Here is a 288,358-nt window from a genome sequence, read left to right on the forward strand (position 1 = left end):
AACTTTGTGGATGCATCCTTGCAGCAAACATTGGCATTTAATACACGCTATCGTTATAAGGAGAAGGGATAGGATATGAGAGTATGAAGGTGATCTGTGATGCAGAGTGCTGCTGTAGGGATCATAGATCTAACTTCTTTAAGCTAAACATTTGCATCCAAGAAAAGCAGCAGCCACAAGGCAAGATGGCCACCCGATAACTCAGATTAGAGACTTTATCCAGGAGTGAACAGCTTGTTGCTGACGTGGAGGAAAAGCTGAGCCAGCACACAGTTGGCAGTAGTGGAACAGACAAGGAGTGGGCAGCTTTCACAGATTTAGTGTACGGCACTACATTTACTCATCCGGGTGAGAACACTCTCAAATATCAGGACTGGTTTGATGAAAATTATGGGGAAATTCAGATGCTACTAAATGAAAAACAAGAATTCCACAGGGTTTACCAGTAGTATAGTTCGTCTGTCTCCAAGAAGGCAGTCTTTAACTCTGTCAAAAGTAAAGTGCAAGTGAAGCTTAGGGAGAGTCAGGATTCTTGGCTTACTATGAAGGCAGATTAAATTCAGTTTCATACTGATAGTAACAATCCAAAGCACTTTTATGAAAAATTATAATGTCCGTTTTGCAAATGAGAAGAATGAATGACTTGCTCCAAGTCACACAGCTATTGTGTCAGAAGTGGGATTCCAAGTGAGGTATCCTTGACTCTGTTTATTACACTGTACTGCACTACTTCTAATGATGAAGTGATTAAGAAATTGAAGTCCAGAGATAGGAAGTGATTTGCCCAAGGCCATACAGGAAGATAGTATTAACTTTAAAAGTGAGGGTTTTTTTGGTTCAGTTGTGTCCAACTCTTGATGACCCCATTAGGGTTTTCTTGGCAAAGATGTGGTTCACCATTATCTTCTCCAGCTCATTTTACAGGTGAGGAAACTGAGGCAAACAGGGTTAAGTGACTTGCCCAGGGTCACACAGCTAGTGAATGTCCAATGCCAGATTTGAGCTAAGGTCTTCTCAACTCTAGGACCAACATTCTATCCACTTCAACACCTAGTTACCCTTACAAAAACTAATTTTTTAAGTCAACCAATTTGAAAAATATTATCCCATCACAACAGGCTTCAGACATTATCTAAGATCAACAGTCTTAGGGGGAAACGCTTCAAATCACTAATAATTAGAAATGCAAATTAGGCCAATTCTGAGGTTCTACCTCAAGCCCATAAAATTGGCAAAGATGAAAAGAAAATGATACATGATGGAGGAGCTATGGGCAAACATGTTTGTTAAGGCATTTAGTTTAGGCATGAATTGGTCCAGCCACCCTGAAAAACAATTTGGAACAATTGCCCACCCCCATCCTCAAATTGCTGAAATGTGCATACCCTTTGACCCAGCAACACCAATCTAGCCCAATACATCAAAGAAATAAAAGAAAGAGAAAAAACGTGTATATAAAATATTTATAGTAGCTCTTTTATGGCATTAAAGAACTGGAAACTAAGGGAATGCCTATTAATTGGAGAATGACTGAATTTGTTGTTGTTTAGTCAATTAGTCCTGTCCTATTCTTTGTGATCCCATTTGGGTTTTCTTAGGAAAGATAGTAGAGTGGTTTTCCATTTCTTTCTCCAGCTTATTTTAGAGATGAGGAAACTGAGGCAGAGTTGCTCAGGGTCACACAGCTAGTAAGTGTCTGAGTCTTCTTGATGCCAGACCTGGTGCTGCACCCAGTGTGCCACCTAGCTGCCCCTGAATGACTGAATAAATAATAGTAAATAAGTATAATGGTATATTATTATACCATAAAAATTGATGAAGATAGTTGCAGAGAAACCTAAGAAGATTTGTATGAACTAATACAGAATGAAGTATGGAAAACTAGAACAATTTATGCAATAAGAACAACATTGTACAGACAGGCAACTTTGAAATACTTAAGAACCCTCATCAACTCAATGATCACCCATGATTCCAAAGGATCAATGATGAACAAAATTCATGCCTCCTGGTAATAGGCCCAGGGTACAAAATGAGGCATATATTTTTTGGAGATGGATTTAACTATATGTATTTCTTACATGGGTTTTGTCTGTCTTTCTTTTCCAATAAAGAGGGAGAGGTAGAAAGGGGAAATAGCCTTTTTGTTTATTTGAAAAAATAAATTAGATTTTTTAAAAAGAAGAAAAAAGAAGAGTATGACCATTGAACAATGCTCAGGCTACTCAGTGCAACAATGAATGGCTTGTTAATACTAGAATAATGGAGTCCTCTAGGATAGAATCTTAAAGTACGATTAATCCTGAGAAGTAATTATCTTGCCTCTGCCTGAACAACTCCAATGATTGTGGATTCATTACTTAATGAAGTAGCACATTCTATTTTTTGGACAACCTTAATTGTTAGGATGGTCAATCTTCTACTGAGCTGAAATCTGTTTCTCTATAAATTCTTCCTCTTGGTGATAGTTCTTTTCTTAGGAAAGATAGTAGAGTGGTTTTCCATTTCTTTCTCCAGCTTATTTTAGAGATGAGGAAACTGAGGCAGAGTTGCTCAGGGTCACACAGCTAGTAAGTGTCTGAGTCTTCTTGATGCCAGACCTGGTGCTGCACCCAGTGTGCCACCTAGCTGCCCCTGAATGACTGAATAAATAATAGTAAATAAGTATAATGGCATATTATTATACTATAAAAATTGATGAAGATAGTTGCAGAGAAACCTAAGAAGATAGCCTCTTTTTGTATTATTAATGCTTAGCACAGTGCCTGGCATGTAGTAGGTACTTAATAAATGTTTATTAACTATTGTCTAGGGGAAATTACATTAGATTTAGTCATGACAACTACATTCAAATCCCATCCATCTACTCTTGATAGTAGAGAGAATTGACATTGATACATTAATTAACATTTTTGGGGACTGATTTTTCAGCAAATCACAAATTCACCTATTATAACCAAGTCCATATTTTTCCTTCTTGTTCACAAGGATATGATGAGAAATTTTGAGAATGCCTTTCTAAAATCCAGATCTACTGTTTCTAGACCTTTTTTCTTGAGCCATGAGTTTAACAACCCTGCTAATAAAAACAAACCAGAAATGTAGAGGGCCGGTCTGGGGAGTTGGAGGGCTTAGGCCAGCCTGGGTCTTACCTGTAGAATGTACTAAGCCCGACAGCTGTGAAACTCAGAATGTTGGCTCACAACCCCCCTGTTCCATCTCTTGAGAACAGGATGCAGGAAGGGAGAAACAAATAGGGTACAGGACAGGACGTAGGAAAGAAAGTAATAGACGAGGTACAAGGAAGTAAGGAAATCACTTAATTAGGTCTGTGCTTTTCATGGAAAATAATGTTACTATTGCTTGATCCAGTACTATATAAGCCTGAGCCCTCAGATCAATAAACGAAGTTTGTTCTTCACATCTTCCTCCTGGCCCGTGATTCTTTCTCTTTTCACACTCTGCCAGCATCAGACCACGGCTGCAGGTGCAGGCACTCGTGGCACAGAAATAAAATTATTTTGATGTGACTTATTTATAGCAAATTCATGCTGGTTCATGTTAATCATCATGTCTTTTTGCTAATATTTAAAACTTATTTAATAATTACCTCTAAGCTTTTTTTGTTTGTTTATATGGTTTTTGGACCAGGAATAGTGCCAAGCTCCTGATCTATAATTTGTAAAATCTATATTTTATATCTGTTTTGAAGTCTGGCCACATGATCACTATAAGTTCTTTGGCACTGTTCCCATTTTCCAGAATATCTAGAAAACTATTGACAGGTCATATCTACAGGATTTTTCTTTAATATTTTGGAATGTCATTCATCTGGGTCAGATGATTTGAACTCATTTAGAATCTTATCTCTTACTATCTATCCATCATTTTGTGCTTTGATACAATAAAAATTTGATACAAAAAATTATTGCCACTCCTGTTAATGTTATACTATCCATCTTAAAATAAGTCTATTCCTTCAAGTTTTTTGTCTATTATTCACATAGCTGTCAAACTGATTTTCCTAAAGTTCTAATCTGGCTATGTCACTTTTCCAGTCAATGTGGAGTCCATATGGTATAGGGTATAGACTGCTACATTTGGCCAGGAAGACCTGAGTTTGAATCTTGCCTCAGATATAGCTAGGTATTTGACTCTGGGTAAGATATTTAACTTTGTAGCTTCAGTTCCCACCTACAAATTGTGGGATGTTGACTTGGTCTCTAAGGTCACTTCTAGCCCTAAATATGTAAAAATCTCAATATGAAGGGGGGGGGCTATGTAGCTAGTGCAGAGATGATGGCCCAGGAAGGAATTGAGGATGTAGGGATTAAAGATCAATGTGGACAATAAAGACATTTTGGGCCATAAAGAATAGAGAAAGAGAATGATAAGAAAGAATGAAAAAATGACAGAAGAAAAGAAAAAACTGGAAGGAAGGGGGGAAAGGAGGAAGAAAAGGATGGAAGAAAAGAAGGAAGGAAAGAAGGGATGGAAAAAGAGAAGGAAGGAAGGACAGAAGGAAGGAGGGAAAGGAAGGAGGGAAAAAGGGGGAAAGGCAGGAAAAAAGAAGGGAAGGAGGGAGGGAAGAAAGATTTTATTAAGAGTCTAGTATGTGCTAGGTACTGTACCTTAAAAATATTTCATTTGATAGTCACAGCCCTAAGAGGTAGGTCCTATTATTATCTCCATTTTGCACATAAGAAAACTGAGGCAAACAGAGATTATATGATTTGCACATATCTAGTAAGTGTCTGAGGCCATATTTGAAGTCAGGTCTTCCTGACTCCAGGTCCAGCATTCTATCCAGTGCAACACCTACCTGAATTACATTTAAAAAAGATTACAGGCAGATAAAAGAATCATAAAGTTCATGGAAATAGATCACATGACAAAATAAAGGGTACAACCATGTGTAGCTGAGTTAGAGCAGACCTACAAGTCATGGGAATTGAGTAGATTGAGGAACTGGGAAGTTAGGTGTATTTGAGGGACTATTAATATATAGGTTGAAATCTCCTAGTATAAAGATAAAAGTTGAGATTGAGAGTAAGACTGTCAGCTAGGTACTGAACTCATTAAGGAAAGGAGACTATCCTGAGTTTTGATAGATTAACAGCTACTAGAGTCTTGGTTGGGTGATAAATTTGGATTGAATGAAACTCAAGCAGCAGAGATTAATGAGTAATGGTGGTAGAGGGATAATCAAGAAGTAACAATGGGGAGCAAGGAGCATTCTGACCAGTGAATTGGGGGAGGGAGGTTAGGGTTAATGAAAGTGTAAACAATATTGGAAGGGTGGCCAAAGATAAAATGTCAACAGAAGGGAGTCAGGTTTCAGTAAGAGATAGAGATGGAGAAAGAAAGAAAGGAAGAGTTTTAAGATAAAAGCAAATTTGTCACTTATAGAATAGGCATTCCATAAAGCACAATGGAACTAGAACTGGAGTGAGATGCTGAGCAGATTGATGGATGGGGCTGAGGGAGACTGGAATAAGAGAGCCACCGGGGGGGTTGAAAAATGGTATTTGTATAAGGGCAGCTAGGGGTTCAGAATCACTGTGCTGGATAAATATGAGGGGGTGAAAATATAATGACCATTGAGGAATGAGTCCTGGTAAAGGATCATTGACATGAGAGGTTGAAGAGGGCAAGTGATAGAATGTTTAAGGGCCTTCCTCTCGGTCCAGTCTCATGGCAGATGACGTTCTGTGCCTTGTGGTACCCAGGAATCCTGCATTAGAGTAGGAAGGGACCAGAATGGCCTGGAGGAGTCTGTACACGAGGAATGAGGTGGTAATCTCAAAAAGGTTTTGTCTAGAATGCAGGAGAACTGGCAAAGGCTTAGGACAAAACAGGGGCTGAGAGGTGGGTAGTCTGGATCCAAGGATGACACAAAACTCCCTGAGAAAGTCTATGTAGAGGAAAGACCACAGGTGGGCCTAGATCTGGGGTTGACCCAGAGATCACTAGAAAGTCTGCCTTTGTACAAACCTCATCTCCCATTCACCATCCCTCATCCCCCACTGCTGGCTCTCTTACTGCTGGCCTGTATCTGGAGATAAAACAGGGATCTCTGAGAAGACCCTGGGGTAAAGATAGAGGCAGAAGGTGAGAGATGGTTAATTTTCAGTGATGTTATAGAGAAAACTCTCGTTCAAATAGGTTTGGACTAGATAGCCTCTGAACCAATCTGAGATTCTGTGATATTAGATTCTGTAATTTTTAATGCAACCTAATTTTAACAAGTTTTGAAACACTCAGACCTTTTCCAAGAGAAGCTACATCTAACCATGTCTCTGAAGTTCCTTCCAACCCTAAGATTCTGGGATTCTGAGATTCCAAGTATGCTACAGACCACATTGCCATAAGGAAGAAATAGAATATGCAGTTCTTGAAATGAATCAATCATTGTATCCCAAATGGTTTTCTTATTTATGGTCTGCACTTTATAAAAATTGACTTGCATGAAAGAGGCTGGTGAACTTAACTTTCGTTTCTGGCAAAATTCTAGAATGGATTTTTAAAAGGATAATTTATGAGTATTTAGCAAAGATGTGCTACAATTGGCTTCATCAAAAATTAGCTAATTTCATTTGCTTTTTTGATAGGGATGTGATCCAAATTGGTGGAGGGAAATCCTGTCCAGGACCAGTTGAAGCAACTAGGTATTTTAACCTAGAGAAGAAAATATTTGTGGTAGACATGATAGATGCCCTCATGTATCTGAAGACCTGTCAAGGAGGAAAGAGATCAAGATTTTTCTGTTTGACATCTAAAAGTAGAATTAGGAACTGTGAACAGAAGTTGTAAAAGTTACCTTCTTCTCTTTCTCTACCATTTGGAAGATGAAATTGTCTTGTAAGCAAGTCAGGAATTATTAGACTGTTGATAATGGAAAGAGACCCACAACAGCTGTTGATGCAAGCCTCTACGACTATTTTTATCTCTGTATCAGTCAGAAAATATCAAGAGACCCTACAGAGCAGTCAAGACACCATGCTAGAAAAAAGGATATTTTTCATGTTGTTCTAATAGAAAAGGTAGAGAAATGTGAGCTAGATGAAAATATAATTATTTGGATCCAGGCCTAGTTGAATGGCCAGACATAAAGTTAGGAGACAAAGGAAGCCCACGTAGGAGATGACAAAATTTGGAGGGTTTGAAGGATTAACTGTCAAGATATCTACCAAAGATGTGGAAGAAGTATTGGACCTTATTATCACCATAAAAAGATAATCAAGATAACATCAATAGCTATCAACCTATGTGCTTATATTTAAAATGGTTTTTTTAGAATAATCTACACAGTCATTATACATTTTCTTGATTAGGATATTAGATGGAAAGAAGTGAGGAAGTGAGCTTTTGTATGAGACAATCCATAATTAACCACATCTTTACTATTACAATTGAATGAAAGAGTTAGATTTTATTTAATTCCTATAAAAAAAGGAAATGAAGTTAGCCAGTTTTTAATGAAGTCAATAGTAGCACAGCTTCTTTTCTAAATGTTTGCAAATTGTCCTTTTAAAAATTCATTCTAGAATTTTTCCAGAAACCAAAGTTGAGCTCACCAGCTTCAATTCAATTCAAGTTTTATAAAGTATAGGCTGTGAATAAGGAAACTGCTTGGAATGCAATAATAATACAAAATACAAGATGTACTTTTTTTTGTTGATTATAAAACAGCATTTAGTTCAGTAAATCAAAATGTTTCCCTACAATCACTCTCATAACAATATGTCATATATGCATCTTTCAAAATTCTACACAATTTCTTAAAATGTATACCACCTTAAATGTGGGTGTACCTCAGGGCTCTGTGCTAGGTAGCCTTTTCTTCTCTCTCTATACCTTCTTGGTCACTTCATTGGCTTCCATGTGTTCTTTTATCTTCTTAATGCAGATTTCTCTTAGATCTGCTTATCTGGCCCTGGTCTCATTCCTTAGTTCCAGGTTTATATCATCTATTGCCTATAGGACATTTCAAGTTGGATATCACATAGACATGTCAAAATCAAAATGTTCAAAAAGGTACTCCTATGTCCCTACCTTCCAATCTTCCTCTTCTTCTTAACTTCTCTATTTCCATCAAGGACACTACCATTCTTCTACACAAACTTGATGTCATCTTCACACTCATTCCATATTCCAAATCTCTTGACAAATTTTGGCATTTCTACCTCCATCCCATCTCAAATTCCCTTTTCTCCACTCACTTATACGTCACACCTGCTTTGGCCCTTATCCTCTCTCACCTAGATTATTGCAGTAGTCTCCTAACTCATTTCCCTGCTTCAAGCTTCTCCCAACTACAATTATCCTTCACTAGCTGCCAAAGGAATTATCCTAAAGTGCAGATCTCATTATGTTAATCAATGCCTCTATAGATACACATATATACATATATAGGCAATATATTGGCACTGATTAACATAATCAGATCATTATCCAATATATTGCCTATAGATGTGTATTTATACGGGCATTGATTAACATAATCAGACTCAAGTAACATAATAGATATCTATATCTATATTTGTGTCTATATCTATTCTTCCCTTTGACATTTGAAGCTCTTCATACTTAGGACCCATTCTACATTTCTAAACTTACTGTATTTTATTCTTTTCCATTTATCATTCAGCCAATCTAGCTTCTTGCTGTTCCCGACACATGGTCCTCTATATCCCTTCTCTATATGCCTTGCAGTGGTGTTCCTTCATGTTTGAAATGTGTTCCCTCCTCACCTCTACCACTTGGAACCCCTTGTTTCCTTCAAGAGTCAGTTCAGTTGCCATTTGCTTCTTCATGAGGCCTTTCCTGGTCTCACATACTACTGGGTCCCTCTCCATGGTTATCTTGTATCTGCTTTGTATGTGTTTGCATATAGATATATGTATTATCTTCTTATTAGAAAGTAAACTTCTTGATGGCAGGGATTGTTTCACTTTTGTCTTAGCACAATGCCTTGAATGCAATAGGTACTTAAGAAATTATTTTTGATTAATTTATTGATTGCTGTTTTAAAAACAGAAAGGATCAATGTCAATGAACAATAACTTGCTTTTTCAGTCTTTAGAATGTATTTTTAAAATGAACATTCAAGAACAAATTCAAGCTTCTTAACCTGAGGTACTTCCATATAAATAATCTATTAAAATAATTAATATAATATAAAGGGTTCTTTAGCCTTTCACAGAGTAATTTATTAGGTCACAATTAAGCTAAATCAAAAAGTATTTAAATTAAATAGCACTTTATGGTTGCAAAGCACTTTCCTTATAAAACTATGAGATAGGTTGTACAGGTATTATTATTTTATTGTTGTTCAGTCATGTTTGACCCTTCATGCCCCATTTGGGGCTTTCTTGACAAAGATACTGTAGTGGTTTGCTATTTCCTTCTCCAGCTCATTTTATAGATGAGGAAACTGAAGCAAACAGGGTTAAGTGACTTGCCCAGGGTCACAGAGCTAGTAAGTGTCTGAGGCCAGATTTGAACTTACAAAGATGAGTCTTTCTGATTTCAGGCCTGGCACTCTACCCACTGTGCCCCCTAGCTGCCCAAGTATTATTATACCCATTATATAAACAAGGAAGCTAAGACATATTAAATGACTCTAAAATAAAGATTTACTGAAAAATCCATGGCTCTTTAGATATTATGAAATTCAGAAACTTAGGTATAGCTAAGTCTCTACAGAGTGAGGAAAATAAATAATTAGTAATCTTCCCCTCCCTTTCAATAATATTCACTCTCTTTTACTCCTAACAAAATAAATAACTGCTGAATATGCTGGAGATCAGAATATCCGGGGCAAATGAGGTGGTATTGTTACTGACAATGCATTTAATAATAAATAATAATTATATTGCCTGCATTTATATAACTTTAAGATTTGTTATCGTATTTGATCCTCTCAATAACCCTAATTAGTAGGAAGGGCAGGTAGGACCTCACCTTTTCATTTACAGATGAAGAAACTGAGGCACACAGTAGTTAAATTACCTGCAAAAGGTCATACAGTAATTTCATGGAAAAGCTGAGACCAGGACCTAAGTATCCTAACTCTAAACTCCCCAACATCTTTCTAGCGCAAGACCCTAGGGGATCCTAGATTTAGAGTCAGAAAAGGCCCAAGTAGTTATGCTATCCTGTTTCTTCATTTTTATAGATCAGAAACTGGAGCCTAGAAAGTTTGTGACTTGCCCAAAGTCACACAAATAGTAAGTTACATTGCATCTACTACTGTCTCTTGCATCTACTCATTCCCTGTCCCCTCCCCTATCCTTTTTTTTAAACAAAAAGTTAGTAGGATAGATTAAGCTCCATATTATATTTATATACATTACCACTTAAGTTAAATTCTAACCATGAAGTTCTTGCCTAGACATATTTTATGCTGGTACTGACAAGTATAAAGAGGAACTTTATGAAATTAGTTCTTAAGGCTTTGGGATTCTGGAATTCCATAACTACAGATTTAAAGTTTTTATGCTAGAGTATTTGAAAGTAGTGCAGTCTGTATCATTGCTTCCCACAGAATTACAAAACCTCAGCGTTAGAAGGGATTTCAGAGGCCAACCAATCCAATACATACTTGTATGGGGCAGCAGACATTCAACTATTGTTTTGAAGATGAATGAGGAGATAAGAGGGGGAACTCACTATCTTCAGAAGCGGTTGATTTTTGGATTGTTTCTACTGTTAGGACATTTCCCCTTATGTTAAATACATATCTGTCTTTTTATAACTTCACTTGTCTTCTGGAACTGAGTACAACAAATCTAATCCCTCTTCCTCATCACAGCCTTTTAAATGGTTGATGACAGTTGTCACATATTAGGGGCTTAATAAATGCTAGTTGACTGATTGAGGGAGGAAGAGGTTTGGATTAAGAAGCATGACTTTGTTAAATGGGAGTAAAGCTGATGAAAACTTTCCAGGCCATTTGACCAGTGATGTTTCAAGGTACACGAATCACAGGAGATGATTCCTCCAAGTTTGTTATAGAAACTGCTCTATTTTCTGCATTGACACTTTTTCTACCTACCTGAAAAGTACTATATTTTCCTTAACCTCCACTCAACATGTCTTCTTAAATCATATGAGATTTGTGATTTCATTAGTTAATCTGAATGTATGAGTGTAGAAGAAGAAAAAGAAGACAAAGGAGAAGACAAGAAGAAGAAGAAGAGGAAGAAGAAGAAAAAGAAGAGGAAGAAGAGGAAGAAGAAAAAGAAGAGGAAGAAGAAAAAGAAGAGGAAGAAGAAAAAGAAGAGGAAGAAGAAGAGAAGGAAGAAGAGGAAGAAGAAGAAGAAGAGGAGGAAGAAGAAGAGGAAGAGGAGGAAGAAGAGGAAGAAGAGGAAGAAGAGGAAGAGGAAGAAGAGGAAGAAGAGGAAGAGAAGAAGAGGAAGAGGAAGAAGAGGAAGAAGAGGAGGAAGAGGAAGAAGAAGAGAAAGAGGAAGAAGAGGAAGAAGAGGAGGAAGAAGAGGAAGAAGAAGAGAAAGAGGAAGAAGAGGAAGAGGAAGAAGAGGAAGAAGAGGAAGAAGAGGAAGAAGAAGAAGAAGAGGAGGAAGAAGAAAAAGAAGAGGAAGAAGAAGAAGAGGAGGAAGAAGAAAAAGAAGAGGAAGAAGAAGAGGAAGGAGAAAAAGGAGAAGAAGGAGAAGGAGAAGAAGAGCAACAACAACAGCTAACATTTCTATAGCACTTACTTTGCCAGTCACTGTCCTAAGAACTTTCTAATTATTATCTCAATTTATTCTCATAACAACCTCAGGAGTAGATGCTATTATTATCCTCATTTTACAGATGAGGAAACTATGTATAAATTTAGTGAATAATCACACCCGTAAGAATTATGCCCGTTTAATGTAAAACATCTGAATACTTATTTTGGCATTCAAGATAAACTGAATAGTCTGGGATTCACTTGATTTTAATAAGTCTTATCTTTTTATAGTACTAGCCATCTGCTTATGCAGCAGACAGATTGAAAATCCAGTGTGTGTGTACATCAAATATTCATGGGACTCAAATAGCAATATATTCCTAAAGAAAAAAAATACCTCTTGATATCGTGTATCTCTGCCACATTTTAAGGCAGGTCAAAATTTCACATCATGCACTATTTACACTGTTTTTGTTGTTACCCCCGTATGCCAATGGTGGAGTTTTTTTTTTCTGAGGGAGTCATTAAAAAGTATTGTCTTTCCTCCTGCTTGAAGCCAATTAGGAGTGAAGAAGGACATTGTAAGTTAATATAATCCTTATTCAGGAGAGATCTCACTCTTTTTCCTTTGTTCCCACCTCAGATCTCATTATGGGTGACAGGTTCAGGGGTTCAGGACTGATAAGCATGCAGAAGTTTGGATGTTTATTCAAACCTCTTGTGTTTGCAAAAATTGGCCTGGAAATCTTTTGAGGACAGACTTTCTTGGAAGTCATCCAGTGCCCCTGGCTCTCTGTCAGATTGGCAATCCTAGAGGAGCAGCCTTTCTCGTGGCATTTTGTCACTTCGGCTTTGGATACTAACAGAAATATAGAAAGGCAAGGGTGCTGCAAAACTTGAAACATGAGGAAGTTTTTTAAAAAAAAAGCATTTGATTGACTTGCCTCTAAGTTTGGCATAAGAACAATGGGGATTTTGCTGATGAAGATTTAAGCATATTTACCTTTTCTCAAGACCATTTCAAAATGTAGGTGCCTATTCTGTATGTGCAATCTACTAAATCATGATGGGAAGTGATTTTAGCAAGATAGCATGATATAGTGGAAGGGAGCACTGGACTTGGATGTGCGTGACACATAGCAAACACTTAACAAAATCTGTCTCTCTTACTTTCTGTCTCTATCTCTGTCTCTGGCTCTCTCAGACTGGGTTTAAATCTCAGCTTCTCTGCTTTTAACAAGTCACTTAACCATTATAAGTATCAATTTCCTCATCTATATAATGGGAAAAATAATACTCACACTACCTATTTCCATAGGCTTGTGATGAGGATAAAATGAGATGTAAACTGCTATAGAAATAGAAGCTTGTATTAAATTTACAAAAATATTACTCTCCTAGCACATCTACATTAATTTACATTAAATAGTTTTCCTACCAAGAGATAGGATGTAATTACCAGATTCAGGTTTGTCCTAATATTCCTCACTACTATGGGATTAAAGAAGTAAAGTGACACAGTATAAAAAGAGCTGGTCTTAGAACCAGGAAGAGAGAGGAAGGGGGAGAGAGAGAGAGAGAGAGAGAGAGAGAGAGAGAGAGAGAGAGAGAGAGAGAGAGAGAGACAGAGAGAGAGAGAGAGACAGAGACACAGAGACAGAAAGAGAAGGGGAGAGAGACAGAGAGACAATGAGACAGAGACAGAGAGACAGAGACAGAGAGAGAAGGGGAGAGAGACCAGGGAGACAGAGAGACAGAGACAGAGACAGACAGAGACAGAGACAGAGAGAAAAGGGTAGAGAGACCAGGGAGACAGAGAGAAAGAAAGAGATAAGGAGAGAGAGGGAAACAGAGGGAGACAGAGAGAGAGAGAGAGAGAAAGAGAGAGCCAGAGACAGAGACAGAGACAGAAAGTAAGAGAGACAGATTTTGTTAAGTGTTTGCTATGTGTCACGCACATACAAGAAAAAAAAAGAATCCCTACCCTCAAAGAGTTTACATGCTAATGGGAGAAGGCAAGACCTAAAATGAGCTGGAAAGTGAGAAGAGGGAAGGAAGTATAAAGTTCTAGAGGGCAAAGGAGGAGGTACAAAACCTTGAAGAGTTGGGAGTGAGGCTAGGAGTAAAATGGTCATGGACAGCCTGGGCATCTCATTACATAGCAATCCAGGACTCATAGATCAGAAGAGAGGGCCACAGAGCAGAGGCATCTCCAGGGGGAGAAGGCTCTCAGGAAAATAGCTGGGAGTCATTGAAGATGTTCTGTCTCTGACACATACTTACTCAGTGACTTTTGGGCAAATCACTTAAACTTTCTATGCTCTAGGAAATTTTCTCGGAAAAGATACCAAAGTGCTTTGGTAGAGCAAGTTTTCTTATTCAGGAGTTCCCTATACCAAGTGAATCATGAGTCCAATCATTCATTATTCATTATTAAATACAGTTTAATGGCAAGAATTTGTCAAATGAGCCAATTATGCAAAGCAAGGAACCATTTTAAGATACTCCTCAACACATTTGGACTAGGGGGAGAAATCCCAACATTTATCTTATCTGCCTATATGTTTTCTCTCAGATAATTTTCAATGCTAAACTGGGTCCTTTTAAAGAAACCAACAGAGGCTATAGGCGTAAAATGCAGAAGAATATGACAGCTGGGTCAGCTCCAAATAAGCCTTCCAAGGTACAGTCTTAGAGTTCATCTTGAGAGGACTTCAAACCCTGACATCCTTCCAGAAAGGGATTATTATTACTAGGAAAACAAATTGGCTGTTACCAGAAGTGGGGTAAGAATTTTCCCAGAGGTTTCAAGGTTGGTTCATAAAGTCCTGGGAGTACCCTGAGGAAAGCTACTGTCCAAACATAAAAGTGTTGAAGTATTATTTAACCTTGCCTATCCGATGAAGGATTCTCAAGTAGAAAACAAATATAGCATAATTAATGATACTTCTATTATCTTACTCAGCATCATAAAGCTAGAGTGGGAAGGGACCTTTGAAGACCATCTAGTTCAACTCTCTCATTTTACAAGTGAGGAAACCAAGGCCCAGAGAGGTTGTGTCTCTTAACCTAAGGTTATGTAGGGACTAAAGGAGTAGGAGCCAGGATTTGGACGCAGGCCCTATGACTCCGAATTGAGCATCCTTTCCATCCTACTGAATACTTCACAATTGACTTTTCCCAGCTGGGTCAATCCATACTCAAATCAAGTGATCAGTATTGATGTATTGCGCACCCACTATGGTCCAGGCACTACTATGTTCTAGGACTGGGAAACAAAGGTACTTCTTTTTTGAAAAATAATCACCTGTTTTACAAGGACAGATAGATGGAGGTTCTTCCCTCTAAATACAGCCAGCTTTCCACTACCCTGAAAAGCTCTGCCTCAGAGTTCTAGTGGTGACTTCAAAAGAAGAGTTTCAGAAATATTTTAAACAATGGAAACATTGGTAGAATATGTATGCTAGCTTTCTAAGGAAACTATTTTGATGGCATTCGTTTGGTTTTTAATGTTCTGGTATGTTGTTGAAAAAGATACTTAATCCTTTATAGTCAACCTCCCTGCTTTGCCACAGACACCTATGATCCCTCTAGATTTTAAACATTAATTATTGCAGTGCTTTGGGAAATACAGGCCATATTTGATGCAGGATTATGTAACGCCACTGCTTTCTCAGACCCCAGCATTGGAGAAGACAAAGAGGAGTAATTTCAACATGTCTGGAGTCAAGATACAGGTATTGGAGTCAGGAGGATTTGAGTTCAAATCCAGCCTCAGACACATGACATTTACTAGCTGTGTGACCCTGGGCAGGTCACTTAACCCTGATTACCTCACCAAAAAAAGCGCCAAAAATAAATAAATAAATAAATAAATAAATTAATTCTTGTTATAGGGAATGGCTGTCTGGGACAGGGATATATTAGAAAATGTAGGTGATGTAAAAAAGGATATCAATAAAATGTATTCTTAAAAATGAAAATTGTAATGTATATAATAACTCATTTAAAAGAAACCTCTTACAACTGTTTTGCTCTAAGGATCCACTTGTTCTTTATCTGTACCTTCTATAGGTTTTCTTAACACTTCCAATGCTCTTTTTTGAAAGGAGATTCAAAGTATGGATTCTAATTTCTAACACCCATGATCTTTATTCCAGTTACTGCAGGGGTCACCCTCCATTCATTCAATGTCACCATAGTTAAGATTTGCTCTGATACTTTGGCATCCAGTTTCCAGACTATTACTTGAACAGTGGTATTTTCTCTTCAGGGTCATGAAATCTCCCACTCTGATTTTGAGTGTTTTTTGAATGCTGGGACCCTGCTCTCTCAGCATCACATTTTAATCAGGATTTGGTTGTATTTCTTTTCCGGAAGACCCAAAAACAGATGGGGAGGAGGTTTTCTGGACTAGTTGTGATTTCCTTGGAACTCCCTGGCCGGAAAGTTGGAAGAGATGAATTTCGAGTGCTCTGCAGTTTAAATCAAGGTCAAACAGACAGTATGTGTCAGTGGTGGGACTTGAACCTGGGTTTTTCTGACTCCAAGGCTGGCTCTTTCATCGTGATGTCTCTCTAATAGAGCTGTATGGCTTAAGAATTAGTAGGCTGTTTCCACTGATAAGGTGTTTCTAAGTTGTTCTGGAAATTGTGCCTAAGATTTCTCCTCTCGATTGGAGCTTTCCATTTGGGCTCTGATCTTTCAAGAACTCTTATGAGAGTTCTTTTCTGTAATAAATAGGAAGTATTTTTTCTAACAGAATATGCTCTTTTTTGGTCATTGTTTCTGACCCAACTCTACAGTTCATTGTTATTTATTTAATTCATTATTATTTTTTTTAATCTGAGTGGAGGAAATAGTCTCTCTTGAAATACCCAAAAGAAAACTCAAAAATATTAATAGCAAAAGCTTCATGGGGAAAGTTAAAAACTAGCCAGACTCAGGCTAGCCTAATAAAACAGCAGGCCTGATATAGTGTATTGCCTTATCCTGGTAGAGACAACTGACTTCTCCTTTTTCTTATATTTGAGACATTTTCATTACCCCTTACTCTCATTGTCAGTGATCAGACTCGGATTGCTGCTGCTGCATGTATTTTAGATGCAAGTTGGCCTTACTGCTGACCTGGTGGCAAGAACCATTTGGAGCATTAGGAGAAGCTATTAAAGGTGGACTATTGATTATGTTTGAGTTAGGTCCTGTTACATAGTGCTTTCTTTGCTCCTCTCTCTGCCCATTTTCCTTACTTCCCTCCCCCACGTATAGTTCCAGGAATTTAAAAACGACATTTCGGTGTACTCAGAAGCCTGTTTTATCTTCTTGGACCACACCTGCCTGCCAACTGTGGGTGGAACCAGTCAGGCTGGCCTCCCCTAGGGGAAACCCAGCCTTACTTCTAGCCACATCTCTGCCCAGAGCAGTAGGGCCTTTGAAGAAAAAAAAGAAAATCCTTTGCAGATGTGGGAATTATTAGGTGTAGATTCTGGAATAGAGTATGCAGAGTGGTCATAATTTTTACTTTGGGAGAAAAGCCTCAATTTGATGCTCTGAGGTAAAGATCACACTGCTGTAGTTCTATGCCATCACTTTTCTAGAGCAAGGGAAGACCACTTTCAATCCCTCTTAGTGAGTTTTATTGCTCAGTAAAAAGCATGGGCTCACCATGCTTGATTTTCCATGCTGATAATCTGGCAATACCTCTCCTCTACCATGAGGTCTTGTTGAACTCCTGGACAGAAAGAAAGGAAGGAAGGAAGGAAGGAAGGAAGGAAGGAAGGAAGGAAGGAAGGAAGGAGGGAGGGAGGGAGGGAGGGAGGGAGGGAGGAAGGAAGGAAGGAAGGAAGGAATGAAGGAAGGAAGGAAGGAAGAAAAGAAAGAAGGAAGGAAAGAAAGAGAAAGAAGGAAGGAAGGAAAGAAAGAGAAAGAAGGAAGGAAGGAAAGAAAGGAGGGAGGAAGGGAGGAAGGAAGGAAGGAAGGAAGGAAGGAAGGAAGGAAGGAAGGAAGGAAGGAAGGAAGGAAGGAAGGAAGGAAGGAAGGAATCCCAAACCAGCATGTGCAGTGAAGAAAGCTGGGTTTTCGGAAAAGATTTTTAGAGGCATCCCATGAGCTTGCATGCAAATGGCAATTTTTAAAGACTGACAAAATCAAAACATAAAGATTAAGCTTGAACATTATCTCCAATACCTGTATCTTGACTCCAGACATGTCGAAATTACTCCTGTTTGTCTTCTTCAATGCTGGAGTCTGAGAAAGGAGTGGCTATACATAACCCTGTAACAAATATGGTCTGTATTTCCCAAAGCACTGTAATAATTAATGCTTAAAATCTAGAGGGATCATAGGTGTCTATAGCAAAGCAGGGAGGTTGACTGTAAAGGAGTAAGTATTTTTTTTAAACAACATACCACAACTTTAAAAACCAAACAAATGCTATCAAAATAGTTTTCTTAGGAGGTTAGCATACATATTCTAACAATGTGTCCATTGTTTAAAATATTTCTGAAACTCTTTTTTTTGAAGTCAACATCAGGACTCTGAGGCAGAATTATTCAGGGCAGTGGAAAGCTGGCTGTATTTAGAGGGAAGGACCTCCATCTATCTATTCTTGTAGAGGTGATTATTTTTCAAAAAAGAAGTACCTTTGTTTCCCAGTCCTAGAACACAATAGTGCCTGGACCATAGTGGGTGCTCAATACATCAATATTGATTACTTGATTTGAGTATGGATTAGACTGGAGAGTCCATGAGGTACATTCAAGTCCGAAGCTCTGTGATTCTATGACCTTGGATGAGTCATACTTTTTTTTATACCTTAGTTTGCTCATCAGTAAAATGGGGATGGATGGAGGTGGAGCTAGACCAGAGGCATCAAACTAAATAGAATCCGGGGCCACAAAATTGTATATAAGGATCCCTATGGATCACATATTGAATTGGAGAACTACAAATTTACATTATCTATGTTTTATTGTATTTTTATTTATTTGATTAAATATTTCCTAATTACATCCAGTTCAGGCATAGATTATATGTTTGATATCTCTGGACTAGAAGATCTCTGAGGTCCCATTCAAATTCTACAACTGTGATTCTATGGAAAGCTACACTAGAAACTCAGTATCATTCCTTTATAGTCACACTCCATATGTTTACCCTAAATGGTATTACCCACTTTGATCAACTACTTTTTTCAAAAGGCTTTGATCTGAATAAGTATTAATTATTTCCATAGATCAAATCTGACCTCAAGGGGCAAAGATTTGTCACCACTCATTGAGGTATTCAAAAGCATGTTTCTAAAGGCAGTTCCCAAAGGGGTGTTTCAAATAGATTGGTCTAAGTAGATCTAAGTATTCCCTTTTGTGAAATGTTCCCTTTAATGAAAAACTTTCTTTTTAAAAAATTGTTGTTCAGTTGTTTTTCATTCATGTCAAACTCTTTGTGACCCCATTTGGGGTTTTCTTGGCAAAGATACTGGTGTGGTTTGCTGTTTTCTTTTGCAGCTTATTTTACAGATGAGGAAACTGAGGCAAACAGGGTTAAGTGACTTGCCCAAAATAACACTTGCCCAGAGTAAGTGTCTGAGACCAGATGAGTCTTCTTGACTCCAGGGCCAGAGCTCTATCCACTGAGCCACGTAGTTACCTGGTTCTTAAAATTACTAACTTGGTAAACATCAACTAACATCAACATTTCCCTATTCAAAAAAGAGTGTATATGGAAAGGGGAATTATATAGGGAACTCTGAATCTCTACTGCAAGCCACTTCAAACCAGCTCAGGTGGTCTCACCAGGTCTAAGTCTCAGGTAACTGCTTTGAAGGGACAGCATTCATTTGGGTATTGAAACTCTTGTGTATTCATGAAATACACACACACACACACACAGAGTCAATTTGTACTGTATCTTGTACATGCTGGTAGATATTTGTGGTTCAATTGAGTCCCTAAGGGTAATGGACCTTCCCAGTGGGTAAAGGTGTGTCGGGAATGTTCCCAGGACCCTCCCTAAGGTAGAGGTTTAGTTTGGGGAGGCCCAGTCTCCATATGTAGCCTATAGTTCCGTACAGGCTTCATTGGCCACAGCCCTTTTGAACTAATGTATGCAGAAGGAAGGGATGGGGGAGGAGGAAGATAAGAGAAAGCTGGTTCAGTTCTATAGCCATTCTTCAAGACTCAGCTGAATTCTTCCTTCTGTCATTACACTTTCTATTAGTAACAGCAATAATAATAATAACGAAAATTTATTTAGCTCTTGAAAATGTATGAAGAGCTGTACATACATTGTCATTTGGTCCTATGAGTAGTTATTATTACCATTTTATGAATGAGGCAGTTGAGCCTCAGAGAGGTTAAGTGATTTGCCCATGGTCACACAGATAGGGAGGGATTCAACATAGGTCCTCCTCCCTAAGCACCCTATCCAGCAATAAGGTTTTCTGCATATGAAATACCTTCATATTGTCTGCATCATGGGAGCTAGCACTTGAAGAGATCTTAAAAATTATCTAGAGCAATATCCCCTTTTTTGAAAAATGTCCTTTTTTTAAAAATTACAGGCCTGATAAACATTGACTAACATCAACATTTCCATATTCAAAAAAGATTATATATGGAAAAGAGAATTATATATAAAACTTGGAATCTCTAATTACAATCCAGTTCAAACCAGCTGAATTTGGTTCAGACTTGCTTTTTAAACCAGATTAATCTGATTCTATCCAGTTCAGACCAGTTCAGTCTAGTACAAATCAATTCACCAGTTCAATCTTGTTTAAACCAGTTGAGCCCAAACCCGTTTAAACTGCTTCAACCCTCCCCCTCCCCCTTTTTTCTCCTGAAGGGCTATGACCAAACTGGCTGTCCATACCTGAGCAAACTACTGCAGCCTGGAGCCAGGGTCTCCACAACACTTGAAAGAGGGAGGACATACCCCCAGTGTAGGGGTGAATTTGATTGTAAGCTTGTATTGCTGCCCCTAGCATGGAAGGCGGGGGAGAAGTGCCAAGTGAGCTTAGGGTCAAGTATCAGTTCTACTTTTGTTTTTAACCTTCCTTGGGATTCTGTGTATCCTTGTGGAGACAACTGGAATTGCTTTATCTTTGCTGCATAATATCTGTTTTGGAGAGCTTTGGGAGGTCATGGGGATGAGAGAGAGAAAAATGTATAGTCCTCCATCTTGTTGCTCATGTGACCTGGAATCTCTAACTGGTTTGTGTTTTGGTTCTTTTCACTTTCTGCATCAGTTCATTTAAGTGTTTCCCAGTTTCTCTGAATTCAGCTCTTTATTCATTTCATACAAAGCAATACTATTCCATTACATTCATGTCCCAGAATTTGTTCAACTGTTCCTCAAATGATGCGTACCATACTTAATTTACAATTCTTCGCTACAACAAAAAGTGCTGCTAACAATATTATTTTTACAATGATGTCCTTTCCCTTTGTTTTTGACTTTTTTTCTGGAGTATATGCTTAGTAGCAGTTTAGTGACTTTTAGGGTATAGTTCCCAATGCTTTCCAATATGTCTAGACCAATTCCCAGCCCCACCAACAGTGCATTACTGTGCCTGTTCTTCCATACCTGCTCCGTCAAGAGTAATTTTCTTTTTTTTGTCATCTTAGCCAATCTAATGGGTGTGAGGTAGAACCTCAGACTTATTTTAATTTACATTTCTCATTAGTAGTAACTTAGAGCACTTTTTCCTATGGATGTCAAAAGCTTCCAATTCTTCATTTGAAATCTGCCTATTCTTATCCTTTGGCCATTTAGCTACTGAAGAATGGATTTTGTTCTTATATATTTGTATCAACTCCATATGTATCTTGGATACTAAAACTTTTTCAGGCAATTAAATGGCATAATGGCTAGAGCAGTAGACTTGGAGTCAGGAAGACCCCAGTTCAAATCCTGATTCAGAAACTTTCTAGGTGAGTGACTCTGGGCAAGTGATTTAACTTCTCTCAGCCTCAGTTTCTTCATCTATAAAATAGAGATAATAATAGCACTTATGTCAAAAGGTTGTTGAGAGGAGAAAATGAGATAACATAATAAAAGCGCTTAGTAGATTTTAAAAATACTATATAATAATAGTAACGAACTTTTGTATAATGTTTATTATATGCCAGGCACTATATTGGCAAATAGTACATCTAAATGTGAGCTATTATTATTGTTTATCAGAAAAATTTTCTACAAAGATTTTCCCCCCAATTAACTGTTTTACTTCTAATTCTATTGATTTTGCTTGTGTAAAACCGTTCAATTTTATGTAATCAAAATTGTCCATTTTATCTTTTCTAATTATCTCTAATCCTTGTTTGGTCAAGACTAGTCCCCTATCTGTAACTGTGAAAGTTATCCCCTTTACTTTTCCTTTAATTATTTCTGGTATAATCATTTATATCTATGTCATGTATCCATTAGTACCTTATTGTAGTTTATGGTATGGTGTGGGATGTTGGTCTAAACCCCAATTTTTCAAGGCTTTTTCCCAATTTACTCAGTCATTTTGATGAAAATCTGGTCCTTATCCCTGGGGTGGGGGTCCTTGGGTTTACTGAACTAAGTTAATATGTACTATTTCTTCTGGATCTTATATATACATATTTTTTTTCCAGTGATTGATTTTTCTATTTTTTTTAATTATTATAAAAAATTTTTTAATGATTCCCACTTAGAATTATAATGTGCCAAGACCTTTTCCTTTCCACTTTTTTTCATCGTTTTCGTGGAGATTTTGACCTCTCATTCCTCTATTAATTTTGTTTTTATTTTGTCTTATTTTATAAAGTAAGTCTTTGGTAGTTTGTATACTATGGCCCTCAACTATAAATTAATTTAGGTAGTATAGAAATTTTATTATATTATCAGGGCTCAATAATCAGAAATTAATGTTTCCTACTATTTGTCTTTCTTTCTGTAAAGACTATTTTCTAGTTGTATTTATACAATTCCTATGTGTGTTGTTAAGTGAGCTCTCAGATTTTTTTTTTTTATATTCAGTAGTTATCTTGAATGGAAATTATCTTTTTCTTTCTCCCTGTTGGACTTTGTTGGTCAATATGCAGAAAGATCAATGATTTTGTGGGTTTATTTTATATCTTGCTACTTGACCAAAGTCATTAGTTATTCAATTAATTTTTATTTGAATCTCTTGACTTCTCTAAGTAAATTGCCACAGATGCTAGAACTCAGTGGTGCCTAGAGGCCACCTAGTCATTTAATAGAAAGCACAAGCAGCAAAGAGAAGTTCTGGCTGAGATTTGAAACATATCCTTTGACTTCAGCTTCTAAGAGTGATATAGTTTGGAAAGACGAGTGTTTGGAGATGAGTAATTTGAGTTAAGACTGGACAGGCAAGGTGGTTCCAGGTTGCAGAGGGCACTGAAAACCAGGCAAATTCACCCTTCCACACATGAAAAAACATTCCCTGTCAAACAGTGTCTCTCAATTGTTCCATAGAGGGTAAAACCGAGGAAAGGACACACACACACACACACACACACACACACACACACACACACACACACACACACACACCTGATTAAAAACATGCTTCTTTGCAGTCAAATGGTCTTGGGTAGGTTTTGAAATTTTAATCCTTTTCTCATTACTAGCTTGTTTCCTAAAAAGCTAAAACTGAATGGAGGGAATTTTCCCTTTTGCCAGCAATTCTAAATCCCCAGATGGATTTATATTTATATCTTGTTACAAATATTTAAATAAAAGTTAGCCAACTAAACACATGTGCGTTAAATAGACTCCCACTAATAAGGAAACCTCATGTAGGGATAAAGTATAAATATATCAACAGTGTAAGAATCACATCTCACCTGTGTAATAATTGCATGAAAGAGAATGATGGACAAGCACCAATTCTTTGTTTGAATTCTCCAGACAGAATGGTATGCTGCAGTTGAATAAGCTTAGAATTTAATCAGATTCTCCAAGGTTAGTAGAAGAAAATATTCTACATTAACAATCTTTCTGGCTTGGCTTTTTCTTTGGGATTAGTTGCATGAAAAAATGAACATGCAGTGCTATCTTGGCCAGGAAACAGGTGGGGTGGAGAAGTCTGTTATACAGACTCCATCATTCATTCATTCATTCATTCATTCAGAATATGATTTATTAATGGGTATTTCTGCCACAGATACATGATAAATTAGATTATATACATTTCAGTCTCAAATCTTAGAAGCTTTAGGAACTATGGGATTCCTCATTATTACCCCAGTAACATTAGACCTTTATAACATTTCTGAGAAACTCAGTTAATTACTAAATCCATGTGAGGACTATGGTTGATAGTAAGCCGTGGGAAAAGGGTGCAGTGTCAGATCTGAAAATACAACAGTATATCTAGGCTAGGTATGCCAAGTAAAGGGGAGGGCCTAGAAGGAATTCTGTCATCATGGCTTGGTGAAAACAATATTAGTTTTGGAATCAGGTGAACTGGTTTTATATCTGAGCTATGCTTCTTGTTTATGAGGCAGCATTGTTTGATGGATAAAGTACTGAACTTGGAGTCAGGAAAGCCAAGTTCAAATGCCATCTCAGATACTAGCTATGTGACCTTGGACAAGTCATTTAACTTGCCTCAGGAGCTCAGGGGCTGGATTTGATGGCCTGTAAGGTCCCTCCTATCTCTAATCTATGATCCTATGACATTGAGCAAGTCATTAGTTTCTCAGGGCTCTCAGTTTACCAACCTTAAAATCAAGTCCCTTCTCTCTTCAGTTGTGTGTAAGGTGCTTGGTTCTTCTTTGGAAGCTAAGGCCGCGTTGGGGTGACTCCTCACTTCATCCGGTGACTAGCACCACTACAAACAAGTCTCTCATCCTTCTGCTGAAATGGCTGTCTCTGAGCTCACTTGCATCTACTATGCCCTCATCCTTCATAACGACGATGATGTTAACAGTCACAGAGGATAAAATCAATGCCCTCATTAAAGCAGCAGGTGTAAAGGCTGAACCATTCTGGCCAGTATTATTTGCAAAGGCCCTGTCCAATGTCATCATTGCAAGTCGCATCTGCAATGTAGGAGTTGGTGGACCTGCCCCAGCAGCTGGTGGTGCTGCCCCTGCTGGAAGGGCAGCTCCTGCTAGCACAGCTGCCCCAGCTAAGGAGAAGAAGAAAGAGGAAGCAAAAAAAGAAGAATCCGTGGAGTCTGATGATGATATGGGCTTTGGTCTGTTTGACTAAATATTTTTTGTAACGTTAAATAAAAAGCTTAACTCAACTAAAAAAAATAAAATCAAGTCCCTTCCAGTTCCATAAGTATGATAAAATAATTACATTTCAGAGTGGGAAGGGACCTCAAAGGCCCACTTGTCCAACTTATCTGCATAAGAAAACCCTTCTACAACAAGTCTTCATTCCCACTATGCTTGAAGACCTTCAATGAGGGATAACATTTATTTAAGTACCTATTATGTGCCATGCTTTGCTCAGTACTATATCCTGAGGCATCCCACTCCCCTTCTGCATAGCTTCACTTCTTAGGAATCTTTTCTTTATATAGAGGCAGTTAGGTGGCACAGTGGGTAGCATACTGGGCCTACTTCCAATTTGTCTTTAGACGTTTATTAGCTCTGGGTAAGTCACTCTGTTTGCCTCATTTTCTTAATCTATAAAATGGGGACAATAATAATACCTTTCTCTTCCTAGGGTTGTTATGAAAATCAAATGAGAGAATAATTGTAAAGTGCTTAGCAGAGTCCCTGGCACATAGTAACTTCTATCTAGAAGTTAGTTATTATTAATTATTATTATGCCTACATATGCTCCGTTCTAACTTCTTCCTTGTTCTCCCTTCTGGAGCCAAGCCCAAGCCTAATTCTTACTCTTCCACAGGACAGTCCTTCATATACCTAAACACAGCAACAAGGCACCTTCTACGTCTTCTGTTCTCTACACTAAACATCTTTATTTTCTTGAAACAACTCTTTTACAGAATAATCTCAAAGCCTTTCACCCTCTTGGTCAACCTCCTCTGTATTCTTACCAGCTTATCAAGGTCCTTCCTAAAATGTGGTGCCCGAAACTGAGCACAATATTTAGAATGAGGTCTGGCCAGACTGATTAGGAGACTATAGCAAAATTCTGGTTTAAAAAAAAACACCCAATAACAAAGACAAAAAATTAGTTTGGAGAGAGAGAAATTAAATGCTAGTTTATTGAAAAAAATAAAATTTACTAAAAACAAAAGCTGGGGTCTTGACAGTTTCCATGTCAAGTGGACTCGGTGTGCTCTATTTTCTCTCCTCTTTCCTTTCATATGCTTACTCTGTCAATCTTCCCATGGACTGATTAGTGAGTACTGCCTATAACATGCATTAGACCATGAGTTTTTTCTGTTGGCCTCAGCAAGCACATTCTGTTCTACTTCTAGCCATCTACCCCAGAAAATAAATTGTGGTGTGTATTTCTTTAAACCAAACCAATTTAAACTATTTTCATCTCAAAGAGGCACTTGTTCATAGCAGTTTCATTACTTGAAGCTATTTTTACAAGCCATAGAGTAAGTACACTGTGTGCCCTGTGGATGGACAGGATCTCTTGCTGCTCCTTGTACAGCGATAACACTGGTATGACTGGTGGAAAACAGTAACAGGGTGAAAGAGGTTTGCAGCTGCCAAAGGCTCCAGCATGGTTTTTGTTCTAATCTTATGTGTTATTCACAGTAATGTCCAGTTTATCTGCAAGAGCTCATGTTAGAAATGAGATCAGCATACTTTAAAAAAGCATTTTAGACACAGTAACAAACATGCATACCAGCTCCCTATTATAAATCCATAGGTTGCTACTGTTCTGTCCTTCAAAAATCCCCTCAATGATGTCCATAGGATAACCACACATATAGAACACATGCCTATATTTTATTATCCACATATATTCCAATCCATCAAGGATTTGTGATTTTTATTGGTTTGGGAGACACCTTCTACTGATGTTGATTTCAGTCACTCCATATCTCAGGCTCATGAATGACTGAGGTCCCAAAATACATCAGTTGGAGGTTCATTTTCTGGTGGTGAGCTTTCCTGAATGAAATGTGCTGGTTTAATGGCTAAATGAACAACAGGCATGCAATCCATTGGCAATGCCTTTCTAGCTTGGTAGGAACTCCATGGATCTGAGCTTCAAGAACTATGGGTCTCTCCCACTCTCTGATGAGGCATCCTAGAAGGATTGTGGTAGAAGATGTATCTATTCCCATCAATCCTTACAGTTAGTGTTTTCTCCCTTAACCTTCTTTATACTAGACTTGATTTGTGTATCTTCCCAACTGAGCTCATTTTTCCAACTATGCTGCTACCTCGCTAGTAGGCTTGTCCCCCTCAAGATGCATTTGTCCTGTTCACCAGATTGGTGAGTCCTTGACGGGGATTGCCATTTATTGAGAAGCTCTAGCCATTCTCACTTCATTCCAGCTCTATCTACTCTCCAGACTGTTCCACCCCTTACATAGCTCCCCTTTTATGGTTTATCTTCCCCTTTTAGATTGTAAGCTTCTTGAGAGTAAGGACTGTCTTGCTTTCTTGTATTTGTTCTTAACACAGTGCCTGGAAAAAATAAGCATTTAATAAATATTTTATCTTTATAACTGATATGTTCTTCCAGTAGAAGGTAAGCTCCATGAGGGTAGGGAATGTATGTTGGGTTTTTTTTGTCTTTATATCCCTAGCACCTTGTACAAAGTAGGCATTGAGAGTAGAATTTAATTGGCAGACACAGAATCAGTGTAAGAGAGTACTCCAAAGCCCTTCTGAGACTTTGATGCAGAATATTGCATATGAATGTAGCAGAAATTTAGCTGAGCTCACACCAAAGACAACTACTTTGCTTCAGGGTTTAAGCATCTCTGTCTTTTCCTCCATCCACTTGTCCATGAGGAAAATGGAAGCCGCTTTAGGGTGTGAAAGTCTGAGAATCCCAAATCTCAGAGCTGTTTGGTAGTTAGAGGGGAAACAATCTTTACCTGACTTAACTCTAGTCTTCAGATACTGAAAATTAGGAGGTATATGAAATATTCATCATAAGTTGACATGTGACTCCTGTCAGGAATATTAGGGAAAAAATGTCACCCCAAAATCCCTAGGTAGCTTGTAGGACCCAACCTTTTATTCTAAAATACCTGGCACCTGGGACTGAGAATTTCTTGCTGTTGAGATGAGAAATCAGTCAGTGAATAAACATTTATTAAGTACCTATATGTGCCAGGCACTGTGTTAGGCACTAGAGATACAAAGTGAGGAAAAAGAGCTCACAAGCTAATGGGTAACATACATGAAGAGAAGCTGAAAAGGAGGGTACCTGGTGGGGGGAGTAATGAAGTCTTGCAGCAAGGTAGGAAATTATGAGATAGCTGCCCTGGGCCCCTTCCTTGAATGGAGGATCTGGAAGGAGCTCTCTTAGGCCTCTCTAGCACCTTCTCGTTTCAGAGGGAGGGAGGAGAGTTGCTGAGTTGTTAGTTTCAGAGTTGATGTGCTCTTGAGGAAAGATGAGTTTCTGGAAACAATGATGAGTCTAGAAGAGCAGCCAGGTAGCAAGTGATGAGGTCCCTTTCTTAAACAAAGGATCTGGGAGAAGCCAAGAAACTGTAAGAATAAGATAGGGACATACAAAGGGAAGCATTTTGATGGTTCCAAAGCATGAGTTTCTGTCTTTAAAAAAATCTGGAAAAAAAGTCTATGGACGTTAAGATAAGAGAGCCTGGTACCTCCAGCTGTTGCTCCAAGAGACAGTTAAGGATTTCAGCAGAACCAGAAGCTGGAGGTGGTGAAGACCACAGCCAGGCGTCTGGCAGAGACTCACCACCTGGGAACTGGCCCAGAGGGAGCAGGGTGAGGTTATCCCTAGAAGAGACCTTGAACCATCAGCGATGTGAGCAACCTCTCTGTTCTTGTGCCTTGGCCATCCTGCTCCGTACATATGTGCCTCTTTACTGGCATTCCCTAAGTGTATGTACTCTTCCAAATAAAAATGTGTATTTGTGGGAGAATGGTTCCCAGGTTTATGGAGGAAATGGTTTATTACCACCTTTCTCACTAAATTTCAGTAACAGTCTTCGCTTTGAACTAATTGTGTCCTCAAGCTGACTATTAAAGGTAAACAAATGGCGGGAAAAGTTTATGACCTATGATTTTAAGGAATGCAGACCCACAGAAAACTTTGAACTTGAAGTAGCCATATGCTCAGGTACCCTGCCTACAAGTTAGGTAGGGGTGCCCTCAGGCACTATATATATGCATAGAGAATATTTATTTACAGAATATTTATTTTTGTTTGTTTCAGTCATTTTAGAAGTCAGTCTAAGTGTGTCTTGTGACACAGAGGTTCCTTGAAAGCAAGGGATTAACTAAGTCAACTAAAATTTTGATTTCTCCTATTTTCTAGCATAGTGTTCTGCATGCAACTAGTGTTTAATCAATGTTTTCTGAATTAAATTAGTTGAAATGAATTTTGTGATTGAAGCTCTTGTAATATGTCAGCATTTCCACTTTTAATAGTATTAGCATTGAATAGGATTATAGATGTGGAAAGTGTAGGTGGTGGTATAGAGCAGAGATCTCAAACCTTTGCCCCTGGGCTCCCTGTGACTGGCAAAACTCCCTACCTTCCTGAGAGGGTCTGAATCAGATGAAAAGGTAATTGGGAAATGTTTAACAAAATCCTAGCTAGGTGACCTTCTTTAAAAAAAATTCCCTTTTGTTTTTGTAGCACATTCATCTTCAAATATATCCCCCCTTGGCTCCCCAGAAAGTTATCCATTCAATAAATCAATCAGTAAACATCTATTAGCTGGCTACTCCATTCTGGTCAGGGTGCTGGTGCTGGGTACATCCAGACAAAAAAGAAAAAATCCCTTCTTTCAGTGAGTTTGCATTCCAAAGGGAGTAACAAAATGTATGCATATAAGCATGTACAATTTATATATATAATGTATATGTAAATCTACATATATGTAAATATATATGTATATACACACACATCCTAGGATAGGGATCAATTAAAAACCTTATGTAGACAGCTGCACGTAAGCTAAGCTTCATAAAAATTAGAGCCTAAGAGGCAGAGGTGAGGAAGAAACCCATTTCAGGTATGGGAGCCAGCCTGTGTGAAGGCCTGGAGCTGGGAGCTTGCATACAGTGGTGTCTGAGCAACAACATTGAGGCCAGTTTGGTTGAACTGTAGAATGCATGTGAAGGGGAGTGATGCAAGGATTAAAGATGGAAAGGTTAGTTGGAGCTAGGCTGTGATGGGCTTTGCTTTAAATGCTAAACAGAAGAGTTTGTACTGGAAGCTGGAGGTAATACAGAGTCACTGACTGTATTAAGCAGGAGAGCAGCATAGGCAAACTCACTTGAGGATGGGCACTTTTGATAGCTGTGTGAAGCATGGATTGGAAAGGACAGAGACTTGAGCAGGGAGACCAGTTAGAAGACTATTTCAATAGGTCAAATGAGAGGTGAAAAGGTCCTGAGCTAGATCAGAGGCCCTTTTAACAAATATTAAAAAAGAGGGGAAAAAATAGCCAATTCAGTAAAACCAGCCAATCCATCAACCGTATCTGAAATATTCCTCACCAATAGTCCCCCACCTTTGTAACAAAAGAAAGGAGATACATTTTCTCAAGCCTTTTGTGAGTTCATCACTATTTGACCTTTGACATGACACTTCATCTCAGTTTTCTCATCTGTAAAATGGGTATAGTTATACTTTTACAACCTATATCAGAGGACTGGTATGAGGATCAAATAAGATCATATATACCAAATGCTTCATAACCATAAAATGTTGTATAAATGTAAGTTATTAGTGGGATGAATCAAAACCAACCCCAGGCCATCTTCTGGGAAATGACTTTTGCTGGTCTCAGTTTATGTTCCAGGCTGTGAGATTTTTCCCTTTCTCCTAACAGTGGAGGGCTGAAAAACAAATCCAGCTCATTGAGAGTTTTGATTAGTTGCATTCCAATTCTACCAATCTCTATGAAGACCAGATGTTGGATGTGTGTAAATAGGAACTGTTATTTCAAAATCAATTGAAGTTGAACTCAGTATAAACACACTTTCAGAACTTCATATTTTTCTCATTGGGAAAATCCAATTAATTAATTTTTCCTTTCCCCTTAAGCCCCCAAAAAGGTTCAGTAACAATGGAACACTCATTTGCTGTGGCTGGTATCGTCCTGCATGCAGAGCTTGCATGCAGAGCCCTTCATTCACAGCCCTGCATGTGAAACTAATTCAGCGTTTGGTAATTTAGAGCAAAATTGAGTGCACATGTGTTCAAATTGCCACATTCTACCAGACCCAAATGTCTATTCAAGAGCTACTTTAATCTTAGAGTCAAAACAAAAAATGCAAACATTTGACCAAATTAATTGCACAGTGGAAAACAGCACAAAACAAAATACTTGTTTAGAAATTAATTTTCCCAGATTGAGTAGGATTAATATTGAGACACTATCAAGATTCTGATTGTTACTATGTTCTCCTTCTCTCTCTTTCATCTTGACCTATTAGTGTGGACCGTCTACATGCCTGAGGCCCCAAACTCCACTATGTAAATATGGGATTTGAATAAAATAGCCACCATAGATAACAGCTGTCATTATAGCTGTTGATTTGTACTTCTTATAATTTATACTTTGAGTTATATGCTCTTGTTGATAGTACTTCTACTAGAGATGACCTTGTCCAAGTCCTCCCATAAATTCTCTTCTCCAATGTGCTAGAAGCCTTTTTTTGGATGTCTTACCAGCATTGTATGTGGGCTTTTCATCTGTTGTCCTTTGTTCTCGCCTACCACCCCTTCTGATTATTGCTGGTGCTGTTCAGTCATAACCCCGGGGGAGGTTTTCTTTGTAAAGATGCTGGAGTGGTTTGCCCTTTCCTTCCACAGTGGATTAAGGCAAACAGAGCTTAAGTGACTTGCCCAGGGTCTGAGGTGGGATTTGATATTAGGGCTTCTTGACTCCAGGCCTAATAGTCTATATCCACTAAGCCATTTAGCTGTCTCTTCTGATTATACATATTTCTGATGACTAATGGCCAGAAAGAGCCATATATTTGAAATCACAGACTTAGGTCAAGACTCAGCTCTGCTCCTTAATACCTGTGTGATCTTCTCAGGTTCCTCATCTGTAAAGGAAGGAGGTTAGACTAGATAATTCTAAGGCATCTATAGCAGCTCTAAACGAATGCTCCTATGTCTTAGACCATTGCTCATAGGAAAGCCATTGGTCATATCCTGGAGCCTACTTACACCCACCAAGCATCTACTTTGGGACATGTGGAACTTTGATCCTTTGGAGATCTTCACCATGATTTATGTAAGTCCATGACATAGAGCCACTAGGGAGAATGCTAGTGTCAACAAGATGGGTTTGGTGGTAGGGAGCTTCCTGGGATCGTTGAAAGCACTGAGCAACTTCTCACATGGGCCATGAGCTCATTCTCCAATTCAAGTCTTATAATTGATATTTTATCATAATTAATAATCCTTGAAGAGAATTTTTTTCTTCTAATCTTAACTAATTAGAATTACCACTATGAGGTCTGTTTCACACAATCAGAAACCTTGGAATAGAAAGAAAAAAGAACATACAAGAGTTTTAGAACTGGGATGCAATTTGGAAATCATCAAGTCTAATTTCACTTTATAGATGGGGAAAACCCACAGAAACTAAAACAAATCAAATTAGACTTTTTGGGTCTGACTCTTCATAACCTGGATGTTTCCTATTTCCCCAGAATTCTTGGACAATAATGCCCGCCACATATCCTAGAACTCACCACTTTTGTCTACTGGCTGTTCTTCACATGTGATGCTCCATCTCTCCTTCTGTATCTTTGCCATTTCTGGAAGGCATTCATTCCCTTCTCCAATCCACCACTCAGAATCCCTGGCTTCCTTCATGATTCACCTCAAATGCCACCTTTTACAGAAAGACTTTCCCATTCTCCCCAGCCACTAGGGCCTTCCCTCTAAATCAGAGGTTCTTAACCTGAGGGGGACACAAGCTTGGTTTTGTTTTTAATATTTTGAAAGCTGTATTCTGATATGGCTGATTTCCTTTGTAATCTTATGCACCTTTATTTTATGCATTTAAAAATATTATTCTGAGAAAGGGGTCTGTAGGCTTTACCAGATTGCCAGAAGGGTCAATGACTCACAAAAAGATAAGAACTCCAGTGCTAAGTTTACCCTGTATCCACTCTATATCTATCTTCTCTATCATTGTATGTTTATTTATGTATACTTATGTATATACTGATTTGTCTTTGCATTCAAATATGAGGTCCTAGAGGACAGAGAGTCTTTTTAATATTTCTTTGTATCCTCCAGGCTTAATGTCTGGCATAAAATGAGTGCTTAATAAATGTTTTTTTAATTGTTTAATTATATTTATATCCCTTGGCTTTAGCACAATGCTTTGCATGTAGAAAGCACTTGATAAAATGTTTTTTTCCACTTTCATTAATATCTTCATGGTCTCTGCCTTCAGGGAGTTTTAATCTACTTAAAAAACTAATACATAAAAATGCAAAAAGTTAAATAACACTAGAATATGTGTGTAATGGGCTCAAGACAACATTGAAGGGGATAACAGAAGGTAATATGCTGTTAATTGTCAAAAAATAAAATTGTGCCAGATGTTAATTGTTTTGATAGTTCACAGAGGGAGACACTTTAGGAGCCAGGGAAAACTTTCCAGGAGAGATGGGCTCTGAGCTTGACCTTGAAGATTGAGTCGGATTTGGATAGGCAGAGTGATGGGAGAAAGAAGATCCCAGCTGGTTGAAATAGGGTAAACAGAATACAACTCCTCAAAGTTCCCGAGGGAGTCTCTGCTGGGATTATGGCCAATACTGATAAGCAATCTTTTCCTGCACTGTTGATTCTCAGGACTTCAGGGTCACTCCAGAGAAACGACAGATTTTTCACAAACCGATGATTTCAGTCATGTTGAAACTCCCTGCACTAATGCTGAGCTGCCATGGCTAAAAATGTTCCTCACCTGGCAACCACTTCCCTGGCGATAAGTTTTTCCCCAACTGAGCTCAGCTGGTGCTTAAATGAAAGACACACAACTGGTCAGCAAGTTGTTCTGGAAACCTCTCCAGCTTGGTAGGATTTGTCTGAACTCTCACTGTGACATCATGACCTTCAGGAAATCGGGGTCACCTCCACACCATCATAAATGCATTGCAGTTGTCATTGATTGGAGGCAGAAAAAATGTGTTGATAACTAATTTACATTATTTATAATAGTCTTGTGTTTGACTTCTTGAGAAAGGAGAGATGGAAGGACTGGGACTGGGCAAAGAATTTGTGAGGGCAAGAAATTAAGCTTGAGAAGTTCAGGAGACTACCGTGTATTCTTGTTTTCACAAATGCTTTTGTCAGCTCGGGCCGACTCTGATCTATGACGTTCTTTAGGGGGCAGCTGGAAGATTCCAGTATGGAAAGTCAATTTAATACTCCTCCTGGATATGGAGAACAGCAAAGCTGCCTCTGCTACTTCTATTGGGCAGACCATCTGAGCATGATCCTGGAAGAACCAGAGAATCATTGGTGCCTGTGCCCCTGCTCCAACTGTTTGTTGACTAGAAATCAGACTCCGCTCATCACATTTTAAGCGTTAAAACTGATTCTGTTTCCTTTCCCTACTGACCCCCAAGGCTCCCCTTAAAAAAAAAATTAACCTTAATTAGTTCAACAGAATTAAACAAATAAAAATCATAACATAATAAACTCTGAACTATTTATATCTTAATAATATATGTATATATGTAAAAACTTTAAAAACTAATAAGTTCAATTTTGTGTTTCTACCCAAGCTTTTTCTTCTTCAGACTTTATTACTGTTATTATTCCTTAGTCATAGTTACCACATTTGTTGTCTTATTTCTTCTTTCTATAACTTTGTATCCCTTCATGTCTTTCTGCGTTTCTTTGTATTTTTCATATTTGTCATTCTCAGTCATCCAAATAACTAGCATTTATTAAGTGCCTACCATATGCTGAGGATACAAAAAAAAAAAGAAAAAGAAACTGTCCCTACCCTTGACAACATTCTAACAGAGGGGATGAGATATATGCATATAAGACATACACATTTACATGAGTCTGCAAAATACATATAAAATCAATACAAGGTAAATATGGGAATGGGGAAAGCACTAACAACCAGGAGAATTAGGAATGACCTTATGTGGGAGATGGCATGGGAGCTGCACTTTGAAAGAAACTAGGAATTTTAAGAGGTGTGGGAGGATCTTCCCACATGGGAGGCATGGGAGAGAGCCCTCTCCTACACTCTTAGCAGCAAGCTTACAACAAATTTTTTGTCTTTCACAGGAAATTCTTGAACCATCAACATGGGCTACATCCCTTTTCCATTTGTATAGCTCAGAGCTGGCTATATTTTTTTCCATTTGTGGAACACTCATTCTCGTTCTCTCTTGTTACACTAAGATGCCTAGAAAATCTTTGCATCAAAAGGCAACATAGTCTAGTGGAGGGGGTCCTGAATATGGAGTCTAGCATACCTGCTTTCAAGTCCTGCCTTATACTTTTACTAGCAGTATGACTCTGGGTAAGTCACTTAACCTATCTGTGGCTCAGTTTCCTTATCTGTAAAAAGTGCTGGTTAAACTCAATGGTTTCCAAGTTTCCTTCAAGCTCTAAATCTATGGTGGAGTGATTTTGTGCCCTCTATAGCCATCATTCTTCCTGCAACATAAATAGAAAGGAGAAGTGCGCCAAATGGAACTTAACACCAAATAGAGTTTCTTCTCTTCACTAGACAAGATCCTGGTATCTCTTCCTTCCATATCTGAATGTGCCAAAAGGAAATAGGCAACTCAATCAGGAGGAAAAGTAATAAAATGTGAGTTAGGAGCAAATAAATGTTCAGGTAAAACTCATGTTTTTAAAATGCTTTCATTACTAGCCCAAGATCAATCTTTGCTATCTGGCTGTGTGTTTAGCATTTCAAACCTGCCTGAATGTTGCAGGACTTTAATTTGAAAAAGTGTTATATTGTAATTTGACCGACAGGACATGTGTCTGAAATAAATTTCTCCAGAAATTCAACATGTGTAAACTTCCATCTGCCCCTCACCCCATAGACACATGCACACCCCTCTTATTTCAATGCAGTAAGTACAGAAATCCACTTTGCCAGTTATGCGGCATTTAAAAGGCATCAGGTGGTGAATTAGAAAGTTAAAAACACACACCATAGGACCCTGAAAGGCCTGATGGTCCTCTATTCCGAAATTTTTTAAACAAAAGCAAAATCAGCAGATGAATGTGAATACTTAAACTTAGAGGAAAGGCTTTTCCCCCCTCAGGGAAAGGAGTGAATTTTTTGCCAGATGCTTGTAAATTGATACTCTCTGAGAAACTCATAACATGGATAAACCTTTGTTAAGACTAAATACTACAATGTTCCTACAGACAGAGACATTAGCACACATGCTTCTCAGCTATGTACAAAGCTATGTACTTTTACCTTTGGACAAGAGGTAGCACTCAACCCCCAAATGGAGAACCCCTTGAATGAAATAAGGGCTCATCAGTGAAGTAATGTTCTACTAGCAAAGAAAAGAAAATTCAGTAGTTAGATTCTCAAAACTGCCTTGGAACTTGATATAGAAAAATGATGAGATTAAACAATTGAAAAGAAAATGAAAATGATGATGATAGCTTTGTTATTTATATGCCATTGAAGGTATGCAAAGTGCTTTGCATATGTTATTTCAATTGATTCTAACAACAGATTTGTGAGGTAGAAGCCATCTCCCCCAATTTACAGATAAGGAAACTGAGGATAAGAGAGGTTAAATGATTTGTCCAAGGTAACACAGCTAGTAAGTATCTGAAATAGGATTCAAACTCAGTTCTTCTGAATTTCTGCCAGGAACTCAGGAAAATTTCCATAGATAACTTATCTAATTCTCTATCCATAAGAGAGATTATTATTATTTAAAATTTTTATTTATTTTATTTTTAACTTATAAAATAAAACAGATTTTCATAACAGCATAATAATATGATTGCACATGAAACTGCAAGTCTATTGTGTACAGCTTGCTATTCTTTTAAAATTATATATTTTATTATTATATATATATAATAATATTTTATTATATATAAAGTTATCATGTAAATTTCTTTTTTTTCTCTTCCCCCCCAGGTTATTATTAATAATATTTTTGGTCTGGAGTTGTGATTTCATTAGAATAGAACTCCCACTATGGAAATTCCTACCATTTGTGTAAATCAGCAGCTGGAAAGGTAATTGATAGTGTTAGAGACCATGAGGTTAAAGGACTTGCTTTTGGTGAATTAGCTAATACCTGTTACAGGCAGGTCTTCCTGACTGTAATGCTGGCCCTCTGTCCATTATGCCAATCTATCTTTTGAGTTTGGAGTCTGAACCCTTGGGTTTAAATATTGGTCAGACACATACTATCTGTGTGACCCTTTGTGTACAAGTCATTTAATCTGCCTGAAATTCATTTTCTTCATATGTAAAATAATAATAATGCTAATTATTATCAATAAGAATAGATCTGTATTTACATAGAGCTTTCTATATATCAAGCTGTGCTAAGTGCTTTACAATTATCTCATTTGATCCTCACAACAACCCTGGGAGGTAAAGTGCTATTATTATTCCCATTTTACAGAAAAGGAAATTGAGGCAGAGTTTGTGACTTGCTCAGGGTCACACAGTGTCTGAGGCCACATTTCAACGTGGGTCTTCCTGACCCCAGGCCTAACACTGGATCTACTGTGCCACCTAGTTGTCCTAAAATGAGGGGGAATGGGCTAGATGACCCCTAAGATCCCTTCTAATTCTAGGTCTATGAAGGATTGATTCTAGGTAGGAACATATTGTATACTTCCTTTACAGATGGGGAAACTAAGACTCAGTAGCATTAAGTGACTTATTCTGTGATCATACAGCTAATGTTATGACAAGAAGTCAAAAATTTAGGTCATCTAGCTCTAATTCCTGTGTTTTCCCCACCACACCAAGATACTAGGAAGTTCTGTGTTTGGCGAGAATTGCTTAGAAACTAACTGAAAGACTCATACTAATTCACACCTATAAAAACAAAATGTCTTGACCCAAGCATTTCAGGAAGTGGTACAAAAAGTTATGCCTCCCATGCTTCCTCCTATTAGTTGAACTTTCATGTGTTACCATTTATTAGCTGCTGTCACACTGTTCACTTGGGGGTGATAGTGCATTCATGCATGTCCATTCCTGATTAATGAAATTCCCAGAGTTTAAGACATTGAATGGTGGTGGTCATGAAGTCAGTGCTATGCATATTGTAAGGCTGAAACGGTCTCATTTCAGAACTGCTTTGTTTTCAAGGCAAATTATGTAAACAATTTAGTAGAGTAATATTTAATAGAGTAATACCATTTAACGGTCGATGTTTTCACCTTTTTTTTTTGGAGATTGCGCTCATAGATACTGACTTTCCTTTTTTTTTCTTTAATTTTTTAAACTTAATTTTTAAAAATTTAATTTTTTTTTCAATTAACAAGTATTTTTTTTCTTTTCCCACCTCTCTGTCCCCCACTGGAAAAAAAAAGAAACAGAAACCCTTTGTAACAAATATGAGTAGTCAAGCAAACAAATCCCCTAATTGATCATATCTAAAAACGAGTGTCTCATTCTGCCTACTTAGTTCATCTCTTCTCTCTCACAAGGTGAGTAGCATTCCTCATTGGCCAGGAATGCTGACTGGTCATCGATTTGATCAGAGTCCTTAAGTGTTTCAAAGTTGTTTGTTTTTATCATGTTATGGTATGAATTGTTCTCCTGGTCTGCTCACTTTACTTTGCATCAGTTCATACATATCTTCCCAGGTCCCTTATTTTTTTTCTTATAGCACAATAGTATTGCATTACATTCATATGTCCATAGTTTGTCTAGCCATTCTCTAATGGATGGGCACCTCTTTCATTTCCAGGACCTAGCTATTACCAAAAGGGCTATGGGAAAGCAGGAACACTGATGCACTGTGAATTCATGGAGCTATGAATTGGTCCAGTCATTCTTAAAAGCAATTTGAAGCTATGCCCCCAGTTACTAAGTTGTTGTCCCCACTGAAGCAGCTATACTACTATCAGACCTATACCCCAATGAGATCCAAGAGAGGAAAATGGACTGTGTTTCAAAGCCAGTATGCTCCTGCCTCATCGCATGCAATTCAATTCAGCAAACATTTTACAAGCACCTACTCTATGAAATGCACTGTGCACCAAGTGGTAGAGTACAGCAAGGGTAGATGAAATATTCCATTTTTTGAGAACTATGTTGCCTTAAACCTGTAGCCTCTTCATTTCTGGGCAAGCAGTGGAGCCTGAGAACAGGTATGGGAATTAGAAAGACACATGTTCAAACTTGATTCTGTTATTCGTTCACACAGATAAAACACGTGTTTCCTCATTCTTAATGATCATTCCATTAGGTGTTACAATGTTAAGATGACTTCTATGTAGATGAATATGTATAATTTGCTGGTGATTATAAAGTCCATTAAATACATGAAAAGTGTTCAGAACTGCAGATCCTGAAAATGGGGCTGCAATGGTTACTTTGCAGTCCCCAGTCCTGTGACTTTGTGGGGTTCTGCCTCACTGGGAAGCAGCACACATGTGCTTGCCCTTCCCACACCAAGAAAGATGCTCTACACCAGGCAGGAGGCAAGTAAGCTTGTGGATTGTCTGTAATCATCCTTAGCCCCTTGTTGTGTAGACTGCCTTTGTCAGACTCAGAACACTGTTCCTAGGCTTATCTAGGAGTTTGTGATGAATCAATCCCCTACCCCTCCACTCACCACCCCTCCTCCTGACCAGTCTGGACGTTTGCCCTTTTAATCCTACCTGTATCCTTGAACTTCACATGTATTCATGCATTCCAAGATCACTGCTTTTGCTGTGTCCTCCTACTTGTTCCAGATCTCTTAACACCAACAAAATAATGCCTCCGTGGCTATTCCTCCAACATTTGGCCAACCAATTCAGACTGACTTTTGCATTGCTGTCTGATTTCACCAGATTTCTATGCAGATCTGACCACAATAGTTCTTTGGTCAAGAAACTTCAGTGATTCCCCATCATTTTGACATTAAAATATAAACGTATGTGTTCAGAATTTAAAATCCTTTATAATCTGGCACCACACTATGCACTCTATGCTTTAGCCAAACCGGCTTGCTTGCTGTTTCTATACCCAACCTTCTATCTCCTGCCTCCATATCTTTGCTGAGGCTATCCTGAATGCTGAGGCTATCTCAAATGCTTGGAATGCTCTCCTCACTCTTTTCTCTTGAAAGACTTCAAGACTTAACTGAAATGCTATCTCCTTCAAGAGACCTCTCTGAATTCCTCAGGTTAGTAACCTTTTTTCAACTCTCTTTATATTTTTTCATATAGCCTAGATTTATCTGAGAATATGTTGTCTCCCTAGCAGAATGTAAGGTCTTTGATGGCAAGGACTGTCTCACTTTGGGATTTGAATCCATAGCACCTATGCAGTGCATGGAATGGAGGCAATTAATAAATACTTGATTGAGAAGATTGATGCATGTGACTGACCACTCCCTCCCTAACTATGACTTCTCTGTTGACATTGCATTCTCCACCCAGCCTTACCAGCTTAATCAATCCCATCTGCCTCTGCTTTATCACACAGCTGCCCACAATCCAACCCAATTATCAAAAGGGAAGCATGAGGTCTTGCTTCTTACTCTTCACTCCATCATATGGCTAGTGGGACTCTTCTCTTGTATCTCAATTATCCCAGTCTACAAAATGGAGATAGGTGGTACCATGGACTTGGAGTCAGATAGACCTGAATTGAAATCCTGTTTCACATATTTACTAGCTGTGTAACCCTGGCCAAATCACTTAACCTCTTTCAGCCTCAGTTTCCTTATCTGTAAAATGGGGATGCTAACACCTTCCTCCCAGAGTTGTTGTGAGGATAAAATGAAATAATATTTGCAAAGCACTTTCCAAACTCAAGAGCTAGATAAATGCTAGCTAAAAAACCAAGATAAAACAACCTCCAGTTTCCCTTGTCATATGAAATATTGAGAAATTGGAAAAAGAGTTTACTTCCATTTTCATAAACTATCACCCACTGACAGCACTGGAAGGTTAGAGCAGGGGAGCATTTCGATTTAAGAATAAAAAGCATTGTGGACAGTCTGAGGGTCATCATTTAGCTAATTCTTCCTCTGCTTGTCTTGCATGAGAAAAGAGTTGGCTTACAGCTTCAACAAACTGACCCATCATATGGTACAGAAATTGATCATAGGATGCTCTAGTTATGAGCCATTTTGCAAATTTTCATTTCTTTCCTAGTTGAGAATTTTTAAAATGGAAATACATATCCTCATTTGCTTCTAGTTCTCGTTATTTGAGCTCCTGTCTCCTGAGAGAAACAGGTCAGGAGAACTTAGCACCTGTCCTGCTCCAAGCCCTGGCTTATAGCATTTTCCTGATGAGGAAAACAACCTGAAGACCATTTTAGACAATACAACATTAGCCTTCCTTCTGGTCCCATCCCATTTTTGTTTTTGCATGTCACAAAGTTCAGTGAAATGTGTGCTGGATTCAGAGTCAAGGGACTTGCATTGAGATCCCAACTGTGCTACTTATACCCTGTGTGACTTTGGGCACATCACTGAACTTCTTTGGATGTCAGTTTCCTCATCTGTAAAATGAGAAGGTTGAATTACATGACCTATAAGATTCCCTGCAGCTCTAAATCCATATCTTTCTTGCTTTTGTAACTGTCCTCCCATTCACCTATTATTAATCCTGTGTTCATTGGTACCTAACTTTCACCTAACATTTTTGGGGAATGGACTCTCTAATCAAGGAAAGCCAAGAGCTTCAAGTCTGACAGACCCAAATGCACGGCTTTCAGTGACCTGGAAGAATGAATGCAAGCATTAGATGATGTCATATTTTTAAATTAACGAAGGTAGTCCCCTTCTCTCCATCTTGTAGGGATGTTCCATATTTAATTCTTACTAGTGATATTAGATTTGTTTAAAGTATATACTTTTTATTTTAAAGAAGAAATTACTTGCTAGACAAACTTTATTAACATCTTTACCTACAAAGAAATATGAAGAGGCAAGAGGGATAGGACTTAATATATCAGCAGTCACCTTAATCACATAGAGTCCTAGTTTCCAAAGTAGGGAACCAAGGCCTGATCCTGGGGATTGTGTGATCAATCAATCAGAAAGAATGGGAAGATAGGACACATTTTCATCCTTTCCACAACAGCCAATCATAGGGTTTGTCTCCAACACAATCATACCTATACATGTCCATCATGTTCTTCTATTCTGTCTTTTTCCACCTCTTTATGAGTTCCAAACTTCCTTCCTTTTAATCTGGGTATTGGCTGCAGAGGGCAATTATAATCTAACTCTTTCATGGACATTTACAGGAGCAGAGTAGGTGTCTTTGGAGAATACCCTTCTATACCTCCGAATACCAACTAGTCTCAGGCAAGTGTTGTCTACCCACTTCCCCTTTTCATTTTGGGTGGAACAGAGTGAGAAATTCAGAAGAAGCAGGAATGGATGGGTTGTGATCTTCACCCCAATTTCATTATAAGATCTTTCCTCTTCAAACTTCTTGGTTGTTGTTGAAGGCACCATCATCCTCTTAACTCAAGATCAAAACTTTGGTGTCATCTTTGACTTTTCATTCTACGTCATTCTCTCCCCTCCTCCCTGGGCTAATTGGTTGCCAGATCTTATAATTTTTATCTTTTCATCTCTTGCTCAAACTGTAAGTAGCCTATTCAGTTTTTATGCCTCAAAATTCTCCCTTTTTCAGTCCATCCTTTCAGCTGCCAAAGTGATTTTCCTGATGTGCATGTCTGATTGTCATTTCCCTACCCAAGAATCTTCAGTGACTCCCTATTGACTACTGCACTGGATGTTATTTCATCACCGCCTCATTTTTTTTTTGTCTGTTTTTTTATACAATATGCATAATTATTATTGCAGTAGTCGATGCATATCATTTATAAATAAGCAAATATGCATATACTAGAGATACAGTCTCAAATTCTTACTGATGAGGGTAAGCTAAAGAAATGTTTGGAGACCATGATTTAGAGAAGGAAGAAAAGACAAAGAAGAAAAGGCGATATTAAATATCCTAGAAACTTTCTATACCATGAAAACCCTTAGATTTGAACCTTTCTAATTCTCCTCTCCCTTAGTTTAGGGTCTGGTTTTATATTATGCCTTTATGGCTTATGACATGTCTTCAATTACATGTACTACTAGTTGGAGGAAAAAAGATATAGATCAGAGGAATAATATAATAGCACTGGCCCATTGTTAATTAAACTAGAAAAACCTGATCCTTATTGGAGAGTAAATTGAGACATTCTTTGACTATTTCCAAAAATTACATCTATCCATCAAATTTCACTTTTTGTTGGACATGTAAAGAACACAGTGCTTTGATTAAATAGTACCCCTTCCTCCCCACTCTCCCTTCCTGCTCAGGGTCCGAATAAATAACTCTTTTACCATCCCACAGAGCACTGACATGATTAGTCAACTATGGCAGTAATTTGAAAAGCAGATTGACATTTGGCCTCTTTCCTAGGTCAAAAGAGCAGAAGTTGTATACATAATCAACCCTCAAGTTTTATCATCCTCCCCATGTAGAATGATGTAGAAAAGGCAGGCAGAGGCGTCTGTGTAGTGCAGTAGATGGATAGTTAGAAGTGGAATTAAGATGAGAGTTCAAATCCAGCCTCAGACACTAGCTGTGTGACCCTAGGCTAGTCATTTAACCTCTGTCTGCCTCAATTCCCTCTCCTATAAAATGGGGATAAAAATAGCATCTATCCCTCAAGGTGGTTGTGAGGATAAAATGAAATAAAATTTGTAAAGTACTTTCAAAACCTTAAAGTGCCATATAAATACTAGTTATTATTACTAAATCATTGGTCTGATTTTTCATAAGGTACAGTAGGCAGTGGGCAGAATTAGATTTTCTTTCTCCCCATATTACAGTGAAATTTGGCATAAAAATTTAGGCCAGTGTTCTTCATGCTAGAAATTGGGGAAGAGTAGTTTCAAGAGTTCAAGGATCTACCTCACTTACCCTCCCTTTAAGCATCCGTTTAACCCAGTGTGTCCCAAATCAAGCATTTGTGAACTGAGGATATCAGAGCAGTGCCTTTTTCTTTGAGGTGGCAGAAAGGAAACTAGGAAGGCACAGTGGTATAACTAGAGTGAACTGGGTTTGACTCGGCTGTCTTGTACATTTATCATATACAACCCATTGTTGGGTTTATGCTGTAGTGTCTACTCTCAAACACCATGAGGCAGCTGATGGCACAGTAGATAGAGTACAGGAAGACCTGAGTTCAAATCTGGCCTCAGATACTTGCTTCGTGACCCTGGGCAAGTCATTTAACCTGTTTGCTGCAGTTTCCTCATGTGTCAAATAGGGACAATAATAGCACTGACCTCCAGTGGTTGTTGTGAAGACTTAATAATTGTAAAGCGCTTACTACAATGTCTGGCACATAGAAAGCACTGTGTAAATGTTAGTTATTATTATTATATGTTTATTGCTCATTTGCAAGTTTTCTGCTTCTGAGATCATGGTGTGCCATGATTCCAAGCCACATACCATCACTAGGAATATTGGTGTTAAAAAGGGATTTTGCAGTAGAATCAATGAAAGTGCAGTGATACTCCCTTAATACTTTTGTAATTCTGGGCCCAGTTTACTGTTCACAACCATATCACTTGAAGTAACTGGAGATTGTTAGCCTAGAGGAAAGATTTCAGGAGTGGGGGGAGGAGGGAAGGAGAATGTTACTTGTCTTCAGGTCTGCTGAGGGCTGGAGCAAAGATTTGTTTTGTTCTGTTTGGGCTCAGAGGATAGAACAATGGGCACAAGATGCAAATTGTGTTTGATGTTGGGAAAAACTTCTTAGTAATTCAATTATCCAAGAGTCGAATGGATGGCATGGAGGAATGTGTGTGTGGGGGGGTTCCCCCTCCCTGGAGGGCTTCAAGCAGAAAATGACCACTTATCAAATACATCAGAGTGGGCATTTCCTTCATGTCTGGGCTGAACTCGACGGCCCCTGACGATCTATTGAACTCTGAAGCTTGAAGATATTTTTACTAACGAACCTCAATCAGCTGCCAATCTAACTTCACATTAATATTGGGCAACACCTATTACAGTGAGCCAAGAAAAAGGGAAAAATATAAGGCAACAACATTTAGTAGCAGTCTTAAGTATTTGTTGAATTAATAATTGCATGCACATTTCTTTTTATTTCAAAGGGAAATAGTCTGTTATCTTCAAAGCAATCATGGGATCATCATTCTTTTGGTGATTGACTGTAAGTAAACAAAGGTGACTCAGTTGTCTCTCCCCTGTGTTTTCATTAAGCATTTTGTATCTTACTGAATGAGTACACTTCCACCAAATATACATGCCTTGATGGAAAGACAAAAATATGGAGGTACAATGTGATGAAATGATCCTGATTGGCTGTATTGTCAAGATGCACCCTGATTTTTGAATTCTGCCAAACATATTTGCCTTCACAGTATTATCCTTGAAATGACCTTGATCGATGAGATGAGATACATGTTTTAAATTGCAGCCTCCTCAATTGCCTAATCTCTTTGAACTCAGTGGGATGGATTGATCATGATACAGCAGCTCCAAGCATGTGTCCCTTTACTTCCTAAGAAGATTATTATCTGCAAATTAACTGAAATGATTAGTTTCTGATTGGCTGCTCCCCATTGTCCATGTAGATATTCAAGATGGCATTTGAGCCTTGCTTGGAAAATTCAAATGACAGGCAGCAGGTAGGACTTTAAAAACTGCTCAAAGACCTGCTCCATTAAAATAAAAACGCCAAATGTTTGGAGGCTCTCTCTCTGTGTTGCAAGTGCCATTGGTTACTGGGCTGTCAGATGTTGATGCAAGTGGTTCAACTGGGGTTTGTTGGTGGTTGGGAATTTAGTAGTTCTCAATAGGGCCATGCCAACACCATCACACTTGCCATAAACTAATGGAAACATATGTCCTGAATTTTCAATATGACTATTTTATAGACAATAGCGGGGGGTAATGTGGCACAGTGGATAACCTTGGAGGCTAGAAGCTTTGGATTCAACTCTACTCACTGACACAATTTGTGTGACTATGGGCAAGTAGTTTCATGTCAGGCCATTTCATATCTCACCCCAGACAGCTCTCTAAGGTTAAGTTACAAAGGAATTGTTGATCTGCATTGGTAGAGGGAGTGTCCATATTGGGAGCTCCCTACACCAGTGAAATTATAGGTTTGGCTCAATAATACTTAGGGTAAAAAAAAAAATCACTAACAATTACTACTATCTTCCATTCATGCTTTTTAATTTATAAGGAATTTTAGAAATTAATAAATTCCCTCAAGCAGAATATAAGTCCATAGAATTAGGGACTATTACCCATTTCTCTTTTTAAACTCAGTTTCCTAGTTCAGTGATTGGCATATAATAGACATTGAAATGTTTGTCAAATTCGATTGACTCGGGCCTTGAAAAGGTCACAGCTGTACTCAATTTGGTTGCCTAGGGTTTATTAATGGATCAGTTTGCAAAAATGGTTTCCAAATTGTTCTTTATCAGTCTGAGAACTTACTGATGAGCATTCCTAATGTATAATACTTCTATGAACAGACTACCAAAAGCCCATCAAGAACTGGAACGAAATTGGGATGAACATCTCCAAAATGTCACCATTTGTACAAAGAGGGCAATGCAGTTTCCTTTCCATGGCCTTCCAGAGATTTGCTCTGAATACAACTTCCTGTGTTTTTTCTTTTTCTTTTTTTTTTTTGGTGAGGTGATTGGGGTTAAGTGACTTGCCCAGAGTCATACTGCTAGTGTTATGTGTCTGAGGACGCATTTGAACTTAGATCCTCCTGACTCCAGGGCTGGTGCTCTATCCACTGTGCCACCTAGCTGCCTCTTGCTGGTACTTTTGAGGGAGGAAATAAGCATTTATTAAGTGCCTTCAACGTGCCAGGCACTGTGCTGAGTGCTTTACAAATATCTCATTTGGTCCTCAAAACAATCTGAGGGGGCAGGTGCCATTATGATCTCCATTTTACAGATGAAGAGCCCAAGGCAGATTAAATGAGTTGCCCAGGGTCATACAGCTAAAAAGTCTATTAATCTGAACTCAGGTCTTCCTGACTCCAGGCTGAGCCCTCTATCCACTGTGCAACCTACTTACTTCTGAGAACAAGGCCACTACAAAACACGTAACTTACGGCCTCAAAGAGCTACTTGCCAAGAGGCAGCATCTTGTGTGGGCAAGAAGATGGGCTTGCAGTCAGGAATATGAGGGTTTGAATTCTGCCTCAGACACTTACTCAACCTCTCTCAGCCTGTTTCCTCACTCGTAAAATGGGGATAATATAACCTGTAGTATGGATCTCATTTTTAAAAAAGATTCAATAAGATAATGTCTGTAAAGCACTTTGTGACGTGCCAGTTATTATTATTATTAATGTTCTTATTCAGGTGCATACCATCAGAGATCTGTTCCTCAAAATGTTGACTAAAACTTATTCTGGGTTAACAGAGGAAAAAAAATTATTCCAGTTGTTTCTTTATCTATAAAATGAGGGGTTTGGACTTAACAGCCTATGTGGACCCTTCTAGCTTCCTAAAATGTTAGGAACTACACTTTTAAAAGTCCTTTTATCAGTCCCATTTCAAATTCCAGTAGGCCTCACAACAGAAAAAAATAACTTATAGAAAAGTTAGAATTTAATGTAGAGATGCAAACACTATTTACAGTCCCCTCTTCCTATTTTTAGAAGAGTAGAGAGTGAAAGGAACCACAGGTTTATGAGCAATGATATATGGGAGTCCTGTATTTTTTCTTTTGATTTCTGAAAAAAGTCTATATGAAAGACAAAACCTCATAGGGCCTAAACCATAATATTTACTTTTCCAATTATGTTCATCAAATTGTTACAGAAGAAAGAACACTCAATTTTCAGTGAGAGGAACAGGACTCAAATCCTACCTTGGACACTTTGGGGCAAGTCATATCCTTTCTGGGCTTCAGTTTTCTCAGGACTAGAGAACCTTTAAAAGTCTCTTCCAGCTATAAATCTCAGATCATAAGTTTCCCTTTTTTTTGTGAGTCATAGGGTATAGAGATGGGGAGGATTCCATCTGTAAACAAAGTATTTATAGCACCATATTTTTTAATACCTATGCAACAAATAAATGTCCATATCCGCTGTCCTATTTCCCTCCAGCTCAGGAATGATTGGGTCCAATGACGGCAGAAAGAATAACACCTAAGGGAACTGAAATCTCTCCTAAAATGGAAATGTGGAAACTGCAGGTAATATGCCTTCCCTGTAAAAACATATAAATATTTACTACTGAGGAGTCATGTGAAAGACTTTCAAGAAATGTCAGAAATAGAGGCTCAAGACAAGAAAAAACCCAATCCTGTCAGGTAAGTGTGAAATAAGCAAAGAAGTAAGAAGCTATTTTGGGAATCTGGATGAAACTCTTCTAGATGGGCAGGAAGATGTTGCTATAGCTACAATTAAAAGCACTGATGCTCAGAATAATGGACATTTGGTAGCAATTCACTACAGCAGAGTTTAATCCAGACTGCTTCCTATAACTATGGCTCCTAAAGATATTGTGGGGGTGGGAGATGAAAGGATAAAGAGAAAACACCACCAAGAATGGCTGCACCAGGAGCAATTTATTAGCATAACACTTTTTTTTTAAGATTTCATTACAACTGAAGTATGTACAAAGTCTTACAGCATTTACACCATAAAAAAGTTTCTGATTAGCTGATGAAGTATATAAGGTAGGGATGCAATGTACTTCAAAGCATGAATATGATAATGATGAAGCAGGCCACTGTACTTTCAACTTTTTTGCTACCACACCACAACTGTCTGCTGAATGACAGTTCATTAAGTCATTGGGAAGACATCGATTGTCTTGAAAGGGGTTTGGGGGTGGGGAAGTAACAGGTCAATGTGTTGCACTAACAACCATAAGGAGAAGGGAAAAGAAAAAGAGAAACTACAAACTGCTGTATTTCTACAGTTTCTAGAGCTGTAATGGACGTTCACAGCCTGAGATATAACATATGCAAGACAGCAGAATCACGCCTTTTCAGATACAGTTCAGCTACTGAATATCTTTACTTTTGAATAGGAGGCTTTATGCTAATATGGCTGTGTGTTTCCATTTTTTTTCATGAACTCTTAGAATACGTCTAACCCCACAAGCCCACCCTTCCCCTCAAAAAAAGAAAAAAGAAAAAGAAAACTTTTTGATAATTTTTTAAAAGGGAGAAAAACAAGGCATTTAGTATCAGCTTTAGGGTCCAGCCATTCCTGTCAAAAGTTTAAGACTGGGAATCTTTGAATGATCACAAAACGTTGCTCCACCCCCCTGCTTCCTCACATCAAATATTGTTCACACCACCACCTCCCATGTTTCCTTGGGATTAGGCTACATAGACCCAGAGGCATTTCTATACTGACTCAAATTCAAGGCTTGGCTAAATTATTTCACTTAAAAGAAATGCTTAATGGTTTGTGCCTCCAGACTACAGCTTCAGGATGTGGCATGAAAATTTCAGGCAGAAAGTGATAAGTATTTTATTTTCCATTCTATTCCTCTAGAAACTTAGATCCTTTCAACTTTGCTTAGGCCAATGCATCATTTTTGAGATGAAATCCACTTTCCCCCCCCATTCTTACTCTTTCACTTGTAGGCTAAGTGGGCATCGTTTAAAAAAATAATTACTTAAAAAAAATTCCATTCCCAACTCAAAAGCCAATAATATAGGTTGACAAATTTTAATTAAGACACATAAAGGTGGGCTATAAAAACACAACAACTACATAAATATTGAAGAAGTCATTATGCCATTTTCATGTAAACAGTTCTGATTAGAGAATGAAGCCCTAACTAGATTCTGGTCTTAAACTTTTGGCAGATAACATGTATGCTCAGCCAGGCTCTGTGGTTATTGTTCAAGTGGAAGCCAGGTCAGTTCACATGTTGACAGGCATGCAACTTGAAAACATTGCACAACAGGCAACACAAATAGATTGGAGAAGTTTACGAAACTTCAAGTAGACTTCACGACCCTTCACAACTGACTATTCACAGACAAAGACATGGTCCTTCCTCATCTTACTGTGGGGAGTCTGCCTCCCCCCTTCTCTCACACATGAGATACTTTCTGTGACTCTCTTGCTTGCTTGATGCTATACAACCACTTGATGATTCGGGCATTTCTCTCGATTGCAGAAATGCCATAGGGCACCCGGTCATTGGCACTGTCGTCATTTCTAAGGTCGCTGTTGCTGTCCTGAGACTGTTCACAGTCTGAGCTGATCATGCTTGCACTGCGAAAGTTAAGGGATATGATATCCGAGTTAGCCCTTGCAAAGTTTTCCATCCCGAGGTTTTCAAGCTCTTCGGGATCCAAGCCGCAGTAGTTAAAGAATCTCTCCACATCTGCATCCACACGAAAGTATCTGTCACTCAAGTCTGATTTGGACCGCTGCAGGGAGGGTCTCCGGCTGACGCCACAACTGGGTTCCACTGCGTCCATTTCGGGAGATTTCATGGTGGCAATGGCGGCAACCTTGGGTTTGGGGGGCAGCGGTGGCGCTGAACTACTGCAAGGTATTGCTTTTAAAGGTTTCACGCTAGTCACTTTCCGAATGTCCGATGAGCTATGGGAAACGTGCAGGAAGGACTCTGCTGAGTGTTCGAGCAGCCTTCTGCTAACGTTTGAGTTGCTCTCCTGGGGGCTGCTGCGGCCTTGGGTGGGGTAAACCTTTAGGGATTCTGCAAACGAGTGTCGGTTTAGTTCTGCGGAATCCGACCTGTGGGGTGGCCAGTTTCTGGCACTGTGTTTGTGACCTGAACCTGAGCTGGAGCCTTCAGAACTATTAATAATGTTTTTCAATATCTCAAGTTTTAAGTTCTCCCTTTGCACACCACTCTCAGTCTTTGTATTGTTGTTAAACACTTTCAGGGTAGGGCTGCCCAAGGCTCTCTTTGCAGCAGGGCAGACAGGTGGCTTTGCAAGCACAGCTGGCTTCACAGGCTCCTGTTTGGCATTGATGACCTCTTGGCTCTTGACATATTTTGCCTTATCAGCTTCTAGTCTTTCCACTGCACTAAGTCTTTTGGGATTAGGCTCTGCCTGCCTGCGGAAATAGTCTGGTCCTTTGTTCAAGATGCGGAGCGGGACCGCCGATGTGAACGTGACAGCCGGACTGACAGGTTTCACCATGCTACCTGTCTGTAGTGTCTCTGTAGGCATGTTGGGTGGTCTTTCCCCCGCAGCCGTTTTGGATTCTCTTCTGGGCTCTTCTGAACGGACTTTGTAGAAACATATACATTAAGCACAAGGAATAGTGGATGAATCTTTGGAATCTGGCGTTAGCGGTGCCTCATCTCACAGAGTTCATTAAATGCTACTGTGTTTCTCTCCTCCCTTCCTTTAAAGGCAGGCTTGTGTGCAAAGGGCCACCAGACACAAGTCCGTTTAAATCTGCTCTGCTGATTCCTTTCTTCTCGCTAAAGGATGTGAGAGTCTCTCTTCCGTGGTCTTTGTGCTCAAGACAGGCAGGGATCTGAAAAACAAAATAACCAACCACGGGTTAGGATTAGTGTGTGACATCATAGCTATAGCAACAGAGGAACTCTGTAGACTCCTTTAGTCACTGGCTGAATTACAGCCCCAGGCGGTGCAGTCAAAGCAGGCTGTGTGACTGGAAGCATTCATACCATCACACCTTTGGATAGCATGCATCAGTTACAAATGATGAAAAACTCGGGATTAATGGATGAATGCATATACGCGTCTGAGCCAGCATCTGATTTAATCAATTCTACATAGACAGGCTCAATCAGATCATAAACAGAAGCTCAATCAAAACTAAGCAACTATTCCAGCTGTTTTTCTAGAAGTGAGGAGCCTCCTCTGGGCTGTGCTGAACAAAGGCACTGTGTAGAAAGAAACATGGGCATTGGAGTCCAAGTGCTAGGAGTGGCATCTTATGTCATAACTTTTTAAATGCCACTCTGTTTCTCCGAGAAATCTTACTTTGCTCTAGACTGCACTTTCCATTGTCTGTATGCCATTCTTTTTTCAATGGAAAGAATGATCCCAATTTCTGGATCACACAGGAAATAATCATTTCCTTTTCAAGTCTCTCAAAAGCAGAAAGAATGGGTCAGGGGTTCAGACAGGAGGGAGAGACAGACAGCATTAAAGCCTCTCCTTGTTATCCACACACATCCATTGTAAGACATTCTATCTCAGCATCTCAGCTCTGGGCATTTTCTGTGGCTGTCTCCCCATCCCTGGAATGCTCTGGCTTCTGGCTTCCCTCAAGCCCCAGCTAAAAGCCCATCTTCTAGAAGAAGGCTTTCCCAACCCCTCTTCATTCTAGTGCTTTCCTTCTTTTAATTTTTTTTTCTATTTATGCTGAACAGAGCTTGTTTGTATATCTTTATTTGCTTGTTGTCTCTTAATTCTAGCGATTTCCTTCTTTTATTTTTTCTATTTATGTTTGAATTTATGTGTGAATAGAGCTTGTTTGTGTATTTTATTTGCTTGTTTTCTCCCAATTAGGTTGTGAGATCTTTGAAGGCAGAGACTGTCTTTTGTCTCTTTTTTGTATTCTCGGCACTCAGTACAGTGCCCGTCACATAGTAGGCATTTAATAGTAGTAGTCAAAAATAGAAAATCAGTAGTAAAAAAAAAATTAGTAATAGTAGAAGTACAGTGCCTGTCACATAGTAGGCACTTTCACATACAGGTAAGGGACAGCATTTAGGATAGAGAGCTGGCCATGGAGTCTGGAAGACCTGGATTCAAATTCTGTCTCTGATACACACTGGTGGTATAACCTTAAACTTTCAGTGGCCAAAGCAAATATCAAATTATAGGAGTTGGTAATCTATTTTAGTGGGGGGAAATTTTACATAGGAAGTTCCCTAAAGCGATGAAAGCAATCAAGGAATATTTATTAAGTTTCTACTATTTCCCAGGCACTGAAGCTAAATTTTGAGAGTATAAAGACAACATCGTGACAGTTCTTGCCCTCAAGAAGCTTACAAGTAAGAACATAATTTCAATACACTTTCTCTGTGGGGTTTTTAGATTTTTAATGAAATCACCTGTCCAAATCCCTTCACTTGCCTAATATAAAACCAATCTTCCCCCTTGTGAAGCAAGACTATATAGTATAGTCTTAAGACTTAGTCTATCAAATAATACAAACTTTTCTTTAAATCTTATTTGGACAAGAAATCTAGACTGATTTAAACATCAGATATAAGGAGAAACATTTTCCTACTTGGAACAACTGCAAATATATGGACCAAATCTTTCCTTATTAATGGAGTATGGGTTCTTACTACTTCAGTACCTGGAACCTGCTCACCCTGGAACATTCCTCTTCCATGAGGGTCCCCTTCTCTTATTTGTAAGTTCCTTTGGGGGGGGCCTCCCTTTTGGGGATGGGCCTAGGCTGGCCATGGCTCATTTCTCTCCCAGCTGAGCTTCTGACTCTATGGATTTTGCCTTGAATCCCCTGGGTAGGTACCTTCATACCTTCTCCTTTCCCTTCAGTAAGCACTTTGAAGGCAGGGATTGTCTTTCTTTTTGCTTGTATTTGTATCCCCCATGCTTAACAGAGTTCCAGGCACAGAGTATATGATTAATAATATTTATTACTTGCTTAACACCTAGCTAAAAACAGCAGCTTCTTTTATATACTTAAATTCCTCAATTCCTACATTATCAGTATCATAATCTTAAAATGTCAATCAAGTATGCTTTATACTGTTTAAAACTTGGGTAGTGTTGAACAGTATCTGCTTATAGGAATAACAGGTAGCTTCCTGAATAATTTAATATTAAAAAACCAACAACAATCCCTTGACTATACTTGCCAATATATAGCAAAAACATCCCAACACAAGATTGCTATGAAAGGCATGTTAACATTCAACTTAATACACAATGCCTTGAAATTTATCTTTTTCAGCTGGATGACTTTATTACCTATTGTTAGGATCGGAGAACACATGAAAAAAAAAATCTGTATTCCAAAGCAATTGGTTAATGGCCTTCTTAATTTTTATTGCTGTTTTCCAGTTATCTGTGTTGCCCCTTTCTTCCCTTCTCATTTTGAAATAAAAATGATTGCTTTGGCCAAAAGAAAAGAAAAAAAAACCCCACCAAACCTACACTCACTCTCCCTCTTCCCCAACCCCTCCCTAGGGTTCTTTAGACCTGGGTTACTTTAATCTTAAATTTTCCCAAGACACAGAATCAGCACATCTTATCATCTTCCTAAGAAAGCTGATTGCCATCACCTTCATGCAGAGTTATAATTAGGGAAACTAAAATTTAGAAGATTGAGGCATTGAACCAAAATGTCAAGTGACTATTTACTTACTCAAGTAAATACAGTGATATTCACATAAAAAAATGCTCCATTCCCATAGTAAGGAAAGAAATAAAGTGCATATTACTAATAACACAATTAGAAACAACTGATTTCTCTCCTTGAAGTCTTCTGAAATACATTCTCTAAATGCAAACCATCAATTTCACTTTGATGATATAAACTAGACATGATTTCAGTAATCTGCTCAGGGGCCTGCCATACTAAAAACATTTTCCTATTCAGGGTCTAAGGAGCCCCAAGGCAACTTCTGCATAAATGATTTCCCCTGAATTTGCAATTCCACATTGACATTTCAATTCTGTTTAAAAAGAAACCTCTTCTCATTAAGCTCAGAATGTTGTTTGTTTGAACAAATCTGCAATGAAACTTAGAAGGCAAAAAGAAATTCTCCTTTTGAGAGTCAGCCACCAAGTTGCTGTAAAGTTTCACCTGGAAAAGTTGTCCCCCATCTTAAAATGTCATGACTATGAAGAGATCCCAACTTTCTTGGGAAAAAATAATGATGGCAACAGTGGGCTACTGTGAGAGTAGAAGACCATCTTTACTTACATACCATACCAGAGAGGGAGGCACAAACCTGGCTACAGAAAGTCACAGGAAGATGGAGTGCTGAACAATGTGGCAATTCTGTTACCCAACCATTTGGTACTGTCTAGGGATAAGTCAGTCTCTAGATAGGGTGGTATTGCTAACCCCACTTACTGCACTGGTGCTCTCCAATTAGCCTGCTTTGAGGAGAGAATATTAAAATCCATTGAAACCTATCAGCATTCACTCTAGTTTTACCTGATGGTCATTGAGACATGGTGGGATGGAAAAAATTCTTCACTCTACAGCCACCCTAGTGATGATTCTCTCTCCAGTTTTAGTTGGGCTGGTCTTTGGACAACAGAGAGACAGGCTACAGCATCTGTACTAGAAGTCTTGCAAGTCTGGACCAATCTGCCAGAACTTACTCTCCAAATGGAATATTCTGTGACAATCTAGAGTTACCTCCTATATTTAGAAAAAATAAAAATCTCAAAGAAAAGGCCTCTCACTAACGATTTTACTTTTTTCTTCTCTAGTTCTGGTTATTTCATTGTCCTAACCAGAACAATATTTGGATTACAAAATAGTATATAGCCTTCAACTTTAGAACAATAACGTTTTGTCTGAACACTCATTTCTCAAATGCCTCTCCTTTCAAGGATAACATTTACCACTTATGCAGCTCACTGAAATGTTATAAGGATTAATAATAACATATCCAGAAAGAGATTGGAATTCTGCTGTTGCAGAGAAAAGTAGTTTTTCCTCCCTTGTTTTGTTATTAATAGTTGCTCTCTTTCTCTGAATTAGACTGAATTTGATAAGGGAGCATAAAGCTTACAGATGAGACTAGTAAGACAAAAGAAAAGCATGCCAAAGGATTATGTAATAACCTGGGGGGAATCCCCAAAGCCTGGCCTATTTAATGCTTCATGTTTTAGGAACGATTTAATCAACAAAATTAGAATACTTACTATGTCCACTACAGCTTAGGTGCTGGAGATAATTAAACAAAAAAGTGAGAATCCCTAAATCTTCAAGGAGTTTATATTGTACTGAGGAGATACAACATAAACATGGAAGAACTAGGAGCCATGGGAGGACATTGCAGAGAGCTAGATTAAAGCTTAATGTTCAAAACTGGATCAGGAGATAGTGATTACCTCACTAGGAAGTATTGAAGCAAAGGCTGGACGACCACTTGTTGGTCTGTTTTGTTACAGGCTGGATTAGATGTCCCCTGAGCTGTGGCATTTTAATGTTCATATCTCTATAACCTAGCACCGTGTCTCATTCACAGACAAGCTAGATATATTTTTATTGAATTGCAAGGAATTCTACTTGATGCCAGAGGGGAGAAAAGCAGATAAAAATAAAATAAAACAAAATAAACCCAAACAATTACAAAGTACAAATGTTCTCCCACTGAATGTAGGCAGAACTACTAGACCCCAGTATTGGAGGTCTTCAGGCAAAGGTTGAATACTTGTAAATATTTCTTCTCAGGTCTGAGTTAAGTTAGATGATCTCTACTTCCCAGTCTCCTCCAGCCATGCCTTCAGCACCCATCTCTACTCATCATCTGAGAATGGACTCCATCCCTGGAGCAACCCTTTGGATTTTGAGAAACCAGTTTTGACCTCATCTTGATCAGTTTCAGGCCTCCACTGCATTTCTGGGACATCCCCAGAAATGATACCATTTCCATATACATCTCCCCACTTCCAGCTCCCCAGTTTCCATTTATGTGTTGTTTCTACCTACTAGAGTGGAAAGTTTTATCTGTCTTTTATTTGTCTCCCTAGCACTTAGCACAGTGCTGGCACACTGTAAATGCTTAATAAATCCATTATCTATTTATAGCTACCTCTTAGGTTCTGTCCAATACTGAGATTCTATTGCAGAGGCTATGCAAGGTACCAGCACTGCCTGGTAACAATTGGAGGACACAGGCTCACATCACAGTGAAAAAGACATCGAAGGGTACACCCATCCACTTCAACACCCCAAGGAGCAATCTGAATTGTTAGTCTACTAAAATTCTGGATTGACTGGCACCCCAGATTTCTAGTACGACTAATGGCAAAATGTCAAGCATAATTCATATTTATGTAACTGGGGTAGCTATTTCATTTTGAGGTAAATTCTTAGAATTTTAGGGTTTGAAGGGGCCTTAAAGAGTATTTAGTTTTCATTTTCTAGATGAGTAAAAGGTACCCCAAAAAACTTAATGAATTTATCCAAGGTCAAATAGTATCGAATTGTTATTTGCTTATTAAGTTTTGGCACAACTGTCTAACTTGGCTGGAAGCCAGTCCCTTCTGTCTACATTCCTGGTTGTCCCAATTTAGACAAGCAGATTCAATGACTTCATAATTTATACAAAGATAGTCCTCAAAGTATCAGCTGAATATTTAAAAACAAACATTTGAATTATCCAGAAATTTAAAAAAAGTACAAGAATGTTTTATTCCACAACTTAGAGGTACATCCTATCAAAAAACCCACCAATGTTTACTGAACACCTAATAGACAGAAGTCATCATGCTAGATGCAGTAAGGAATACAAAGAAACACAGGGTATTCTCTCAGGAGGCCTAAAAGAATTTATAACCTATACAGGGGGATAAAACACATAGATATAAAAAGCTAACCAATGAGACAAAGCCATATATTGGTACCAAATGAATGAGCCAGATGCTAAGTGCCTCTGGAGTTTGGAGATGGATGAGAATGCCATGTTCTGAGGTGGTCAGGGAAAGTTTCATTACCCTTAAGATGGCCCCTAGAGGATGGATAAGATTTTAGATGGAAAGAAGAGAGAGCGCCCTGCATGCTGGGGATGGATGGTGGTTTGAGCAAATCAATTAATTAGCCAATCAATCGAGAAACATTTATTAACCAGCTAATAGTATCCCAAAAGTCTTCATGCAGTTTAAAGCATTAAGACTTCAGCAACATAAATGCTACAAAATTACAAAAGAACATAATTTGAAAGTCTGATTATTAGAAATGTAAAAACATTCATTTTTCTTATTAAAATTCAACATAGCCACCATATTGTGCTATTATCACTCTAGCTGATTTCTGAACTTTGGAAAAACTGTCATCAGCTGCTGCTCAGTGATGGAAAGTATTGCATTTGTAATCTTAGCCTTATGATCACTCCAAGATAGTATTTGATGCAAGCATGACAGTTTTGACATGACCCCACATGAAAAAGTCTAATGGAGATAGATCAAGTGACCAAGTTGGTTAAGCAAGAAGATATTCTGTGCTGATCCATCATTCCGAGAAACTGTTATCCAGAAAGTGGTGTACCAGTAAAATGCCCCATCTTGTTAAAATTTTTAAAAAATATTATTGAAATTCACAAAATTAAAGAAGTATTTTCAAATGCTGTTTTTTTTTTCACATTTCTAATATACTTCTGAAGTTACTGAAGCTTAAAACTGTACTCATTCTTATGGGACACCCTGTATATTCCTGGCACTGGGCTAGGTGAAAGTATGGCAATGGAAACAAAAGAGGGATGCTGTCTTTGAAGTGCATACAAATGAGGTTGTGTTCAAAAACCAACTTCTTTGGGATGTGGTTTACTGTTAATAATGACACTGATCTAGAACTTTCAGGAATCCATAAAGCTATTCCACCTTACATATGTAGCATAATTTATTAATTTTAAAGTTAGCAAATTAATACAAAAATAAGTTTTTACTATCTAAAATACACTAACACATGAAGGTTATGTGAAACAGTGAGAATGGAGCATCTCTGGGTATGAGCAAATCAATCGATTCATGATTTAGCAGATGAATCCCTCAGAATAGAGAGGTTTAATGACTGAACCCAGTTCTTCCTAATGCTAAGTCCAGTGCTCTGTCTATATCATGCTGCCTCTAATCTATCCCTACCTTTGTAAATGGCATTTATTTCTCTCTCAAAACCATGGATTCATCCTTGACTCCTTCCTCCCTCCACTTCCACATCCAAAATATTCAATTAACTCTACATATTATTTCTTGTATTTCTTGAACACAACTTCAGTTTGTAGACAATATTTCTCTTTTATTTTCATCATCATACTTTCCCTTAGCCATTCCTTTTTATTTCTACTGTCAACCTATATTTGAACTATTACAGTAGCATCCCTGTTGAAATCCCTATTCCTGGTTAAAAGGTATCCTTACACTGATGAATCTTGCTTGAGAGCAATTTTGTACATGTTATTCTTTCTGCAGAAACTTTTTTTCTCCCACAGGATAGAATCCTAATTTCTTAGCCCAGTATTCAAGAGTTCTCCCAATTTGGCTTCCAATCTTCTCCCTTTATCCTACAGAAGTTCTTCAATCAAACTCAGCTGGTCTACCTATGTACATTTCTCCTTCTACACCTGTCCCTACCTAGAAGACATGATGCATGTTGAGGAAAAGAATTAGAAATACCTTCTTTTGCATTAAACTGCTGGTGTAAGGTTGTGTGACCCAATACTTCTTTATTTTATCAATGATGCATATTTGCCATGCTAGTAATGAAATCACAGACCTCTGAAAATTGGAAATATTTTATTCTCTGGCTCTTCCAGCCCCCAATGGAATCCCCCACCCCACTTTCATTTAATTCCATAGCTATTCTCTGCCATCTTAAATGATGCCTATTTTGGAACAAATACCCCTTCTATTAAGAATTCTGGATTGCTTCAATTATATTTCCTTAACATCAATGAAACAACCTTAAATACTTACGGAAGTTCATATCTAATTAGTCTGATCAAAGTATGATAACTCATTTTGCTGAGGACAGCATTAAGTATTATATCCAACAGCATTAATGGAAATCAATTGCATTTTCTCTGTACCTTCACATAACTTATAAACCACTACACACACTACAGAACTATTCCTCATGATGCTTTTGTAGATGTATGCCTAGAAACAGCTTGCAATTTCCTTCGTAAAGAATTTTTATACTTAAGAGTATTTCAAAAAAAGTAATATGGCATTGCATAAAATTTCCAGCTAAGGAACTTCTGACAAATTGTTAATGATATTCTGGTTATCATAAGAAAGATAAATTCACATTTCAAAGCAAAACATACTTAAAATTTACTGGCCAAAGAAAGTAAATGTCATCCCTTTTGGGAAATTTTCACTTATCTATTCTAATTAACAGAAGGTTTTTTCTATCCTCGGTTTCTTCCCTTTGCATTTTAAAAACATGACCCTTTTACTGCTGGCACACAATCAACAAGGGTAACTTGTAAATTCCATTTGCAGTTGAAGAATAACTTGCAAGGAATGCAAAAGGGGGAGAGAACAAAAGCCAAGAAAAAAATGGAAAAGGGACAATGAACCATAAGCTAAATTGGGAATGGATTTAAATTCATGCCCTATAAATTGAACAGAAGCTAAAAAGCCACAAGGCCAATCAACTGGAAACAGTAAGTCAAAGCCACCATCCTTTTCATGACCTTAACTTTTTTTTTTTCAATTACTAAATGATAAGTATCTTCTTCTTTCTCATCTCCATGGCAAAATCCCTCATCCATGCTGCAATCATCTACTATTCTGACAACTGAAACTTCTCCTTACTGACCTCTCTAACCTTCCCCTTGGCAATTCAATTCGAAATAACAGTAAAATAATGTCCCTTCCCTCCCACGACTATCACTGTGTTCTCTTGGAATCTGGTACATTGATATTATTTTCCTAAGAGCATTTAAACCTCCTGTGTGTCTTTAAATTTGGTGCTACTATACACTTAGCTTGGGAACTACCATCCTGGAGCCATGCTGTTTTGACTGGAGAGCCCAAGTTAGTGCAGAAACACATGGCCTGCTGTACCCGGCTTGCTCCAGACCCCAGATCAAGCTTCACATCCCATCTAACCATCTATCCCAGACATCATACTGTCATCTCCTAGTTATCTCTGCAGCTAGGTGGTGCAGCAGATAGAGCTCTGGACTTGGAGTCAGGAAGACTCCAATCCTATTCACGCATTTAGTAGCTATGTGACTATAGATAACTCACTTAACTACCCTTTGCCTCAGTTTCCTCGGTTGTAAAATAATAGCACTTACCTCACAGTGTTGTGAGGCTCAGTCGAGGTAACGCATGTAAAGGGCCTTGCAATCCTAAAAGTATGATATAAATGCTAGTTATTATTATCAACAACGCTGTTGCTCCCTCTAGTCCACAGGACCTCCAGAGATCATGAGCGAGGTGCTGTCCTAACTGGTGAGTCTATAGGTGTAAATGAACATGGTCACACACTGTGCTTCATGCTTCCATCTTCCTTGCCGTCAAGCCCATCCCTTCCTTCCTTTTCAGGTTATTACTGTAAGAACAGTAATCTGTAGTGGCCATTAGGTGGCACAATGGAGTGCTGGGCCTGGATTCAAAAAGGCCTGAGTTCAAATCCAACCTCAGAGACTAGCTTTGTGGCCCCTGGGTCAGTCACTTAACTGCTATGTGCCTCAGTTTCCCCATATATACAATGGAGATATTAATATCACCTACCTCACAGGGTCTTAAGGACTGAATGAAGTAACTGTAAAGCTTTTAGCACAGTGCCTGGCACATAGTAGGTATTTAATAAACATTTATTTTCCCCTACTCCAATCATATCAATGTCACCATTACTTTTGGAAAGGATGTCTTAGTTGATTCTCCTATGCCTCTGCCCCTGTACTTTCCCATCTGAGGGGAAAGGCCAATTACCTGTTCCCTTCCATTCAGTTGAGACTATCCCCATAAGACTCACTTATGAGAAGGGCACTCCCTTGGGTACCAAGTTTATGAGCATAGAGGTGGGTATCTTCTTTTCTACTTCCTTTTCAAGTCACTCCAATTTAATAAACATTTATTAAGTGCCTACTACATCCTAAGCCCTAGGATTATGACAAAAGCAACACAATATCTGCCTCAGAGGAATTATATTCTTGGGGGTGGGGAGAACAGCAGGTATACAGAGAAGTGAATTAAAACACACACAAAATAATTGAGGGGACACCAACAACTTGTGTGTTTGTATGTGGGGGGGATGGGAATCAGAAACACCGTGTGTGCCATGTGCCCCTTGAGCTAAGCCTTGAAGAGAACTAGGGAAGCAGAGAGGCAAAGAGGAAGACGAAGGGCCTTCTGGACGTGGAGAACATATTAAGTACTTAAAGGCTGAAAACTGATTCTGGAGAAAATGTGTCAGCTACTGCAAACAGCAAGTAGGTCAATTTGGTTGGGACACAGTGGGTAGGAAGAAGAGGGCTGTGTCTGTAAGAGCTAGGACTGAGTCTTCTCTAAATGTGGTATTTCCCCTCACTTACTAGTTCCTGCATACACGAGATGCATAATAAGTGTTTATTCAATGACTGAAGAAATTTAACCTGCACGTGCTTAGAGTTTTCCTAACTACAGAACAGCTGTTCACCCTGTCACCTGTTGATTAGCCGACTTTATTTCTTCCCCTTTCACACATTCTCTGACTCCTGACCACTTGGCTTTAGGCCCCAAATCACCCCTTGTGACTAACTCTCAGATGAAACACCTTTTAGGTTTCCTGCCAATTGATCATCTATTCTGTTGCTGTACTCTTGGGTCTCCAAAGGATAAACTACCTACTTGTGCACACCAGGACTGACTGATTCCTGGCCTACTCGTGACTCTTACCTTGTTCCATTTCGCTGCTCGTCTGTCATGCTGATGACCTTCTACATATCACATTCTCCCAATCTCAGATATCTGATATGGATTTATAACCTGATGTCCTAGTACCAACAATCATCTGCATTAGCATTTGGTTTCACACTTTCCATAATGTATGACCAGAGAATCATCACTTTAGAACTGGAAGGCACATTAGAAATAATTTAATCCAACCCTCTCATTTTAGAGATGAGGAAATTGAGGCCCAGACATGAAGTGGCTTGTTCCAGGTCACAATGGAAATTTGTGGCAAAGTGGAACCAGAATTTAAACCTCATAACTCCAGTGCCCTTTCCTCTAAACCACACTGATCCTCTATATTTTAATTATTCCATTAATGTCAAATGACAGCGCATATACTAATTCATATAAAAGTGAGAGGCACTGCTGGTCCATTTTGGCTGAAAGGTCACCTTCACATGACCCCACTTTTGTGTTGTGCCTGCATTTCAATTGCATAGGAAATACACGGTTTCAGAGATTAATGCCAGTAAAGTGGCTGAGCTGAGCTAAAGTAGGGGATATTGTCCTATATGAAAAAGCAAAATCAAATCTGAAAACAGGTAACAGTTCTACACATAATAGACATATAATAAATGTTTATTAAATTTAATCTTTGTAATTTTCTACCATTCTCCTCTTATATCACTCTGGGAGATTAACTTTTTTTTTCTTTCTTCCTTCCTTCCTTTCTTTTTTGAGCAAGCACTTTGTCCAAAGTTGTGGTTTAGGGAATAATTTAAATGAAGATGTTTCTCCTTTAGACACTGAAAATGAGATTACAATTCAGAAAAAATTACACTCTTGTTTTGAATGATTCAACTTTTTTCCCTAGGCATAAGGTGGAAATGCACTGCCATTTCCAAATGACAGCGTCATAAAACCAGCAGAAATGGCCAAATAGCTTTCTTTTAACCTATAATTACAGAAATAAAAACTGCAATGTAGTTAGAGCCAAATGCCATTTGGAAATATTAGAGGAACACAATGAGCGCCTTAGTGAAAACTACTACATGTAATCAAGAAGCAGGCCTGCTAGAATTCTTAATGAAAATCCAATGAGTGGCCGTATCTGGACAAATGTAAAAAAGGCCATCGCTGCCAGGTATATGCCCAGCTGAGATATTTTGTTTGTCGAAGCTTTTCCATCAAGCAGTCTTATTATAATGTGAAGACATAATAAAAGGCTAAAGATCCTTTAGGCAAATATTATTTGAGAAAGGTACCCTTCATTCTCATGGGGGCTTATGCCTATCTCGTTAACTGATTTGTCATTAATCCTATTAGAATATGTTCTTTGCTTAATATATCATTTTATCACATTTTATCAGTTGAATCTAACAATTAATTGAAAAGTGTCCTTAAAATTAATTTTCTATTTCGAAAAATCTTTTTCAATGCTGTTGTTGAGTCATTTGAGACTTATCTGACTCTCTACGACCTCTTTTTTTTTTTTTGCCAAAGGTACTAGAGTGGTTTGCCATTTCCTTCTCCAGCTTATTTGACAGATGAGGAACTAAGGCAAACAGGGGTAAAAGAGTTACCCAGGGTCATACAGCTAGTATCTGAGGCTAGATTTGAACTCATGAAGATGAGTCTTCCTGATTCCAAGCCCAGTGCTCTATCCGCTGTGCCACTGAGCTGCTCCTTACAACAACTTTTCTATACAAGAACAGCAAAAACCTTGATTTACGCCAGGGCTTCTTCAACTTTTTCCACTTGTGACCCCTTTTCCATTTTGGCAGCATTAGTTGGCATTCATCGGCACTACATAGCCTGAAGGCTCACGCAGTGAAAAGTGCACATGCTCTGTGTTCAGAACCAGTGAAGTTGCATGATGCAAAATGGGCAAGGGCTGTGGGAAACTCAGATTCATTACATAGTTGATTTTGAATTAATTCTTGGTCGTCGTGGGTTCGAAAACCTTCTACTGTTGCCAAATTTTTCTATGGGGTTGCAACCCACAGTTTATGAAACACTGATTTATGCCATCACAATATATAGATTCCTATAACATACATTATGTTATTTTTCACATCCTTTATCTCTCATCATTTGCATAGAGTGCCTAGACTTTTTATTAACTGCATTTCCCAGTACGCTCAAATTCTCCAACCTGCTAAATAAGCATCCTCATTATGTGCTATGAAAGCCAGAAATGCAACTCATATAAGCTCCTCATTTTAAAAAGATATGGACGTTCTACTCTACTCAAGTCCTTTTCTCTTCCTGCCCTATCAAGATAAGGTGAGAATCCTAGGTCTTCCAAGGCTATTCCAACAGACCACAAACTCTGGTGGGTACTCCCACACTAGGTAGCCTTCACATATTGATGTCTATTCTTTTAGAAACAGTCTAGCTAAATTCAGACAGGCTTATCACCAAGCTGGCCACAGGGGGGATGTGTTTTTTGGCCACAGGAATGTATGAAAAATATCTGCTAGGTGACAGGAGACAATAATCTATTCTGTAGAGGGAATACGCTGATCAATGAATTTACTGAGCACTAAACTATTCAAATAAATTTTCTGTCAGGATGGATCTCAGTAACTCAATGCTATCATGCTCAAGAGATAAAATTAAGCATTGCAAGTTCTACTCTAGGATATTCCTATACTCTCCCTTCTCCTCAATCAGGAAATATTCGCTTGGCTTTAGGTATTTCCAAACCAACAGTAGCACTCACCTCTCACCTTCCCTTAGCCTCAACTCTCCTCCTTTAGAAACCACTTAGAAAAGTAGTTCTGATTCTAAAAGTTGGCTTCCACCTCAATTGAAGGAGAACTTCACACTCCCCTGGAATATTTAGGTTATGAGTACTATTGTATAGTACCACCCCTCCCAGTCTGGTGACTAGGCCTTATGTTTATGTTAACTACGTTACTACCTGGAATCCTTAGCTATAAAAGCAATTGAAGGCTATGTTAGAATGCTTACATGCTAGAATGATTACAATATAATTTTTAACTATATAATACACAAATTCTTTAAAAGATTTAAAAATTTCTAATACCTGGATTTAGAGCCAAAGAGTGAAATATGCTTGAGACAGATGAATGTGTTACAAGGAAAGTGTCATATGCTTATATTTTGGGGGAGAAAAAGCAAGGTAGCTTTCTGGGGGTGGCAGGAAGTTCACAGTGGGCAGTTTAGACAAATGAATCAAAGTAGTTATTATATTACAAAATATGCCACTTAATAAATGTTATGCTTCATTTGTCCTCAAACACTACAAATTTAACTTAAATACTCAGGTCACACAATTTGTAGACAACCCTTATCCCTTTGTTTTTTTATCTTTTTAACGTCTATCTTTTGGATATTTCTTTGCTCACTAGCCCCTCCACTAGACCAAAGGAAAGAGAAGTAAGAAGAAATGCAAGTTAAATCAGGAAACCATATTACTTGCTGAAAACTAAAAGTATGGTGGTAAAGGCAGAAAAAAAGTTAAAAATTACTCTATTATCTTCAGATTTCCTTTCTCTGAATTATCTCTGTCACTTCTTCCCATGGATATCTTAAGAGTCGGTTGTACCCTAATAATGAGGATAGACCCTACTGCAAAACAAAACAAAACATGATATGTCTTTACTGGCATGTAATATAAAGTTCAACACAAGATTTTATTTCACTGATCCTCCTTAGGTTGTTAACTTTCACTGAAGCAAATAGGTATGGAACTTGTAAAGTTTGGAGCACAATGTTTATCCATTTGAAACATTCAGTACTGTATATATTTTCTCCTCCTTGGAGAATAATATACAAATATCCAGGAACCCCTTGTTCGCAGTTTTGCTAATGCATCAAGAACACATTGTGCTTACAGATGAACAAACAGAGAGCAGAAAGAACAAATCAATAAAAGGTTGGATTTTAGAGCTGAACCAATAGGATTACTGAGGAGTGTAACTGATAGTTGTGTTTAGTTCCTTTGCCTGTCGACACTAAGGATTCTTTTTGCATCTCGTGGATTGCTCTAAGCAAGCACACAAGTGGCTATCAGAACAACCAGGGCTTTCCTGGAATGTATTCTGAAAAGGCAAACAGAGGATGTCCTTTCCACTGAGAACAGTTGGACTGGGTTTTAGGATAAGTACTGAATGAAAAGGAAAAAAAATCTTAGTTAAAAAACCTGCAGATGTTAAAGAAGATGAAACAACAACTTTATTTTTACGGGAAGGCTTAGCTATGAGGAAGCTAGGTGATGCAGTGGAGAGAATCCTGGACCTGGGGTCAGGAAGACCTGTGATCAAATCCGACATCAGGCACTTACTTCATTGTGTGACCTTGGGCAAGTCACTTCAAGCTTCTGAGCTACATCTCCCTTTTCTGGAAAATGAAGGTATTGGATTCAATGACCCTTTTAGCTCTAAAACTGTGGTTTGGGATCTCTAACTCAAGGTCCAGCATTCTTATTCCCAATAACACACTGATCTGAAGGTGTCTGAAAAGGTAGTGTTTACATTTACTATACACTTGCTTTCAAGCTTTAGGTTTAGGGCTCAAACATCTTTGGTCAAGGAAAGAAAAGCAAATCAGAGCCATTAATATACTTGTAGGGGTGTTACAGACAGAGATGTAGAAAAAGATGTGGAAAGCAGTTGGGATGGGATGGAACACTGGATGGTAACTGATTCTCTACTGTCTGGCCACCCACACTATGGCAAACATCTCTTCCAGCAAAGATTATTCTGCTTAAGAGACCTTAGCTAATAGCAGTTATTGCTGTTTCAAGAAGGAAAAAAATAAAAGGATGTTGAGAGAGAGTGGAGGGAAAAGTTTTTGTCAAAATGAAGGGGCGGGGGAGGAAGAAGATCAATATGAAATGAAAAAAATGCAGTAAATTCAGTATATGGTAATTTTTTTGGCAGTTCTTCTAATCATAAGTTGTTTGTCTTGTGAGATCTCCTAAGGGCTCCAGGAGATTTACTAAATCTTCCTTAATGGAAAATAATTCTTCTATCCTGGGAAGGAAATTAAATGCCTTCTGAGTAACAGAAATAATAATAATTTAGTCATCATCCAATCAGGTAAAAATTATGACATAGTGCTTATAGGGCCTGAAGGTACCAGAGAATAAAAATGGCATGCAAATTGAGATTGGAGTGAATTAACTCTTTCGTGTTATTTAGGGAACCAGTTAATACACTAGGGAAAAAATACTCCTGCTATTCAACAATAAAATCATCTTTTTGTAAATTGAAAGGATGAAAATTTATCTATTTCTGAAAGGAACATTATCTAGGTAAGCCTACATGAGGAAGAAAACAAAGAGTTCACAGCAATTCTCAGGAGAGGGCAATAGGAATGAGGCTAAGAAACAATATTTATGGCCTCAGATGTATACACATAGTACTATTGATAGTGTAAGGGTAATAAAGTAAACTTGAAATTTTGCACAAGAAAGTAAAAAATGGCCTTTCGGATAACAGGTAAGACTTAGTGAGGGAGGCTAATGATTAGAAAAGAGCAATGGAAGTATGTATGTATGCATGTCTTGTTCAAGAGAAACAGATTTAGAAGAAAAGAGTGCAAACTATCAGTATATTAACAAAACAAACTCTTGTATGTAAATATGTGAACCTGAGGGTGTACAGTGAAAAGCATTTGGGTAAAGATAAAAGGAGAAAGAAAAATATTATTATGGGAGTATACTATAAACCTCCTCTCCAGAGGGAAGATATAGATAGTGTTTCTATATACATATTACAGGTTTGGCAAAGATCCAAGATATAGTAACTACCTGGGTTTCAACATCTGCTGCAAACTCATTCTGCTGAAAGTAGAGTATCTGATAAATTCTGGCCTTGTCTTGTTAGTAATTTCACTTGTTAGAAGGTGGAAGAAGAGACAAAAGGAATCTGATGCATTAGTCTCAATTCAGACCAATAAGAAAGACTTGGTTGCTTAAGATGGCACAAGAGAAAGTAGCCTTGTAATCCTAGACTTTTTAATAGTCAAAGAATGCTGGACATAATTAGGTGTATTCTAGAGTTTAAGGAAGCAATTTTTTTTACAACTTTACAGAAAATACAGATATTATCTTTTTTTTTTAGGCAGAAACTCTTAAATAAGCATGGGCAAACTGGGCATGGTGGCATCCATCTGTAATCCCTGCTACTAGGGAGGCTGAGAGCCAACTTGAGTTCAGGAATGCAAAGATTCAGTGGGCTAAACCAACTGGGCTTCTGCACTAAAATTGGTTTCAATAAGTTGCCTAAGGTGGAGCAAACAGACTTAAGACAGATATAGAAGGTCAAAGTTCCCATGCTGATTAGTAGTGGGATCAGGCCAGCGATTGGCTGCTGTACTTCCATCCTGGGTGAGATGGAGAGACCAAGCCTATATTAACTACACCAGAACAATTCTGGTTTTAAAAAGATGGGCCTTTATTTGCAGGGGAAAGTTGGCGGGGGGGGGGTAACGGGTGTCATTAAAAGAACTTTGAAATTTTCCAAAGGCAATCCAGCCCATTCTTTTCCCTCTTACTCCTATTAAAAATAGTCCTGTTAGGAATATATTTCTTTTTCTTCTTCTTTTTTGGTGAGGCAATTAGGGTTAAGTGACTTGCCCTGAGTCACACAGCTACTAGTGAGTGTTATGTGTCTGAGGCCACATTTGAACTCAGGTCCTCCTGACTCCAGGGCTGGTGCTCTATCCACTGCACCACCTAGCTGCCCCTAGGAATACAGTTCTAGAGAGATGTCTGTTTCCTATCAATAACTTTCTTGAGCACTCTCCTCTAGTGTGTAACTATTGGGTCTACAGGTATGCAAATTGTATAATTCCACAGTATTGTCTAAAAATATTGAAACAATTCACAAATCCACCAGCAACAAAATAGTAAGTCCATTGCCCCCAGGTGTGTCCAGCAAAGAACTTTATTTTATATTATTTTCATTATTTTCATTGTTTTTATTATCTTCACCATTTTGATAGGCATTAGGTGGCATCTCAGAATCTCATTAATCTGCATTTCATAGTTAAGAGGTCTTTAATTTTTTTTCATGTGGTTGTTGATAATTAGCATTTCTTTAAAAATTTGCCTGTCCATCTTTTAACCACTTATCTGTTGCAGAATGAGTGTTCAGACTTTTAAAGGACATATGCAAAAGATGGAAGAACGGCTCCATAAACAAGGACAGAAACAGAGGAGAGGCACTGAGAGTGCCAGGAAAGCTAAAATCCAACATGAGTGGAGGCTTGTGAAAAACACAAATGCCAATAAAAAGGGCTTTTTTGGTCCAGTTTGGGGGGGAGGAGGGTTGTCATGGTGAAGAGAACAAGAAAAGGATTGGACCCCTTATTTTGTATGGATGGGAAGATTATATAGGAGAATAGAAGGAAGGCAAAACTATTCAATGCTTACTTGTTTGTTTTTTTTTCCACCCAGGAGAATGATCTTCAGATAGAAAATGATAAAACAAAAAATAATTAACAGGGATTTAAAAACCAAGATAAGCATGAAGATTGCACGAGGGCAGTGAGTTTAGAGGTTCTTAACCTGGCGTCCAGCATATCCACAGAGAGATTTCAGAGGGTCGGCGAACTTAGATGGGAAAGAAATTACATAAATTATATTATTTTCGTCAACTGCCCACTAAAATCTAGCATTTCCTTTAACTATTTAAAAATTATTCTGACAAAGGTGCTATATGCTTTACCAGACTGCCAAAAGGGCTTGTGACACCAAAAAAGTTAACAATGCCTGAAGTATCTGTTATGGTGATTTTATCTAGCTTTGATGAATTACATTTTATGGAAATAATAAAAATAACTTACATTTATAGTACTTCATAGTTTATATAGTTTATTTGGTGTTTACATCAATCCTGTGATACAGGATCCCCATTTTACAGATGAAGATACAGACTCTCTGAGAAATTAAGCAACTTGGTTCAAGGTCACAGTGGCAGAGCTGTGACTCCAATTCAGGCCTTCTCATTCCAAATTCAGTGATCTGAAAGAGCTAGGGAATGTGGTTGCTGAGTACACAGTAGAAAATCAAAGAAGTACCATTGGATAGGAAATGGGCAAAAGTCTCAGTTTCCAAGAAAAGGAATAAAGGTCCATTCTCTGACCCATAACTTGAGAACAGTGAGTCTGACCTTTATTCCTGGTAAACTTCTGGAATACACAACTAATTACTATGAAAAATCATGATTTAAGAACAAGTTATGCCAAACTAATAACCTCATTTACAGTTTGAAAGTCTTTCTACTCTAATAAAAAGATCAAGGGAATGGCCTGGACATCCTAATATATCTATATTTCAGGTAGAAAATTAGAAGAAAGGCTCAAATGTAGGAGAAGACACTGAAAAAACATCTACAAGAGCTTAAACCAGATCTTGGATAAATAAACTATCCAGAGTGAAAATGGGAAATGGAAATTGGACCACAATTATAATTTTTAGCAAAATCTATTTTAAGTTAAGAAAAAAGTCTTTCAGCTTTTATTGGAGTAATAGCAATGAAGGTATATGACCTCAGGATGGGTTTGGGAGCACCACCTGTCAGTGTTAGCAGGGAAAAGGCAAAATCATTCAACTGATGTTTTGCTGAGACTTTATCAACCAAGAGGATGAATCTTTAACATGGAAAGGGTAGAAATAATCATATTAACCAGAAACTGAAGTCTAAAATATATGAAGGAAGAGAGAGCCCCCATTCATTTTTAATGAGTTGTAAATCTCTAGATCCAGCTTAATTAGATCACAGGGTTCATGCTGATTGAACAAAAAAAGCTTGTAGGTAAACTCTAAGAAATCATTACAATAGAGGGAGTTGTCAGAAGGCTAGGGAAATGGCAAATGCTATTCCAAATTTCAAAAAGAGGGAAAGGATGAATTCTAGAAACTAATGCTGGCAAATAATTTTATGTCAATTTTTGGCAAAATTCTTAAATGTTCTGTGGACACAGAAAAGAAGTGGTGATTACTAAGAGACAACAAGAGTTTCCTAAGAATGAGCCATGACCAAAACTAACCAAACCCACAAAACCTTACCATCTCATTTTCTTTCTAATAAGGTTACAAGTCTGGTAAATAAGGGTAGTGTCATAGATAACAGTCTATCTTGATTTTTAATAAGGCATTTAATAATCTTTCATTATACTCTTGATAAGATAGAAAAATGTATACAGGAAAATGTAAATACAACCAGCAGCTGGTCGAACACATGTATGTACCAAAAGAGCCTATGTAATGAATTTATATTACCTCGAAGGTGTACTGCACAATTCTGTACTTGGCTCTGTCTTGCTCAATATTTTTGTCAATCACTTGGATGAAGACATAAAAATCATGCTCATCAAATCAGTGGGAAATACAAATCTGGGATGGATAACTATCAGCTTGTGTGACAGAATTAAGATTTTAAAAGAGTGAATCTGTATCAAAGGGTCAAAACAGATAAAACTTAATAGGGATGATTTTAATTTTCTACATTTAAGGTAAAAAAAATATGCTCCATAAATGAAAGACAGAAGAGATCTGACTTTACAACAGTTTAACTAAAAAAGAAATGGGGATATTGTTGACTATAACAATGCATATGGATGAACAGCGACAGCTTTAAAAGAACCCATTAATGTAATTACTATTTAAAATTTTATCAATATAGAGTTAACACATTAATTATTAATGTGTTAATAATTATTAATATAGCAATTCATTTCCATAGCATTTTAATATTTACACAGTGCTTTCCTGCCAAGGATCCTCTCAATTTTCTAGATGAGATATCAGTCTCAAGTTGTTGAAGCAATTTGTTCAAAGTCATACAAGCTGAGTAGGGGAATTCATCTCAGTTCTTCTCAATACAAGGTATGTGACTATTCCAATACACCATAGCTGCTTGGGGTGAGATTTTCTGCCAGTCAGATCACATGTAGAGTATTATGTTCATTACTGACCCATAATTTATGATAGGCGTTTAAAACTGGAGCATATATAAAAAGAATAATCTGAGTAGTGAAAGGTCTGGAAAACACATCAAATGAACCTATATGCTACCTGGAGAAGAGAAAACTCGGGGGAAGAGGTGGGACAGTAGCTATTTTTACATGTGGGAGGAGAAGCTCCTTTCTTGTTTCTCCCCAAAACAGAACCAGGACTGATGAAAGGGACAATGAGACTTAATAAAGAATAATTCTGAGAGTCATTAAAATAATGGAATGGGTAGCCTTGTTAAGGCGCTGTGGATGCAAACTGCTTTATACACCACTGTATACATCAGGCGTGATTCTGTTCAACAAGTTGGTTTTCCTGGATTTCCTTCATAATGATCAGTGGTGGGAAGCTTACTGTCTCAGGTCTTGACATTTTAAAAAACTATTCATGCTCAACATTTGTCAGGGCTCTCTCTTGCTCTCTCTACATTCTCTTGGAGCATGAATTCAGTTCCTATGGATTCAACTATCATGTCAATAAAGAAAATTTCAAATTATACACATCCATCCCTCATCTCTCTCCTGAGTTTACCCAGGCTTGTAACCTAATCAGCTTTGACTCTTGAATCTTACCTGTTCAATTACCATGTCTTATCAGTCCTATCTCCACTATATCTCCCATTTTTTTTTCTGCTCACACTGCAACCATTGTAATATAGGCTCTCATCACCAGTTGGCTGGTTTACTGCAATAGCTTCCTAATTAGTCTCCCTGCACCTAAACTTCTCTTCCTCAATCCCACTTCCACATGGCTGCCAAACTGGTGACTGTAAAGCACAGGTCTGCCTATGTCACTCTATTATTCAAGAAGCTTCAGAAGCTCTCTATTGCCTCTAGGAAGACAGAATTTTACATTTGGACCCTCACATCTAATGCCAACTTATGTTTCCAGGCTGGTGTCAACCAATCATTATACTTTACTTCCTCTCACATAAGATACATACTATCTCAACTGGCTCATTTACCATTCTCCATGTGATATACCATTTCCTGTCTGCATCTTCACAGGCTGTTTCTCACGCCTGGAATAGACTCCATTTTCACTACTGATTCTGAATCCTTAGCTTCAGTCAGACTCAGTTCTCCTGAGCAATCACAAGCATTTAAGAGCCTACTATGTATCATGCCCCATGTTAAATGCTGCTGATATAAAGGCAAAAATGAAAGAGCTCCTGCTCTCAGAAAGCTTATATTCTAGGGGGTGGGGAAGAGAGACAACACATACATATAAATATACCCAGAATAAATCCAAAAGCAACACAGAATAGTTTATGGAAGGAGGGTGCTAACAGTTGAGAGATGAATGATCAGCAAAAGCCTTATTTATAAGGTAATGCCTGAGCATAATGTCCTTCAAAAGGCCTTTCCTGATTCCCTCTGTTGTGATTTTAATTCCTGGTCTAGAAATCCACATTCTCTTCTCTAATAACCTCTTCCTAACTACAGATCCTAAAATCACCTTTCTCTTCTGAATTAAATTAAATTGTTTAAAGAATCAATGGTAGGGTTATAAAGATCACCCTATAGTTTTTAATTTCTTGCCCAGGGAAAGCGCCTTCAAGTATCCTAGAGGTATTGTTTATTCCCACATAAATTACATTAATTGGGTACTGGGCTCTTTGCTATGTCTGGAAAGAAGATGGGAGTGTCATGACTCATGTCAGGGGGCCAACAGCCAACCATGACTTGTCTGTTTTCCCTTTGACCAATTTTCATCTTCTTTGTTGGAGCACAGGGAGCCTAGCTCCATTCTCAAGGAAGAGCCTCCATTAGAACTGTTGCTTTGCCAGCACATACACTATAGAAAAGATCTATGAAAGTACAGTCTAACTACACAACTCCACTGTCAGCAGTCCTACTTCTTGACTTCTCTTGCTTTAGCACATTCTTCTACTCTCCAATCTCTTGACACAGGGTAGGGTGCCCTCTTGGCTCTTCAGATTCTTTTCCATCTTTGTGTTCCTCTTGAAGCCTCATCCTAGTCTTTCAAGAAACTTCATTCTCCCTGATAAGCCAGGGTAGACAAGCCCTCCTCCAGCCCATTTTTCCCCTCTTCTAGCAAGTATGATATTTTTCACCAGACACATCCCAAATATAAAATAATCAATTGGAAGTCTGTCTTATAAATTTACTTTCTTGAAAGTTCAGTTAATGTGAATCAATTTCCATAGAGCCTGATCCTCTGGGTAAACTAATAAAAATCAAATTCCTGAACCTGGAAAGTTAATGCATGGCAACCTCACCAAGATACACATAACCTAAAAAGCTTAGCTTTAGCAGTCAGCTAGTTAACTCATCTCTGTCTCTTTGTCTCTCCCTTCCTGCCTCCCTTTCCCTTCCCTCTCCTGATGACCTAGAGAGCATGACTGATGATTGCAGGCTGTTGGAGTTTAGAGTCTGAATTCAACTTCCTGTCACTAAGGTGCATAAAAAAGTTGAATTTGACTTGGTAGGTATACATGGAGTTCACTTTACGTTTAAGATCATTTCTCTATCCAAAAAACACTCAGAAAACATTTAGCCAGCAATTGTAGTTGATAATGTCAATTAAATTATGCAATCCTTGCCTAGGAACCATGAAGGGAAGGCAGGGGGTCATTAGCTTAGCAGGGGAGGAAAGTGCCAGCCACCATTTTGTGTTGGAATGTCCCCCCTCTCACATTACATTTTTCAGATTTATGAATTTTCCCCTCCATTAGCTGAGAGTAAATCTAACTCTTCTGTGACGTTCTTTTTTCTCCATTGATTTCTAGAGAAGATATTGGCTGTTTGCTTTTGTTTAATAGCCTTAAAGGCAGACAACAGTTTTTTAAAAAAAACTTTTAACTATTTTATTTATGAAACCTTCCCTAGATCACTTCAACTAGATGAAGTATACCAAGAAATTCAAGGAGGCTGATCTTTTCTCTTTTTCTGAATCTGTCTCTGGACAAATATTTAAACTGATAACACAACTATGAATATGAGATTACTTCAGCTTACTGACTCTTCATAATGGACTGTTATTGATAGTCCTGTGAAATTTAGGCTTACAGAGACAGAATGAAAAAGCTTTGCCTGAAAATTGCACACCTCTCTGATAAAATTACTTTTCAATAATGATACATCTTAAGGTATTTGACAAAGAACCACTTAACATTCACTTTCTTTTTCCTCAATGCTAGATGCTTCTTCAAACATTATGAGAAAGCATAAAGTAACCCACCTGCTCTATCTCCTTTGAAGAACTGTGGCCCATAATTCCTATATCCATTTCCCTGACCAATGGGAAAAAAAAAGAAATATAAGTCATCTCCCACAGAAGGGAAGAAATCTACTCAGCTTTTTTAAATGGACAATGAAAATTGATTAGAAAATATTGCCCTTATTCCTAGGATGAGAAATAGAACCTATAACTGAATCTTCATGAAAATGAAGGACTAGGCAGGCCACTTCTACAGATGGGGAAACTGAGGTTCAGAGAAGTTAAGTGATTTTTTTTCTTTTAGGGTCAGACAGCCAGCAACTCTCAGAGCTTTATTCTTCTGATTCTAAATTTAAAGTTCTCTATACTATACCACATTTGCTTTTAAAAGCTCTTTTTTCCAGATAGTCACTAGATGTGTTCTTATACTTCTATCTTTTCTTGCCTAGTTTTTGCTAAAATCAACTACACACTAGTAGGATGGCCAGTTAGGAGTAGGGTCTGTGGCCATGAAACAGAATTTATCAAAAGACCCACTTGTTAATAAAGTTCAAGACTTCGGTCTCATAAGCACTTTTTTTTTTAAAGGCAATTAGGGTTAAGTGACTTGCCCAGGGTCACGCAGCTGGTACGTGTCAAGTGTTTGGTCTGAGGCCACATTTGAACTCATGTCCTCCTGACTTCAGGGTCGGTGCTCTGAGGTGCACTGTGCCACCTAGATGCCCCGTAAGGACCTTTTTTCTAACATGTTTTGTTCAATATCTGTTTCAATATGGGACATACCAAAGAAAATACTTCTCCCCTTTTACTGTCTTCCCAATCTATCTATAGGACATACTATGTATCCATTTACAACCCCCCAAAACAAAGCAAAATGGATGTATTAAAAGTTATATGGATACAAGTTTTTTATAAAAAGTTTATAAACTTTAAAAAATTATAATACTTTTTTTTCTTTGAAAGAATGTTATTAATGATGCTTAGACTTCCAGACCAGGTTATAAAAACCTGCTTAGGCCACAAAGTAGTTGAACTACGAACTATCATACTAATAGTGCCATTATAGAAAGGGAAGGGAGGATGTCTAAATATTTAGAATATACTGGGAGAGAGGTGCAAAAAATAATACAAACTCTAATTTGGCAAAAATGGATGTCAACTAGAAATAACAGTAGCCACTGTAGCATATAAGTACTACCAAACTTATCAACTTCCAACTTATAAAAATACTGGAAAAGCCCAAAAGGCCAAAACTTAGCTAACTTAGAGCATGAAGGAGTTCACATATTGTAGTAGAAGCAGCTAAATTTAGAGAAAGAGGATCTGGGTTCAATTCCAGCTTTTCCACTTACTACCTAGAAGACCTTGGCAAAGCAATTTCACCTCTCATATCTTTAGTTCTCCATCTGTAAAAATTAGAGGGTTGATCTAGATGACACAGTCATCTAGATATCACAGTCTAAAGATTCTGTCTTCCCCAAGGCATCATAATCCCTTCATAATTTGGGGCAAAGGAGACCTTATAGACCAATTACCTGAACTACCTCCTTCCATTCTCACCATGTACCACAAAAAACACTTAAACTAGCACACTAATAGTCCTGGTATTGGACTATGGGTTTAATGTCCTTTTGTGGGTTTGCCTGGAAACCCAAAAACCAATTAAAACATTGTTTACACAGGAAAATGTGTTCCATGTTGCATAGTCAATAGTGAATGTGGTGGCACAAACAGTGTCTTCTCCTGACTTTTATCACTATGTCACTTAGGTTACAGTGACCGCAGACTTATTGGCTTATAACAAGAAGCATCATGGCAGTTTATGGGGCATTTCAAGCTTTTCAGAGCACTCTGGGGAACCTGACACCTCTGCCCCTACTGCAGGCTGGCCACTCATGAATATGAAAACATTACAAATAGTCTAAGACTGTTATGGAATATCTAAACACATCTCTGCCAACATTGACACCCCACATCTTGGATTCTGCTTTAACCTTGGCTACAAGTACATTTGTCCTGTACTTTTGACCTTGTGCTGAACTTTGGGTCTTAGATTTGTTTTCTAGACTCAAGTCGACATCTGGTTATATTACTCTTATACCCCTAAATCTCCACTGCCTGTCCATTGCTTAGTGAATAAAGTTCATACTACACTACCTAGCCTTTGAGAGAGACTTCTACAAGCAGGTTTCACCTGACCTTCGCAGATTTTATCTCCCATTTTCACCTTCTTATGCACTTCAATCAAACAGGATAACCTCCTCATCCCACCAAATATTCACTGAGCTTATTAAAGAATAGGCTCTGGTCACAGTGCCTTGATTTACCACCCCCTTCTTCATCTGTTGAATTCCTACCCATCTCGTCAAGCCCAACTCAAAGGCCATTGCCTTCACAAAGCCTTCCCTGATCTCCCAGTTCAGGAACAGTCTTCCTCCCAGAATTTACCCTGAACTTCATTTCATATAAAAAAGCATACATTCATCATGTAATACACAAAACACACACCTAAAAGTCATCTGTGACAATTCTAATCCTCTGATTTAATTGAAAGTTCCTTAAGGGAAAGGATTCAGTATCATATCTAGACTTGTAATCTCCCTTCCATCCCAATGAACATCAAATAGTGCTTGCTGCTGCATCATCATCATCATCATCATCATCATCATCATCATCATCAAAACAAGAATAATATTAAGTAACATTTATACAGCGCTTATATGTCAGGAGCTTTACAATTATTGTCTCATTTAATCCTCACAACAACCCTGAAAGGTAGGTCCTATTATCATCCCCTCTTTTACAGATGAGAAAACTGAGGTAAACAGAGATTATGAGACTTGACTAGGGTCACGCTAGTAAGTGTCTGAGGCTGGATTTAAACTCAGGTTTTCCTGATTCTAGGCCCAGTGCTCTATCCACTAAGCCACTTAGTTGCTGCTAAATAAATGTTTATCATATTGCAGTTATGTGCCATTATAAAATAATGGCCCTTGACTTTGCTCATGTTTAGAGCCCAGACATTTGTCTAAACCAACAAGACTGTTTGATCTCTTGGTTCTAGACTTGTCTAGAAAGAGCTATCTAGCCACCATTAAACATACATGTATATTTACACATACTCACACAGATAAACATCCATTTATCTCTCCACCATAAGGACAGCTGGGTGGTGCAGTGGATGGAGTGCTGGGCCTAGAGTTAGGAAATCCTGAGTCCAAATCTACCTCAGACACTCGCTGTGTGACCCCGGGCAAGTCACTTCACCCTGTTTGCCTCAGTTGCCTCATCTGTAAAGTAAGCTGGAGAAGGGAATGGCAAACCACTCCAGTATCTTTGCCAAGAAAACTCCAAATGAGGTCATGAAGAGTCAGACAAACTGAACAACATCTCTCCACCAAGGCGACTGCTATTATCCTCCACTCACTAGGTTGGAATGACAACAAAAACAAAAATGACTGGCAGAGTGATGAAACCTGGAAAAAATATATGTCTTGGTGACCTACCAATGTATCATACTGGCACTACTTTGGGAACACAGCTTTAAATCCACTGACAGGACCAGTTATGGGGGCACATGTTAGTAAATCTGTCATCTCACTGAGGTGAGCCCTCCCTCCAATCATAAAGATTGCAATCCATTCCCAACTTTGTGACCATGATTCCCTATAGATTCTACACCAGGGCCACCCAACATCTTGAGAGACATGGACCTCTTGACGCTATGTAAATTCCTACATAACATAAACATAACAAAGTATCTATTATTTAATCCTTGCTCACTCTTTTTTGTTGTTCTTCAGTTGTTTTAGTTGTGTCTGACCCTTCATGACCCCATTTGGGTCAAGGTACTGGAGTGGTTTGCCATTTCCTTCTCCAGCTCATTTTACAGATGAGGAAACTGAGGCAAATAGGGTGAGCAGTGATTTGTCCAGGGTCACACAGTTAATAAGTCTCTGAGGTCATATTTGAACTCAGGAAGAGGAGTCTTGCCTGACTCTAGGCCTGGCATTTTATCCACTGCCCCACTGATATGCTCTCTCTACATGACTACATTTCTCTAAGGGTAGTCATGCTACTTTTCCTAAGCAAGTCTCATTGGTAACATGTTGCCAACTGACTTTTCACTGTTCTTTGGGTGACCCACAACTTTACTTCCCTGGTGACTTTAGTACTCCATGATTTACAGCAATGTAATACCAAAAGAAAAATGTTGAAATTAAAAATATGGGCCTTTGTTTCAGGAAAATACTTAAGATCTTTAAAATACTAAACCAATTCCTAAACATAATTCATCTCACTGTCCTCTACCTGTTTCATTCTGGGCCCAGAATATGATAACATACACTATGTTAACTTCCTACCCCATGAATTCATTTAAAGTTAAATTGTACATAGAGTTGGGAGCTTATAATGAATTTAAGCTTCTGTTTTAACCAGTGATTTTTCTACATATTTAAATAGATAACATTAAAAAAGAATTGTACAATCTGTTAATGAATCAGCCTAGGGTGAGAAAAGGATTCTGTGATGTCTATAGGCCAGAAATACATGTCCACAGATTACTGAGCTAAAATGGTTCACCCTGCCTTCCCTCAAATCTATAACAAAGTTATAGGGCACAGGTAGTACTGTATTTTTTTTTCCCTATATATCTTTCCTTCTTCCTCACTCCTTCCCTCTTCCTCCTCCCTTGAATTTCAATTTTTTGGTGTGTATGGAGTGTCAGTCCAAGAAGGCCAGAGAATGTTGGCTATAAATTTTCAAGTACATGCAGGTAGTAAAAGACAAAGAAAGGGTAATTTAATCAGCCAGCATAATGAACACAGTCTAAGGCAGGACTAGAAACCAAACTCAGTAGCTGATTTTCTGAAATTATTTTGGTAGTTTTCCTCCCCTGTCATTTTAATCAACTAAACAGCTGGGTAATGACTGCATTGTCCCTCTGAAAATGCTTGATAGCTGAGTGGGAAAGGTATGTTCAAATTGAGCTCGAGCCTTTATTAGTACTAAGAAATCAGGCAGCAAACTAAAGAAGAAAACATCTAAATAACAACATGGTCTCTAATATAGCATCCCTAAAGATCAGAGTAATTAAAATGTAAAGAAAAATGCATGTTGAACAATTAGGGTTTCTCTACCATATGCTGACTATTCTTAAAATGATACAACCTGAAGAAGCTTAAAAAAAGGTGTTTAAAATAAAATTTGGTATGAACACCAGCAGCAAATTTTTAAAAATTCAAATTTCCATATCAGAAATACCATTTCCAATCTACATGCACTCTACTACTACGTAGTTATGAGGACAATGAATCATTTTTCATTATGTTATTTCTTAGAGGCAACTAGGTGGCACAGTGGACAGAGAGTGTGTGAGTCAGGAAGACCTGAGTTCAGATCTAGCCTCAGACACGTATTGACTGTGTGACCTTGGGCAAGTCACTTAACTGCTGTTTGCCTCAGTTTCCTCATTTGTCAAATATGGGGATACTAACAGCACCTCTCTCCTAGGGTTTACATGAAGATCAAATGAGATAATAATTGTAAAGCTTTTGGCACAGTGCCTGGCACATAACAGATGCCATATAAAAGTTAGCTATTATTATTCTTAGCATCTCCAATACCCACTTAAAAGAAATCAGGTTAAAATTTAGAGGCACTACATATTAGCAATTTATCAGTACTAACACATTCATTTTAATTTTCAAATGTCTATTTTTGTCCAAACATCCTTAATTTGACTGGCAAAATTAACAACATGTATGCTGTTACACCAATTTATTAAGTGAAGAACTGCAGAATCCCAAATGCTCTACAATAGGAATCAGACAAAACCAATTTCTCCTATGCCATCATATGCCATTCAAACAACAACAAATCCCTTAATAAGACAGGGTAGGACACGAATATTTTTCTTAACCCTCAGTAAGACTTGGGATAGGACATTGATAATTTTTCTCTTCCTTCGCTGAGATGGAGCTTGGTTATACTGTTTTCATAAAGGGCAGTACCACAAGGAACGAAAGGTATGGGGAAAACAACTAGATTGATGACTATAAACAAAACAACAACAATGAAACAGACTATTACAAGAGTAGCAATGTGTATGGTGGTTTATGATATGAGTGTATCTGCTAACAGTCCATTAGACCTACTCAATTTTTATTTTTGGAACTGTGGTGGCAAGTTCAATTCAAGACTATGACAGTCAGGAGGTTATCCTTAGAACCGTTTAAAGAAAGCACATTTTTGAAATATAGAAACCCAAAATAGTGAAGCTGGAAGAAACTTAAAGATCAGCTGGTACAACTATACGGTCAACATGATCAGATTTCTGGCATCTGGTTCATTACTCAGGTAGCTCAGAAGAAAACAAAATAAAAATACTATTACGGCGTTTTACTTCAGTACAGGATAGGTCAATTTAAGGTAGAGTTAATTTTGAGGCACTTCAGTAAAATATTGTACAAACAGTGAAATGGCCTCAAAACAATAGTCAAAGAGACTCCTTGGATGGATGCTAAAACCTGAAAAACTAACATCTGAAACTCAAGTAATTTGTTTTTGAGTAAAAAAATCCTTATATTCAATACAACAGGATCAATTCAACTGAACAAATGTTTAATGAATAAGTGAATAAAAAGCATTTATTCAATGCTTACAGCTATCTTATAGGTATCTCAAACTTAATATGTTTAAAACATACACCATTATGCCCCTCCCCAATCCCACCACTCCTAGTCACCCAGGTTTGAAACTCCAGTGTCACTTTGACTCCTCACTCTAATTTACTCTGGCAATCTAGCCTGTTGTCAAATATTTTCATTTTCACCTTAACAAAATTTCTAATATGCATATCTTTCCTTCCACTCAGATGGTACATTAGACAGAATGCTGCAGGAAGATCTGAGTTCAAATCCAGCCCCACACATTTCCTAGCTGTGTGGCCATAGGCAAGTTATTTTGCCCCCTCTCAACCTCAGTTTCCTCATCTCTAAAATGGAGATAACAGCACCCATCTCCCAGGGTAGTTATGAGGATGAAATGTGATAATATGTGTACTGTACTTTATAACCTTTAAAGTGCTATGTAAATAGGTGTTCTTGTGGTCACACTGCCACTAGCCTCATTTCCTCTCACTTGGAGTGTTGCCTCTGATCCTATCCTCCACAGAGCTGCCAAAGGACTTTTCCTAAAGCACAAGTCTTATCGTGTTAAACTTCTACTCAATAAACTTCAATGGCTTTCTATCAACTCTAGGGTCAAATATAAAGTCCCCTGTTTGGCAATGAAAACTCTTCACAACTTGGTCCCTTTCTAATCTTCTTACTCATTACTCCCCTCCCCACACTCTAGGATCCAGCCATAATGTGGCTCTAGCGAAACCCGCTATTCTTCATGCATGTCACTTCATCTCCAGTCTCCATACTATTGTACTGGCTGTGGCCCATGCCTGAAATGCTCTCACCTCCACCCCTCAGAACACCTTCTAGACTCAGTGCAACTGCCAACTTCGGAGGAAGACCTTTCCTGGTCTTACTGATTCCTCCAGCAACCAATGCCTAACCCCTGAGGTTAACATATTCATTTTGTAACTATATTATATAGACACCCCCCCAATCTTATAGAAATCATTCTTGTATATATACACACCTATATTCTGACATTCTCTAGTCCTTGGAGTGCTGTTTTCAGCCAATCCCATTATCTTACTTGGTAAATTTTACATATCCTGAAGGGATAGTCTTGAAATGCCAGGTACTTAATCATATATCTCTTATACAATGTATAAAATCTCAAAAATCTTGCTCTTGCCCTCTTTTCAGCAGTAAAGCACTTATCTTTATCTACAAATGAAATGCTGCCATTTCTGGGATAGGATCCAAGTAGTTACCACAGCAAGAGCCCTAATTTGGTACTAAATTAAAGGGAAGATATTCACCTGTTGAACTGCTTAAAACACTTTGTAAAGCTCTCTGGATTGATTCTTGGTAGGTGGTACCTGAAAGTGGTAGGGAGTATTCTCCTATCCTTTTTAGAACTTAAAGTCCTATGAAAGCATCATTCAATGTTTTACAGTTTATAGAATGAGCTAAGCAATAAAAACAAGATTAGCAAAATCAAAAAGAATGCAGAGAGTTTAAATACAACATTTAATTATTTTCCAATTTCTTACAGCAGAATCTTGCCAATGAGAAGCAATATGTTGCACTATTTTTAGGGTGTCTTATAAAATATTTACATACAAACATAATTTCTCTGACTGCTTTAAATATATTCATCTTATCTTCCTTCCATCTCACTCCTCCTTTCCCAAGTAGTTTTTAATCAAATATGGCATGCCTAGTGGGTAGAATCTTTCTAGTAATCAACCGAACCTAAGAAGTTTGGATTTAAGACTTGAGTTTTTTCTTTTACAGTCTTAGTCTAGTCTAATGCATGCCATGTTATTTCTCTATTCTGTACTCCAGTCATGCAGTTTCAAGTCCCCAAATTCCCAAATCTTAAAGAAATTCTATTGGCTTTCAATCTGGGTTTCTATACTGTTCAACAGAACCAAAACCACTTTCAGTTTTCTACCTGCAAGCTCCTTGAGAGTGAGGAACTGTTTCATTTTTGTCTTTGTAATTCCAGAGCCTAGTGCAGTTCTTGGCACAGAGTGCATGTTTAATAACTGCTCACTGATTGGTTGCAATTGCCAACTAGTATATTTTTATAGGGGCACTGCATAGAGTGCTGGTCCTGGAGGCAGGAAGTAAGGGTTTCAGGCCAGATTTGAACTTCCTGCCTCCAGCACTCTACAAATATCTCACTTGATCCTTACAACAACTCTGTGAGTTAGGTGCTATGCCCATTTTACAAATGAGGAAACTGAGGCAAACAGAAGTTAAATGACTTGAAATTAATGAGCACCTGTACTTAATCTCTTTAGCATACCAAAAGACTTTAGTTGGGGTTAACTAAAGAACTTAAATATCTATCTGTCTCTCTATCTATCTGTCTGTCTGTCTTGTCTATCTCTTTTCCAATTCAAAAGATCTCTTTAAACTGGAACAGAAATTTACTCCAACTGATGTTCTAAAAGATTCCAAAAACATGATTTTTCTGAATTATTGTCTAGCCAAATCAACAAGCATTTATTAAGGGCCTATATGCCAGGAACTATGCTAGCTATTTCAGAATATTCAAGATGTTCTACTCATCCACTGGAAAATTTTTCCTTTTCTCATTAAGTCAAATTACTACTACTGGATTACCCAAAATTCTAAGCAATTCTTCAGAGGCCTCCTATGTCTGGTATTTGCTCAGGCACTTTAAAAGTTGATGTCTCTATCTTGTGAGTGACAAGACTTAGAAAAGTATAAAGAGTGAAATCTACAGGCTCACTACCAGGGAAGTGAGAACTTTGTCCCTTCCACATCTCTGTTCTCTTTGGTCCCATTCCTGGGAGTTGGGTTCATTCTTATCATGACATTAGGTTTAGAAAATCAACTCTACTTTATTATCAAAACTACATCCAGTTAACACCAACCAGAAGAATGATAATGCTTTTGATGTGGGCCAGCTCATTTGCTCCACTGAGGTTTCTAAGTATCTATTTCACTTAGAGTTTCTAACTGGTTTATCTGCTATTGATTTTTCTCTTTTCTGCTTTAGGGGATTGTAATCAGAGTGGCACAAAAATGCTACAAAACAAACATGCCAAAACAAAGGATCTTTTCTTTAAGACATCCTGTTGGGGACATAGGAAAAAAAACAAAAACAAAACCAACATTATTAGTCTGCTCACTTTGTCTTCTTCAAGTCCTGTAGGAAAATAAAGTTTTTATTAGAGGAATTAAAAAAAAAGTTTTAAAAGAACTTCATGAATAAAGTGAATTTAAAGGTTCTCCATTTATAATTCCACGATCCATATTCTAGATGCAGATTTCTTCTCCAGTTCTAGAACTGCCAAGTTACCATGAACTAAGTTCTTGAAAAGAATGCATTAGGTAGCACATTTCTTTTGCTCAATAAGAAGCCAATTAACCACTCAGCAAGTCTGGTTCCCCTAATTTCAGCTCATATAGGTTTCAGAGTTACTCAGAGAAGACAAGGGGGCTCCAGGAACCACAGTGTTACCAATGGGCAACAGAAATAAAGAAATGGATTGTCCAAGAAAAGTAGGCTCTTTGCTCCTAGAAATAATTTCCCTGGTGATCTTGCAGGGCTGATGAAAAACCAAAGGGCCTATTATGGAGGTTAGAAACAAATTCTGGGCAGTGAGCCAGTCCTCTGATGCATCTCTCCCAGTTATAACTTTTGCTCAATGAATACATGCTACCTGCTCAACGACTCGAGAAAGTGAACACATACCGGCAACGATAAGAAGTTATGGTTTTGTTTTCTTCTCCCCCAAAGATGGACCAGAGCACAGACTGAGATATTTTTCATCTAATAATTTTCATTACTGTCTCTTGCTTGGATGACATACATATTTGCTATGATGGAGTGTTTAGGAAGATAGAGCTTGTCTTAAAAAGTAATCAGACAAATAAACAACAACAAAACCGAAGGAATTCAGCTTGCCTTCTCCTTTCACATATCCCAAGGTGAGAACTAATTTATATACTATCTGTTACTTTAGTTAAATGGCAGGCAATGGCAATGATAGGCTGACTTAGTCAATTACAGAAGGTGAGAGAAAAAAGGCATGACCAAAATAAATAACAGCAACCATACACACTACCAATTAGGCCAGAAACAGTGGTGGTGCACTCCAGGAATCCTTTCTTGCAGGATGCTGAGGTTGGTGGATTGCTTGGGTTCAGGAGTTCCCAAAAAGTCAGGCACCATAAGGCAAGCCCCAAAGGGTAGACAGCCACCACACTGTCTAAAGATAGATGACTAGCCCAGGTCAGAAAAATGGAGGTTAAAATTTCCATGCTGAGTAGTATTGGGATCTGGCCTTGTGAGTGGCTCCTGAACTTCTAGCCTAGGCAAGATAGGGAGACACAGTCTTAAACAAAACAAAAATAATTAACTGAGAAACATAAACAAAACTTACCTCAACACCAAAAACCACATATCTTCTACCAGGTTTACTCGTCTGTTACCTCTACACACACACACACACACACACACACACACACGCGCACACACACACACACACACACACACACACACACACACACACACACACACCCCTCTGTATTTTAGCCCAAGGTGGGGAATATGTGGCTTCGAGGCCACATGTGGCCTTCTAGGTCCTCAAGTGTTTGATTGAATCCAAACTTCACAGAACCACATGTGGCCTTGAGGTTGCAGATTCCCCACCCCTGTATTTAGACTGTTTGTTATACAACAGTATTTGCTATGGGAAGTGTCTAAACTAAGGGAGTTTAGCTTACCATCATATGACGATTTTACAGTATGGCATAATCTTGGCATCTGAAGGTAACTTGAAGGCCATTTACTCCAGTATCTGGCCAAAAATTCTCTTTTTGACATCCCAAATAAGTGGTTGTCCAGCCTTTGTCTGAAGATCTCCATTGGTGGGGAGCCTACGAGGTTATCTATTTAGCTTGTTGGAGGATGGTTATTATTTCCTTACATTAAGGTCAAATTTGTCATTGTCACTTCTACTCATTGCTCCTAGATACATACTCTGGTTTCAAGCAGAGCCAATCTAAGCTCTGCTTTCATCAGACAGTCCTTTAAAAAAGCTATCACGTTCCCCCTAAATCTCTTCTCCATTCTAAATATTGGGTAGATTCCTTCAAACAAGCTTCACATGGCATGAACTGTAGGCCTTTCACCTTCGTGGTTGCCTACTCCTAACACACTCTCTAGCTATCAATATCCTTTTTAAAATACAGTGTCAAGAATGAACACAGTGTTCTGGATGTGCTTTGACCTAGGCAGGGTACAACATTTCTATCCTCTCCTTAATCCTACATACTATGACTCTCTTAATGAAGCCTACAATTATTTTAGTTTTGGAGCTGCCATATCACACTGACTCACATTGAGCTTGCTGTGCAGGCTCCAGACCTTTCTCTCTTTATCATTATTTTTTTTATCTCTTACCTTTCTCACCCGCACACCTCTTCCAGCTTGTACTTGTAAAGTTGATTTTTTTTAACATAGACACATGTAAGACTTTACATTTTCCCAACTGAATGTCATCTTAGGAGATTTTGCTCAATGTTCTGGCCTGTCGAACATTTTTTGAATGTTGATGCTGTCATCCTGTTATTATTTTGTTAATGTATGTATATTATGGGTTAATCCTCCTCACTTTCTGTTATTTGTTCCTCCACCCAAGTTATTAATTACAAGATTAAGTAGCAATAAAGCCAAGCAAAAATGCCTGGAGCACTCCCTTAGAGACTTTCTGACTTTTTTGTTTTGTTCTGGTCATTCAAATGAACAAATCCACTTAACTACATCTCTCCATCTCATTTACAAAAAAAGGCATGAGAAATTTTGTCAAGTGATTGGCTGAAGCAAGTTATAAGATGGTGGCAGTATTACCTTGACCTATCAGTTTAGTAACCTTGTCAAATAAGGAAATAAAATTAATCTGATATGGTCTTTTCTTGAGGAAGCCACATTGGATCTTTGTGCTCACTGATTCCTTTAATTCTTTCCACATATTACAGAGAAGGTTAGTTATTAAGGTTCATGTAAAAGCAAGTGAATATTATGGGAGAAGAATTTTAAGAGTAGCAATAAGATTCAAATAACATATAAAATGAAACATCCGTTAGGCTTTAGGAATTTACAAATCCGAGTAGTGAAATAGATCTGTATATAACTGTACAAACATCCTGTTCTATTGATATAATTTAGAAAGTGCTAGGCTTGGAATGAGAAGGACCTAGGTTCAAAAATACAACCAAACAAATATCTTTTTTTAAAAAATTGGTATAATTTAGAAAGTGCTGGGCTTGAAGTGAGGAGGACCTAGGTTTAAATACAACCATGCAAATATCTTTTTTATTTTTCAATTTTTTCCCTTTAATTTATTTTTAATTTTCAACATTTGCTTTTATAAGATTTTGAGTTTCAAATTTTTTTCTCCCTTCTTCCACCCCCCCCACCCCCAAGATGGCAAGCAATCTGATATAGGTTATACATGTACAATCATATTAAACATATTTCCACATTAGTCATGTTGTGAAAGAATCAGAACAAAAGGGATAAACCATGAGAAAGAAAAAAACAAAACAAAAAAGAAAATAGTATGCTTCGATCTACATTTAGACTCCACAGCTCTTTCTCTGGATGTGGATAGCCTTTTCCATCACAAGTCTTTTGGAATTGTCTTAGATCACTGTATTGCTGAGAACAGCTAAGTCTATTAAAGTTGATCATCATACACAAATATCTTTTTTTTTTAAGAAATTGGTATAATTTAGAAAGTGCTGGGCTTGGAGTGAGGAAGACCTAGGTTCACATCTCATTTCTGATCCTTACTAGCTTATATGGTTCTGGATAAGTTACTTAATCTTTATATATCTCAAATGACTACAGTATAATGGCCTGGCTCTAATGCTTCCTACTTGGAAAAGCCACTAAACTGTCTAGGTCGGGGTGGGGAGCCTGCGGCCTTGAGGCCATGTATGTCTCTCTAGGTCCTCAAGTGCAGCCCTCTGACTGAATCCAAACTTCACAGATCAATTTGGTTCCCCACTCCTGGTCTAGGCCTTAGTTTCTTTAACTCTAAAATGAAAGAGATTGTACTAGATGCCATCCAACATTTTTTCCAGCTCTAAATCCATAATCCTCTGTTCATGGATAGGCTGTGATTGGTGTTGCTCAAGGGAGAAGCCACACCAGATGTTCCCTCTACTGAGGAAACACAGCCCTTGTGTATTTAGACATGTAATCTTTTACAGAGAAAGCATTAACTATATGAATAAATGGATCCCGAGGCATCCATTGGATATACTACATAATGAAGGAATGACTACATAGTATGGACAATTGGAGGCCAGGAATTTAATCGGGTTAGGGTCACAGATAGGGTAAAACTTCCATGGTATACTGTTGCTAGCATGGGGCACATTGAGGTATCAAATACCAGACTCTGGTTGTTCTACAGGAGGCCCTGGTCTGATTTAATCATTTACACATAAATGAAGCTAGTTTTCTCCTCTAGAAACAGGTTTTATACTCCCAGAGTTTCCTGGTATATTTGATTTGCATTCACAGGGAATTCAATTTTCTAGTCCCAGGAATGGAAGTAAACAAACAATTAAAGTAGCCTTTTAAAAGTTGGGGAAGACAAGTGGTAAGCAACAAAATGCCTTTGCAAAAATGTTATGCTCAGAATGAATCACAGGTTCAGAGAAAATTAGAGATCTGTGATTTATTCAAACTTTGCTATACTCAAATTGTTAAAAATTTCCTATTACAGGGGAGGATTCCTCATCAGAAAACTCAATAGTTTAGTGTGTCCATCAGCTATAAACACCTCAGGTTCAAATACTGCCTCTGGCCCATTTAATGTCAGGTTATTAGGTGTTATTACCTGTGTGATGTTGGCCATCTCACTTAATTGTGTCTGGAAATAGTAGTTACTTAATAAATCCTTGCTGATTAATTGATTAACTTTACTGAACATATGTTTCTTCATCTACAAAATCAGGGAGTTGGACCATAACATCTCTAAAATCTATAATCCTATGAACTAGGTACACTGGCATGCTGTTTTCCTTCCAAGGTACAAATTCATTGAGAGATTCCTTCTTGGTCCCACCTCACAGAAGAATGATGTGTCCCTTGGTTGGGCTGCATCTGAAATTAATGTAGTATCCTGGACCTTTACCCTCTTATAGGCTTTTACTGACTGGTTAAATTATTGAAGGAGCTGGGTCACAGAAATCATAGGATGAAGAAATTTAATAAGTTTCAAAACGATTTTAGGAAAATACCCAAAACTACAGTTGTTCATAGAAAATTATTTAGTGTTTTTATTTTTTGTAAAAATATATTTGTGGTATGTAAAATGTAATTCCTGGGGCAGCTAGGGGGCGCAGTGGATAGAGCACCAGCCCTGGATTCAGGAGGACCTGAGTTCAAATGTGACCTCGGACACATAACACTTACTAGCTGTGTGACCCTGGGCAAGTCACTTAACACCACTGCCTAGCAAAACCAAACCAAAACAAAAAAATAATAATAAAATTTAATTCCTGGGAATCCAAGCTATTGCATACAATGGATTCAGCAATGCAAGAATCTAAGACAACTCTAAAAGACTCATGATGGAAAATGCTATCTACACCCAGAGAAAGAAATATGGAGTCTGAATGTAGATGGAAGCATACTATTTGCTCTCCTTTTCCCTTGTTGTTTTGTGTTTTATTGCTTCATTCATGTCCATATTTCAATGAAGACCCACAAATGTACATGTTTAACTTATACCTAATAGGCTTAATAACGTTTTGTTGATTAAGACCAACCAACATGACTTTCAATGAGTAAGACCTCTGCAGTTATTCTCACCTTCTGCAACATGGTCACAATGGAAGTCACAAAGGTATCTGGCAAGATTTTTTACTATGTTTAACATTACACCAATAAACTGAGAAAAAAAGTCAAGTCTAGACAAATATCAGTCTTAATAAATCAATGTGTTCTTAAGGACTACAATTTTCATTAATGATGAAAAAGAGTAAATTCATTGCAGCTACAGCCTTTAAAATTCTACATATGAAAGCAAAGGAAATTGGAGTAGACGGGAGGTGCTGAAGTAACATTAATTTGTACTCTGTCCCATTTTAATATATTTGAAATATTGGTGGTTTAAAGTTCATCAACTGATTGTTTCCTCTACTTTGTATTCATTACTGAATTTCTAATTATGTAGTAATTATTGGCGGGAAGACAAAATAAATCATGGTACACAGTGGAGAAGTCTGTATTCAGTAGGAGGTCACTAAATACTTGATCACTACTGCCAGGCTGAGTGAGAGCAGTTTTTCTATTTTATAGCTGAGTAAAATATTAGCCTGAAAGTTATAACTCTAGAATGATATTTCCTATAGCACTGTATTTGGTAACATTAATTTTAAAAAGCAGTTCTCGACTTTGAATTGTAATTAGTACTATGCTGAAATAGGATGAGGACAGATAGAACATACTATTCCTAAAGAGTAATTTCACTAAAATATAACTTGGAAAATTAAAAAAAGAACCGTACAGCTACAGCAGGACCTTGGGAATTTTTCCAAATACCTAGCATCACTGCCAAAAAGATTTTCACATAGTCGATTTTACAACAAAGGTTACAAATCAATGTGAGAAGTATAAAACGTTAGTATCCAAGTCTTCAGAACCCAGCCTTGCAGAGCTGGACATAACATCTTGTGCCTCTTCCAAATATATTTGTATAAAAAAATCAAGTTAGTTATTACCTGCAAAAATTAATGAAGAAATGTCTGCCAATGGAGGCACTAATTAAAATTTTTAAAGTGGTTCTATACTGTCCTAAAATTCATTTTCCAAATACATTTTTTTTGTTGCAAGTATCTGGATATAACAAGTACTTAATAAATATTGACTGAATTGAATTATATTCTACAACTCATTCTGCAACACCTGGCTCATTTGGTACTGTCGGGAATTATGGAATTCTCTGTATGTGATTTTTTTTTTGGGGGGGATATATGAACTTTCAAGACAACTGAAGACTGGTAAATGGTAAGACTTTATCATCTGGACCATTCCTGACGTTTCCCTGCTTTCTTAGGATATTAAAGACAATTCAATCTTTTCTTGAATGAGTGAAGTTCATTATTATGAGTATCAATTTCTATTAGTGTGTAGTAATTACCTATGTCTACTTTTATGGTTTTCTATGCCCTCCCTCATTATTAGGCTCTTTATTATTCTTTCCCCTACTATCATTGCGACAACATCTAATAGAATCTCATCCCAACCAGTTTCCAGTTTGTTGCTGCTGGTTAGGAAAACCAGTAACTAAGCTCGTTGCTTATCATCTACTGAATACATGATAGTAAGGTTTTGAATGAAGAACTAAATAAAGTACATGACTACAGTATGGGACAATGTGATAGATAGTTACAGTATTTGGAGGTCTTTTTTGTTTCTTTTCAGTGTCATGGTTGTGTTCTCTGGAGAAGTGAGAAGTGAAATGCTATGTGTTGTTGTGTGTGTGTGTGTGTGTGTGTGTGTGTGTGTGTGTGTGCCTGTATCCTCACATAAGAGAATACTAAATACTATGTGAAACACGGAATTGAGTACAGAGAAGAGATAGCAGTATTAGAAGGACTATTATTTCTTTCATTGCTCAAAAGTCCAAAATTTGTAAATTTTATCCTAGGAGGAATTGCTATAGCCAAGTTGCAATGGCCAATAAAATCAATTTTAGAGAGGAAAAAAAGCAGAAATGATACCTGCTTCTGAATAATAAAATGTCAATATGATCCTAACTCTAAGAAATGTATAAGCTGTCTACTGCAAAATAGAGCCTATCCCTACAAGAATATACTTTGTTTCTATTTACAGTGATAACCTTTTATTTGGAAAGCAATTACTACCAGTCTCCTCTCGCCTTGAAGTGTTTGGCACAATTTTATAGTTATTGTGCAAATGGCATTCTAGCTGCCAAATATATAATCAACTTTCTGTTGCAATTTTTATTTAAAAAATGGACAATGATAAGATTTTTTTTCTTCTTTCATCTGATTTCACATCCCCTATTAAGTTTTAGTTCAAAACATGAGGCAAGCACCATGTTTAAGCAGAAATTCCAGCTAGGTTCTGAAATAATGAGTCTAGACTTTAGAAATCTACATTTTTCATGACCTAAAATAGAGACTTTAGATTATGATGATGGGGCCCTGTCCAATGAAACTTAGTTTATTTTAAAATATTAAGCTACCTTTATCTATAACTAAATCAAATTTTAATTTTGCATGAGTAAATGCAACTTGGAACTCAGAGCTGGAAGGGGTTTTGGAAATGTGGGCCAATGTTCTTAAGTTACAGATGATAAAATGAGGCCTTGAGAAGTGAGGTGACTAAACCAAGGTCTCACAGGTTGCAAAACAGCAGAACTGAGATCTTTGGATACTTCCAAATATGAACTTCATTTGGAACATCTTACAAAACTCTAGGCACTCCAAAAATTGTGGCTGTATTTTAATAAGCATCATAATAAAGCTGTATCTTAAGTCTGTTCATTTGGAGGGTATCTGGAATAATTTTTTTTAAATGGCATATTTCCCAAAATAAAGATGCTTTAAAGATGATTTTTTTTCTATTTATACTCATATTCTCTCTTTAGTTCCTAATTATAGGTTTATCCTATTCTCTGCTCTGGAACAAATTATTTCACCACTGCTTGAATTTTACCAAACAAGTATAAGAGTATCATAATCATCTATCTCAGCAGTTATTTGTGGATCAATGTTCTCAAGCAGTGAATATGCAAAATAAATGTGTAGGGAAAATATAAAGGACATAATCCCCTCTTGCCCCAAATCAGGGAAGATGAAAGATTACCTCCTTTGGAGGAAGACTCTACTGCTAAAGCTGTCGCTTTGGCAATCCTGTGACTTCTTTGCTTTTTCCCTCCTACATCTCATTCTGAATATCTCTGGGTCCTCTAATCCCATCCCAGCCCCCAAGCCCCACTCAAGGGTTCTGGGCACCATGCCATTTTCAGGACCTGTGTTTCCTCCTCTGTTTTTACCTCATCTTTGATAGCAGAAGACTTAGAGTGGGTTGCAATTTACATGACAATCCATGGCAGACAGCAATATGCTGACATGTGCCCTTCTCTATTTCCCAGAAACGCCCTCACCAATCCCATACCCCGAAAATACCTTATCTAGGAACAGCAACCATAATAGGTTGCTAATGTTTCATTCAATACGTTACGGATAAGTCCTACTAAATAATAGAGCAAAGCAGTTCATCAATATAGTTAATGTATCTCTCCTAATAACTAGGAAGTGAATGAAGTATGAATAACCTCCAATAGAAATATTGGCAGATAATTCAAAGTACCCAAAGATGCTCCAATATAAGGTAAATGTCAAAAGAATCCTACTGATGAAAATTTCAAAGCACAGAAGGAATTTCGTTGTATTTCATGCTAATTTCATACCACAGAATTTTGCATCTCTGCTTGTCTCTGTTACTGTTCGTGTAAGATATCTTTAGATACTTGAAGTGAGGAAGAGGTTTAAGTGGGCCTCGTACTCATCTGGTTGCTGAGTGTACAATAGAGAGTCTAGGACAGATCACTCAATCAATAAACATTAAGTACCTACTATGTGCCAGGTGCTATGCTAATCTACTTCTACTCCTGGAGATTTAAGTAATCTTAAAAGGAAGCCTGAAGTGAATGAATATGGAGATCCCAATGACCCTGACATTCTAGGCCTTTCCCTAGGGTCCTTTTCCTGATTGAAAATTGTCACGATCACTTAAAATCACAGCAGACCTCACCAAATTCCATCCCAATCCAAGATTTTTCTTTTTTCTTTTCATTTATTCCTGAAATCTCTGTTTCTACATGTAGGTAATATCACACTGAGGAAGAAGGCTTGATTGTTGTAAGAGACCTCAGAGTTCAATGTTAGCAATAATTTTATTTTTATCATAACAGCTATCATCTTATTGCCCCTTTCCTTTTATAGCATAGTCCTCTTCAAGGCAGGAGTAACTGAATATGTTTCATGAGAGTTTCCCTTATGCTTACTGTCAATAAAGTAGACTACCACCACTCATATAGTTAAGTATATATAACTTACACATAGATAATACTCCTGCATTACAGAGAATGTCATATCATGAACTTGCAAAAAATCAACTAGTTTCATTGCTAGGAGGCTATTAAGTAGGCTACTTAGAAAATAGTGAAAAATAGTTTCCACAGATTTAACATAAGATCCCATGTCAATAGAAGGCAAATTCCCTGTAAGTAGGGATCTTTTGTTCTTTGTACTTGTATCTACAGTACCTGGTATATTTGTTATTGTTTTGCCATTTTTCACTACTGTCTGACTCTTTGTGACCCCCTTTTGGGGTTTTCTTGGCAAAGATACTGGATTGCTTTGCCATTTCCTTCTCTAGCTCATTTTACAGATGAAGAAACTGAGGCAAACAGGATTAAATGAATTGGCCAGGGTCACACAGCTAGTTAAGTGTTTGAGGCCAGATTTGAACTCATGAAGATGAGTCTTCCTGATTCCACGCCCAGCACTGTATCCACTGCGCCACCTAACTCTGGCATATAGTAGGCACTTAAGAAATTATTGGGTTTTGCACTGAATAACTGATCAGCAGCTGATGTTCCTAAGTCTTCTTAGAAACTCATATACCCAAAACAGAATTAAACTTGAGGGTCACCCAAAGGGTAATGGAGAAGCCTGCATGCTGTAATATATCACCAATGATCATTGTGCCATCAACCTGCTCAAAAGTAACAGAAAAGTAAAAAAGGTAGGGTAGCATTATATAAGAAGAAAGTATAAGGTATACTCCATGAGGAAATCCACAAACTACATAGGGACCCACTGGGGAGAGGATATGGATGACAATCTAAGGAAGAAGCGATTTTGTCATTATGTTATACTATAGACCACTTAACAAGATGAGGATATATATCACAAACTTGGTACAGAGGTATAAGTGATAGAAAGCTTCACTTACGCAGAGATTTGTGAGAGCTCTCTGATAAAACAGAGCAGCCAACAACTTTTTGACTTGCCTTAATGATTATTCTGTTCTTCAGAAGAATCAATATGAGTAAATTCTATTCTAGATCTGATTATCACTAACAGGGAAGAACTCATTCCTGAAGTAGATGTGGTAGGAAATGTGAAGTGTGCACTCTGTTTTACCTAGCATTTGTGACAGAGGAGTATAAATTTGGGGATAGTCTGATATGTATCCTGGATTTCAGGGTGGAGGAGGTGGAGTTCACAGAGTTCACAGAAATGATTAGGAGGATAACATTGATTAAAGTTCTACAGGGAAGTTAGCTCTGAAAAAGATGGGAAACTCAAGAACAAAATCCTCAGAACCCAGGGAGAAACAAGTCCTAGGAGTAAGAAAATGGAAGTTGATATGGGTTCAACATGGAATGCACAAAAGCTAAAGCAAAGAGAAAACAGAGTAAAACAGGAGAAATACAACCATGTTTCTTGATACTGTAAGACCATTGTCAAAGGCGCTAAATTTCAGGATGAGATGAGGGCAGGAAAGAAAGCTAAAGAGAATATTTTGTGTGTTCATACTAGGGAGAAAGAGGAGGATCAAAGGGATAAGATCACTGTCGCAGAAGGATTATATAGTAACAGAAAACAGATAGAAGGCAGGACTCCCATTTTTATTTTGCTTCGGTTTTCACTGACAAGATGGATGACCTTTATAAGGGAAGATGGAGCAACAACAATAAGAAAAGCCAATATGAAATGAGAGCCTAGAGAAATAAGAAATATGGAGGTGATAAGTTTAGTTGTATACTGTCCCGGTCAGACCATAGCTGGAGTATTGCTTTCAGTTCTGGATGCCACAGTTTAGGAGGGACATTGATAAACTGGAGAGCATCCAAAGGGAAACCAGGATAGGAAAGTGAAAGGCCTTAAGGTTAAGTCATAAGAGAAGCGCTTGAAGGAAATGGGAATGGTTAGCCTGCAAGAGACATGTTTCAGGCAGGACTTGATAGCTGTTTTAAAGTATCTGAAAGGCTTTTATTTGGGGGAAGAATTAATCTTGTTTTGTTTGCCCCCCAAAGGGCTGAACCAGGAGCAATGCACAGAAGCTGCAAAGAAGCAAATTTAGGCTAGATGTCAGGTACAATTTCCTAACAATTATGATTAGTTCTAAGTGGAATGGTTGTGATGGAGACTACTGCATTCCCCCTCAGGAGAGAGCTTTGAGTAGAGGCTAAAAGAACTCTTTTGATCACTTGTTGAATATGTTGTAATGGGGGATTCCTCTTCAGATATGGGTTGGCAAGATAGTCATTGTGGTCTCTTCCAACTCTAAATTCTATGATTCTGCAGATGAGAATCCTGTGTCTGATACACACCAGCTCGGTGACCACATCTCATGCCTCACACAACTCTCTAAGAGGTATAAATATGTTGCTAGAATTAGTTTCCATGCCAAGGAGATGCTTTATATTGATGAGATCAGAGGCTGAGGCCCACTCTCATAAAAATAATTTTTAAAAAAGCACATTCTGTCAATTTGACTTCTAAATTTTAAAAGTTCATCAAGATTAAACCATGACTGCACCTATAAGAAGTGACAATTGAGAGTCTAGGTCAACAGACAGTTATTGAATTGGTGGCATTGGTCACAGAAAAAGTATATGCCTTTAACAAAACATTTTTTCTACAGTCCAACTATTCTGGCACCTCGTATTCACAAAGATATCTGAAAAAGAACACGTGCTTTATTGAAACTTGTTTCTGTGTTTTATCTGCCATATGGGATATGCATTTGTTAAGATCATTTTCTAATAATGAAAACAATAAAAATTTTAAGTTCAGAGTCTGACTGGATAAATATTCCTTTCTTCAGTTAAAAAATAAAAAAGCATGAATGGTAATAGCTGAAATGTTGTTTGACAATAATATAACAAAGACTCAAGCACAATAGCTCATCATTACAAAAATTTCTCTACTTAAAATTCTTTATAATTACCTTATTTGCTTTAATATGTCCCCATCCACAAATTGAGAAAATTATTTTAAAAAGATATTTTCCCAATTTAATTCCCCATTTGCTCTTTCTCCTCTATATTACTTCTCCCCAGAATCAGGAATTACATTGTTTAGCAGGGTATGGAAGATGGTGGTGATAATACTGTAGCAACTATGGCTAATACCAAACACTTGGAAAGAATGTCATAGTTTTAAGAAGGAAAAAATTACATGATGCACACAAAGTAAATATCCTATCTTTCTTCCTCCCCTCTGCACCACCTTCCTTCCTCCTTCCTTCCTTCCTTCCTTCCTTCCTTCCTTCCTTCCTTCCTTCCTTCCTTCCTTCCTTCCTTCCTTCCTTCCCATAGCTAAGGGAACAAAGGGTCAGGGAAGTTAAGTGAGTTGTCCAAGTTTATAGAGCTAAGAAGTGGTAAAATCTGCTTTACAGAAAGCACAGGAGTAGGGTTCAAGAGACGAGGGCACTAGAACAGGTTCTGCAATGGGAATATTAGAGTAATTGATGACCTCTGTGCCTCAGTCTCCTGATGTGTAAAAAGAGGAGAATGCAGTGATGATAGCTACATGGGGGCCATGAAGAAGTGCTGGAATTGGTGTCAGAAACCTATGTTGAGATCCTGCTTCTGTTATTACTTGTGTGACCTTGGACAAATTGACTTGAGCTCTCGGGCTACGGTTTCTTCATTTGTATAATGAAAGTACTGAATGAGATCACTTTCCAGTTCTACTTTTAAGATCTCTATGGTGTTTGTTTTTTAAGATCTTTAAAATTATGTAGTATGATTGTCTAAGCAAAACCATTTTGTTATTCTTGGAGCAAAGATAAAATAGATTTAATTTACAAGAGAAGGTGAATACTTTTTTTGTTTATTTTTTTTGGGGGGGGTTGCTAGGTGGTGCAGGGGATAGAGTGCTGGGCCTGGAGTCAGCAAGACTCCTTTTCCTGAGTTCAAATCTTGCCTCAGACACTTGTTAGCTGTGTGACCCTGGACAAATCACTGTTCAAAATACCTCAGTTTCCTCATCTGTAAAATGAGCTAGAGAAGGAAATGGCAAAACCACTCTAGTATCTTTGCCAAGAAAATCCCAAAGGGGGTCATGAAGAGTCAGACACGACTGACAAATGACTAAAATGAATACTTGTTACTCTAGCATTAAGAAGAAGGGAAATCTAATTAGCCCTCATTCTTCTACTTGAAATCAACTTTTTTCACCTTCCTTACCACCATATCTTATTTCTATCTCCTCTGGACAAGGGGTGCAGGGTTATCATATCATATCATAATGTACCTTCCATCCTATAGGGATGTTAGAAATGAATTGTGAGGTATAGCTGCTGTCAGGTCCTTCCTTTCCTAGAATCATAAGGGTTGAAGACACAAACTTAGGAGGTAAAAGTAAATTTTACATATTTAATACCACATTTCCATTTTATCCAATACCAATTTTCATCTCTAAGTATATGACATTTATGTCACTTGCAAAGTACATCCATCCTCCTTTTGTTTTAACTATAAGGGACTGCTAGTAGCAAAAGGGGCAGGTCATCTATATTTCAAATGGATTTGTCACTGATTACTGTATAAATTATAAGTGATTTTCTATTTAGTAAATCACTTTGTGGAACTCAGAGAATAATGATGGCTGCAAAGGATGGTGACAGCCAGATCTTGGATGTTTACACAGTTTCCTTTTACCATTTTCCCTGTTATTCAAGTGAGAACAACATAAGAAAAAGATAATTTTTTATCTAAATTATATTTTCAAAAGCACTTATTTTTCATGGGCCACAAATCCAACAAAAGTCATTTTAAGGAGAAACAACATTTTCTTGGATTTGTTTCCAAGGTAAGCTTTTTCAGTTTTACTTAATTTACATGCTGATTTGTTTCACAAAGAAAGCAAAGAGTTATCCTATTTGACTCACTTCTACAGAAAATACAGTGTTATTTTTTCCTAACCTAAATAGTGGTAATATATTTGTTTTACAAATTAAGACAAGTAAAAGAAAGTGGGAAGGGTAGAAATCATAAAGCTACTTGAAGTACAGAAGTAAACATGACAGTTTTGTCTTAATTTTCCCATATTCTAAAAAAAGTGCAGATTGGGTATGAAGGGATGACATAGACTGAAGGTATAAATACATACATACATATATATCCCACTATTACAACCTTATGACGTTAACTCACATGACTGTTACTGCATGTCTACAGAATGGAAAAACTGGCAAAAAGAACCACTTATTTTTGTTAAGGATTTCAAAATCTTCCTTACTTGACTTGAAGAATGGAAAAGGGTAGCCCCTAAAAAGTCTTATCACACAACTGCTTAAAGTAGAAGTGTGACCATGTCACTTATGTACTCAAATCCCCAGTGGTTCCCTATTATTTCTAGCATCAAAAATGTTTTCTGTTTGGCATTTAAAAACCTTCATCATCTGATCTCAGTTTAGCTTTCCAAACCTATTATTTGTTACTTCCTATCAAGCTTTCTACAGTCCAATCATATTAGCCTGCTTAATGTCTCTCACATATGACATTCCATCACCCATCTCTACCTTTGCCCACTGCTTGGAATGCACTGCCTTTTCCCTCATTTTGACTTGTTAGAATTTCCAACCATCTTCAAAATACAGCCTTAAGCATGATCTGCTACATAAGACATTTTCTGTCTCTCCCCTCCCCACCCAAGCTATTGCTAATGCCTTCCCTTCATAAGTTAGCTCATAGTTATTTTTATGTTTTCATATATACTTAGATATGCACCTGTTGTCTCCCTTGATCAATTGCAAACTCCTTAAACAGAGGGACTGACTTCTTTTTGCTTTTTATTCCCAGGGCCTTACACAGCACCTGGAACACAGTGGACGCTTACTAAATGCTCAACTGATTTCCAGTGCTTCTTACGGGATTTCAACTCCTAATGACAAAATACCTGTAATTGTGGGCCAAACATCAAAATGTCAGTATGAGTTTACAGACTGATGTAAAAGCTTGATTCATTTATTAGGAACTTTTTATTCAAAGAAACTGCTGAAGTTAGACTCTCTGTTCCAGAAAAACAAAATGAAACAAAACTTGACTGTTCTTTGAACCCTTTTCTTTGTAAATTAAGTATTGTTACTTGTTTATCGCACTATATATAAGGAATGTGCTTTCTCTAATATGGTAGAATCCTCTCCCCAAGGACTACCTTCCCCAGCTAGGCTCATGATTAATTTTGAACACCTTACCTGTCAACCAGAACCTGGTTTTAGTTTGCCATACTATCAAATTAACTTTGTTACTTAAATGTATTTTACTATGGTAGAGCCAAGTAATAATATAAATCTATAGTTTTGCGTTGGTGAAGTTGATGGATTTAGGTTAGTAATTTTTGGTCACACCATTCAAATGGAAACAGAAAAAAATTCTTTACACTTAGAAAGATTTGCAGTTTTATTCAGGCAGGCAATCTCTCCACTAATGCAGATTGCAGCCTATTTACAACTTCTCATCCCACAGAATTCCTGTTCATTTTCTCCTGGAAAGTCTCCATAGAGGAGCTATGCAATATCATACATTATTTCCACCCCCCCATATGTCAGAGAAACAGAGTATCAAGAAATCCTCTATATTGTGTCCATTATTTGAGGTCAGATACTTTCTCCTTCAGTGAACTCATCAAGCCCTTATGGTATCAGTTTTCATCTCTGTGCCGATCTACATCTATAGATCCAAGCCTAATCTCTCTTGAATTCCAGTTTCATGGTGCCAAGTACCTGCTGCGAAACTCTGCTTTTATATCCCACCAGAACCACAAACTCAACATCACTGTCTAGCTCAGTAAACCCATTCCACATCAAGACATCTCAATTTTGGGTTGCAAGTGTCACCATCTTTCCCAGAAACCGAGACTTACAACCTCAGAGCCATACTTGACCGCTCCCTTTCTTTCTAATCATCTGCCAAGTCCAATTCGTTGTGCCTTGACAATATTCCTTCAAATCCATTCTCTTGTGTACTCACACTATTACCATCTTAATTCAGTACCTCATCATATCTTACCTGAGCTACTGTAACAGCCTCCTAGATAATCCTTTATCCAGCTGCCGAATGAAAGCACAGTCTTCTCCACGTCTCCTCCCTCCTAAACACCTCCCTCTCTTCTCCCTCCCTCCCTCCCTCCCTCCCTCCCTCCCTCTCTCTCTCTCTCTCTCTCTCTCTCTCTCTCTCTCTCTCTCTCTCTCTCTCTCTCTCTCTCTCTCTCTCTCTCTCTCACTCTCTCCTCCCCTCCCCCTCCTATTGTCCAGGAGGACCTCAGTTCAAATCAGCCTTAAGACTCTTATTAGCTTTGTAATCCTGGTCAAGTCTCTTTACTTGTTTGTCTCTTTTTTCAACTGTAAAAGAGGGAATATTAATAGCACCTAATTTGCAGGGTTGTTGAAGATCATATGAGGTACTATTTATGCACCTGGCACATAGCCAGCACTAAACAAATGCTTATTTGCTTCTTTTCCCACTTCCCCACAAAATAATAATATATACTACTTAGATATAATAAATATACTACAAAATACTACTACTACTTAGATATTTAAAATTCTCCTCAATCTGATTCAGATTTAACTTTTAACTTTTTAAATTTTTTAATGTTCCAGTCTTAGTTCACATTCCTCTCCTTGGCCTATTTCAGCCAAGACGGGCAGTTAACTGTTGCTGATCTCATCCCACATTCTTGTCCCTGTCCTCCTCTCCTTGGCTGCCCTACTCTCTTCCTCTGCCTCCTCCCACATCTGGGATGTACTTCCTCCTTATCTCTTGCTTACAGATCTCCTTGTCTTCCTTCAAAGCTCAACTGAGACACCTTTTCTTCCTTGAGACCTCACCTGGTCCCACAAATGTAGGTGGAAACATCAAAAGCAGACCTGATCATTTATTCATATAGAATTGTGGATAGGGCTGGTGTTCCACTGGTGTTCCACTTCAATACTATCTCAGTAAAGACACAGAAATAGGCAGTGAGGTGGCACAGTGGATACAGAACCAGGCCTGGAGTTAGGAAGATCTGAATTCAAATTTGTCCTCGGTCCCTTACTTGCCATGTGAAGCTGGGAATGTCACTTAACCCTTTTTGCCTCAGTTTTCTCATCTTCAGAAAATGAGCTGGAGAAGGAATTGGCAAACTACTTTAGTATGTTTGTGAAGAAACCCAAACAGGGTCACAAAGAGTCAGACATGACTGACACAACTCAACATAACAAAAGACATAGAAAAGTTTCTTGTTCATTAGAAAAAATATAACTTTGTTTCCAAAAGACACAAAATAGTACACTAATGATATGACTAACCTAACTACATCTGTACATATGGAATAGAAGTTACTTTATATGTAATACTTTGGATTTTGTTTTTTCGAACAATGATGTAGATTGGGGACCCTTAACTTTTTGTAAGTGTCCTGCAACTCATGATCTCCTGAGAATAAATATTTTAAAGACGTGAACTAAAATACATAGAATTATAAGAGGAGTCAATTATATTGAAATATAGATGATTACAAATGAAGATAACATATTGCAAGTGATCAAAATATTCCTTTTTAAAGTTCATGGACTCCAGGTTAAGAACCTCTGATATAGAAATACATTCACACTGAAGGAGTGGTGCAGACACTAAACAGTTTGCAGAAGCAGCTTATCCTGAAAATTAGTCCCAAGGGCTCTATCAACAGCATAAGAGAACCAAAGAGCTTGGTATAGCAAAATTGGGAGTTTTCCAGTGACCTGCAGATATCACATGGAGTTTGTGTTTATGTCTCTACTAGGGCCAAGTAATAATCCCAGGCCCACAAAAGGCAGATTAATTTCCATATGAAAAGAGAAGAGGATAGGACTGGTAGAAAGTCCCTCTAGGTCCAGGTTATGAGATATATAAAGTATAGCAGTGAGAAGATTAGATTAATTAGAATACCTCAATGATAATGTCTTTATTCTTGAGACCCTATCACAGTATTTTAAGGGCCATTTCTATTTACATTAAATCTGCAAGGATCTGCTCACTGACAATCAAGGGCAGAACAAAACTGCTGTCATGTGGGAGGCAGGACAGGCAGGAAGCTAGCAATAAATAACTTGGCAAATGGGTACTATGCTATATCAGTCTGCCATCAGAGTTAGCCATGAGAGCAACCAAAAGGCATTATAATGTACTGAGGGTCTGTATGGAAGAAACAAGGGGAAAACATTTTATAGTGATCTAAAAAGATTTGCTATGTTTGTGTTTCTGTTAATGCTTAAAACCACATTATTATATACAAAAAGTACAGAGATGCTCCTAAGAACATGTGAAAGGACTGGACAAAATAAATAATTGATTTCTAAGCTATCAGGGAGAAAAAAGTATTCCTTGAAAAATGGGGAGAAATCCAGTGATGGTCAGAGGAAGAAGAGATGCTGGTGACTCCTATTGAGAGGTAAATTCAAGTGGCTATTTGTCTACCTGATAAATAAAAGTATGTGCCTTCCCAGGTGACTCATCTAAGATGATACAGAAAGCCTCCCAAGACTTGTGAAACAGATGACCACTACTGGCAATTCATTGGGGGACCAACAATATTACTAGAAATAACTTAGCAATTTATTTCTACATATGAATAATTATGATGATGATATCTAGAATTTATATAAGACTTTATTGTTTACAAAGTCTCTTACAAATATTATGCCATTTGAATTTTATAATAACCCTAGGCAAAAAACTTTTTAAAAAAACCCTACTTTTTTAATCCCTATTTCACAAATGAGGAAACAGGCAGATAGAGCTTAAGTGATTTGCTCAAGGTCACACAGCTAGTGTTTGAGTCTAAATTTGAATTCAAGTCTTCCTGTGCCATAGCTGCCTCTAGAAGATAAGAATTGAAGATTTTAAGTAAGTACAAGTGAGGTTTTGATCATTTCTACCAATAAAAAGATATGTGGCTTCAGGGAAAAAAAAAAAGGATACCTGTGAGGTTTGCCTCCTTGGATTAGAATTTCCTTTTTTTGTAGAGGAAGACAAATGTCAGTAGAGAGGGCCAGTCACACAAGGCAATAATATTTAAGAAGAAAGTCAGCAATAAAAGATGATCCTGATTGGGAAGTTATGGCTAGACAACCATTTCTATATGGGGAAAAAAAATCTTAGTGTTTCCGTGTACACATTCAGTTCAACATGAGGCAACAGTGTGACCTGGAAGTCAAACAAGTCTTTTCATTCTAAGTGAAGCCTAATGTATAAACCAAGGAAGGTTATAGCCCCAGATGTACTCCACTCTGGTCATGTCACATGGGAGTACTGCATTTAGTTTTGAAAACTTTATTTCAAGAAGGACCCTGAGAAGTTGAATGGGACTGGTGGAGGAAGAGAGAGACAAGGTTAATAATGGACTAGAGTTGATGCTACAATGAGAATTAGCTGAAGGAACTGGTATGTTTAACCTGGAAAAGAGAAGGCTTATGGCAGACACATTAGCTATCCAGTATTTAAAAGGAAAACTGTTTAAATACATAGAAGAAGGATCAGAGCTTTGCTCCTTGGCCCCCGAGAGCAGAATAAGAAGCCATGTATGGAAGATACAGAGACAAAGATTTCAAGTAGAATTAAAAAAAAAAGCCACCAACAACCCTTCCTAACCATCAGAATTATCTAAAAATAGAATGGGCTGCCTCAGGAGATAATAGGTTTCTCCTCTTTCATGTGTTCCCAAAGTTCAACTTTCAGGAAAAACTGTAAGATTGAGTTGTAGAACAATTGCTGGTCTGAACTGGGAGAGGGAAATTTCTATACTATCAGTTTCGTAAACCAATGAAATCAAAGGTCCAGCCCAAAGTTGACAGGTACATTTTCTTCTTTCTTTGTTTTGTTCTATTTTGTATGATCGTGTCCATCAGAGAAGGAAAGGAGGGGGGAGATGTTAGTTATTCTTAGTAACATTTTTCTCTATCATCAAAATCGTAAATGAAGACCCTTTTTTTTTCTTTCTACCACATCAAAGTCCAATGCATTCTTTAGTCCTCATGGCTCTCTCTGCATGGGAGCCACTGGTGAGCTGGACTAAGCCAGCAGAGGTCTGCTCTTGACAAGTAAAATATAAAGAGAGCAAGAATTCGATTAAGTTGTGCTTAGTGGGAAACATCAGAAAGTACTTCTTTTAAAGCACAGGAGTCTTTTCACAATGCAAAACAATTTTCACTAAAAGCATGACAAATACCTCCAGTTATTTAACACTCTGGCACATTATATTAAAGGAAAAAAAGAAACTAACAGGTTAGAAAGTTTGATTAGTCAGCGTGGTCAGTAAGAAGCCACAGGAATATTAACAACTTCACAAAGACAAAGAAACCATGAATATAGGTTGGGGTCTGCCTACCTGCAGGAAGTTCAGCTTCTCTCTCTTCTGCAACTCCTCACCCCCACTCCACCCCTGCCTCCTCATGGCAGTAAATTTATATGGTCACTAGGAATTATTTGACATTAAATAACTATTTAGATAAAGGACTGAATAGAATTCCTATTAATGTAAAGATAAGCTCAAGGAAGGAGGCATTGCCAATCTAACTAGAATCATCTTTACCATTTTCTTGTAGCTCCACTGAGCACAAATGACCAGAATTCTTCTGTGTTCATTTCTTTTGGGCTCAGAGTCAAATTTCCCATTTCTTCATATGCCTACAGTGAGATCCACTTGCATGCCTGGGGGAAATTGGAACTGAATATAAGAGTAGTAAGACTTTTTCTAGCAGATACTTTTGAAGAAATAAATGTGATTCATCTAGCATGTTCTAGTGATGAAGGAAAATATTTAGCAATGAGATGCATTTAAGCCATATTTGGGAAGCAAGGGGCTTGTAGAGGTAGGAACAGTGAAAGATGTCATGAAAATGCACTGAAGAGAATGAACTACCAATCTTCAAATCTGAATTTTAAACCCACAGAAAAGATAATGATTACTGTCTAAAACATAGGAGAGCCTGACTTAGATTATGGAACTCAGGTTGCATGGCTTAAAATTATTCATTTGAGGAATACAGTAAGTCTAAAGGGAAAAAAAAAGAGAAAGAGGTATTTCCCCCTCCCCCTAAAGAATTTCTGGTCTGGGAAACTATAAACCTGACATGCTGTGTCAGTAATATGAATAGACTAAAGGGAAGTCAGAAGATTAAGTTGAAATGAAATATACATCCCCAGGAGGCAATGGGCTTTTGGTTTCTCTACTGACAAATGGCATTTTTATAGTTGGATAAATCACTGAACCTAGTCATTTAAGAAACATTTCAAAATGGTGCATGATATGATACCATTTTGTTCTGATTGTTTGTTGTGTCATTTAAAAACCCAGGGTTGTAAATATTCAAGTTTGGCAATGATAATAAAAGATGACCTGATTTTTGAGGAAAGAAAGATGTTAGGATTTTTTAAAAATTGTAAACAGTAATTGTTTATCTCTCTTAAATTGCCTTGGAAGTTCCAATACAAAAATTCACTTGAACTCCCTGAAAAAAATTTGGCAAAGAAATAAAAAGATAAAGCACAAAATCTAAATCATGAGCAGTAGCATATTTTTAAAAAGAAGATTTGAGAGTCAGGAAACCGAGATTTTAACTTTGGCTCTGCTATGAACAAGCAGTGTTATCTTCATCACTGACTCAATTGGTCTGGGGAAGGCTGTCTTGAATAGCAGAAAGAACAGTAGACTGAGAGTCAAAAGACTGGTTTCCAATTCTAGCTCTAGGGCACTGTCTGACTGTTCGATTCTATGGTTCTAGATAAAGAATACTAGTGCAAATATCTTTAGACATTACCAAGAGTGTGCCAGCAACTGGAGCAAATTATACCAATCCAACCAGCACTGACACTATACTCTTAGCCAAAATCTCCACTTTATTTCAAGCCCTGCCAATTAGCTATGGGGAGGTAATAATAAATTTTAGGAAAACAGTGCCAGGATACAGAAAGAGCTATCAGTATTTATATAGAAAATCCCAGCATCTGGAAAAAAACATAGGGAGACTCTAACTCTGAAGTTTCTGGGATTATAATTCTTTTTCCTAATTCTGCAGTTCTTGAAAGGAGAATGCAATCATAAAAACAATGGGAGATGAGGCTAGTATGTATTTGGTGTTTATTACTACATTATTATAATTCTGAAGGCTGAGGACATCAACTGACCCCCTATTGTAAAAATATGTCTAATATATGGTATGTCTAAGTCAATTCTACAACCTTTGCCATTAAATGTCATCAAACTTTCCTTTACTTTGAGAAACAATTTCACCCAATATGATTTAAGAAATGTGAAGAAACCTGTGACTTAAGGATTTAGCTTCATGCTTCTAGTTTTGCCTAAGGTGGACCAGATACTCACACTAGTAAGATCAGTGGCATTTTTATAATGGGAATTGCTACAAAGAGATATTGCAGAATAAGACTAAAAAGGTTTGCTGTTGTATCTGAAACAGCCATTGTTACATATTCTAATTGGCTCTATGAGAAAACTCAGTTTAAATCTGACTTTGTTTTCTAGATGGTAACTCATTTAATGCCTCATCTAAAGGTACAAAATGATAAAGATCTTAGAACAAAGACTTTTTTGCTTTGACATGTGAATCATTGAACCCACACATAAAATAAGGAAAAAGATCATAGACTTGAGGCTGGAAGAAAACTTAAGTGGCCACTTGGTCCAACCTCTTCATCTTAAAAATAAAGAAAATGAAACTCAGAGGTAAAGTGATTTACTCAAGATCATATATATAATAAGATTAAAATTCAAATCCTCCAGCTACAAGTCTTACGCTTCTCTCCATCACATCACAAAGTTATTCTGTCCCCCAATGCAAATCAATAGTTTCTCTCTTTTACTTCTGCTTGATCTTACCAATGATCAGACAGTTTTCCCAGTAAATAGTAGAAAAATCTCACAATATATTTAATTATTGAAATAGGTAGTGGTGGGAGAAAAAAGATAATCCATCTTGAATAAAGTGAAATCAGTTTATTTCTACTAACAATATGATTAATCATATAGAAATACTTGCAAAAATAAATTAGCATAATCACAACTATGTTGTAGTCTACTAGCTGATGAAACTTTTAAATATGTCCTGTTTATGTTACTTTACAAATATCCAGAAGCCAAAGTTAGAGCTAAATAATATTAATTTTACAGAATGCTAAATTATGTAAACAGTGGTGATAACTTAGAAATTATGCTAACAAAATAGCGATTCATATTTACACAGCATGTTATGGTCACAAAACATCTTACATGGAACTCTATGATCATGTACAAATTTCTTAACTTCTTCAGGCCTTAGTTCCTGATCTGTAAAGTGAAGAGGCTGGATTAAATGATCTCAAGTCCCTTCTCTTCATAATGATTAATGTATGAACCATAATTTGATTCTTCATAATAACCTGAGGTAGATAATATAATTAGCTCCACTTTATAGATGAGGAAATGCGCTTTATCAAGGTTAATGGATGTAGGATCATAGATTTAGAACTGGAAAGACAGTTAATAAGCATTTATTAAGCACATGTGCTAGGCACTGTGCTAAGCCCTGGCATACCACAAAAAAAAAAAAAAAGACAGTCCCTGCCTTCAAAGAACTCATAATTGAATAGGGACAGAAGAAGTCATCTACACCAACTCATTGTTGTATAAATGACAAAAATGAGGCCTTAAAAGGTGAGTAAGTTGCCCAGCCACTGTGGTTGTAAGTAGCAGAGCTGAGATTTAAATATAGATCGTCTGATAACATGTACAGCCAATGTTATTCCTACTATATTATGTTCCCTCACTAGTTAAACAAGTGTCCGAGCCTGGACTCAGGTTTCTGGATATTTTCCATTTGAACACGCTGCATCTCATTTCAAGCAATCAAGGCCAGAGGACTTGCTGATGTTAAAATCTTGGATATCCAAGTTCTCAAAGATAGTAAATGCCAAAGGTAGGATTTGAATCCAGGTCCTCTAATTCTAAATTCAGTGGAATTTCCTATGTACCACATTACCACACACAAGCCAGTTCAAGACAAGCTGGATACCACAGGGCACCAGGACCAGCTCATGGGAGACTGTGAAGAAATACAGGTAAGAAATATAAGGAGAAACTCAATTGGTGCCCTCCTAAGGTGCTTTTGATTTTAAACATGACTATATTATGTTATAGAATACAATCATATAGAGCTGTTAATTCTTGAAATATATAAAATGTTAGCTTTGAGAAGTCATTTTATCTAAACCAGAATAAATATGGCTCTAATTAATGTTAACTATGTTTAATTTGAAATTATTAATCCATTATGATCTCTGATTTATTTAAAAAGAAAACAAAGATCTAGTTTTGAATTTGAAAGAAAATAGCAATTGATGAAAAGGTTAAAAATGACATTTAGACATTTCATTGCCATCTGGCAATAACAACAAATTCTGGCAGCCAGTTCAGAGACAATTAATATATTTTAAAATGAGATTCATAGGCTTCTATTAATAACAAATAAAACACCCAGGTGCATGAACAATTAGAGTTCACGACAGCAGAGCAGGGAATGCTGAACATGGTGCATAATATGCATCTAAGAGTTTAGGAAAATAAATTTCAAAAAGTTCACGAAAAAAGTCATGTTTAATCTCATAGCCTGAGGGAAACAGGAAAGTGGCTCAAGAAGAATGACTTTCAAGATGAAATTCTTCACTACACGGTCAAAATGAGCTTGATCAGAAAGTAATGGGGAACCACAGGAAAGAATGCTCCAAAGCACAAACAATAAGAAAAATGTAAATCAAAACAGTCCTGAGATTTTACTTCACTCTTTGCAAATTAGCAAAGATAACAAAAGATGGGAATGGTTAATGTTGGAGGGGTTGTGGGAAGATAGGTATTCATTGCTGGTAGAACTGTGAATCAGTACAGCCATTTTGGAAAGCAATTTTGAATTATGCAAATTAAATCACTAAAATAACCAAGAAATTCTATCACTAAGATAAGAAGAAAATTCATATATACACCAAAATAATTATAGCAGTACTTTTTATGGTCGCAAAGATTGAAAAAATAAAAGACGTCCATTGATTGGGGTGGGGGTTAAACAAAATGTGGCACATAAAGGCAATGGAACATTACTTTCCTGTAAGAAATGATGAATGGAATGAATACAGAGAAGCATGAAAAGATCTACACGAACTGATGCAGGGCAAAGTAAGCAGAGCTAAGAGAACAATATAAATGATAACTACAACAAACGTAAACATAATGAACATCTATATAGAAAAAGTCAAAAAATGAATGTTGTAAAATTGTAAAGAACAAACACAGCCTGAAAGAGATATAGAAAGACACTCCTACAGTACCTTTACTTCTTTGTACATTGCACATATATTCAGACATTTTTATGTATTGATCAATTTTGTTTTTTTTTCCCCCTCTTAGTCTTTTTGTAATATGGGATGGCTCTCTGGTAAGGGTAGGAAGAGATATACTGAGGGAAACTATAGTGATATAAAAAAAATCAATAAAAACTTATTAAAAAAAGAAGCAAACTCAGAGAAAAAATGAAATGGGGGAATATCTCAAGATCCCAATGGGACCACAGAAGGAGTTCTTCAATAAGCTCTGATTTTAAAGGGACAAGTTCAGAATATGCAACCAAGATATAATATAATCTCCAAGAGGGCAGGGACAGTTTAATTTTTTTGACTCTGTATTCCCAGCACAGTGCTGAGTACACAGTCACAATAAATACATGCTTGTTGATTGAGTGAATGTGTAATTAAAGTAGAGGAAGGTAAAAGATGAATACAGATGAATGGCAGGACTCCATAAGAATAACATTAAGAAAACTGAAGCCTGATATGAAAGAGTCTTGCAAAACTGACTAAGGACAGCAAAAGGAGATTAAATATGCTAAACTGTTGGGGGAAAGAAGAAGACCAGAGACCAAAAGAAGGCACAGGACTGTTGCTTTTGATAATGGACAGTAAAACATGTAAATGAACAACAAAGAGGAAAAATTACTCAAAATCTATTTTGCTTGTTTTCTGTATCCAGGAGAGTTATTTTCCATACAAAAGCACTAGAATACAAGTGATTAACCTTCAATTCAAAGACAAGAGGGGTAGGTGAGAATACGGCAGTAAGACTATGTATAGGTTCCCCACCCCTGTTAGCAGAAAGACCCTTGGATCTGGAGTCTGAAGACCTCATCTCTGCTAATTATTAGCTAGTCACTTCTTTAAAACTTCGTTTTCTCATCTGTAAAATGAGGTGTTCTCATTAGATGGCTTCTATGAGCACTTCCATCCTGCTTTAAAATTTCAAATCCTTTGGTCTTAACCAACATAAGTTCAAATCACCTGGCCAGGATGAACTATATCTCAGAGACGACAAATAGGATTATGGAACCACTACTGAAGATCTTGAAGATATCATGGAGAACAAGAGGGTTGCAATAATAATAGAGATGTCCCAGTTTTCACACAAGGACGATTCTCAAACTAAAAGCCAGTAAGCTTAATGTCGATTCCCAGAAACATTCCAAAATTAATGATTAAAGAGGAGATTTGTGAGCACTTAGGCACCCATTAGATTAATGACTAGGTCATCATTTGCATAGCTATATAGATTAGAGTAGCTCTGAAAACATCCCAACTCCTGTATTTCTGGAGAGTTTAAAGGAACAGGAATAATTAGAAATATCAAAATGATACCAAATTCATTAATAATCTTTCCACTTTCAAGGAAATATGCCTAAATATATTTCAAGAATTTGCTTGTTATTGTTTACTAAGGATTCATCAAGTACTTGGCATGGTATAAATTCCAGCATTCAGAAGATGTATCTTTGCTTGCTAGGAGAGTTTAGACACAATCTGACAAGAAAGACATTCATGAAGGCAAGGTAAAAGAATCAGAGTTTTGTTTTTTCTTTAAAGCAAGGAGATTGGCAACCTGTTCTAGTTGAATGAGATGTCATATGCAAGAGGTAATCTAGTGGGAAAAAAAATGTTCAATTTATGCAAATATAAAAGGTAGGCAGTAGGAAGGAAATAAACATTTATATCGGGCCTACTATGCGTTGGGCACTATGTTAAGCTTTTTTTCTCCCCTCTACAAATGTGATCTCATTTGATCCTCATAACAACCCTGCAGGATAGATTTTTTTTTTACAGGTTAGGAAACTAAGGTAAAGAGAGGTTAAGTTACTTGCCCAGGATCACACAGCTAATGTGCATGAGGCTGGATTTGAACTCAGGTTTTCCTGACTCCAGGCTTAGCACTCTATCTACTGTGCCACCAGCTGCCTAGTAGAACAATTAGAAAAATATGGCTATAAACAAAGATAAGGGAAGAGATGAAAAGTTTATAATTAGAATACCGGTGAATTTAGAGATAATGTATTTTTATCAGGAGAGTCAGACATAGAAGTCAAGAAGGTGAGGATACTTGATGCACAATATATATAAAGTTTCAGTTTTGGAGGGAGAGGGGACGCTAGGCAGAGAAGAAAGAGTATTGAGTTATTAAGAGTTCCGAGTATTAAAAAATGTTAGACAACTGGCAAAATTATGTAGATTGCCACATGCAATATAATTTTTAAAGACAAAAGAAGGTTCATGTGAAGAGTGAAATATCTTCAAATAAAAACCATATTCCCAAGAGAACTAGTCTTATGTCAAAGGCAATTTCTTATCAGAACAAAAGGTTGGGGAGATCCTGGTGCCAATTTACAAGAGCCAATTCAACTGCCTCTTGTGGTCAGAATCATACTTTAGTAAAAGAAGGTCCCCCCCTTCCCCCAACCTTTATGCTTCTGTTTTCTCTCAGTTGCCTTAACCATTTATAAGTTATTGAGATTTTGAGTCTTAGATGTTTGCTTTGTATACTAGTATAGAGTTAATGTTCTTGGAAGTAGCCTGAAGGGTTTCTAAACTAGTAAGGGTGTTTCCATGGTAACAGACAGAATTAATGAGTGAAATCATTTCACACATTCCGAGTAACCCAGTGACCAGGCAATAGGTAAAAAATGCTCCAGGTTAGGTTTTGCTTTTACAGTATCTTCCCATTCAAATCAATTCAACATTTACTACATAAGAATATTGTGCATCATTACAGATGATTTTCAAATGTTCTTTTGGTATGGCGTCAGCTTTTGTCCCAGAGAATAACGTGGCCAGTTATGTATTTATTTTCTGAAGTTCTCTGGGCTCCCTGGGTCTCATCCTTACTTTCCAGCCCTACCTTCACATTCATATGCTTTGTCTGTTTTAGCGGGGATACAGTGCTAACGTAAGCCATCCACAGATTCCACCTTAATTCCATTAGAAGAGTTAGACCAGATGAGAATATAATGTGGCAATCTGGAATCCTTGGCTGAAAAAAAAAATAAAACGACAAAACTTGGAGTGGAGAGGCTCTTTAATGAATGATCTTCAACAAAGCCTGAGAAATGACTATGCTTTGTAAAAAGCAAGCACTTAAGAAATCCTTGGATGAACTGATACTTTAAAATTGAACTAATGTGGACAAGCTTTTTATTATGCTAAGTGAAGAGCTTAAACTATAACTCGAGGTGTTTGCAAAAAAAAAAACTATTAAGACTGAGAAGGACCTAGCATGAGCTAGGGAGCACTGAATTTGGAGCCAGAGAGCCTGGGTTTGAATCCTGTCTTGCTGCCTAATAGTTCTTCCTTAGACCAGCTAGTCCATCTCCCCATCTTGGTGCCTTTGCACACTGGCTGTCCTGTCCCCTTTACCTGGAATGCACTCTCTTCGCACATCACCCTCCTGGAATCCCTGGATGACCTTTAAGATTCAGTTTAAGTGCAACATTCTACATGAAATCTTTCCTTGATGACCTGGGGCTGCTTACAAGATATGTATATATAAATATATATGTATATATATGTATATACACACATATACATATATACATATACATATATACACACATATACATAAATACACCTATATATACATACACACACAAATAAATATATCTAAATAAATGTCATATAAGCATATTATGCATAAAATATAACACAAATCTATGTGATATACACATATATATATACATACACACATGTATATGTGTATATATATATATATACACACATACATGCTTATATATGTACAGATTGTCTTCTCAGTTAGAAAACAAGCTCCTTGTAGCCAGGGACTATTTTGCTTTGGTCTTTTTATCCCCAGATCTTAGCTCAATGGCTGGCATAGAGTAAGTGCTTGATAAAGGCTTATTGATTAGTTTTTGATTGATTGATTGATTAATTGGCAAGTCACAGCCTCTCTAGGTCTCAGGTTCTTTTATCAGTAAAATGGGGGGGGACATTAGGTGGATTACAGATGGAAGGATCTTAGTTCATCTAGTACAAACCCCTCATTTGACAGATGAGGCCCAGAGAAGTTCACTGATTTGTTGAGGAGCCAATGAGAGTCTTTTGGGAAAATATTAAAAATACCTGAGCTAAATCTATGCTGTTATGATGGCACAAATGAAGGATATGAATGAGTTTTCTTGAAGGATTTTAAAGGGAAAAGGCCAAGTATATATATTTTTCTTATTCTTTTAGGCAACACTCATGCCCGGAGGTATGAAAATTACTTCCCTTTTATTAGAAAGCTTTTTTGAAACTTCATTAACTTTCCAACCATTAGGGGGCTATTTGGTGAACTAAAAGTACAACATTCACTAAATAGTCTTAGGTAAGTACCTAAGAATGCTAAGACTCATCAGTAAAATTGACAGTTCTTGTCTGCTCACTAGCAGCATTCAGACTGTGACAGATATTTCAGGAAAGCTAATTATTTCATTTTAAATTAGACTTCATACTATAATGAGTCTTGTGGGAAAACATACAAGCTAATCTTCCTCTGTGACAAAATAAGACTCTAGGATTCTCCATGGAACATTAAAAAAAAACGTAATGATAACTTGGGTTTTTTTATTGTTATAACAGGCCAAGCGGGATCTGTTACCAAGAACTAAATAGAAAAACTAAAGCATATAATCGAATCAATGTGAAATCCATATTTTAGATAATAATAATAATGCTGATACATAATTATAATAACATTTTAAAAACACTTTAAGTTTTACAAAGCACTTTACAAATATTACCTCATTTGATCCTCACAACAACCCTGAGAGACAGGTGCTATTATTATCCCCATTTTAGAGGATTGGAGGAGTAAACTGAGGCAGTCAGAGATCAAGTGACTTGCCCTGAGTCACACAGCTAGTAAATGTATGAGGCCAAATTTGAAAACAAGTCTTCCTGACTCTATTCCCAGTGTTCTATCTACTGCACCACCTCTTTAACATAGCCTTTTCCCCACAACAGTTTTTACAAAGTGAATAGTGGAACTATTTTGTATTATCCATTTGTCAGCTGACGACACTGGAACTCAGAAAGGGTAAATGTCTTAACTATTCAGGATCACAAAGAGCAAGTGTAAGAGTCAAGATCTGAACATGGGTCATATAATTCCAATTCTAGTTAGTTCTTACTTTACCTACCAACCTATTTCTCAAATAAAATATAAATTTTATATGAATATCTCAACAATGTAAGCAGTTCCCTATATTAATGTCAAAATCTGAAATAATCCACAATCTAAAGAAACTCTACTAATAACAACTAATTGTGCTTGCTTAGAGATTGATCTTATTCAAGCAGCATCCATAATTTATAGTCATTATGGCAAAATATTTTTCTTGGAAGAAGAACTTCATCCAGTTGTCTATAAGTTTCTCAGGTTATTACCATAATCTTGATCCTTCTTGGAGGACTGATCAGTTTACTAGAATCAGATACATTTTTCTTCATTCCAATAATAATTATCAATAATAAAAATTTCCTACAATTCTCATAAGAACTAAAGAACATCTATGTGTGTTAACAGCTCAGTGTACTCTTTTTATTAGAGTTCTAAAATTTAAAATAAGCTTCCTATAGTACATATACAATCCTCATAGGGAAGTCAAAGTTTCTACCAATCAATTTTAGTCTTTATTCTAAGGAAGGTAAGGATTTTTATACCACAGGCAGTGTGGTACACTGGAAAGAACAAGAGATTTGTAGTTAGGGGATCCAGGTTTGACTCCTAGCTCTGCTACTTACTCTGAGTAACCTTGGACAAATTGCTTAAAGCTCTCTGGACCTCAGTTACCTCATCTGTAAAATGGTCAGGGAGAGGGGATTGGTATAGATTTCCTCCAAAGTCCCTTCCAGTTCTAAACCTATTATATTATATTGGGATGAAGACACTTACAGCAGCAGAAAAGAAAAACCTTAAAGCAAAGATCTTAACAGGAGTGAAAAAAGGAAAACAGGCAGTTAGCATAATACAAATGAATGGTTTTTGATTCTGATACTGTTTCCTTTCTAATAGAAAAATAACAGTTAATAAACTAAGGGATTATAAAAGGGAAATTATTTCCCGACTAAATAATGGCCACCTAATACAATATTTTAAATATTCAAACTGTAGAATGTAACTCATTTCAAACAATATTCTGAAAATAGATCTATCATGTAAATCATAATATCTGGATAACAGGAGTTTGTGCTACGACTTTTCTCAGAATGGAAGGACTCCAGTTCAAAGGTAGCAGGTTTGCCAAAAGAAGAAATTATCTACAAATCCTAATCTTTTCAAAATCTTTGACTCACTGGTATACTGCATATAGGAGTATCAGATGTTCTATCGTTAGGAATGAATGCTCTTCTTTTTTTTTTTTACTTAAAGGAAAATCCATCAGTTGCAATACATAAATAATTTTAATCTCTATCTGCCCCTTGATCATAGTTAGCTCATCTGACTGCCATCTTTAAAACTTGAGAATTTTACTGCAGACTTTTCACCAGTTACTAAAAGATTATTCAAGACCTGCTCCTTGTCTTGTCAAAGGCAATATTTATGTATGTGAGAATTTAAAACTCGCCTAACAAGGTAAAATGTCACAAATTTATAAGAGACAAGATTTATAAGAGAACAAAGTTGATGCATACTGGCATCACCTTGTAAGCCATTTGATTAAAAGAAAAAGGTAGTTCTAAAGAAGGAAAAAATATCTTGATGGCTTTTGGAAAAAATATTATTTCACCTTGCTATAGCACTCATAACTCCTTCACCCTTCTTTCCCACTCCAAGGACATCACTGCATCAAAGATGAAGGCATAATTTTGAATTGTTGTTCAGTTTTCTAGTAACGTCCATAAAAAATTCTAGTGCACTCAATCAATACTGTGCCATAAACCTCTCTGAAGTTTAGAAAGTGAGAAAATATAATTTGGTTTGTTAAAAAATATTCGTATTCATAGCATCCCATAAAAAGTAACTACCCACATATACAAATCATTTCATTTTGACAAGCTACTGGAGTCTGCCAAAAAGAAAGTGAAAATAAAACAGAAATCTTGTTGCAGTGAGAGGGAATGAACTCTGCACTCAATGGAAGGTTAAGTTAGAAGGGTAGAGGGTTCTAAGTGGAAAAGTCCTTCTATATACTTAGTTCTTAATATGCCTTATGGATTACTGGGAAAAGGATCTGTCTTGATGGCACTGCTGTTGGCCAATTATCAAGTCAGTCAATTAGCTGAGAGGTGAATGAGTAGCTAAGCGACAGGATAGCCATGTACCTACGGCAGTGGCACATGCCAAAAAACACCTAAAATGACTTCTGATAATGAACCCAAAATGCTATCTTATTATTCCTTCAAAATTAGTTGTAATATTTATAATCCTGACAAATTAAAAGGTATCTGAATTGAATATCTTTTTTTTTCCCTAGGGAGCTCACTAGCATTGACAAAAATATCATATAATTTTTATATACAATGCCTTTGATTTCATTAGCATAGCAAACTCAAGATAAAGAAGCTGACTCAACCAGTACAGATGTGCAACTACTCTAAAACTAACCAATCAGTAATTTATTAAGCACCTACAATATGAAAGGCATTGTGCTAAGTAAGGGTGGAGGAAAGAAAGACAAAAATGAAAAAGACCCAGCCTTTCAGGTGCTTGTATTTTATTGAGGGAAATAATACATGGTATATATACATACATGCATACATACTACATATATACATGTACATATCCATATCTAGCTATAAAAAAAAAGTACATTCAACATATGAGGTAATTTGGAGAGTATCAGGAGTTAAGAAAAGTGGTACTTAAACAGTTTGGAAGGAAATGAGGTTCTAAGAGATAGAGATGACTTATAGTCCTCCAGTTTCCTTGGCTCACTGAGAGGTTAGATGACTTGCTTACATCACATAGGCAGTAGAGGCCAGTGGGAGAACTTGAACTAGGATCTTCTTACCTCCCTCTCTATCCATGCTATTACTCTGCCTCTCATATACACATAATAGACATAATCACGAAAATATACAAATTCAACTTTTAAATACAAACTATATTTTTTCATTAATATCTTCAATATACTCATCTTCATTTTTAAGTCGGTTTCTGTGGGTAGTGGTTCCAAGGGCATTATGTTTGAAAACCAGACTCAAACTGTATATTGGAATTCATAGGATCACAGTCTTAGAGCTAGATCATACCTTAGAGGTCATGGAATCCAACTCCCCATCTTTACAGGTGAGGAATCTGAAGCATAAAAACGTTAAGTGACTCACCTGGCTAATAAGCATCTGGGGCAGGATCTGAGCTCAGGTCTTCTCAATTCTAAGTCCACCAACTCTACCCACTATGCCATCTAATGCTTTTGTTTTTTATTTTGATCAGGACCTGTGATTTCATCCTAGTAGGGAGCTCTTGGTAGAAAAAGTCCCTCTAGCAGCCACTATGCAACCTCTGTTACTTTCTTACTAGCAGGGCTATGCAGGTGCCAGCTTGAACTGGAGAGCTGACTTTTAAATTTTCAGCATGAGAAGGTAAGCGCCTTGGAAACTGACAAAAGCTAAAAATCAGGGCTAGATTTGTTGTTCTGCTGATTGTCTAGACAGACTCATGAAAGTGATGGAGAAAGTGTTAATACAGATTAAAAGTGTGTCCTGTATTTTTTCCCTGGTGAGCCCACCAGCATAAACAAACAATTATACTCACAAAATGGTAGAGTTGAAAAGAACCTTGGGTACATTTGGTCCAAATTCTTCAATTTACAAATGAAGAAATTGACACCTACCATCACTAAATGACTTGTCAAAGGTTATAAAGTGAGTTAATAGCAAGTAGAGCCATGTTTGAAAGCCAGCTATTTTGACTCCCAGACCAGTGTACCTTCTACTACTATAGGTCTTCTTAAATATAATTTAAGTGGTCTTTCCTAAAGGAATCCCAGAGCATATGCTTTTGTGAAGAAAAATGAATTTGTAAAGCAAATGATCAAATTTCTCAGTTTTGCGAGCATATACCTTAATAACTGGATCTTTATTATTGGAGACGGGACTTTTCCTGCTTCGGTGAAGGGAGGGACAGTTTTTGGTGTCTCCTCCAATATCCAACACAATCCACTGTACATATCTGGTTCCTAATAAATGGTTACTGAGTCTCAGAAACTCCCAGAGAATCAGGCAGTCTACCAAATTGTACCTTTAATGACTTTACTATTACTTTAAAAACAAATAAAACAAAAATACCTTTTTGATGGGACTTGTAAAAATAAAGGCAAATACAGTTTGGAATGCGTCACCTATTATCGAAACTTACCTTGAAACAAAGTGTGGGAGTTCCTTCAAATAGTATAATAATATTACACCACCATTTAAGACAGGAAAATGTCTCCTCTGTGGAACATCACAAGACTCTTACACTTTTTCTACTTATCTATTAGGATAATTGCGATTAAAGTGGGAACTTATTAGTTTAAGAAGTACAAGGGTCCTTGTCAGAATTTCAAAACTAGGATTCAGTAGCCTTAAAAACAAATCTATCAACAGGAGACATCATATCTAATGCTCATAATAATACTATTATACACATCAGTTTTTCCTCCAGAGCTCTCAAAATACTTTGCAACATATTTTTATTTTTACAGGTCAATTATTTCTATTTAGAAATAAGCCACTGTGAGTCTTCTTGGACTTTAATAAATGGAAAAATCTTTCAGGCCTGAGAACATATGTTTGTGGTGAATACGTATAGAACTGCCTCCTCCTTTGTAGACAATGATAATTCTTGGTGATAATTCTTCCTAAAAGGATGAACCTGCAAGTCAATTAGCTTTCTCCTTACATCTCACAGAATTTAGATTTATCACTCAACCTACACATTTGAAAACGTGGTCCTTGTATCTAAGGATATGCACACATCAGGGCAAAGGAATCTTTGGTTGGTTTCAAGCACAGGCAGTCAAAATTCTGTATCAGCAAGTCACCTGGCTCGCCAGGGTCAGGAACATGTATCTCTACACAGGGAAATAGAAAAGGGGAAGAAAGAAAAAGAAGATTGTCCCAACCACCTTTACACAGGAATTGCTTATCTCTGGATCTGCTGCTCAACGGGAATAGGGCTTAGCTCACACAGCTCCAAAAGGAACACAGAAGAAACTGGTTAAGGTGTACCTACAAAAAATCACCAGCTCCCCAGGAGGGGCCATTACCTGAAGGAAATACTGAATTTTTCTTTAAGAAAAAAAAATAGAGTATGGGATGTTAAACTACAAGTAAATCTAAGGAAGTAATAAAGAGAATGAAGTAAGTGGTGCTTTCTTGATACTTAATGCTGACATGTTACATTAAAAGAATACCTCTCATGGAGTTAAGCACAGACACAGTGAGTTGATGGGAAAGCCGGGATAATGACTCAATTTCCAACTCCATTTTAATAGGGACCACTCTGTGAGGCTCAGTAATGATGCTGACACTCTTTATGGCAGTAGTGTGGTATAGACAACTCTTGGAAAATTTATGTGTATGTCCTACTGCAAGAAACAGGGGCTTGACTACCCCCTGACTGAATAAAAACTGGATTACTTAGAAATTGAATGACATTTTAAATTACCTCAGCAGTGGCTCAGGAATTCTCTAGTGGGCCCTGACTGTTGCTCCTTGAAAAGATTCACATTAATAAGGGACACAAAAGCACTGATAATTTAGCCTAATTGGAGGATAGGGTGGGGTTTATAGGGCAAAAATGGGAATGCCAGGAAAAGAGACAAAGGGGAAAGGCCAATCTGACAGGGAAAATTGTAATAAAAAAAAAACAACCCAACTATCCATAAGCACATTAGTAACAGGATTGGGGGAAGTCTCATGTTTTTAGATATTCTTTTAAGTGCTTAATTAACAATGACAATTCATTATAGCATAAAGTGGTGCTTGAAAAAGTCTACTGACCTTCATTCACTCTGAGTAAATATTTCCACTGTCTATGCTTATTAGTAAGGCTATCTGACTCATTATCTACCCACCACCCCCAGCTCCTTGTAACATCACACATCCATATACATACAAAGGACACACTTCTGACTTTATGGCCAAATAATCACAAATTATGAATTAGTATAATCTGAATTAATGAAGTTTCACTGTACTGAAACCTGAAATTTCACCTGTGGAGATGTTCTCGTGAATGACTGCAAGAATACCATACAAAAAAGGCTACAAAATTAAATGGTTCTAAAAACTGGACATAAAGAGAAATTTTGCAGAACTCCTAGATAAGGGGGCTGCTAGGTGGTACAGTGGATAGAGTACTGGATTTGGAATTAGGAAGAGTCATTCTCATGAGTTCAAATCCTTCTTCAGATACTTACTAGCTGTGTGACCTTGGCCAAGTCATTTAACTCTGTTTGCTTCAATTCCTCATCCGTAAAATAAGCTGAAGAAGGAAATGACAAACCACTCTAGTATCTTTGCCAAGAAAACTCCAAATTGGGTCATGAAGAGTTAGACATGACTGAAACAACAACAACAACAACAACAACAACAACAACAAAGTAGATAACCTGACATCAAGAAGAGTGTCTTAGGGAAACTCATACAACTTCTAAGTTACAGCATTTAAAAGAAAAAAGTCAAATTCATTTATTTGGGTTACCTCTGTGCTTTGAGATGATTGGGAATACGGCCCTAGAAATTCTAAGCAAGTACATGCAACTGAAGATGAAATTTGAAAAGCATTTTTTTTCACTCAAAAAGGGCATTTTACGAGAAAAACAAACACTATTAGGATTGGCCTCTGAAATGGAAATTGGAAATTCCCCTTTAAATTAATAAGATCACTCAAATAAATAGGTTCAGTTCAAATCTCGGTCATGACCGTTCCATATCTCCTGAGTGTTCTTGGCCTAGCATTCCAGGAACTAGCCATTCCTAGGTCACGTTGACATGGAGGGTTGGCTCCTCTCCTTGTGAGACGTGATGTTATTAAAAAAACAAAATACCAAGCCTCAGGCGGATGGGAGCGTGGCTAAGGTCAGATGTGTATTGGACAAACCATGAATAGCGCATGCATCAAAAGGGGCTTCTTGGCCCCAAGCCTTCTTTGTTTAGAACAATATAAAAACACTGCGTCCTGTAAGCCCGCTGAGCCTCACCCGCGGGAAGGACGCTTCGCCCGGGAAAATCTTTACACAATTCAAGTTTGTACAGGCTGCAACGGGGCTCCCAGCCGTTGATTGACTTTGGAGGTTCCCTTGAATTGGTGATGTATTCTCTTCCATTACCGACTCTCTTGATCGGTGCTATATTATTGATTGTTCTTATTATTTATGCTTTCTATGCAAATTCAAACTATCTGTGCTTTACTTCTTCTAAATAAATTATCTATTTCCTATTATTTTCTGGTGCATTGGAGAGTGTCATTTATAGGAGCGAATCCGAACCTCACTAAATCATATTAATACAGCCTCTGCCACTGACTGACCTGAATATTTGACTTATTAGTTGAAGCAAACAGAAATTTAGATCAACTTTCAATCTGGAGAGGGCACTGTTTCCATTCCAAAGTTTCACACTCAAATTGCTTTATGTGATAAATATGCATGCCACAAAAGGGCATTTCAATTTTACTGGACAAATATTTATATTATTTTGAGCAACAGATGTGTACCTGAAAAACTGTACAAAACTTTTTTTTTGAAAGCAGGAAATCTTTTCTTAGTTTAAAAAGGTAGCATAGAAGGTCAATATTGAGAGTAGAAGAATAATTTGGTGAAATGAAGAATCTTTTCATAATGGAATTATTTTTAAAATTCATACTTGGTGAATAAAAGGGCTTTATTAGATTGAGATACAATTCCCTAAGTATATTAAGCTGCACCATATTTTTACAGTTACCTTAAGGAAAAACAATTTGTCATGTTTTCATATAACACAAAAGATCTAACCCAATTTTCCTTCATTTATTTTTGCTCATCCTTCTTTTATGACTATTTTTGCTCTCTTAATTCTGTACTACCTTTCCTACTTTTCACTGAAACAATCACACTAGCTTTCAACACCAGTGTCACTGACTTCCAAATCTAAAGAGGCTTCTACCACCTAATTCGATATTTTCCCGAGGTATGGTGGCATTAATTGAAAGCCTAAGTAACCATTTGCACATTCCTTACTTCATACTCATAAACACAGTCCTTTGGTTTATAGCCATAGTTGTTGCTTACTGGGATTAATAAAATAGAACATGAGCTTCTTGAGAATAGAGACAATTTCATTTTTGCCTTTGCATCTCAAGCACCTAGCACAGTGCCTTGCACATACGTAGTAGGTGCTCAGGACATACTTGTTAAGTGTTGAGTGACTAACTTCCTTCCTTTCTCTCATGGGCTATGTTAATTCATCTACCTAATATTTTCCCTCAAAGATGCCATTCACCTCTTGGTGCAACAGAAATGGTTTTATGTGGTACATTCCTGTTCCTCAGAGGTCCAAACCTAGGCTGCCTGGCATCTTGCCCAATTTCCTTGCATTCATACTATATCAGATCACTATATGCTAGCTGCTTAGGTAACTAGCTTTTTGTCTATACTAAGTATAACCTCTTGGTTGGTGAATTTACCAACCTAGTTGGTGCCTCTAGCACCTTAATGATGCATTTTTATAAGATGTTAGAGTTATTTTATTAAGAATCCTTGCAGGATTGGGGGTTATGCTACTGAAATTGCTTTAAACAAGACGTAAGTGAATATGATGTTTATGGTGGATTTAAGTTAAGTAACATAAGTCAAGTCAAAGTCTGGTCACTACAGGCTTGGTTGCAGCCTAAAGCTTAATGTCCCATTGCCAGCATATTCAGTCTTCATGTTGAATTTCTTGTTTTGGTTTTCCACTTGGCTATCCACATGTCATTGTGCTAAGGTGCCAGGATTAACAATAGCTTTCAATTCTACGTCATCAACTAAAATTTGACTGTATGGTTGGTTACCCTGGTTGGTAAAATAATTTCATTTATTTCCAGGGAAAGTATGCTTAGTCCATAGAACTGCACTGACACTAACTATATCATGATCGTGATTATTCATTTTCATGTTTCCCAGGACAGTACATTCTCTTACAGAACATGTCAGGATTTAGAGATTCCTGGCTTACTTAATGATATAATTCCTCATATTTTCTAGTAAGCATTTGCTAAAAGTCTGAGTACCTCATAGTTCTATAAATAAAGAGGAAACGAAAAAGAAGACAACACAATCTTTGCCCTAAAAGGTACTTAGACAATCCATTTGGGGAGGCAAAGTATACTTCCATTTACAAATAAATAGGAAAGAGCTACAATAATAAGAGTTAGTATTTCCATGGTGCTTTGCTTTACAAATGTTTTATCATTTGATCTTCATGGCAACCCAAAGAGATAGGTGCTATTATTATCCTCATTTTACAGATGAGGAAACTGAGGCAGACAGAGATTCAGTTACTTGTCCATGGTCACACAGCCAATAAGTGTCTGAGGCCAAATTTGATATCAGGTCTTCCTGACTCCAGGTCTATTGCTCTATCCACTGAGCCACCGAGTTAGTTACTTGAAGGTATACTGACACACAAGAAAAAGGGAATTATCAGAAAGCAGGGCTGTTTGTTTTTTTTTTTAAAGCAATGGAGTTTCAAACTTAGTCATAAAGGAAGTAATGAACATTGGCAGAGATTTACAGAAAAGAACAGCATAAGGAAGGTCCTTAGGTGGGAATGAGCAATATGCATGCAGAGGATAGTAAGGATGGTGTGAAATGGAAAATGCCATTAGTAGCTGAATAATGATGACTCATAAGACAATCAGTACATAGGAGCCAGGTAACAGAGGACCTACTAGGCTTCTTAGATTGAATTTTATATAAAAACGATGTTTGCAATAGACTAGCCTGAGAACTAGATGAACTGAAGGCTACAAGACCACTTTAAGCTACTGAGTTAAGGTAGGGAATGAGTGATAGGGATAGTGATTGTGGAAACGGAGAGGAAATGTGAAAACAGACACAATGCAGAGGAAGAATATGCATGACTAAGCAACTGACTAGGGCTTAGAGATAAAGGAAGAGTAAAAGATAACTGATATTTAGAGATGAGAAAGCCAGAAAGATATGGTCATTGACAAATGAGGGAGAAAGTTGAGAAGTCATACCTATTGATTAGGAGGGGTGAGGCTAAGTTAAGTGGTCAAACTGTCTTAAGGACAGCAAAGGCAGTACAGGCAGAGATTTAGAAGTTATCTATGCAAAAGTAGCAGCCAGTGGTTTAAAAGTAGATAAGCTTTCATTGAGAGCCAGTGAGGAAGGGAAGATGCTCAAGGCTCCTTAATCTCAGGAATTTTCTGAAGGATCAGAAGGGGTCTAACAAGAGTTCATGTTTCACAGTGCATCCTTGAGAACAGTCATATAAATATATAACAGAATAACAGCAAACATTTCCCAGAATTCCTTCCCACTCTATTGGTAAGTATTAGATTGAAGAGTCTACTATCATGGATTATCATTAAATTTACCCAGGCATTCAAATCTGCATGATAACAGCTTGAACCTAGACTTGATAACAGGGTGGTACATTGTAGATTGATTAATACGACTTAAAAGAATTAAATCTCCTTTATCACCTTTGGATCCATACTTGCATCTCTTGCTTCTACTTTCCTCACTTTCTTGCTCATCTAATTGCTCTCCTTGGTTATTTAACTACCTCTTCTGACTTGTCTCCTTGGAAGACTTAATTGAAGTGTATCATAGCTCCCATCTGCTGGGCTTGATATCTCACCAAGCTACTAATCTCCCCTTACAACCCACATGTTCCAAATTGCTGGAATGTCACCTTTCCCACTCACTGCTTCTTTCCTTCTACCCACATTCCATTCCATTTCTGCCCCTATCACTTACATGAAATTATTTAGAAGAATGAAATAATTAAAATGAGTTTAAAAAATTTATAGATTTCAGTTATGTTATTTCTTCCCTTTGCCTTCTGTTACCATAGATAATAGAAATATCTTTTTGAGGATATTAAAAACAAACACTTTAAACACACTAAATAACAGTGGTCAATTTCACATTTATAAAATAGTTTACAAATGTAAATATATTATACAAATATGAATATACAATTTATACTTGTGTAAAATATAAAATTTAAAACACCAGTGGCTAAAGAGAACAAGGCCCCTAAAATTCTTGTTTCCCAACCCCAAACCTGCCCCACCAGAATTTTCTTCTTTTTCTCTAAAAACAAACACAGAGAAATGCCTAGCTCAGCAGGAACCTCTCATTAGCATGGCCAACTTCCCTTTCTTGCAGGGAACTCCCCTAGTCAGAGCCAACTGTGAACATTGTGGGGGAGCCTGTACCTGACTGCACTGATGATGGCTCAGCTTTGAATCACTCCCCTGCCAAACAGCTGATTAGGGAAGAAACAAAGTCCCAGCTGCTTAGGAGAGAGAGGTAGATGAGTCACAGACAAGTTACTTAGGGCACAGACTGCCTTTGGCAGCCATTAAGAGATGTGGAGAGAAGGAAGGAGCAGCTTCAAGCAAAGTAAGATATAGAAAAAATGTATCCTAGGGAAACCACAGTGTATTTTTGGCCAGGACCATTTAAACGCACAGAAAATCTACAAATGTTGTTCTTTCCTGGAAGTTTCCTAGGGAACCAGCTCATACTACGTAAAAGATAAATTTGTCCCTGAGTTTCTCAAAAGAAAAATACTGTATCAATTAAGAGTTTGACTAAGATTGCAAAGAAACGAAATGCTTAAAGAAAACCTTTAAACTTACTGGCTGAATGAAGAATATACAAAGAAGTATGTTTGTATCAATAATTTCTTCAAAAGATGACCTATCAATGCATGTACCAGGAAAGGTGGGCATCTTTTACAGGTGGGCACAAAATCAACACAATTTTATTAAACATGCTATTTTGTTTTTTAGGTTCTTCAAATTAGTTTTCACCCAGAAATGCCCCCCTCCCGAGAAACGTATTATGTGTAACTCTTTTTTTCCCCTCTGGACTTATGATTTCACTGGTGAAGATAATTTTGAATGAAAAGAATCTCTCTACCAATGGAAACGGGACCTTTTCTTCAACTGCCTCAGAGAGCTGCCTAGGGCAATTAGATATTAGGTACTTACATAGATAGGGTCACATAGCCAGCAAGATCCCCCTTGAAGAGTATAGGAAATTTGAACTTAATATACCTATTAGCAGTAACATTCAATCAATGAAAGACCTGTATTTTCCTCAGCCTGGAGAACTTCCTCCACCAAAGCAGATCTCAACTTACCTATGACTTAGTAGATATGTCCTACCTAGGGAGGTGCCCAGTTAATAAGTAAATAAGTGTGAGAGACAAGAGGCAGCTAGGTGGTATAGTGGATAGAGGGCTGGGCCTGAAGTCAGGAAAACTCATCCTCCTGAGTTCAAATCTGGCCTCAGATACTGGCTGTGTGACCCTGGACAAGTCACTTGACCTTGTTTGCTTCAGTTTCCTCATCTGTAAAATGAGCTGGAGAAGGAAACGAGAAACTATTCTAGTATCTTTGCCAAGAAAACCCCAAATGGGGGTCATGAGGAGTCAGACATGACTGAAACAACTCAGCAACAATACAAGAGACAAGATTTGAACTTGGGTCTTCTTGGCTCCAGGCCTAGTGTTCAATCCACTAAGTCACCTGCAGTATAATAGAAATAATACTAATAATACATAACACTCACATAGCTATGTGTGACAGCTGTATGCATGTACATACATATATATGTACATGTGTATATGTATATGTATGTATATACTCTTATTGGACTCTATCCTCAGTAGCATGACAAAGTAATTTAGACACCTATGGAAGCAACCCAGCTGTAATACACTAAGTGGTATGTATACTAACAGCCTTAAAGGAGTTAATACATCTTCCTAAATGCCTAATTGACTAAGAGAGGGTAATAGGAGCAGCAGGAGAAACAAAGCTCATGAATTCTCATAGTATCCTTTTGAGATTACTTACTCACATTTTTATTTCCAACTTACATATGGGGGCAATAATGTGGGCAAGTTACCCAAGGAGTTTTCCAATCACTTGATACTTTTGTGCTACAAATAGAAACAGGATTCAAGTTTCTAGATTCACTGTGTAATACCTTATTTTGCTAAAATTATTTCTACTCTTGTCCCTCTCAGAAATATATAAAAAATACATATTGTTACAAATGCTTAGGTCTTTTCAAAAGCAGTCTATATCAGGTAAAACAGTACTCATATCCAACGTCAACTGTAAACAGGGGGGAAGGTGGCAAGAAGGACAGGGTCCAAATAATAATGTGCTAAAGAAGTACATTCAAATCTTTATTTTTTAATCCTTGACTGTGTGTAGAACATTGTGTTATGTAGGCAAGGTGTAAATCCTTGCTATCAGACCTATCACCTGGAAGGATAAAAAATATTTAAGTTGTATTACTCTATCCACAGGGATTTATCAATAATAATAATAATAATAATAATAATAATAATAATAATAAATAATAATAATAATTATTATTATTATTATAGTTAATAAGGCAGGAGCATGGTTCAATGCAAAGAATACTAACTCGAGAGTTAGAGGTCAAATTGTGTCTCTGTTTACCTTTTGTGTCATTTTAAGCAGGTGACTTTACTTCTCTGGGCCTCAGTTTCCTCCTTTGTAAAAATGAGGGGGTTGGATTAGATGCCACTATGGTCAAGTCAAATCAACAAGAATATATTAAGCCCTACTATGTGCCAGGTACTGTGCTAAGTGCTGGGGATACAAAGAAATGCAAATAGGATCCCTCCTTTTTTGAAGCTACTTTAAGCTACTAAATCTTCAAACTGCCCTAAGACTTTTGGGATAATGGGCAGACAATGTGCAAACAAATATATATATAATGTACAGGATAAATTGGAGATAATCAACAAAGGGGAAAGCACTATATTAAGAGGGGACTGGGAAAGGCTTTCTGTAGAAAGGATTTTATCTGAGACAAGAAGGAAAACCAGATTTGAAGGAACTCAATGAAACTAGGAGATAAAGAGGAGGAAGAGAATTCCAGGCATGAGGGACAGCCACTAAAAAAATGCAGAGTCAGGAGTCAGTCTCCTTTAGCTCAAAATCTATGATTCTCTAATCCTGGGATTTATATAACACTTTAAAGTTTGCAAGGCTCTTTAAATATATTATTTCATCTGATCATCACAAGGACCCTGAGAGGTACTATGGGTAGCATTCTCCTCATTTTACAAATAAGAAAGCACTCAGAGTGAAGTGGTTTGCCCACAGTCAAACATGGAGAAAATGCCTGAGGCAGGTGGTTTTATGAATGTGACGTAAATATCAGCCAACTTTCTAATCTAGCACTTAAATGAGACATCACGTCCATGAATGTTTACTTTCTTTCATGTTATACTGTTTTCATTTGCAGTTAGCAAATTCTGGGAAGTCTTTTTTTTTTTAAATTAAATTTTATTTTTTCCATTCAACAAAAGTCAATTTTTTTCTCCCTCTATTTCTTCGCTTTTGTGGGGGTTGGAAGAGAGAAAAGAGAGGACCCTTGTAACAAATCTGTAGAGTCAAGCAAAACAAATGGCCACATTGACTATGTCCAGAAAATGTCTCCTTCTGCACTGATAATCTATCATCTCTTTGTCAGGAGTGGCACAGCATGCCCCATCACTGAGTCTCTGGAATCAGCGTTGGTCACTGCACTGATCAGAGTTCTCAAGTCTTTCAGAGTTGCTTCCTTTTACAGTGTTGTTGCCATTGCATACATTGTTTTCTTGTTCTGCTCACTTCCCTCTGCATCAGTTCATGAGTCTCATGAAATTGTTCTTAGTCTGCCCACACTCAATGCAGCCCAGGCTCGCCAATGACGAGTGAGGAATTCCAATTAGCCTAATTGTATGGGGAGACTTTCTCCATTTGCTCCTTTAGTAAATTTTTGTTAGTTCTCCTTGTTTCTTACATGTTGGCTAAGTTTAGTCAGTCAATAGTCAGTCAATAACCATTTATTATGCTCCTACCATATGCTGGGCACCATGCTAAGCTGTAGATCGGAAAATCACTAAGCCGGGGAAGCCATCTTTCTGACAACAATATAACGCAAATGATACTTGCATCATAGAAATAACAATATAATAATATAATGCAAACAATCATTACAAAGTAATAACACATTAAATATAGGCATGGTGTGAAAGTATGCTACAGCAAGACTCTCAAATTTTGAGAAAGGCTGCCAATCAAATTAGAATATTCTTCAGTCAGCTGATGAGCAGCTGGGGACAAGGGGGAGAAATGACTGGGTCTGAGCAGTGCACTTATTAATTTATTTTTTCATCTACTCCACTAAAACTACCAACAGCACCACCCAAGATCTTTGGGTTGCATGACAATGAATTAAAATGCCCACAAACGGGGAGAACTGAGCTGCAAAAACCTCAGACCTATAGCCTGTAGGTAACCACTCCTGATCAGTTTCCTCAGCCCAGGCACAAGCAGGATTCAATAGTCATCAGCTGTGAAATGACAAAATTTTCCCATGTTTTAGGTTAGAATGTGATAGAGCTACACCAAGGTAATGTAGAATGGAAAAAAATCCACACCCAGTGCAAGTCAGACTCATCCCTTATTGTTGTCCCCCCCCCTCCAGTACCCGTCACCCCCACCTTCCCACACACTCTGGGCATCCCTGGAGTTGAGCTATTGTTCAAGGGTTTCATCCCACCTGGAATGCTTTCCTCTCTCCTCTCAGCCTACCTGAATCCCTTAAGACCTTGTTTGAGTACCACTTCTTTTGTGAAGCCTTCCCTGACAACTCCAGCTCACAATGATGTCTCCCTCCTCACAACTCCTACTACACTATTTACATGGCACAGCTTCACACAGCATAATATGCCATATTGTTCCCTAATTATAAATTTTGTCTCTCCAATAAGCTTATAGCTGGTTGAGGAAAGCATGAGGCCTTGTATATATGTATATTTATAATTTATACACAAAATAAGTGGCAGTACTTTACTGTTTCATACATTTTAAGAAAATGATTATCCTTAAACACTGAGGTTTAGTAGCTTAACAACTGTAAAAGTCCAGAAAGAGATCCCAGAAACCTGCAGGCCAGTATGATGAACATTACCAGTGACAACTCGATCAGTTAAGAGAGGGCATGGATGTATTCCCTAAATATTAAAGGGAAATAGGTATAATTTAGTCTTCTTGTTTTTATGTATTAATGATGCCAGGGTTGGTGAAAAAAATTAATATTTTTGTTTTAAAAAAAGAGAGAAAATCCCAAGACAAATATACAACATGAATAATGGTATTTACCTGCAACGAAGAAGTGAATGGCAACCAGATGTAATGGAAATTCTTCTCTTTGAAATATGCTCTTGAGTGCTATATCTGAAACAAAGAAACAAAAAAGATTGCTATTACTTTTGGCTTAATAAAGTGTGTATATATTTGGCAAGATATTAAAAAATTTGTCAGAACTTTGGGGGAAGGTAATTTTGCACGTTATCAAATAAGCAAAAATAAGAGTTTTCTTCTTTATCATTTAACTTTCTACTCAGATGCTTCAGTAGCCAAAATATGTTTTTTCCTGTCATTTTTACCACTTGGCCCTAATTCTGTCTTTTGGAGTCAAGCAAGTCTAATTCCTCTTCCATAACAGAATGATTGATGAAAAACTGAACAGGAGAAGTGGTACAAAAGATGATTAAAGAAATCAATAGAAAAGTAGGCTGGGTGGTCATGTAGCAAAACCAAAAGATAATACATGAGTAGCCCATTCATTCCCCTGTGAGGAGATCTAGAAGGCGACAGCAAACCCAGTGGTCTGTGGAATAAGAGATGAGAAGGCCTGGATGGAACAATCGATATTATTGGTATACAATAGTTCTCCCTCACAAAGATGAGATCACAGGTCCATTAAAAAACAAAACAAAACAAAGAATTTGAAGACTACCATGTTCCCTATGAGTTTTCTCAAAGCTAAACATAGCCAGTTCCTTTAACAAATGCACACATAGCATGGTCTAAAATTCCTTCACTATCCTGGTTGCCCCCCTCCAGATCAATTCTAACTCATCAGTGTAACACCTTTAGAATTGGACACGATACTCTCTATTGGTGGGCTAACCAATGCAAGAGGACTTTCACTTCCTTCATTGTGCTCATTATACTTTTGTGATAGATCTCTTCACTTTCATCCTGGTATCCCTAAGCAGATGGCACAGCACCTTGAGCTAGTAGACCCTTAATAAAATTCTTGTTGAATTTAATGGGAAAAGTCAATGTGAAATGCCTGGCATTTGAGGCCTATTACAACCTGGTAGAAATAGCCTCACATACTACTAGGCTTATATTCCTCTGATATATCTATCATAAGATATGGTGATACTTTCATTTTTTTAAATTTCACTTGGCTATTTGTGTATAAGCCATAGTTCTTCATTAGATTATAAGCTCCTTGAGGGACAGGAGATATTATCTAAACTTTATATCTTTAATATCTACTCTAAATGTGAAGGATAGAGGTGTTTGGGGGACATTGAGGGAGGAAAAATAATCAGAAGTGGTTGCTTGGTGATAAGAGGTAGAGTTCATCAAGGGCAAGTGTAATGGTGCAAGGTCATCCCAGGACTTTTCTGCTCAGGCCAGAGAAAGGAACAAATGATAACAGAATATACTGATACCAGGATTAGCATAGAGGTCAGCATTAATTCAGGCCTATTTCTTAAACTCTATCCTCATGTACCTCTCTGTTCCAGTCTGGCCTACTAGCATTTCCTACACATGACATTTCATTTCCTGAGATTTTGCAATGGATATTCCCCCATACTCAGAATATATTCTCTGCTCACTTGTCTCTTAAAATCCCTGGTTTTCTTCAAAAGGGATAACACAGGTGGTATAATGGAAAAAGTGCTGGACCTGTAGTTATGAAACCCCGAGTTCAAATCTACCCTCAGACACTTACTAGCCATGTAATCTTGGACCAGTAATTTACCTCTGTCTGCCTTAGTTTCCTCATGTGTAAAATGGGGATAATAATACTACCCACCTCCTGGGATTGTAAAGAAGATAAAATGAGATAATATTTGTAAAGTACTTTTCAAATCTCAAAGTGCTTTATGATTGCTAGCTATTATTACTAATATTCACGGCTTAATGACATTCTATATGAAACCCCTCACAATCCCCCCAGTTGCTAGTTCACTGACTCTCAAAATTACCTTCTATTCATCAGGTACATCTTAAGTATACATTTCTCCATATACATGTTATCTCTCCCATTACAATGTAAGCTTTTTGAGGGTAGGGGCTGTTCAACTTTCTCTTTGTATCCACACAGTCTGGCACATAGTAGATGCCTAATAAATGCCCGCTAAATCAATTATTGATTGAATATATAAAACCAAGAACCAGCAAGCAATAAATGGCCAAAAGATGAGTAAACAATTCTCAAAACAATTGCAAACAATAAACAGCCATATGGAAATTTGCTATCAATCACTCCTAAGTGAAATCCAAATAAAAACAAATCTAAAGTTTCATCTCATGCTCAGAAAATTGGCAAAGATTATAAATGATGAAACTAGTCAATAATGGAGGAATGATAAAAAAAAACAGCAACAAAGAAAAACCCCAAACCAAAACAAAACCTTGAGCATACTTTTTCACTGTTGAAACTGTGAATTAGTCTAACCATTCTGAAAATCAATTTGGAATCATGCTAAGAAAGTCGTTAAAACGTCCACATCCACTGACCAAAGGTTCTACTGCTAGGAATATATGTCATGGAGATCCATGAGCCTCCACATACACTACTATATTTATAGTAGCCCTGTTTGTATTAGCGGAGAAATGGAAACAAAGTAGATGCCCACTGACTACAGAATAACTAAACAAACTGTAGTACTTAGTAATTTGGTAATACGTGAGGCCAAATATGAAGAATTCAGGGAATGAATGAAAAACATTAAGTGTTTACCATGTACCAAACACTATGTGCTAGGCACTCCCAAGGACCCAAAGAGAAAGGAACAAAAAACAAACAAACAAACAATAAAGGCCATCCCTTCTCTCAAGGAGCTCCCACTCTCTAACTGGGGGAGACAATACATAAAAGAAAATTCAGCTGTAGGGCATATGTAAAGGCTTGGAAATCTGAATGATTGCTCAGCAATAGGGCAGCAATGGGGCAAGACTACAGCACCTTCACGATTTACCATTATATCCTAGTGGCAAAAGAGAGTCACTACATTTTTTTAGCAGGTAATTATGAGCTGATCACTTGATCTTTATGCGGGAGGGGGGTGAAGTAGGGGGTGAGGTCTAAAGGGCAGAGAGGCAGGGCAGATGGTAAGCCTGAAGAGGAAGTGGAAGGGAAGATGGGTAGGGCCTAGTGGTTGTCTTACTCATGAGAAGGAATAGAGCTGGTGAATCCAATCTCATTGAAGCCATGTGAGCATTTAAGCAGGACTATCTATATGTTTTGGGTGGCAGGGATAGGGCAAGGTAACAAGGCCTGGGAAGCATAAGATTTTTAAGAATTAGAGCATGAAATACATAGAACAGGGTGAGAAAAGATAATGTCTGCAACAATGTAAATGGAAAAAACAAACAAAACCAGAAATATCCCCAAACTGAATGTTGTATAAGCATATAGACCAAGATAGACCCAGGAGAAGATCTGAGAAAATGCGTCTTACCCGTCCTCCTTAAATGGGAGAAGTATGAATGTGAAATATTACATGCATAGTCAGACTTGGTCAGTTACTCTTGATCTTGTTAAATGGAATTGAACAATTTGGTTAAGATTTTAAAAGGGGGTAGGAGTGGAGCAGGAAGTCAAACGTGAGATATGCATTTGAAGAATGAAAAAAAAAAGGTTTGGGTTTCACATATTAACAATGGGGCTGAAGGTGGCCACTAGTTTAGAGTAATATTTTTTCCCCAAACAAAGATTAAAAACTAAACAGAAGTGGCAAACAACACAAATAATACTTTTTCCACTTTATCAGTAGCTGGTTTCAACTCACGCAGCTAGAATAGATAAGCATCTGGTAGTTTTCAAATTAGGTATAACACTTCTGCATTACAATTCAAAACTACCAGTTCAGGTGCACATCTTTATAACTGACCTACAATTAACAGATAAGTCAGGGTTTGTTACTCTGGCTTCCCATCCACATGACAGCACAATGCTCACTTAATGAGAGCATTAACAGACAGCAATGGCTCATTACGGCGCTATTGTAGTGCTCACTAGACAGTATAACTCTCTTAATGACTAGGATACCCTTGGCTACTTTTAAAAAGAAAATTAAAAAAACAAACTCTGGGATTTCTAATAATTATTACTATCCTTTATGATTTCGTGAAAAACATTTCAGTGCAACTAAGTAATTAAATCACAGTAGCTCAATGTGGGGGAGAGGGGTAGGAATGCAACAAAATTTGTATCTCTATATAAGGCAGCCAAGTGGCACAACAGAAGGTATAATCTGGAATTAGGGTGACCTGAGTTCAAATGCAGTTTAGCACACTAAATCACAAAACCCCTGTATGTCTCAGTTCCTCATCTGTAAAATGGGGATAATAATAGCAACTACCTCCCAGGACTATTGTAAGGAAACAGTGAGATGTTTGTAAAGCATTCTACAAACCTTAAAGCACTATATAAATATTAGCTATATTATAATTATTATCACTAACCTATTAATAACATTACAAAATTATCATTAGCATCACTAACCTACAATAATATTATATTATTATTGTTATTATCACTAACCTTAGATACAATATATGGGGCAAAATACAGTAGGTATATAAAATTTCTTTCTGTTGCAAAGTCAAACAATCTCTTTGGAGCTTCCTCAATCACATAAAAAAAATACTGGGGGAAGTGGCAGGGGGTCTATCTACCTGACAGTTCTAAAATTCTCTGATGATATAATTAAGGTCAGCAGGAAAGTAAGATTTAAAATTTCACCTTTTATACAACAATAACTCACAATAACTTTTATATAACAATAACTCACATTTGTATTTAATACATACAAATTATTTCAATTGAATTAGATAAATATTTACTATGTGCCTACTATGTGCAAAGCACTGACAATGCTAGGTCCTGTATAGGACATAAATGACATAAGACATAAATGAAACAATGCCTGCCCAAGAGAGGAAGTAAGATGTATACAAATAAACACAAGGAATTTGATAGGCTGAGTGCTGACAATGAATAAGGGAGAACTGGGGTTCACAATCATCCACATATTCTAGCTGTGTGACTTTGGGCAAATCATTAAACTCTCAGTAATCTAAGAACATAATGCCCTAAATCCTGGAGGAAGAGATGTAATGTCAAGAAAAGTAAGAGTCTGTGGAATAGTTTGGATGGAATGCAATGTTTGAAGATGAGCGATATAAAGTAACAGCTGGAAAGGTTCGATGGAGCAAGACTGTGGCATCTTCATGACTTACATTATATCTAGTGGTAAAAGGGAGTCACTATAGTCTTGTTTTGTTTTGTTTTTTAGCAAATAATGACAAGCTCAGATCCTTGCTTTAGAAAGGATATTTTGTTGCATTTGTATGAGAGATTGACAGGAATATAATGGAAACAACATTAGATTTGACTTTAAGAAGCTGGGTTCAAATGCTAGTTCTGCTGTTTGCTAAAACTATAAGGTCTTAGGCAATTTATATAACCATTTTGAGCCTCAGTTTGCTTATTAGTAAAACAAAATTATCTGCTTCAGGGATTCTTAATCTGGGGTCTGAGAACTTTAAGAAAACATTTTTACAACTGTATTTCGATACTGATTTCCTATGTAATCCTATATATTTTATCTTTTACTTTTAATTGATGGAATAAAACAAGTATTTCCATAATACAGTACAGTAATAAAAAAAGATGGTTGCACATGAAATTGCAAATCTATTATATACACCTTGCTATTCTAAATATAGAATAAAGTTACCATGTAAATTTCTTTTTCCTTTCTTCTTACCCCCACAGATAGCTACCATTAGACACAAATATGTACATATGAAATGATTTTACATAAATGTATGTTCATAATTATACACATGTATGTAAAATCATTTTATATGTAATTTGTTTTATGAATTTTAAAACATTCTGAGAAGCTATCTGCAGACTTCACTGGAATGCCCAAAAGGGTTCATGGTACAGAAAGGGTTAAGAAACCCTGGGTTAGATAATCCCTTGGTTACCATCCTGATCTAACCATCTTTAATGCTGTGGCCAATAAAGGACCAAATTAGGTGCTAGTCATAGGAAAAGGAGACAAATGTGGATGTTTGGGAAGTTAAATTCATGAAGTTAGCAAATGACAGGATTGGAAGGTGGGAGGAAGGGGAATGCAAGGAAAAATGAAGAGTAAAACATTTGGAATTACAAACTTGGGTAACAAGGACAACCTTAACAGAAATAGTTAAGTTTGGAAGGAGGCAGGGCAGAGTGGAATATGATAAACTCTATAAGAGACATGTTGAATATGAAGTAGCAGAAGGACATCTAGGTAATAACCAGCAAGTTGCTAGTCTGATCTCCTCACAACAACACCGCGGGCACAAGGATTATGCTCATTTTACTTCCTGAGGAAACTGAGGTTCAGAAAAATTGAATTGGCCACAGCCAATCAGGACATAAGTTTTGGATATGAGATTAATCAAGGTCCCCTGAATCCAAGTACAGTGTCTTTTTGCCTACACAGTTACCTCTCTAATTTTTTATGACCATCGAGTCTGTATCATGTCAGAAGTCTGGAATGATACTAATTTCTTTGCATTATTTGACTATAACATATCACAGAAACTAATAGTGCATATCCCACAATAAAATACTGTATGATTCTCTATTTTTTAATATGAGATCTTTCAGCGTTAGCATATTCCAGACCAAACCCATGTATTAGTTCTAAAATTAACTGCTACTTTAAATTTGGTAGTTTTAAGTACATCTAAATTCATTTAATAGCTAACAAAACACAGCATCTTTTTTTGGGGGGGGCTTTTTAGGCAACTGGGGTTAAGTGACTTGCCCATGGTCACACAGCTAGTAAGTGTCAAGTATTGGGTCTGAGGCCAGATTTGAACTCAGGTCCTCCTGACTTCAGGGCCGGTGCTCTATCCACTGTGCCACCTAGCTGCCCCAAAACACAGCATTTTAATCAAAGTTTGATTGTACTGTTACAATCTTGCTACTGATTTCCCAAGTCTTATTGGACTTTTAATGAGAAGCCATAAAACAGTACATTTTAAAAATCAAATATAGAACCAAAATTTAAATGTTAATTCCAGGAAACTTCAGTGGTTTCAAACAAGGAAACATCTTTGATGCAATAAATATTTTTAAAAATGTTTTGTGTTCCCTTGCCAGAGATACATCTCAGCTGATAGATAACAAAATATCTACAATTTCCATGTACCACCTTCTTTTTAATTTGACTCTATCAGAACTAAAATTATCCTTATTCACTGTGTCCTGGGAAGAATTTGCACAAGCAAATTTGCTTTAAATACAGAAGCAGCAGGAAATCATGGATAGGATACAGCATGCTGGAGTCAAGAGATACCAGGGCTCACATCCCACCTGGAACAAGTTTAACTTCTCACAGCTTCCATTTCTTCATCTGTAAAATAGAGATAATAGCTGGAGAACTTTAACTCATGAGGTGGTTTTGACGAAATATATGTAAAGTGCTTTGTAAACCTAAAAGTGCTACATAAAAATCAGATATTATTATGTGTAAGAAAACATACAATTTTCAAGATTTTGTTGGACCAAAATCAATGCATCAAGTACACAAATCATTTGAAAAACATTTATTAAGCACCAACTATAGATACCATGTAAGTATTAGGGATAGAGGCATATACCAAAGCAAGACTGTCTCTTCCTAACTTCTTTCAAGGAGCTTATATTCTCCTGGAAAGATACAACATATTTGCAAGTATAAATACATTATATATACATACATACATACATATTTGGAGAGAGAGAGAGAGAGAGAGAGAGAGAGAGAGAGAGAGAGAGAGGAAGAAGAGAAGAGAGGAGAGAGAGAGAGGAGAGAGAGAAGAGAGAGAGAGGAGAGAGAGGAGAGAGAGAAGAAGAAGAGAGAGAGAGAGAGAGAGAGAGAGAGAGAGAGAGAGAGAGAGAGAGAGATGGACAGAGAGAGATAAACAATTATGGGGAAGAGGAGGCACTGTAGGATTCCTGAAGGGTCTCTTGAAGAGGGTGGCACTTGAACTTTGAAAGTTACTGAATGAAACAAGGACCTAAGAGGGTGTGGAGAGAAGGGAAAGCATTCCAGGCATGAGGGTCAACCTATGGAAAGCCTCACAGAGAGGCAGGAGATGAAATGTTGTTTACAGGGAAGAGCAAGCAGACCAGTCTTGCTGGAGTTATAGCATACATAAAGGGGAGGGATGAGTAATCAGAATGAAAGAATAAAGCCGTTTGGCAAGGCCTTTAAGTACTAAATGGGGAATTCCAAAGTTTGTCCATTAAAGGCAGTGGGGAACCAGTGAAGCTTCTTGAATAGAAGTGATATGGTCACACTTGGAATTTTAGGATTTGAGAGGGGAGAGACTGATCTGGGAAGACCAATTATAAGGTTATTATAGCTGGCCAGTTGAAAGGCGATGAAGAACTCATTTAGGGTGATGGTTGTAGGAGCAGACTAAAAGGGATATTGGGGTGGAGAACCTGTGGCCTTCTAGGTCCTCAGATGCGGCCTTTTGACTGTGTCCAAGTTTTATAGGAGAAATCATTTTATGAATGGTATTTGTTCTGTGAAGTTTGGATTCAGTTAAAGGGCTGCACTTGAGAACCTGCAGTGCCACACATGGGCGTGAGGCTCCAGGTTCCCCACCCCTGGTAGATGTTAGAGATGTGGAGGAGGTAGAATTGATAAGAAACAAGAAGAATAACAGCAAAAAAATATAATAGTTAGCATCTATATAATACTTTAAGGTTTGTAAAGAGTTTTACAAGTATCTCACAACAACCCTGGGAACAATGTGTTATTATTATTCCCATTTTACAAATTTAGAAACTGAGACAGGGGCAGTTAGGTGGAACAGTGGATAGAGCTCTGGCCTTGGAGTCAGGAGGACCTGAGTTCAAATCTGGCCTTAGACACTTGACACTTACTAGCTGTGTGACCCTGGGCAAGTCACTTAACCCAATTGCCTCACCAAAAAAAAAAGAAAGAAAAGAAAAGAAAAGAAAAGAAAAGAAAAGAAAAGAAAAAAAGGAAAAAACTGAGACAGACAAAATTTAAGTGACTTGCCCAAGCTCACACAGCTAGTAAGTAGCTTAGACTGGATTTGAACTTGGATCTGCTTTTTTTAAAAATAGTCTAAGATCAAATTAGCTTTTATACCTGTCATATCTGTTTTTGAGCTTGTAGTTGACCAACTCTCTGTTCTTTTTTAGACTAACTTCTACCCACTGTATCTACCCCCTCCCCCCCAACTTGTCTAGTGCTTGCAAAATTTAAGTTAACTCAAACACAGAACTTTAAATTTATTACTAATTAACTTTTATGTTATTATTCTAATTAACTTTTATGTTATTATTCAGCCAATCACAAAGGCTTATCAAGATCTTTTTGCATCTTGACTTCGTTTATCCAACATGTTAGTTCTTTACCAGCTTTTTTTTAAATCATCTATGCCTTCATCTGTCACTACTAAAAATTCTGAATAGCACAGGACCATGGACAGATCCCTGAGGACACTCTACTAGACATCTCCCTCCAAGTTGCTATCAACTCATTAATGTCTAGTCATTCAATTAGTTCTGAATAAACAAAATTATACTATTTATTACTCAATCTTTCTCATCTCCTTTGAGTTTAATATACATTGTATTATATACTGATGCCTAGTAATATTGTTATATTTGCTCAGAACATTTTGTTTTACAAATACACTTTTATCTTGCATCAACACTGAAGCATAAACAATTCAGCATGTGCAAGAGGTTTATTTTCTATACTACTATGAAATGCAAAAAAAATCAGCAAAGAAAAAATATAATGTATACATCATATTTCTAATCCTTTTTAATATAAGAGTAACCACGATGTACATCTTTGTTACTTTACAGAGAGACAATGTTTGACTAGTGACAATTAGTTTTAAAAGATAGTACTGTGCATTATACTATGAAATCACCACAATCTGAACTCAATTTTACATTTTTAAACCATATAAAACTTCATGACATGGAAAAATACCCTAAATATAATTAATGGGAATTCCCATATCAATTAGTAACTGATTTGGAGATCTCAAGCTCCCCATACATAGCTCAATACTGACATGCTTCAAAAGCAGCGAAATCTGCTTTTGAATAATCTAAGTAATGCACACATTTTAAGCTTAGATTTGATACTGTTCGGCAGGGGGGGAAAATCATTGGCAATTTTCTTTTAAACCAGGCTACTTCTTATAGTCATTAGAAGAGCCCGAATGATTTAGTAGGTATTTCAGAAGACAAAGGAAATAGAGAAAGATGACTGGGGTGCCTACATGCTGTTCTCATCATCACTGCCCATTCCTAACTGTTGATACACAGAAAGTTTGCCAGCCAAGTACAAAGGAGTAAAGCATTTCATGGAAAGAACAAAAGACACAAAACGTACAAACACAGGGCAGTAAACTATCATCACAAATTCTGCTGCCATCATTGATGCAGCCATGTAATCTTGTTAAATCACAGCAAAGCACAGCATTTTAATCAATTATGCTGAAATGTTAACCAAGTGCCATTATTAGAGTTACAGTTCTAATTTTTACATTGATCACACCTGGCATGTTGAAACTAAAAAGAATACAAATTTAAGGTCATATAAAATATTCAATTGTGGTAATTTTCAGTGAAACTTATTCTTTCCAAGATCTTTTTTCTCAAATGTGTTATTTATGAAAAATAAAACTGACAAGTAAATAATCTATTAGACTTAAATGTGGACTTTGAAAGAAATGAATGTTTAAGGAGGGAAGGAAACAGAGAATGTTAGCATGGAGCTTTTAAATACAGCAAAAGAAACACTATTTCTGAAAGTATATATTTTTAAAGTGAAGTCAGCTATTTAATAAGCAATTAATTTAAAAGATGGCCTGCTAAACTATTTTGTCTCTGCAGAAAAAAGGAAGAAAAAGAAACATTTCCTTATACCTTTTGGATTTTAGCAAAGCTTTTCACTGTTACCAGACGCATGGTGGCAGACAGCCAGCTGAATGACTGGTGACTCAAGACACAAGTTTCTGTGGACTCCACAGTCTGATACAGACAAGGGCATCAATTTTAAGTTGTGACAGCCAGCTGTAGCTGTAATCTGTTTTTTTATATAAAACTGGCAAATATGTAGGGAAGATATAGTTTCAGGTAAATATACATTTTATCAATTGTCTCTTCTCCCCCCACCCTCAATCTTGTCTATTAAATACAAATGCCTTTAAATATGCCATTTCTAAACTAAGAGTTAAGGCCATTTAAAAATGTAGTCTAAGAACAAGAACTGGAATGCAACAATACGTTCAATAAAAACTGTACAGAAAATGTTTGAAACAATATTCAAAGTGAGTGAGAGGAACCCCACCTTCCTAATCTCTCATTCCAACTCTAAAGGCAATGCTTGCCCATACCAAAACAAGCCCATGAGCCAAAATTTGTCTCTTGGAAATAATTACACAATGAACCTTTTCTCCCATAGACTGGGATATGCAATAACTTACTACTTAATTTTTTAAAACAGCCTCTTAATGGAAAATACAGAAAGGTGAAACAAAGAAACCATCCAAAATGAAGGCTGAGAGCATCTCTGAAAAAATAACAACAACACATTACTTCCCGTTCTTCAGTCTCTTAGGATAGTTACTGCCCTATGTCTCATTAGAATACATTTCACAAAATTTCCCCTGACCCCTCGTTATTCAGAACAATCTTACCTCAATATAAACAGAAGCAACCAGGGATAGACATGAAGCAGCAAAGATACCTGAATCCATGAAATTACTAGGATTACCAAAACAAAAGAGGACCAATAAGAATTCCTCACATGCACATGCACCCTAGAATTCATGTAAAAACAATGCTCCCACATGCATACATTCGATATTTTCTCAAGTAATTTTTTCAGGGCAACATGTTTAGTATTAGAAGCTGTACTACACATGCTATTAACAAAAGCAAGATCAAATTAAACAGATGACATGATTAACAGTATTCATTTCATGCACGGCTGTGCTTTATGGCATAGATAAAGACCGAAAGTAATTACCATGAACTGAAACTCCTCCACTGACCCTGCTTGCTGCTAGCAGCCGTTCACTAGTGATGTTTTACAACAAAGACCAATGCCTTTCTTCCATCAGTGGCTTTCTCTTTCTTTTATGCTACAAGCTAAGCACCTCTAACGTTGCAAGAACACAGTACAGTACCTCTGTATCTATGTCTCTAATGCAGCATAAAGATTACTGTGGAAACCTATCAAACTGGCAAGCAGCAATGTCAACAGCCAATGGGAAAAAGGCACATGTAGAATCTAGCACATGCTCTCTGAGGCTCAGATACTGTCACCACTGCTTAGCAGCCTGGTAATCTAATTATAGCCATTTGCCAGCACAGTGCTATTGGAGCAAAGCACATGAGCAAATTAAATTTTAATAAATTAAACCTCACAGACAAAACAATCATGATTTTGTCATTTGGAGGGCTGTCTCACCTTACAATCTTATAAGTGATTCTAGAGGGTTTTTTTACCCCAATCAAGGAAACAAAGTGATTAAATCACATGCAATCCAATACCAGCTTGTTTAAATTTATTCTAGTGTTGAAGCTCAAATATAAAATCCATATTGCACACTTATCATCATTAATGCAATAAATTCATATTCAGATTTAATTTACCTCGATTAGCAATATGATGCTCATTTGTACAATTCTTTCTATATTTTTTTAAATGCCATGTAAATTTCTGCCACATTGGAAAAGTGGGAAGCAATTCTGAAAACTTAAATCATGGACTTTTATATTTTATTTCAGAGAATTAAGATGGTAGGTCCTTGGAGATCATCCAGTTCATCTTATAGCATACATGATGATGAAACTGAGACATAGGGAAGTGAAATAACTACAGAGCCAACACCCAAACTTTTCCATTCTTAAATAATTCATTCTGTCACTATTTATCAAGCATCTATTTCTGTGCAAGCATGATACTTTTTCTGCCACACCAAGAAGATTGACCCAGCTTGTACAGTCCTGTAACAAAATATTTACCTACTAAGCATAAGCTAGCAAAGATCCATTAGGAGTTAAGATAAAATCAAAGCACTTTTTTGATTCGATAAAGTAGTATATAATTTTCTGATTTCGGAGCCTTTCTTTACACTACTTAAATGATTAAAAGATAATGACAGAATGTTTTTAATTAATGAAAAATTTTAAATTAGTTTAATTATTTTTAAAACTTCTTTTGTTACAAAAATAGCCATTAAGTTTTACTAGATTCTACATGCACCCAAGCTTACTAAACCAATGATCTGGGACCAAACAAAAAGCATACCTTGTGCAGATCAGAAATGTCTTACAACGAGTAAGACTACCAAGTATAATGCTACTTTTCCCCTTGATTCTTTATCAATGGTCACCAATAAAATTAACAACATTTCTGCTGCTGTGTCACATTTTCATTGATAATAGAATCAATTTGTCATTTCTTATAAATCTTGGTCACAAGAACCTTCTTTTACTCTATCAGTCAGATTCAAATTTGTTGATAAAGTTAGAATACCTAAGCACTAGAACTTTTTCATTCTGTTACTAAAAATTTCAAGTCGTCATAATCAACAAGGAATTATTAGGTCTATGGAACAATCAATCATCAAATTAATTAGCATTTATCAAACCCTTATTACACGCTAAGCACTACCACTAAAAAATGCTACAAATACAAATAGTCTTTACCCACAAGAAACTTACACTTCATAGGGAGAGACAATATGAATCTATAAGTATATTCAAAATATATACAAAGTAATTTCCCCCTTTTGAGGAGGTGGAGAGGGAGACATTAGTTCCTGCAGGGATGAAGAAAAACTTCACGTAGGAAAGGTTGCTTGATTAAAACTCTGAAGAAAATAGAAATTCTCAGAGGCATGGATGATGACGGTGTGCATTCCAAAAATTGGGAAGAAGCAATGCAAAGGCTCAGACACAAGAGACTGATTATAAGGAATGGCAAAAAGGTCAGTGTGACTGGACTAGAGCATAAGAGGAGTAATGATTAATAACCCTAAAGAGGTTGGATCCAGGTTTTGAAGGGCATCAAAAACCAAACAGAGAATTTTGTATTTGATTCTACTTTGGTGTTCAGTGAACATGTTATTTTGGAACATTACTTTGGCAGCTGTGCAGTGGATCGATTGGAGAGAAGAGACACTTAAAGCAGGTGGACAAATTAAGAGACATTAGTCTAGCCATGAAGTGGGGAATGCTGAAAGGAAAATGCTCTGTGAGTAGAGAGAGTGAGATTATGCAAGAAATCCCATGGAGGTAAAATCAAAAAGATTTGGCAACTGACTGGATGAGAGATGAGGGAATGAGGAAGTGAAGATGACTCCTAGTTTTCCTACCTTTATGACTAGAGTTGTAGACTAGTAGAGAATGGTAAGGAATGCTGACTCAGCTGCATTCCGTTCCTCCCTTCAATCTTTGTACATTAAAAACTATTCTGGAAACATCAGTGACAGGGGAGACATGATCCCTGAACTTTGTGAAAAACCATAGAAACATACAGGTCATAAACTCTAGCATGGAAAAAATGCACAAAAACACAGGCAACCAAACTAGAAAATATAATTGAGACAAAACTATAAAAGGAAATTACTGTTCTGTTACTATGGAACACTCATCTATGGAAATTATCAAAGAATAGTCATTAGGAGGAGAAAATCCAAGAGGAATTGGCTTCAGTAATTTTGGCCTAAGGCACAACTCAACAAAGGCTGCCAGTATATAGACTAGTAAAACTTCTAGGCATTCATGTAGAAAACATCTAACAATTTGCTTTTCTGTTCAGTTAAGAAAATGCCAACCTGAAAAGACACCATAAAAGCTATCTTGGCAAATATGTAAACCCTGTGTTCCACGAGACACTCTGAAGCAACTTTCCAAAACAGCAGAGTCTGTTCTTAGGTCAAATCTTTAAATATGTCAAGATCATCAACTTTTGTTTAAAAAATTTAAAAAAACTACTCAAAAATGCTTTTATCTGTCTCTATTTCCAGCCACTCTGCTCCCATACTACCGAGGTTCCCACAGATTTCCTTTAACTTTTTTTTTTGGCTTTTTGTGAGGTGATAGAGGTTAAGTAACTTGCCCAGGGTCACAAAGAATAAGTTTCAAATGTCTGAGGTCCAAGGCTGGAGCTCTATCCACTGTGCCAACTAGCTGCCCTCCTTTAACTTTCATTAACTAATCACAGGATCCTAAGTCTCTAGTTGCAAATGGACTCAAATGCCATCCAGTTCAACCTAAAAGTCCAACCTAAAATTTTGCCTAAAAGATCCTAGGAGTTTGACTGTTGTTCTTCCCATTCTCTTGTTATTGTAATTCTCTCTAATTCATTCCCTCCACATCCAAATCAGCAAATACTTTTATTGGTGTATTTGGCAATAAGATGTGTTCCACCTTAGGACATAAAAAATACAATCAGAGATTCAGAGTTGGAAGCAACCTTAGAGGCCATCTATTACAACCTCTTCATTTTACAGGTGGGAACACTGAGGCCCAGAGAGATTAAATGAAAGCCCAAGATTACAGAGGTAATAAGTAATGAAGACAGGATTTGAACCCAGGTCCCCTAACTCCAAAGCCAGTGTTTTGTTTACAACACAGTTGTTCAAAACTTAGAATTAGTTTCCCTACATTAATAGTGGTCAGCCAGCCCATAAACCCTATATAGCCATAACAATTAGATGAGGGTTCTTAATATTTTGTGTGTGTCACTGACCCTTACGGCAGTCTAGGGAAGCCTATGAAAAACCATTCTCAGGAAAAAAAATTGTTTTTAAATGCACAGCATGAAATATATAGGATTATAAAATAAAGCAATTATTTGAAATGAATTTATCAAAATACTTAAACAACCCCAAAAACCAAGTTTATGAACTCCAGGTTAGGAATCCCTGATAAAAGAATATAAATTTTATGAGGAAAGGGATTGTACCTCATCTAAACTTCGTATCACTGCCACTACCATGACCCAAAAATTATTGTGCATTTCTTTTGAACATATTTCATATATACTTATATTTATATGTTGCCTCCTCCTATGGAATGCAAGCTTCTTGTAAACACAGGCAGTTTCCTTTGTCTTTGAATTCCCACTTGCTAGGGCAGTGCCTGGCATACAATAGACACTTAATAAATGTCTGATGATTGATCCTATAGCTCCCTGCTCCCCAGGTATATTTTCGGTTAAATAATGCTTCAAGAGGCAGCCTCAAAACTGAACTAAACTGTTTTAGTCAGGAAGTAAATTCTAAGTTCAGAAGATTTAACATAAGTTATAGATTTCACAGTGGAGAGAGTTTCTACAGAGGAAGTTGCTTGACAAAGATGAAATCACAAGACCAAAATGAAACAAAAAACACATTCTAGAGTGATTAGAGATTGACAAGTGACACAATTAACAGGTGAAGGAGTCAAACCATAAAAATTCCTTTAGTGAAAGTAAGCCCACCATCTTCTGCTGTTTTAACACACACACACACACACACACACACACACACACACACACACACACACACACTTTCTTCTCTCTCTCTGTCCCCTTGCCTTCCCCTCCCAAACAAATAATACAGAAAACATGTGTACGTTTCATCACATACAAACAATCACAGTTTGCAGTATTATTACTTATGTTTATTTCTTCTATCACTTTCTATACTATAAGATCCCTACGGTAGGAGCTTACCATCCATTTCCTTTATAATCCCATAGTGCCCAGTGCAATGACTGAAACAGAAATTTAAAAAATCTTTGATGAATGACAGGACAAACTAAAAAGCAAGCAAATAAGTAATTCAGCTCTTTTTATTTCATATTTATTGAGAAAAGCAGAGATTATTCATGAGGTTGAACACTATAAGCTCCACAGGGCAAAGACTATATTTGCTTAGTTTGCTTTATAGCACCTAGCACAACACTTTATGGGGTATAACAAATGATACATAATGGCAACAATATTAGCCCACTGTGTACTAAGCACTTAACTGCTACATTCCTTGATCTAGTCTAATTCCTTGCTTGGATCATCAAGCGATCCTAGTCAGACCTGAGTAAATCTTATTTCTAAAGACAGAGTTTTGGGGACAGCTAGGTGGCACAATGGATAGAGCACCGGCCCTGAAGTCAGGAGGACCCGAGTTCAAATCTGGCCTCAGACCAAATACTTGAAACTAGCTGTGTGACCCTGGGCAAGTCACTTAACCCCAATTGCCTTAAAAAAAAAAGACAGTTTTGAGGCTGCCTCTAAAAGCTTTATTTAATCCAAACTATATATAGAGTGCCAGGGGGTTATGGGAGCAATCATCACACATTTATTAAGTGCCAATTACACGCCAGGCAGTGCCTTAGGAAGAGGAGAATTCAAAGTCAAAGGAAACTGCCCCAGCTTTCAAGAAGCTTCTATTCTATAGGGGGAGGCAACTTGTAAAGGTACACAGTCGTGTTCCTGAAAAGTGGGAAATGGATAAGACATCAACATGGAACATCACCATTCCTTAGAATGCTAAAGAATGACCACAACAAGGAGACCAGAAGGACTCGAAAACTGTCTCAACTTGCAAATACCTGATTTCTGTACCAAGCCAAGGGACAGAAGACAAAGGGAAGATTGATGTGCGATATACTTTTATTTATAAAACACAACAGCAGAAGATAGTAGACACTGGCATTTTCACCTTATTAAAAAAGTGAAGAGCAGTGCTTGCAAAAGCCTGGTGTGAGACCCAATTAATTATGCCAGACTATTCAAAAAAATTCTACCCATGGAGGAAGTGGAAGCAATGGAACAACCAGAAAAAATTACAAATCTACCAGTGTTTGTCTAAATTAATGACACTGGGACCACTCCATTCAAACTCTGACATCTTTTACTTGAAGTAGAAATTGTGATAAAGAAAACCAACCTAGAAAGTACAGCTGGAACAGACCAGGTACACATTTTTAAAAATCCATGCTAGAAATTACAGAGTTTCAAAAACACCAACAGATCAATTTTCAAGATATCCAAAAGAGGCAAAGATACTGAACAAATGTGGGGGGGAGGCAAGCGGATCATGGCTACAGAAAAAAATGAGTTTGACCTAAAACCTTCAGTAAGCAAGCATCATATGTAATGCGGGCAAGCTAGAAGCATTTCCAGTAAGATCAGGGGTGCAACAAGGATGTCCATCATCACCACTGTTTTTCAATATTGTACTGGAAATGTTAGCTTCAGCAATAAGAGAAGAAAAAGAAATTGAAGGTATTAGAATAGGCAAAGAAGAAACAAAGCTATCACTCTTTGCAGATGACATGATGATATACTTAGATAATCCTAGAGAATCAAGCAAAAAACTACTTGAAATAATAAACAACTTTAGCAAAGTTGCAGGCTATAAAATAAACCCACATAAATCATCATCATTTCTATATATTACCAAACAAAGCCCAACAGCAAGAGATAGAAAGAGAAATTCCATTTAAAGTTACTGCAGACATTATAAAATACTTAGGAATCTACCTACTGAAATAAACCCAGGAACTCTATGAACACAATCACAAAACACTTTTCACACAAATAAAGTCAGATCTAAATAACTGGAAAAACATCAGTTGCTCATGAGTAGGTTGACTAATATAATAAAAATGACAATTCTACCTAAGCTAATTTACTTATTCAGTGTCATACCAATCAAACTACCGAAAAATTATTTTATAGAGATAGAAAAAATAATAACAAGAGGTCCAGAATATCAAGGGAACTAATGAAAAGAAATGCAAGAGAAGGTGGTCTAGCCATTCCAGATCTTAAATTGTATTATAAAGCAGCAATCATTGAAACTGCTTGGTACTGGCTAAGAAACAGAGTGGTGGATCAGTGGAATAGGTTAAGTATGCAAGACACAGCAGTCAATGACTATAGTAATTTATTATTTGATAAACCCAAAGACCCCAGCTTCTGGGATAAGAACTCACTCTTTAACAAAAACTGCTGGGAAAACTGGAAGAGAGTATGGCAGAAACTAGGCATAGACCAAAATCTCACACCACATACCAAAATAAAGTCAACATGGGTTCATGATTTATATACAAAGGCTGATTATGGAGAACAGAAGAATTCATGACCAAAGGAAATAGAGAACATTATGAAATGCAAAATGGATAACTCTGATTACATTAAACTGAAAAGTTTTTGCACAAACAAAGCCAATGCAACCAAGATTAGGAGGGAAGTAGAAAATTGGGAATTTTTACAACCAGTTTCTTTGATAAGGGCTTCATTTCTAACATATATAGAGAATTAAATCAAATTTGTAAGACTACAAGTCATTCTGCAATTGATAAATGGTCAAAGGATATGAACAGGCAGTTCTCAGATGAAGAAATTAAAGCCATCTACAGTCACATGAAAAAATGCTCTAAATCACTATTGATTACAGAAATGCAAATCAAAACAACTCCGAGGTACCACAATATACCTATCAGATTGGCCAACATGACAAAACAGGAAAAATGATAAATGTTGGAGAAGATGTGGGAAAATTGGAACACTAATGCATTGTTGGTGGAGTTGTGAAGTGATCCAACCATTTTGGAGAGTAATTTGGAACTATGCCCAAAGGGCTATAAAAATGTGCATACCCTCTGATCCAGCTATAGCACTTCTAAGGCTGTATCCCAAAGAGATCATAAAAATGGGAAAAGGACCCACATGTACAAAAATATTTATAGTAGCTCTTTTTGTGGTGGCAAAGAATTGGAAATTGAGAGGATGCCCATCAATTGTGGAATGGCTGAACAAGTTGTGGTATATGAATGTAATGGAATACTATTGTGCTTTAAGAAATGATGAACAGGCTGACTTCAGAAAAACTGGAAAAGACTTGTATGGTCTGATGCTGAGTGAAGTCAGCAGAACCAGGAGACCATTGTACACAGTAACAGCCATGTTATGCAATGACTAATATTGATAGACTTAATCTTTTTTCAGCAATACAAGGATCTGAGACATCTCCAAAGGCCTCACGATGGAAAATGCTATCCACATCCAAAGAAAGAAGTATGGAGTTTGAATGCAGATCGAAGCATACTATTTGCTATTTTTTTGTCTTCTGTTGTGTTTTGTTTCCTCTTTCTGGTGGTCCCTCCTATTGGTTCTAATTCTTACTTACAACAGCACTAATGTGAAAATATGTTTAATAGGAATGCATACGTATAGCCTACATCAGATTGCGTGCCATCTTGGGGAAGGAGGGGAAGAAAAATTTAAAACTCAAGAGCTTATGGAAGTGATTGTTGATAATTCAAAATAAATTTAAAAAATTTTAAAAATGTGATTGAATCATTTCTAAAACTGCCAACCTATATGCCAACCTTTTCTTACCCACAAAATCTGTGAAAGCAAGATCTACACATATATTTTGGGTTTTGTAACCTAAATGAAAATGAGAAGGGGAAAAAAGAGGGATTTGCAATTGATATTCTATAGAAGACTTCTCACCCCAAAATGGCTGAAATATAGTGAATAGTACGTCTTATTCCATGATATTGATAGTTTTAAAGTATTTTATTTGAGAAAATAAGATTCTTTTTTCACAAAGATACCTTATCCATGCATGTATTAAGATCATGCAATATACCTTGACAGAACAGAGAATTTTTTTTAATTGATCTTATCAATTCAATTCAACAAGAATTTTTTAAGTATCAATTTTGTGCCAGGCGCTGTGGTAACCGCTAGAAATTTTAAAGAAGACACAAACAAAACAGTCCCTGTCCTCAAGGATTTACCTAACACTGGAGGAAAAGGATAAAGGCCTAAAACAAACCCAAAAAAAGTATACCAACCAAATGTTTTTTCACACTATGATGCAGTGTGACCAGAGTAGACTAGAAAAAGGAAAAGGGATTATCTGTTAATAGTATTGTTTTCCATGTGCATCTATTTCTTCGTGACATTGATTATAGTAAATCCTAGCCTCTCTAACAAAATCCCTAATCACACAGTAGAGTTTGGTTTAACAATCAACAGAGAAAAACCAAGTGGATGAAAAATGTTTACTGTAAAGGGTATGATATGTAGTTGGAGAGCCCACTGAGTTCATCCATCTATACACCTATCTTAAACAGAGACCATCAATGGACAATGATCTAGGCCCAGAACTGAATAGTAGAAAGATAAGAAGTTGTACTACATTTGGGAAACTGAACGGCATTTCCAATGACTCCAAAATGATCTCTAAAACAAAAACCCAACACCAAGCATTTTTTCTGGGTAATGTGACATTATCTGAATCATGTAATATCACAATCTCTGAAGAATGAAAATTGTAGATAACCCAAAGACATTGGAGATATGTATAATGAAAATAACTTGCTTGCATAAAAGTGTCATAAAAGATAGGTTCTCATAAATATATGATTGGAAAATGAGGTGGACTGCTCAAGTACTGAAAACAAGTGATAATATTGATGGATTTGTGCCCATGTTAAAACAAATTTAGAAGAAAGACACTAGAATATTGGTGGATTTAAATTCATGTTTGCTGGCACCTCCTTGTACGTATAAAGAACTCCTCAGTTCAAGTTTATTTCCATTCTAACTTGGTCTATCCTTAGTGGAGGAAGATTAATAATAAAACCCATACCTCACACTTATAATTTACAAACTAATTTTCTATTTTCCTCACAATGACCCTGTGAGGAATGGTGTAAATATTATTATCTTCTTCCTATGGATGGGGAAACTGGGGCTCAGCGTTGTTCAGTGACTTGTACAGAGTCACATAGCTAGTAAGTGGCAGAGTTGGAACCCTAATCCAGGTCTATTGACTCCAAATCTATCTAGTAAAGTATACTAAAATGGATAATTTATTTCTTATCATCCAGTATATAATAATTTTATATGAAAAGACTCTATGATTTCAGTCTTCTTCAATAAGCAAAAATAAATTTATTAGGAGCTTACTATGTGCCAAGCACCATGCTAAGCACTACAGAGACAAGCAGGAAAAAAAAGACAATGCCCGCTTTCAACAAGCGCACTTTTATTGGGGTAGACAAGAAAGCTGAGCAGCAGTGCAGATGGAAAGTCACAGAAGGCCTAAGGATTCATTGGGCAGGGGGGAGAGATGAAAAAGCCCAGTGGTCTCTGGAGTATATCAGTAAGTCAAATAATAGGCAGCAAGGGTCCAGAGTATATAGTGGCATGGCAGATGTCGGGATCTGGTGGTCCTCCTTCACATCAGAAGGAATGGAATTGGTTATTCCCATTTCATCCAAGTTATATGAGCTGTCAAACATTCTTGGTAGGTTCTAGGAAGATAAGGGTTAAAAAGAAAGGAAGTCAGGATGGACACCTCCCCCCCAACTACCATCTTCCTTACCTACCTGGATGAGTTCTGGGTTAGGTCTCAAGAGGAAGGCTGGTGGGTGGGGGTGGAGGTAAGGATTAAGAGCAATGTTGAAAAGGAAAAAGAAAGAACATGTAACAAGAGGAATATATTATGTTACAAACCAAATAACTGTACAAATAATTTGAGATTTTGATGCAAAGATTTATGCAAAGATGGTATTTCACTTTTAAAAGTGTAATGAATGCATCACACCAAGTAAAATGTTCATTAAAATAATTGGCTTAGTTTGACCTCTCAAGGCTACAATTTGGAAATGCACACAGTATTTACCGTCTTTAGAAAAGCATCTTTTTGATTCACTTGTCCTCCAAGGAAGCTCAATTTTATTCAAAGAATGTTTTTTTCACTGTAAAGCTAAACAGCCTTTCATAGATACTTAACATAAATACTCTATGTAAGTCTAGAAGTGTTATCTGGAAAAACGCTTTTCCTCCCATATGTTTAAAAAAATTTTCTCCCACACTGGGAGATGTGTTCCAAAAATCAGAGTTGGGGTTATTCAGGTAATTTAGTTTGTTTAGGCAAATTTCACAAATCTAGAAGTGCCTACTGGCCTGTACATATTTGAATTGCACCTGGAAAACTGATCATCTAGTCTGGGATTAACTATGTTGGCCTGGGAGTTACCAAGGACATTTGTTTTCATGCTCTGGGGAAGCCATGCTAAGCACAATTCTTCCCATTCTGAAGTAGACATGAAATTTGCCTGAAACTACCTAGACTTTACTCGTGGTTCACATACTCAGCCTTGTCCTTCTCCAAAGTGACAGGTGAGTAGTGAGCATAAGATGTCCCATCTGGCAGAATGAGGAAGCGATCAAGACCAAGAAGGAAAAGGATGTTGTATTCTGAGACTGAAAACTGTGTGAGAAGAACTTGTCATGTTATTCTGCTGCTGCTCTGTCTTTCACAGAGGGAGACAGAATTAGAAAGCAGAAATAAAACCTTGTTTACAATCTTTGTATCCATATGATGTCAAAAGAAGCAGCTGATTTGTTTAAGCACTGGCCTTTGCCCTGATTAAAACATTAAGCAATAACTTAGATGAAAACTATAAATGAGAGGCTTATCAAATTTGCAGATGACAGAAGATGATACAAAGATGAAAAAGCAACAGCACACCAGAGGAGAGAAATCAGGATCTAAAAAGGGACTCAGAACAATGCACGAAATGTTAACACGATGAAATTTCAGAGATAAGTAGAAACATATCTAGGAAGAAAAGAAAAATCAACCAAACAAAAAGAAGCATGATATGGCTGTCTTAAACTGCATTAATAGCAAAGTCATAACTAGGGTAGGGGTAACTAAGTTATTTCCCTAGGATGCAAAAGTTTAAATGGTAGAGATAACACTCTTCCTCCTCCTGCTCCCAGCAGCTTTACCCTGGGTGATATCTTCTCCAACCAGCCCTTCCCGTGATGACAACAGCCTCTTCATAATGCCACTAACACTCCTTGGCAGCAGATGCCCTAGCATCCACATCTCCTTTTCGGCTAGTCCAGAGCAGCATAACAACTTTGAAGTATGTTGCAGTATGCTTCCTCCCGCTGATGACCATATGCTAGGTAAGCTTCCCCAGACCCACATCTCACACCACTCCCTTTATCCCAGGTCCCAAAAGTCCAAGTTACGATGACGGCTCTGATTAAGAGAATTACAGTGTCTATACACAGGAGAAGATACAGTTCCCCTGTATTCTTTACTAGTTACAATACATTTGGAATACTGCTTTCTCCTCTGAGCATCACATTTTAAGAGGGTCATTGACTAATCAGAGAGAAATCAAGGACAACAACCAAGATGTTAAGGAGATTCATAAACTTATCATGCAGTATGAGGAACAGAAGGAACCGAGGACATTTAGCCCTGAGAAAAGACTTGGTGAGTGATTGGGGGGTGGGGGAAGAGGAAGGAGATGATGAAGGAAGGAATGTTAAGTGAAAAACAATTAGACTTATTCTGTGTAGTACTGAAAAGCCATAGAAACAATGATGGAAGTTTCAGGAAGGTAGACGTTAGCTCAATGTGTAATGGAATGGCCAAAAACAGAATGGATAGTTTTGTAAAGTAGTGAGTTCATCATCAGAAGTAATGCCTATTTCAGACGCTCATTCATTATGAAATCAGTCTGGGGTCTTTCTGAATCCTAAGGGCTTAGTGTTTGTTTCTAAGATCCACATGGTACAAGGGATTTGGAGTCACACTCACTCAAGGCTTCTCAATCTTCAGTGTCCCTTGCTGTCATAAGCCAAGACAGCTTACTGGGGAGAAAATTTTCACTTGCTACATTTACCAAATACTTTAATTGTCTCTCCCTTTAATGCATACACCCTTCCTGGCAAAGGAATAATTGTTCAAAAGGCTATATATTTTAAACAATAGAAAACTGATACATGCAAATAAAGTTAATATATATAATATAAAACTAATAGCCAGCATTTATATAGTGTTTTAAAGTTCACAAAGTACTTTATCAATATTATTACATTTGATCCCCACAACCATAGCAACTACTACAGAGGTAGGTGCTATTATCCCCATTTTACAGATGGGGAAATTGAGGCAGGTAGTAGTTTGACTTTCCCAAGGTCAAACAATAAGTATCTGAATTCCAAGTTAAGTTTTCCTGATTCCAGGTCCCTCGTTCTCTCTCTCTATTGGGCCACCTAGCTGCCTATATAAAACTAGAATTGTGGCTGGCCAAAAAAAAAAAAATCTTCAAGGGAAAGCACTTTCACGTTGAAACATGAATTAGTTGTCCAATTCATCTTCTGGACAAAGTTAGTGCCTTACTAATGGGCCCTAAAGAACAGATAAGGGATCAGCAGATTTTCTGTTAGGTATCTATTTCCAGGAAATACAGTAAGCTGCAAACATAGTATTTAGACACAGATTTTTGAAGTCAGAAGGCTAGTGGGCAGCATAACTTAAAAAGTTATTCAGTGAAAATGAATTTGTCATGATTCATTTCATTTCACAAACCATATGGAGTCAAAGGATGAGACTGAAGAAGTCAATGAAAACATATGTAAGTAAAGACTAGAAAGAAGATAAGATGTAGTAAATTCAAAAGGCAAATTAATGTTAATTAAAAAGAACTGCACAAAGGTAAAATTAAATAATCTTTTTGAGAAATGTGCTGTATTACTTATTGGTTTTGCTTTGTATCAGTTCATTTGCTTTTCTATGGGCTATATTTTTCTAACTGTGGAAAGGGTTGCACTTGGTACACAGTATAATGGGAAAATAAAAACTATGTGGGCTAGAAGAAAGAAAAGAGCAAGAAAGAATCCTTGGAAAATTTCATGACACACAAAAAGGAACTTTTTTTAAAAAAAGGTACAGTGCAAGACAAAAAGGACCTTCTTACTTCCATGCTATCTAATGTATCAGTATCCTTATGGCTTACTCACCAGCTCTTTGACTCTCTCATAATTGGGTTTTACAGGCCCTTAAGCCACCACTGAAACCTGTCTTAACCAACTGATGGGAGAATTTAGAGAAGAGATTTTCTACTTAATTCCAGGCCAAAGGATCTAATTTCTCCTGAAGAAGAAAATGTATCTATTGTTGATAAATAATGTTAAAAATTATGATTGTGGTATTTTAAAGTTTGCAAAGAACATATAGAGAATTTCCTTGAAGACTCATAATAATCCTGTGAGATCACTTCAGATATTTCAGATACTTCGATATTATACCCATTTTGCAGAAAAGGAAACTGAGGCTCAAAGATGGTAAGTGGCATGTGCACAGTCCCACAGCTACTAAGTATCAGAAGCAGGATTTAAACCCAGGTCTTTCTTATTCTAAGCCCAGCTTTCTCTCCAGGAGGCAAGCCTCTCAGGAAAATAAAACAAACTCCCTCCCACCTTCACTTAGCAACTTCAGCTTCAGAAACTTTAAATTCCAAGAAAAATAGTCTGGTATAGGTAGCTTTCTTGGTCAGGGCAATAGAATTTTTGACAGTTACTCTTTCCTTCTGAGAGAAACAGATTAAACCTTTTAAAAAGCTTCTTCAAAGCTCTAAAATGTAAGGATGTAATCAAGACGTCAGGTGTACAATGCATGCTCCCACCCTCTAGACTACCAAGGGTTGGGTAGTGAGTGCTTTTTTTCACTAATGCAATAGGTACTTAGTGCCATTTACTCCTATTACAGAATATTTCAGTGACATTAATTTAAAAGCCTTCCATAAACTTCAACCCACAAACCAGTTGTGTGGGTTGGATTCAAATTCTATGAAAAACAAAACAAAACCAACACATCATGTTCTGTCCCCTATAAGTGGAATTTAAAGCCCCCCTCTTCATTAAGAAGCCTGTCTACAGTGGTATTAAAATATCATTACCCAAAATGAAAGCATTGACTTGGCAAAGATCACGAGGAGCGATTCAAGAAGAATGTATTCTAACACCTGAAATTTAAATCACCCTGTGATCAGACTTTGAACATAAAGTAAAAGACAAACTCAAGGAAGTTTCATTGAGATGGGTTAATGTTCTTCAAGTCACATTCAACTTTAAAACTAATACACAAGATCAAAAGGAAATCAGAGGAATTCACACACCCCCATCCACCCACCCTATGTTTGTTATCACGCATCTCTTATTTGGAGAGGAAAAATGCCTTAAGTAAAGTGAACATGGGTAAAAATCATCTTCAAATGTTAACAAAGGGGCTCCTAGAACATTCTAGACTAAATTTTCAAGGACAACAATACTGTGATTTATATTTAAACACTGATCCTGCAACTGCATTATTTTGTTGGGGGGGAGAGATAGTGTGGAGAGGCAGAGGGGCTTAGTGGCTGAGGGAGCCGGCAGGAGAGCCAGAAGGCCCAGATTCAAGGTCTGCCTGTGACTGTGAGACCAAGAGCAAGTCATCTGATTTCTCAGTGTCCTAGACAACTCTCCAAGCAGATAAGCTGTCAAAGGGACTGGTACATGTTGCTCACTAAGAGCTCCCCACACCAATGGAATCACAGGCTCATAAAAAGAAAATGCTGAACTCAAATAAAGCTGTTGGTAAGTGACAGAAATTTACTTTATATCTTGAAATTCTCCTGATACATTCATTTTCAGGGAGTTTTAGTTCCCTGTTCCTGTAACGATGGAAAACTTTTTAGTGACATGACTTTTGCTATGGGGTAGTGAATATCAGACTAGAAATACCGAAGCTTTCATGCATTCATTCACTATAAATATTTCAACAATGTCACATCTTCAAATCTCACAAAAAACAAAAAAACAAAAAAACAACCCTCTTCCTCCCAACTCTCCCTACTCCCAAATCTCATTCGATAAACTGTCAAGGTTGGTCTATTCTGCTTCTGGATAATCTCTTACATCTCTTGGCTTCTCTCCAGTTAGGTGGCACAGTACCGGAGTCGGGAAAACCTGCATTCAAATGCAGCATCAGACGTGTACTAGATGTGTGATCCTAAGTAAGTCATTTAACCTTTGTCTGCCTTGGTTTCCTCAATTCGTAAAATTGGGAATAATAACAACACCAATCTGGCAGGGTTATTGTGAGGATCAAATGAGATAATATTTGTAAAGTGCTTAGTCCAGTTCCTGGCATATACTAGAATCTTAATAAATGCTTATTCCCTTCCCTGCTCTTCCATTCTCATCACAGTCTACCCTAACCTAACACCTTAACAACTGATTTTCCCATCTCCAAGGATGCCTTCCCCTTCATCCTACATGCTTTACTGATCATCTTTCTGAGCAATGACTTTAAAAACAACAAACTATCTCTATTATTTCTGCATACACTCATACAAGCTGCTCCACTGGATTTCATCTTCAGAACATCTGCCTTGGGTTCCCTGGTCACTGTACCACCTGATTCATTATTCCTGGAAAATTCCAGGCATCCTTCATGTCACTCTCTATTCCTCAGCAATCTCACCAACTGCGGCATGTACCATCTTTCTCCCCTGCCCCTAGTCCTCTCTAGTTCTGGAACTATGACCAAATCAATTCAGCCTTTGTTCCTAGAAAGGATATTATCAATCTATTCCCATTTGGTCCCACTTTCTGGACCAGAGTACCAGTCTCTGGCCACTAGTTACCTATGTGCCCTGTCTACCCCATCATAACATAAGCTCCTTGACAGCAGGGGCTGTCTTTGCTTTTATATTTATATCCCAGTGTTTGGTACTAGTAAATACTTAATAAATGCTCATTCATTCAATGGCTACCACCAACTGCCACATGAAGTCCAAAGTCCTTGGTCTAGTGGTAATGTGCCTGTACATCTAATCTAGCTCCAACCCAATTTCTTACCAGCTCTGGCTCAAACTATTCTCATATTCAGGGGTGTGGAACCTGTGGCCTGGAGGCCACATGTGGCCTTCTAGGTGCTTGGGTGTGGCCTTCTGAGTGAGTCCAAGTTTTAAAAAACAAATCCTTTTATTAAGGGGATTTGTTCTGTGAAGTTTGGATTCAGTCAAAGGGCTGAACTTGAGGACCAAGAGTGACAAATGTGGCCTTGAGGCTGCAGGTTCCCCACTCCAGTGCCTATACAATCTATATTCCAACTAAACAGGACTATCCACAATTTCCTTAACACATTCCGTACTTTCTTACTTCCATACCATTTATCACATCATTCTCTAAGCATGAAATTCCTGCCCACCATCCCATGTCATTTAAAATTCTAACTATTCTGTTAAAGCCTAACTCAAATGTCACCTTCTCTAAAACCTTCCCCAATTGCCCACCTATGAGCTCTATGGGGGCAGAGACAGTCTTATTTTCCTTTCTTTGTCTCCCTACAGTTTAGTACAGTACTTGGTATACAATAATCTTGTTATTTAATTTAATTTATTTATTAACATATTTGTTATTATTATTATATTAAATTTATTTAATTTAATAAATGCTGATTGACTACCTGACAACAATTAATAGGAGCCACTGGACTTTCTTTGTCTCTCTAGAGTTTTGTACAGTGTTTGGTATACAATAAGTTTGTTATTTAATTTAATTTATTTATTAATATTATTTATTATGATATGTTATATATAACCATATATAACATATAATTATATTATATTATATAATATGATAATATTTACTTAATTTAATAAATGCTGATTGACTACCTGACAATAAGCAATAGGAGCCACTGGACTTCACTGAGCAAGGAGGTGACATGTCAGACCAACACTTTAGAAAAAATCAACTTGGAAACTGAATGGAAGATGGACTGAAGTGGGAAGAGTCTTGAGGTGAGAAGACTAGTTAGAAGGCTGCTGCAGTAATCCAGGGGAGCAGTGATAAAGGCCTGAACTATAGCGAGAGAAGTAAATACATTACACATCTTCTGAAGGTAGAAATTACAAGATCTGGAAAAGAATGAAATATTGGGGGAGTCAAAGATAACATTGGGGTTGAGGACATGTGTGTATGGGAGGATGGTGGTACTCTCAGAAAGAAAGGGAAGTTTAAAGAGGAAAGGGTTTGGGGAGAAAGAATGAGAACATGATAAGATTGAGATGCCTATGGAACATACAAAACACAACTGGTGATTCGGGACTGTGTAGCTTGGCTGAAAGATGAGGGTTTTATAACAGATTTGAAAGTCATCCGCACATAGATGGTAAAGGAACCCGTGGTAGCTGATAAGGACACCATATAGGATAGTCTGGAGCAGAGGAGGTGAACCTACAGCCTTGAGGCCACATGTGGCCCTCTAGGTCTTCAAATGCAGCCGTCAGTCAAATGGCTGCACTTGAGGACCTTGGGGGCTATATGAGGCCTCGAGACCACATGTTCACCACCTCTGGTCTGGAGCAAAAAGAGAAGAAGGCCTATGACAAAGCCTTGAGAAACACCCATTGCTAATGGGATTGAAATTAATGAAGAAACCATAAAAGAGACTGAAAAAGACTGGTGGACAATCAATCAATCAAAAAGCCTTGAATGTGCTTGTCAAGCATGTCACCTAAGTTATGAGCCCAGGTAATTGGGAGGATGGTGTTGCCCTTGACAATCATATGACAGGTAGGAGAAGAATCCAGAGAGAGCAATGCCATGAAACCCTAGAAAGGAGAGAGAATCCAGGAGGAGAAGGAGATTAACAGAATCAAATGATGCAAAAAGAACAAGAAGAATGAGTATTGAGAAAAGCTTATTAGATCTGGCAAGTAAAAAAATCACTGGGTACTTTGGAGAAGGTAATTTCATTTCATCAGTTGAATGATGAGGTTGAAAGGTAGATGGAAGAGTTTAGAAGAGAGTGAGGAAAGTAAGAGATACAGAGTGCAGATTTGTTTCCAAGGGGCAGGAGAGACATAAGACAATGGCTTGGGGGAAAGCAGGATCAAATGAGGGTTGTTTTTGTTTGTTTTTGTCCCTTTTTAAATGGTGGGTCCATGCTTGCAGGGAGCAGGGAAGGAGTCAGTATATGGGGAGAGATTGGGAATAAGAGGAGTAGGATTATAGTGTGGGCAACCTTGGCGGGAGTGGGTTAGGGAATAGGCATTTATGTAGGGACTGCTATGTTCTAGGCACTATGCTAAGTGCTTTGCAAATATTATTTCATTTGATCCTTACAGCAACCCTGCTAGATAGGTGCTATTATCAACCCCATTTAACTACTGAAGAAACCAACGTGAACAGGAGGTTAAGTGACTTGCCCAGGGTCACATGCTAGTGTCTGAGTCTGCATTTGAACTCAGGTCACTCTATCTACTGTGCCATCTAGGTGTTTCTTTTAAAAAAAATGAAAGTGTATATACGGGTGATAGATTTGATAAGGAAAAAGGAGAAATCCAGAAAAATCAGCACAAAGAATGGACCCCTTGTTGACAAATTTTGGGAGGAAATGGATTCTCAGTATGAGCAAACATGGATGGGCTTCAGTTTATATCACTGGAGGAAAACTCCTGAATCAGTGAAATAACTGATTCATTTAAGTATTTGAGTATGATAAACTACCACATGTAACATGCTATGCTAAGTGCTAGAAAGTAATAAAATTAAGGAGGAAATCAAAATTTAAGAGAAAAATATCTCTGGTGTAGAAAAGATCATGGCCTCCCCTGATCTCCAGAATGGATTGATCTGTGACTTACCTAAAGAAAGTGCCTCCCCCACTTTTTTTTTCTGGAAGTGCCTCTTGTTATACAATAGATATTAATTTCCTTTCGATCTTTGAGAGGAATGGATAAGGAAGGATATGAGTTGAAGATTAAGTGACTTCTGGAATGTTAACCTCAAGCTATATCTTTTCTTTATTTAAGATTCCTACAAATGTGACCTTAAATTTTCCTGGAGTAGTGAGATTTACATGAATATGGAGTTACCATGTCTGTTTGGACATGGTTCTCTCTAAGCTAGAAATGCTTATGTTAAATTAATAAAAAGCTGTTTCTTGGCAGAGTACAGTAACATTTTTTCCCTTTGATAACACTTAACAGGTGCTCCATATTTGCTGGACTGAACTGAAATAATGCTCCTTTAATCAATCAAAAAACGTCTGGGGAAGGGGGAGCTACTATGTGCCAGATACAAACACAGGACCTACTCCTTAGCTTTAATTGAGAGTTGGTATAGTAAAAGAATTGGGAGAACACTGTCAAATTATTTTTTAAAAAAAGATAAATTAGCAAGATAGATAATTCAATGAAAATCTAAAGTCGTATCTGCCTAGATATTTTAGGATAGACAAAAAGAGTATTTCCTTTTCTTTTATGACAATTAAAATGCTTTTTAAATAAAGTCATCATATAATCAAATGAGAACAAGCAACAAAGTATGTGTCAAGTTTCCTGATAATTTTGTATTTTAGAATGACATAGTTTTTCTTTCTTTCTTTGGGGGGGGAGGAAAAAAAGGGAGGCTGAACCTGTAATTTTATTAGCACAGGAAACACCCAATAAGGAAACTCCTCCCAATATAACTAATCTGCAATTTATAATGCTAGAGAGGTGTCCAGGGCACTAAGGAGTTATGTGACTTATTTGCAAAATAGTTGTTCAAGTGAATTCCACAAAAAACTAATAATCATTGTCCTAGTCCTGTGAAACTTAAAAATTCATGACCTCAATATAACATGCAAATTTTTAAAAAATTTCTAACTCATTTAAAGAGCAGTAATATTCTATATTTAAATAAAGAATTCATTCACTCATCCCACAGGTAACTACTAGAACAACAATAATAATGTATGTGCCTGTACTGTCTATTAAACATGAACAAATATTAAGAGACAATAGTCTACCCCAAGACCAAGTGCTATGATAACAGGATAAGACTCAGAACAAAATTTTCCTCCAAGCAGAGCTTTTGAATCTCAGAATCTCACCCATGGCAATGACTTTGGAAGTCAGTCAATTGAACTGGTATCTGGGCAGGGACCCCACCCCCCACCCCCAGCCCACAGCTTCTCTGAGAAGCAATCATCCAACTTCCTCTTGAAGACCTCTGGTGATGGTAATATCATTATCTGCCGCCAAGGCTGCCCATTCCACCTTTGCATAGCTTGAAATAAATTTCGATTGAATGCATCTTCCACACATTGTTCCTAGATCTGGCCTCTGAGGCTTAGCAGAATAAGCCTAATCCCTCTTCCGCATTACAACCCGCTGTTGTTGTTGTTTGTCCTTCATTTTCGAAGAGGACAACCCTCCAAATACTTAAAGACAGTTATCATTTTCCTTAATCTTCTTTTCCCCAGGATAAATATCCTTTAGTTCCTTCAAACTATTCTTGTTTGCCATGCCTTGCCAAGACCTCCCTCACTAGTCATTTAACCTCCTTAAGTAGAAGGGAATAAGTATTTATATAGCTCTTACTATGTGCCAGGCACTGAGCTAAGCACTTTTTTCTTTTTTAAACAAATATCTCATTTGATCTTCACAACAACCCTGGGAAATAGGTGCTATTATTATCTCCATTTTATAGTTGAGCAAGCTAAGCCAAACAGAGGCTAAATGACTTGCCCAGGGTCACACAGCTAATTTGAACTGAGGTCTTCCCGAGCCTAGGTCCAGTGCTCCCTCCACTGAGGCACCAGCTGCCTCAGATTCTTAATTTTAAGATGAGGAGGGTCAGATGAAATGGATCCTAAGGTCCATGCCAGCTCTAAGTCTGTGATCACATGCGTTGGAATCCTCCATGAACATGCTCCCATTTGTCACTGCCCTTAAAATGTTATGCCAAAGACATGGAAAATCTCATTTTCCTTATTCTGGATGTCAGACTTCTTGGATGCAGCCTAAGATATCTTTGGCTGCCAAAACACACAGCTGATATACTGAATTTGCAATCCACTAAAACCCTGAGGAATTTTTCAGAAGAATTGCTATTGATCCAAGTCTTCCCTATACATTCAAATGATTGAGGTAATCAGCAGATAAGGTTTAAAAAAAATCACTGGTGGGGAAATAGAGGAGGGTCTAAAACATGAGAAGAAACCAAAGAAACCAGGAAACAAATCCAACAAGATGAACCTGGTAGGGAATTGCCAGGAATGGAGTTGGGATTTCAAGCCAGGAAGGTCTGGAGATCAGGAGGTCATTTGTCAGAAGGGTTAGTGAAACATCAGTTTGTCTGATGCAATTGTCTCCATAGGGCTCCTCCATTTTATCACAGCTTAAAATGCCTCTCATCCCTATTGGCCGATGCCTTTTTTTTTTGAGGCAACTGGGGTTAAATGATTTGCCGAGGGTCATGCAGCTACTAAATGTCTGAGGCTGGATTTGAAGTCTGGTCCTCCTGACTCCACAGCTGGTGCTCCATCCACTGTACCATCTAGCTGCCTCAAGAGCTTTCTGCCTTTTTTTATGGGGAAACTTCCTTGCTCACTGTGTGGGTGAAGCCAGGAATGAGCACTTCATATTATGCAATTAACTTCTTTCAGAAGGATGGATGAAAATGGTTTGCTTTGGACAGACAATTCACCTTAGAGATCATTTAGTCCAACACCCTCATTTTACAGATAAGGAAAATGAAGCCGAGATGTTAAGTAACTGTTTTATAAGTCAAAGCATGAACTGCTGTTGGCCTCCATTGTTCTCTCCAACATGTAATAAAGGAAGTGAAACTCCTTTATTTCCTTCTTAAAAGATGGGAGTGAAAATATCTGAGTAAACATTGTATGGTTGACTGTGACTTCCAATTTAATTAAAAACTAAGTGTTGCTTTCAGATGGCTAAGGATAGCCCATCTGACACACCAAACCCAAGAAACTTCAGTGGCACAGTGAAGAGTAAGCTGGACTTGGGAGTCAGGGAGTCAAATCCTGCCTTACTTTTCATTTCCTTATGTGTAAAATGGGACTAATAATAGCATTCACCTTACCCAGTTGCTCTGAGGATTAAATGAGATAATATATGTAAAGTCCTTTGCAAACTTTAAATATGCAAAACATAAATGCTAGCTATGCCAGCAATGAATGAGTTCAAGCTTGCTTTAAGGTAATGTAAATTAATATCCCCAACTTCCTATCAAGCAGACAGACTCCAAGTCCTTGCATAAATCATTACCTTGGAAAATTCCTACAAATCATATTTCAAGAAAATTTTCATCAGTACAGACCATTTTCCTGCTTATTTTTGCCTTTCCAAATCCTAAGTGACTTTTCACAAATGAGTTTTCAATAATCTATCTACATAAAGGCAAGAATTTTCAGGGTTAAGAAAATGCTAAATTTTAGGATGGAGATGGAGGAAAGAGGAGGCAGGAAGAGGAAGAGAATGGGGTCTAGCACAGCAGCAGAATGCTGGATGTGGATCTTCAGTAAGAAGAACAATGCAAGGTGATATGTGTTTGTTGATGAAGTAAAAGGAATGGGGAGAAATCAGTAATTCATTAGTGCCTTCCCACTGTTAATTATTTCCTATTTATCCTGTATATAGCTTGCTTTGTCTATATTTGTTTGCATGCTGTCTTCCTTATTAGAATGTGAGCTCCTGAAGGGCAGGGGCTGTCTTTTGCCTGTTTTTGTATCCCCAGTGCTTAGCACTGTGTCAGGCACATGGTAGACACTTAATAAATTTTATTGATCAATTGACTGTTGCTCAAGGTTCTCTGAAATTTATTAGTTTTTTCATTCCCAACTATGAGGGGGATAATAATAGCACCTATGACCCACGATTGTTGTAAGGATAAAACGGTATGTTTATAAAATGTTTTGCAAACTTTAAGTACTATATAAATGCTATTATTGTTATTATTATTATGGGGTAGGGGGAAAATTTATTTAAAATTGAATTTGGTAGACAATTGTATTCCTTCAGCTTGGTTTGCAAAAGTGAAAGAAAACACAAAATTAGAAGGGCTAGGGTCCTGGCTATCTTTCATAACAACAATAACAACAACAACAAATATTTATATAGGGCTTACTATGTGCCAGGCACTGTGCCAAGTGCTTTACAATTATTATCTCATTTGATCCTCAGTACCCTAGGAGGTAGGTGCTATTATTACCCCATTTTACAGATGAGGAAACTGAGTCAGGTAGCGGTTAAGTGACTTGCCCAGGGTCACACAGCCAGTAAAACCAGTCTGAGGCTGGATTTGAACTCAGGTCTTCTTGACTTCAGGTCCAGCGCTCCATCTATTGCACTGCCTAGCTGGCTTGTAATTAGGAGAGAAGCAAGGAAGGTGAGGCTTAATTTCTCTGCCTCCAACCTGCAGGGACAAACATCGCTGCCAACAAGCTGTTGCTCCTCCATGGGGATTAGACTGGTGGAAGTCTAGTTCACAGGACAAAAACAGAAAAAACAAAAACAAGAATGCAGAAATGTGACCACCTCCCTAGGCATCGTGCACACTAACCACTGCACTTCCTCCTGAAACAGCAACGACGTCCACGATCAGTGCTCCCTGCTCCCTCTCACTTGGCTGATTGGGTTGATTTGATTTTCTCTTCGGAAATGGCTTCACACATCAAGGACCATCTGGTCTCTGGGTGCCTGTTCGATCTTTTCACTCTTCAGTGGAAAGCTAAGTGTAGTTCACCTCGGGGACAGCAGAGGGCGATGGCTGCTCTCTTCTGGTGGATGGTCTGTCCAGGGTTCCCAGGACATAGCAGCGAGCTGGGTTTGTTTTCATGGAAGTGAACTCATCCTTCAGACATTGTATAAATGTGGCTTTAAGTCAAACTGTAATTAGATTTTGCTGCATTTCACAAACCCTTCTGTTACTCTTCTTTCCAAGTCCAAGACAGGAAATAAAAGCATTGTATTTCTACCCCTCATCCCAGTTTTATGCTTCTTCATTTTGGTCTACCTTATGCCTGCAATATCTAGAGAAGTAAAGCCAGAGTTGAAAAGACAGCCGCTTAGCTGTGGAGCCTAGATTATTTAAAGAAACCCTGCAGCTAACTACCTAGGAAAATGTCAAAGAAAATTTTTTTCATCATATTAGTAATGTATAACAAGATACAATGAGGAAGTAAACAACAAATTAATATTTACTATGATAATAATGATCATGTCACACCTATTATAGCACTTTAAAATTCACAGAGCACTTTGATCACATCTCTAGAATAATAATTTAATTACTTGTCAAAAAGGCAAAAAAAATCAGAAATCTTTTGCTACAAACCTCAGGCAAACTATATTGCTAAGTAATGTCCCCCCTCATTTTCTCTATCCATAGGTATTCAATGTCACATAAGTCTTATTATGCCATTCACTTTGGAATTTCTACCCTAGATGAAAATAAAATAAAAACCCCTTAAGTTTCAAGCATTTGCATTAACATTTGTGATGGCTTTAATTGAAATTTTAATTTCTAGAAAGTTATATTAAAACTAAAAAATAGAAGGGCACTTTTCAGAATTTGCTGATAGTTAACTTTAGTTCATGATTTTATTTTCTTTACTCTTCTAAGCAAACTAAGACTCAGGGATAATCCTTGGAAATTTGTAAGAAAAAAATACATGTATAAGCAAATATATATATATATATATGTATATATAAGAATATAAGTATAAGAAAAAATACATGAAAAATACTATTCATCTACCTTAGATCATCTTTTAAAAACTATTAGTGAATAGTCCTTAAAACATTTGGAATAGGAGCTGAACCTGTGATTCAGGGTAGGTAAATCTCAAGTGAGGAAAACTCTTTTCCAATACAGGTCAGCTACATAGCACAGGATGCAGCATTGGGCCTGTAGTCAGGGAGACCCAAGTTCAGATTTAGCTTCAGATACTTATTAGCTATGTGACACTGGGCAAGACACTTAACCTCTGTTTGCCCCAGTTTCTTCAACTGTAAAACGTGGATAATAATAGCACCTCCTTGCCAGGATTGTTGTGAGGATAAAATGAGATTATGTTTGCATGGTGCCAGGCACATAGCAGATAAATGCTCATTTCCTTCCTTCTCTCCTTCCCTGTAAACTTAGAGGCTTAGATTGAAAGTTGCCTATGTTTGAGAGGTTCAAAATAAAGATTATTTCAGACTCTAAATTGTAACTTAAACTATAAGATTCATAAATCCAAATCAAACTTCAGAATAAAATCACTAGCATACTGATACTTTTGAGCAAGACAAAACTATATAAAAGGCCCATTGTATGTTGCGGAAATCTGGGAGATTCCTCCCTTGTGAAGTTTCTGTCCCCAAACCTGAGATGTGATAGTGTTTATCCTTACTTGCATTAACAGGTGTTAATGCTGATAAATCTAGAAACATGAGCATGCCGTATGTGTGGTTCAACAATAGCCACATGCAATGCTCCACTTTCAGAGTCCTTCATTTGGCCTGCATCTCAATATGCCCAAGAGGTATCTTTAAAAAAAAAAATCACTTGTATCATTTAAGAACACAGTTGATTCCTTTCACTTCATAAAGGCAGTAGAAAATGTCACATTCTTTTTTTAAAAAATGCCAATATAGAGGGTGACATGCCAGGATGCACACCCTTCATATGCGACGTGTTTGCACAGGGAACATGAATCGTTAAATATGAAATAAAATATAATCTTTTAAATAAGAATAAAGAATACTTCCTTAAGGAGTAAAGATAATAAAACAAAAAACAATAATAATACTAACAAATGGTGAAAGAAAGCATTTGCAAATGAAGAACACTTAAACCTATTCAAATTAAATCTCATTTGATTTCATCAACTCCCATGGGTTCAATTATCATCTTTGTGCAGATGATTCCCAGAACCAGTCTTAGTGACTGTCCTGAGCTACTATGACGCATTACCATTTGCTTTTTGGACGTCACTAAATGACTATCCCCAAACCACCAACTAAGGTTAACTATCAGCAAATTCTAAAAAGTGCCCTTCTTACTTTTTTAGTTTTAATAGAACTTTCTAGAAATTTTAATTAAATTCAATTAAAGCCATCACAAATATTAATGCAGATGCTTGAAATTTAAGGGATAAATTGTCCAAAACTGAACTAATTTTTTTTCCTCCCCCAAACCTTTCTTCTTCTGAACTTCCCTATTACTCTTGGATGTGCTACCATCTGGCCAGTTACCCAAAACCACAACTTGGTGTCATCCTCAACTATTCACTATACCCTACATATTGAATCCATTATGAAATGTTATTTCTATCTTCACAACATCTCTGTTATTTGTCCCGTTTCTTTCCGTTCACACAGCTACCATCCTAGTTGAGGAATATTTTTCATCAGTCTCTCTGCCTTAATTCTTTGCCTGTGCTAATCCTCCTCCTTCTCAGTTGCTAAGGTGATTCTTCTAAAGCGCAGGTCTGACCATGTCACCCCATCTGCTTCATGAGCTCTGGTAGCTCCCAATTACTTCCAGGACCAAATTTATTTGTTTCTTTAAAGCCCTTCCAACCTTCTTATACTTAACTACTCCTCCACTATGATCCAGCAATACTGGCCCTGTTGTTGTTTCTGGAACAAGATATTCTATCACCAGCACAATGACTTTTCGTGGGCTGTCCCCCATATATGGAATGTTCTCCCTTCAGTTTTTCAGTTTCTTTCAATTTCTGGCTTCCTGGGCTTCCTTAAACAACTCAGCTCAAATCCCACCTTTTTAAAAGACATTTTGCTAATTGTCCCAGTCCTCAGAGATTACCTCCCATTTATACTGCCCATATCTTATATGCACATAGTTGTTTGCATGTTCTCTCCCACACGAGAATGTGAGCTCCATGAGTGTAGGGATCCTGTTTTATGTCTTTCTTTGTATCTTTAGTGCTTGGCATAGTGCCTGGTATATAGTAAGCGCTTACTAAATATTTACTGACTCACTGACTGAGAGAAAAAGCAAATAAACTAGAGTGGCGCACAGAAAATCATAGGCAATCATCTTGGCTGGCTCTCAGATGTTTACTCTAGCAAAAAGTTGAAGTTCACACTGGACTTAATAATGTTCAGGAAACTCAATAAGAAATAAGAGTAAGTGACTTTTCCTACCCCAAAATGGCACAAAATGTTAGCCAGGAACCCAGTGGGAAATCCCCAAGTCCCTTCTCCTATTAAAGCCAGAGCCAGTGCGGGGTAGCCTCCCAGTCAGAGATAGCCAAGGACAATGACACTGTGATATGAGGCATCAAGTGCAGAAGGCAATCCCCAAGAAAGCCACCAAAGGTAGCCAGAACTCCCAAGGGTGGGGACATCTAGAGATCCTCTGATCATCAAGCTAGCAATCTTCCTGATGGTGAAGGTGTGTTTGTTTATTTGTCTTGATACCTATGCTTGTATGCATATATCTAGTCCACTCTCAGGTCAAATTGTAGATCATCCTGGTAAATTTTTATTTTCATTTATCTACTGTTTGCTAAAATAAAAATAATTACATAAAATACTCTGAAATTTACAAAGACTTTGTATATATTTTCTTAGTTGATTCTCAAAAACACTGTGAAGTAGTTGCTATTATTATCATCCCCATTTTACAGATGAGAATACTGAGGCTGAGACAGATTAAGAGACTTGCCCAGGATCACATGGGTACTATATGAGGCAAAATTTGAACTCAGGTTTTCCTGAGTCCAAGTCTAGGGTTCTATCCATGATACTACCTCACTATATCAATTAAAATACTCTCTTAATACTTCTACTTAGATACCATATCATGGCACAGAGGTGATTCTAGATTCTAAAAGGTAATTTAAGGTTCATCAGCTTCTAAAATGCTCAAAAGGCTTCAACTGTGGTACAAGCCATAGCCTGCCAGCCCAAGGTCATTACCAGTAGGCTAATTATTAGGTGATAAATTCTTTAGCCATGGCAACCCTTGGAAGAAAGGAAAATACAAGCTGGTCCTCGGTCCTTTGGAACTCACTTTTACTTCTACCGTGATTGAGTAGCAGAAAGAGTGGAAGAGAACATAAGCGATTGTATTTATGCATAGGTGTATTAGTCAATATGTAAACATTAACTTAGCTCTTGGTATTTTAAATGTGAGGGCCTTGCTTGAGTAATGCCCAAGACTGCACATACTGCTGAAGGAACTGAAATCATGTAAAAATTCACATCCTCACCCTAAATGAAACTGGAAGATACAATGGGGGAAAGATGGCTCTTCACGGTTCTCTATGGTGGCGTGGTTGGTTTGATCAAGCATCCAAAAGCAAAAAGAAACACTGTTAAGTGGGATAATTGGTCACCTCATATTGAAGTGTTTTTGATGAGTTTTTATAAAAATACCATAAAAATAACTGTAGCTTAAGTGCCATCTGCTGCAGAGAATGAAAGGGTAGATAATTCTATGAAAAATTGGCTAAGACAACCCAAATTAAAGCAACACACTTTAATATTTAATGAGCTCAATGTAAAGGTGGCAATAGGGGAGAACAGAAAAAACAAAATAAAATATGGCTCATGATTAAAAAATGAAAGATGACAAAGGCTTACAAGCTACACAGAAGCCTTATTCCTGTATAATATGGACATATTCTCAGGACACATCAAATTGAAAATAATGATTTTAAGGTATTTAAAGACATAGTATTATACCTTAAAAGACAGGAAATAATTGGTTACTCAGAGTCAGCACAATAATAGACACTTGCATGTAATAGACACTTAATGTTTAGTGAATTAAATTAGTATGGGAATCATTTCTGAATCAACTGAGTGCATGTAGTCATACCACTAACTTGTTAGAATTAGAGCCAAGTTTGAAGTCAAAACCAAATAAAAAAGAAAAAAAATTAAAAATAAGATATGGTATGCAATAAGTGTTTCACGGATGCCATTTATCTGGACATCATAGTCATTTCAATCTCCATCCCCAAATAAATATGCCCTTTTGACAAGGAAAAAGAATTAAGCAGAAATATTCAATATGATGATACATCTTACATATAGGATAGTGCTAGTAGTACCCAGTCCTGCTACCAGGACGGGAGAAGTAAATTCTACCTCCAAGTTACTCACAGAATCTTTTAGGAATCTTTTAATTTATACTATTATAGCCCATTTTAAAGCATCTAGATGGCGCAGTGAATAGAGCACTGGACTTGGAATCAGGATAACTCATCTTCATGAGGTCAAATCTGGCCTCAGACAAGTGACCCTAGACAAGTCACTTCACCCTGTTTGCCTCAGTTTCCTCATCTGTCAAATGAGCTAGAGAAACAGCAAACTCTTCCAGTATCTTTGCCAAGGAAATCCCAAAAATAGGGACATGAAGAGTTGGATCCAACTGAAACAACTGAACAATAAAAAGTCAATTTTAAATGATGCTCTCTTGGTTCTGGTTATTTCACTCTATATTCTGCACACAAATCTTTCATATTTGCCTAAATTTTTAATATTCATCATTTCTTAGTCCACAATCCTATTCCATAACAATCATTGCCATAATTTTTTGTACACTTTGTTTCTGCTTCCTTGCTACCATAAAAGGTGCCTAGGCTATAAATTGTTTGGTATGTCTTTATTGTCCTTTTGTTCCACCTTTGACATAATCAGAATTCATATCCAGTAGTAGCTATCGCAAAGGTTATGGACAGTTTTGTAACTTATCTTCTATAATTCCAAGCCTTTGCTGACAAACAATATCTCTATGTTGATGATTCTCAAACCTACCTATCTAGCCCCAACTTCTCTCATTATTAAAATCAAACAAAACATAAAATAGAACCACAGGATTGCCAAAGGTGATGACTACTCTCATGAAGAATGCATAACAAGGATTCCAAATGGAAGAGGAGTTTTCTATTGATGGCGAGGTTTTCCAAATGCTTCTTTCTGTCAATAATGTTGTCTAGACTGCACCAAGCCACAGAGCACTGAATGAGACTCCGTGATCACTAAAAAGAGTTTTAGCCCACCCCACTCTAACTCACTAAGCAAAGTAGGTAAAAATGACCATCATACCCATTATGAAATAGTGTGAATGAGAACTCCAAACACATTTTCCATTTGTTTGTTTCTGACCCTAATAAGCATTGGCTTCTTCCGATATCTTTGAGAGCAAGAGGTAGTGAAATATTGCTTCAAAAACAATCACTGAGCCTAACAGGAGTTCTAGAGAAGTGTAACTTGTGTGTGCGCATGCCCGTGTGTGTGTTTACGTTAAAGGCCAAAATGGAAGAAGGAAGAAATTATATGAGTCAGCAATTAATAATAGTAACTGAAATATACATATTATTGAGGCTTACAAAGCACTTTCAATATATTATCTCATTTCATCCTCATTACAACCTCGAGTGAGATAGTGTTTTATATTTTTTTCCAATTATATGTAAAGATATATTCCAATTATATGTAAAGACAATTTTTTGCATTCATTTTGACAAAATTTTGAGTTCCAAATTTTTCTCCCTCCTCTCCTCCTAAATCAGTAAGCAATTTGATATAGGTTGTACATGAGCAATTATGTTTTAAGGTATTATCCCCATTTTAAAGAGGAGAAAACTGATACCCTGGTCACACAACTTAGCTAGTACAGGGAGGCAGTAGTAAAAGCCAGGCATTATCTGATTCCTAGTCCAAGGATCTTCCCAATACACTATTAACAATGTCTGAGGAAATATAGTCAATACTTAAAATGAAAATGTGGCAGATGGTCCTTTATAACCTTTCAAATACAGACTAGGTATTATCTATAATGACTTCTCTCCCCTGCTCAAAAATTATTTTTCATTCATTTTTGTTTCCTCATTTCCATATTTGAACTGAAATACTCATGTGAGCTTCTAAAATGATCTGTTTATATTTTCAAATAACCCGAACCAATTTAATTTTTAAAAGGACAGAAAAAATTTAATGTAGAAATCAAGTACTGAATAAAAGCTTCTAATACAAACCACTGATATAAAAGGACCAACCAAAGAAGGTTTATTGCTTTATTGCACAGATGTTTACAATCAAAAAAAATCTGGATTTCAAGCAACTTCTTCAATGCCACTGTTAGCTTGGAATTTCTATAAAGAAAAATGGACTTCAGGCTGTTGCAGCATCGTTGCATCATGTTTTGGTTAGTGGTAGAAGATAAATTAAATGTTTTCCCCTTCCATGGTAAAGGAACTATACAGTTTTGTTTTTATTTCAAGTACCATTTCAAGGATGGAAAACTTTATTCAACTATGTGGCAAGAATTCTATGTTTAATATTTGGAAGGCAGCAATTTATACTTATGTGAAAACAGATGTGTCCACTTTGCAGTTCCAAGGCTTACAGATGATTTCTATGTTTTGTTTTGTTTTTTTAATTCTAAAACTCTTCAGTCAAACTGTAGAAGGAATAGGAAGTAAAAGCCAAAGCTCCCTTTGGGGAAAGAGGCACCAGGATAATAATGAATTTGTGAATAGCACAGTGATTAGAACAAAGATAAAACCATGATATTTGCAAGCTGTGAGCAGAATATCACTGGAAGTTACACATATCACTGGAAGCAATTAATGAATAAATGTTTTTTAATTCATCTCATTTCAAGCAAATGTTCCAGTAACAGTAGGAAGGAAGGAATACAAATCTTATATCATCAGCAAAATATGTAAAAAGCTATATATCTGGCAAGCATTTTATCTAATATGCTTCTGGTTGGATATTTTTAATGATAAAGAAAACAAATTGATTTTTAGTTAAAATCATATTCATACTGAAGTGGCAATTCTTCATTCCTTAACTTATTGATGGTTTCGATGAATCCTGAAAACTGTCCTCTCTACTATGATAAGGGCCAAAACAATTCTTTCGTATATTCTCTGTCTCTGTTTGTCTCTCTCTGTCTCTTTGCTGGAAGAATCCTTTAAAAGAGCTCTTTTTAAGTTATTTACTTTGAATACATCACATATATCATACCAGTACTATCTGTGATAGCAAAAAGCTGGGGGAAAAGTAGATGTCATTTGGAAACATGGTAGATTAGGGAATAAATAGCTAAACTAATTGTGGTACATGAATATAATAGGATATTGCTACACGGTAAGACATAAGGAAGTCAGAGAAGACATGAATCCTCGCAGAATGAATTAGGTGGAATATGAAATAAAATAAAAATATAAATGAAAAGAAGAAGGAAGGAAGGGAGGAAGGAAGGAAAGAACCAAAGAGAGAGAGAGAATGCTGTTTAGTCATACTGGCCAAATTTGGGCCCTGAGAAATGAGAAAATAACTTCTCTGTCTTTACAGAAGTGGGGCATTCTGGATCTGGAATACCACATATACTATCAGATTCAGCTGATGTGTTAATTTTACTGAATAGCTTCCCCTGCCCCCTCCTTTTTCCTTAGTTATAGGAAATGATTCTCTGGGTATTGGAAGGGGAGAAATATAAACAGAAATTAAGGTACAGAAACAAAATAAATGTAAATTTAAAATTTTTTAAGAAAGAAAAAACATTCAGCCCAACTTTCTCACTTAGTAGAAGATCAAATAGTAATTAGCCAGCAGAGCCAAAAGCAGAACAGCTAGAGTACAGCACTGGAGTAGGAATCAGAAAGATCCAAATTCAAATTCTCTGATACTTACTAGCTATTTGACCTCTGTTTGCCTCAATTTCTTTAACTGTTACAAAGGGGGAAATAATAGTGCTTACTATCTAGGGTTGTTATGAGATAATATGTATATTGTGCTTTGTAAACCTTAAAGTGCTACATAAATGTTATTATTCCTCACCTCATGCCTCCTAATCCAGTATATTTTGCACTAGAAGCTATCACCTATTCTTGCCACTGACTTTTATAGTATTACTTGTGATTCCTTTTTCTATTGTTTTATTTCACAATGGAACTGTAGGTTTAAGAGAAAGCCCAGAAAAGGAATTTACCATGATGCTGCCATTAATTTTTGTAACCTGACTCACATACAATAACTTACAATAGTAGATGTTTAAGGTTGAATTGTCAGATAAAATGAACACATAAGACCAATAAGCATGACCTCTATTATCCCACCGCCAATCTTTCCTACAAACTAGCATTCATGCTTGAACCACTTGACTAGTTTTTCTGCTTCTTCTTTCCCTTTGCAATGATCCAACTTATATGTATATACATACATACACACACACGAAATTTATATGTGTATATATAAGTATATATATATCCAACTTATATGTACATATAAAACTTTTATATATAAGTATATATATCTAACACACACACATAAAATTTAGATCATTGCAAAGGGAAAGAAGCATATACATACATATATCCATATGTATATACATACACACACACACATACACACACACACACACACACACACACACACACACACACACACACACACACACGTAATGCTGCCAAATCATAGGATCATAGAGCCAAAGCTGGAAGGACCTGAAAGACCATCAGTCCTTAATCTTCCGAAATAACCCCTTATATTATGTCACTCCTTTGTTAAGTTTCCTCACATATGAAAATGAGGGGGATAGGCTTTAGATGAAGTATGAATGCTAAATCTCCCTACTTCCTATTACATCAATTTTATATTCTTTTGTCTAGTCCTTTAACTGGCTCACCAGAACCACCTGACTCAGTACCCCCAATACATATCCTCTGATCAAATCATGTTGGATTGTGAAAGGTTTTAAAAGCCCTATATATAGAGAAAACTGTATCATATTCTAGAGGCAACAGGGAGCCACTGGGAGTTTAGTTAGTAGGTGGAAGAGGTAACATGGTCAGGTGTATACATTAGGAATATCCCTTTGGTAGTTAAGTGGAGGTTACATTGGAGCGGGGAAAGACTTGAGGCAGTTAGATTGATCAGAAGGCTATTTACAATGGTTTAGGTGTGGGATGATTAAGGGTCTTCACTAGTAATGCAGATAAGCAAGAAGAGAAAAGCGGATGTATATAAGAGATGTTAAGAAGGTAGAAACAACACTTGGCAACTAAAGTCCAAGTGATGAGTCAAGAATGATACCTAGGTTGTGAGCCTGGATGACTGGGAGGAGGAGGATGCCTTTGACAGTAATAGGGAAAGTAGAAAGAGGGGAGGACCTCACCAGAAGGATAACAGATTCCATTCTGGACATGGTAAGTTTGAGATGCTTATGAGATATCCAGTTCAAGATATCCAGCAAGGAACTGGTGATGCAAGACTGGAGGTCAGGAGAGAGGTTGGGCTGGATAAACATATCTGAGAATCACTTGCAAAGAAATGATAATTGAACTCATGGGCTTAAGCTCACCAAATAAGCTAGTCTAGAGGGAGAAGAGAAGAGGGCCAAGGACAGAGCTTTGGGGGACAAGTTTCAACAATATGGTATAGTAGAAGAAGAAATGGGTTTGAAGTTAAATCACAACTCTATGTATTGCAAAGAGTGCTGGCTACTTATTAGTCTATGTGACCTTAGGGAAGTCACTAACTCTCTAGGCCTCAGTTTCCTCATCTAAAAGAAGGAGGGGGTTGAACCAGATGAATCCCAGGGTAGGTGCTTTTCAGTTCTAAATCTACCACCCTCTGACATTTATTTCCTGAGGAGTCCTTAGCACTCAATTTCACCTTTCTAGGCCTTACTTTACCTATCTATAAAATAAGAAATAAAATGAAACCTTTCAAATGAGACACTTGGGACATAGAGAAGTTATGTGATTTTTCCACTATCACATAGCTGTTATATATCAACGGTCAGTAGTTAAATCCATCTCTTTCCTATTTTGAGGCTAGCCTCTTTTCCAATATCACACTGCCCCTTTCAAAGATGTAGAATGCCATTGTGAAAAGTGAAATTAGGGGTAAAATGTGGATAACAATAGATCAAATTAAATTCATTTGCATATACCCCAGCCTGCCACATGCAAAAGTATTTTTTGTAGATGGATCAATGGGCAATGGAGACTTATATGGCCAGAATGAATAAACTGTAGTATGTTACAAATGAAAACTTGATACATAAAGACATATTTAATAAATATAACATCAAAGACATATTAAATGATATTTATGATTAGAAGAGACAAGAATAAAGTACAGTCCAAGTGTTGCTTTGGTGTCTACCCTAAAAAAACCAACCATTTTTTAAATCACTGGTACAGTGAAAAGAATACTAGTACTATAGTCAGAGCATGTGGGTTCAAATAAACACTCTGATGCTTACCACTTTTGTGAACTTGGGCAACTCACTTGTCTCCATGAATCTTAGTTTCCTCATCTGTAAATTAAAGGAGTTCAAACTTCTGAAGTTCCTTTTAGCTTTGGGTGGAATTTTATGCACTAGAAAGAAGGCCTCAAGGACATTGGCTAGATCCTTTGTGTGGAGAATTTGTGGAAAATCATGGTCACTTTTCACCCAGGCTTCTCATCCTGGCAAGATCCAAGAGAGGTTGCAATCTATGCCAGGGAAAGGAGTATCCAAATGGATAAAATAATTCAGACACTTACACATCAGCAGTATAAAAGAATGTGAATGATTCATGTGGCTTTATTGTGTAATATAATTTCATATGTAACATTACAGAAAGAAAAGTATCCACATAAAAATGTTCTCACAGAGCCCACATTCACATAGAATGGATCATTTTGATGCAAGAACAAAGTTTGAAAATGATGCCCCAAGGAAAGTTCCCAAAATGAACATGTTATATATGATTCTAGGTCTGTAAGAGGTAGCTCCTTCCCATAACCAGGATATTATGGATTTATCTCCTTGTCTTATATAAACTGCTCAAACTTGTGGTGTATTTTTCGTTTCTTTTTGCTTTTAAAAACCACCCCTTGGATACCTTATCAATGAACTGTCAATCAAAGTATACTTTTTTTGTGAAACATTTATGGACATTAACTACTTCATGGGCTTAAGCCATGGTACAAATTTACATACATACATAGGTTTGTATGTATATAATTTTAAGTAACAAATTTAGTAAGAGCAAACAGCACCTCTATTCCCTTTTCCCTATTCAAATTTCTTAGCCCAGGACCAAACATGAACGAATATTACATTAAATTGCTTATGACCACTGATAGGGATCATAGGATCTTAGAGCTAGAAGTGGTATTAGAAGCCATCAAGTCCAACAAACCCCTCATTTTACAGATGAAGAAACTGAGTCCCAGAGAAGTTAAGTGACTCAAGGAACACATAGCTAATAAATGTATGAGAGCAAGATTTGAACCTAGCTATGTCTTCCTGACTCCAAGTTCAGCACTCTATCCACTACATCCTGCTTATTCTTTTCACTAAGAGGACAACTCCAATCTTAATAAACAGCAGACATTTATTAAAGAATTATGACGTGCTAGGCACTGCAGTTACCCTCCCTTCCCCCCAAAAAGGAGTTCCTGTTCTCAAGGAGCTAACATTCTATAACAGAAAAAAAAATACTTACATACATAAATACATACAAAGCATATATAAGATAATTTTGGGAGCCAGAAAGACAATTGGTGATGGGGAGGGTTATAGGGGTAAGGAGGGAAGGGGAATCAGGAAAAGTTTCTTGTAGGAGATGGCACTGGTAGTTTAAGGAGAGAAATGTCAGCATGATTTTACCTTATTTGTTTACACAAATAATAAACACAGACAGGAGATAAAGATCACTAACCCAATTTTTCAACCGGAAAACCTAATGCATTAAAAAAGATAAGCAATTTGTTCTGGGTTCAAGAATTGGTGATTGTGTCTAGAGTGAAAAAAAAATCCCTCGATTTTCAGTCTGGCACTATTAACATTCAATCCCACTGTCTTTTGGACCAGAAACTAATTCTAAGGACTACAGAGTTAGATTGGACCATAGGGGCCATCAAGTCCAACTCCCTTATTTTACAAAAGACTAAAGCGAGGCTGAGAGCAATTAAGTAACTTGCCAAGGGTCACAGAGCTAGTAAAAACCTGAGGCAGAATTTGAAACTCAGGTCTTCCCAACTCTAAACCCAGTGCTCAATCCACTATACCACTCAGTTGCCTCATCTTAATTAAGTGAAACATGGGATTTAAAAATTTCCAGGATGTTTCACTATTAAAATATACTGTTTATTACAATAACGCCCTGCTAAGGGATGGTTTGCTTTTTTTTCATTGTGACTTTGTATCCCCAATCCCTTGCACATAGAACTTTCTTAATGAATGTGAGCTGAATCAGTTTGGATACCAATGCCAGGACTGTTCAGACTGCCTGTCCCTTTCTGATTGCCTATGGTCATACACCAGACCTGCCTCCTCTCTGCCAAATGTGTATTTCCACTGGTCAAACAACTCTACCAAACAACTGACATTCAGTCTGGCTTGCAAAATCTGAGAGAAAACAATGCCTGAAATGCCCATGGGTGTCACCTTGGTTAAACCTGTGCTGTTTTGATTTAATTTTAAAATACCAGCTAATACCTACAGTGCTATTCTCTTACCTGAAAAGAAGACTTCACTCTCTTGGGTTCAAGCAGGGTCCAAGTTGCTTGGACCCTGAGGGAGAAGCATGTTTTAGGGAACTGAAAATGTTGTACTGTGAATGCATGACTGACTGAAAGGGTCCAGGCTGATCCATAGAATTTGAAGTGCTATATCTGAAGATCAGAATAAACACAGACCTTGGCATGCTATCTGGTGATGTCTGATCCTAGTTTAAGCACAGAAGTTTTTTTTTTTAGATGGTAGAACTGGTTTTGCACTGAGTAAAGTTTTTAGAGAGCATAGAAAGCAGAAACTTTTTATGACTGACACAGTCATTTCGGCTAAAACTAGACATGTTCCTTCCTCAAAAGCACTTTGCTATGCAAAATCTCACAATAAAAAACCACAGGGCTTTTGGGGGAAATGGGGTTAGGAGCATAACACTCAAAAACTTCATCAATGACACATAGAAAAGACAGGAACCTAATAAAAATGGTAGCATAGTTTTATACATGTCAAATGACTAAGAAATACATAAATATTACAATAAATAGTGGTAGCATCAGTGACTCAGGCTACTGCTTGGCCTCTACCCCAGTTCCCACAGTGACTGGGCTGGCACTATCTGAAAAGTTAGACCTCGGACTTGCAGGCCATGGCCTAAGGGGGGGGGAGGGGAGATTGTGAATCAGCTCTCCTCCTCCCATAGGTCCTATTACAGTACAAGACATAATAAATATATGGTACTTTACCTTGAAAAAGCCCCAATTTGCTTGTGGAAGTGAGTGTCAGAAAGATTGCAGCCTGTGAGTTATTGTGAAGTGTTGCTGTTTTCTTCATTCTCTTTCTACAGGAAGAAATCAAGAATATTCCAAGAGCATGCTCAAATTGTTTCTTAATATATCAGTCAGTTTGGAGCAAATTTGCATTTTCAATACAAGCATTATAACAAAACTTGACTATACAGTGAAGGCAATGTTCTCTTGATTGATATATAATGGGCAGATTTTAATTTAATTTAATTTATTATTGCCATTGGTTATTTTAATTCAACCTTCAGGAACACCCAGTTCTAGCACTAAAAAAGCTTAATATATGACAATGTAACAAGATTCTGGGCACACAAGAGCCAATCTGAACCACACACAGTGTGGGGATGGACAAAAACCAAGCGTCTCAAAGGATGTGTCTCTGACCCTTTCCTTACTGCGTCAGCAGCTTCTCATCAGCCCCTTTCCTAGGAGAGAGGTCAGAGAAATCTCAATGTGCGAACTGAAAGTTTGTGTTTAAAAAATCTGCACAAACTAGAGATATATCAATCTGCCAGAAGTGGCTATGAGAAGGTACTGTACAATCTGAACCAGAAAAAAGTTTAAAAGGCAGCCCTGCACGATATTAAGGGCACTGGACTTGGAATAAGGAAACTTGGTGTTTAAATCCCAGCTTTGACATTGACCAGCTGTGGGTCCTTAAGTGGCTAGTGGTCACTTAATCTTTCCAAGCCTCATTTAATTCATCTGTGAAATACTTGCACTCCCTAGCTCACAGGGCTGTTGTGAGTAAAGTGCTTTGTAAATGTTAAAAGCATTGTATAAATGTAGGCTATTATACACGATCTCCACTAGTGTCATATTTATCCCTGGATGTCTAAAAGAGAAGTCACCCTGCCATTATATCCTTAACTCTCAGCCCCTTAGAAACTCTAAGTGCTTCATTTTCAAAGAAAGTGTGTATGAATATATGAGTTCTTTACTGTGACTGCAAGTAGTAGTTCCTTAATAATTGCTTCTTAAATTGAATCCAACTATCTGAAACAAGTTTAGCATAAACTAGCAAAGAACACATATAATTCAGCTTATAACTGCTCTAACTTTTAGGAGAGGAAGCAAACCAATGAATCCCAGCCTTCCGTAGGTGGAAAGGCCCTTAGTGGTCATCAGTCAACCCATTGCCCTTATTTTACAGATGAGGAGCCCTAGGGCCAAATAGAAGACCAATGACTTGTTATACAAGACAACAGAGATGGGATTGAAATGAATCTTCAAAGGTTCTGACCCAAAACTACCTGAACCTCTACTTTCCCATTTTCTAACCAGGGTGGGGAACCCTGAATAAAAGGATTTGTTTGGTGAAGTTTGGATTTAGTCTTGAGGACCTAGAGGGTCACATGTGGCCTAGAGGCCCCATGCTTCCCACCCCTGAAGCCCATTATCTCAAAAATGGAAGAGGAATTTTCAACTTGCATCAATAGCCCAACCTCAGTGACATTAAACATCTGGTAATCAAAGAAGGACTGATTTGTTCAAGGCACAGTGGGGTGGGGGGAGGGATGGGGGGGTGTTACAAGACAAAAAGTGAAAGAGATCCTACCCATGAGAGGCGTACATTCTATTAGGGGAAACAATGTGTATAAGCAGTATTAGTAAGTACAACTTACATACAAAGTAAGGGATAGGAACTAGACCTGATATGTAGCTGGAAAGGGGAAGAAAATTTTAATAGATAAAGAGCGTCTTAGTGTTATTATGAAAATAGTTTTAATCTCATGAACCCCCTAAAAGGGTCTGACCACATTGAGAACTATTTTGTTAGAGCAGTTGAATCTTGTATTGAAGGACAACTCTACCCACTGCTCCACACTACTTCATTGCCAAAGTAACAAATAATAGTAACTAACATTTCAACAGGGTGTCCCAAAAATCTTAAGTGTAGTTTTAAGCTAAAATTGAACTAAGCTTTAGTAACTTAAAACTGCTCTAAGACTTTTGGGACACACTGTACGGTGCTTGAAGGTTGTTGTTTTTTTTTAAAGTGAGTTATATGCAATTATTGTGCCCATTTTACAGATGGGGAAACTTTTGAGTTATGGAAGTTAAGTAACTTGTCCTGGGGTCACAAAGCTAGAAAGTATCTGAAGTAAGATTCTAACTCTGGTCTCCATAACTCCAAGTTCACTGCTCTATCCACTATCTCAGGCTACCTTGATGCCAAAGCAAATACAAGATAAATTGCTACATAAATGCTAGCTATTATAGGGTGGCTAGGTGGCACAGAGGAGTTGGGAAAAATCTTCTCGAGTTCAATCCAGCCTCAGATACTTACTAGCTGTGTGACCCGGGGCAAGTCACTTAACCCTGCTTGCCTCAGTTTCCTCATGGGTAAAATGAGCTGGAGAAGGAAATGGCAAACCACTCTCTAGTATCCTGGCCAAGAAAATACCAAAAGGGGTCACAAAGAGTCAGACACGACTGACCAATAACAATTATTGTTACTACTATTAACTACTGGATTGGGGGGGGGTCAGGGAAAAGAATAATGAAAGATAACATAGGAGGTTCTCATTTAGATAAACTTTAAAGGAAGTATGACATTCTTAGAGGCAGAAGGAAAGGAGGGAAAGCATAGGGGTCAGCCTATACAAAAATCTAAGCATAGGAAATGGAATGTCACCATACTCATCACTTAATTGCTGGATTCTATGTGTGTGGGCAGGAAAGAGAATAGGAGTGGGAGAAAGGAAAGCAGTGGTATCAGTGGTATGTTAGCCTAGTCAGGGAAAAGACTGAAGCCTCCAGATTCACAACCAGGATAATGTTAGGTCTTCCAACTCACCTCTCTACCACTCAGAGCTGAATAGCAGTAATTTCAGTTTGTTCCATTCACCTAATTTATTAAGCTCTTACTTTAAAAACAGAACACTGGGTGAAGTAATAGGGGAGAGAGAAATTTTAAATAAGAAATGATCCCTTCTTCCTAAAGCTTTACAGTCTGGTTGTAAGGGAAAAGGGAGAGAATTTGGCACTTAGATAATTAAAATACCAAACTATACATAATGTGCATTTTGTCAATGTCTCATGTGTACAGATGATTATACATACATAGTGAGTGTCATCATGGTACATTAGAAAGAATACTGCCTCTGGAGTCTGCGGGCCTGAGTTCAAATCCCAACACTGTCATTTTCTACTTGCATGACTTAACCTCCCTGGGCCCTAGTTTTCCAATCTGTAAAACGAAGGAGGTAGACTAGATATTCTGAGTCTCTTAGAGATCTAGACCTAACTACAATCTGACCACATTGTCCTTGAGGTATAAGTCTTAACAAAAGTCTAATTTTGTTCTTATTCTTCTTTTATTACACCAAGGGGTCAAACAGAGCCCACAAGTTTCTAAAGGAATGGATGCCCAATGAAGAAAATGGAACCGTTAGGACTATAAGAGGTATTCAGCTTAAACCCCAAACCTCTACCACCCTGACATATTCAATATGTGTTGGACTAATAATTCAATTCAGTAAACATTTATTGATTGAGGGCCATCAATATGACCCAGTGCAAGATGTATGAAGGTTGGGGGAGAAGGCCCAAGTAAAAGATGAAATGAGAAGGAGGGAGGGAAGAAGCACTTATATGGTACCTACAATGTTCCAGGTACTGTGCTAAGCTCTTTTTCTATATATGTTCTCATTTTATTCCCACAACAACCTTGGGAGGTAGGTACTATTATTATCCACATTTTACAGCTGAGAAAACTGAGGCAAACAGAAGTTTAGTGACTTGCCCAGGGTTACATAGCTAGTAAATGTCTGAGGCAGATTTGAACACAGTACTTCCTGATTCCAGGCCCAGCACTACGCATGGTGCCACCAGGCTGCCCCTAGCTAGGTTCTTCAATATAGAGAAAATCAAACTTATAGAAACAAGAATAGGATGTATTTAGATTATGAAAAATTGTCTAGTTTGGATAAGTTATGATATAAGGTTGGAGCCAGGCTATTGACAACCTTGAACACCAAACTAATTTGGTTTAATCTTATTGGGAAGACAAAGTCCTTGAGTGTTTTTGACCAGATGAGTAATATGATCTCACTGGGGCATCAGGAAGGTGATGTGGTCAGTAATGTATATGACAGACTAGAGTGAGAAAAGAGGTGGGAAACTAGTTAAGAGCCTACTGCAATACTACAGGGAAAATGCATGGAGGGACTGAACAAGAGTGGAGTCGATGAGAATGGAGAAGAAGCATTAGATAAAGAGGAGCAATAACTATGATGAATCAATGGGACCTTTAATGACTCAACTAGACTCAATGGGAGAAGGGAGAAGTTAAAGCCCGCCTGACTAGAAAAAATGCCATGTCATTAGCAGAAATTGGAAACACAAGAGAAAGGAAGTTTGAAATTTTAGCCATAATAAGTTCAGAGTGCTTGTGAAATGTCTAAGAGACATACAGGGTCACAGAGTTTGGATTTGAACCCAAGTTCTTTAACATCAAACCCTGGATGCTTTAATATGAATAACGTTTCTACTAGTAGTAATAACAATAAATAACACGTATATAGCACTTACTATGTGCCAGGCATTGTGCTAAGTGCTTTGCAATGATTATCTCATTTGATTTTCACAATAATCCTGGGAGGTGGGTGCTATTATTCTCATTTTGCAGATTAGGAAACTGAGGCAAACAGATGTTAAGTGACTTGCCCAGGATCACACCGCTAGTAAGTATGTAAGGCTAGGTTTAAACTCAGGTCTCCCTGACTCCAGGCCTGGCACTCTTTCCACTGTACCACCTAGCTGCCCCATGTTCTAATCCTCCTCCAAGTTAGTCAGCTACAACTGAATGCCTCAGGAATACAGCAGTTTTCCTTGTAACACAAAGAAAAGATACGTCAAAAAATGATTGGGTAAATATCCAGTTTAGCAAGGAGTTAAAAGTTTAATCTTAAAACAAAGATTTGGGAGTCATCTGCATAAAAGCTAGGGGAGTAGATGAGATAAAGATTAAGGTAAAGAATATAGACAGAAAAGACTATTAAATATTCTAATAATTATTTGGCAACTAATCTTGTGATGGACAAATTGAGAAAGTTGTAGAAGTATAATATATGTATACATATGTAGATATACATACATATATATGAATAGACACATATATACAAATACACAGACATACACATATAAATATAAAATGTCTTGGCTCATGCAGGGTAGGATATATTCAGAAATTAATGTGGTATATAAACAAAAGGCATCAATAAAATAATATTTTTAAATGTCTGACACCAACTAGAAAATAATCCTCAATATTTATTGAGCAAGAAAGACATAATCTTATAATAGGATACTTTCAGTGGTGGAAGAGGAGAGGCAGGGCTAGAGAAAAAGAAACCTTACCACCTTTTAGAAGACAGGATCTTGATTCAGTTTCTTGCTAGAATAAATTGTTTTATTCAATGTTTACTCACTAGGTAACCTTAGTGTAGTCTACCCTAGCAATTTATAACTTTGCAATGTTTTATTCTCCTGCCAGAGAGCATTTATGCATTAGCAGTTTTCATTTATTTTACCATTAACCTTTATACACCAACAGAGGCTTGCTGAAATAAGAATGGTGGGAAATGGAAAGATGCCATAAAAGAACACTTTTAAGCTCTATGTGTGCTGTGATTCCAGTGTTCTGGTATGAAATATATACTGGTACTCTCCTTTCCAATTCCTCTCCCCTATTCTTCTTATAAATGAGGTCTCTCTAGATTTCCTAGTCAGAAAAGGCAAAACACACATTAAAAAAATGTTGGGGAAAGGAGAAATATAAGGACTTGAAAGTGCAAGAAAACAGGCATAATTTCTTTGAACAACTTTGTATCTGTTCTTAATACAACTGATCAAACCAAGAAGTCTAACACTGGTTATTGGCTGTTCCTACCCAAAGCCCTACCCCCACAATAAGCACCCTCAACACCTACCCTATATGTTTTTGATTTAATGCTTTACTTCTAGGCCTTACAGTACCTGTGACTAAATGCTTATATCATAGAAGATGAACTGTATATCCAATCAGCTCCTAGCTCCTATTGATTCTATATCAGCTCCACTAATAGTGCCACCTTTCCAGTTTAGGCTTTCATTAAGTTCTTATTTAGACTATTATATTAACCTCCTATCTGGTCTTCCTATCTCCACCTCTCCTTTCTCCAATCCATCCTTCCTCCACCTACCAATACTCATCTCAAAAACCTTCAACAAAAGGAAGCTGTGATTACTAAGCACCAGCATAGGTTCACCTAGAATGTCAATACCATACTAACCTCTCACTTCCTTTTCATGTGAAGCCAATGGCCTGATAGATCAAGAGAACAGGCATGGTACATCTGGATTTTAGCCAAGCTTTTGACAAAGTCTCATCTGGGCTTTGGATGGATAGGTGGAGAGTTATGAACTAAACAACCAGTGTGTGTGTGTGTGTGTGTGTGTGTGTGTGTGTGTGTGTGTGTGTGTGTGTGTGTGTGTGTGTGTGTCTGTGTCTTGTTCTCGGATTTTGTGCTACAGGAAAACCACTGTATTCCTGAGGCAAGTCAGTTCAAACTGAATCACTTGGTGGAAATCTACTATGGAGTATAAAGAGATCAAAATTTGAGGTTAAAAGACTTGGAATAAAATCCTAGCTCTGTCACTTAATTAGCTCCATAATAATCATTCCCTCCCCCAGTTTCTTCATCTGTAAAATATTTGGTAACTCTAAGATATTTTAATGACTGGAATTCAACATAATTGATTTTCTTTGAAATCCTCTGTATTTTAGGTATTGAAAGACTTTATTCTGAGAAGGGGCCCATAGCTTGAATAGGATGCCAAAGGATCCATGATAAAAAAAAAAAAGGTTAACCCATGGACTAGAGGGTCTCTAATATCCCTTCCAGTTCTAAATCCTTTGACCTTATAATCTACTCCAAAAGCCAGATTAACACCAAGCTCCCCCAGAGATATACTGCCATTAGAAGAAGTAGTTAAATTGGAAATGCCTGATCATTAGTCACAAAGTTCCCTAAAAGAATTATATTCATCCTCCTATATGTCTGACCATCCAGAACAGGTCTGATGGATCATCATTATGCCCCACAATACTGTGTCTATCCTCAGCTTCTGCCCATCCTATATTCATTGACCATTCTACTTTCTCCCTACACCCACCCCCAAACATCATACACAGTAAATACAAAGTAAAGGCTCTTAATAAATACATGGTGATGGATTGGACAAAACTGAGAAGAGCTTACAAAGTAGGGCGATTTAAATGTTTCTGCTTTCATCATATTCAGTGCTCTCTTCTACCTCCTCATTAACTCTAGAACACAAAGCACAATTCAAGGTGTGCTCCATTTTAATCAAACTTGACAGAAGAAAAATCCTAATTTAAAGATGCATTTAGAGGAGGATTCTTAAATTTGTGAAAGGAATTCTTTTAAACAGCAAGTGGCCTCTCTCCCATACTTCCTTAGCATTTGAAAAGGATTTGATTTACAGACCACTTTTCACAGCTCTGCCACAGCAGGTTCTTGATTTCCTTTCCATCTTGCTCCCGGAACTTCATCATCCTACAAGAATACATCAGCTCTGGTACTCACACCATCAGTATACTCTGCCCCAGGGACCCATCTGAACTGAGGGTGGAGAGCTCCTCACAGAACCTCCATTTGAGGAGGACTCCCGGGCCAACCCTCTCTTCATTTCCCACCTCTCTGCACTCCTTTGGACTTTACCATCATGCCCTTCCTTCCTTCACCTTTCCTTCCTTCCTCCAACCTTTTCCACCTTCCTTTGATGTGTTCTTTTTCCCCATTAGATTGCAAGCTACTTAAGAGCAGGGTCTGTCTTGTTTTTTTAAATATTTCTTTGTATCCTCAGCCCTTAGAAAACTTCCTGGCATTTAATAAATATTTATTGACCGACTGACAGTAACTTGCTCAGAGAAGGCACTTAATGAATATTTGTTAAATTTAATTTTAAGGAACACTGCTATTGTATAACATTAAGATACAGAATATCAGGCATACAAAAGGAAAACTTTAAAAAGTTTACAATCCAGTAAAGAAATGCAAAAAAGGTAGATGAGGCAATTCTAGAACAATTCCAAAACATATCAACATTCAATACACAATTAACATAAAGGTGGCTCCTATGAATTAACTTGTAGTGCCATTCCCCTACCCCACTTCGTTTACTTAGTATTTACTTATATGTGCACATGGTTCCCCCACTGAATGAATATAAGTTTCCTAAGGGCAGGAACTATTTGGTTTTTTGTCCTTCTGTATCTTCAGCACCTAGCACAGTGTCTCGGAAATGGTAGAGAGTAAATGCTTAGTGAATGATTGACTGACTGGAGCTAGAAGAACCCTATCATTTTACAGATGAGAAGAGTGGAACAGAGATGAAAAACAAGTAACAGTCTGAATTTGAACAGGGAACCTTAACTTCAAATCCAGTATCCGTTCCAGTATTCCATACTGCTCAATAGATAAGTTCCATGGACACAGAATACAGGAATAAATAACTAGAGCAGGAGGTGGGAGGAAAGGGGGCAGTGAAGAGTACAGAAGCCTAAATTCTCACTGCCTTAGACTTAAGAGCACTAAACATATTAAACTCAAAATTTTATTAAAAGGATTTTTAATACATTCATGTACTATTAACAATTACTGGGGAAGAGGATATACTTTTTCAATAGAAACAATTACCCTACTAGATTCTTTTTAAAATGCAAAACCAAAATAACAAAGACAAAAACAAAAACAATAAAAAAAAAACAGGTCTAGCTACTAGGTCAGAACAATCTTGAATTCATTTCGTCCACTACAAGCTGCATTTCCAATCCAGACAGTCTCCAGCTTGTGTCACTGTATAGTGATGCCTATCTGTCAGTTGACAGACTCCAAAGAGAGAAAAGTAGCCTCTGAAGTGAAATGGTAATTGCAGTGGGTGGAGGGAGAGAAGAAGAATCAAGATAGCAAGGTCTGGTAGCACTGAACAACAATGGGAAAGGAAAAAAAACACACAAAAACCCTGTATTATCCAGTTCTAACTAACTCACAAAACAAGTCAGAGAACAGTGCCAAGGACAGTAGGCTATTGCAAAGAGCCAGCATGGAAAAAGATAAAAGGGGAATGTAAAATAGCATATGCTATTAAAATTCAAAAATTGTGATTATTGGGAGTTCACAGGGTTCTTTTATTCTAGCTAGCTCAGAATTTAAGCCAGAAAAAATATCTAGTTAATAATTAGCAAATTTCCAATTTTGCATAGTGTACAAAGTTTTAAAAATTGAAAAGTTTTATTCTTAAAGAAGAGCAAAAAGAATGATAGATTCTTAGAATAGTAAAAATGATGATAAAGATGATCAAAGATGACAAATAAGAATTCAATTAGGGTCAAATCAATAAGCATTTATTAAGTGCCAAGTATGTGCTAAGCATTAGTAATTCAAAGAAAGGCAAAAAGAATCCAGTCCCTGCTTTCAAGGAGCTCACAGCCTAATGGGGGAGACAACAGGCACACAACTATGTACAAACAAGATAAACTGGAGATAAATTGGAAATGATCAAAGGAGAGACTGGACTAGCCATTAGTGTGGTTTTCCAGATATAAGATCGATTAGCGATACAGTGTGAAGAACTACTTCAAAAAGAGGAAGAGAAGGGTTGTTGTTCAATTCCGTCCAACTCTTTGTGACCCCATGGACTATAACTATCCGTGGGGTTTTCTTGGCAAAGATACACTGATTCCTTCTCCAGCAGATTCTTTTGTCAGGCAATCAGAGATTAAGTGACTTGCCCAGGGCCACAAAGCTAGGAAGTATGTGAGGTTGCATTTGAACTCAGGTCTTCCTGACTCTCAGGCCAGTACTCTATCCACTGGGCTACCAGCAGTTTCTGAAAAGAAGGGTATCTTTGTCAAACAAACAGGCAGGCAGTAGAGTACAAGAGCTAAAGTAGTGATTTGGAGTCAAGAAGAAGTGAATTAGAATTTCAGTCTGACACTACCTGACCATGTATAGCTCTCTTAAATCCTCCAACCATCCCTTCCCCATGTGTAAAATAATGATACTATATGTAAAATACCTCATTGCAAGAGGCTGTGTCATAATGGATACAGAGCTGGCCTTGAAATTAGGAAGAAATGAATTCAAATCCTGCCTCTGACAAATACTGGCTCTGGCACCCTGAGCCTGGCATTTAACCTTCAAGTCCTTTGGGCAACTCTTTGAGACCTTAAGTTGGAGAGACAGTGTCAACCTTCATCAGTATAGGGAATGTCTTCGCTTGGGAGTTGTTCAAATCAGGGTAACCACAGGTCTAGTCATTACCCTTAGTAACACGTGGGATAAAGATAAAATGAGATTCCATCCCACAGATAAATTATGCACCTACCAGGAACAAGACTTGTTCCAGGTGCTGAGAATACAAAGACAAAAATAAAAGTCTATGATCCAAAGAGGCATGCACTCTAAAGAAAAACAAGTATGTGATTAAGTCATTAAAATATATACACAACTATAAAGTAAATGCATGTATGAACATATGCAAAGTGAATTAGAACAAAGAAAAAAGATACACTAAAACAACATGAGTGTAAAGGTAAAGAACAGTCAACTGAAATCAAACACTGAAATGCTGAGCAAGACAGCTGGTGGTACAGTGGATAGAGAGCAAGGCCTGGAGTAAAGAAGAGCAGAGTTCAAGTCTACCCTCCCATACTCCCTGGCTATGTAGCCCTGGGCAAATTTTAAGCAATGTTTACTTCAGTTTTCTCAACTGTCAAATAGCAATAATAATAGCACCTACAATATCATTTGTTGCTAAATTAAATGAGATAATATTTGTAAACCATTTAGTACAATATATTATGTGCTTAATAAATGTTTATTTCTTTCCTTACCTGTTACCCACCACCCCATGCTGTGTAATTTTACACCATATTTGACACCAGAGAGGCTGAGAAAACAAAATCTCCCTCTCTTCATTACAGAGGCAGAGGTCTACGGTTGTGGAATATTTTATGTAACACAAGAAACAATTGATGTTTTGCTAAATTGCTTCTCCCCCCTCCTCTTTTTAAAATCTTGTTACCAGAACCAACTCATTTATTAGGTTATACTACCTGCGTGAACTTCGGGCCACTCATTAAACTTCCCCAGATCTGTTTCTTCATCAATAAAACAAGGGGATTGGACTACCTGATGTCCCTTCCCATTTCAGATCTATGATCCCATGAGAAATAGGAGAGAGGTAGGGGAATAAGAAAATACTAAGAAATAAATGCTATTTAACAAAAAATGCATTCATAAAATTGTTTAGATTTATAATAATAATAATAATAATGATAATAGCTAATATTTATATAGCATATTGAAGTTTGCAAAGTGCTTTTACATGCCATCCCATTTGATCCTACCAACAGTGATGTAAGGTTTTGTTGTTATTATCCACATTTTACAAAATGAGAGTGGTTAAGTGACTTATAAATAAAAAAAAAATTAGGGATGATAGGAGGTGAGAGAGAGGCTTATGTAGGGAAAGGGCTGATGTAGGAGGTAGCACTCCAGCTGAGCCTTTAAGGAAGCCAGGGATTCCAAGAGGTGGAGACAGGAGCGAATGAATTCCAGGCATGGGGGAGGGCCAATGCAAAGTCACAGAAATGGGACACTGAATGGATCTAGGAAATAGTAAGATGCCCAGTTTTACTGGAATGTAGAATATGTGAAGGCGAGAATGAAAATCTAGAAAGATAGGCTGGAGCCAAATTTGTGAAGGGCTATCTCTCACCTCCCACATCTGATCTGTTGCCAGGGACTGTCAATTTCACCTTTGCAATATCTCTTGAATATGCCTCCTTCCCTCTTCCACCACTCCAGTGCAGACCCTTACCACCTAACACCTGGATTACTGAAATAGCCTGCTAGTTGGGTCTGCTTGCTTCAGGTCTCTCTCCACTCCAATCCATCCTCCACTCAAACACTAAAGTGATTTTCCTAAATTGCAGGTCTAATCACATCCCCTTCCTACTCAACAAACTCTAGGGGATTTATATTGCCTCTAGGATCAAATACAAAATCCTCTGTTTGGCATCCAAGTCTTTCATAACTTAGCCCCCCTCCAACCTTTCCAATCTTCTTACACCTTATTCTCCATCATACTCTTTGATCTAGGGACATTAATCTCCCTGCTGTTCCATGAACAAGACACTCCATTTCTTGGCTTTGGCTATTTTCTTTTCCTGTCCCCCCATGTCCAGAATCTTCTCCTTCCTCACTCTTACCTGGCTTCCTTTAAGTTCCAACTAAAATCACATCTACAATAAGCCTTTCCTGACCTCTCTTATTTCTAGTGCTTCCCTCTCTTAATTATTCCCTATTTATCCCATTTATACCTTGTTTGTATATATTTGTGAACCCCTTGAGAATATGGACTGTCTCTTGTCTCTTTTTGTATCCTCAGTGTTCAGCACAGTGCATGGCACCTAATAGGTGCTTAATAAATGTTTATTGACTGACAGACTATAGGCAGTCTGGATTTTTTTTTCCTGGAGGCAATTAGGAGTCACTGAAGCTTCTAGGGAGGGGAGTGATGGGATCAAATCTGTGCTGTAAGAATATCAATATGGCAGCTGTAAAGAGGTAAAAATGGAGAGGGGGAGAGATTTAAAGCAGATAGACAATTAAAAGGCTATTTCATTAATTTAGGAGGTGATGAGGTCCTGAACTAGGGTGGTAGCCATGTAAGCAAGAGAGAAGATTGAGATAGAATTATATAAATTTGGCCATTAACAAGACTAAATGACTGATTAGACAAAAGAGATGAAGGAGAGTAAAGTATGTAGGATGACCACAAGATTGCAAACCTGAGTGTTGGGAGGGATAGTGATGTCAGTGGCAGAAACAGGGAATCTGTGGACAATGTAGTTTTCAGAGGCCAGAAAATGAGTTATCTTTTGGAAATGCTGAATTTGGGATGCCTATGGACCATGCAGTTGGCCATATGGTATTAGCAGTTGTGATCAGGGCTGAATGAGTGGATTGAGAGTCATCTGCATAGAGATAATTTTGCCAGGGGAACTGATGAGGGCATAGACATAAAAGAGAGAGTCTAGGACAAAGCCCTGGATCCACCAAAGGAAACTAAGGAGGAATAGAGATGTAGGAGAGAGTAGAGGCACACAAGCCTAGGATTGAGGGAGGAGTATCCAGGAAGAGGGGCTGCTCAACATTGCAGCAGCAGAGTGGTCAAGAAGGATAAGGGCCAGGAAAAAGACACTGGATTGGACAAATAAGAGATTCTATGATCTTATCTTTACAACTAAAAGGCATTTTAGAGATTGAGTACAACTATCTCATTTTACAGTTGAGAAAACAGAGGTTCAGAGTGTTTAGTTGACTTGCCTAGGGCCACACAGTTAAGTCTAAGAGGCAAGATTCAACTCATGTCTTCTAGAGGCTCCAAGACCAGGGCTCCAGTTATTATACCACGTGGGCTCAGTTGACCTTTGAGGGCTCAGTGATTGGGGCAAAAGCCAGAGTGGAGGGGGTTGTGGGGAAGTATGGACAATGAGTGAAAGAGAATACAAGCTGATAGTTTGAGGAAATGGCTCAAGTGAAGGTTTTGAAGGATGAGGGAGACCTGGGTATGTTTATAAAGAGCAAGAAAAAGCCAGTGGAAGATAAAGAAAGATGGAAGGTTTGAAAGAGAGAGGATGACTGAAAGGGCAAGCTCCCAGAAGAGAGAGTAGGGAATGTATCAAGGGCACAAGTTCAGGAGCTGTCCTTGACAAGAAGAAAGATGTCCTCCTCTGAGACTGGAACAAAGGAGGAGAGAATGAAGGATAACAAATGGGGGGCAGCGGGAAGAATCTACGTAAAGTGCTTTGCACATTATAAAGACCTATATGTCTATTTTTATCATTTAAAAACCTTCAGATTTAAAGGATTCTTCAGGGGCAGGGAAAGAGATACAGGGGTAAATCTAGATGACATAAAACCAAAAAGATAAATATTTATTAAGAAAAACACATCTGCCATATGTACCTATTTAGTAAAAAATGTCTATCAACCCCCCCCCCAAATTCTTAGCTTCCTTCAAGACTCAATTTAGGAGTTACCTCTTAAGAGAAGTGTTTCCTTGGGTTACTACATCTCTCTCCCTCCTTAAATTATTCCATATTTACTTATCTGTATATTTACTGCATTCTCCCAAAAGAACATAATGTCCTTGAGGGCAGGGTCTATTTAAAGGCAGGTAAGTGGCACAGCAGAGAGAGCACTCAGCCTAAACTCAGCAAGACCTTAGTTCAAATTTAGCTTGAGACACTTACTAATTGTGTGACCCTGGGCAAGTCACCCAATCTCTGCTTGCCTCAGTTTCTTCATGGGCATAATAATAGCACCTATCTCCTGATGTTGCTGTGAGGATCAAAGGAGATATTTCCAAAGTGCTTAGCACAGTGCCTGGAACATAGAAGGTGCTATACAAATGGTAGCTATTGTCATTATTACTGCTATTATTAATGTTACTATTATCAATGTCTTTCTAACATCACAGTGTAGCACAGTATCTTGCAAGGTTATAGATTTTTAATAGATGCTCACTGACAAATATTTTCCCCGAAGTTTAAAAATGCATATCAGTAAACATCCCATAAAACACACCATATTTTCAGTTAACAGATCTGGACTAAGCTCTGCAAAAGGGGAAGGTGGATTTTGTTTTAAAGAAAAGTGTTATTAGATTTGAAAATAACTATGACAATCCAGATAACTAACTGCATCTTACAGGAACTCATTGTTCAAGACTTTCAAAAGAAGAAATCCAAATACTTAAGAGGACTTAAAGGACAATTAAACCATACACAATGACTACATGTTAAAATAAACTCTTGATTAAAGTGCTCTGTCACTCTTTTGTGGCTTTGAATTAATATTGAAAGCAAATAAACCAAAAAGAGAGTTCAAATCTAAGGTCACTCTAGGATATCACTAAAAAACACTTGTAGACTGGATACAGTGTACTGCTACCTGAACTCCCTGAATTTATTCCTGGTGCTGTATTTCAGGAATGCCAGGGCATGATATGAATATTTGTTTGATTTCTAGAGAAACCATGAACTAAAATCAAACATAAGGGGAAAAAAAAAGGCAAATAGTCAAAGCCTACAGCTTGATTTATGTAGACTTCATACTTATTCTGAAGGCCCAGTATTACTTGAAGCTTTCCTTACAAAACACATAAACACAAATAATCACTCTGAAAATTCTTTGTCCTATTCGGTATAAAGAGATTCACATGTTTAAACTATAATCATCTTTTATGGTTCATTTTTTACATAAAAAATGAACCATGAAATTAAAACTCACATTGAATTGCAAATTCTGCCACTTATGAACCTTAACTTTTAGTTTGGCTACAATAAAATTAACAGCTGTGATTTTTCTGTACACTCTTAAAAATGAACACTTTTAGCTTCAGGCAATCATAAATAGGCCACATAGATTTTTCCATGACTTACCCCATACCTAATTTTCATTTAATTAATCTCATCCTTGGTTAATACCATTATATAACAGATAAAACCACAGTTTTAATGAACTCTCTTAAAATTACTAATAATATAACATATGGATATAGGTGAATTTAATAAGGTAGGTGGATTGTATTTATGTTAAAACTATCAACTGCCTAGAAGCTCATGTCTATAGCAGTAAAGGGCAATTAACAAATTTATAAATCAATATTTGATTTAGGTGTCTACTATGAAAGATAATAATTTGCCAGGTTAGGTAAAACTTTAGGTCAATTATAAGCAGAAGTATGTGAAAATTATTAAATCACATTATCTTTTGTACAACAAACATAATTGTGGAAATTCAAACATTATTTTTGAGGTAGCTAGGTGGTTCAGTGCGTAGAGAACCTTGAAAAGAAGATATGAGTTCAAATCTAGCCTGTACACTTAACTAGCTGTGTCACCCTGGGCAAGTCACTTAACCTGTCTACTTCAGTTTCCTTGTTTGTAGATGAGGATGATAATAGAATTTTCCTTATACTGTTGCTGTGAGGATCAAATGAGATTACACTTGTAAAACACTTGAATTTTTTTTTGTTCTGAACTTAACAAACACCAAATAAAATGAAGATTTCCATATACACAGAACAAAAAGGGGACTGACTGTACACGAAATTTTAAATTTCTATTATAAAGCTAGATTTTCTGTCAAAATATGATAAATTGAACACATAATAGTTGTATAATTCAAAGTTGCCCTGCTTTTCTGTTATTATTTATAGCCTTACTTCTGCTCTCTCTCTCTTTTTTTTGCTTTAAATATTTTTTTTCAATATGCAAAAAATCCCCATTTTCTCCCTGTCTTTCCTCCCCTAAATAAGAAGGGGGGAGGGAACAAGCATTTATTAAATACATACTATGTGTTAAATACATACACTGTGCTAAGCACTTTACAAATGTTTCATTTGATTTTCACAATAACCCTTTGAGATGGGTGCTATTACTATTCTCCATTTTACAAATGAGGAAACTAAGGCAGATAAAGGTTAAATGACTTGCCCAGGGTCATACAGATATTAAGCGTCAGAAGCTGTATTTGGACTCAGGTCTTCTAGACTCTATGGCCAGCACTCCCTACACTAAGACACCTAGCTACTTCTGGAGCATTGGATAGAGCACAGCACCTCAAGCCTCAGAAGCTCCTATGACAGTCATCAAGTCACACAGCTGCTGCTTGATTCTGAACTTACACCTTGCTTAGTATACTGCCTAAAACCCACAATCACTCCTCACTCTGGAAATCTTGCTTTTTAACATAGGTCCCCCCCGCCCTTGCAGTCCACCCTGGATTTGTGACCTGAATCTGCGTTGTGAGAGACAGAGATGCCAGTTGCTTGGCTCTGACTCCTTGTAAAGCACTTTGTAAACCTCAAAGCGCTATGTCAATGCTAGCTATTATTTCTGGCAGGCACTAATAATGTCATTGAAGGTGGAGAAAAACATTTCAAAGAAATTACCAGAACTGACAATGGAGTTAATTTGACAAGACTAATGTTTTAAAGGCATTTGAATAATATGCAGAGATAAAAACCTCATCATTTATAACTTCAAGCTAATACATTTCTCCACTGTATATACTTATACAGATTTCAAGATAGATTTTCATTTTACCTAGTATCTAGACAGTTTACACTATTTCTTGGGACTCATCATATGATTTCATTGGTAGAAGGAACTTCAATGAGAAAATGGACCTAGCAAGAACCCAGCCATGGCTGGTTCTCTGCCTATTACATCCCACTGCCTCTCATATATCTAGAACATGTATTTGTTTATATTTATTACAAATTATATATTATATATAATAATATTTATATTAGCAAGATACATACTATTGCATTATTAGAGACTCCAGGATTACTGCTTACTGACAGAGTAAACATATCAATCAAAAAGCATTTATTAAATGCCTACTATGTGTGCTAGATACTGTATTAGACACTGGGGACAGAAATACAAAAACTAAAACAATATCTACCCTCAAGAATCTTATATTCTATCTGGGAAGACATGTACCTATAGAAGTACAGGTTTACATGTTTATGTGCAGAATAAATACATGGTAGTTAGGGAGTGACGGTAATGAAAGAAGAATCATTAAGAACCTCATTGATGATTATACTGTAGAAGTTCCTTATTCTTCCAACATTTCAGCTGAGAACTACATCAACAAGGAGTTTTACTCCTGATCAGCAAGTACTAAGTAGTGACATCCCCAACTCATATTCATAAGGTTTATGGCTTGCCTCACAGAATACTGATCTTTTTTTTTTTTTGGCTAGGCAATGGGGTTAAATGACTTGTCCAGGGTCACACAGCTAGTAAGTGTTATATGTCTGAGGCCGGATTTGAACTCAGGTCCTCCTGAATCCAGGGCTGGTGCTCTATCCACTGCGCCACGTAGCTGTCCCAGAATATTGATTTTTTAAGATGAACAAGTAATTAATGCATTTCATTTTCATTAGACTACATATTTGTCATGGGTTGCCATTTTCCTGATAAGAAATGTAAGCCTATCACAGCAGTTGATGAAACTAAAGAAACACACAGCCCTTTTTGAAGAAGAGGCAAATATAGATGAGAAGGTGGCAAAGGACAACTTTCAATCCCTACATATTTTTCCAAACCTAAAAGCAAAAAGGTAAAAAACAAATAAAGAGAAAAATTCCAGTATATGGAGACATAAATCTGGCCAGTGCTGTTGAAAGTTGAGGGAAAAAATTCAAACTGGATGCCCCATACAGTTTGTACTTTAGTGACAGGAAGTAGCAGGCTGGTGATTCCTTTGACAGAAATATGGAAGTTTGGAAGAGGGAAGAATTTAGAGATAAAGATAACGAGTTTAGTTTTAGAAGTGTTAAATTTGAGATGTCTGTGGGACACCTAGTTTGAAATACACAATAAGCAACTGGTGAACTCTTAGTCAAATGCTAGTTGTGATATAAGACAGAGGTTTGTAACCATTTTTGGGTGACGGACACCTTTGACAGTCTGGCGAAACTGGATCATTTCTCAATTTTTAAATATATAAAATACTAATAATACAGGACTACAAAGGAAAACAAATCTAATGAAAGGCTATGACTCCATCATATTCAGTGTACTTTGCACTATACCACTCATCTTTTGAAGAATCAACATCTGGTTACAGGACCAGCCCCTTGCCTGCCAAAGAAGCAGTAGCAATGACAGGAAAATTTCTCTATCAACAATAATACTTTGGAAAGAAATACACCAGCTGACTGCCACTCTCTCTGGGGCAGCTATGGTCCTCCCAGGAAGAACTGATTTATGCTGAGGCATGATGGTGGTCTGAGTTGTGTGTCATGTAGAGTCTAAGGAATAAAGGTTATTTTTGGAGTGTGATCATTATCATTAAATGCATGAATTTCATTTTTTAAATGTCAATTTAGTATCTAAGAACAAAAAGAGTTGGGAAACAATCCAATCAGTTTCCATGTAGAATCCATCATAGATTCCACAAAATCTTAATGTTAAAAAGGATCTTAGAGATCAATTTTTATACCCAGTGGTACAATGAAAAGACCTTGTCTAACCTCCTAATTCCATAAACATCAATAAATTACATATTTATATACATACATATATGTGTATGTACATATAAATACATGTATACATATACACACATATAACCAACAAAGAGGGAGCTCAGAAAAAAAAGTACTAATATAAGAGGCAAAAAAGTTCTAATTTTTATTTCTCTTATTTCTGAGGTAAATATTGTTCATGGGGAAAAGTTTGTTCTACAAGCAAAAATGTGACAAATAATCTTAGATTCTTAGAGTTGTACGGGAACTTGGAAAGTCATCTAGTTCAACTGTTACCTCAGTAAATAATAAAAAGCCAAAATCTTGATAAAAACAAATCAGCTTTTGTTCAAGATTTGTAATAACGAAAATCTTTCCTAATATAAATGGGGGAGGGGAGGGAGATACTGAGTTGCTTTACAAGGAAATAAAAAAAATGTCAGCCAACCACTATGCTGCACAGCTAGGTAATGTTCTACCCCAAAGAGGAATCTGCTTTTAGGATAATCTCCTTGGAGGGCTCCAAACACTTACCATCTTAACTTTCCTTCTATAGCCTCTTCAGTGTCATTGAACCCAACTGTGAAACAAAATTGACAAACCATGACAGAATACTAATACTATAGATCTCAGTATCAATGCATCATACTGGGATACAGTTGGGTAATAGGGCAGGGAATCAGAACAGATGTAAAATAAATTCCTGTGGCACAATTCAAAACCTTTTTTGGGTGTGTTCTCTAGTGTAAAGGAAAAAAAAACATTCATAATATTCACTTCAGTATACCTAGCTCTCAAGGTCTTCACTTCAAATTCCACATGTCCAAAATATCCCAAAAAGAAGCTCACAGGTCAGATTTAGAAATGGAAAGAGCTCATCTAGTCCAAGCCCTTCACTTATGATCTGAAAGATCCAGACAGATTAGGTTACTTGCCCAGGATCACACAGGTAGTAAAGTTGCAGAACTGGAGGGCCCATGTGAAATGTCTTATCTAGGAAGCTTAAATCAGACAGGCTCATCCTAACTCAGTGACCAAATTGGGCTAAAAACCCAAAGCTCAAACCTCCCAGATGCTTGGTACCCAGTGTACCACTGGGGGGAAAAAGGACTGGGAAGCTCTTGGGTAAATGCTGAACATAAATGTCATCTGCGTCTGGCAATAAAAACCAAAACACTATGATGGCAAAATGAACAATCTTCTACTCAAGCATCTGTTTTAAACCCTAATGCCATAAATCGAGATAACTGCATCTTTGTTTACTTGGAAGTGGGAGGTGGCAGGCAGTGGAAGAAAAATGTTCTGACTAAAATGGATATTTGTCATAGGGGATTTGCAATGTATTTTACATTGTTAAGAACAGCCAATGGGAAAATGCTTTAAGAAAGCCTTTGGGACTTCAGAAGATGATGGCTAAGAACCAGTTCATTCATTTCAGTGACAATTTCCCCAACATTTTCCTTAAATTTTTTTGTGGTTATGAGTGGTGAAAAAATCTTAAATGTTACTAATGAAACAAAGCTGCAAATCTTAACCTAGATTTTACATAGCTTTAGAAAAGGAATTCTGAATTTTTCTACTTAAATACCAACTAGAATTGATACTTCTCACTCTCACATTTAAAACTTTCAAAACAACTTTCACCCTCCACCAAACTTGGCCTGAGATGAGAACATAAAGTACAAAGTAATAATATTTGATTAAAATAGAAACTTAACTCCAAGCTGGGACAATTTACCTACTGAGATAATTGCTGAAGACTACACAGGTATTCAGATTAATATGTGTGATTTAATAAACTTTGGCAAAAAATGCTTTCTTCAAAAATATAAAGAATAAGTTCACGGTCCTTAAGCTATGCTGGCCTTTTAAGATAGTCCAAAAATCAAAATTTTGCATTTACTTTGTTCTTAGATTCTTCTAGTAGCATCTTTTTATTCTTCTTGTTATTCTTATTATGTTTATGGTTCTCTCACTTCTTTTGGTACACTTAGTCTATTAAAATAAGGAAATGCCAAGGAAATTAATTTCTTATTTGCAAGTACTAGAAATATAAAAATGCAAAATATATAACATAATGTTATGATCAGGATGAAGATGTACTACCAACTACAAACAGCTTTGCTATCTCTATGTAATATTGCTTGGTCAAAGTAAAATTATCCTAAAAAAATTTAATTTAATCCTTTAAATTCACATGAATTATTAACAACTTGGTTTAAGGTCCAAAGGCTATGTAAGAGTACATTTTCATACAGTGAACATTAGGAAAATATTCAACAGTGTAGAAATACAGGAACCTGAGGGGAAAGGAGAATGAAGATGGAAAGTAATTGGGTAGGGATCAAAGGAGGAAAAACAATGATAGAGTGGTAGAGCATACTACAGGGCTCAGGACCAGCTAAGAAAAATGGACAACGTTCTGACAGAGAACAAAGAGGTAGAATGTTTTGTTTTTCATGAGACTGGATCTCTCCACCTTGCCAAAGCTGGAAGTACAGTGGCCACCCATTGGTATGATACTACTGTTCAACATGGAGACATTACTAACCGACTTAGTTCTCTCTTCCTTAGGTAAATAGTCTGGTGGTCCTCTGTTCCTGGAGCATTCTTCCTATTGTTGCCAAATTTAGTGTGAACATCCAATCACCTTTAGCCTTACCTGCTGCAACTCAGAATAAACTCAAGAAATCTACCAGCCTCAGCATCCCCAGGAGTAGAGATCACAAGTATGTGCCACCATTCCCAGACATAATATGGGTTTGTTAGGAGATTCTACCTATTTGGACATCTGTTGATTTCTCTTTCAATACAAAGGAAATAATCAGAGAAATTCTTCACTTATCTTGCAGATAATTTGACCTTTTATAAGTGAGAATGAGCACCAAGAATAGGTATTGCTGTGGGTAAAGGAGAAATGACAGGAACTTTGGGAGGCAGTGATCACACCATTTCAGAATTCAGAATCAATGAGGTAGGCAATACCAGAGCACTCTCACCATTATGTCCTTGCTTCTCCATCTTTTGATCTTCATCCAAATGCTCTCCACTGAGCCTCTCCTCCCAGGTTCACGAATGTGCATCACTCCACTTTATGAAAGCAGATTTCAAAGAGTTTAGAGATAAAGAAGGTAAGATCCCGTGGGCTAAGACTTGAAAGAAGTCAGCTCGAATGGTGAACAAAATTTTGGTAACATTTGCAAGTGATTCAGATTAGAAGGTAAGGAGGTTTATATATAATAGATTTATGTTGCTTGAACTGTTGCTTTCTTGGATTGACTGAAATTTCAAAAGAAGACATACAAGAGCACATAGAAGTGAAGGCTGATAACTTAGGATGAATACAAAAGAAAGGTAAGGGTCTGTAACCTTCAATAAATGCTAAAGACAATGAAAAAAAGGCATCTTTAGTTACTAAAGGCAAGAAGATCAAATAGATGATAGGAACCCTGATTATCAAGGATGAGAAGATAGGAAAGTACAATGGTAAAAAAGAACTATTTAACCGATTTTGCTTTTTTTTCCCTTTTCCCCATAGAGAACAGCTAATCCCTGTCACTCTTACCCCTCCCACACAATCATGAATGCAGTAAGAAATAGCTTCTTGAAAGTCAACCTAAATACATTGTATCTACCTAGCTACACTACTGCACCAGAATCCGTACTGTGAGATCACATTATATATTTTTTTAAAAACCTACTAATTTTCAAAAATGGAAAGAAGGTAAGTATTTCAAACTACTTGGTAGATTTCTGGCAAATTTCTAGAATATGCTGCTAAAGGGATAATCTGTAGGCTATGATGGAAACGATGATTAACATGGGCTCATGAACACATGAATGCATGAATAATTTTTTTGGATTAGGCATTATATACAAAGTATTGTGCTAAGGACTAGGGACTAGGTACTAGGGACACATATAGAAAAGTAAGAGAGTAAGTACCTGCTTTCAAGATGCTCCCATTCTAACACAAAGATACAAATACCGTGGATGCAAATGCAGGGCAGATGGAAAGGTACAGTGAGACTTAGGGTCTACGAAAAGGACAGATGTCAAAGCCTGAGGGTAGATGAATTTGCCAAGTTGTGTCATACAATTTGCTGGAACTAAAGCTGCTTCACTGACTAGACCTAAACAACAGTGACTGATATCAGTACTCATTGATACCAAGCTGAAGAGAGGGCTCAATGCTTAAAGAAGGGATTCTATTATCTTTGTCCCTGTTCTGACCTGAAAACTTGAAAACATAGACGGCATGTTTACCCAGTTTTTCAGAGTGCACGAAGTTGAGCAATATAGCTTTCATTCACTGGTTCTTATTCCTTAGCTATGTTAAATAATATTTCTCCTAAGCTATTTTTGAACAAAAGTTATTTCTCAGGTTTAAACTAAAAATTGGCAATAAACAGAAAAACCAATAAAATTCTTTAACAGAGTTAATAGAAGGCAGTGACACTAAAGTGTCTGACTGTTAAAGAATCACACAATTTAAAGTTGGAAAGGATTTCCAAGATCATTTAATCCCTCTCTTTGCCCAAAGCTTGAGGGAATGAACATTTATATGTTGCCTACTATGCTGTCCTAACAACGTTTTACAAATATTATCTCATTTGATCCTCACAACAACCTTGTGAGCTAGGTGTTGTTATTATCCCCATTACAGTTGAGGAAACTGAGGCAAAAAGAGGTGAAGTGACTTGCCCAGGGTCACACAGATAGTAAGGGTCTAAGGTAGGATTTCAACTCAAGTCTTCCCAATGCCAGCTCCAGCACTCTACCCATGGTACCATGAATTGCCCCAATATGCTTGAAGGCACATTAGCCATGCCTTTATCCAAGTTACTGATAAAAAAAATTTTTTGAACAGAGACATCGTGTTATAGTAGAAAGAATACTGGGACTTAGAGACAAGAAATTAGAGTTTTGACTTTGCTATCTGTGCAACCATGACCAAGTCAATTAACCTCTGAATCTCTGTTTTCATCTTTAAAATGGTGATAATAACACTTGGACTATCTTAACTCAGAGGATTGTTGTCTGGAAAGCACTCTGTGGATCTTAAAATGCCATTTAAATGTAGATGATGTTGATTATTATTATTATTGGCATGGGCAGAGGCATTGAACACTCCTAGAGACTTTTCTCCAAGTTTCCATTTGTAATCAGCAAAGAATTGGACAAATACAGCTTCCTTAAGGTTTATTTTGTTTTGTTTTGTTTTTCACCGTTATGTCATCTCCCCCCCTCCCAGATCCTTCCCCACCTCCTATCTTCTCTCTTATTGTGGAGGGGAATACTATCCTCTTAGTCCCTCAGGCTCCCAACCTAGGAGTCATCCCAGCCACCTCAGTATCTCTCACCCTCCCATGTCCAATCTGTTCCCAAGGTCTGTCAATTTCACCATGTCTCCAATACAACCCCTTCTCTCCTCTGACATTGCCACCATTCTAATGCAGGCTCTAATCACCTCACACCTCAATGACTACAATAGCTGTTGGGAATCTACTTGCCTCAAGTCTCTCCCCCCTCCAATACATCCTCCATTCAGCCACTTAAAGTGATTTTCCTAAAGCATGTAAGTCTGATCATGTCACACACATACTGCTTCCCCTGCCCCCTCCACTCCAATGGCTTATTGCCCTCTGGGAGCAAATGTAAAATACTCTTTTTGGCATTCAAAACTCTTCATAACCTAGTTCCCTCCTACCCTTCCAGACTTCTTACACCTTAATCCCCACCACATACTCTTAGATCCAGTGACACAGGCCTTCTGGCTGTTCTGCAAACAAGATGCTCCAATTCTCAGCTCCAGGCATTTTCTGTGGCTGTCCTCAATTCTTGGAAGGCTGTCCTTTGGAATGACCTCCTTGGCTTCCTTAAAGTCCCACCTAAAACCTCATCTTTTACTAGAAGTCTTCCCCAACCCCTCTTAATTCTAGTGCCTTCCTTCTGTTAATTATTTCCCATTTATCTTGAACATAGCTTGATATATATGTGTGTGTATACATATTTGTGTGTACATATATTTGTTTACATACATGTGTGTATATATATTTGTTTGCATGTTGTTTTCTTCATGAGCCACCCCAATATAAGTTGCTTGAGAACAGGGACTATCTTTCACCTCTTTTTTATATACTCAACCTATTAGCACCATGGCTGGAATACTGATTGATTTATTGTTGTACATGAGAGTCACAAATCATGCAGCTAGAGAAAAATTATTATGTTTTGCAAATATATTCATATTTACATCTCAAAGAATCAGCTGAAGATTTACCATCTATCATACAAATGCTTTAAAAATGAGCATATCAGCTAAGGGACTCAGGAACCACTTAATTATTATTAAATAAACAAAGAACAATCTAGTGACTTGGAAGTTACCCATACAAAGCACATTTAGAAAGGATTGTAAAGGTTAAAAAGCATAAATAGTTTATAATAAAATGGTTGCTCAAAATACAATGAAGTAGCTAGACCTCTTGTTTCCATAAATATGAGAATAAGCAAAAATAGTTTCTAAAACACTGTAGCAATTTTGGCAAGCCTATTATTTGAGATAAAAGAACAGAGAGGCTATCTTTCTTGAGAAAGTTATCTTATTTAAGAAAGAATACAAAGATGTCTCAAGTCCACATTGTATTTAGTAAAAGATTTCCCTTCAACATCAACTTCTCCAAATCAATGAACATCTTTGTTTGAGGTAGTAGAACCTGGCTAAAGAAAAAGAAAAACACAGAAGCCATAATATAGAAGATCTTTTTCTAGCTTAAGTCAGCAGAAACTTTTACAGAAAACATATGCTTTTTTGCAATTTTGTAATTACATAAAATCTTTACATGCTGAATACTCCATTATTATTACTTTATGGAAAATCCTTCTTTAAAAAAACCGAGCAAACAGAGGCATAGGGAAATCACCAAAATCAATTGGCATGAAGATAACTATGTTCATATTTAACATCTGATTCTTGCGGCTAATGTAAAGGGGAAAAAATTAAGTGGCATCAAAGCATTAAAAGAAAAAGGAAAATATAAAAGGGGGAAAATGACAAATGTTGGAGGGGATGTGGAAAAATTGGGACAATAATACACTGTTGAATACACTGTGAACTGATCCAAACATTTTGGAGAGCAATCTGGAATCATGCCCAAAGAGTTATTAAATTGCCTATATCCTTTGGACCACTATCAGGTCTTTTCCCAAAAGTGATCAGGGAAAAAGGAAAAGAACCTATATGTTCTAAAATGTTTATAGCAGCTCTCTGTGGTGGCAAAGAAGTAGAAATTGAGGGCATGCATATCAGTTGGGGAATACTTAAACAAGTTGTGGATATGATTGTGAGGGAATAAGACAGCTATAAGAAATGACGAGCAGGTTGATTTTAGTAAAACATGGAAAGATTTGCATGAAATAAAAAAGAATGAAACGAGCAGAACCAAGAGAATGTTGTATACAGTAACAGCAATATTTTTCAAAGAACAACTGTGAATGAGTAAGCTATTCTGAGTATTATAAATATTCAAATCAGCTATATAAAGGACCTATGAAGGAAGATGCTATCCACCTCTAGAAAAATAACAGAAAATTGGGAATATGGACAGTATGGTTGTACAAATATACATATCTGTGTGTATACATGTATACATATATATACACACACACATACACATATGTATGTATATATGCATGCATACACACATACATATACACACACATATATATATATATATATGTATATATAAATCTGTATTAAATGGTGGCCTTCTCTAGTTCGGTGGGGAAGAGACAGTTTGGAACTCAGAATGTAACAAAATGAACCAAATCTAACAAAAATATAAATTAAATTAATTTATTTTTAAAAGTTTAAAAAGAAAAAATAGAAACAGAAGCCATATAATTTTAGGACATGATGCCAAGAAATGTAAAGCCTGGCATATTGCTTTGCCATGCTGTATTTGGTACAGCCATTGTAAAGTGGCAGTTTTCTGCCCTCATCACTTCTGGTATCTCTCAATATCAAACAAGGAAGAAGAAATTGATCACCACCCTTCAAGAGAAGTCACTACAAAATACTGAGAGTTTAAACCATCTGAAAGAAGAGTATGCAACTTATAAGCCAAATTAAAATGGTCTCTTCACTCTTCCAGTTCTTCAAGAAACCCCCAGCCAACTGCCCATTAATAACTGAGATCACAGACCCATCTTTTCTGAAGGTAAAAGGGTCTCACTTTGAGTGAGTTCTCCAGACAAAATGGCAGTGACTATATTGCCAAGGTAGCCTTTGTTTATCCCCTAAAATTGATTTTCATTTCCCCAACAAACAGAAAGACATACTGAATTTAGAACAATAACATCCACAAGATTCACTTTTCATGCTTAACAGAAAAATCTTTTAGCATAATGCTGGCAAAATGGACTACAAACCTCTGGGTCCTTCTTGTGATTCATTTTACATTACATCTTAGCTCTCAAAGCAAAGGCGAAAAAAAAAAGGTGAAGCCAGGTGTTTTTCACCACTAATGCCCTGGCCAAACTGTATACTTAATCTATATTTCGCCATTCATTAAAGTAAGAGGTTTACAGTACTAACAAGATCCTTCTCCACTCCAATCTACCTTTTTAGTTTTAGTGCCTCTTCTATTCCAGTTCTTGGTCTTCCTTAGTGGAGAAACTCCCTGCCTATCATATCAGGCTGAGCTTAGACAACATAGATTGCAGAGATTCCCCTTCCTGCCTTCAATATTTGAGAATGTGTATGACATCATTAAACACAGCTAGTGCTAGCCAGACTTTTCTAGAGTGGTTAGAAATTGTTGTTTATTACTCTGAGTGTTCCATGAACATCAGCTGTGTCTCTAGATTTGGAAACTCCCCACATGCAAGGACCATGTCTTCAATTTCCTTTGTCTTCATCATTTGCACAATCCCTCCACCAGTGGTGCCCACCGCAGGACAAGCACTTAGGGAATGAGTAAGCAGTGGGCAGAAAAAAACCCCCCACTTTTTAATACATTTTTTTTCTTTCAAAGAAGATGTTTTTGTGAAGGATTTGACATACTTTGATTCTGACAAGGGCATGGTATTTAAAAAGGTATTTAAAGTTAAATGTTTCAGGGAAAAATCTTGTAATTGCTACTTGTGACATTTTTTTTCTTTTTAACATTTTGCTAATGGAATATTGTTATCAGTTTTCTTTAAACAATGACTTATTTTCTTTCTCCCAACTACTGATGGCCACAGGCCATTTTAAAATATCACTCAACTGCTGAAGTAGAGATGTGAAATACCTTAATCCTGGGAGCTCAGAGACTCCCTAGAGTTCTTCTTCCACCAGCTACGTCTTTTAAAAGCTCTTTTCTAAGTCAGAGGCTGGTCTCTCTCTCTAAGGGTTCTTAACTTTCTTTTAAGAGGAGGTACATATACTTTCAGTCAGTCTCACAGTCTCTGATTTCCTAAACATTTGGAGGTGACATGACCTGCCCTTTTTATTAAAAAAAAAAGTCTCTTTTCCTTCCTTACAACTTGAAATAAAACAATGGTTTTTAATGTTAAATGAGGTTAATGTTCATGGAACTGACAACATATATTGTTAACAAAACAATAAACTAAACTGGCTTAAATCACTCAATGCCTCTCTGTTTACATGCCATCCCTAGAAAGGACTACTTTAGAGATCTCAAACAGTCAGCATGTGGCTCTTGACACTCCAGAGTTCCTGACCCAGAATAAAAGTAATCAGGAATTATTTAACAAAATTAATAAAAATACAATAAAACACAGGCAATGTTAATATGTGGTTTTCTAAGTCAGTATAGGGTCCAGTTCAATGGCCCTCATTTCTATTTGAGTTTGATATCACTGGACTACATCATCATTTAGATGACAAAAAGGACGAGAGTCTAGTCACCAGACTAACACAGATAAAATCTCTGAAAGCTTGATGGTTCATGGCTTCCCTGCAGAAGATAAATATTAGCTTTAAAAAACCCTCTTCTCTCAGCTTACGCTGAACTAGATGATCCATTTATGTCAATAATGTTCTCAAACCCACAGAGTATGCAACAAGAGCAGTAAGAGTTTGAAAGCAAGGTTTACTGGGAATAGCTCACAATGCAGAAAAAAAATCCAGAGGATGATGGTATATGTATATATTTACATAACAGTCATTCTGGTTTAACCAGTATGTATATGAATTCTTTCTATCAGCTGATACTTGCAGAAGCAAAGGGGGACAGTTTGGGCAGGTTGATAGCAATGAGGGATGACCCTCTACTCATCTACATACCTACTGGATTTCATCTCATTGGGATTTTCTTCTTAGGCAATTATACCCTGATACATATTATATTTACCTCTATACATATCTCCTCACTATTTCATTGTAAAGGGTAGCTAGGAGGTACAGTGGATAGTCCCCTGGGCCTGGAGGCAGGAAGCCATGACTTCAAATCTGGCCTCAGATAGTAGCTGTGTGACCCCGGGAAAGCCACTTAACCGTATTTGACTCCGTTTCCTCATTTGTAAAAATGAGCTGGAGAAGGAAACAGCAAATATCTTTGCCAAGAAAACCCCAAACGGGTCATGAAGAGTCAGACATGACGAATAACAACAAAACACAGCACTGTTAAGTTCCTTGAGGATAGAACCATTTCTTTATAGTATTGTATTTTTCTAAAGACATAGAAGAATGGATTATGCCACAAGATACAGGTTTGTTGAATGAATTAAAATATGAAGCATTCAAGCTACTTTCTCAAAAGCCTGGCCTTTTAACTTCCATAAATCCCAACAAATCAGTTGATATGATCCATAGTAGAGTGAGAAGTACTAATCCTTTCTCTCAAACTGACAGAATAACCTAGGCTTCTCAGAAATAGCTAAGAATAGGGTTAACAAGAAAGTGAGGGAAGTAAAGCCAGAGCAGGACTAGGATTGAGTAAAACCTAGTGATTTACTAGGACAACTAGGACTGAAGGTACACCAAAGGATGAAGAGCGGGTTCCAGAGCAGGAGGCCATGGGAGAGGTGAAAGGACAGGAGAGTGATCAGAAGAATTTCTCAATGCAGGTGAGTCTAAGTATGACCTCCCCTACAGGAAACTGAGCTCAAGTGGTCAAAGGTCATAGGAGTTAGGAGGTGAATAGGGTGGGGTGGGGGGTGTTGAAGAATTTAGAGGGTTATCAGTGTATTAAAGTTACCTAGGATAATGAAGGGTTGGAATGAAGAGGAATTTAACCAGGTGCTGAAATCATTTAGGAAGGTTGGAATGTGACCTGAAGGTTGGAAAATGGCAGCTACAGGGACCCAGACAAGGGATATAATCAGATTGTTTAAACTTCAAAGGAGGAGAGGTTACTGAGTGATACCTGGAAGAGAAGCAAGGATGTTGGGGACTTCCAGGGGTTGGGGTGGGTAATGGTGTAGAAGGAGGTAAAAAATCCTACTATGAAGGTTTGAGAGGATTTGCTAGTACTGGAGAAGATGACAAGGATTATGGTGTTTCTTCTTAAGTTCATACATCCCAAAATCACTACAGGAGGATGGGTGGGTGGAGTGTAAACAATACTGGACACTGAGGCAAAAGAGACCTGGGTTCAATTCCCAGCTCTGACACGTATTTGCTACTTAGCCCCTATGAACCTGAACTTCAGTTTCCTAATCCATAAAATGGGGATAATACCTACAGTATTTACCTCACAGGGAAATTTTTAAGATCCAGTGAGATAATGTAGACAAAACACTTAAAAAATCTTGAAGTGACACATAAACTTCAGCTATTTCTTTTAAAAGGCCACAAAGAATATGTATCCTAACTCCCTCTAGCCAGGCTCACCTAAAGTGAAATTCCCTTCACCCCTAAAAGGAAAAAAAAAAAGGCATAAGAATCCAAGGATTTTTAAGATGCCCAAATTTATGTCAGGTTTTACTAGGTCTTAAATAAAACAACTTCATATATAATACAAGTTCAGTGTCCCATGAAAACACTAACATTTCTTTCTAGAAAGATGGATTCACTTTAATTACAGCTTACAGATTTTACTAGATTTCACTAACTCCTTCCTCATATTTTTTCATAAAGACATGATCAGCTCATTAATGGTTATTATTTAGTTTGTGACCTGAGACGGAATTGGTTTTAGAAATTATTATTTTCATTATCTTCTTCCAAATTCAATCATGATAATAGTGACCACATCTGTTTTTATCAATTTAACAAGTACACCCTCCATAATATAAATTTTGTGTGTCTTGGCAACAAAAAAAGAAGCAAAGCTATTTGAGAAGACAATAAAATTGCTGGATTTAAAAACTGAGGATAACCTAAGATTCCTAAGAAAAGTAAATAGTGCACATGAAATCATGTTTTTAAGAAACTAAATCTTAAATAAATAAAATATCCTATATCTTTTCAAGGCCTGGATTAATAAGGTTACCAAAAATTCCTAATAATTAACTGGCATTTCCCCACCTTAATTATGGCAATACAATTTCCAAACAGTATTAAATATCCATTTCCCCCTTGTTCTAATGGGAGGAGGGACAGAAAAAGGAGGAAGAAACTTGTAATTGTAGTTGTTTGGAGTACTTACAGTGTAGAACCTCACTTCACCAACACAGATCAGCAATTTATCTGTACTTTGTAGTTTCCGAAGATTTCCTGGGGAACTGGCTTGCACAATCATACAGCTAATATGGACCAAAGGCAAGACTTGAACACAGTTCTTATTGTTTCCAAAGTCCCTACCCTCTATCCACTAGACAATGTCTATACAATACTGAAAATGGAGGGTATGAACCAGATTCAAAATGTCATTCCAGTCTACTTCCCATTAGACTGTTGCTCATTCCTATCACTTCCTCCAAAATCTTCATTCCTATCCAGAACATTCCTACTCTTCCTCAGGCTCATTTTATCCTGGGTTTGGCCTTCTTACTAGCCCATTCCACTTTGCCCTTTAGAATCCCCGATGCTTAACAAACTCCCCTAAATTCTCAAACTTTTCTTCTAAACTCCATTGACCAACACCCTTTAACTGAAACCTGGCTCTCCCCTGAAGACATCCTTTGCAATTTTCTCCCTTGAAAACAATTCCTATTTCCACTCACAGGGTCAGGAAATGGGGTGCTTCCCTCATCCCATGCCATTTTCAGACTACTCACTAGTTAAAAACAACACAACAACTTAGACTTAGAAAAGAATTGGGTTCAGATCCCATTGCTGCCACTTACAAGCCATATGACCCTGGACTTTGTATCTTAGCTTTCTCATCTGTAAAAATTTAGTACCCTTCTGGTACTAAAATCCTATAATTCATGACCATTTCTTCTTTTAGGTACATAAAATTTGTTGATGCCATCCCCTTTCCATCAATATTCTTGTTTCACCAACTACTAACCTCCAGGTCACTCTCCCAACTTTTTCATTGACTTTAGCACCAGATTTACCCAGTCAACAACCATCAGCCTCAGGGATTTTGGGTCATGACTCTTGTATCACTCTGATCATACATTCAATGAACTTTTTCAGCTTTAAATTGGTTCTGGCCAGAAGGTCTTCCCCTCCTAGACTGATTTTTTATGATGGCAAACTAGGCTATCTTTGGCCTCAGTTCTTACCTAGCCTTTAATCACTGACTGGGTGTTGCCTGAGAAAAACTGAACTTAAAAAGGCCTGGGTCTCCCATGGCATCTGGAGCCATCACCAGTCATCTTGACTTATGTCTTGCCACTGGACTCCAATGACTCTGGAGGAGAGAGTGAGGCTGTTGATCTTGCACAGCCCTCCCTCACTTAAATCCAATTCACTAGCAAGTCAAGACATCAACCTCCTGATGTCACTGGTCCTCTTCAAGAATGAAGGAGGAACATATCATATTGTGCGCCATCTTGGGGAGGGTGGTGGGAAGGAAGGGGGAGAAAATTTTAAACTCAAAAGCATATGGAAGTGATTGTTGATAAATCAAAATTAATTAATTAATAAAATAACAGAAGAATGAAGGAGGAATAACTATAATAATCAGCTTCAATAATAGCCTGCTGGATGGTCTCACTACCTAGTTTCTCCTGGCTTCAATCCATCATCCACACAGCTGTCAATTTGATCTTCCCAAAATATAGGAGGAACCATGTCACCCTCTCCCAATCCAAAAAAATTCTAGAGGCTCCCTATTTTCTCCAGGATCAAATATAATATCCTCTGTTAGGCTTTTAAAACTCTTCATATCCTTGAGGGCAACTAGGTGGCATAGTGGATAGAGCACCAGCCCTGGATTCAAGAGGACCTGAGTTCAAATCCTGCTTCAGATGCATAACACTTACTTGCTGTGGGACCCTGGGCAAGTCACTTAACCTTATTGCCTAGCCAAAAACAAAAACAAAAACAAAAACTCTTCATACCCTAACCCCTTCTTTCCTTCCCTCTCCCTTCTCCCCTCCCAGTACTCTTTGATAGAACAATGGCTTTCCTTGCACACACAACACTACACGTCCAGAATTCAGGCATGTTCATGAGTTGTCCCCTATGCACAGAATTCTCTCTCTCTTCATCTTCACCTCCGGGCTTCCTTTAAGTCTCAGCTAAAGTCCCTCTTTCTGCAAGGTTTCCTCTTTAATCTCAATGGCTTCCCTTTGATATTATCTCCAGTTTATACTATCTATATATATGTCTATCTACATATATCTACATCTATCTATCTATTTATATATGTATGTGTGTGTGTGTGTGTGTGTGTGTGTGTGTGTGTGTGTGTGTATCTATCTTATTTCTACATAGCTGTTTATATGTTGTCTCTCCCATCTGATTCTGAGTTCCATGAAGTCAGGGTTTGGCTTTTCTTCACATCCCAGCACCTAGCACAGTGTGTGGCACATAACAGACAGTCGATGAATGCTTGTTGACTCCACCACTGTCCCACTTGTACCACACTCCATTTAACTTCTAATTTTGTTTAGGTACTCCCTGGGACTTGCCCTTGCCAATAAATTCCCTTATCTAGTCAAAAAAAAAAAGTCCAATGATATAGAAAGCTTAACCAAGATCCAAAAAGGCTATCGTAGGTAAACAAAAAGTTCTGGCAGGTCTCTCAAGCTGGATACATGTCAAGTTTGGGCCTGGTAGCTGACTACCTCTTGTCTAAGGATCAGCCTAGCTAAGGTCAGAAAAGCATATCAACAGGTTGACTGGAGAGTTGTGAATTTTTCAACTGGTTTAATTCTCAAAGATCATCTAAGTCAAGGAGAGGTTGTGGTCAACCTATTCTATTCCAATTTTTTCAACAATTCCTGAGGTGCTAGATGATGCAGTGGATAGAGCACTGGCGTGGAGTCAGAAGGACCTGAGTTCAAATGCTTAGACACACAATACTTACTAGCTGTGTGAGCCTAGGCAAGTCACTTAACCCCAGTTGGCTCACCAAAAAAAAAAAAAAATTCCTCATATCCCATCCCATTCTGGCTTCATTCTAGAACTCAACAATTACCTCAGGGAGTAAAAGGCTGAATAACTACTCACAATACCCAAAACTGGAACAACTCACTTATACAGAGCTTTAAAGCTTACCAAGTACATTTCTCAACAACAACTTTGTGAAGTGGGAGCTATTATTACCATTTTACTGATGAGAAAATTGAGTTCAGAGGTTAAGTGGCCCATGATGAGTTAGCTAATAAATGTCAAAAGTGGAATTTAAATACAGTTCTCCTGACTCCAAGTCTAGCTCCCCCCCCATATTAACACAATTCACCAGAAAGAATCCAATAATGCATTATTTTGTCCAGCCCAAAAATCACTTCAGAGTTTGTAAAAGTTAATTTCTGAAAAATGAATTTCCTTAAAATAAGGTAGGTCTGTCTTCCTGCTTTCCAAGCATATTTAATATATTGTAACAAATGTGGTTTTGAAGATTAAAAAAAAGAAGAAATCCTCCTGCCTGTATTTGGCACTTTGCTAAGCAAGCATTTATCAGGCTGTTCCCCTGCTGAAGGGAGCTGACCTTATTTTCAAACCCTTTGTCCCTAAGAAATTGCCCTGAATAGGCTGTTAAGTCTTCCATGAAACGAAGTCTCTCACTGCTTCTAAGGTACAGGGAACTGGTTTCACAATAGGGAGAAAAAAGATATTTAATGTTAGAAATGCAGGAGAATGGATAAAAAGTAGTGCTTGGACTTAGGAAGGCCTGGTTTCAAGTTCTAGCCCTAACACATACTTGCTGTGTGACCCTAGGTAAGTTACTTAAACACTTGGTGCCCCTAGGAAACTGATCTGAAGTGCAGAGGAGGCTACCATCTGTGCTGGTAGAGGGGTGTTTCTCACTGAGAGTTCCCTGTCTGGTTCAAAAAGGAGAAAATGTTAGAAGGAGCATTCAGTGACAACAGGTGAAAAGTATTTGCTCCATAATGGAATTATAGCATTCTTGTGTAAAGAAGGAAACCTTTGTTGTTGAGTGCTTTCAGTTGTGTCTGCTTCATGACCCCCATTTGGGGTCTTCTTGGCAAAGATACTAGAGTGGTTTGCCATTTTCTTCTCCAGCTCATTTTACTGATGTGGAAACTGAGACAAACAGGGTTAAGTGACTTGCCCAGGGTCACACAGGTAGTAAGTGTCTGAGGCCAAATTTGAACTCAGGTCCTCCTGACTCTCAGGGCAGTGCTCTATCCATTCCTCAGCAGCAACCTCGAAGCCCCAAGAAAGAACTTAGGAGGTCATTTAATCAAACTATTCTAATTCAGGTCTATCTTGCACAGTTACAACATTTGAGGAGGAGTTTGCAATAATCTACCAGTGTCCCCAAAGATTATTTTATTTTCAAAAGATAAACCAACAAAATGATGAACAATGTAGACTTATTCAATATGAACTTTCCCTCCCAGCGCTAATCTTGACTTCTAGAGTTTAAAACATTTCTCAGCTGCTGTTTCATCCTTCCCCCTCATTGCTTGGGTACTCCTTGCCCTGGAACACCCAACCACCTCCCGTGTCCTTCTCAATCTGGAATACCCTTCCACCAAGCCAGCCTCCTTGTCCCACTGGTGAGTTCCTACTGGGGCATCTATTCTGTGGAGAGGCCCAGGTCAACAAACCTCTATTCCCTTCCTGGCTCTGATTTTGATTTCCCAATTTCAATGCCATGCCTCCATGCTGGTTACCTTCAATCTCTACCCCCCCCCATGTACTATCTTCTCCCATTAGAATGTAAGTTTCTTGAGGACAGGAGCTGTCTTTCTTTTTTTGTTTGTATTTCTATCCCCAGCATTTAGCACAGTGCCTGGCACATTATAAGTTCTTAATAAATGATTGTGTCTTTCCTTCCTTAAAATACTCAAGTCAATCTTTAACATTATATGTGAAAATGTTCCTTCCAGTGATACAGCTTCCCCTCCCCCACCCATGCTTGCCCATTCTGTGACTACGTCTTCCCCTTAAATTCTTCAAGGAGTTCTATCCAAATGTTAGGTGCCTTCCTCCTTTTCTTTTGATGTTCAGGTGAAGCCAATAGAACATGCATGTCCTTCCAATTATTCCTCACTCTTACCAACCCACTTACTTTTCAATCAGATATTTCTTTAGATTAGAAATTTCTATCATCTATTTTAGGCTATGATAGTAAATTGAAGCAAGACTAAGGTGGCTCAGTCATCCAGTTTCTGCTTGAACCCTATCGATGATAGGAAACTTACAACTTAAAAGGTAATTCTTCTATTGTTGGGCAGTTCTAATTGTTAGGCTATTCTTGATAGTCTAAGCCAAGATACAGACAGCATCCATGGCCTGGTAGAGCATACATCTGAAGCTACACAGAAAATAAAACTCTTTCCTATGAAAATCTTTCAAACATATAATAAGACCTCTCATCCTCCTCCTCCCTTTCTCCAATCCAAATTTTCTCTTCTTCAGTCCATTCCAGTTTCTTCAACAATTCATCATATCCCATCATATCCTGGCTTCATTCCAGGGTATCAACATTCCTCTTAAAACATGGCACTGAGATTGAAAACAGTACTCTAGACATAAGCTGACCACTGCCAAGTACAGCACAACATCTCCCTTGTCCTGTGCACTATATTAATATAACCCAAGGAGGTCAGAGCACATTACTAAACAGTCAAGCAAAAACTAGAGGTCTTTATTTCACATGAAATACTCTTTATCTACATCTTTCCCAATCTGTATTTATAGACTTGATTTTCTGAACCCACATACTGGGCTTCATAATTACCTTTATTAAATTTCACCTTATTGGCTTTGGCATATTATTCCAGTCTAACAAGATCCACTGGCATACTGATTCTGTCATCTAATATGTCAATTCTGTCACTTCTGTTTCATGTTATTCCCATATTTGATAAATATGCCACCAATGTCTTCATTCACGACATGAATAAAAAAAAAACCCAAAACAAAAAATAGGCTGAAACCAATTGAAGTACAGAACCCCAAAGAATATAACAGCAAGGATGGTCTTCCAAGCTAATATTAATATATTATTCAGTGTATTAATTGATTAATGTTGGATAGACTTAGCCAGCTATGAATCTACCTAATTACAGTATAATTTGTCCACCTTTTTTATCTTGTCCAGAAGGATATTATAAGAAACTTTTGTTGAAATCAACATGGGAATATGACATAAGCACAGAGTTTTATCTGTTTGGTAAAACTATGATTAAAAAAAGGTAAGCTTAGTATGGAATGTTCTTTGTGAACCCACACTAGTTCCTAGAGATCATCACTTTATTTTATAAATGCTCACACCCTATAATTAATGATCCATTTAAAATATTTTGTGACTCATTAGTCTATAGGGGCAGCATGGTATGATGTAGGAAAAGGCAGAATGAATATGGAGTTAGAGGACTTTGTTTTGAATTCTTACTATCTGTTTGACCTTGGGCAAACCACTGAAGCTCTGTGAACCTAAAGTTCCTTTTCTATAAAATAGGCAGTTAGAACGGATGCCTTTTAACTCTAGATTCTACAAATCTACTTTTTTAAAACTGAAAAAGGATACTGGTTCATTTCCAGCCTTCTGACCCATCTACAAATCTTTTATGATTTTTCAGTGGTTATCCCCAGCAGTTCAACTGTTATATCTATTAGGTTTTTGTTTTTTTGTTTTTCCTCTATACTGTCACATTTAATTCACCTGGGCCAGAAGACTTAGGGTCACAATCTCAGAATGAAAGAGGGCTGTAGAAATCATCCACGCCAACCTTATCATTTTGAGAAAGAAGAAACTGAAACTCTGAAGTGATTTGGCCAAGGTCTCAAAAAGAGTAAGGAAGCTGAGATTTTAAACCAAGTCCTGCCTGACTCTAAGGCTAGCAGTCCTTATACTCTACCACATGTAACATGTAAATAGGTATGGAGAGAAATAAATTGTAAATCTACATATAACTGAGAGCAACTACTTCTTTTATAAAACTTTAAAAATAGAGAGAAAGAGGCACAAAGCACAGAGAGAGAAAAGGAGGGAGAGAACCTGTGCCCTAATTTTAAATTGGCCCCCTCTCAAGCTGCAACAATTCATATTCAAATTGGTCTATGATCTCATCCATGTCCTTATTCTCTCCAACAACACAGATAAAACAATACAGCCATCCCTGCCCATCCTGTGGTACTCTTTTCCATTGTACTCTTGTCCATGTCTACCCATAATTTTACCCCAACGAGTTCACCCAATATGCTCAGTGCCTTCCACCCTTTCTCTAGATATCCTCAGGACATCCAAGGAGTATGTAAGCTCAACCTTCGGTATCCCTTGCTTTCCCCATGTTTGAAATGTAGCAGCAGCTTACTCAGACCCATGATGGCCTTTTGGCTAAAATTCAGTTTCTTTTTTTTTTTTTTAAAGTGACCATAGTGTTCCAAGACAGGCAGTCATACAACATCACTATAATGATACTGCCACTTAAGGAGATGAACCTTTGTTTAAGGGAGAAGCGTGGGGCCATTTAAAAATAATTTCACATTTTCTCATAAGCAATTTTAACCTCTTGCACCTGATGATCACTGCCACTCCACCCAAAAAGGTGACTGAAAACATATCCTCCTAACTCTCCTTTCCCATCTATACAATAATGCTTGAGTATAAATAATCTACATTTACATCTGAGAGCACTTGATGAGGGTGTGAGAAGGAAATAGGCTGTCAAATGTAAAATTCCACAAGAGACCATTCTTCAACAATTACAGAATTGTCCAGAAAGATTTAAAGAATATGAGATCTTACTGGGCTTACTGTTTGGTAATGTCTGTCTCCTATGTATATGTCAAGTTTATAAATGGATCCTTAAAGTACCCAACAGAAATAACTTTGTTCAAAGACACTCCTCCCTCCCCAATAATTAAAATCAAGGATGGCCCGGGTATTGTAGGCTCAAAGGTGTTTACCACTGATAGGAGGAGATGCAGAAGAATTCAATTCCCTAAAGGTGGTGAGGACCTCCAGATGCTAGTGTTTTTGGATGACACTGTGCTGATTGCTTCTGGAAACATCATAGCCCATCCTTTAACGCGATTCACAATCTCTGTCTGTCTCTCTCTCTCTCTCTCTCTCTCTCTCTCTCTCTTCTCTCTCTCTCTCTCTCTCTCTCTCTCTCTCTCTCTCTCCATTGGACTAAATATCCACACAGAAAAAATGAAAGACGAAAAAAAAAGTGGATGAAGAATGCTTATTGTTTAGATTATGACATTCAATTAAACAGTAAGCCTAAAAAGCTCATTCATCAGAATATATCTTGGACATACTTTTTTAAATGGACAATGAGTTGGGCCCAGAACTAAATAGGGAGGTGAAAGTGAAGATTCATATCTTTCTAAATTGCCACATACAGTATGGTATTAGGCAGTATGAGACCTGATTTTGGAGTTAGGAGACACCTGGATTCAAATCCCCACTCTGTAATTTATTAACTATATACATGATCACAAGCAAATCATTTAACTTTAGATTGATACAGAGAGCATTTATTAAGAGTTTACAATGTGCCAGACACTGTGCTAACTGCTAGGGACACAAGAAAACATGATGGTCTCTACAATCAAGGACCTCATGTTCTAATAGGGCAAGATGAATGATAGAGAGCTGGAAAATGGAACCAGGGAGAAGTAGGAATTAAGCTTCTGGTGAAGAGGTGGGGCAGTCTAGAGAGTGAGCTAAGCCAGGAGTTAAGCAATCATGCCTGGAGCAACAGTCCTACTCAGGAACTCACCAATTAGGAGAGCAGGCTCCAGGAAGGTAGTATCTCAAGGGTGGGCAAGACAGCCAGGGATGATGTGGAACAGTTCAGAGTGGTCTGAGCTTCTGTTTCCTCATATATAAAATGGAGATAATAATACCTATAGTATCTACCTCTTAGCGTGGGCATGAGGATAAAATGATGTTATGTACATAAAGTGCCTTGTAAACCTTAACGTGTTACACAAGTATCAACTATTACCTATACATATTATACTAAGTATTAGAGAGTTAGCTATTTAAAGATAATGAACCTCTAAAAAAGCAATATTGTTGCCTTTGTCACAGAAAGAATAAAAAATACACATATGTATATATTATAATCATATGTAAATATATTTCATATATACATATATACATACAATTTTGAAATCCTCATTCAAGATACTAGTAAATCTTTTATGAGGTTTAATATCATGGAAACCTTTAAGAGTTGCCAATATCAGGAATATAATGAGCACCCAACTTACAAACTAGCCAAACCTTATGACAGCAATAACGTGGCATGTTCAATAACAGAGATTTTGGTTCCACTAAAAGAAAAAAAAACCCTTGTAACAATTAGCACAGTGAAAAAATCCCCAAAAAGCTGCCCTGAGAGGTATTAAGGTTCCCAAACAGGGGGATGATCACTTGCTAGTGGTAATGGAGAGGAGATTCATACATCAGGCAGAATGCTAGATGATCTCTAAGGTTCCTTCCAGCTTTAAATGAGTTTATGAAAAAAAATCAAGAAAAGGTATATAATCCCTCAGGTAGTCATGTATACTATCAATCCTACTTGATTTTTACGTAATTCAATTAAATAAAATAGCCAGTGTTCTGGCAAAGATTTGTAGTTCTAGAACTAAGAAAATGAAGACTCTCAGAAATAATGAGAAATCAGGCTAGGTTTTTAAAAAAATACAGCTATTAGATATCCACAAAAATGCAAGGCATTGGTACTACATATTCAATTCACTGGTGATCCATGACACCAAATGCATTAAGACAAAGTTACCGGTTGGAAGGGGTAATAAAGGTTCCAAAAGGTAACTTTTAAAACTTGACTTGAAGGCTGATTACATCATAATTTAATGGTGTTTATACAAGGTAATGAGTCAAAATACATCTCTGGGCAACGTGCTAGTGATAAGGAGCTTTGTAAGCCTTAAAGCACAAGACAAAAGCAGTTATCATTATTGTACTAGGGCTAAAATAGATAAATATCTACTAGTCCACATTGTTCAGTATTTTAATTATTTGAAAAGAAAAAAATATTGGGGGATTGAAACATCTCCCTAAGGGTTTTGGGAAGACTAAAACATCTCCTTCCACCCAATCTCCCCCTCCAGTTTCCTGATTTTCATGCCTCTACGCGTTGGACTCAGAATTATGCAACACAGATATGCAATACTAGAAAGCCATTTTAATGCATTCTTAAGCTACTTTAAGAAAGGCACAGCATCCAGAACTGGAGTGGTGGGGGTAGGAAGGGCGGGCAGACAGTGATGCTCTTGTTGAGTTCTACCCTGCTCATACACCCAGAATATTCTGTTCTAGGCATCACTTTAGAAAAAAAAAAGTCACTGATAAGCTGAAAAGTAATCCTATAACAGGGCTTGCAAGATGGGGAAGGGACTCTAGAACACATATCAGTTGAAGAAAGTGAAGATGTAGGTATATTTAACCTACAGAAGAGAAGACTTGGGGAGGGGGAAACTGATAGCTTTTCTCTTGTATCTTAAGGGCTGTTCTGTGGCAGCAGAATTAGACTTGTTCTCTTTGGTCTTAGAAATCACTGAGTAGAGATAGAGTGAGGCAAACTTAGACTTCACAAGAGGAAAACCTCCTAACTATTTAAGATATCCCAAAGCAGAACAGACAGCTCCTAGGAAGCAGGAGGTTCCCCCTCCCAAGAGGTCTTCAGGGACAGGTTGGATGAACAAATATTACCTTAGGTAAGGTAGGAGTGGACTAAGAAGCCTCTGAATTCCTAACTAATATTTTGGCACATTGATTCTATGAGGAAGTAAGTGGAACAGAGGTAAATCTGGGTCTGAGAGCACTGGAAGTTGTATGGCCAGTGCTAGCAGACTTTTGTATTTTCATTTTTTTTTTGCATTAATCAATATGCATTTATTAAGTGCCTACTACATGCCAGGCACTGTGCTAAGCACTAGGGATGAAAACAAAAAGGCAAAAGAAAAGTCCCTGCACTCAGAAGCTCACAATCTAATGAACTGGCATTCCATGGTGGTCCATGGGTTATCTGTCTCTACTGTTCATCATACATTTTAGAAAGAGGTCTAATATTAGTAATGAGGGTTTACCTCCAAAAAACAGAGGAATTTCTCCCTTCTCTTGAATTCATCATTCTATGTGATGTGCTTGGGGGTCACTCAACAAACCGTCTGTTAGCATCTGACCATGGAATCCAGTCTCTATCTGTAATAAACCACTGTCTGCCATCTTAAAAGAAATGCCGGCCAATATTAAGGCATCATTTCTTTTTAATGAGATTAAACTAGGTGTTAGTCTTACCTTAGGTGGTGCAGAAAAAATTCTTTCCTGTGCCAGGAACCTTTTCATGGTTCTCAGTGTTCTTTCATGAGACTATAAGGTGACAAATTACCTATTTTAAACATCTATTAGCACAGATAAAAACTGTCTTGTCTGTTATGAGGTTTGCTGTTTGAAGCTTTGGAAGTTAGCCTCTTTCTGACAAAGAACAGCTTTTTTCTCATAGGAGTTTTATCATTTGACACAACAAATGCAAGAAAACAAAGAAACTTTTATTACTTTATTAACCAAAAATGGGGCAGGAGGAAAAAATAGGGAAAATGACACTGAAAATCCCACCACCAAGCAAAATAAAAGCTAGCAAACTCTCTTTTTTCTCCTTTTAATAGGCATTCTCTGTTACATTAACATTGCACCACTGATCTCGAATAGGCAATACAGAGCTGTACATCCTTCATGTTAACAAGCTACCCAGAGACTGTGCACAATAGGGGCAGCCCTTTAAGGACACATCTACACACGGTAAATGTCATTTCAGAGAACAATCAGCACAGTTTAGCGTTCATGATACACTTACACCATCAGCAGCCTGGTGTTATATGCAAAAGAGGAATGGAATTAGAACCATTGGACAGCTAGAGAGTTGGCTCATAGGCATGTGGTCCTAATCCTTTTGTTCACAGAGCTGGGGGGATACACGCAGGGAGACACGTGGCAGCAGTGTCTAGAGGAAAGAGAAGGCAGGAGTATGGTGTGCTGCTCATCACAATTCATATCAAAAGGCACAAAATCCTAGCCCTTGGTCTAGGCAGAACAGGCCAATTCACTCAGTCATTGGTACTAGTTTCCCAATATGGAAAGTAGGCTGTTCTGGGAAGACATTCCAGCTCAGTCTGGTCGACTTCAAGAGGAAGTTTCCTGCCAGAACTGTTCAATGGTTTATAATAAAGACTGTCAAAACAATCCATTAGAGATGGCCTCAACCACATACCCCCTCTGTTTTTTACAGTCCAGTTGAACATACAAAGCCCAGCTTCCCAGCCATTGGAGGCTATACTCTGGCCATCATCTTCAGCTTCTTCATTCCCCCTTCCACCAAAATAATAGGGGGTTTTTTGGTTTGTTTTTTTTTAGGCAATTGGTGTTAAGTGACTTGCCCAGGGTCACACAGCTAGTAAGTGTCAAGTGTTTGGTCTGAGGCCAAATCTGAACTCAGGTCCTTCCTACTTCAGGGCCAATGCTCTATCCACTACGCCACCTAGCTGCCCCAATAATGGGTTCTAATAGGCGAGCCTTTTGCCATATCTTACCTGGAACCAAGCCTCTATATCACTTCCTATCCATTTCCAAACCATGCTTCCACACATGTACTCCGTCCCTTTCTAGCTTCCCTTTATTGTCTTCCTCCATTAAAATGTAAGGTCCTTGAGGGGAGGGATTTGTATATATTTGTTTGCATATTGTGTGGCCCGTTAGATTGTAAACTCCTTGAGGACAGGGACTGCCTCTTCTTGTATCCCTAGCACTTAGCACAGTGCCTGCCATATAGTAGTACTTAATGAATGCATGATGAATGAATTAATGCAGCAAAGCAGTCAGGATCACACAGCAGCCATTCCCTGAAAGAGCATGAGGACCAGAAGGTGTAACTTATCAGCACAAAAGGCACTAATAACAACAGCTGGTTTATATAGTTTTTTTTTAAAAGTTTTTCACAGAGAGGTACAATTTATAAGCACAAAAGGCACTAACAGTAACAGCTGACTTTTATATAGAGCTTTAACCTTTTTCAAGAGCTGTATCTCATTTAATACTCTCAGCCTACCTGTGAGTTAGGTGCTATTGTTATTAGTATCCCCATTCTTTAATTTTTTTTCTTTTTTGTAGGCAATTGGGTTTGAGTGACTTGCCCAGGGTCATACAGCTAGTAAGTGTCAAGTGTTTGGTCTAAGGCAGGATTTGCATTCAGGTCCCCCTGACTTCAAGGCTCTATCCACTGTACTACCTAGCTGCCCCAGCATCCCCATTTTAACAGATGAGGAAACCAACTCTAAGAGAGATTAAGTGACTCGCTCAAAGTAATACAGTTACTACGTGTTGTACGGCAGGATTCCAAAACAATCAGATTCAGTAAGTATTTCAGTAACTATGCTAGGCACTGGTGATACAAGGACAAAAATCAAAAAGGGTCCCTACCTTCAAGAAGCCAAGATTCTACTAGGTAAATGACATATAGAGATAAATATACAATTTGAGAAAGGAGAGAACATGAATAACTTTGAGGTCCAAAAGGGCTTCTCCTGAAAGGTGGCCCATGAGATGAACTTTGAATGAGGCTAGGGATTTTAGTAAGTGGGGGTAAGGGTTGCAAACATTCCAGGCAGGGGGGACAGCCAGTGAAAATACAAGGAGGAAGGAAATGGAATGTTGTGTTCAGGGAACAGCAGTTGGACCAGTTTGGAAGGAATGCACAGTACCTAAAGTGCTATTAAGTGAAATCATCATGGAAAGGGAAGCTAGAGATGGACTATGAAGAGTATACCAAGCTGAGACATCTGAGGTTTTTCATGAAAGCAATATGGAAACACCGAAGCTTGAGTCTGGGAAGGACCTGGTCAGATTTGTGTCATATGAAAATTATTTTGATAACTGTGTGGAAGATTGATTGACGCTGAGAAATACAGAGTCAGACAATCAATTAGGAAGCTACTGCAATATTGCAGCCAAGAGGTAATGTGGGCGAGAATTAAGGTGGTGGCCACGTAAATGCAGAGAAAGTGACAGTTATGACATGAATTATAAAGGTAAAATCAATAAGACTTGACATGCCATTGGACATGAGGGATGATGGAGAAATGATACAGGACAACAGCTTAACAGGATGCACGGTAGAGCCAAATGAAGATTCATTAAGGATGGGAAAGACCTGGGTAGGTTTGTAAAGCTGCGGAAAAGGTGTTACTAAATAGGGAGAAAACTGAAGATCAAAGTTAAATAAACAGAAGGAAGATCCAAGGGTCTATCTCCAGGAAATGGGTTGGAATCCTTGTGCACAGGGACTGTCCTGGAGCAAGGAGAAGGGCTACCTCTTTGTCAGGGAATGGAATAAGGAGTAAACAATGGAAGATGATGTAGAAGGAGTCTGAGGAATACGTGGGAGAACAGGAGAATTCAGGACAGATGGCTTCTGTTTCTTTGGCAGATCACGCAATAATGTCCTCTGCTGAGAATGAGGGTGAAGGAGTGGTTGGTTGCAGGATGCCTGAGAAGAGAAGGTTTAGAATAGACTGTGGGAAGTGTGATAGGCAGTCATTTAGGGGTGAATAAAAGGACAGCCACACAGCAGTGAAGGACTAGTTGAGATTATATAACATAAACGTGTTGCACATCCAGAGATAAACTATAACTGGGATTGGGGAAAGGAAGTGGAGTTCTGGACTTTACAATGGGGTTTGGTTTTTAATGTGTTAATGACGTTATTATGAAATGATACTGGTAAGGGCAAGCATATGCAGATGTGCCTATAAAATAATTTAGATGATGCTTAGGAACAGCTGGCCTGATTGTTAATAGTTTGATTGTATTACAGAAATTATGTCACTGAATTAATGAAAAATAGAAGTTAAAACAAGAAGAGTACTTTAGATCTTTTGGGCATTAAATAACAAGATGTGAGACAGTATATTGTTTAAAAAAAATTCACAAAAAACCTTTTGAGTTCTGCTTTATCTTTAATCCACAGGGCCTGATAGCAGTGTGGGAAATGACCAGAGTGAGGCATGTGCTTCTCATCACAGTATCTGTTTTGAACTGAGGCTTTGCCGTCAGAATTCTTCACATTAGAATGACTCTGGAAAAGTCATTTGGAAATATCAACAAGGATTATTAGCCTAGGCAGTTCACTTCAGTGCTGGTGAGTTCAAAAAGAAAAAAGGTGTCACATAGCTACAAGGCATCATCTTCCCAAAATAGGACACACAAGTGGCCATCATTTCACAGAAGTATACACTTAAAATCATTTCTAATTGATGCAGACACTGAATAAAATGAATCTTAACTAAATGCACACAGAAATTACTTTACACATTTACATTATTTTTCATTTTATTCATATTTTCTAAGTAAAATTCATTTTAAATTAATATAAATCTTTCTCATATAAGCTTATCCTATAGTCAGCAGAGGGTCAGGCATCTGGTAGGTACTTAATAAATGCTTACTGACTGATTGATCAGGCATCTGGTAGGTACTTAATAAATGCTTACTGATTGATTGATCTTTACAACACAATTGGCCATTAAGTACAGACAAACCTCTCAGATGTTGTGGGTTCAGCTGCAGACCACCTCAATAAAGAAATATCACAATAAATCAAATCACATGAATTTTTTGGTTTCCTGTGTATACATGTTTACACTATACTGTAGTCTATTAAGTTTGCAATAGTATTATGTCTAAACAAAATGTACATACTTTAATTAAAAATAATTTCGTGCTAAAAAATGCTAACCATCATCTGAGCCTTCAGGGAGCATTAATCTTTTTGCTGGTGGAGGGTCTTGATTCAATGTTGACCGCTCCTGACTAACCAAGGTGGTGATTGTGTGACAACTTGTTAAAATAAGAAAACAATGTCATAGACTGACTCTCTTTTCATTTGAACACTTAAAGGCCATTGTAGGGTTATTAATTGGCCTAATTTCAATATTGCTGCGCCTCAAGGAATAGGGAGTCCCAAGGAGAGGACAGACTTAGGGAAATGCTGGTCAATGAAGCAGTCAGGACACACACAATATGTATTGATTCGTCATCTTATATGGGTGTGGTTTGTGGTGTTCCAAACAATTACAATAGTAACATCAAAGCTCACAGATCACTATAAAAGACATGATAACAACGAAAAAATCTGCAATATCACAAGGATTACCAAAATGTGACACAGAGACATAATGTGAGTGCTTGATGTGGGAAAAATGGCACCCATAGACTTGCTTGACAAAATTGCCACAAACCTCCAATTTGTTAAACACACACACACACACACACACACACACACAATATCTATGAAGCACAATAACACAAGATATGCCTGTATTCCTTAGTGTGGTCCAATAGTGTAGTTTGGACTATAACATGTATTAGATTCTAACTTTCCTCCAAATACATAGTTATAATTTCAAATTATAACTGTGACTTCCTTTAATAGGCATTTTAAAGCTATTATCCAAAGATCCTAGAGGCTAACCCAATAAAACTATCTGGAACCATACACTCAAAAAGTTTCAACATTTGACACTGGATTTTCTGTTAATTATCAGATAGCCTATCCCTCAAAAGGGGTTAATTTCTCAGGTCAGTGCCCCATGCCTATTCACAATCTAATTTCCTAGGCCAAAATTCAGCAAAGAGAAACTATGACCTCATACTAACAACCAAAAATCATTTCTACTCTCTCCACATAGTCACTGAATAAGAATAGATCTTGATGGAAAGAAAAACATGTCTGATACTTAATAACCTCAGCATTCCAATCACTGAACATTCAAATGAGCACAAACCAGGGAGTAGATTAAAAGGATCAAACACCTTCAAGTAACAAAAAGTTATATGTACAACATCACAGAATCAAAAAACTTATAGATTTAGAGTTGGAAAAGACACTGTAGATCATCTAATGCACTTCCCTCACTTTATACATATACAGAGACCTAGAGAGGTTGTGATTTGCCCAAGGTCACACAGGGACAAGTAAAAAAGCCAGGGTATGAAGCCAGATCCTTTGACACCAAAAGCAACATTTCTGCCACACCAAAGTATGCCTAATTCATCATTTCCCAAACAATCTGCCATGACACTATTTGACTCCTTGATATCATTCCCTCCTGCTTTCTCCTATTTAAAACTTTTTAATTCTCTTCACTGATTTTATACCAAGAGATTATGGAAACGGTGGTGTCAAGGGAGGACAGTTAATGCATTACTGTGTATGCACAGGTATCTGTATTTATCTTTATCCATCAATTACACTGCTTAAGAAGTAGTATAGTTTAAAAGACAGTAACTTGGACTTGGAGTCAGGAAAATCGGACTTCAAGTTACCATTTCAGATACATTCTAGAGGGCAGATCATTTAAAATGGACTGGAATGGGGAGAGACTTCAGAAGGGCAGACCCACTAGCATGCTATTACAAGAAGTAATTTGTCTATGGTCATATAGTAATAATGATGAGGATGGTGAGGATAACGATAACTAACATTTACATAGCACTTACTATGTGCCAGGAACTGCTCTAAGCACTTTACAATTTTCATCTCTCGTTATCCTCACAAGAACCCTAGGAGTGTCTCATCGAAAATGAATGTATTCATTTATTTATTCAACAAATACTTTTTAAATGAATACTACATGCAAGGCACTGTGCTGTTGAAATAATAATGGTGATCCATGCTGAAGTACATTCATGGAAATATACAAAGTGTCTTAACTAAGAAGGTACCTGAAAATACACTTCAGTAAAAGCTAAAGAGAAAGACAGATTCCAAAGTAATTTCCAGGGCTCTGCCCAGCCAGGCTTCATCCAGCAGTGTAGTTCTGTCAGGCTGCCAACAATATCCTATATTCCAGTCCAACATTTGGCAGAACATATTGCCTTTATCATATGGAGTGCACAAAGCTTAAAATCATTAGTTGCTTTTAGAGCCTTGTTTGTATTGTCCAAAGTGTTCGTTATCAAGTTAGTTATGATTGGGCAATTCCAAACAACCAGTATCTCACACTGTTAATTCAATTCACACAAACATTTACTCATTCAATTCAAACAAACAGAATTTATTAAACCCTTACTATGTGACCTCTATAAATGTCCCATTGCAATGTTTCATAAATGTCCAGAGGCAATTTCAAGTTCTTAAAAGACATTACCAGGCAGTCCAGCCAGCAAACTCTGAACAGTTTAGTCTACTGTCCAGAACCAGCCTATTTAAAGTACTGAATGGCTTAGCCTTCACAAGGTTGACCACTATATTATGAACAAAATTTTGGAGGCCCATTTCCTCCAAGATGCCACCAAGGCAGCAAAGGGAGCATTTGAGACAAAAGCTAAGTCAAAGACCAGGAAAGTCCTGTTGAAGGGTATATGTAGGAACAGAATGAAGAAAACCACAGTTGTAACCCAGCTTCTGGAGACCCTACAGACTTTGATTTCACAGGAAGCCCAAGGAGCCCAGGAAAAGCTTCCCTAGGAAGAACAAATCTGATCACTTTGCCATCACTGGTTTCCCTTACCATTGAGTCTGTGATGAAGACTGAAGACATCACCCTGATATCCATATGGATATCAAGGCCAATAAACATCAAAAGGCTGTAAAGAAACTGTATGACATTGATGGGATCAAGTTCAACATACTACTCAGGACTAAGAGGAGGCCTATATCCCATCTGCTTCAAACTAAGATGCTATGGATACTGCCAACAAAACTGAAATTGTGTAAGATACACCTAGCTAGCCTGTTCCACAGGCAATAAATATTGCCATATAAATATTTTAAAAATTAGCCATGAAACTGGCAAAGATACAAAACCTACCTTGCCCAGTTCTCTCCTCCTTTTGCAAGGAGAGTGGTAGAGTAGCAGAAACTGAGGCACAGGATATTAACCTCATATTTTTGAAGTTTTCTATAAACACTAAGTTAACTACAGGGAATCCGAATCCACGTGTGATCTTTTTTCCAACAACCCACAGGTTGATGCAACTAGAAACACTCAACAATTCCATTCTGTTGATATTTTTGTTATAAAAGAAACTAGAAGTCATATATCCTTAGAAAACAAGGTGGCTGGTCATGAGGAAAGACTCAGGGATAACAGATAGACAGCCTCTAAATAACGTTAGGGTACTCAGGACATTAAAGCCAGCAGAAGGGGGTATATCCTCTTGGGAGGACTTACAGAAAGCCTGAAAGGGTTTCAATCTGCACCTGTGGAGGGAGCAGCAACATGACTGAGATCACAGATCCATCTAGGTATCTTCTAGGTGGAAGATCCTAGGCTAAGTGCTAGGAGATACAGCCTCTACCCTCACTCAAGGAATTTACCATCACCAGAGGAGGGGGAGAGGATATATGTATGATAGGAGAGGTTCTGTATGATAAGCTCCAAATGAAATGAAATATAAAATATGAAAATGTCCTCTGAAACACATGAGCAAGACAATAGGAAAGCCGTAATAGCCTAAAGAAACTTCAATTGCCCATTATTCCATAATCTTCTTAATTGTAAACACCATACAACTTGTCTGTCAGACTCAAGGTAAATGAACTTTGTTTAGAAGGACAGATAGCTCCAATTTGTTTTTGTTCTGTTTGACCCTTAAGTTGAAGAAACCCAGCTCTGCCTCTGGCCCTGGGGCCACTGGCCTTCTCCACTATTTTCCTGGCACTCTTAGGGATTGTTGTAAAATCCCAAAGAGCATGGTAAGAATAGGAGCAGAATGCTTAACCATCTGCTTGCCAACTGTGAGGTATGAGCCCTGGGGCTAATGCAGTGCCTTCCCTTAGCGATCTCTTTCCTTATCATCATAGAGGAAAATGGAATATGGATGAGGGAAGCTTTACTTCAGTTCCACCAGCTATAGGAAGGCTAGGAACAAAAACAACATGCATGGTTTGGGGTGGGTGAGTAGTACCATGCAGTTAGGGGTACAAAAAATGTCTACGTGTGGAGCAGTACTAGAGAAAACAGTGTGTGGTGTCTGTATTGATTCTGCAGGCCAAGGAAAATAGTGTAGTAATATGGAGAATAAAAGATCCAGAGTCGAAGGACTTAGATTTAAGTCTGAACACTTCAACTTCTCATATGGATGACTTTGGGCAAGTTATCTAACCTCTCAGGGACTCAGTTTCCTCATCTGTAAAATGAAGCTGCTATTATCAGATGGTCTCTGAGGTACAATGAATCTAGTTGTGTGATACTATGTGTGGACCTTTTTTTCCTCCAAAAAATTTTACAAACTAAATTCAGCAGACTCTTTGTTTTTCTAATTCTCTTCTTTCAGACAGGTGATTTCACTAAATTGACTTCCTGAGATTCTAATTCTAGAAATCTATTCATGATCTGGATTAAAAAAAATCACAACAAAAAGATAAGAGATGAACTGTTTTCCTTTTGATCATCAATCTCTTTACAATAACCTCCAATCTATTTAGTAAAACTGTCACCAAAAATAATAGATCTTGAAGCATACTATAATTCTTTCTGAAAAAAGACTATTAAACATATGAAACATAAATTCTGTGTAGGATATCTATCTGAAACAAAACACTCTGCATTACTACATAACTCTTAAAAGAGTTCCCGTATGCCTGCGTATTTTTTAAAGCCTTATCTGGAATAGACCAATTTCGAAACCCATTGATCTTGCCTTGATGCATACAACATACCGAGGGATTCTTACTAATTCTTCCAAAAACCTGTCGGCCTAAATAACTTATTGTTTCCTCTGGATTAGGTAGTCACCTTTGAACTTTTCTCTAAAGTATTTACAATTTTAGAATCACAGCTTGATGCCAGTTTCAAATTGTTTAATTGTCCACATGTTCTCTATTTTACCACCAAACAGGCTGGAAAAAAAGGAAGTAATTTGTTTTACTTATTGAGGCTTGCCAATAGAAAGATCATGTCTTGGAAAGTTTTAATTCTTGTGTGACTTTCCTAAGAAAACAGAAACATTTTTTTTGCAAAAACAACAAAAACCTAGTACTTTCTATGAATTTTAGAGATGATTGGATTAACAACCTGTGTTGCTAAATCAACTGTGTGTTTTTTAGTTCCTTCTCATAACCAGAAGGAAGAAAATGTAAAGTGATAGAAAGAAATCATTCCTGATTTTAACCTCTGCTAATTTCCTATCACAAGGAAGAAAATCACTGAAGAGGACAAAATAGTATTGCAGAAACTCAAGGCTGACAGGAAAAGGACATTATAGGCTTTAGCAATCCTTATCTCTATCCAAACTATAGTTAATAATGTGTCTTCTCGAATTAATCCGTAAAAGCTCAAAATTCACTCCTTTTGGAGAAGATTCACTTCATAATTGACGATTTTAAAGGGCCAATATTAAGGTTTGTCTCTTGATAAATGAATTACAAGCTTATTTGAAAAAAGCCAAAATGATCTCTCAACTTTTTGCAAAATATTGCTTCAAAATATCCTTGATATTCAAAAATTTCAACACCTTTGAAACACCAATTCGGTCCTATAAGTTACAAGGTAAAAACAATGGATGCATAAGGGAAGGATTTGAATCAATAATCTTCAGAGTTTTCTGGGAGACAGAAAGATGATTATAGGTAAAGGTATCATTTTACACAAGGAAAATCAAGGTGTCAAAAAAAAAAGGTAAGGCTTTCTCTAGATCAAGTAATGATGGACCCCCCAAAAAAAGGCTCTAGATAGTCATGTTTTCATTTATCCGTACACACTTCATAAGATCATATATTTAAGAGCTGGAAAAATCTTTAGAAGCCATCAGTTCTAAACCTTTCATTTTACAGACGAAGAAACTGATAGAAGAAAGGGTAAGTGAATTATCCCAGGTCATACAAGTGGTAAAAGAAAGAAGTGAAATTTGAACCCAGGTCCTCTGACTCCAATCTTTAGGGCTCAAACACTCTGCAGTAACTTCAGTCCAAGTCATCAAAACAGAATAACTTTGGCTCCCGGGTCAAAGAGAAAAAAAAAAGTAGAGCAAAACATTAGTTAACTGAAATGCTTGAAGTACACAGGTTACTCTACTTAGCAAAGCTTTCCAGTTAACTAAGATTTTATCAGGAAACATGTCTTTTGGTGAAAATCCATTCTTAAATCCTCTAGCATTTGAATTCTCTAGCAGCATTACTGCATATGCTGAAATATAAATACAGAATGATTTTGTTGTTGAGTCGTTTCAGTCATGTCTAACTCTCAGGTGACCCTATTTGGGGTTTTCTTGGCAAAGATACTGGAATAGTTTGCCCTTTCCTCTTCCAGCTCATTTTACAGATGAGGAAACTGAGGCAAACAGGCTGAAGTGACTTCCCCAGGGTCACACAGCTGGTGTCAGAGGGTTTTGAATTCAGGTCCTCCTGATTCCAGGGCCAGCACTCTATTCACTGCACCACCTAGCTACCTTACAGATTAATTAGATAAAGACATATAGATACCTTTCTTAAATGATTCAGCATCTTGGATTTATATCAGTATCTGTAGCTAAAGAAAGAGAGACAGAGTATTGGGCTGAATGTACACTAACCCAAGGAGGAACTCTGGAAATTGATTTTTTAAAATACATTCCTGTTAAGATTTTGTTTTCCTACTATTTCTGTCTTTCTGCTAAAAGTAGCAAATGAAATTCAAATTCATTGAAGGTTTCTTTTATTTGGGCTTCACTAATAAATGTTCTACTGTATTATGAGAAGGGAAAGAAAGAGGAAGGAGACCTTTCATCTAATATGCACTTGATAATCACATGAAACATTTGTCTAACACCTTGGCTCTCCCAGTGAAAACCTGGCCTACTGTAAAGTCCAAAAGCATGAAAGAATAATAGAAGAAAATATTTAGAAGATTTCATGCTGTTAATTCCCTTTTTTAACTTTGGAAATTGGGCTGAGGCAGCTAGGTGATACAGTGGCTAGAGCACTGGGCCAAGGGTCATAAAGACCTGAGTTCAAGTATAGCCTTAAACAAGTACTAGCTGTGTGACCCTGGGCAAGTAACTTAACCTAGGTTTGCCTCAGTTTCCGCATCTGTGAAAATGGAGGTAATAATAGCAGCACCCCCCCACCCCGGTTATTGTGACGATTAAATGAGATCATTGTAAAGTGCTTAGCACAGTGCCTGGCACAACAGGAGGCAATATTTAAACAATAGCTATTATTATTGTTGTTGTTATTATTATTATTTTTATTGAGGCAAGGAGGGTTAAAAACAGAGAGTCAACTAGTCCAATCCACTCTCCTTACCAATGAGGAAAATGCCCAAAGAAGTTAAATGACTAGTGTAGGGTCATACATCTGATTAAAGTCAGGGCATATCTCCAGATTCCCAATCCAATGCTTTTCCCACTATGAACTGCGATATTCTACTTTCTCAATAAATGTGACACAGTCTGCTATTCCACACAGCACCATCTACTGCCACAGCACTATCTTCGCTTCCAAGAGCCAATAATGTACTTTTCTTAGCTATTAAATTATTCAGGACTAGAAAGCTGTACTTTTCAAGAGCAGAAGATGAACCTGAAAATAAAAGTTTACTTTCTTGAAAAAAAATTTAAATATAAAACTTCTTTGAGAAAATTTGCATAGTTTTCCTTTTAGAAGGAAGGCCTTTTTTTCCCCATTATCCACATAATTACTAGACAGGTATTACATTCTAGCAGTTTCAATATAAGGACAGGAATAAAGATACTATGGTTTTATTTTTTATTCTCTTAAATATGGTGTGATACTTTAAGCAACTCACTTAATATTCTTATGGTAACAAATTCTTTTTGACTGAGAATATTACTATCAACCTACATAAGAAAAATACTCTGAGACCAGTTTAAACTTATAAGCAATAATGCAACTTACTAAAGGATTCAGGAGCATAGGCAAGAGAAATACTGTCTAGTTAGATTCTTTCCAATTTCTGGGACCCTTTATACTGCTAGGTGCCTAGGAAGGCTTTGTCTATTCATTCTTTGAGGATGCTGCACTTAGGTACCAGGGCAGTGTACTGCTACAGTAATGTACCTTTAGACACTAGGTAGTTGATCCTACTTTACCAGGCAGTAAGAATATGCAAATCAACATTTCACTCTAAAAAAGAAACCCACAGTATCATTAATTTTGATGTAGAGTTAGCCACAAACATATGTGGGGGCACAGCTAAAAGGGTTTGGCACAAACAACAAATTTCCAAACAGCTCCAATATATTTCACCAGCTAAAGTTGACTCAATTTTCATTGATTACCAAGAAGTTAAAAAAAATTACTCCTATCCAAATCATTTTTATTTTTAATTTGATCCTGATGTATCATATGTTTGGTTTAAGCCATTACCAGCTAAAATAATATACTGAGATATCATCAATACAGAAATCTAGCTTGTCAATCAGGCAAAACTTGGCAATAAAGTTAATAGTTTGATATCATATTTGGCTGACCACAGGTTGTGATACCATATATTAAACACAATAAACAGAATCATAAAAGTGAACAAAACAGAGTTGAATAGAAAAAAATTAAACAAAAGATCTTTGTTATCAACAGAGGGAAACCAAGGAAATATCTTTTGAATTGAAGACTCTTTAATCTTACTGTCATAGTCCCTTTTGAAAATAGACCAGTCAGTAGCCCTTTCAAAGTCAACCGCTGAAACAGTCTCATGTAATGTTGTGACAGATGTGTGCCAGATTTTGCATAGGACATAAGTTTAGCCCCAAGGAAAAGCCCAGAGCATGCCTACATCACAGGCAGAATAGAAAAATAAGCACATTTATCATATTGCTTATTCAATCTGCCTAACAACCTGAAGGGGTTAAACAGCACATTCCTCACAGTCTCCCTTGCACCAGGTGTTTTCTCTCCACTTTACTGAGGAATTAAAGGACGCACCAACGATCTCTTCCTTCCCCATAAAGCTGCTTAAAGGGTAGTGGGAGGCGGCGGGGGGGCGGGTTGAGGGAAGGCGTCCCTCTTCTTTGCACTATCCATGTCTAGTAATAACAATAATAGGACAGAAATCCAATGCTCAGGCAGCAAAAATCCCACAGCATGGATATGTTTTATTGCCTAGTTACTGAGCGATCTGGGGCACTAGTGAACCAAAGATAATTTAATTCTCCTTCAAATTTGTGTGCTTTCAAAGAAAGCATAGACATTTGAGACCATAATGGGCGGAGGAAGGGGGACAACTTCGAGAGCCCCAGGATGTACAGTTGCTGCAACCTCCCAAATAGGGATGGGAAGACAAAGCAAGCTTATTATCATTGATGTAGTTTCTTCAGGAATATTTAGCATGAACGATTCAATTTTCTTTAAGGAATAACCACAGAAACCAGGCTAGGAAAGTAGGTCTGAAGCTCTGGCTACATGGTGATCCCTTCCCCCCTCCCAGATTAACTTCTGAAGCTGTAACTTCAAGATCGGGGGTTGGGTGGGGGTTTTCTAAACATGTAACTGCTACTAACACACACACACACACACACACACACACACACTCTAAAGAAGCCGTTTTCTCCTGCTTCTTATTGAAAGCTGAAAACTTCAGCTGCTTGACCTAATAACCGCTACCCCTTCCTCCGAAACTAAATCAAGCAAAACCAATAAAGACAGGACAGAGGTGCGGAAGAAAGGGGGGTGGGGGAGTGACCATATCCCAGAGAGTGACCGGCGGTTGATCCGCATTATTGCCACCCGCAGATTGGAGCTGGATGCTACCCTGGAGCCGGTACTGGCCAGCTCGTAGAAGGGGTACGAACACAGGGGTGGAAAGCGAGGACCTGGGGGGAGGGGGCGGGATCTCGCTGGCTTTTGCCCTGGATCCCGGGCAGCGGCGCCTGCCGCCACTGGAAACGCACGCGCCGCGGCGGCCGAGGCAGAGGCAGCTGGGCAGCTGTGCGCTTCCCCGCCATCCCCTGCTTCCAGGCTCGCAGGCTCGCTCGGACCGGGAGCAGCCCAGCGTCGGCGGCGCGCGTCCCCTACCCCCCCCCAGGTTCCCCGACCAAGCCTCACCTCCTGCCTCAGCAAACACGTCCCCCGCAGCCTCCCCGGAGCCGCGGACTAACGAGCCCCGAAGGCAGAAGTGGAGCGAGAGTCCTCCTAGGAGCCGCCGCCTCCTCCAGTGCACGAACCGCTTCCTCTAGACCCTGAATGAAACTCCCCAGAGCTGGAGCCGCCGCTGGCAGAGGAGAGAAGAGCTCGGCAAAAGCGGGCCCTGCCCACTGGCCCCCGTACCCGCGGGGGAGCGTGGCGGCGGGCTGCTGCCGGCCCTCTCTGAGCCCTGCGCCCCAGCTCGCAGGGAGACCGGCGGTGAGCAAAGTGAGGGCCGGCGAGGCTCGGGACGGGATCTGCAAGCTTGCAAAGCCCCGGCCGAGAGAGATAGCGATCTTGGCTTTTATGGCCTCCTTAGCTCGTGGCGGCAATGGTTTGGTCCACACCGAAGTGGGAGGGCTTAAGGGATGTTTAACTGTGCAATTGAGGGAGGGAACTTAGTTTGAGTTGGGGCTGTGGCGTGTGGAAGCTTGTGTGTGCACAGTGTGGTCAAGCTTTATTATTGTTGTTATTGTTATTTTTATTATTAATTTCAAAACAGGACACGGGGAGCTCAGAGTTTAAAACCCTTAAAAAACACACAAAACAACCGAAATGACAAAAGGTAAAATTCTAAGGGCTGGGGTAGCCTGCCCCAGTTCAATCAGTCAAATTAACCAGTCAGTAAATTAACATTTATAAAGCACCTATTATGTGCCACGGATTGTGCTAAAAGCTGGGAATACAAAAGAAAGATATAAAACAGTCCCTAACTCTCAAGGAGCTCACAGTCTAATGGAGGAGACAAGATGCAAACAGCTATGTCTAAACAAGATAGATACAGAATAAATTGGAAATAATCAACAAGAGAAAAATCATTAACATTATAGGACACCGGGAAAGGTTTGCTGTAGAAGGTGAGAATAGATGAGGAGGGAGAGAGCATATCAGGAAAGCTGACAGCAAGTGAACGTGCCCCGAGTTAGTGTCTTATTCCAGAAACTGCCAGGAGGGCAGTATCGTTGGGTCTCAGAGTAGGGGGTTGGGGTGGGGGGGGAGGGCAGGGATTAAGATGTAACAAGAATGGAAAGGTATACAGGGGTCAAGTTTTGAACCCCCAAAAGGATTTTGTTTGATCCTGAAGGCAATAGGAAGCCACTGGGGCTAATGGTTTGGGGATAGAGGGGGAGAAGGGTGTCATGGTCAGATCTTCAGAATTAGACACCACACTTGGTCATCTGTCCTCACCATGGTGACCATGGTTATATGAGGACCTTTTGCATTTTCTAAATTTTATGTTGCTTAATATAACCTTTTTTTGGTTTTTTTTAGATTTTTTTAGTTTTAATTTTTCTTGAGGCACTTTCATCCTCAAGATTTTTAAAAGGAATTATGAAGAACAAAAAAAATTGTAAATATTTAATTATAAAAAATTATAGTCTCTCTTCTCCCATACCACTGATTCTTATAATTGTCTAGTTAATATTCCTAAAATGCAGCTCTGACCATGCCCCTCTTCTGCTCAGGAAGCTTCAATGATTCCCTATTACCTTGAAGATAAAATACAAACTTTAATTTGGCATTTTGAAGTCTTTGTTCTGGCTCTACCGAGTATCCTTATAGGCCGATTATGCATTATCCTCCTTTATACACTGTTCATACAGCACTCCACATATCAGAGTGCCATTCTTGTTCCTTCCTGTTACAAGATATTCCATCTTCCAATCTGTGGGTCTTTGTACAAATTGTTTCCCATGGAGGGAATATTCTCCCTTTTCTCCTCAGTCTCTCAGAGTTCCTACCTCCCATCAAGGTTCATTTCAAATGCCACCTCCTGTAAGAGATGAGATTCCTATCTTTGGGATTCCCACAGTCATTAGTGCCCTTGGACCTGTATTTATTTGGTATGTATCCTGTATTTGTTTATCTGTGAACATCCACTCAGTCCAGAAGTTCTTAACCTTTTTTGTGCCATTTGGCAGTCTAGTGAAGTTTATCAACCCTTTGTCATAATAACATTTTTAAATGCATAGAATAATATACCTAGGATTACAAAGGAAACCAATTATATTTAGAGAGAGGTGGCTAGCTAGCTAGCTAGATAAAAGTTACCCCGGGTTAAGATCTAATCTTCTCAAGGGCAGGCATCGTCTTACTTGAGTATCTGTATCCCCAGTGCCTGGAATATAGTATGCCAGTGCTTGGCACATAGTAAGGGCATAATAGTTGCTTATTGATTGATTCATTGACAAAGTTTCTACAATGTGACCCCCAAATCTACTTTTAAATTAATGAAGATTTTTTGAAGCACTCAAAATTACTCCTCTTATTCTTAGTTATATTTGTTATCATTTCCCTTCAGAATTTTGTAATAACTAGAACTTTAAAAAGGACTAATCATATGAAATCTAAACCGACATAATCAGTTATTATGTTAGCCTGGCTTAAGCAGACATATTAAAATCAGTTCAGCACTACCTGTTCATTTTCAAAAGAATTATTCACTTTAAAAAAGTTTATCATGGAATTATTTATAGCAAGCTCTCCTGCAATATAAACTATGATTCAATTAATACACAACTTTTCTTTTACATTGTATTGTATTGTATTCATTGTATAAGAAGGCTATACCTATATTTGAATTTTCTGAAAAATGCTTATGTAGCACAGGAAGAAAATTTTTCTCAGCTTCAACTCAGAAATGACTACATGTATTTAACTCTCATAATACTTTTTTTTACTGCCAAAAATAGACATATTTTAAGAAGGATAATATGAAAAACAGGTTTTAAATAGAACTTCTCTTTGGCATGCTAATATCAGCACTGTAATAATAGATAATATCCGTGTTATTCTCTCATATTAATTCAGTTCAAGTGACATATATAAGAGATGATCTTATTTGAGCTTCACAATAACATTGAGGGTAGGTACTATAGTTATTGTTATCCTTATTTTACAGATGAAGAAACTGAAACTTGAATGTATTAAATGACTTGCCCAGACTCACATAGACAGGAATACATAAGAGGCACGATCTGAACCCATCCCTTCCTGATTCTAGGTTTAGCTCTCTATCCATAATGCCAGTCATATTACTAAAAAGAATATATAAGAATAGAAAAATATTACTGTTGATACTCATATGACAAGAAGAACCAAATTCTTCCATTGTTTTTCAATATTCCTTTGAGTGTTTTGATCTTTGAGTTTGAAGACATAGCTTCCTATAGATTTGTTCTATAAGTACCAGATCATACTGAAAGAGTCACTAACATTTTGTGTAAATAGGCTGCCTAACATTGCCTCAGCATTCTAATATTAATAATATGCATTCAGAGATAGGAAAATAATGAAAAGTTCAAGTCAGAAAGTCCCAGTAATTTTTTTTCTTATCAATTATTTTTGAAAAAAACTAGGCCTCATCATCATCCCATTTGTTTGAAAATAAAGATAAAATCCTACAATAGTAACCTCTACAGCACTATCCAAATTCTTTTGTTCTACTGGAATTTTCCTGCATAAAATATCACTCAAACAGCCCCCAAAAAACTGAGTCATCAGCCTAGAGACTAAGAAATCTTTTGTTTTAGAATTCTGATTGTTGTTGTTGTTGTTTTTGTTCTAAAAGGATATAGCAGGATTTGACCATCCATTCCTTATTCAACATATTACTTAGACATTTTTCACAGAACATTACAAATATTTAAAGTATTTGTAGCATAGCAAATGCATTGCTCTCTGTTTTGTAGAAGATGGGTCAAGCAAACACCAAGAATTACCCCTGGGGATACAGTTGCAAGAGCCACTTAATGTAAGAAAATATTACTATTTGAACAGTATTACATTTCTTAAAAAAAGAACATAGCCCAATCAACAACCAGTATGATTTGTTTTACAAATTCCTATTTATTACATTTCAATATATCATAAAAATATATAACAAGATCAAGAGAAACAGATAAGAAGTCAGGAAGAAGGCACAGTCTCTTTCAACAAGGTAATTTAATTAAATGGAGAGAAGGAAACGAAGTCGATAATTAACACTGGTAGTTGGTTCCTGCTCTGACTCTAAGGCTGTTCAATTTACCTCAGTATTTTTATGGAGGGATTTCCAGTTAAGGCATGACTCTAAGGTCATAGGCTCCTCTCCCACATTATCTCCAGGAAGAATATAAAAAGGTACTCATACAATGATTAAGAAATCCAAAGAGAAACATCAATAAACCCCTTCATGCAGGCCAGGACTACACAAAAAAGATAACCGGAAGCCCACAGTAGCACCACAATTGGGGTTGTCCCAGAGGAATGGAAGACTGCCACAAGCACCCTTAATGGGAATGTCCCAGGAGGTCCAGAAGTCCCATCAGCCCTCCAAACAGGGATGCTCTGGGGAGAATGGAAGACCATACCAACATCTTAACTGAAGATTTTCCAGAGGTAGGGAGAGTGGGACAAAAGACTACGAAACTATTATTGGAAACACTAAAACCTATCAGAGTTCTAAGCACAGGCATATCAAGACAGATGGAAGCCAATGACTTTAGCCCAAGAAATTAAGTTCATGACTAGGTCTGATCATCCCATTAGTGAGTATAGGAGAAATAGCCTTAGCATAAAATCCAAAATGAAGACCTTAGGCTGGAAATGTGAGTAAAAAGAAGACACTACCAACACTATGAAAAACAGGTTAAGAGATGCACAGGAAGTAAATCCAGGAGAGAAGCATAACTCCAGAAAAATTATAAGCAAAACCTCACTGAGAAAAAAGTTAGGCCAAGGATGGCAGGAATACCTGGGGGGAGGAGGGGAAGGGGGAGTGGAGAAACAAATAAAAATACAATTCAAAGTGAAATAAGAGCCCTTTAGGAAAGAATTGGAAGGGAAATAAATGCCTTAAAACAGAGAATGGAAAACCTCAGTGGACTCTGAAAATCATACTGGAACAAATAGACTTCAGTGTCTCCATGAGACAACCATAAACATTGGAATAAAATAAAGATTTTTTTAAAGAAGGAAATATAATATATCTACTATCAAAAACAACTGATTTAGAAAGCATGTTGAGAAATAATTATTGGATTCCTTGAAAACCACAACCAAAAACAATGTAAAAGTTGAAATACTATATTTTAAGAAATTATAGGTGAAAGTTGTTCACATTTATTAGGACTAGAGGGCAATGTAAAAAGTGAAAAGAATCCACTAGTTACTTCCTCCAAGAAATCCAAAGTGAAAACTCCCAGGAATGCGATAGCTGAGATCTATAGCTTCCAATTCAAAGAAAAAATTATGCAAGCAACCAAAATGGAAGTGCTCAAGTAACAAGGAACCAGAGTCAGTACTACATAAAACCTGGCAGTAACTATGATGAAACAGATAAAAATCTTGGAATACGATATTCCAAAAGACAAAAGGTGAAAGATTATACTTTGTCCAGGAAAATTGAGTATAATCTTACTGGAGGTGGGACTGGGAATGAATATTTAATGGAATAAAGTACTTTAAAGCAACCATGACTTTAAAAAAAATACTATACTGAGTAGAATCTTTGAAAGGAAAATTCAGGAGTCAAGAGAAACCCAGGAAAGTAAATACACTTGAGAAATTTAATGGGACTAAGTGATAATAAAGTGCTTATATTCTTGTAGGTGGAGAAGAAAAAATAGTGTCTTTTCAGAATCCTACTGTTTTCAAGGGACACAGATATAAGAAACAAAGTGTCTGTGGGGTGGTTTTAATTCCATTCTGATGGTCTCATGAGAGAAAGAAAAAGAGAGTAAAAAGGAATACACAAGGGAAGAAATGAAGAAGAATAGGGAGAACCTTAGTTTAAAAGGACCAAAGTCTCCCATTGCGTCGTGAGTTGTTTCTAGTTGTCCTGATGAATAGCTGGCCCCTGGACCCAGATAGCTCTGGAGGAGAAAGTGAAGCTGGTGACCTTGCACAGCCCTCCCTCACTCAAAGTCAATTGCAAGTCATGTCATCATCTTCCTGATATCATGGTCCTCTTCAAAAATGAAGGACAAACACAATCTGTGAGTAGTCCTGAATGTGGACCCAACTGGGCAGTTGGGTAACTCAGGTGCAGACAAACATGCAGGAAGAGGTTGGGGAGAGAAGGAGAGGCGGGCACTCAGATAAAAGCTCACTTTCTTCTGAATCAGACAAAGGATAGTTAAACACACATACACATTTTGGTGTAGTAAGACATTAAATGTACTAAAACAACAATGAAACAAGGAGATACAGGGAAAGAGGAAAGAAGGGTTTAAGAGGGAAAATAGAGTTAAGGAGGTAATAATCACAAGCAAAACAAACTTCAGCGAGTGGATTTTAAAGAAAGAAAAATGTATGATCCCTTGAGTAGGATCTGGATGAGGGGAAGACATAAGGGGCAGGTAAAGTTGAAGCAGAACTCTTTAATTATGGATTACTAGTATTGATCAAATTCCTCTTTCATGACCATAATATTTGTAATGTGATGGATATAGGGTATAGAGGACAAAGAAAGGAGATGATGTAGGGAAATAGAGAATTGATGATCATGAACATGAATGGAATGAACCCTCTAATAAAATGGAAAAGTATAGAATCATTAGAAAGCAGAATCCAACGATGTTATTTACAAAATACACATGAAACATAAAAATTGACACAGAGTAAATGAGGTGCTGTGAAAGAACAACTGATTCCTATATTATGTAAAACTACAAAAATAGGAAAGGAAGGGATCCTACCAAATTATGCTTGAAGTAAATGGGAAAAAAAGCAAGGGAATAATCATGATCTCAGATAAGTCAATAGTAAAAATAGAGATGACTAAAAGTGAAAAGCAAAGAAAATATGTTATGCTTAAAGATAACAGACAACGAAAGAATTTTAACACAATATGTATGCATGCAGTGGTGTAATGTTGAAGAAGTACTTGGAGGAAAAATTAACCAAATTATGATTAGGGAAACTATGAACATAATTGTTTCGATTGAGTCATTTCAGTCATATCTGGCTCTTCATGACCCCATTTGGGGTTTTCTTGGCAAAGATACTAGAGGGGTTTGCCATTTTCTCCTCCAGTTCATTTTATGGATGAGGAAACTGAGGCAAACAGACTTAGGTGACTTGCCTGGAGTCAAACAGCTAGCAAGGGATTGAGGTCAGGTTTGAACTCAGGTCTTCCTGACTCTAGGTTTGGTACTCTATCCCCTGAATCACCTAGCTGCCCCATATTGATTACAAAAACAAAAATCACATTGATACAGAACATTTCTTGACAATATGCAATACCCATTTTTGTTAAAATATTTTCATGTTTGTCTTTGTAAAAAAAAAGGTAAATGGACCTTTAATTAATATGCTAAAATGCAGAAATAGTAATAATACATGTAATGGAGAAATACTAGTCTTTGCAGTAAAGTAAGAAAGCAGGGATGTCTATTATCACCACCTTTATTTTTATAGAATGCTGGAAATGTTACCTATAGCAATAAAACAAGAAAAAGAAATCAAGGAAATAAGCATTGGGCAAAGAAGAAACAACTTTTTTGCAGATGGCATGATAGTCTATTTAGAGAACCCTGGAGATTCTGCTAAAATGAATTCAAACAATTAACAATTTCAATAAAGTATCAAGAAGCCCACACAAATCATTAGCCTTTCTGTACATTGTGAACAAAACCCAGAAGGAAAAGACAGAAAAATAAATTGTATTCAAAATAACTATTAGGAAATATAAAATATTTGGGAGCTTGTACCCCACAGGATTGTTGCATCAAATAAGATAACTCGTAAAGTCCTTTGCAAACCTTAAAAAGCTATTATTTAAATACTAGCTATTGTTATTAGTTTTACCAAGACACACACAGGAATTATATGACTGCAACTATAAAACATTCCTTACAGAAAGAAAGGCAGATGTAAATAATTGGAAATATATTAATTGCTCACAGGCCATGCCAATATAATTATAATTAAATAATTAGCTAAAATAATTTACTTTATTCAATGCCATGCCAATCTAACTACCAAAGGGTTATTTTAGGAGTATACCCCATTTGGAGGTCCCCACATGGAAGATACTAGGGACCTGCTTGTAGGAGAACAGGCCCTTGCATGGACATCCCTCACTAGCCTACCATGTGGGAACATCCTCTTGCCATTGACTGAGAAGCTGGAGCTGTCTCTCTCTATAAATTTACCTGACTCAGGCAGAGTTGCTTGCTCTTTCAGGCAGAGTCTGTGATAAAGGACTCATTCACTTACAGCAGGACACCATGCAGGAATTTAGAGGGAAATACCTAAGAACCCCCTTCCCTTCCCTTTAGGCTCTGTGGCCCTGAGAAATGGGCTTGGGGTTTTGTCTTGTTTTGTTTGTGCTTTTCAGTTCTAGGTGCAGGGAATAGAGTCCCTGACCTAAGAGTGCAGTCCATGGAAACTTTGGAACTCATCATTCCAGAGTGGATGTTATAGCCAGCCCAGCAAGGAACCAGAGTCTGGGGATGCAAACCCAGGGGACACTTTGGTCTTGGAACTTGATGGGACTAATGCTATGTAGGAACTGGGTTAAACTGTGAATCCAATGTGCCTCACCTTCCCAGAGATGGAGGTGAAGTAGGGAGATTCTGAAGGTTGGGGAAAATGTTTGTATGTTTGTTCTTTGAAGTAATTGTTCCCTTATTTAAAAAAAAACACCTAATCTGACTTTTGTGGTTAAATAGAACTGAGAGGCCTGGATCCCAAGTATTGGAGGAACATATTGGTGGGGGTTTGAAGCAATGGTAGAGATGAGAGACCCCTCAAATCCCTAAGGGTATGGAAAACCTTGGAGGATGGTTAGAAATGCAATAAACTTGGCCTTCAGGTAATAAGGGCCGGACAATCACTGTTACAAATTACATACTTTAAAAAAAAAGCAACCAAACTATAAATAATAGGAATTCACAATTTCTTATGCCATCTTTTTCTATTCTACTTTGTATATGAAAATATTTATATTCAAGAGTGTTTGTCAAGTTTGGAATAACACAAAAATTAAATATTTACAAAAAGAAAAATTAAACAGACTGATGATGTCACTAATGTACTAGAATACTCTCTTCTTTGGTACTAGTTGTAATCCAAACATTTTTTCTCATCTTTTGGCATTCCTGAATTTGACTTGCCATACATTCTTCATGAATTATCTAATGCTAGTAGAAGACAATCCTCACAGTGCTGCCTTTAGACTCTGAACTTCTGATCCCTTTCTCCCTATGGCATTAGTCATCATCGATAATCTGCAGTAGCCTACTGTACTTAGATGCAAAGATGAATCTTTGTAGATTTTGTAACATTGTGTTAAACATGCTCTGATTTTCAGTCAACCACCCAAAATAGCTGGATGTTTGATGTCATATGATCCTAGGCTAGTAATTCTTTGTGCATGAAAATATAATTCTAGTAATGCTCCAGTTATCCAGCTTTGAGATTTCCCATAATTTCAGTAAATTAGAATATAACTTTGAATCCAAAAATGAAAGAAGCCTCTCTGTAGTCTAAAGAAAATGCTTATTACTAAGCCTGGGTACTGGGGTGTTCCAAAATAGCAAAAAAGAATTTTGCCCAGCAACCTAGCACAATGCCTTGCATATAGTAGGTGCTTAATAATTATTTGTTGCATTTTAGTGGCTCTTATGATACAACAAACTGTCTGTGATTAATTATGGAAATAAGGATATGGGGTGGCTAAGCAAGAGAAAAGAGAAATCCACAAATCCTCTAATCTCTTTTTAACTTCCCTTTGAAAAACTCTCTTGAAGTAGAAAAATTACCTCACCTGTGTTTTGCTTTTCCTTCCTTTCCTTTCTAAATGGTGGAAATGTTAATGAACAATGGACAACAAGCAGGAAGATGCCAGGGAAAGGAATAGGAGAAAAAGTAAATAGTAATTGTTTACATAATTAAAAGCTGAGTATACATACAATTTTGTTTTATGGTTTAAAAGTCACTTTTAGGGTTTGCACTGAGACTGTTAAGTGTTCGTTGAACTGAATCAGTAGAATTTTCCCCTTAGATATTTAAATGATATGCTATGATTCCTAAATTCTTTGGAACAATTTTAAATGTATAGCAGAAAGAGCACTGGAGAGTAGCTTTGGAGACTGAGGACCTGGGTTTCCCCTGGCTGTCTCTGTCACTGGCTCCTCTGTCATTACCAGTGTGACCACTTAATCTCTCTTGGCCTCAGGCAGGAGACAAACATTTACAAAGCACTTTCTATATGTCAGGCATTGTACTAAACTCTAGGGATACAAAAAGAGGTAAAAGACAACTCTTACCCTCAAGGATCTCACAATCTAATGAGGGAGACAAACAAATAAAAATGTTCCAACAAACATAAGCAGGATATGTAGGAAATAATTAAAAGAGGGACAGGCACCAGAATTAAGAAAGGTTGGGGAAAGTTTCCTATAGAAGACAGGGTTTTGATTGAGACTTAAAGGAAGCCCGGGAAGCCAGTAGGTGATGAAGAAGAAAAGCATTCCGAGAATGGCGGACAGACAGAGAAAATACCTGGAGCGTTTTCCTCAGCAATGTCCTACTGGGGCAGTGTCCTGATCTGTAAAATGAGAGAGTTTTATTATGTAACTGCTAAGTTCCCTAGCTTTAACTTTACGATTCTACGATTTCCCTGTCATATAGTGTTACTCTAAATGATAAGTAATAGAATTTCTCAAAATTGTACCAAATTACAAAGAAAAATTATAGCATAATGCAAGTCATGATCCTATAGATGTGAATTTTAGCAAATTATCCACCTTTACCTTGTTTCATCTTTCTCGAACATTATTAAACCCACCTTCTCATTTTAGCACATTCATATGCTTTTTAATCTACTCAGCTTATTAAATGTCCCAGTTAATTGCCTCATTATACAGTTCAATTCAACAAACATTTATTCCTGCCCAATCCAGCAGATAAACACTTCCTTTCCTCTTTCTAGGTCATTTTTGGATTAGAATGAGTTGGATTTGTCAGTTTCCCAACACTCAAGCTAAATTAAATACATGACCAACATTTTGCCTAACCTCCAGTTTGTTTTCCTATGTGTTTGTAGATTTTCCCTCTGCTCATCTGGCAAAACTTTAGGCAAATGCAAGACAGGGTCTTACTATCCAGAGTACTTTGGGTAGTTGGGCATTTGCAGAGTCCAGCCTGAAGAGGACAGAATAGAAGAGGAGGTAAAAAGGGCGAAAAAGAAGGAAATCCAAGAGTATAATATGATTTGGGGGGAGGAGAAGAAACTCACTATTAGAGTACATATATGTATATGTATATGCGTATAATGAGCAGACATATGCACACACTATATATATATACCTATAATGTACATGATCATATATTTATATAGGGATACATGTATTGTAAGCATATACATATACATACATGTATGTATACATTTATACACACATATACATATATTATGTGTATATACATACATACATACGCATACTTATATATACTTGGTTTTGGTCCAGATCTATGATGCCCTTGGCTCAGAGAGCTCCAGGTTAGGAAACTTCTTCTGCCATTAAAGATGGTATTGTTTTACAATTTATAATCTTTACACAATTGCCTGAAGACCTAAGAGGTTAAATGACTTGCCCAGTTTTGTCTCAGGATCCCTTTACATTCTGAAAAAGTACTGAGGACCCCTAAAGAGCTCTTGTTTGTGTGGGTTATATCTATTGATATGTACTGTATTAGAAATTAAAACATCTTTGTATTATTATAAAAAAGAGTTTTGACTTCATGGATGCTCTGAAAGCACCACCCAGGGTTCCAGGCCATGCTTTAAGAACTCCTGCACTAGGCCATGCTGCCTCCTTCAGAGCTTATATAAAGAGTACTAAGTCAATATTATGACAAAATCTTTTAAAACCATGAGAATTCAGCTTACAAGTACTTTTTGATGCTGCTAATGTAATACAATCATTTAAATATGTTCTATAGACATAAGCATCATCAAGAAGCAATCATTAAACATCAGCGTGCCCATAGTACATCATACTGTTTGAGACTTTTGCAACCCAATTTAGGATTTTATGAATAAGATAGAAAAAAGAAAAAATTTAAAATCATATCTATTTCCCAATAGGATAATATTATCTGTAATAATTCTATACTTTATACTTATAATTTTTATACTTGTAGTAACATAAAATATTCATAATAACTTATGAATCATGGAGGGGCTATATCCTCAAACACTTAACAATTTTACCTTGTGCTAAAGGATTTCTTGTGGTACATCATTTAGTCTCATCCTTTTCTGAATTCCACCTGAATTCCATCTGCTATTGTCTATGTCACACAATTCAATGCTTAATTATATGGTATCTAGTGTTGTTTGTTATCAGAATCTTAGAGACTTTAAAGATCATCTAATCTAGTTCCCCCCACCCACCCAGAGGCAAGGGGATAGCTGAGGCAGGCAGGTAGTATAGTGGATAAAACTCAGTGCCTGGAGTCAGGAGGACCTGAGTACACATCTGTCCTTAGATACTAGCTATATGGTTCTGGGCAAGTCATATTTCTGTCTTAGTTTGCTCAACTATAAAATGGGGATACTAATCGCACGAAATTTCCCGGATTGTTTTGGGGATCAAATGTGATAATATTTGCAAAGTAGCAAAATACTTAGCACAGTGTCTGTCATAGTAAGTGCTTAATAAATGCTTATTTCTCTTCTTTTGTTAGGCAAATGAATAAACTGAGACCTTAAAGAGATTAAGTGACTTGCCCAAGGTAACATAGCTAGTTAGTAAGAGAATCAAAACTAAAAATCAAGTTTTCATGACTCTCAGTTAAGGCCTTTTTACACTGCTTTTTGTTTCATGGGTACTGTCTTATCTAATCTAATGATTTTAAGCACCTTGAGGGCCCGGAACATGCCTAATATTCTATTAACCCTTTTCTGATCTCTTGTCCTGTACTATTAAATCCTTATTCATTAAGAAAACCTATTAAAATCGGGTTCAGAACCATAGCTCTAAGCTCCCAAGGACCTGAGATCTTCTTAGGAAGTGTGCTCTTTGGCTTTTGCCAGAATGTAGGATTTTCTCTGGGAACACAAGAATTTGACTTGTGTTTAGGTCAAAAAGAGAAAAAAAGACCTTGGGTCCCACACAAGTTTTCGAATAGAAAATTTAATACAAACCAGACTTTAACCCAACAAGAATACACAGGACCATACCTGAACCCACAAGCAATTAGTACAACTTCTTTTTCCTCACAGGTAGGCCTCTGATTTCCAGAGACCTAAATAATCCTTAAAACTCATAGCACTACCCTGCAAGGCAAAAGTACTTTGGGTTCTAGACTTGATCTGTTTCCATTAGACTTGTACAATCCACATGACTCACAGTACCCTTGAAGGGCAAGGTCTAAGGTTGTTTTTTTCCTAAGCTACACTGTGTCTTGTCCTTTGCTATTTTATTCACCTACAACTCTCATTTAGTTTGTGAATTCCTCTTCTTGTTCTAGAACTTTGTATGGTCCACGAACTCCATTTCCTTGGTCCTCTTCATCTTGTGCCAGTTGCACAATGCACATCATTTCCTGAAAGGGCTGCATGGTTCCCTAGATGAGTGTTGATTCCCTGAAAGACCTCATAGGACTACCTCTAGTCATCCCAATTCATGTGTCTGAATAATTCCTCCCTTCTGAATTTCTTTTCAGCTCTGTAATCTCCATTCTTCAATTCTCTCTCTCTCTCTCTCTCTCTCTCTCTCTCTCTCTCTCTCTCTCTCTCTCTCTCTCTCTCTCTCTGTCTCTCTCTCTCTCTCTGTCTCTCTCTCTGTCTCTCTCTCTCTCTCTCTCTCTCTCTCTCTCTCTCTCTCTCTCTCTCTCTCTCTCTCCCCCCACTTTCTTTCCTTCTCTCTTTCTCTACATGTTTCAAAATTTAAGCTCATAGCTCAGTTCTACCAATCAATCAACAAACATTATTAAGGACCTATTACCAAAATGAAAATATCCTTGCTCTTGAGGAGTTTTCATCCTATCAGACAATATATAAAAATATAAATAATCAAAATAGTCAATTTGGGTGAGTAGGGGAAGGAGCTGGGGGAATCAAGAGAAGTCTCATGCATATGGTGGCACTTATGCTGACTTTTGAATGAAACAAGAAATTTTAAAATGCTTAAGTGAGGAGGAAATGCAATCTAGGCATGGGGGACAGACAGTGGAAAGAAATGGAAGTGGGTGACGACATGTGATGTTTGAACAGCAAGAAGGCCAATTTGGCTGGGCCATAGTGTACAAGAAGGGGATTAATGTATGAATTGGGGTACAAAGATAGGTTAGGGCCAGGTTGTGAGGGTTTTAATAGATAGAAAATTTATATTTTATCCTAGTGTCAATAAGGAACCATTTTAATTTATTGAGTACGGAATGGCATGGTCAGACCTGTGCTTTAGGAAAAGCACGTTAGTAGCTGTGTGGTAGATGTATTAGAGAGGGGAGAGACTGAGGTAGGGAAGCCAATAGGAGGCTATTGAGACAGTCCATGCCACAGGAAATGAGGGTCTGAACTAGGGTGGTGGCTATATGAGGAGACAGAAGGATATGAATGCAAAGAATGCTTTATAAGTAAAAACAACTAATTTATTTACAATTGCTCAGTTGTTTACAACTGATTTGGTATGTGGGATGAGGGAGAATAAGGAGTCAAGGATAAGGTGAAGATTTTAATCCTAGGTGACTGAAAGAGTGGTGGTGCCCTTAGGGGCGGGTAGGTGGTACAGTAGATAGAACACTGGCCCTGGAGTCAGGAGGACCTGAGTTTAAATCTGGCCTCAGACACTTGACTCTTGCTAGCTGTATGACCCTGGCCAAGTCACTTAACCCTGATTGTCTCACTTCCCCACCTCCCCAAAAAAAGAATAGTGGTGCTCGCTACAGAAATAGGGAAGTTTGGAAGAGGGGTAGGTTTTTTGGGGAAAGATATTAAGTTCTGTTTTCAATTGTTTAGGAGGCCCTGAATCAATAATAATCATTAGTCACCGTCTATGTGGTGTCAATGGGATAATTGCCACACAGGACAAAGGAAGGAAAAGAACAAGAATAAGCAACTAAAGTTAAATGACTTGCCCAGAGTCACACAGCTGATGAATGTCTGAGGCGTGACTGAAAAATGACTCAATAACAACAACAAAAATAGAAGGGAAAAATAAGAACTATGAAGGAGCTTTCCAGCAGAGTATCCCAGGGATCTGTGTTTGGCCTTATGCTTTTTGACACTTTTACCAGTGACTTGAATAAAAGGACAGATAGCATAATTATCAAATTTTTAGGTGGCACAAAACAAGGAGGGAAAAGTAACACAAAGAATGACAGAGGCAGGATCCAAAAAGATTTTAGCAAGCTAGAATATTAGGCCAAACTTAATAATATGAGATTCGGTAGCAATAAATATAAAGTCTTATATTTGACCTTAAATATCAAATTTAAGTGTACAAGATTTTTGGATAGGTGTGGTTAGACAAGGTTAGCTTGTCTGAAAGAGAGCTTGGGGTTTAAGTGGACTGCCAGATTGATGTTCATCAATAACGAGTTATGGTAACCAAGAAAATTAATGCATTATTAGGTTGCATTAAGAAAGGCATGGCTTCCAAGAATAAAGAATCAGTCAATGATGAAGTGATAATCCTCTTGTACTCTGCCCTGCTCAAATCACATCTGAAGTGTTGTGTATATGTGTAACAACCTGTTATGGTAATTAGTTCATTTTAGGTTTGGGGTAGTATAATGTTCCCTCTGGTTTTCATGATTGCCTCCTGTTATTTTAGGACGTTTATTTTGTACACACACACAAAAATATAATCACAATTGCTCTGAGCCCCCCGTTAAGAAAATTCCTAACATTTAGCCAAGGATAGGGCTCTCTAATTTGTACTTACATTTATATCTATCTCTTGGCAATCAATGCCTCTTTGTGGTTAAGAAAAGTTTCATGTTGCCAGAAATATTTGAATAAATGAAACAGAAATTTATGATAGTGTTTGTAGATAATGAGGCACTGGGAGGAAAAAAGAGACCTTTTCTCTGAGCTGTCTTTAGTCCCTAAGCAGGTAGGTGCCACTAATGGCATCCTCACTGTCTACTTCTGCTCTGAGATGCTTCTTGGGGCTGACAGTCCTCCTCAAATATCTTTCTTCTCTACCTCAGCTCAGTCCTATCTTCTCATCCTTTTGCTGGTTGCCAGGTCTTTCCAGCTCAGCTCTGGATGTCCCCATGCCTTCCTCTTCCCTGCCACTGGCGGGGAATCTTTCCATTTCTGAGATAGCTTTACATTTTTATGCAAATATCTCACCCAATACCTTTGACAGATTCAAGTAGGTGGGCAGGCCTTGTTCTTGCCTGAATCCAATCGACAGATTCAGTCAAAAAGTGTTCTTGTTAAACACAAGTAATTACTTTTAAGTCCTCTGGAGGTAATCAGTGGAGTCCCACTCTTATAACCATAATATGTTGTTTCCCCTATTTGTATGTAAGCTCCTTTGGAAGCTTCACTTCTATCTTTGTATACCCAGATCTTAACACTGTGCCCAGCATGTGGAAAGTACTTAATGCATATTAATTGATTGATTGGTTCTAGGCAACACATTTTAGGATGGACTTTGGTAAGCAGGAAGGCATTCAGTGAAGAATAACCATGATGCCAGAGGGCCTTGAATTCATGTCAAATGAGAAACACAGAAGGAACTGAGAGCCGCAAGAAGGCTCTGAAGGAAAGAAACTGAAGGGCTGTCTTGTAAAAACAGGATTAGATTGAATCTGTTTGGCCCTAGAAAGTAGAAGTAGGAGCAGTGGGTGGAGGTTAAAAGAGGTAAATATAGGCCAGATATAAGTTTCAAAACAAACAAACAAACAAACAAACTTCCTTTGCAATTAAAGTCAAAGGAGAAGGCGCTGCCCAGGCGTGTTATGGGTACTCCTCCATTGGATATCTTTAAGCCAAGACTTGATTGCTTGTCGTCTGTGTTGTAAAGGAAAATTTTGTTCGAGTATGATTTCTCCATAGAACTCTTTCAACTCTGATTCAGTGATTCAGTGAAAAAAAAAAAAAGAAATCCAAATAAGATGGCTCTAGTTACAGTATATGGTCTTGAATGAAGATGTAAAAATAAACCTTCCCTCTCACCCCATCCCCAAGCTATGAAGATGAGACCGTTCTATTAATTTCCTGAGCTCTATAACCCTTTAAAACAAAACAAAACAAAACACCAGAGAATGTAGAGTGGAAAGAAAACAGGCTTTGGAGTCAGAAGAGCTAGGTTTGAGTTATACATCTTCTACTAACCGTATGACCTTAGGCAGATCATTTCACATCTCTGGTGGTTGGTGATGATGATGATGATGATGGCAGTGATGGTGGTAGCAGCTTACAATTTTTTTTTTGGTGAGGTAATTGGGGTTAAGTGACTTGCCCAGAGTCACACAACTGGTAAATGTTATGTGTCTGAGGTCACATTTGAACTCAGGTCCTCCTGACTAGGGCCAGTGCTCTATCCACTGCACCACCTAGCTGCCCCACAGCTAGCAATTCTAAGCAAACTTACTTTACCACAATCCTATGAGGCAGGCAATTCCATAATTTTTACCCCTACACAGTGCTTTAGAAATGTTATCCATCATTTAAAATGTCACTTCCCTCCAAGAGCAGGAAGAAATGAAGATGAGAGTGAAGAAGATTCATTTCTTCTCCAAAGCCAGGAGCTCTCATGAAGCAATGACTTTGGTCATACCATTTGTATGATCTAATGCTGGTATGCAGTTAATTCTTTAAGAATGCTCTACTCAGTCTCTAAGAAGCAAAGTATAATAAATGGAGCTGTCATCCTTGAATATTTACCAGCATATATACAATGTTTTATATAAACATATTAAATGTACCCTATTAAATGTGTTTAAGTAAATAATATTTTGTTAAAATGCATAGCAGGTTGCTTTGTCAAATAGTTATATGTTGTGCCATCCTGTTTCCAATTATGAAAAAATTTCAGGGCACACTATCTAAAAGATAAAACTTCCTAAAATAGTTCTTTTTCCTCTTCCATATCATTCATATGTCTTCTACCACCATCTCCTCCTTCATCCCTGTTTCAAATGATTAAATGGCCTTACTCCTTACCAAGACAAACCTCTCTACCTGCTCAAGGGACATTCCTTCCTGTTTTCTCCAACAGACTACCCTCTCTCTCAGCTCCACTCTTTCACTTATTTTCCATCTCTCCCTATCTACTGGGTCATCCTTTACTGCCTTTAAACATGCCCATATCTTCTAAATCCTTAAAAACAAAACCAAAAACAAACCACCCTCATTTGACCCTTCCATCCCTGTTAAATTTTGTCCTTTATCTCTTCTGCCCTTTGTGGTGATATCCCTTGAAAAATCTGTCTACATAGATGTCTCCACTTTCCTTCCTCTTTTTTGCTTCTTAAGCTTTTATAATCCAGCTTCCAACCCCATTACCTTATCATTTCGCCAAAACTGCTCACTCCAAACTTGCCAGTGATCTCTTAGTTTCTAAATTTAATGGCTTTTTTTCATCCTCTTCTCTTTCACCTATCTACAACCTTTGACACTGTTGATCACCCTCTTCTCCTTGATTCTTCTTATCTAGGTTTTCAGGACGCCATTGTCTTCTGGTTCTCCTTCTATGTATTAGACCAATACTTCTCAGTCTCCTTTTTGCTGAATCTTCATCCAGATCACACCCTCTAATTGTAGATTCTATCCTAGGTCCTCTTCTCTTCTCCTTTTATACTACTTCACTTGGTGATCACATCAACTCCTCTGGATTTCATTACCATTTCTGAGCAGATGACTCTCAAATCTACCCACCCTGCTTTAACTGTCTGCTGACCCCCAAAGTCTCATCTCCAATTGTCTTTCAGACATCTCAAACTGGATGTCCAGTAGACATCTTAAGCTCAACATGTCCAAAATGGAACTCCTTATCTTCCCTCCAAACCCTCCTCCCTTCCAAATTTCTCTCTTACAGGAGAAGGTACTCCATTCTCCAAGTCCCCCAGGCTCACAACCTAGGTGCCATCCTTAATTCTTCTCTATCTCTCCATTTCCACATCTTAATCTGTTGCCAAGGTCTGTCAACCTTACCTTTGCAACATCTCTCGAACACTCCTTTCCTCTAACATTGCTAGCACTCTGATATAGGTTCTCATCACCTCACACCTTGATGATTGTTACAGCCTTGCTAGTTGGTCTGTCTGCCTAGGTTCTCTCCCCACTCCCATAGATCCTCTGTTCAGCCCCCAAAATGATTTTTCTAAAGTGGAGATCTGACCATGTCACCCTCTCCCCAAACCCAACTCAATAAGCTTTAGTGGCTTCCTATTGCCACCATGACAAAATACAAATGCTGTCAGGCATTTAAAGCCCTTGGTAACCTAGCCCCCTCTTACCTTTCTAGTCTTCCTACACCTTACTTCTTGCCATGTACTCTTCAATCCAGTTCAGTGACACTGGCCTCCTTACTGTTTCATGATCAAAACACTCCATCTCTCTGCTCTGGGCTGTTCCTCATGCCTGGAATGCTCTCCCTTGTCATCTCCACCAACTGCCTTCCCTAAATTCCTTTAAGTCCCAACAAAAATCTCATCTTCTACTGGAAGCTTTTTCCAGACTCTCTTATTTCTAGTTCCTTCTCCTCTCTTAATCCTTTCCTATTTATCCTGTATCTGTTTGCTTGTTGTTTCCCTCATTAGATTAGGAGCTTTTTAAAGATATGAACTATCTTTTGCTTCTTTTTGTACCCCCAGTGCTTAGCACTAGGTGCTTAACAAATATTTATTGACTGATTGACTGAGTTCTTTACATATTTTGTGTGTCATTGTCCCCTTTGGCTGCCTGGTGAAACCTATAGACTCCAGCCCAGAATAATGTTTTTAAGTGCTTAAGATAAAATGCATAGAATTACAAAGGCAATCAAGTATAAAGGAATAAAGAAGCAATTTTTTTCCCACATCTAGATTTCATGGACCTCCTGAAATTTAGCCAAGGATCAGAACCAGTATAAGAGCCCCTTATTTAAATATAACTTGGGATTCTGAGAGACATCCCACAGTAGATAATCAATGACTGCTTGTAATAGCTTAGACTTATTAATTTCTCTAATAATACATTTATTTTGATAATTGCTCAAATTGTAATTTATTTCACCAGATGGTAGTCCAGCAGGCTTTTATATAGAAACAGTAATATTATTAAAAATGCTTTTTTTCTCATCCTAAGATACATGGCCATAAAAGTTTTTATAATGCTTTATAATGGATTTAAATAACATAGAGACTGTAAAGCAGTAGTAAAAAGCTAAGAAGTTTATTATATTTTGTCCTTTAAATTATTTTGAAATATACTCTAAATGTTGTAATAGTCATGCAGTAAATTTTCCTTTTTAAGTCTTAGTGACATATTTGTATTTGCTGTAGTATGTTATAGAAACGTGTATTTTATTTATAAGCTTTTTTTCCTATTGCTGTTTATCTCTAGTTCCTTATGAATTATCTGTGATTTTTGTAGTATCTGTAGCTGTGCTATCTGTGATTTCCTCAATGTGAGGAACACCTAGTGGGGGACCTCTTTTCACCCGTTAATATGGTAACCTTTCTATAATTTAGCAGATAAATCCAGGGCACATAGAGTTTAAATGCTTTACCCAGAGACACACAACTATTAAATGTTAGAGTGAGGATTTGTACCCATTCCTGACTTCAGTTCTATAACTCTATCTAATGCATCATACTGCTTCAGTTTTCTTCTAAAGAGAAAAACAAACAAAATCTTCTTAGTCTGTTATCTCAAGTGATGCCAAAATATCAAAACACAGATAATGATAATATTAAACTCTCTAGTTGAGGAAGGGCACTAGAATATTAAATGTGATAAAATGCCACAATATGCTGTGCTTGATCTATACTTAACATTTTTCTTCTCATGGCTTTTCATGGTGTGTTTTTTTTTAACTTGAATTTTCTCATTTGTAACCATGGAAACAATAATGTAACTACCCATGTGGTATAAATCATTTTAGGTAATTATTTGGCTTTACAGCATAGTATCTGAAATGAATTGTGATGTTTATAAACTTATGTGTGTTTGTGAATGCATTTTTTTTCTGATGCCTACATATCCATATACATATTTTCTGGTCACAGTGATTAGCCTTTGTAAGGGAAAAGAAAAGCTTACTTAAGAATGGTAGGTTTTTTTAAAATTTTAAACCATATTATTCTATCCCATATTACTAAGTGATATTTCATAATATCATTTCTGCATTTTAGTACTTGGTATTATCCCGTGAAGTCTTCCCTTAATTACTCTAACTGGAAGTAATATTTATTTGAATTTCCAATATCATTATCTTTGTGTCTCTTTTAAACATAATTATGACGTTCTAGTTTATATTTAATCATGTTTTATCTTATTTTTGAAAAGCAGCATGATACAGTGGATATATATCCAGCTTTGGAGTCAGGAAGAAGATGGGTTCAAGTCTACTTCTGATACTTGGTTTTGTGACCTTAGGAAAGATATTTAAACTTTCAGGGGTCTGGGCAACTCTCAAAGACTATAAAATTGCCAATACTCTAAGAAGGAATAACTGTTTTGGGTTAAGAGCTAAAGGAGGGGGCAGCTAGGTGGCAAAGTGGATAGAGCACTGGCCCTGAAGTCAGGAGGACCTAAGTTCAAACCTGGCCTCAAACTAAACACTTGACACTTAACTAGCTGTGTGACCCTGGGTAAGTCACTTAACCCCAACTGCCAAAAAAAAAGTTAAAGGAGAAAAGTATCTTGGCCTTATTCCCCAACTCATTCCTCCTTTTTAGAGAGGAGTATTTTGTGAACTTTGGAGGGTCAGAGGATTTGGGACTTCCTATTGGTGTCCCAATCTTTTTTTTTTTTGGCTAGGTAATGGGGTTAAGTGACTTGCCCAAGGTCACACAGCTAGTAAGTGTCAAATGTCTGAAGCCAGAATTAAACTCAGGTCCTCCTGACTCCAGGACCCCTGCTCTATTCACTGTGCCACCTAGCTACCTGGTGTCCCAGTCTTAACAGCATCCGTGGAGCAGTAGCTGATAGATATCTACATTGCAAGCTGAGAACAAAGTAGACACCCGGAGGAAAGACAATTTTATGACTACAAGAATCACAGCAGAAAAGCTTCAACTTGTCTAAAGGGAACAATTTGAGTATTTTAGAAAATTGACTTCCAGGAGTTGAGAGTTACCTCCTTTATCACAGAGATACGAAAATCTTTAGCACTTTCCCCTGGACTCTTTGTACTTGGAATAGAATGCTTTTGTTGATTTGTTTTGTACCAAACTTTCTTATTATACCATCTTAGTAAATATCCCTTTCTAAAATCTAATTAAGTCTGGCTAACTAATTGATATCAAATAGTAGTCATGGGGTGGGGGAAATAAATGAAAGGAAACTAGAACCTGAGGACTCTGAGGAGAGAAGGAGCAGTCTTGCTCTGAGGACTCAAGGTACTAATGCCAGACCCTTTGTTTTGTTGTTGTTTGTTTATTTGTTTGCTTTTGTTTTGTGGTCCCCATTACTACTTGCCCAGATGTTTGCAAATGCCTCTGCTATTTCTCCCCTTCTTTCTATTCTTCATACCATCACCAAAATATCTTTTTTTTTTTATCCAGATATGGACAAGTCTCTACTTAGCTCTAAAATCTTAAATGTTTCCATGTTATCAAACAATTTAAAATAAAAACACCTCCCCCCACCCCTCCCTGGCATTTCATGTCTTTCACAACTTGGTACTGCCTTACTTTTCCAGACTTATTTCATATTATTCACCCCATGTACTCCATGTTCCAGGCAAAATGAACTGTTTTTTTGCTCTGTGAACAAACTCTGGGTTTTCTCACCTTTCTGTGTATACTTAATATGTTTTACTAGGAAGATACAAGTCAAATTAGTTTAAACAGGGCTTTTAAAAATATATTTTAAATGGGCAGTGATTAGGAAGGGCTCTAACAACTCAGGAACTGAGAAAGGCTTCTTGAGGGAAGGTATAGGTTCCTAGAGACAGAGATGAAAAGGGAAAATATTCTAGTCAAAGGGAAGAGGCTGTATAAAGGTATGGAGATGGAAATGGAGCATCATGTATAGAATACAATAAGTAGGCAAATTTGGCTGGCTCTTGGAAAGCGTGAAGGGGAACAACATAAGGGCAGTTATGAAAATTGACTCTTGCTTCATTTCTTCCATGAATTCTAGTTTGCCTTGTGGATAACTGTATTTTTCTCTGAAGTTTTGCCTTTACTTCTGGGTTTATGTTTTCTGGCATCTGTTTCTTCATACTAATTCTTTATCAAAAATGTATCGCTTCTCTTCCTGTTCTCTATATGGACAGCCACTGGTCCCATCTCAGACTCTATGCTGGAAGTTATATTTAGACCTTTCTGCTGAATCTCCTCTTCAGTGCTCACAAATGTCTGGAAATCTTGTGATGACCTGGGCTGGAAGAATGATACACTGTGGTTTTTCCTCCTCTTTCTAGGTCACTACTTGGTATGGTGCTATTCCTTGATTTTTGTTGGAGTTGTTGTGGGAGAAAACTGGATTATACTATTTCCTCTTACTCCACTATTTTTGTTGGTCTTGCAGAAGGGGAAATTAGAGTTGGCTATGGACACAGGAGAGATAGAGATGACATGGACAGGTTTTAGGGAGAGGGGAATAGTGATCAGTAAAGGAAGATTTGTTTTTAAGCTGTCTACTCTTCAGTATCACAGGAATTCTGACTGGAACCATATAGAAAAAATTGACACACCTTTCCCAGAAGCAATGGTAAGGTTGATTTGTTTCAATTATTATTCCCTGAGGAAAACTGGAAAAGATAGAGATGACATACCTTAGGGGAAAGGGCATTTGGCAAAGACACCCACAACTATTCTCTGGTGTCTTGCTAGGGTGAAGTTTGGGATGGAATTTGCTTGATACGATGGATTAAAGTACAGTTTTACCTAATTTCTACATTTCCTCAATCTATGACCTAGAGCTCAATGGATTAAAGCCACCAGCAGAGTAAATGTCCCTGGAGGTCCAGATGATCCTGTTCTTGGTGGTGAGGGTCGTAAGAAAGATAAGACATGAACCCAAATGTCTCTAATTCCAAGAAGAATGGGATAAGAGAGACAAGTGGTATAAAGTGTTATGCATATTCAGAAGAAAATAGAATATTACTGCTGGAGTTGGACCCATTCCAAGTGGTCTTTCACTTCTGTTGGCTGTATGTTACAAAAGGACATGTTTATCTTCCTCGAAGTCAAGTTTCTAAGGATGTACTCAAAGAATTCTATTTTTCTTTAATTAATCTAATCCTTTATGGCTATATCATCCATTAATTTTATCTAAAGCTTTTTTCTTTTTGATCCAAGACAATCCTTCATTATTTTATAAACCTTAATAACATTTTCATCTTCTCATGGTACAGTTCTAAGAACACTGACTCTAAAGTTAGAAAACCTGGATTCAAAAGCTGCTTCAGTTACTTACTATCTGTGTTGTATTGGGCAAGGTTTCCAAGAACCTCTCTAATCTAATTTTCCTCATCTTTAAAATGAAGAAGCTGGATTAGCTAGCATTTGAGATTTCTTCTAGCTCTAGACCTCAGACCTTATGACTCCAAGACTGATAAGTCTTAATCTTTTTCATTTGGTTTAAATGCAATGGATTCCCTGCCCCTATGAAGACTATAGTTTCCCTTCTCTAGTTCTTTGAGGCCTTATTTTAGGCAACCATGAGAAATGAAAATATTAAAACAATGTTCAGTGGAATTTTCTTATGATGATCATGATGGTTATGATGATCGATAGATATAGTTAGAAAACAGACAGATGAATAAATACATAATTACTTTCAATAAGTAAAATTGGGAAAAGACTCTTATAAGAGGTGTCATTTAATCTGGGTCTTAAAAATGCAAAGGATTTCAAGAGGTGAGAATTTCAGCTACAAGTAATGAATTGAATGAGCAAAAACACAGAGGTGGGAACCTCACTTTTGCTGGAACATAGGTTATATGGGTAAGATATAAGAGCATTGTAAAGTAAGCCTGGAAAGGTGCATTTAAAAGCAGATTATAATAAATGGCCTTGAGTTCCAAATTAAAAATTGATGATCAGTAGGGCACTATTGAAGTTCTTTGAAGACCAGAGTGGTGTGGTCATAGATATCATTTAGGAAGATTGATCTAGGGGCACCTAGGTGGGGCAGTAGATAGAGTACTGGCCCTGGAGTCAGGAAGACGAGTTCAAATCTGGCCTCAGACACATAACACTCACTAGCTGTGTGACTCTGGGCAAGTCACTTAACCCCACCTGCCTCACATAAAAAAAGGGGAAAAAAAAGGAAGATTGATTTGGAAGCACTAGATAAAGAAGACTAGAAGGATAAGAGCCTGAGAGAGAAGAAACTGGTTAGGGGTCCCATTGACAACCATTCTTCCATCCCAGGTAGTTTCTAAATAGCTTTTAAAAATACTGTACAGTGAAACTTAAGTCATTAGACATTTATCTTTTACTTTAATGAAAGATGCAATACTGTTGCATGTCAGTTTACATGTTTTTGTTTCTTAACAAGGTTGAATTATAAAATGAGCCATTTTTAATGTATAAATAAAGATAGGAGTAGCTGAAATATGTAGTAATGAGAACCATAATTATATGGTTATTTCTAACAAATTTTTGAACTAAACAAATGGTTTCAAAACATTTAGAAAACAAACAATTGTGTCGTCTTTGAGGGGTAAAAAAAATAATTCTAATCTATGAAATGGCTTTTCAATATGATTTTTATAGGAATTGTAAGGCAATATTATGAGGCAGTATAGCAAAATGAAAGCTATGGAAGAGTGGAAAAGTAACTTTAAGGCTTCATGGGTTTTTAGTTTATCTTAAACTAAAAAAGTACATCTTTATATAACACTAATCGAAGAACATTTAGTGTTAGAAACCTAACTTTATGATATTTTCTATGAAGCCAAATATCACAATATCTCCATCCAGAAGACTCATCAATACCTTTAACTTAATGTGCTCTAAACTGAATTAATAATTTTTCTCCTCAAATATGCCCTTCTTCCACCTTCTGTGACTCTTTTAGGCATGCTCACAGTAGAGTTCAAAACTATGAAGACTTTTTTTTAAAAAAACTCTTTCCCCTTCCTTTCTCGCACATCTCATAAAGCAATTAGAATTGTTACTTTTGTTTTGGCAATATCTTTCATATCTGTGTGTTTCTTTCCACTCCCACTGCTACCATCCCTAAACAGATACTCCTCACTACTCACTTTCCCTATTGTAGAAGCATTCTATTTTGATTCCATTCTTTTCCTCCTCTCTCTAATCCATCATTTGCAAGGTTGCCAAAACTATTTTCCCGATGTACAGTTCTGCTCATGACCTCCCCTTATCAAAGCATTTCAGTGGCTCCCTAATGCTCAAAGGAAGAAATACAAATTCCTTGTTTCTTAATTCAATTCAGCAAAGCTTTACTAAGCACCTTCAACAGGCAGAATAATGTATGACGTCCTGGGAGAAATGCAAAGTTTAGCTCCCATGGAGCTTATAATATACTATAGTGTGTTTATTCTGACATTTGAGTTCCTTCATAGTCTAACTCCAACTTATTTTTCTGTCATATTTTACATAAATCTCTTTTGTGCTATCTGCCAAAATGGACTATTCACTGTTCAATGACCCGGTACTATCCTCTCTTGCTTTCGTGTCTTTAAAAAAGATCTGTTTTGAGGGCAAAACCACCACCTCCCAAGATGACCCATTTCACTTTTTCTCTCATTTCTAGCAAATATTTCCTAATAGCAAAAAAATATGAATCTGTTTGTTGAAAACTTCCACTCTTTTCTCTTAGTTCTGTCCTCTGAGGCCAAGCAAAGTCTAATCTGTTTCCCACAAGGCAACTTTCAAATACTTGAAGACAGCTGCATCACGTCCTCCTAAGGTTTCTTTTTTCCAGGTTAAACATCCTAGATTTCTTCAACTGATCTTCATAATGGCATTATCTTAAAGCTTTCCACTGGATGCTTTTTAGCTTATCGATGTCCTTTCAACAATTTGCCATCTAGAATGGGACAGGATACTGTACATGTGTTTTGACTAGGCAGACCCATAAGCTTCCTTTTTTTTTCTCTATTAACATAGCCTAAACTTACATTAGGTTGGGTTTTTTTGTTTTTGTTTTTTGGGTTTTTTTGGCTATGTCACACTGTAGGCTCATTTTACTGTCGCTTAGCCACGCCTCTCCTACCTTGTTTCTTGGGAAGTTGATTTTTCAAACCAAAGTGTGAGACATTTGTAGGTATTAAATTCATGCCATTCAATTTGGCCAAATGTTCTACTTTGTTGAGAATTTTCTGGATCCTGACTTTATTATCCAACATGTTAGCTAACCCTCCTATTTTTACCTCATTAGCAAATTTAATGAGTATACTCTCTTTCCCTCTATCAAAATCATTGATAGAAATGAACAAGCTCAGATCTCTGGGGAGCTTCACTAGAGACTTCCTTGGTAGTTGATATTAAATTTTCAATGATTCCTTTATGTGTCTTGTGACTCAACCAGTTTCACATCCACAAAACTATGTTATCATCCAAAAGACGTGTACTCACCTTGTCCATAGGCAGCAATGAGAGACTTGTCAAGTTCTTTGCTAAAATCTAGTTAAACCATTTCGGTAGATTTCTTCTGATCTAGTACTCCTGTCAAAAAAGGAAATGGGTTTAGTTGGGTGTGACTTGCTCTTCATGAAGTTATGATGTTAACTTTTTGTGATCGTGGCTGCTCAGTGGATAGAGTGCCAGGCCTGGAGTTAGGAAGAACTGAGTTCAAATCCTGACTCAGGCACTTACTAGTGTGATAATGGGTAAGTCACTTAACCTTTGCTGCCTCAGTTTCCTCAACTGTAAGATGGGAATTATAACAGCACCTAATCCTTAGTTTTGTTGTCAGAATCACGTGATATAATATTTGTAAAAAGTCTGGCATATAGTAGGCACTCTGTCAATGCTAGCTATATTATTATTATTATTATTATTATTATTATTATTATTATTGATTATTCACTAACCATCCATTTAATGATAGCTTCAAGGATTTTGGTTAGAATCAAAATCAATTTCACTAGCCTTCTATTTGTAGACTTCTCCTCCTCTTCCTCCTCTTCTTATTCCCTCCTCCTCTTCCTTCTTCTTTGTCTGTCTCTGTCTCTCTGTCTGTCTTTCTACCTGTCTGTCTGGCTATCTTTTAAGGACATTTGCCTTTTCCAGTCCCTTTTCTGCAGGACACTTCCTCTTGTTTATAATCTTTCACAGGTCACTGATATGATCTTAGTAATCACATCTCCCAGTTTTTTTCGGTACCTTGGGATGTGTTTTATTTGAACCTGATGACTTGGAATCATCAATGAAACCTAGGTACATATATATTATGCCTCTACTAGTCCTAGGTTTCAACTCCCAGTATTTATGATGAATTTTAGGGAACTCATGAAGGATTTTTGGTTTTTTGTTTGCTTCTTTTTAATTTTTAATGCTCTAGCATGGCAAGTATCCCCTGAAGACTTTTCATGTTTGCATGTGTATGTTTTCCTAGCCCCTAGTTGGATAGCAATATTTCATAATGTATTGCAACTTTTATAAGCCAGAGCATTTGACTTTAAAATAACTATTGTGCTCTTATGTGTCAAAGTATTTCTGAAGTTTTGTTGTATGTTATTGAAGTGATATCATAAGATTATAATTATACATTTAATTTTTTGAATTGCCATAGGTGATCAGTTATTAGAAAACTTGTGCTCCATGGTAGGTCTTAATTATGATTGGTTTAGAGGAAACTAATGACTATGAGTAATGAGAGTTTTAAAATACTTGACACAGTCTTCAGAAACACCAGGGAAATATTACATGTTTTCTATGGTAAAAAGGGATGACAATGAAATGGTAGCTGTATCATTTGTGTAAACTGTTTGAAGAAGTGGTATACTTCAGCATTCCCAAAGAAATAAGTATTAATGGAGCTGTATGGACATTCGTTATTAAATCACTTATTTTTAAACCATCCACTAGGAGATGGTGAAGACTTTTAAAGCCTTCTTGAGAAAGATTGACTGAAGACAATGGGCATGTCCTTTGGGCAGGTAGAAGAAAACACAATTCTTATCCATCAGAACCTTGGTGCCCATTTCTTCCTTCATGTTATCATGTATCAACAGTTATTCATGGAAATCAATCTATCAGCCCAGCAGCCCCACTACAGAGGACCCATTGGATGGAAGGAAAAGCCCCTCAAGTGCTCTGATACAATCACCTGACAGGTAGAAGAAAATCCTACAGAGTATGTTGAGCTAACAGTAAGTGTCTCCTCAGGGTTCCAAGTGATATCTTTAAATATGAGCTATAGGGACTCAAGCAGTGGCTGATCTTATGGAAACAAATGTGGTCCTAGCTAGATTTCATGTTACTATTTAGAGCTGTTCCTTTCAGAAGGACACAGAGGGTCTGAAACTGAGGCAGGACACTCAGAGGTTTAAGCAGAGAATAGCCAGAGTCCAAGGTGTACTTTGATACAAATTTGCTGAATTCCAAGGGAATTTCAGGGAATAGATGTGAGTTTGACTGTGTCATCGAAAGTGTCGCCCATCCCTCCCAGCTTTGTGTCATAGACAAATTTGATGTCTTTGTCCAGATCATTAATAAAAATATTAAGCAACCCAACCCCCAAAGAACCCAATTCCTCCTTTTGAAATATTTCCTGTTTTATTATTTCATTTTATAGTACCCCCATGCAAACAATGAAAGGGGGATTGAAGAAACAAACTGTTGAACATCAATATATCAAAAGTAAACACATAAGAGAAAACAAAAAGTTCAGATGGGGTACTTGGAAACAAGCTAAATAATAATGTCTCTAACTTGTGAAATGTAATAAGCACTTCTTTTAAAAATAGACTGTAATGGAAGTACATAGTGCCCTATACAATCTTTTTGTTTGTTTGTTTATTTGAACATATTTGTCGATGACTGTTAAATCCATGATTTCCAAAAGAAAAAGAGAGAATGTTCTGCTCTGTGGTTCTCTAGTGACAATTATATTCTAGTCATTTTATAATGATCATTTGGAGCAACTACATCTATAACCTATGCAGGAATTTAGTCTCTATGGATTGTGAGGGCCCATATTTGGATTACACTTGAGTGAGTTTGAAGCTCACAGGTATCAGCAGGAAATCAGACACCATGGCCCTCAGTATGCTAGCATCCAGCAGACATCTTTGATATGTGAACACTTATTGCACTCAACTATTAAGAGAGTGGCAGAAGTTGGAGCTGTAAATGAATTATTGTGCTGGACCATAACTGATCCAAAATAAGATATGGTTGTTAGCGCTTGGCACCTCTCAAGTTATACTGCTCCACAACTATGAAAGCAGTACATGGTAATTTTGGATATTTGTACAAAAGGAAACTTGTGAAGGTGTTATGAAGTGGATTCTATTGGTCCAAGATGGAAGCAGATATGTGTGTGTGTGTGTGTGTGTGTGTGTATGTATATATACACATATATATGTATATACATACATATGTGTATGTATATATACACATATATATGTATATACATACATACATATATATATATACATATATACATTATATATATATTGTGTGAGACTTATGTTCATTGTTTTCAAAAGAAAACCATACTGACTTATACTGCTTATCTGGAGGGTATAGATACCAGCAGCCCCTGGAGCTTATGCATATTCGCCTTTTATCTCTGGAAGGAAACAGGAAGAACAGAAGCAATATCCTGGTGGTGACAGGGCATTTCCCTTGGTATGTACAGGTATATCCAACCCCAAACCAAAAGGGTTCACCATCCAATATTATGGGACGAGTATTTCTTGGTGTATGGCTTACCTATAAAGATCTTTCCATTCTGGCAAAGGCTGAGATTTTGACAGCAATCTTCTCAATGAAATATTAAGTTCATCAGGAATGAAGCAACCTAAAACCTTGCTTTGATATCCCTCAAGGATATCTGTAGTTACCATTTTAATTACAACATGTTGGAGATTCTGAGGCCAGAGCAGAAGGCTCAGAGAGGCCAGCATATGGTATTTCTAAGACACATGTGCAAAATTATCAAGGACGTTACCAAAGGTTCATTCTGATGTTTGAGAAAAAGCCATAACCTATTCACTTGTGCTTTGGGTTTTGGATTATAGAAAAAACTTGGAGAATCACAACTAGAATACATTGTGGCCAAGAAACCAATTCAAGACTTATCTATAGCCTCAGCTCAGAAAAACTCAGGGAAGAGCTTTTGATATTCAAGTTTACCGTCGGAAACTCCAGCTAGGGAATGGAGCCCTGCAAATAGGATCATAGATTGAGTGTTGAAAGGGACCTCTGAGTTCATCAAGTCCAACTTTGGCATTTTGTAGATGAAAGAACTGAGACTCAGAAACATTGAGAAACCTCCCCAGGCCACACAGTGTTTGAAATAGCATTAGAATGTAAGCTTATTGTGAATAAGAATTTTTTTTAAAATTTTTTTGTACTTGTATCCCCAGTGTTTAACACAGTGTCTGATCCCAAACAGGTGCATAATAAATACTTCTTGACTAACTGACTGATTGGAAAAACTCAAGTTTTCCTGACCCAAGTACATTGCTTTATCCACTATTTTACTCTGCTTCCCAGTGAACTGGTAGAGAGAGTCACTTCATACAAGATAGCTGAAAGACTGGAAAAATCTACCAATCTATTAAATAGCCCCAGAAAACCATTAGGTCCTTGCAAAGGCAATGCACTGTAACCAGGTCCTGCCCTTTGGGAAGTTAGTTGGATTCACTGACAATCTGGAGGAGAGGATCTATGGACAGTCATCAAGGCAGAATTTAATAAGGGCTCATCCATTCAATACAGGTGGAATATTGGAGCCAAGTGATGGCAAATAGGAAAAGGACACTAATCATCATTCTTATAAAGGAGAAGTTGCATAACCCTCTTGAGGACCAATGAAGTCAGAGGCAAGACTGCCAAAGCCTGAGAGGAACCTCTGGTTAGACATAGGGAAGTTTGAGTCTAGAGAGAGATCTTTTCTTGTCTAATGCTCTAATACTAGAGGGCCCAGCAAAGAGATGACACCTAGAGAGTCTACCTTAATGGGTACTGGGAACAGTGATGGCCAATCTGGATTAGTAGGGGGATTAAAGAGGAAGCTGGAATCTCGAAGAAGCATGCTGCATACCTTCCCCTTTGCTTGGATTTTACTCAGGGCAGTGGTGTGAGTCATGGAGCCTGAAGAGGACTCTGGAAAGTGGAAGATATTCCTTTAAAAAAAAGAAAGGAGCTCATTTGATTTTCCATGAACTAAGGTTAAAAAAATGTGTTCTTTATTATATTGATAAGACCTACCTTGTTTGATGTTTTGTTGGAGTGCTTGCTGGAGCAATGGCTATCTTTTTAGGGAAAAAGAATCCAGGTGCTGAAGTTCCCAGGATTCCCTTGGGTGGGAGCAGGTGATCCTGAAAAAAGGAAGAAGTCCCCAAAGTTGCTTGGGCACTTTTTGCCTAGAAGGATTTTTGCCTATTGAAAGGATTATATTTAGAGAGCTTATCTGGAATGGTTTTTAAAAAAAAATAGTATTAATAGCTAACATTTATACAGTTCCTACTCTGTGCTAGGTGTTGTACTAAGTTCTTTACAATTATTATCTCATTTGATCCTCACAACAACCCTGGAAGATAAGTGCTATTATTATGCCCATTTTACAGTTGAGGAAACTCTGGCAAACAGATGTTAAGTGACTTCTCCAGGGACACACAATGAATAACTTCTGAGGCCAGATTTAAACTCAGATTTTCCTGACTCCAGGCCTGGTCCTCTATCTACTGTGCCACCTACATGGGCCCAAGCTTAGGCCTCCTTTTACTAGCATTAACTGAGTCAAGGCAGTACCTCTATAAACACCAAAGAAGTATGAGTCTAGCGGCTATTGGATAACTTCATATTTTTTGAGTTTAGGGAAACGAATGACCACTATAGATTCCCAGTTCTTAAAGGTCTGCTATAGGGGTATGGGTGTGGACCCTCAGAAAAGATTCTTGAAGTTTTTGGGAGCTATTGAAAAAAAATTTAGGCTGCTGTGGACTCTAGAGTGGTGAGAATAAAATACAAGGTGAAGATTTTTGTAAAGAAAGACAATGAAAGTACAGCTTTGTATGAGCCATCTGAAATCGTGGAGCCTTCCAAGATATAATAGCTAGCATTTATTTGTAAACCTTTTTAAGGTTTACAAAGCACTTTTCAAATATTATCTCATTTTATTGCCAAAACAACCCTGAGAGGTAGGTGATGCTATTATCCTCAGTTTACAGATGAGGAAACAGAAGCAGACAGTGACTTGACCAGGATCACACAGTTAGTGAGTATATGAGTCAGGATTTGAACTCAGGTCTTCCTGATTCCAGCTCCAGTGCTCAGGTAAACTAATTACTAAACCCTTTACTCCTGGGAAGAGATCGCTAAGCAAGATGAAATCCATGGAAGGAAAGCAAGGATATAGACTGGGACATTCTGTAACTGGCTCCAGGTCAGCTAACTATATAATAACTTTGGAAGTGGAAATATTCAAAAAGGACAAGTGACTAGAACCTTTGCTATTTTCTTTTTAGCCATACTCTTGTTATTTGACTTGACTGACAGTCAAAGTGCATCCTATTCACTACATGGTTAGCTGTCTCTCCAAGGCATTTCCTTTACCTGTAACCACAACTCTCCCCAAAGCAGGCTCCCCAGGCTGTCCATGTGCGGAGATAGTGTCATAGGTGTTCTTGAGTGTGTCAGACTCCTCTTACAGATAGTCCATGGAAAATGTAATAGGACCACAAGGGCCTGAGATACCTTCCTTTTCAGTTCATGATCTGATCATAACAAAGGCATAGACTCATGCTGCAGTAAAATCTTTAAGCAAACAGTTTAGCTGGAGGCCACCCTTTAGTTCATCACAGAGATTTCCACAGAACAGTGTTCAATTACCTGGAGAGGAAACCTTTGAACCATGACTAGAATTCACCAAAGAATGTTTTCAGACTGAGAGAGGCATGGTGCAGAAAAATATAGATACTTACTAGAGAGCAATTTGCCTTTGATATTCTATTCACCTTAAAGATGCAATACACCTATGTGCATTACAGGGAATGGATAGTCAATTTGATAGCAAGGAGAGCACAGAAGACACATTAATTTCCCCAACTTGTGGGGGGAAGGGATCTACCTTTTTGCAAGAGCTGGAGAGATAGTGAAGAAAGCAAATCAAAGGTATAGAATGGAGTCCATGGACCACACTAGGCTATCCCATATTTTCAGGGCATTTTTTGATGATAATCCTAGCTTTGGCTGTTTTGGCAAATGATTTGGGTCTATTTCTTCTCAACATCCTCACCTTGTGACTTCTCTCATTATATTGTACTGATTTTAATTAAAAAAAAGAAAACAACAACCCACAACTAGGAATATAAATATTCTGCCAATTGGAGCTGAGCAGGCCTCTGAAAATATCACAGTTAGTATTTGCTTATTAGCTTTTATAGTTTAGCCTGGTATGGAAAATAGCATAGATTACCTCATTCTCTTCACCACTGATAGACATGCTAATAAATTCAATTTAAAGCAAAAGTAGAAAAGTTGATGTGTTTTATAGTATTTCCTTTTTGAAGACTGAGAGTACAAAATGTGGTTATAGATGTATTGTTAAAGTATACTTTAAGTAGAGAGTCATTTTTGAAGGAGTAATTTTCTTTTTTTCTTTAAAAGAAAATCTTTTATTCTAAACTTAACTACTTGCTCAAAAAAAAGGCAATTTCCATACACTCTACAGAACACAGAAAGAGGATTTTATGTGAAACCATGAATGTCCATTTCACCTTGTTTGCTTTTGAAAAAAAAGTGTATAATACATTTTACTCATTACTTTCAAAACTATCCTGTTTGGACATTCTTTTTTTCTGAGCTTATTTTTGTTTTCTTTCACAATTTAAAAAAAATGTTACTGCCCTTTTTGGTTTCACCATTGTCAATCATTCTCCTCCACCGCCATTATACCAAGGGCAAGAAAAGGAGGAAATGTCTCTTGTAACAAGTAAGAACACAACTGAAAAACAACAACATAGAGCAACCACGTTAAACAATGCTTATGTTTGCATGTTTGTGTACATGACTTGTCAGGAGGTAGGAAACATGCTTTATCACAGGATCTCTGGAGATATGGTTGGTCATTACTTTAATCATTGCTCTTAAGTCTCAAAATTGTTTTTCTTTACAATGTTGTTCATTTTGTATAAATTATTCTTCTGGATCTACTCACTTCACTTTTTTTCAGTTTCTTGAAATTTTGTCTTTCATCATTTGTAATAGAAAAGTAATATTCCATTACAATCATATAGCATAATTTGTTCAGCATTTTCCCAATTGTCTCAGATGCAATCAAAGGTATTCTCTCAAATTCTAGTTCTGTTTTTCCCCCCTTCCTTTTCAACTCCACCTTCAGGATGAGGAAATTGTTTTGGCCATGACTCCATTTCAAGTATTATCCTTTCTCTTAACAGCACCCTCTCTATCCTTGATTGTTTCCTTCTTGATTTGATGCATTTTTGACACTGAACTGTGTGTATTCAACTCTCCTTTGTCAGTATGATAAGAGTGAGGTTTATCTGATGGCCACTTGCCCTACCCCTTTCTCCCTGTTCGTGCATTCTTCTCACACATTCCAATTATGTGAAATAGCAAATTCCATTCCTTTCTTCTCTCTTTCTACTCTTGTATTCCTTTTTTCACTTTTCCTTATCTTCCCCCTCTTAAAACTCTTAAATCTGAACCACTTCCTACTCCAGGTGTACCTTACTTTTTCCTTATAGAACTTCCTCAGTACCCTTTAAAGATATTCAGGTTCTGAAAGGAAATTTGTCTCTTTTCTCCTTATTACGATATTGGCACCATTTGGTTCCTATTAATTGCTCAGATAAAATTACTTTCTAGATTACTTCTGGATTACTAGATTACTTATATTTCAAAGATCTTAATCAGTTTTGATCTTTTCATCAGAAATACTTGAAAGTCTTCTATTCTATTATAGGTCCAATTTTTCTCACTTTCTAAAATTATACTGAGCCTTGCAGGGTTAAAAGACTATCTCTTTTGTCCTCTGGACTACTATATTTCAAAATCTTCTCTGCTTTTTAGTAGAAGTTACCAGATCTTGGGGCAGCTAAGTGGCACAGTGGATAGAGCACTGGCCCTGAAGTCAGGAGTACCTGAGCTCAAATCCAGCCTCAGACCAAACACTTGACACTTACTAGCTGTGTGGCCCTGGGCAAAGTCACCAAACCCCAATTGCCTAAAAGAAGAAACAAAAACTCAAAAGCCTGTGGAAGTGATTGTTGATAGCTCAAAATAAATTAATTAAAATTTTAAAAAAAAGTTACCAGGTCTTGTGTGAGCCTGACATTAGTTTGTTGATTAATTGAACTACTTCTTTCTGAATGCTTCCAATATATTTTTCTATGATGATCTTTAGATTTTGAAAAGTCCTAGGACTTTTCCTTTTTTTAAGTAGTTGATTGTTGGATTCTTTCTAATTTTATTTTGCCTTCTAGTTCTATAAGATTTAGGAAATTTTCATTCATGATTCCTTGAAATATATTGTCCAAGTTTTTTATATTTTTTGCATCATACTTTTCAGTGGGTTATATAATTCTTAAATTATCTCTTCTTGTTTGACCAATTTTTCAGCTCAGCTATTTTTCATATCAGATATGTTAGTTTATTCTATTTTTTCATTTTTTTGATTTTCTTTTTCTAATATTTCTTGCTATCTCATGGAGTCCTTGATTTAAGATTGGTCTATTCTAGTGTTCAGGGATTACATTTCTAGGGTAGAATTAACTATCTTCTCTTCTAAACAGCTTATTCTCCTTCCAACTCTTTCCACAAGAGCTTCTATTTAATTTTTATATCTCTTGCTTCATTTCTCCTAGGTATTCATAGAGTCCTTGTGGAAAACTCATTTTCCTCCTTTGAGTCTCTGCTTGCAGTTGTTGTGGAATTAGATTTGCAATTACTTTTGATACTAGTTAGGTTCTTTTTAGATTTACTCATCTCTTTGTTCCTGAATTGGGGCTTTGTGCCAATCCAGGCTCTTTTTCCTGTTATACTTTTGGGTGGAGTGGTCAGCCCTGCTTGATCTTACTCAGGATTCACTGAGTTCTTGCACTGACTGCCACCTACTGACATTACCCCTTCTTTCTCCCTTTTCCCTCCACACTTTTGAGGTTCAAAGCACTGGATCTTCAAGGTCTGCCTTTGATGCCTCAATGCAGAGAGGGAGAGACCTCAGAGCCTAGGGTTCATGGTCTGAGAACTATAATACTACACTGGTCAATCAATCAGTCAATAAACAGTTATTAAGCACCTACTATGTACTAAGCACTGGGCTAAGCACTGAGCATAAAAAAAAATGGCAAAAGACAGTCCCTGCCCTCAAGGAGTTCATAATCTAGTAGGAGAGATAACATGCAGACATCCAAACCAATATATACAAAGCAAGCCAAATATAGGATAAATAGAAAACAATTAGGAAGGCATTACAATTAATTGGGTTTGGGGAAGACTTATTGTAGAAGGCAGAATTTTAGTTGGAATTTTTAAAAATCCAGGGAGTTTTAGAGTTGTAATAGAGGCGGGACAGTGTTCTGGGCATGGGTACAGTTAGAGAGACTGCCTGGAGTGGAGAGATCAGTGTCCTGTTTGTGGAACAGCCAGGAGGCCAGTGTCACTGGATTGAAGAATACATGGCAGGAAGTAAGGTGTAAGAAGACTAGAAAGGTAGGGGAGGGCTAGGTTACAAAGGACTTTGAATGGCAAATAGCATTTTGTATTTGCTCCTGGAGACAATAGGAAGACCCTGGAATTAGTGAGTAGGGGGGTGGAGGAATGACATGATGAGACCTGAATTTTAGGAAAAACACTTTACTGGTTGAATGGAGGATGGATTGGAGTGAGGAGAAATTCAAGGCAGGAGACCCACCCGTAGTCATCCAATAATTCCGGCCTGCACCAGAGTGGTGGCAATGTCAGAGAAGAGAAGGGGGCATATTTGAGAGATGTTGCAAAAGTGAAATTAAAGGGCCTTGGCTACAGAATGGATATGGGGAGTAAGAGAATGAGGAATCGAGGATGACTCCTAGGTTGTGAGCTTGAAGGACTGGGAGGATGATGTTGCCCCTCTACAGTAATAAGGAAGATGCTGGTGCTGGGTGGGGCTCAAGGGGCAAAGATAATAAGTTAGATTTTTGACATATTGAATTTAAGATGTCTACTGGACATCCAACTTGAGATATCTGAAAGGCCCTTGGAGACGCAAGATTGGAAGTCAGCAGAGATATTAGGGCAGGAAAGGTAAATTTGAGTATCAGCATACATAGAGATGGTAATTAAGTCTACTGGAGCTGATGAGATTTCATCAGCTACCAAATGAAGAGGGAGAAGTGAAAAGGGCCCAGGATAGAACACCGAGGGGCACCTACAATTGGAGGGAATGACCTAGAAGAGGATCCAACAAAGGAGATAGAGAAGGAGTGGTCAGATAGGGAGGAGAAGAACCAGGACAGAGTGGTTTTGCAAAGACCTAAGGCAGCACTGAGCTAGTCGCTGACTGCTACTGCTTCTCGTGCCTCCAAGGTCCCCCCATCATTTGGCTTTCTGCTCACTCTGTGGCTTTCTCAAGGGAAAGACAGAGTCTATCCAGTCTCTGGTTGAGTTGTCACTCACTTTACCTCAGGGACACTCTTTTCTATTGCCCTGCAGCTTCTAGTTGAATTTTTTGTTTGATTCTGGGGTAGAGGATGTCGCTATAGTTTCTCATTGGATTTCTTGACTGTTATTTGATTTGATGTGAATTTCAGGGCTTTTCTGGTGTAGGTGTTGGGCAGTTGGGCAGACTCCTGCCAGTTCATGCAACTATCTTCAGGAAGCATTTTCAATGTATTTTCTCATGTTTATTATAAAGTATTGGCAAAATCTGAATAAAATATATAAGTAATATGATATAGCAACAGAATACCATGCAATAAAGTACTTACTATGATTTTCCATGAGCTTGAGTAAGCCGCATGATGTAGATGTGGTGAAATAAATATATGCCACAAATATGTTGACATATACTCATTTTAAATTTCTTTTAATTTAATAGACTTGCTTTCTTTTCTCTAGAATGATAAGGAAAACTTTCACTCCATATCTTTTATGAAAGGAAAGTTTACCCTAAAAAAAGATGTTGTTTCTTAAAAAAAGATACTGTGGCAACAAGGTTCCTTGGATAAGATTTGCAAATAAACTTCTCTTTTACTTGATTAAACTTGAATAGGGCAATAAACTAATAAAACATCTGTAGTGCTATACTAAACCAATTATAAACTTTCTTTTAAGTTTTATTTATGTGTTTTGTTTTTACATTGCATTTACAAATTACTCACAGTTATGAAAGATTTCTTACAAGAAAGTAAAGTAAATGATTAAGTAAAACTAATAATAGAGTGACCTCATCTAAAAGAACATGTAATATTTCACATTTGTAAAATCACCTCTACTTTTCTGTTTTAAAAAATGGAAAGAAATTTATTTTCTCTCTCTCTCCTGCCCCATACCTCAGTGGAAGAAAAAAAAGAAATTCCTTGTAACAAATATGCATAGTCAAGCAAAACAAATTCCCTCAGTGTCTGCATGGTCCACAGCACAAAATTTGGCAACATAGGCAACAAAAACCTTGTTCAATAAGATTTACCTGTCCAAACAGCCATGATTAAAAAGGGCTCTGAGGAGTCATCCCAGAATCCAATCTAAAATCTCAACGTTGCTGTATCTGAAAAATCATACAAAGTGAGATGCTCAAGTTGGAATGGTGGTTATTTTGCAAATGCTGAAATATTTTTACCTATGAATTAATTCAGGTAAGATTAAGATTTCCTATAGTTGAAGTGAAAGGCATCCATCTGTGGGTATTACTAATGGTTATCCAAAAAAGGAGATTTCTAGTTGAAGGTATCAAAAATAGCACAGCACTTGCAATAATTTAGCTGACACATGTCAGTTTTAGAATGCAACCATTGAATACTAAGCAAGATAAAAGAAAATTGGTGTGGCCTGGGAATCTATGATGTACGACCTCTGAACTCTGTTTCCACAGACTTCTTTTGGTCTAGAATTGTGATTTCTTTTTGTTAGGGAGCTTACTGGTAAGGGAACACTATCTACCTTTGGTAACTAGCAACTATCTTTCAAAATATAATCCTAGACACAGATATACACATGCAGACATACATACACACATACATGAAATCATTCTATACTTACTTCTATTCATTGGTTCTTTCTCTGCATGCAGACACTGCCTTCTTTCACATGTCCTTTGTGACTAATGGTAACAGTCTCTAGGGTGTGGGGGGGAGGGAAGAAAAAAAGAAAAAAACTTACATGATAACTTTATTATATTTTTAAAAGGAATAGCAAGTTGTACATAATAGATTTGCAACTTCACGTGCAATCATCTTTTTAAAAAACTCTATGTTGTGGAAATGTTTGTTTAATTTCATAAATCGAAAATAAAATAAATAAAATTGAAAAAATATATATATCTTAGAGAGTTGTCTGGGGGTATTCCCCTTTCCCAGAATTAGCAAAGGAACTATTTGAAGAAATTAGTGCCTTCAGTAAAACAACAGGATGAAAATACACCGCACCACTCCTACCTGCCACACATAAAAATCAATAGCATTTCTATATAATAATCACAAAATCCAGGAGAAAAATAAAAGAAAGAGTGATCTATAAAAATAACTCAAAAATGCATAAAATATCTGGGAGTCAATCTGCAAAGACACATTCAAGATATGTACACACAACTACAGAATATTCTTTTAAGAGTTGCCTGGGACACTGAATAGTTAAGAGATTCCGTCTGGGTCACACAGGCAGCCTTTATTAGAGGTAAGCCTTAACCTCAGGGCTTTCTAACTGAGGCCAGATTGCAATTCACTGACCCCATGCTGCTTTAGCAAAGAAGGAAACCCCCGCTTCCCTACCAACATGCTCACATCTTGCCTATCCTTTAAAAAAAGAAAGCCCTTCATGTGACCCTGTCATTTTTCTCAAGCTGTTTCCCTAAATCCCTCTTGTTAAACTCTTGAGAGGAATGTTGTGTATACACTGGCTCCACCTTTTCCACTATCCTTTCACTTCCCTGATAATCAATTACCTCCTTTATTTCATCATCCCAATCTTTTGCCTTTGTGTAATTCTTCAGAATCTGATCTCCAGTGATCTCTGAACTGCTGAATTTAAGGACTTTTCGTTCCATCACAGTCCTTCTAGACCTCCTTCTTGCTTTAGACAACATTCACTGCACCTCTCCTTTTGGATACCATCTCCTCCCTTGGCTCCTCTAATTTTTCTCTTTTAGTTCTTCTACTTACCTATTTCTTTTTAGTCTCCTCTACAGGATCATCATTCATCTCCTGCGTCATTAACATACGTATCCTCCAAGGCTCTATCTTGGACTCCTTTTCCTTCTTTTTCTACATCTTCTCTCTTAAAGAACTCATTGGTTGTCAAGGATTAAGTTGTCATAACTACAGAGATTACTCTCAAATCTATACATCTACCCTTGACCCCCACCCTGAACACCAGTCCTGTGTCTCCAACTGCTTTCTGGACATTTCCAACTGGATATCCTATGATCCTCTCAAATGCAAAATGTCCAAATCAGAAATTAACATATTACTTCTACCCTCCAAACTTTTTATTAAGGTTACCAAAGCTTCAGAATTGGGAAGGACCCCAATGGTTGTATAGTTGAATCCATACCTGAAAAGAATCCTTACTATAACATATGAGAAGTGGCCTCTGCTTGAAGGTTTCCAAGAAGAAGGAACTCATCATCTCTCGGGGCATCCCATTCCACTTTTGACCAGCTCCAATTATTAGGAAACTTTTCCTTATATTAAGCCTACATTTGCATCTTTGGAGCTTCTACCAGTTGCTCCACCTTAGACCCTTTGGGTCCAACTAGACCAACACTTAATGCCTCTTGGATGTGCTAACTCTTCAGATACTTGAATAAAGCTATCACATTGCCTCTGAGTGTTCTCTTTTGCAAGCTAAATGCCCCTGTTCCTTTTAACTGATCTGAATATAACATGGACTCAAGGCCCTTCACTATTTTTCAGATATTCTTCAGTTTACCAAGGTCGTTCCTAAAATATGGTGCCCAAAATTGAACCCAACCCTCCAGATGAGGTCAGATGAATGTAGAGTACAGAGAAATTATCACTTTATTCCTAGAAACTTTGCCTCACTTATCATAGCCATAACTCTATTAGCTTTTTTTTTTCCTTTGGCTATCATGTCCTACTGATGCCTCGTATTAAGCTTGTGGTCCACTAAAATGCCCAGCCTTTCTCTAAACAAACTTCTGACCAGCCATGCCTTCTAATCTTGTCGGTGTTTTTGTGAATCAACTTGTACAGTTTATTTATTTTTTTGCATCCAAGTGAGAGACTTTATATTTATCCCTATTAAATTTAATCTTAGAACATTTACTATGCTCTAGCCCAGATGTGTCAAATACATGGCCTGACAGGCAGCATGGGGCTTGCAACACTCCCAAATGGTGGAACCAGATAAAATGTAATTGGGAAATATCAAACAAATTAAATATACAATAAAGCATAGATAAAGAAAATTTGGGGTTTTCTAAGTCAATATGCAGCAGCAGAGATCCCTATGTATGGTGGAGCAGCCCCAGTTTCCATTTGAGTTTGACAGAACTGCTCTAGCCTGTGAAGATCTTTTTGGAGCCTGACTTTGCTATCAGGTGTTGATGATTGCTCTCCATTTTCTTGACTCTGAAGCTCTTAGCTCGCTATGTGCCCTCATTTTATTTTGTAAAATGTTCATGCTTTTATTTTGAAAGTGTTAACACATTTCACAAATAAATTGATAAGTACCAAAGATCAGTATCTTGACCAAGGCCTCTGACACATACCAGGTTATATCACCTTAGGAAAAATCATGTAACATCTCAGTTCACTGTACAAGACTAAGTAGCAGAACAGATGCTCATCTTCAGTGATAGATGGAGTTTCCTCCTCTCTAGTTTCCCATACAAGTGTGATCCATACAGAGGGTATCCCAAAAGTCTTAGTGCAGTTAAATAGCTTCTTTAGCTTAAAACTGCACTAGGATTTTTGGGATGTATCAGAATGCACAATATTCTATATTATATTATGTACATATATATATATATATGTATGCATACATTATATAACATTTTGGAATGATGGCATTATTACAGAATGTCTTACAGCAAAGAAAATTTTTTTTTAAAAAGCAAGAGCTTAGGGAACTGTTTTTAATTAGGTATTTTAGCCAATACAATGCAAAATAGAGTATAGTCACTTTCTCGATGAATAATGCTTCATGACAATGTTGCCCAAAGATGAATTCTTTGGTCATGGCAACACATGGAATGAAAAAATATTTTAAAATAGACTTCAGTCTTGTGTGTATCTCTTTTGCTTTTCCAGAGACAATAGAAATTGAAAGAAAAGGGGACATAGGATGCTAAGAATCATAGCTCCATCTTAGCTTATTTTTTAAAAAGCTGCTGATAACACTGTAAACTATTAAGCGGATAAAGTTAAGGCTACTGAGTCAGATTACTACCATGAAAATTTTAACTGATACAAACCAGTTGCCACAATGAAGAGATCGGAAATTGTTTGCATTGGCAAAAACTTGATGTCCTCACTAAGAGGGAAGACATAATAGCCACAGAAACACTGGTTTACAGTGAATATTCATTTAAGGTAAAGTAGTATAGTAGATTATGTGTAGTATCATCACAAAATAGTGAAAAACAATGAGAGAAATAAACCTGAAGAAACCTTGCTATAAGACAGGTCTAAACCAGATCATCCCAACATTTATAGATGAAATTGAAAGAACAACAAATAATGTCAAAATAGAACAGTTTTGCTAGTATTCTTATCCTGATTAATTATAATCATCAATGACAATATAACACATTGATATTCAGTCTGCTATGTGAGGAAGTGTATGTGACTCTAAAGATATAGTCAGGCAGAGTATCAGATCAGGTATCTCTTGGAGGTGTTACAATTTTAAAAGCACTCAGGGACTGATTTTTAAGTGATTTTTAAGTTATTTCATATTGGAGAAGATGCCAAAAGAATGAGAAAAATCACCATTAACATTATTATCCAAAATAGGCAACTGAGAAGGTATCAACAAGTTAACTGATCCATGGAACCCTAATTTTTCATCTTAATGAGAATGTTTTATGAATCTATTGATGGTATCTTTAATGAAAACATGAGAAAGGAATAGAACAGCTTTCAAATATGATTTTCTATAGCATATTGTATCTTTCCATTTTATATAATTGGCCAAGAGTTGTAGGAAATACACAATACTGCTGTGTTTGTGGTTTGGTCATTACAAAAGAACACTTGACTTGGTAGTTAAACACAGCCTGAAAAGCAACTCTTTTCCACAAATTGTGGCTTGTATATATGTCAAGAACATATAAGATTCCTTGATCAATGCCACCATGGAGGATTAATGATCTGATTATTAATAATATAAAGGCATACAAGGAGGTTATGCTTACCACTGTCATAGGTGATGCCCTGAATTGCCGATAAATGAAGTATTACTTGTTGATGGAGAAGTACTTAAGATGGTCCTGTTTCTGGATGACATAGTGCTGATTACACAAAGCTCCAGAACACTCTGGAACCTTCTTAATGAGATGCATGGCCACTCAGAAGAGACTGGCTCACCAATCTCCATAGGGAAATCCAAGTGGATGAAGAATGCCTGTAACTTATTTTATGAGACTACTCTATGAAAGTTTGCCAGACCATCTATTGACTTGGTTTATTAGTACATATATCTTAGACAGGTACTGAAGCTGAACAATGAGTTGGGTCTGGAATTAAAAAGGAGAAAGAAGGATTTATTTAATTTGAGGAATTGTATAGGACTTTCAATGAAACAAGATTTTTTTCCTGACACAAACCCTATCTTTTGAACATCAATATTCTTCTCCTAGTCCTATATGGATTCAGGTCAGAGAACATGATGATCTACCAATAAATAAACAAATAAATAAACATCTTGGAAATGGAAAGAAGCATAGTGGTTACAAGTGTGCTTTAGAATATTATGAATGACTTGCTTCTAAGAAGCAGCAATAACATAAAAGTCCCTTAAGGCAAAGAATCATTTTGTTTTTGTCTTTGTATCTCTTATGCCTAGCATGACACCTTGCATATAGCAAATACTTAGAAGTGTTTGTTGAATTAAATTGAATCTAGCAAGAAAAATATCATCAAGGAAATATATGCTCAGAAAAACAAATGGACCAGTCATCTAGTGAGAACCAGATGTAAAAAATGGATAACTTGACTACTGAAATGCTACCTATGAAAAGTTAAATGATCTAGAATAAGACCTCCCACACTTTGGGCATATCATCTTTGGAGGATTCCTGAAGGAAAAAAAATATGACAGGGCTTAGTTTAAGGGTGGATATTTAGAATAAAGGGGAGGAATATAATTTCCCAATTTCAGTCTGGTATGCTAGAAGAGAGGGTACTTACCCTAAATGAAAAAGGGCTAATTACCAGTTGTACATGTCAACCCATATTGTTAGAGGAGATGACCAGCCAATGAATCCAGTCTGTATGAGCCTGAGTATTGTATGTAGCTGAAGTAATCCCCACATGGATTTTTAGACATTCTGTAATTGGTTCTGGTCCACCAATCATGTGCAAGGAGGACCGTTTTTGATTGGCTATGGAGGTAGAACTGGAGGGCATTCAAAAGGCATTCAACATCAGTCAAATCAATGTTCTTGCTCTTGTTCTTTCCCTCCCTGGCAATGTTTGAGAAGAGAAAAATCTGTATAATCCTCTGGATGGGAAGAGGTCTTGGGCCCTCCCCATCTAAGACCATGAATATGCAATTTCACTCTTTGCCTTTTTGTGTTTGTACTTTACTGTTTTGGTGAAGCAGATTGGAAGTGCCTATGATGCATGCACTTTGAAAAGTTCAGAAGAGTGTGCCACCTGAGACCTGAGACCTAGAGCTCATGCCTGGATTTGCCAGAAGCCATATGGTAAAGAGTGAAGTCTCAAGATATCTGCTTTGGCCCAGCCTAGCAGAATGGCAGAGATGTGGACTTATCCAAATTTATGCCACAGTTGGAAGTGAACTTGATGCAACAATTGCAATGTAGAAACTGTGTTATGTCTGAGCCCACCCACCTCAGGGGCTGAGATGGTGTATGGAACAAGATGGTATGTCCCTCGGGTTTGGGGGGAAATGTTTTTTAACGTCTATTCTTGCTATATATTTTTCAGTGAGTGTCCCTT

General features: G+C 37.4%; 1 protein-coding gene and 1 pseudogene across 3 annotated transcripts; one reads left to right on the plus strand and one right to left on the minus strand.

Moving 5' to 3' along the window:
* The first annotated feature begins 24,534 nt into the window (after positions 1-24,534).
* LOC110221394 (large ribosomal subunit protein P1 pseudogene) lies at positions 24,535-24,931 on the plus strand (annotated as a pseudogene).
* Positions 24,932-48,525: 23,594 nt separating this feature from the next.
* FAM110B (family with sequence similarity 110 member B) lies at positions 48,526-242,078 on the minus strand. Of its 3 annotated transcripts, XM_078153407.1 has the most exons (4): positions 241,719-242,078; positions 184,023-184,117; positions 133,142-133,216; positions 48,526-51,458 (listed from the first exon to the last, which is right to left on the minus strand). In XM_078153407.1, the coding sequence occupies exon 4, from the start codon at positions 51,143-51,145 to the stop codon at positions 50,033-50,035; it is 1,113 nt and encodes a 370-aa protein (XP_078009533.1). In that variant the 5' UTR covers positions 51,146-51,458; positions 133,142-133,216; positions 184,023-184,117; positions 241,719-242,078; the 3' UTR covers positions 48,526-50,032. The 3 variants fall into 3 exon arrangements, with proteins under 3 accessions (XP_078009533.1, XP_020861609.1, XP_020861607.1); XM_021005950.2 differs by lacking the exon at positions 184,023-184,117; XM_021005948.2 differs by lacking the exons at positions 184,023-184,117; positions 241,719-242,078 and adding an exon at positions 145,153-145,328.
* Between the last annotated feature and the right edge of the window lie 46,280 nt (positions 242,079-288,358).

This window comes from Phascolarctos cinereus, unplaced genomic scaffold (genome assembly GCF_003287225.1).
Source record: "Phascolarctos cinereus isolate Bilbo 61053 unplaced genomic scaffold, phaCin_HiC Scaffold_4;HRSCAF=312, whole genome shotgun sequence".
NCBI classification, from domain to species: domain Eukaryota; kingdom Metazoa; phylum Chordata; class Mammalia; order Diprotodontia; family Phascolarctidae; genus Phascolarctos; species Phascolarctos cinereus.

Excerpts from the sequence above, each read along its gene's own strand:
- FAM110B (XM_021005950.2), bottom strand. The coding sequence starts at position 51,145 with ATGCCTACAGAGACACTACAGACAGGTAGCATGGTGAAACCTGTCAGT.